This window comes from Saimiri boliviensis, chromosome 5 (genome assembly GCF_048565385.1).
Source record: "Saimiri boliviensis isolate mSaiBol1 chromosome 5, mSaiBol1.pri, whole genome shotgun sequence".
Classification (NCBI taxonomy): domain Eukaryota; kingdom Metazoa; phylum Chordata; class Mammalia; order Primates; family Cebidae; genus Saimiri; species Saimiri boliviensis.
The window spans coordinates 73378659-73633909 of record NC_133453.1 but is presented as its reverse complement, the minus strand read 5'-3'; the positions used below and the strand labels follow the sequence as shown (position 1 = coordinate 73633909).

Here is a 255251-nt window from a genome sequence, read left to right as displayed (position 1 = left end):
TTTAATTTTTCTCTTCCTTACTACAGGATGGAGAGAGATATATTATTAATGATATTATAATTATAATTATTTCTATTGTATAATTGAGAACTCTGAAGGTTTCTGAGCCTTACTGAGATTTATTCAAGGCCACATAGCTCGCAAAGCAGTAAAACGGAGGCTGTTGGTCCCAAGAACCCAAAGAACAATTCATTGTTCTTTTCAACATACTTAAAAGATCATCATTTTTTTCTGTTGTAGAATCACAGAAAAGTAATTTTGATTTTTATGTTTACAAAACATTTACTAGCCCTTAATTATGAACTAACGGGTCCATCTTGTGGACCCATCTTTTTATCTATAAAGGAAAGAAATTAAGTAAGATAATTTCCTGCTCGAGCTCAAAAACTCTATCCAGTACCTTCCCAAAAGCCAATCAGAGTAGTACGAGCACGTTCACTTGAAGTTACTCAGTGTCTGGGAAATGATGTTGCCCAGTATGTAGTAGAGTCAGGGCAAAGTTGAAACACGCTGAGGAGAGAGTTGATCAACTACTGGTAAATGATTACCAGGGTGTTAGAGATAAAAAGGGAGTGGGAACTGCATGAACTAACAGGAGTTTTTTTGTTTGTTTGTTTTGTTTTTTAAGACTAATATAGTCCATGTGAATAGCAGAGTTTAGGTATGTAGAAGTACAAAATAAGAACATCCCTGGCCACATTATAATATACTAGAATATTTTATGCAATGTATTCTAATTGCATATTATAGGTGCCAATTTTTTTGAGGGTCTGCTCTTAACAATTCTCCCGATAGCCCTTCTACCCTGATCCTTAGTGGTAAACCTACCCCCTTGCTACACAGGACTGGAGCAGGAGAGGGTATCTATGCAGCTGACCTGGTCAAAGACAGCCACTACATGTAATTCTGGCAACTGTTCCCTCATGGTGAGGGAAGGGGTCAGCCTTCCCTCACCATAGGGACTCAGGACCAGGTTGGCTCAGATGCCACATCACAAGACGTGGAGGAAGAAGAGACAAAAGACAGAGCCAGAAAACTCCCTGGGTTCCCAGTGGTGCCCCTGTTTCCACCTCCAGTCCTCTTGAGATCCAAACACTTTCTTGATTTTGAATTCCATGATAGATTCAAATAAACTCCATTTTTGCTTAATTGAACTTGTTTTCTGTTAGTCTACGGAGTCCTAACCACTTCATTAACTTCAGAAAGCTGCCAGTACTACATCTATCAGGTATTATTCATATTCTGGGCATCAGACACTTCATTTATTCAGTTCTCCAAGCAATTGATATATGCGAGGCACTTTTCCAGGAACCTATGTAACATCAGCGAACAAACCAGATCAAAACCCTCCCTTTGTGGCATTTACACTGACATGTCAGTGAAATGGAAAGGTACAATGTGTTCAGTGTGCACAGTATCCTTCTTCCTCCTCCATGTCTGTGTTCACAACCTTTACTTCTCTTAGCAGACCTTTCATCCCTCTATACATGGCAAATTCTACCAATATTTTAAATGTCTGGATCAAATATTCTCTTCTCCAGTGTCTTTTCTATTTCATCAGCAGATAGAATCTTCTTTCTTTTGTTAATTATAAAACTATTTTATGTTTTATCTTATGAAATATGGTCATTTGACAAATTGAAAGCATTGAGCCTAGGAGATAAGTGGCTATTCTCATAGAGACTCTGAGAAAAGGCCAATATTTAAAGCATGGCCCAAAGAGTACTGTTAACTAATAGCACATTATTCTGTACACAGACATTTCATTCATCAGAGCTGAAGCAGTTTTACAATATTAGTAACTTTAAATATTTCATGTTTAAGTCTGGGCATAAAGGCAAAATATGAGATTTTTGTTAAATTAGTGTAATATACTCTTAAAAATCCCAAATTTATTTTTTAAAGTTGGCAAAAGATATTAAAACAAAACTCTGTGATATCTTATATCGCTACTGCATCTGTCCCATTTGATGTTGCGCTAAGAGTTTTATGCATATATCTTATTTGGCTCCCAGAATATAAACTCCCTGTGGAACCAGCTTGGCATTTCCTTTATTTTTTGTAGATTAATATATTGAGAGAGAATTTTGTCTCTTTCTCACTGTTAACGTTTCCAACTTCAAAGAACAAAAAAGTAATTTCCTTCCTCTGCCCCCCATCCATAAAGTTAGCCACTCCAGGAAACCCTCTGTAATCCTGTCTCGGAAGTTGGAAAAAATTAGCTGCCCAAGTCCTAGGTGACAATACTTCAATCTGTGAATACATGGACTTGCTAAACTGGCTGAGGGGGTGTGGGCTGTGCCTTTTAATGAGAGAGTTCCTCACAAGGGAAAGAGAATGAAGGCATAAGACGTCCTTTACTTTTTGTAAGACTGTCTCTGTCCTGAGAATGTGATTGTTACTTTGTTATAGCTCTGTCGGTTGCACTGCTCAGTGCCAGAACTTAAAAGGGAGTATTATAATGGGACATCGTCTCTGTCAATAGATCTTGAATATTAAAGAGAGAGTGAGCTCACCAGGTGGAAACAGATGTGCCAGGTAATTTTGTTTGTTAGTTTTAAGGCATGTAGGAGAGTCTCTTGTTGCCATTAGATCATGAAAGAGTTTAAGGAGAGACCTACCTCATTATCAGAAGGCTGGGGAATTAGTGTAATTAATATCTGAATATTCTTTAATATTTTCTTGCATAGAAAATAAAGGCAATTTGTTATCAAAAACATTCCTTCAAATGTCCATCTCCTGGGGTTGTGGAATTCTGAAACTTTTCTCCAGCTGCCTTTTAAAGAGAATTTATTAATTAACTTTATGCCTGCCAAGTAGAAGGAAGCCATTCTTAATTTTTAGCCCCAAATTTCCCAAGGTAATGGTCAAATTATTATGTTTTGAGTTCTGGATTCCTTTGTTTGGAGTTATAAATGATGTTTGAGTTTTAAGGTAGAAATGTTTCTAAATTCCCCTGCCTTTTGGGAATCTATGGTCACTGAGCAACCTGAAGTCCTGCCTTTCCTCCCGCCACAGGGAAGGAATCGGAGGCTGGTGAACTTGAGTACCTTGAGTTGGTACCCCAAAGGAGATGGTGGTGACAACAGACATGTCTAGGGGTTAGCAGGTCTGCCGATGAAGCGAATACTAGAGGTAGGATTTGAACTCAGATCTTACGATTTTAAATTTACAGGATCACTGTCTCACTACAGATCCTGGCTTTGCTCCCTTTTGACTGGAAAAATCAGGCAAAGCACACTACTGATGTGATCCCTGGTAAATGTAACTTACTAATTAAGGACTTTGCTTTTGTAGATGTAAATTTCCTAGTTTATTTTTTTTCTTTTGGTAAATGCAGCGTTCTGCAAAATTTTATTGCTCTCACAGAACATTTACCAATGCCAATTTCTTGCTCTCACAAAACATTTACCAATACTGTGCCGCTATTTTAGAAATAGAAAGCATATCCTAGCAGAAAATGAAAACTCTTATATTTCCTTTGGAGATTAACCTGTACTTTTCAAAATGAGTCAGAAATGAATGTGAAATTTATTTGCTATCAGACAAATAAATGCAGAAACTGCAATAAAGAACTCTCTTTTAGGACGAGAGCCAAATAGTTTTTATGTAAGTTTATGTTACAATTTTTTTATTTCCCTGCAACTGGAATTCACTGAATCACAGCTGTTATAGGCTTGCAATTTTTGATGCACAGATAACCACTTTTTAAATGACTTGTAATATAATGAGCATAAATAATTGATTTTTTTCTTACATATTTGATTCTGAAATATTGTTGAAGTATCTTTAGAATCAGTGTGTTTGTGGGCGCACATAAAACTATTTAAAATTTTATTGAAAGTTTTAAAAAATCCTTAAAAGAGAAAGAGAAAGCCAGTTTGTTTTTCTCTTTCTTTCTCTTTTTCTGGTAGTGGAGAAAAAAAAAAATAATAGTACAGGCTTTTCTTAACTTACCACAATGCAGTAATAAAAAGTGAGAGAGAAAGGAGGGAAATTGTGGGATTATGATGGAGATAATCAGATTCCTCAGTTGCCTTCTGCCTTCCCAGCTATTGAGACAAGGCACAGAAGCCAGAATTATGTCGCAGATGATTATTTCAAGGAAGCAGTTACTCCTTGTTGAAAGATTCACTTCAATTTCCTTTCAATTACATAGGCAGCCATTGGTGTTGGAGAAGGAAATAACAATATTCCCAAACCAAATTAATAGGTTTTATGAACAAGACAGAATAATACATGAACCTGATTTTGCAAAGGGAAATTAAGTGTATGAATGCCAATCATCTGATGAGATTAGCATTACACTATAGGTCCAGAATGAGTATTCAATCACAAAACTTCTTATTCCTTTATGTAATAGCGTTGTTCCTCTGATTATATCACCAACAGAGCAGCACTTCAAAAATCACTATAGTCCTCCCTATATATTTTTAATTTTAAATCATTTATTATTTGGGGGTCTGGTTTATTTTCGATCGTTTTGTCTTCATCTAAATGTAAGAATATATTATTAATATTTAGTGAAAAGGATACTAAAATGTTATTTTCCAAAATAACAAACTTTCTGCCTTTTCCTGAACAAGGAGGGAGCCATTATGCCTTCACTGTTTGGCTTCCTTTGTTTCCTCTGTTTGCAGGACCTTCTCATCTTCATAGACATCTTCCTCCACCCTCTGTGTACCTCCCCACTGTCTGACTGCACTCAACAATCTTTTTGGGAGTAAGAACTATGTCTTGTTTTTTTGTCGTTGTTCCCAAAACTTATCCTAAGTCTGTGTAAAATTAAGGTCATTTTTGGAGATAAATTGATGACAACTGCTGAGTACTGATGAATAAAAATTCCAGAATAGAATTCCAACAAAACCCACAAGTAGGGTAAAATAACTCTGTAGACCTCATAAAAAAGAATGTCAGTTTACACAAATCATTACACTGCTTTATGGATAGAGTTTTGCTCATCACTGAGAAATTGCGGAGCTGGAAACTTCTCAGAGATACAGCAGGCAGGGGTTCTTATTTTGGATATAAGGAAACTGATGCCAAGAGAGGCACAGTGACTTGTCCAAGGTCACATAGATGGTTTTATACCACAAAGGTCCATTCAAGTTTTTCCACAGTTTAACTCTAAAGGAAATTAATATTGAGTAAGGTACATCAGCACCTAAGAATCAAAATGGAAGTGAGTGAAGTATTTCTAGATATGCCACAATTGATTTTCACTCATGTTTTGACAGAGAGATGAAGTGCAGTTACTGTTTAAGAAGGTGATGGACTAACCAACATTGGTTTTAGCAAAGAATGAAGAAAATGACTGTCCTTCAATCTAGCTCTACATGCTGTTCTTAAATATTAACCACCAATTGCCCAAGCCCAAGGGCACGAGCTTTTGGTATGCAGAATGTAGCATTGACACTGTTCAGGAATGCAGGCCCAAAGTGAGCCCCAGAAAATATCCAGGAAGCAAATTATCTTGAAGCTATACTTTCTTTGAAATGCCAAGATGTAATCTAAAAATATGTGTTCTGCCTTTTTCTAATAAGCCATATTTCTATGACAGTTGTCTGTCACATAGGGAGACAAAATTCAACATTTCACATGCCTGAGTTTTATACCCCTCCTTTAAATGTGTCCAGATTTCATAAAGCTTTGGTTCTTCAGAACAGATCATGGTACATCACAATATTTAAAGCATTATGTCTATATCATTTTCCACTGGAGGATAAAGAGAAAATAAACATAAATGTAAATAATAAAAATGTCTTAGCAATCATAAAGAATGAAGTTACTGTGTGGGTTCTATTCTGCATTTATGTGTTCTTTCCTTTGCTCTTAAGTCAGTTAAACATAACGCTTGGGCTCTTACCTGATTTATTCCATTCAGCAATCTCCCCTATCCCCTGACATCCTTTGCAAAGATGAATCAACAAAAGCTATTACCAAGAGCAATATGACTGATTACCTATTGGAACTCAAATACCAATTTTCCATTTAAATATATCTTTATATCAGCGACTTCACCTGCCTACCTGTTGAAGAGGTTCAATTAGATTTTTTTTTATAAGAAAGACTTTCTTTACTCTAAAGGATACAGCTGATATTTATGAAGACAACGCTTTATTTACAGAATAAAACTGAACTTTGCCATAACTTAGCATAAGCAAATATGTAGTTCCTGTTTCCCTAAAGGATTCTTGTCAACATCTTTTTCCCTTCATGTTCAAAGACAGAAAGCCATTGACTTTACCAGGAGCACAGCAAAGTCATCCATAAAGTATGCAAGTGGAGTTAGAATTAGGTGCTACCGTATTTCTTGGGGAAATTAACACTTTTGACACGTCTGTATGCAGTTCCCATCTTTGGATATCAATTCACAAACTCACATAAATTACATTTGGTTACATCTTTTCTTTTTCTCGCTTTCCTTGAGAAGGGCAAGAATTATACTCTAGTGGACAGAGATCATTAGGGCCCACTCCGGGGACTGAGGCCCATTAGAAGGAATTGGCAAGTGAGTGGAGAAAACACACATCGAGGGTCAGAAAATGACAGTGAGCCTAGTTCTCCCAGAGATTCCTTGGAAATTTTGGAGCCCATGAGCTCAGTTGCTGCTTTTGGGATTGCCCCTATTCATATCAAATAGCAGAGAACTGAGATGTCTCATCCACACCTGAGATCATTTGGAAGTGAGTGTGGGATAGAGGTGCTAGGCAGCTGCACTTCCGTGCCTAAGTGTACTCCCATACCTGTTCATCTGCAGTGGCATGAAAGACAAAGAGCCTGTTGCTCATTATGGGATGTTGAAATGACAGAACCACTTCGTCTCAACATTTTCTATGACACTTGCTACACAAGGAAGCTCAGAGACTAAGTGCTTGTATCCATGTTCCACGGGATCTTTTTGAAAGTCTCTTTTGCATTCTGGTTGCTATCATGACATCAAAGTCACCTGCATTCCTCGTCTTTGTGAGAAAGAGCAGGCTAAATAAAGTAGGGAAGAACACCTGAGGCTGCACCCCTTTAATTGACAGGGGATGTGACCCTTGACTTTTCTGCTCCCCTTATTCTTTCTGCAACTAAGCAAATATAGAATGTGGATTTTCCTATGCACTTAGCAAGGATGAAACTCAGCAATCATTTGCTCTACTTTACATGGAAGTTGCTTCTAAGATTACATATATATACACATATATATAAATTTATATATATATATATTTTATATATATATATAAATCTCACACATACGACGCTTAGCTAGTACTCTATTTATAGTACTCCCCTTTTCTTGTCCTTCTGCTCTCTAGGACAGCAATAGCTTCATATGAATCTCTCTCTGCCCTAAGTCTTCTCTCTTGGGCATCACAAACAGAGTTACCCTTCCATGAAACATCTATTACTTTAAAATTATACTTCAAATGCAGTCAGGTTCCTGTCAGAAAGTAGAGAATACATTTAAAATGGTTAAAATAAAAATAATTATGGAAAAACTATTGATCAAGTGAGTTAGCACGGTTGATGAAGCACTCAGGAACTAGCAATAGAGAGTCAATGCCATTCCAGGCAAGAGTGAAAGAGCGGCACCTGATTCCAATGAGCGCGAGAGCTTTAGAAGACCCAACCAAGAGGATTAACTAAAGAGGAATGCAGCTGCTTCTTTAAGCTAGGAAGTGAGATGTGGTGGGGGAGACTCTCCAATTTTCTGCTAATGCCTGTCTTGGGCTGCATTCAAAGGAAGCCAGTGGATAAAGGCCCCCAAGTTACTCAAAATATAGAAAGTGGACTTTGAAAGTCTTTCTCTCTACTTGTCCTTTATTCCACTTCTAACCCGCATTTTATCACTCCCAACAATTCCTTCCCTGGTCTACATTCCTTGGAGTCCAGTGCTCCTGCTTCTTCCAAGGCTCCAGCATTACCTGGGCTCTGGGAATGTTCTTTCCAGGTTATCAGATGTGAAGGGCTAGCGGGAACTGGGGAAAAGAACAATGTGTCTCATCTTCTGTCTAAAAACACTTTTTTTTTTCTTGCTTAAAAACCAAACACATGTGTTTCGAATATTTGCAGAGATGAAGAAAAATCTTTAGGATAAAAGATCTCATTTAACACCTTAACCCTGAGCACAATGCCTAGTTTCTGTGTAGTATATTATATGGTTTGGCTGTGTCCCCACTCAAATCTCATCTTGAATTATAACTCCCACAATTCCCAATGTCGTAGGAGGAACCTGGTGGGAGGTAATTGAATCATGGTGGTGAGTCTTTCCCATGCTGTTCTAATGGCAGTGAATAAGTCTCATGAGATATGATGGCTTTAAAAATGGCATTTTGCTGGCACAATCTCACTTTTTGCCTGCTACCATCCACATGAGATGTGACTTGCTCCTCCTTGCCTTCTGCCATGATTGTGAGGCCTCCCCATTGTAGTGTGAAATCCAGCAGGGCAGTCAAATCTTAAATTTCCAAAATGATCTCCTTCAACTCCATGTTTCATATCCAGGTCATGCCGATGCAAGAGGTGGGTTCCCACGGTCTTGGACAGCTCCACCCTTGTGGCTTTTCAGGGTACAGACTCCTCCTGGCTGCTTTCATGAGCTGGCGTTGAGTGTGACTTTTTCAGGTGCACCATGCAAGCTGTCAGTGTATCTTCTATTCTGGGATCTGCAGAATGGTGATCCTCTTCTCACAGCTCCACTAGATGGAGTCTTAGTAGAGACCATGTATGGGAGTGCTTACCCTACATTTCCCTTCCTCACTGCCCTAGGGGACTTGCCTTGAGACTTTGGACTGTGGACTTTTGAGTTAATGCTGAAATGAGTTAAGACTTTGGGGGAGTGTTGGGAAGGCATGATTGGTTTTAAAATGTGAAGATGAGATTTGGGAGGGGCCGGTGTGGAATGATATGATTTGGCTGTGTCACCACCCAAATCTCATCTTGATGTAACTCCCACAATTCCCATGTGTCATGGGAGGAACTCAGTGGGAGGTAATTGAATCATGGGGGTGGGTTTTTCCCATGCTGCTCTCATGATGGTGAATAAGTCTCACAAGATCTGAAGGCTTTAAAAACAGGAGCTTGCCTGCACAATCTCTCTTTTTGCCTGCTGCCTTCCACGTGAGATGTGACTTGCTCCTCCTTGCCTCCACCATGACTGTGAGGCCACCTCAGCCATGTGGAGCTGTGAATCTCCAATAAATCTCTTTCTCTTTTGTAAATTGCATGGTGTATTAGTTCGTTTTCATGCTGCTGATAAAGACATACTTGACACTGGATAATCATGGCAGAAGGTGAAAGGTATGCCTTACATGGCAACAGGCAAGAGAGAATGAGAGCCAAGCGAAAGGGGAAAGGCCTTATAAAACCATCTCGTGAGACTTATAACTACCACAAGAACAGTATGAGGAAAACTGCTCCCATGATTCAGTTATCTCCCACCAGGTCCCTCCCACAACACATGAGAATTATGGGAGCCACAGTTTAAGATGAGATTTGGGTGGGGCACAGCCAAATCATATAAGATAGATAGGACTAAATGTATTGATATTCAAACAGTACTATTTTAAATAAATTCTAAGAATAATTTTAAAGAAATAATAATTATTGTTAATTTTATTGAGGACTTAATATATTTTGGGATCTTCAAACCTCACAGAAATCTCATAAAATAGTTACTATTACTGTATTATCTTCACAAATTTATAAATGAGGCAACTGAGGCTCAAAGTAGTTGGGCATCTTGACCAAGATAACACAGTAAGGAGGTGGCTAAGTGTGACTCTGAAACCAGCAGTCTATCTCCAGAGTACCTCCTCTTACCATAAGGTCATACTAAAACTCTCCACAATATCTCATTATTAAAATCATGGTGGAACATCTCTGCAATTCAAGTTCAAAGGCAAACAAACAGAAGACAATAGTCTTTCTTTACTGGTCAGGATTACATCACATTAAACTCATATAAGGACATAATGGGGAAAAGACATATCTGCATGTAGCTGACCCAAGATAGTTTTTAGGTGTGTGATAAATATATAGCCTGGATTCTTGTCAAACATGTCAGGGGGCAGCATGTGGCAGGCTGAGAGGGAGGCAAATGGAGATCTAAATTTAATTTTTTAATTTTTTTTTTTACAGAGTTTTGCTCCTGTTGCCCAGGCTAGAGTACAATGGCACGATCTCAGCTCACCTGCAACCTCTGCCTCCTGGGTTCAAGCGATTCTCCTGCCTCAGCCTCCCAAGCAGCTGGGATTACAGGCATGTGCCACCATGCCTGGCTAATTTTTGTATTTTTAATAGAGACAGGGTTTTGCCATGTTGGCCAGGATGATCTCGATCTCCTGACCTCATGATGCACCCACCTCAGCCTCCTAGAGTGCTGGGATTACAGGTGTGAGCTGCTGTATCCGGCCTGAGATCTTCCTTCTTACTTGTCTCAGATTCTTCAATCTTCCACAGCAAGTAAAAGAATGTAACTATGTTTGGAAGTACTCTCACCAAGCTAACAAATACACTAAACACATGAGTAGTGAGGGCAGAAGCATGCCTCAATCTGGCAAAGCTTCAGTCCCCAGAAGACTAAATTTGTTAGAAATGAAAACGCTAACGAAGCAGAACTGCTGATCACGAACACTTGACAGTAAGATTCGTTTGGCGGAAGCTTCATGTTGCAAACATCATATTTAATTACGTGTTGTTGTTTTTTTTTTTTTCCTCAGCTCGTTTTCTAAAAAGAAGTGCTTTTTGGCTCTGCTTGATGTTTGTGAAGACATGGACTGCACAAAACCATGATACTTTCTGAGTTTAAAAGCCTTGCTTCTCAGAGTGTGGCCGCTGACTGGCAGCCTTTCCACTTCTTGAGAGCTATTGAAAATGTGGACTCTGTGTCTCCACCCAGACCTCCTAAATAAGAATGTACATTTTAGCAAGATTTCTCCAGGTGATTCCATGCACACTGGTGTTTGAGAAGCCCTGACTCTCACATCCGGCCTCAGCTCTTAAAGCCTGCTCACTTCCTTCTGCACCTTGAGCATGTAAATCAGCTACTCTGCCCTGCTCATCAGTCTGTGGGTGTTCCCACTCCCCTTTGCAGTCTTGCTGGTACCTACTATTTAGTTACACCAAGGAAACAACCAATCTACTCTTCTAAGTCACATTTCCAATGTCAATCGACTTGAGTGGCTTTTTTTTTTTTTTTTTTTTTTTTTTTTTTTTTGAGACAGAGTTTCGCTCTTGTTACCCAGGCTGGAGTGCAATGGTGTGATCTCGGCTCACCGCAACCTCCGTCTCCTGGGCTCAGGCAATTCTCCTGCCTCAGCCTCCTGAGTAGCTGGGATCACAGGCACGCGCCACCATGCCCAGCTAATTTTTTGTATTTTTAGTAGAGACGGGCTTTCACCATGTTGACCAGGTTGAGTGGCTCTTTTAAGTAAAAATTAACTAAGTTTCTCTTCCCTCAGGCCCAGTCTGCATAGGCAATCACTGTTAATTTTTTCGAATCTTCTGTAAAGTGTCTTGTGTATATACAAATGTGAAATATACATGCTTTAAATTTTTCTTTCTTTTTTTTTTTTCTTATTTTTCAGAAATAACATTATACCAGACACCAGGCATGGTGGTTCATGCTTGTAATCCCAGCAATTTGGGAGGCTGAGGTGGGAGGAGCTCTTGGGGCCAGGAGTTCAAGATTAGCCTGGGCAAAATAGTGAGAACTCATCTCTGCAATTTTTTTTTTTTTAAAGAAAGACATCATACTATATATGACTGTATACCTAGTTTGGGTTATATAATTCACATCTAATTAATTCTCTTGTTATTGCTTAAAATATTTTGTTCTGTATATAGATGGATACACCAAAATGTATTTAATTAGTTCTTAGATAATAAACACATATTATTTTCTTTCTTTCTTTCTTTCTTTCTTTCTTTCTTTCGTTTTTTTTTTTTTCTATTTCAAACAATGCTAGTGTAAGAGCTAATTATAAGGACACAACTATTATCATTCAGTGCCCTGACAAGAAATAGATGGCTCCTCCAAACTTGTGGAAAAAAATTGCTTTTATCTTCTAAATACCATATTTTCCTGGATTTCATGGGAATGTAGTTCCAGTTTTCCTTCTTTCGCAGATGTGCCAGGCCCTCCTGATGGACGTCTGCCTACCTGTGCAGACTCTAGCCTCTTCCACAGACAGAAAATGTCAGTACTAAGTTGCCAAGTTGTCGAGGTAAAAATACATGGAAAGGTATAATTTAAAATTCGGATACTCTAGCTTGTAACATTTGTACCTTTAAGACAAATTTTCATGTACTAAAGACATGAAAATGAACTTAAATTCAATATTCTTCCAGCCTATGATTTTATAATAATATAACTCCAGCTGCCTTCTATGTATGGTGAATGGTCCTAAATTGAAGATCCTTTATCTTCTAAACTCTTTGATAAGTTTGGGCATCCACATCTGGATATAAGAGCTGTGGAGAGATGAACTACTCTGCATACCATAAAGAGAAAAATTTGGAGTGTTATGATCTCTCGGGGAGGGAATGAGGTGTAGAGATTGGATGGGTAAGTGAGAAAATGCAGGGGAAGCCCACATCTTTAATAAAGTTTATTAAATTGAAAAGGTGATTGGTGTCGGTAAGTCTCTGGTAAAAAATAGTGACAGACGAACACTGGGTCACTTCAGAGAGTGGTTAGGTACACATGAAACCAGGATCCCAAGACACAGAAGATGATGGAAGACTTCAAGTTCCTGATAAATTGCAGAAGGTTTTGGAATTTCACTGACTTCAAGGAGGCAAACAGGTCCCACCTGACACCTGAGTTATACAAGTAAAACATATCTTTATTTATTTATAAGTTTTAACTTACCTACTTCCAGAAGGAGAAATGATATATTTGTTGTATTATTTATTATGATGGAACTTTTAAGAGGAGTTAATCTAGGTCAGTGGTTCTCAAATGAGGAAGGGGTCAGTTTTGTCCTTGGAGACAGGTATCAATGTCTAGAAATATCTTTGATCATCACAACTGGGGGTTTCTATGGGCACTTCGTGGGTAGAGGCAAGGATCTGGCTCAAAATTCCACAATGCCCAGGACAGACCCCACAGCAAAGAATATCTGACCCAATGTCAATAGCACTGAGTTGAGAAACCCTGATGTAAGCCAACCTCTCATCTCAACAAATGAGAAACTGAACATCAAAGAGTGTCAGCAATGTGTGTCAGATCACAGTGAGCAAACAGATAAGTCCTCTAGTAATTTTTCCCGTTACAGTATTTAACTACTAAGAGCTAAAATTCTAAAATGGAACTGTTGGAAAATAGACCTTCTTATGGACATACTTAAGATGTACTAAACAATTGCACAAATCTTAGTACTGCTTACAGTAGGGTATCTAGGCAAAGAAGAACATAGAAAATTTAATCACAGTATCTATTTGACTATATAGAGTAAAAACCATTTTTATAATATTTAAACAAATTACTTCCAAGCACAGTGGTTCTCAGACTTTAGCATGCTTCACAATCACCTGGAGGAAGGACTTACACAAACACAGATTTCTGGGACCCATCCTCAGAGCTTCTGACTCAGTAAGTCTGATATGAGGCCTGAAAACCTGCATTCCTAGCAAGTTCCCAGCTAGTACTGATGCTGCTGGTTAGGAGATCACACTTTGAAAACCACTGTCCTAGCATTTAGTAGGTACTTAGTAAATTTTGGCTTAATATCGTAAGTATTCAAAAAACCTAATCTCACCAAAAAATGTAATCTCATTTTAGCATAGATTAATTAATAATGTTAATTCCCACTCAGAGAAATACAAAGATACATATGGTAGGATCAAAACTAATTTAAACTTCATTTAATTCAAATTTCCCATTTTAAAATGAAGAAGTTAATATGTTTTAAGTTTATTACCACAAAGAAGAATCCCTTTTAGCAAGAGCCAATAGAAACAATACTAAATACCAATAAATTATAGGCAATTTGAATACTGGCATTATTATCTGTAAGATACATAAACCCAAAGATTATAAGTATAATTAAGTATGTATGCATCATTTTTAACTTATGAGAAATAGTCTAAATGCCAAAATGAGTAAAACCTGGTCTAATGGGGCTCTTACCCCAAGTTACGTCTATGGCGAAGACGCCTATGACATCAGTAATAAAAAATCAGGCTCTGAGGGACCATAATTGTCTCTTTAAATTATTTGGGAAAACATGTACATGTTTAATCAACTAAACGTAGCATACAATTAGAAGCGGTATATTTTCATGATAAATAATCAATATGCTGCTGTTAATATGGTTAATACAATGAAAAGTACCTCCAAGGAAATTTATTTTAGTATCACTCATTTTGATTTCTCTCATTTCATTTTAAAAATGCAAGGAATTTTAGATGCTTTAAAACTACCTGTTTACCTAGAGAGCATGCACTAAGTAACCTGCTTCATACCAGTCCTCACTGACAGACACCAAAACAAATGATTGATAGTTAACCTTCCATTTTGCTCTCTGAGGTCACATAAACAGTTTATGCAGACTTTACTTTCCTAACTCATACCATCCTGTCTAAGGTACTGAACTTTGCTTGCCAAGGACACATAGGAAGACAAACCCTCTCAAATGTGCTACATTTGCCTTCAACTTTTTAAATATCCATCTATCTTTTAGATTAGGTGCCATCTGTTGTATCATCGTATCTGTTTAAATCTTATTAAAATTCCTGGCCAATATATCACTCTGCTGCGGCAATCTTACTGTGCTACCTCTCCAGGCTTTTCTGCAGCATTCAGTAAAGAGCCTGCTATTTTAGCTAATTCCTGAGGCAGGACACAGAGTGAGATTCTAAAACAGAATCAGTGCTATATCGTTTCTACTTTTACCCATAGAGTGAACAACTGTTCATATCAAACCTGGAATCATCCCTCCAAGTCTCCTAAACACAGCACAGTGAGAGCCAATGCAGTTAATCCACCCTCCATCAGTGCTAGTGTCGAATGGAGCTTTTGCTGCAGTATTCACCTTGGAACTAAGTAGTCAGGATTCATTATTTGTTGAAGTTACCTACTTGCCAGTTTATTCTTATACGATTGCAAACAATCACAACAGAAGACAAGTACAGGCATACATATAACTTACTTACGAGGGAAGCAAATTTGCAGCCAGAGACAAGGGCAACGTAACAGCCAAGAACTGCAGTAAATCTCTTTGAGCTGATAGCTCCATCTAATAATGCTCTCCTACAACACCTCCAGTCAAATAAATTGTACTCAGAGTTTAAACATCAAAGCAACATTCATTCCTTGATGGTTAGAGATGATGTCTGATAAGAAAATTCAAATTTATGATTTATTTACTCCTTAAATGTCTCAAAGCCCGGATTACTGGAAGACTTACTATGCTTATTCAAGCATGCTGACAGAACTGTAATCTCCTAGTAATTTCTCCCTGCACCTCTCAGCATGGCTGACGGGCATCTGCCAAGACTGTAGTACATAAACCGCTGAAACATGCAAAAATATTTACCCCCAAAAGATGTAGTAAAAGCTCAGCTTCCTCCAGCTTCCATAACCCCTGAGGTGTTAATCTGGAGGAACAGTTCCATGAGTTTCCACAGGCCAGCAGTGTGTCTCCTACACTTGACCTAGACAGCCTTACATAACGAAGCACCAGTGCTGGGGAGCTCTCTGAATGTCATCACCAGCAAGAGTAAGAAGTATTGGCAGAAGCAGGCAGGCAGGCAGGCTGGGAGTTTGCATGGAAATCGTAAAGTCTTTCTTGTTTTCCTCTTTTGAAATATTTTGGAAGGAGAGTTAAGAATAGCTCAGAAACTGGTCTCATTCTTTTTGTGGGAAGAATGACCAGAAGCATAAAAGCTGTCTTCCACCAACAGCAAGACTCCTCTTTCGGTGTCTGCAGTAAACATAACAAAAATGAATTGCTATCACTAAAGTCCTGTACCATGACACCTAAAATGAAGGAAATGGTAAAGCAAAGTAATAACTCAAAGACTGTCACCGAGGGCTTTTGTCTACCTTTAACTCAATGTGGTGAGTAGAGGGAAATATGTGTATATGTAATAAGATAATAATTGAGGATGTAAATTGTTTTGCAGGATGATAACTAAAGGATTGGTTAAGAGTGTTTATGTTCCTTAAAAAGCTTGTTTGTGAGCAAGATAAGACATCAAATTCAGAAGGTGATGGGTTAAACTGGTTGTGTTTAGTGTATTTCAACTTTTGAAATTCTGATGCAAGTAATATGAAAAGTAGATATCTGCCTATGGTGATTTGCAGATAAATGTCAGATGTATGAATTAATAACTTCTATTGTTTGTAGTGAAAAACCAAATCTTAACTTTAGAATTCAGATTTTGCATATAATCAATCTTTCTTTAGACTTTGAAAGTAGTTTCTTATAATGGAGCAAGAGGAGCTTTTGAGATAATCTTTGTTAGACTTACTCCTAGATATCTGGATGATGCTTTAAACAGCACATTTAAACAGTGTACTCTCCATCTAATTTTCTTTCAATTATCTCAAATGTGTGCACTGCAAGCTATGTTTTTTAAAGCTAGAAATAATAAAACAATTCTTCTGATTCTGAGTATGGTGATATGGTATTATGAATATAAGATGACATTAGATTGTTTAATTATATATAAAATTGTGGTTTGAAATGAGTTGTGGGCTAAGATGTATAATTCCTGAGGTAACAGAAATAGAGAAGAAAGCATGCATCATTTAAAAATAATGTTAATGTTCTGCTCTTAGCTGGGAAACCTATCTGCTAATGCGTCACACTAAGTAGAGTGAGGAAATAAGAGAATTTAAGTCTATGAAGGAACACAGTGATCTAATTCCAACCCATCACTTAACTCATAAGGGCACTGAGGTAGAAAGAAGTTAGATGTTACACCTAATTGACATAGAAGAAGAGGTGAGAGAAAAATGGTTTTCCTGACACTAACCTGTTATTTTGTCACCCATACTGCAATGAATAATTGTCATTCGATACTGGAGTAAAGATTTGATGTGCAGTGATTTATTTATAACATACACATGACAGAAAACAAAAGTGGAGTCGTACTACGTATCTGCTCTTATCAGTAGTCTGATTTTGGACAGAAAAGTTCTGTACTGACTGTAATAAGAAACTTTCTTCAGTTATTTCTCACAACAGTAATGAACACATTGGTACGACATTTAATTGCATTTTCAATGATGAAATTGTGTTCTGAACATTAAGCTATGTACACAATGCTGTTGGTTCAGATCCTTTTGTTTTGTTGATGTTGATTATGGTGCAGGTTTCTCTGTCCCTTGCAGAGCTAATGTACATGAAATAACCTTCAGGAAGCAAAGAACTAGAAAATAGAGTGTTTTTAAAAAATATTCTGTCTTATTATCTTCAAATAAACTAAGCCTTTTGTAATTAGGTGCGTGTTTTTCATTCTTGCATCCCTGCCTCTGGCACAGTGCTTCCTGGACCTCCAACAAATGTTTGCTGAATGAATAAATGGAGGGATGAAAAGTATTCACAATGTGTCTCTGTATGGGAAATGAGTATAGTGTGGCCTGGTAGAGTTCTTTTGAGGAGTCCTTTTAAGAACTGTATCAAAATATTTTGCTAATATATATCAATTCAGTAATTGCCAAAGTGAATGCTTCTGAAATGCATGTTTGAAAATGGTTAAAAAATTTTTTGGCACAGTCTTCTAATTGAATCAACTTGGTATAGGTTTGGCTGCTTATAAGGGATAATCAAATATACAACAGCTTAACCAACTAGAAGTCTGTTTTTCTCAAGTGATATTAGTCTGAAGGTAGGACTTCATAGTCATCAGAGATCTAAGCTCATTTTTCTTCCTCTCAAACATCCTCAGCTTGGAATTTATTCCTTCTGTTTGTTGCCTCATCATCTTGAGATGGCTGCCTCACTTCCAGCATCCTAACTGCATTCCAGGGAGAAGTACAGGAAGAGCAAAAGGCACAAGACATATGCCAGGTAAATCAGCTTTCTCCAAGAGTTTTCCCAGATTCCCTAGAGATTTTAACTTAGTCTATGGGTCACAACTTTGAGAAATGCCCACTCCCTTCTGCAAGGGAATCTGGAATCACTGTGTTTTTAGCTGAGCCCACTGCTACCCCTAAATAAAGTTGGGTTTCTCTTTTTAAGACAAAGGATATATTTCCCCCATATCCATTCTCCTTTAGCATATAGTTTCGGTTACCGGTAAAATCCTTAAAAATGTATTGTGATGGGTTAGTCTAAGCTGATTTGTATTCCTAAAGAGCAAAAAGTCTTTTCATTTCATTTCTGAGCCTTCTATGGAAAAAAAATTATCCTACTTTTAGAATAGAATGTTACTTGGGAAACAGATGGATTTATAACTACACTTTACTCAGATAGAGGTGAAGAGAAAACTGTAGACAGAGTTTTCAAAATGGAAAATAGAAAATAATCCCATGCCGCATTTCATTTCATATTCACCATACAAAATAAGATTGTCTGAAGTTTTTTTCTGAAAAGATTCCAACTGGAAGAATAGATAGGCATTGAATTAAAGTGACAACCCTTGAAATCTCTTCAATTACTAAGCAAAATTTTGTCCACTAATTTAGAAGAGAGGCCTTTCATGAGTTTTTTTCTTTCTTTTTTATCTTTCTGTTCCACTTGTTATCTTGCTGGAATCAGCTACACTGAATAGCATGTGGCTATCCCTGGCTGGTCCATGGAAGGTCTTTGTAAGTTCTCCCAATTCAGTCTCAACGATGTCTCTCTAGAACAGAATCTGTTCTTCACATTGGCAAAGGAATAATTTGAAAGGTCTTAGAACATGGTAGCCCCACTATCGAAAAAAAACCTTTACTTTAGATGTGGAGAATGTTTTGGGGCAGGCTGGAATAGCAGCTCTCTAATTTTAGAGGAAAAAATGATGGTCTTCTTAGTGTCTATTAAACCCAACTTTTCTATGGAAGATAGTTGACTTCTGAATTCAGATCGCCATCACCTTGGAATATCCTATTCAAAAACAATTGCATATTACACTAGACTCTACTTCACTAAAAATCTTCATAGAACATAGTATTCATTTCACTCTCTTACAAAAATAAATAGGGAAAATTCTTTGTCAATAATCAAACTATATCCAGACTAACTGGAGATTGTAATATTAAAAAATCCTTAGCAACTGGCAGGTATAGATTTTATAAGTCATAAACTCAAGGTAGAACAAAAGTTTAATTTTCTTCATTTTTCTTATAAATTAATTTGGTTTCTATATTAATGTTTTATTTTTACCTAACTACAGAAAATCTTATTTAATTCCCTAATTATTTGTGAGTCCACTGAATGACATTACTGCTTTTTCAGTTATTTCAGATTGAATCCACTAAAATGTGAGATTTTTATTTTTGCCCTTTATATTAATTGGAGTAACGCTTGTTTCAGCAACAAATACACCTTCAAACACTGGTGACTTGGTACAATGAAACTATATTTCTTGTTCATGAACATTTCTACATGGTTGTTCCCAGTTGGCAGGTGGCCTTCCATGTGATCGTTTATGGATTTAGGATTCTTCAGTCTTGCGACACCATTTGCTTCTAGGTACTCAGAGTCAGCTGACAAATAGAAAAAGACATTATCAAGAATTACACCCACCTCTTCAGTCCAGAAGTGACACACATGCCTGGCTTATATTTCAGTGGTGTGAAATAGTCATATAGCCCCACTAGTTGCAGTGGAAGGCTGAAACATTCCCCCAGCTGGGAAGCCAATTCCTAGAAGGAAACATGAATATTGGTGGTCACCAAGGTGTATTTGACTACCTTTTATATTTGCAGTGGAAGCAATTAAAAAACATATATCATCTTTTTGCCAATTATCATTTAAAAATTAAAATGAGAACTGAGAGTATTTAATTTGTAGTGGGGGGGGTGTAAATTCCTTTATGTTGGTGCTATGACCGGTCCTATTTTGCACCTTAAGATTAAATCACATACTTTTTCTTCTACTCACAGAGCCCAGGTAGATTTTCCAGTTGTTACATCATAATATCTAGGATTCAAGTCTCTTTTACATTAAACAAAGCATTCTAAATTGTGCTTATGATTAGTGCCCTGTGTTGGAACTGACAAGGATAAGGCTCAGGCAGGATGTTGTCCTTAGTAATAACAGTCGGAGGAATCTGCTTATTCCAAGTGATCCATTTCATAAGGGAGCTGAGGAAAAGCAATTGTTCTTTAGGGATTCCACAATTCAAAGTTCAGTTTGTCTATCAAAATATGCGGACAATAAATAAAAGGATCAAAGCAGATGTTTTACCAGACTGGCCAGCTAATGTGGTGACTAAGGTGGGTGGCAAACACTGATGAGGTCCTCTAGCTCTGATCACTGTTGGGGTGTCAGTTGCTGTTTTATACTACTTCTGTTGCTTTGAATAAGATTTCCAGCAAGAAGGAGGAAGTGGGGAGAGAAACAGGGAGAGGGAGAGATGGAGAGAGAGAGAGAGAGAGAGAGAGAGAGAGAGAGAGAGAGAGAGAAATGATCCCCTAGGCAATCCAGAAACTGCTTTCATTTAAAAGAGTTATGTAACCTAGTGGTTAGTGAATCAGGGTGTTTGTAGAATTATAATTTTGTCTTTCTGCATGTTTCAGTCTTGGGTTCTCTTCTGAACCTGAAAGGGTTATGTACAAAGTGGGTGTTCTAGTTAGTCCAGGAAGAAGCACTCCAAAAAGTTTTCTGTTCTCCTTACGAGTGGCCTTCCTTCATTATGCACACACCCACCCACCACTAGAACTTCTGTTTCGAAATTAAAAGAGAATCATCTAGGTCAGGACATGAATGCGGATATGAGGATGCAGGGAGGTGGGTGACTGGATAGAAGGAAGAGCTAAGTGTTGAATTTTTGTCCTTTCTGGCATTTTCTCTTTTCCAAATTGGTTTCCCAAGTGAGATATCGGAACATGCAGGCCCTGGTTAATTATCCAGTGCATGAGATTATCTCTCATTTTGCCCTAAATGGCCTAAATGGCAGGCACAAATACACTGTCGTTTCTTTTTCTGGGATCACACACATCTTATTTTTAGTCAGTCTCCACACAATTAGCCTTCTGGGGAACTCCCTTCTGGATCTGTAGATAATTCAGACCAGACCAAGAGTTTACTTTTACACCCACTTATTTTGGTCAGTGTTCCAGTATCATTGAATTGCATACAGATATGACATCTTTATGCTATTTCATGCCTCTGTGAGTATGCTCAGGCTGTTTTCTCTCAAGGGCCTTCATCTTCCCTCATTCCACCAAGACCTGGCTTCATCATTCCATCCTCAGTCCTTTCCCAAAAGTCAGAGGACATTTATATACTAATAAGCATCAATTATACCTATTATTGATTAGGCTTAAGAACCAGTTCTTTCAGTCAGCCTTTCCTGATCCCTCCACCCTGATCCGAGTGGAAAGGATTCCTGCTCCCTGGGATGTTGCTGTGGACTATAATAAAAGCCTAATGTGCTTATCCTTTGTTAAATGTATTTTCTTATATATCACCAATCTCAACTAATTAGCTAATTATTTGAAAGCAAAGATTGTGGATTATTCATCTTTGAATTTTCAGCACCTAAAACAGAGCCTTATAAGAACACAGTATGCATTCAACTATTATTCTTTGCAATTAAAAATTATAATTATTGATAAGAATGAAGATGAACCCCATCTATTTTAAGAAAACCAAATACATGCAAACATAGATTTATTAAATAGAAAATACTAGGGATAATGATATGTTCTATACAACAATGCTTCACTTTGTAAGAATCACCAGATTTTTATTGAAAATACCATTAAAAAGTTATATTTATACTCAGTTTACTCCAGAAAAAAATTATTTCTTAAAATAAGCAAGATCAATACTTCAAAAATCCAACTGAAGGGAATTACATGATCTTTAAAAAAATAAATTATATCTGGTTCTAGTAGAAGCTCCAGTTTAACTATTCTCTGCCTATTTTATTAAATCCATGTATAATAATTTAAAAATACCTCTCTTTTGAGAAGCTAGTCTATTTTATAAAATACCCTAAAATTATAGAAATGACTTCTAGACTTTATGGCATACATCTTTAAATTCAATATTTTTCCCTGTATTATATATGATGTTTTAGTTTCTCAAAACTCCAACATTTGATTTATCATTTTATGGCTCTAGCAATCCTGTAATAGGTGTTGAACATATTTCATGACCCTACCCCCAGCTCCCTTTAAAAACCATGGAGAAAGAGTGCACGCGACTCTTCCCAAATCTCACAGTTAGATTACTGATTCCTTCTAATTCGTTTACTTACTTTTGGAATTTATGTTTGCCCATGATAGGTCTCCATTCTGTTCAATGTGCTCAGTATGTTTATTAGTGTATCAGCAATTCAAGCAGTCAACAAACACTTTTCTGTACCACCCTTTATTGTTTCCACAAAATCTTCAGGTATTTTTAGTCAGGTTTTCAAATTAAGCTATTGTACTTTGAATCCAGCTTTAGCAGTGCTATACTCAAATAGCAAGTCTTAGCTTCCTCCTAGATTTTTGTGTTAAGATCTATGAGTAACTAGAGCTGTAAACCAGCAGAGTGCTCTCTGCTTAAGGCCAGAGTTCTTCTAGAGGTGGAGAACTAAGGTCATATTTTCTGTACTGGTTAATCCAGACCGAGTTTTTCTGTCTGTTCTTTTGACCTCATCTCTTCCCCATGCCCCCTTCCCAGCCACATCTTCCACCAGGTTTTCAGTTAAAGAAAAGATCTGGAAAAATGAAATAACTTGCTTGAGGTCACAAAGCTAGTTGGCATCAGGGCTTGGCCAACAAATAGGATCTTGACTAGAGTCAAATAAAGGAAAAATTGATGTAACGGATATGAACAACAAACAATCAAAATTTGTCTTGTGGATACAGTTGGATTACAAAAATGTTGAAATAGATTTCACTTAGCAAAACCTCCAAACATGTTCTTTATAGTAACACTATATATACTGAGACTTCCTCTTCTCGTTCTTCTAAAAAATGTTGATGAGAATATTGGGCAAATGGCAGATAAATGTAAATAATAATTTGCATTTGTATAAGTATGCTTAATATTTTAGAAAGATATTTGATCATCTAGAAGCTTGGATTCTTACCAAATCCATGTAAGGTGGTGCCATAGTTTGGATATTTGACCATCCAGACCTCATGTTGAAAGATGATTCCCAATGTTGGAGGTGGGGTCTAATGGGGATTGTTTGGATCATGGGTGGATCCCTCATGAATGGCTTGGTGCCAACCTTGTGGTAATGAGTGAGTTCTCATGCTATTAATTGCCAGAGAGTGAGCTGATTGTTAAAAAGAGCCTGGAAGCCGCTGCTCTCTCTTGTTTTCTCTCTTGCCCTGTGTTCTCTGCATGCAGTGGCTCCTCTTCACTTCCACCATGAGTGGAAGTTTCTCAAGGCCCTCACCAGAAGCAGGTGCAAACACCATGCTTCTTGTACAGCCAGCAGAGCCATGAACCAAATAAACTTTTTTTAAAATAAATTACTCACACTCACATATTCTTTTATAGCAATATAAAGAGACTAAGACAGGCGAGTAATGCAGTCACTTACCTCATTCCATGCTCCTATGAAGATGGAGCCCAGGATTCATCCCAGGTAGCGGAAGCCTGTGTGCAGCACTCTGCACAACATTTCACACTGTGGGATTCTATTAACCCAGTGCAGTGCTACGAGGATGTGAGGCAAAAACCAAGAGAGAAGAACATCAAATTCTAACCCAAACCTGCCACAGAGAATCTCTGTCACCACTCAAGCTCCCACTTTGAATTTTGAAAGTCAAGAACATGATTTCAGAGATGGGCTCAGCCTTGTGAAACATAGTGATGAATAGATCTTCAGAAATGCCAAGCTCTGATATTATTTTGAGTAACAATTAGTTCCCAGATGAATTTTATTTTGAGGAAGAAAATCTAAGAAGTGATTAGTCAACTAGCCGAACAGCTGCAAAAGTCTTCATATTTGAAGACATTGCCCTCTTTTCAGAGGACAGAGAATAGAGCTCCACATGCAAGCAGATTTTGCACACACCAGGAATTACTCTGTCAGCAGGCTTAATTAGGTAGAAAAAGTTTGCCTCTAATTCCAATACTAAGTCACATTACAAATCAATGACTCACAGGATTTAGAGGTTTGAGGAAACCCCGATTTTGCTATTGCCCCACTTGGCTAACTTAGCAAGCACAGTTGAAGATAGAATTTGACTTCAATTAGTGTTCCTTTTAAAGAAAAAAATATTTCTAGAACACACCCAAACACACAGTCTTTCTTTAGTAATATAAAAAATTTTAAATTTAACATATTAGTCATTTGACATTTATTATTTTGAGCCCTAATGAATTCTGTCTTATTTAATAGATAATAACATTTGATATGTTATACTTATGAATGCTTAAAACACATAAGCTATTCCTTTTTTTTTTTTTTTTAGACAGAGTTTCACTCTTGTTGCCCAGGGTGGAGTGCAATGGTGGGCCTCAGCTCACTGCAACCTCTGCCTCCCAGGTTCAAGCAATTTTCCTGCCTCAGCCTCCCTAGTAGCTGGGATTACAGGCATTCACCACCAAGCCTGGCTAATTGTTTGTACTTTTAGTAGAGACAGGGTTTCTCCATGTAGGTCAGGCTGGTCTCAAACTCCCAACCTCAGGTTATTGGCCCACCTGAGCTTCCCAAAGTGCTGGGATTACAAGAATAAGCCACCATGTCCTGCCAGCTATTCCATTTCTTAACACAAACTTATTTTATAGAACAAAGCAGAAAAAATATTACTTATAATACCACATATTGACCATACTCTCTCTATAATCTTGGTTCATTAGCATTCAGGGAAAATTTGTAGGGGAAAGTAGGACTGACGATACTTCCCTCATAGAATTGTTGTGAACTTTACTGGGAAAATATATGTTAGTAACTGGCACACGATGGGTGATCATTATGTTCACTTCTAACCTTCTTGCCACCCTCATGTAAAGACAGGAATTTTTATCCCTAGTAAGCCAAAGGAGCACTAGTTTTTTTTTTGTTGTTTGTTTGTTTTTTGAGATGGAGTTTCGCTCTTGTTACCCAGGCTGGAGTGCAATGGCGCCATCTCGGCTCACCACAACCTCCGCCTCCTGGGTTCAGGCAATTCTCCTGCCTCAGCCTCCTGAGTAGCTGGGATCACAGGCACACACCACCATGTCCAGTTATTTTTTTGTATTTTTAGTAGAGACAGGGTTTCACCATGTTGACCAGGATGGTCTCGATCTCTTGACCTTGTGATCCACCCTCCTCGGCCTTCCAAAGTGCTGGGATTACAGGCTTAAGCCACGGTGCCCGGCAGGAGGACTACTTTTATCCAGGTAAATATAATCAACTAGATTAGAAATTTTTTCTTTGAGTTTTTTTGTTTGTTTGTTTGTTTTTTTAGAAAATTCCTTTTTATTCTGATTTGTCAGTTAAAGAAAAGGTAGAAAGCTTAGAAGTGTTCCTTATTCACATAGAAAGGCCACTTTCAGTGTATGTGCTAGCCAATGATCCACTAATTAAGCTTCCCAAATATCCTTACTTCTAATGTACTTAGTCATCTGCTGTGTCCTAGCTAACCCTAGCTAAAGGCAAGGAACATTCATTGATAACCTGGTTCTTCTGCTTCTTCTCCACCTATCTTCTAGAAGTAAGCACTCAACTCAATCCTTGTGGATAGTTTAAGGTCTGGGGAATATACAAATGGGAAATATCACACAGTATGATCAGTGTTGTGTGCTAGAAACAGAAAATACATTGAAGTTTACAGGAGAGTAACACCACTTCCTTTGGTGGGCTGAGACGCCTTCTTGGGAAAAGCGGGATTTGGATAGAAAAGTGAAGATGGGGCCAGGCGCGGTGGCTCAAGCCTGTAATCCCAGCACTTTGGGAGGCCGAGGCGGGTGGATCACGAGGTCAAAAGATCGAGACCATCCTGGTCAACATGGTGAAACCCCGTCTCTACTAAAAATAAAAATAAAAAAATTAGCTGGGCATGGTGGCACGTGCCTGTAATCCCAGCTACTCAGGAGGCTGAGGCGGGAGAATTGCCTGAACCCAGGAGGCGGAGGTTGCGGTGAGCCGAGATCGCGCCATTGCACGCCAGCCTGGGTAACAAGAGCAAAACTCTGTCTCAAAAAAAAAAAAAAAAAAGTGAAGATGGCGACATCACAAGGAAGACTGTAGAGTAAAGGGAAGAGTGATCTGGTTAAGCCTCCTTGAAAGGAAAAGGAAAGGAGAGGAGTATTTCAGAAAGAAGAAAATGGTCAGTTTATCTGGAGTTAAGCATTTGTGCATTATCATGATTATCACAGGAACAACGGCCAACCTTTCATTATAAAAATATTCTCCAGGAGAATGAATCAAGTTCCATTGCCTAGTAATTTCTGCCCATGTATTTTATTTGGTATCTTCAATAACAGAGGACACCTTTTGAAAAAAAAAAAAAAAGAAAAGAAAAAGAAAAAAGAAATGAAGACAAAAGAAAAATTCATTAGCGGGATAATCTGTACATGATATTTAAAAATTAAGCCATGTCATCATCCTAAGAAAACTGTGAGTCTTTAGTTTTAGAATAAACTTGCAGTGTGTTCTTGAGATTTATGAATATACGGTTTAACATTTTTCCTTAACACACATCGATTTGCTTTCTCATGTTTATTATTTATCAGGAAATTATAAAAAAGGTAAAATGGTGTTGTACGACACGTTTTGGATTTGAAATTTTAAAAACTTGATTTATAATCCTACCTTTATGATGAAATGCTCTTTTTTGTATGACCTTGAATATATTCCTTGTGTAATCATGTACAAAAATAAATGAGACAAAATCTAAGTGCATTTTCATCTCTTAAAATTGTAAAAAGTGTATAATATTACATTCTCAAAAGAAAACACAATCTTTTTTTATTTTTATCCTTTTTGAAAACCGTGTTAATAATAAATAGGATCTGCACAGTTCAAATTCTTTTTTTTTTTTTTTTGATCAGGCAGCATGAGAATTTTTCTAGGACTACAAATCAGCTTCTAGCCTAGTTAAATCTTAATGTCAAAACCAACTTTCTAAAGAAACTTAATAAGATAAAGGAAGATTTTAAAAGGAGATCTTCTCTCTGTTCCTGGTAAAGAATAGCAAAGACTCCTGAAATATGTATAAATTAACACCGATAACTCAAGGCTTAGCAGTTCCAAAGAGTATCACGGATACAATCACACTTGACCTAAATGACCTTATAAAAGCTAATGCTGCATTCAGGCGTCACCACTGAAACTGGCAAAAGGATGGCTCCTTTAGGAATGGGAGTTCTTCTCCATGGGGAGGACATACCCATAGCGGGACAACTGCTGATGAATGGTTACCCCACTTTGAGCATAGCCAAAAAGTCCCTCTGGTCAGGTTATCATCTCTTCTCAGTTCCTTAGTAGAAGTCTGAGCTCTAACTCTGGATTAAAGTGTGTTAGAGAGAACATTTACAGATATAAACTAGCTCAGACTACTGATGAAGCCGACTGCTGATTAAGCATTGCTGTTGCATCTCTAGCAATGGAAGTGATGGTTTGTGTGATTTTCTTTTTTAGAACCCCTGCAAGAAAGCCCGTGGCAAGTTTCCGCATATTTCTGGTTTCTCACAGCCCCGAGAAACTCTTTCAGATGTTTTCTTAAGCCTGGAACCTATGTGGGGATGAAATTCTAGCTACACATGAATAAATAATATCAGTGCTAATAGTGCATACACTTTTTGTTGTGAGGTAATTTTGTCCTAAATACCGATTGCTATACATTTTTAATTCCCCCAGAATAAATCAAACTTTCCTTTACAAAGTGGCTAATGAAAGAGTAAGCCCTTTTATTCTGTTTTTCCATTTGACAAAAACAAATTTATATGTTACATTTTTAAGGTTTAAGAACATGAGAGACTCTGTTTCCCAAAGCAGATGTGAATTTTTTAGTTTCTAGTACCACTTTTTAGTATTTAAAGTTTAGTAAATTATGAAAACCAAAATGAAGCTATGCTTTTAAAAACATAATTCATAGCCGGGCACGGTGGTTCAAGCCTGTAATCCCAGCACTTTGGGAGGCCGAGGTGGGTGGATCCCCACGAGGTCGAGAGATCGAGACCATCCTGGTCAACATGGTGAAACCCCATCTCTACTAAAAATACAAAAAAAAAAAATTAGCTGGGCATGGTGGTGCATGCCTGTAATCCCAGCTACTCAGGAGGCTGAGGCAGGAGAATTGCCTGAACCCAGGAGGCGGAGGTTGTGGTGAGCCGAGATGGCGCCATTGCACTCCAGCCTGGGTAACAAGAGCGAAACTCCGTCTCCAAAAAATAATAATAATAATAATAATAATAATTCATAATAAATCTTTATTCCAAATCATTTGTAGTTAGCAATACTATAGTGACAAAATCATAAGAAAACTCAGTTAAACAGATCTGAAGTGAGATTCTGGATCTACCAATTAATAGTATTGTGGCTTATAGAACTTGTTTCAATCTTCTGAGCCTTTGATCTCATCTGTAAAATGGAGATGATATCCTAAAATCACAGGATTGTAAAATAAGATAATGAGGTAATATGTTTGGCACATCAAAGGTGTTCAGAAAATACTACCCTTCTTTTCCACTGTCCTTCTTACTCAAGTGAAAAGCGTAGAGTGGGAATTTAATGAATGCATTGCTAAAAAACAAAAACAAAAAAAAAAGCTTTATGATTTTATCCTAGGCTTTCTATTTTTTCTTTATAAACTTTTCAAGGCCATATTGATCACTTCATTGGATACAATTACCACCTATGTGCTGATGGTCTCCAAATTCCTATTTCTGGTTCAAATAAATTTCCTGTGCTCTAGACCGTTACGTGTGATTTTTAGTATATGTCTCTACTAAACTTACTTTAAATTCAACATTTCCAGAGTTGAGTTTAACATTCACACCATCGCACTCCCTCCTACCTTTAAAAAAATTCAGTGACATACAATCAGCTTCTCTTGCTTTGTTTTGTAGCATAGGTGCCCAAGCCAGAAATTTGGGACACAACTTACAATACTCCCCATCTAAATTGTTTACATTCAGTCATTAAGTCTTGCCTCTCCTACTTCTTTCAGGTCCATTTAGAACTGTCCATTCTTCCCGCCCCTACCCTACCGCAGGCCACCGTAATCTGTTGCCTGGATTTTTGCAACCAAGTTTCAACTAGTCTGTCTGCCTCTAGTCATGCTTCTCTCCAGTCTGTGCTCATATTGCAGCCAGAAAGACCTTTCTACATATAAAACAGATTGTGTTCCTGCCGTGGCTAAATCCCAGTCTTTTCATTGTCCTAACCTGATTTATTAAAATATAACTTTAACATGCTTTATTTACAATGCGGTGCACTTCCTAGATGCTACCCCCACCCACAGGAACTGAAACATTTATTGCAGTATTGCAGCCAACCATTCTCAGCTGTGTTCCTTCCTGGGACTTTTCCTCAGCAGAAAAGGACCAACTTGCCCAAGGTCACATCCTTCCTTGGGGGTAGGCTATAAAGCCTATGTCCAATGTATGCACCACTTGGCATGTAAAATTCTAGCCCCATCCCAATTGCTAATAACTCTGAAGGTCCATCCCCATGTCAGAGTTCCCCATGGAATTGTCTGAATCCTTTGTTGTGGCTATATTACAGCCAAATTTCTCCCTCTTTACATACAGAGAGAAGTTGGGCAATTGGCTTTCATTGCTTCCCCACAGGTATAGATCTTGGAAGCTCTCCCCATAAACATCCCATATGAAAACCTCAACCTCTGAGTCTGTTTCCAAGAGACTCTGCCTTTGACTCAAGACTTCAGACTTTTCTATGGACTATTGAGCATTTAAGCATCACACTGTATCACTTTTTCCCTTTGCATTCTATCTTCTGTCCAATCTGAACTAATTTCAGTTCTTCAGATACGTGGTGCTCTACCTGTGGGCCTCAGCATCTCTCCTTTCCTCTATCTGAGCAGTACCTTACCTCACTCTTCCAATTTCTGTTTTGGTGGTTTCAGGAGGCTCTTCAGACTCAGCTTCTAGTTAAGTGCCTCTCATTTGTGCTCTCCTGGTAGTTCCTTCTTCAGAGCACTCACCACTTTTATGTTGTATTGGCCATTTCTAGGCTGTATTATTGACTGGCTATAGGCTCTGTGAGGAAACGGAATTGTTCACAGTGTATCTTAGTGCATTTCATAAAGTTTGGCTGATGATAGCCTCTCAAAAATACTTGCTGAATGATGGAAAGGGTGAATGGCTTATTTAAGACTGGATTTACATTGGTTGGACTTAAGACATTTATGGAAAAGGAAGTTACATGTTTGTGTAAGAATGATCATGCATATTATGGATGAGAACTTTAGTTTTCACTGAATATACTTGTGTGTGTGTGTGTGTGTGTGTGTGTGTGTGTGTGTGCGTTAATTCAGACACAAATAATCATTAGCCCATGTATTATTCAAACACAGGCATTACAACAGATCTCATAATGCATAATCCTTCATAGAAGTTGCTCAAGATATCATTCAGTTTCTGCTAAGAGCTTAGTTTTAACTATATTAATTGTTTTAACTATATTAATTGTTTTTAATATAGCTCTTTCATTAAAACCTGGCTTTAGAAAGTGTCAGAAATTATAGTTGTACTCTCTTTCTACTCACTTTCTGCTATTCCTAACAATAGGATTTCTGGGAAATTAGGGCCAAAATGGATAAAATACAGTCCAAGAGGTTATAAAGTGGTCCAAGAAGTTAAATGGCCCAATAAAGGTGTTTGAATTAGTAAGTTCCTAGTTTTATGCTATAAAAAGGAAAAAAAATAGGAACTTTTATATAAACGTCATTCTCCAACCTACCACAGTTGGGTTCCCTAGAAGCAGGGCAGGCTCTTGTACCAAACACCAGTTGGTTTTTAAGACATCAGATGCTCCCCTAGGGAAAAGGGACAGGTCTCTCTACGCATTTCCAGGTGAAGAGGTTGCTCCTATTGGCCTACAGCAATTTTGCAGAAGAGGGGAAGCTCTGAGCTGTTGATATCAACATTGACAGGAGGGGGAAATCTGCACACTGTTCTGATAAAGGAGATTTAAATGGAGACCAACATACATTACGCTATTCCCATGCTTCTGTGTCATGTCTTTTGATAACTACAGCCTATTCATGCTAATTGCTGCCTCCCTCATTTAGACTTCAGATTAGTCAAGGTTCTCCAGAGAAATAGAACCGACATCTATACCTATGTATTTAGGTATCTATTTATTTATTATTGATTGATTTATTATGAGATTCTGGAGGCTGAGAAATCCTGTAACTTGCCATCTGTAAGCTGGAGACCGAGGAAAGCTGGTGGTGTAATTTTTCCTGAGTCTGAAGGCTTGAGAACCAAAGGAACCAATGATGTGAATCCCAGTCTAAGCACAGGAGAAGACGAGATGTCACAGCTCAAGCACTGAGGCAGACAAAGAAGGGCAAGCTCCTCTTTCTGTCCATCTTTTGTTCTATTCAGGCCCTCAAAAGGATTGGATGCTGCTCAACCTCATTAGGGAGGGAAATATGCTTTACTGAGTCTATAGGTTCAATGCTAATTCCATCCAGAAACACCTCACAGACATACCCAGAAACAATGTTTAATGTGGACATCTCTGGACTACTCAAGTTTACAAAAACAATTAACCATCAAAGTCCTGAAATTTTTCTATTGACCAGAGATAAATCTGTACCAGAATTTTCTCCACTGCCAGAAGTTATCACTAGTTTTCCTAAAATGTGTAAGTAGTCTCTATATTGTTGACAATATCTTATTTCTAAATTAAAAATAGAAAACAGTAATTCTAGTCAAGGATTTAATGGTAATAACATATGATTTAATATTATTAAATTTCTAATTTAGATATGAAGAGAGAATATTCAAATCTGGCAGATTCTAAAAGATTTGTTAGTAAAAACAGAAGTTATTCCCTACAGTCTCAATATTACGCTATTTCTAAAATACTTGGGGACACTGTTGGTATCGGTGGGAAATTGGTACATGATTATATGTTCATTCCCAACTCAACAGAAAAGAAATGAATTGGCAGAAAGGCTGTTAGAAGTTTCTAGCGAGAGGAAGTCATACCATATATCCTCCTCCTATGAAGTGCTTTGCTTAAGACGTTGTATGCTTGTTCACAAAAGATATCAACCTTCCAATCCACACATTTGATATTGAAAGCATAATAATTTGCCCTTAACCATGATCCTAGAATACTTATACTTTAAACCGTTGTCAGAAACTATAACATCAAGTTACTGTTTTCTGACTCTTACCAAAAGTTAGAAAAGCAGAGGTCATAAGAGGATATTTTGAGGGCATACAGTTTAGTCCTTTCCAAAGTTTTTCCACCATTATTGGATAAGCAGAAAGGTTTATCCTGGGATCACACTGTTTTTTTGTTTTTTTTTTTGTTTTTTTTCCTCACTTAGTGTAGAAGTTAGAAGCATACAATGGCCAAATTCTGGAGAGACCCACTGCAGGCTTGATTTAATTATGATCTTACTGTTTTCACTGTTGTAAAATGAGAGGCTGTAGTTAAAAGCACAAATGTTTCTGTTAATAGTATGGCCAAATAGTTGTAACTTAAAACCAAAGACTTATCTAAATATGCATCTTTTGGATAGGAGAGAAGGAAAAAAAATCTAAAGTAAAAATTGGCTTCAAACTCAAGTTTATAAAGGATTTTAAAAGTGCTCATATAGCTCAAACTAAATATACACACAAACCGCTATCTAAACAGTGACTGAATCTTAGCACACAAATTACCAAACTAGAAAGTAGGTGGACAAGTCTTTGCTCTCTGAGGAGTGTGAAAACCTCCAGGCCTGTGTCCAATGGGCTAGATGCCTGGTTAACTCCAGGCTTGCTGGACACTTTGAAAGCCTATCAAGTGGGTCAGATCCAGCTCAGGCAGGTGGGATCTGGGATAAAGAGATCACGTAACCAGGTTTCTTCATCCCAGCAAGCTTCTCCACCTTTGCTAAGATAAAGTCTAGCTTATTTCTGGGAGAAAAAGAAAACTCTTTAAAGAATTGCTTATTAGAAAATAAAAAAAAAGACTGTTTCCAGATTTTTAAGAATATATTTATATTCTATATAGAATATGTATGTATATTTGTTTGTATATGTGCCATAGACAGATTTTTCAAATTTTAAAGCATTTTTGTTCTTAGAGATGAAACATATTTTATTATTATTATTTTTTTACATAAAACATCCAAGTTGACTCAAAAAAAAAAACTAGACCCTTAGGTTTTGTTAGAAAACGCTTAAAGCAGCTGGCTTCAGGGCTGTATTGTATGATTGACCCTTATAGTCAACTCATGTCTCCTTGGCCTCATGTGCCATGAAACCTCAGCTGCTTGCTTCTTTAGGCTATTGCACCTGCTACTGACACAGGATGGTGACGGAACATTGATACCACTGCAGGAAATCTCTTCCTCTTCTCATGCTCCTGGGCTCCTATGAAGAACTGGGCCACAGAGGTAAAATCTGGCCTCTTTTGAGACTGCCAAAATATCAGTAGGCCCAGCCCCAAAGTGGGGTAAAGCATCAAATTTCCATGAAAAAATGTTTACCAAGGGGAAAAGGGAAGCAGCCGGTTGATTTTTCTCTTTTTCCTCGACTTACGGACAGTTCCAAAGCATGGTGTTATTGCATAGCTTGACCAAAGACATCCTTTTGGATGTGTCTCTTCATGAAGCAGGCCAGCCTTCTCATGTACCACTTGAATTTGTTTCATATTTTCCCCAACCCACCTCACATTTCCCTGTCATTTGTTGCTTTTGTGGTTGCCTCAGGCTTTGTTTTCTAGTCAGCCATGGCCAAGGCTGGGGTATAATCCTTTAACTGCTGCTGGATGAAATAATTACCAAATCCTTTAAATTCCAACCATATACCAACATTTCCTAACCACACTTTTTTTTTCAGGCTTTATTATCATTAAGAAAACACTGGTTACAAGCAAGAGAAAAAATGGGGACAACTCAGTTGAAAAGCAGTACCAGTGGTTTTCTTTCATAAATTTATTGATGATTTCTAATTTCTGGGTTTTTTTCTTGCATATTTTGTTTTTTTCCTGTAGTGCAGCCATAAAAAATAACGAAATAATTTCTTTGAAACAACAGATGGAGCTAGAAGTCCTGAGTCTATGCAAATTAATGTAGGAACAGAAAACCAAATACGGCATGTTCTGCCTTATAAGTTAGAGCTAAACTTTGAGCACACGTGGACACAAATATGGGAACAATAGACAGAGTAGACCAGTGGAGTGGGGAGAAAGGGAGCATGGATTGAAAAGTACCTATTGGGTATTACGCTCCTTACCTGAATGCAATATACCCATGTAACAAACCTACATTTGTATACCTGTATTCAAAATAAAAGCTGAATTTTTTTTTAAAAAAGTAAATAAAAGTATGCTGTTGCACTGCTTAATGTGTCTAGAAGATAACTCAAACCACTTATCAAAGCCCACGTAATCTAGCCCTCGCTTGCCTCTGATCTTATTTCCCCCCATTCACACCAGGTTTTCTTTCTTCCAATGGGTGGCATTCATTCCCACCTGAAAAGATTTGCACATACTGTTCCTTTTGTCTGGACTGTTATGACTCTAGGTCTTGAAATAACTCATTTTTCTGGTAATTTTAGCCTTACATGAGGTGTGACATCCTCAGCAAGGTGTTTCCTTAGAAAACCAATCCAAGTTAACCCTCTCCCACCCTCTTCCTTATGATCATTTCTTCTTATAGCACCCTAACTTCCTTTCATCCTAGAACTATCTGAAATTATCTTGTTCATTTATTTGTTTAGCTTTTTAAATACTTGGACATGCCTTTTGCTTCCTCACTCAGCATACAGACACTAGAATGTACGCTCTGGGCAGGCAGGCATTATTTGAGTTTTGTTCAGCACCTGGAACAGTGCTCTGCGTGCACGAGCCGCTGAATGTATACTTGCCTCTATTGATGAAAGCAGTGCTGGTATGTTTTAAGTTCCTTTTAAAGTTCTTTCATCTTAGAAATGCTATTCTGAAACCTCGCACAGCTTTAATGTGAATCCAGTGAAAGATAAAGAAAAGCTAATGAAATACTTCATTAAGAAGAGTGCTGCATTACAGAACTAAATAATTTTCAGCCCCTTATCTGGGGAAGGATTTAAGTGATAAGAAGGCCCTTAGGAAGAACTAACTGTTCACTGCCTAAAACTCTCATATTGTTTTGCTTCTTGATAACCTTTTTAAAGTGCATATACAAATATTTCTGGAATTTCAAAATACATTAGCACTTTTACATTTTGTGGTCAGTGTTTTCTACGTCTAGTGGAAGTCGTCAAGTGGACATCATCCCGGTTAGCGTTTTCTTGGGGGAGAATACTTGATATATTTCTCTATAAAATCAGATTGAGTTTCCCCAAAGCAATTTCATCGAGTGGTTTGTTCCACCGTGATCTAAAAGAGCTTTATTCCCCCACTGTTTTTATCAGGAACGTGACCTCATCAGACAGTAAATCAAGAGGTACTGAGAACTGAGGCTGAATGATGTTCCCTGCCTAGGATTTGAAATGTTTGGATGAAATAGGGACTCTAGCCACCAGCGACAAAGAAGTCAGAGGGACTATTGTCTCTAGGAAGCACTTCCAGGAAACATGAATTCAGATGAGTAATCAGAATTATTAATAGCTTTGGAAGCTACACTAACATTTCAGTTTCTTCTAACTTATTTACTTGCCACCCTCCCAACACACACATAACTTTTATGCACCTCCAAAAGTAGTATAAAGTAGAATTATATATTTCCTAGTTCATTGCTTTGGAAATTTGCTATAAGAACATCCTCCTTAGTAGAAAGAATTTTTTATCGAGAAACCATCATTATAGAGCTTCTTTATAATGTTTCCTTTATTTTCCTGTGCAAGGAGGTGCTCTATAGAGAGTAAGTAATATTACTAGCTTTCATATTGGTTTAATGTCTGCAGATGGAATTAAGACACTTTAGTGATGTGCCCTTTAGTACAACGTTACAACTTCCTGGCCATGTTTAAATTGGCTTTAATGGTTTTAATGTCTGCTGACGGCAATATCCATGTTAAACAGTGATTTTGGAACATGTAAAAATGTTTTTACCAATGTTTTTGTGTTGAGTCTCCAATGCTGTCTTTATGTAGGGGAAATGAGTATAAGATATTGGACATCTTCTGTGTGCACTGAATGAAACATTTAAATGTAGCTATTTTGGAGAAGGCATAATGTTCAGATGAAGTCTTAATTGCTTTGTATTTTTACTTTTCTTTAGTGTACTCTGACTGTAGTGAGCTTCACTTTGCAGTAGAACATAACTTTTAAATTTCCTCACAGCTAGTTGGTAGGAAGGAAAGACAGATATGGATCCATCTTTCTATTTAATCCTTGGAGTATCATAAAAATTAAAATTTCCTAGTCTTTTCTTTAGTCCCTTTGCTCCATGAAGTAAAATAACTTCATACATTTAATCACTTCCTAACAAGAAATTAACAGATATAAATATCATTTTTAGAAGTCAAGTTCCAGATATTTAGTAAGGGATTTAAAGATTTCTGATCAACCAGTCTAAAGATGTCTGTTCTCTAACTGAAGTACCATATTTACCTATTAAAATGGGACTTACTGTCTTCTTGTTTCTTGTGTTTATTTAAAAAAAATTGAGAACATACTCACTGTTTCCTGACTCTGTTTCCCCTACAAAGAAAAAAAAATGTACTGATATTTTCAGTCTGCCCTTCATGTTCTAGACATTGTAAATTTTTTGGCCTAGGTTTATTATACTCATTAGCAAGATAAAATATATTGCTCAGTTCTGAACAGCATATGCAACCACAATCATTCTTTAAAATATGTAAATGCGGAGACTGGCTCTCCTCACTCTAAAAGAAATTGCACTTTCTCAATAACTGTTCTCTGTCTCCAAGAAGTCATGAGAACTTTGGGCCCCACTGCTAAGAATAGACTAATTTGAATTTTCTTGCAGAGTAAGCTTCGTACTTACTACTCTTTAAAATAACAGAATCAGTGAAAAAGTAATGCAAGCATGAGAAATACATACTGTAGATAAATCATTCTTTTTAAAAACTTTCTATGATCAATTCTGCTCTATTTAATCTTAGTCTTACAGTATTATTCTTTTCCCAAAGTAAAGTCAGTTGGCAAATGCTTTTTAGATTTGTTAGTATACCCAGATACTGAATTTTAGAAAGAAGCATTTTTAAGAACCTAGCCATTGCTTAGAGATGCCTGATGCATAACTGGGCAGCTTTATCTCACCCAGTGCCTGTATCCTTGAGTACATTTCTGAAACCATATGCCACTTGGTTACACCAACTCTAGGGTTTAGGGATTTATGTTAGGTAAAGTATGTCTTTTCCCACCTGTACTGTAAAACACTTACCTGTCCCATACAGAGCTCCCATTCAATGTGAACCAGTAGGAATAATTACCACTGTGACCTCAGAGGAGAATCCAAGTAGACAGTGAGGTTTGGATCCTGAAGGCATCCTCACCTGGCAAACTGGCCACTGTACACTCATAATTGACTTGATTGTGCCTTCTACCCAAAAGCTCATATCCATACTGCGTACATGGAGCTGCCTAAATTTGCCTTAAAGCCTCAGCATAGTCATTCCAACTGCTTTATTTCTAAACTGATGATAGTATTCATTCACCAGAATGAACCTTGAGCTACAAAACCTCACAGATATATGCATTGGACTATAATTTACATCAGTTCTTCCTGTTTTCTTGGGAAGCCTTGTTTCCATTATTCCCCTTTTGGTGACTACTAGATTTACTTTGGGAAAATAGTTTCTTCTCATTTTTGTATAGTTAAGATGTCTTGCTCTCTGATGGCTGAGAAGAGAAAATGACTCAGGTGAAGCTATCTTGATTTTTTTTTTTTTTCTCTCCCAAGGCTAAGAACTTGAGCAGAGTGAATACAAGGAAGAAAGTGGTCTGAGCCCTGTTCAACTGGATAGTGGCACTTAAACGGGTCTGCTACTTGTAATCTTCACAGCCTTGTTCTTACCTTTTTTTCTGAGTTGTCTTCTTAAGCCTTCCCATGAATTTTGAACTACAGAATATTCTTGCAGTACATTATTTTCTGCTTAAGCAAGTCAGAGTTTTTATTGTTCATATCCAAATTATCCAAACTGAAATATATGCTTTCTTGAATCTAACTCTGAACTGCATATATATTATTTATGAAATTTATTCAACAGAATTATTTCTGAATGAGCCCTTTGGTGTAATTTTTGACAGTTTCAGAGATGGTTTCACAGATGGAACTGCCAGCTTAGATTTTAGGCCTAGTTAAAGAGAAGAGTGAATTAACATAACATATTTTTGGTCATGCAATAAATATTGTTTTTGTTGGGAATGATTATAAGAGAAATTTAAAAATAAAAATAAATATAAATGATAAACACTTTTGATGCCCATAAAGAGTATATTTTTATGTTAGATTAATAGGAAGATACATGTTAAAGAGATAAATCTCCATACTGAAAAAAGTTTTAGTTTCACAATCTAATAAAAAGTCATATTAGACATAACTGTAGAAAGTGCTATAAAAATGTACATATTTATAAATTATAGTACAAAAATTCACAACAAAATCATAGGGCAATCATATGATCCATTGCCAAATGAAGCCTAGAGATAACAGATGCTGTGAAGTCAGAGGCAGCTATGACACCCATGTGCTGAAGTTACCTGAAAAAGTTTTATGGTATAGAGGAGATTGGATTAAAGTAGGCCAAGAAGAATCAGGTGTCCAGTGAGTATCCCCCAATCCTGCAAAGGATGCCAAACCACAAGAAGGGCACAGCTCTAAAGGGTGCATATGATAACAGTACCCTTGAACTGGCCTTTCTGATTACAAAGTGATACCTCATTTAATTTTTTTTCATCCACTAATTAAACTCTCACATTTGCTTTCTGACTTGCTCAGATTGTCTGATTTGGCAAGTCATTTTTATCAACTCTCAGAGTTCTTAATCTTCCCACTTTAACTGCAATTTGAGAATTGCCTTCGTCCAATGTTGATTTTGGAGTGTCCCCCCGGTAATGCCCTTCTTCTCATTGGCTCCTCTCTTGAAATAATTGGCTCCTTATCTTTTGAGCAGCATCTCCTGAGCACATGCCAAGCACATGTCTCTCCTTGACAGTCTCCAAGGGCTGTACTCAGATAACTTGGAGGACTTCTGTAGACTGAGGGAAAGACACTTCAGAGTGATAAAATAAATGCAAAACAGCATCAGCCAAAGAATTGATGCATGATAGTATATAATACATTCAGAGGCGTAGCTCTGACTGATTGGAGTGACAGGAAGGAACGGGGGAAGAGCAGAAGGTTAAAATAACAAAACAGGTTAGAATTAGTTGATGAGTATAGCACACAAATGATGTCTGGTTTTCATTCTCTAGATAATGGGAGCACAATCAATGTCTTTAATCAGCACCAGCTCTATGAACATTGAGCTTTAGAAAGATTCATTCGGAAACATTATGCCAAAAAAGATTGAAAACAGGAAGCTCTTGCAACAACCTAGCTGGGAAGAGATGAGGAGCTTTGCTGAGATAGTGACAGCAAGTATGAAAATGAGTGACTGTTATTCAAAAGCATAATAATGTTCTTGAGAGCTGCAAGTATTATTTATTGTTCTGCACTTACACAGAATAAATTACCAATAACTACTCAGAAGCTAGTTATTTTGTAGTTTTAATTAAAGCTTTTCAAGATCCATTGATTATGGCAAGGAAGGTACACAAATCACTGAAGTGAGCTTTGGAAAATAAGACAGTATTCATGTGGCTGCCATATTCAGAAGAACAAATGCCAAGTAATTTTCCATTGATCCTAAACACGGGAGATTTTGCAAAAAAGCCTTGTACAATAGAGATAGGCCTGGGTGTGCCCCCTCTGTATTGTCAAAACCACCCTCACCTTCCGCCTTCTGCTTTCGGGTGCATAAACATAATGTTCAGGGGAGATGGTCCAGTTTGTTTAATGAAATATTGTAAAGGTTTTTTCTTTTTTCTTTCTTTTTTTTTTGATAAGCCAGAGTATATCTCCTTTCTCTGCTGATAAAATTAACTCATATTTAATTTTTTAAATAAACATTTAGACAAAATGAAATTCATAAAAGTATAAAAAATTAGAAAAACAATAGCCAATCCTATGACCTAGATTACTTAATATATGGCTTATCTGTTTCTAGACCTTTTAAATGAGTTTACATATACATGAACTTACAAGATTTTTTTAAAAGATGAAAAATGGTTAAAATAATTAGAAATACTTTCAGTGCTCTTTTGGGAAATCTTTTTAAAAACATATACGTATAGTTATTCTAATTATGATCATATGAACAGTACATAAATATGAGGTTGCTTAGGATGGAACTTTGAATCTCATGGGGGCCTGCCCTCAGGACCAGGGAGCTAGTTTAACGAAGGTTTGTAATTGAGGTTTTCTGTATACATTTTGTTTAGGAGTGTCTTCTACAGTAGAATTGACATTTGGAAGTAGGACCATCTAATGGTTTTGTCTTTGATACTGCCAAGAAGTAGCCACAAAAGAAAGCTTTATTCTTCTGTTTGCCTCAGTGAAATAAATAAAATTAAATATCATACATCCCATACATATCTGGCCCTGGGAATGGGACTCTTTAATCAACATCAGTGCCTTCATTACTGATAGATAGATATATATGTATTAGAGTGCTCTGGGCCACAATAACAGCTTTTACTTACACCAGTATATATTGAGCCTGTCAGTATGTCTCTTGGGTTAGAGTATATGCAAGAAATTAAATATTTTTATGCTGAGACAAAGATACCTTCTGTATTAAATTCTCAATAAGAAATAAAAAACTTCTCTACTGTTTTATGCTACAAATGTGGCAGAAAAAAATTACTTGGTCTTATCTAATATTTTAGTGTTGAAATATTTTAGAGAGTTTTTAAATGAAAAGACAATAATCCCTTGCCTAAAAAGTATATGAAGAAACTCTAAGAAGGAATAAATAGGATATTTAATAAATAGGATATCGAAAACTCTAACATTAAAGCAACTATTGAAGCTCTTTTGAACCTCCAGTGGACATACTATTTTCACTAACTCATAAATGAAGCCTTATATTTTTTGAAGTTAAATATATAAAGAAAAGAAATGATAGCCAATTATATTTTTGTAATTAATTAATTAAGTCATTATTTATTAAAAGCATACTATGTCAGGGCTTAATGCTAGGTACTGAAGAAAAAAAAGTGAATAAAATAGGCAATATAATTCTGGTCCTTAATAATAATAATCACAACAATAACAACAATCACAGTGTTGGATATGTATGTACCGGATTCTAGATGATGATCTCTTCATCTATTTTATTCCTCAGTTAACATTTTTAACGAATTTCTTCTTCATCCTTTTCCTTTCTATACAGTGTAAATATAAAAGAAATCCCCAGAAAGCCAAACATCGCTAAGATTTGTTCTAACAAGTTGGGGTGAGGAGAAGGATTCAGACACATGAAATTTATAACAGAAGATAACTAACAGTCAGCATCCTCCTCTCCACTGCCAAACCTCCTTTCTACCTTACTACGTAGAATGAGCTCAGGTCATTACGGACATTCTCTCTGCAAGTGAGGGACGTGCAAGATAACAAAAAAAGGAAAAGGATGAAGAAGAAATTCGCTAAAAATGTTAACTGAGAAATAAAATAGATGAAGAGTACAATGTTTTTGTAAATTTATACCCAAACAGTAAGTAGGTTAATTGTAATTCCTTTTTATTCAAATATATATGTTTATATTCACTTAAAATTAATCTTGCTTTTCAACAGGTTTTCCTTCCTACTAAGGAATTGGTTTTGTGGGGCTCATAAACCCCAAAAGATCTCATATACTTTTTAGATAGAGATTTATCGAGCATTTTTCTTTTTGCTAGATATTCCATCTCTAGGAACCAAACTTTACTAGTGTGTTAGTGCAGCTATCCACAATTTCCCATTGCTTTTTTTCAGCATATATTTTATAAAATTGCTTCTGTGTTAGAACGAAAAGTTGGGTACAGAGCAGGAGACAGCGAGTCTGCTTGAAGTCTTGGGATTAGTAGCAGGACTCTTGAGTGTCAAGGGAAAAATACAGAGAGGTAAGAATCGAGAGTTGACAAAGAAAATCTGAGGGGACAAAAGGTATAAAGCCACATTTGCTTTTACATGGCACCGTTAGAAAGAGAGGATACACTTAAACAATGACCAGAGTAAAAATCTCATTGAAGCAGTTCGTCAAGTTTGTGGAAGTTTCTGAAAAAAAGTTGTATTATTCTTTTAGACTCATACTAATTTATTTGTAGGGTATGAGACCGAACTGCATTTTGTAACACTGGCCAGAAGAGGGAGCCATTATATAAAGAATTTTGAAAACTCACATTTCCCCAAATAAAACTACATTTCTCTTTTTACTAAATAATTATTTTAAAACATCTTCTGGAATCAGAAGAGTCTGAATATCTTTTTGCTTTTAACAATGAAGAAGAAGTAATATTTTATCCTCGCACATGCAGAGAAGTAATGTAGTTTAAGGCAATTAGCATCTACTTAAGTGAGCATATTCGTGGAGAATTCATTGCTTCTGTCCTCAATGTGTGAATTATATTAGGAGAGATACTCGTAAGGTAAGAACAGAATAAGCTGTTACATGTTTATACTGTAGAATTATAATCACATTGGTTACTTTGGACCCTGGAAAACTTTATCAAGCAGGTGGCATAAGAGCTGCTGCTCTGTAACAATATTATTTGGGATCCACATATAACAGGTCATCTGGGACTGTATTTTGACAATGAGAAGTGCTATAATTTAAAAAGATCTATTGTGTACCATATACAAACACCATCTTCCTATACATTAATAATAATTCTTCTCTATGACCTTTTGAGCGTTTCCAAGCATGTTCCAAGTTCTTTCATGTATGCTTATAATAACCTATACTTACCTAGAACAGGAGACAAAAGAAAGAACTTAAATGTCGTATTGAACTGAGATCACACAGTCAGTAAGTAGCAGAGACTGAGACCCAAAAAGGCACTGTCTTAGAGGAGAAACTCACAGAGGCACTGTCTACTGGGTTTCTCAGCTGGCACTCCAGCTTCTGCAGTTCAGCACATGCTTGAAACAAACTAGCAACTTGAGGAAATGAGTGCTTTCTGGATGGGTGAGTTTCAGGATGAGACGTGTGTAAAGATTACAGAATCTATGAATTAAAGTTCAGAGTAGATTGAAGAGAGAAGATGGCTAAGTAGATGCAGTCGAGAAGCACTGCTCCTACCAAGAGAAATAAAAATGTCCACTAAGCCATCACACTTTGAACAGATCTTTTGAGAGAAAACACTGAAAGTGAATAGAGAGGTGATGCAGACAACAAGGTGGAAGAGGGAGGAAGTTGGGAATCCTGCACAGAGTTGCCAAATGCCAGAACCAGCTCCCAGCCCTGAACAGGTCCTAAGGAGGCGCTGAATTAAAGAACTGCAGGGCAACACACTCCCGCCACGGACCTCTGAAGCCTTAGCTACAAGCGATCCCACGACCCACATAGGCCTTTGAAAGCTTGTTTGGAGGTTCTAGCAAGGGAGCGCAGTTCCTTATACATCCTTGACCGGAGACCGGTCCTCCTCTGTCCCTCTGTCAGAGATGGTCATCCTCTTCAACGGACCGTGCAGCTTTGGGAAGGACGCACATGGAGCAGGGAGGGAGGAAGGGGACACCTGCCTAGCCAGCCAGATCAGCCGAATCGACTATGGCGATCAACGATGTGACAGATGTCGCAGCCAGATTGCCCTCACATCCCCTCATAGGCATTTGAATTGCCTGGTGGAATTGCCTGGAGTGTAGACAGAGGGAGAGCGTGAGCCTGCATGGAGCTCAGAAGGTTTTGTGCATGGGGCAGCTGCAGCAAAATGTAACCACAAGGGTCCTCCCGCCAGGGCCACTCCTGCGAGAGGATGCGCACAGCGCTGTCTCCACTGCACCGCCTCAGTGCTTTCTTGCCAGCCTGGGGGCACTTTGCCTGCTCCCTAGCACGGCCAGTTTCGACCCTGAGGAGCTAGAGGACAAAGCCATGGGCCTGGTCCCAATACCTAAACGTTTGAACACACAGCTAAGGAATATTGAGCTGAAATCATGTGGCTGAAGCTCAAGGGGAGGAGGGGGCCCCACTCTCAGAGCACTAAGAAGTGAGAGGCATATACGCTTGTGGGCCTGCCTGGGAGCTGGGTGTGCCTCCCTCCACAAGCCCAGCCCAGGAAGGGAATAGCCTGCTTGGGAGCTCTGGCCTCGGCCTGAGGGAGCCCCAAAGGTGGTAACAATAAACAGTCCGGTGAACTCAGTGCAGAAGACTTCAGACAAAGCTAGCTGGCTGGTTCGGCTAGCTTCCAGGCAGACCCTGGAAAGAGACATTGTAGGGGAAGCGTGGGCTGGGGAGGCCCCACAACTGTCTGTCTGCTGGACAGAAAACCCTGGGCCATGGGTGCCACACCAGCTGCATAACCATGGCAATCCTGCCCTACCCAGACATCCTACACCCTTGACCCACTGTATCAACACATAACCCACAGATGTACCCACAACCTGCCCTGACTCTGCCAAGTACAGAGGACCAGTGGGGAACCGAGGTTGTTAGGTTGCTATGAGATCCAGGGAGCTGGATCTTGACAACTTAGCAACCTTCGGTTAGGGCCACCCCTAAGGAATAGAGGAGTGCAGCCCACCAGGGCATCCCTCAGGCTAAGGAAAGGCGAGTGCTGCCCAGTAATTGAAGAGGGCTCCCCAAAAGGCCTAGAAATGGACTTGGTGAGAGGGTCATCTCTTGACCATCCTGTCTCCCACACCCCAGAATACTGCTGCAAATGCACTGAAATACAAAATACAAAAATAGGTGAGCACCTAAGAGCTTGTCAGCCCTTACTATTCATATTACGCGTCTTAGCCATCTACTGGATCATGCCTGAATTACACCACCAAATAAAAATTCTCCCAGCACACATTGCTGGTGAAACCCAACACAGAAATCTAGCCACAGATAAAGATCCTGCACAGAGACTCGGACTTTGAAAGTACCAAAAAATGAAGCCAGTCAACTATACTCAACATACACCGAAGTCAAACCCTTGGGAAATAATATAAAAACAAAAGCTTTATCCAAGTGACAGCAACTTTCAAAAGATATAGGAACACCAGGCCTGACAGATACAGAATTCAGAATTTGGATGGCAAAGAAGGTCAGTGAGATTCTGGAGGAGATGAAACACAATCCAAGGAAGCAAGCAAAATATTCCAAGAGTAGAAAGATGATATAACTGTTTTAAGAAAAAAAAATTCTGGAATTGAAAAACACTACAGGAATTTTATAATACACTTGGAATTATTAACAACTTAATAGACCAACCTGAGGAAAGAATGTCAGATCTCAAAGACCAGTCCTTCAAATAAACCCAGTCAGACAAAAACAAAGAAAAAACAAAAGAATTTTTAAAAGTGAACAAAACCTCCAAGAAATATGGGATTATGTAAAGAAATCAAACCTATAACTCATCGGCATTTCTGAGAGAAACGGAGAGGGTACGCAACTTGGAAAATGCATTTGAGGATGTAGTTCACAAAAGTTTCCCCAATCACTAGAGGTGGACATGCAAATTCAAGAAATCCAGAGAACCCTTGGGAGATACGATACAACAGCACTTTCCAAACTCTGACTCAAGGGACTGATTTAGTGGAAGATAATGTTTCCACAGACTTGAGAGGTGGGTACGGTTTCAGGATGACTGGAACACGTTACATTAATTGTGCACCTTATTTCTATTATTATTACACTGTAATACATAATGAAATATATAACTCATCATACTGTAGACTCAGTGAGCTTGTTTTCCTGCAATTAGTCCCATCTAGGGGTGACAGGAGACAGTAACAGATCATTAGACATCAGATTCTCAAAAGGAGTGTGCAGCCTAGCATGCACAGTTCACAGTAGGATTTGTGCTTCTATGAGAATCGAATGCTGCTGCTGCTAATCTGACAGGAGGTAGAGTTCAGGCAGTAATGAAAGCAATAGGGAGTGGCTGTAAATACAGATGAAGCTTTGCTTCCTCACCCACTGTTCACCTCCTGCTGTGCAGCCCAGTTCCTAGCAGGCTGGTAACAGGTACCCACCCTTGGCTCAGGGGTTGGGGACCTCTGCTATACAAGGGGAAGGAGGAAAGGAGAGAGCCAAAGGTTGAAAACCTACATATTGGGTCTGCACTCAACTAGATGATCCCATCTCGGGGTGATGGGAGACAGTAACAGATAATTAGGCATTGGATTCTCATAAGGAGTGTGCAACCTAGATCCGTAGCATGCGCAGTTCATTTCCTGATGACAGGTTCAATAATACTCTAACCTTCAGCATCACACAGTATACCTTTGTAACTAAACTGTACCCTCAGAATCTAAAATAAAAGTTGAAAAAAAGTAAAGAAAAATTCAGAGTAATTTCCATTGCTTATCAAACTTAGCTGTACAGTGGAATCACCCCTGGAGCTTCTAAACATTTTAATACACTCAACTACATCCCAGATTAATTAAAATAGAATATCTGGGAAATGGCATAGGCATTGGTTTTAAGGTCTCCAGGTGATTGTAACATGCAGTAATGTTTGAGAAACAGGGCTCTTGACCAGCGTTTTGTCAGCTGTCATGTATATACAAATCCTTGTCATCTAGAGGATCCCTACTCAATATGGTTACTAGTCAAAAACCCTCAGCATTGCCTGAAAATTATGAGTTAGAAATGCAAATTTTGAGCCCCACTGTATGTTTATTGAATCAGAAACACTGGGGTAGATGCCAGCATTTTGTTCATTAAACTTCTCCAGCTGATTCTAATGTGTGCAAATGTTTCAGAAGTAATGGTCTCACTTGGGACCATTCTCCTCCTCCTCCTCCTTTTTATTGCTGGCAGATGGAAGTGACACTATATTCCAAAGGCCTGGAAATTTATTACCTCGTTGACAGTTTTATCCTGGAAAATGATCTATCTTTTGTCTCTCACCAGAATTTCTAAACAGGCACAGACACTTTTTCTTTCAATGGCTAGTGCCCTTGATGTCTAACATGTTCATGTTTTAGGAGGGTGTCAAATAAGGGAACTAGCAAAGAACGGAAAAAAGAGGAGTAGAGAGAGTATTTCCAAGACTCTGTTGGTGCACTGAACTTTAATTAGTCTACTTATAGAATTCTCATTCCAACTAATTATATACTACACATATAGAAGACACTAAAAATAAAATTTGCATCATCTGTGAGATAACAAGGATGTTCAGAAAATAGCTATGATCTTACAAAGTAGCTTAACACTTAACAATACTCTTATTTTGTTTGTTGCTTTGTTTTTGGTGGGTTTTTTTTTTTTTTTTTTGACTACTACTCCCTGAAACAAATGAAAGATGTGGTATCTGGAGTCAGATCTGGATTTGAGCCCTGGTTTCACCGCTTTCATGATGTGTATCTGAGCATGTTACCCAAGTATATTTCCTTGTCTCTCAGAGGTAACGGACAAGTTAGTTTTAGCATTGTGGTAAGATAGAAGAGACTGAATGTAAAATGCCTCACATCATTCTTTGCACCTAGTAGATGTCAGTGGTGTGCTGGAGCTTTCTTGGGCCAGCTGGAGAGAGCAGTGGTGCATGGCTCCTTTCAAGTCTATGTTCAGTGACTTCAGGTTGTTTGCTTGAATTCAGCCATGGTTTGAAGATTTACATCACATAAATAGGCAGAAGAGACATACAAATTTGATGGGTGGATTTTAGAAGGTGGTATGTTTTTCTCTCATGAAACAAAAATAACAAAGCATAGCCCAAATAGGAGGGTGTCAAAAAAGGGCTCCAGAAAAGCCTTTCCTGATAGCACTGTCTTACCATGTATCCATCATGTATTCTCAGGACTTCTCTCTTAAATTCCCAGACTCAAGGAAAAGGCGACACTCAACTATGAGCAGACACTGACATTTTTGTGAGATTAGTTCATCAGAGGTTTTCCTTCTAAGCCAACCTGACTGAGTTCAGGAATCTGAAAAACATAATTTAACTAATACTTGTTGAGCATCTGTTGACTGTAAGGCCATCTAGGGATGAAGATAGCTAAAACAAACCATGTCTGTAGCTCATGGTTTGGAGAGGAGACAAGTAAACATGTAATCAGCTTGCCATAATTTTAGATAATAGTAAATGGTAGATGAAAATAAAACAATTTCATTTGGTAAACAGTGAGCAGGGCAGTGGAATTGCTTTAGGTAGGCTGACTAGGAAAGAGTTCTCTAATAAGGAAATATTTGAACTGAAATCGAAAAGGATGCAGCTATGTTCTGAATCACAGGCACATTCCAGGTGAAGAAGAGCAAGAGAAAGGCCCTGAGGCAAGAGTAAACTTGTTTTCAAGAATAGAAAGCAGGTTAGTAGAGCTAAGGGTCTGTGAGTTGAATGGGAGGGTGGTGTGACATGGAGCAGCAGCACGGGCAAGCAGGGGACAGATCACATAAAGCCTTTTAGAGCGAAGTCTGATTATGCTAGGTGCAATTTGGGAGTTCTGAAAACCATAAGAATTAAGGCTGATGGGGTCAGACGCTTGCTCTCGAAGAGAGTTTTAAAGGATCACTCTGATTGCTCTGTGAAGAATACATTTTAGAAAGTCAAAAGTGGAGCCAAAAGACCAGGTAAGTGGCTACTACAATAGTCTTGGCAAAAGATGTAATAGTGGTTTGGACAAGGATGAAGGTGGTCTAGAAGAAGAGAAATGGATAGACTTGGGATATATTTTCAAGGTTGAATCAATAGCATTTGTTGATGGATTAAGTGTTTATATAAGGGAAGAAAACAAGAATGTGCATATATATATATATATATATATATATATATATTTTAGAAACAGTGTAGATACTGTGCCCATCAGTTTTTAGTCTGAGGTAGGTCATGAAGGGAATGAACTATCTAAGCAATGAAGAAGAAAAAGAAGTTTAGACTTGCTTCACATTAGATAAAATAAAGCTGTTCATACTGTACCCTCTTTCAAGCCGTGTCTCCAAAATAAGTGATTAATGCATTTGTGGTATCTTTAAGTTCTCAGATAGCTTTGTATTGTTAGTAAAATGCAATTACAATGCAGTTGGGAAAAATGTTTCAAGTATATTAGCAAATAAATTACTCATAAAATAATTAAAACATCTAAATTTACGAACTTCAATCTCAGGCTTAATGAATCTTTTTGAATATTTATTTTCAGTTTTCCTGCTACTTTTTAAAGTCACTTATAGTTTTTCTGTTGGAGACTCTAGAAAAAAAGGAAAAAATATTTTGGAAGCCCAGATTTTATTAACATGATTTTAGTTTTTATGACTCTCAAGCAAAGTTATAGGAGATTCCTAACAAGGAGATCATTTAGTGTACATTTAGTACCTAACAATTACATGTCAAAGTATCCTGAAAAAAATCCTGATAAACCGTTTGTTGGGTAAAATTTAATAAATAACTTTTTTAATGCAAAGCTAAGCTTACAGGGGCATGGGCCACTGCATTGTAAGGAGGGGGCAGGGGTGACCTTAGGATGGGAGTGAGGAATGATTCTATTCCCTCCCCCCTGATTCTTATAATCCTGGTCACCTGTCTAGCTCTCCTCCCACCACTGCTACCAAATGGGATTATATGTGTGAAATGTCTCTGGGACAGGCCTACTTCTCACACCCACACCATGTTTCTCCCTCTAGCTAAAAGAGGGAGAAGAATAGAGAATGGGGCAAATGGTTATCACCTACCTCTGTAAGTCTTTTTCACTGGAAAATGTAGGATATAAGAATGGAAAGATCGTTTGAGGGAGAAAATTGACTCTGTTCTAGGGTATTCTGGAAGGTGAAAATGATTGTTATAAAAGTTTCTTTCCTGGCACTTGAAACTGTGTCAGTCTGGGTAGTCATCAAAGAAAAGCCTCAGGGTGTATTTCAACATCTGATGAGCAGATTAGAATAAACAGGAATGATTTTAAGGATTTGAAACCAAGCGTAGAGCTTAAACCATTGTGAAATATTACATAGTGAGATCTGATCCTATTGTTTCTCTCTTCCAAGAACTTAGCTTTCTACAAAGACTGCCTTGCTCAGTCCTCATCATGTGGCTGATGGGGTGTCAGTATTCTAGTGTTTCTGTTCTACAGATGGAGGAAGAGACAAGGGTAGGATAGTATGCCCTGGGTCACAGAACAACGGAGTAGAATCAGAGTCACTGAGAAGTTAGATAAGCAGAGCCCACCAAGCTGAGAGCAGCAATTTGTCTGAGGGCCTGCAGAAGAGTTTCTCTCTCCATGCATCCAAGCCATGACTGATTCATTTCCTTTAAAAACAAACCAATGTGTTTTTAGATCAAGACTACTGAGACTTCTCTAGGAAATCCTGGGTCTCTGTCTTAATCTTTTGTAGCACAGTCTTCTCACTCTCCAAGCAGAGGAGGTCACCGTGCTGTAAATCGATATGGATATGTCCTGAAGGAGTGCAACTTATATTTAGATTATAAATTCAGCCCATGGTTTACGTATTTATCAAAGACATTCTCCCCCGCTGATACGGTCTGATTCGGTTTGGCTGTGTTCCCACCCAAATCTCATCTTGAATTGTAGGTCTAATAATCCCCACCTGTCATGGGAGGGACCAGGTGGAGATAATTGAATCAGTAACCCCCTTGCTGCAGTTCTCGTGATAGTGAGGGAGTTCTCACGAGATTTGTTGGCTTTTTCCTCCTTTTGCTTGGCGCTTCTCCTTGCTGCCGCCATGCAGGGAAGGATGTGTTTGCTTCCTCTTCCACCGTAATTCTAAGTTTCCTGAGGCCTTCCCAGCGATGCTGAACTAACTGTGAGTCAACTAAACTTCTTTCCTTTTTTATTTACTGAGTATAGGGTATGTCTTTGTTAGCAGCTAGTGAGGGCAGACTAATGCACTGCCCTTCCCCCAAAGCTGTTAAACAGCTACCATACCTGCCAGTCTCCATTTCTTAGAAATTTTCGTGAGAACAGCCCATGCAGCAGTGGGACTTGTTTATAAAAGATAAAAAGAAAAATCTCTTTTATATCTGTAGTCTGAGGTGGGAAGGTTTACCCCTCTTTCCTTTTATCTGGGTAAAATCTGCCTTGATGCATTCTTATGAAGGCCGCCATGTTTACCCTGGAATAATTATTTATTGCCTAGCTACCCTTTGGAGCCATATTGAGCACAATATCCAAGGTCTCTCTTCGGATATTTTAATACAACTGTCTCGTCACCCTGCATCTTTTTGCCAGCCTACCGAATATTTTTATAATGTTCAACTGATTTGTATGCCTTGGGGCTTGCTGGTGGTTTATCATCCTGGCTGTTCCCTTTAGAGTGAGGTAAGTGAGCTGTAATAAGCAAGTCTCCTCACCTGTGCGAGCTCTGATGGCTGGGCTTGGAAACAAGGAGTGTTACTGGGATTGATTAGTGATGCCTTGCACATGCATGGGAATGGGAAATGGCTATACCTGTGCTGACTCTTTGCTGTCTCTATGGTTTTTCAGTTTTTTCAATCATGATTATGTATGTGCCAATTAATACTGTTAGTTGCTTGAAAATTTGAGACAAGTCTCTATTCTTTGTTAAAGATGAGCTTTGTAAAAGTTCACATTGCATTAGATTTGACTACAAATGCCTCTCTACATTTTTTAATGGCAGGGAATGATGCAAATAAATATGGTGTGTCATTATACATTGTCTAAATGTATTCACATTTAAACTGTAAGTAAAAATCAAACAATAGGTAGCTAATTCTAATTTTTTTCAAGGGATATCCTTAGGATGGCTGAAATTGTCGGGAGCAGGCCTGGTTTCCCAGAATAATCCTTTAAAATAAATTAAGGATTCTATCATGGTGGATAGTGTATCCAGAGGTGGAGGAACTAAATCAAGGATAGTTTGAAAAATTGGATCATCTGATGGCTCTGTATTAAATAGGTTTAATTCTGCTTTTGATTGTATTTTCTGTCTGCATCTGAGGCTGTATCCACTGCAGAATATAAAATTGAGGTAGTAGCAAATAAAAAGAAATTAAAGAAAATTCCCAGGATTAAAAAAGCAAAGGAGAAGCAAGAAACCGAGTGGTAAGATGACATTATGTCTGTAACTCCATGGGGTTGGTGGCTGATCTCAGTAACCCAGAAGCCTGTTTGTTGTTGTCTATTACTTTATTGGGATATGATGAGTACATAGTACATTAAAAAAATTGTACAGTTCAAATATACATATTTATACTCCTAAATAAGGACTACCTAGGTTAGGATACAAAATATTCCTATTACCTAAGAATTGTCTCTTATGTCCCTCTATGACAATAACTCCCTCAAAATTACCACTCTTCTGACTTCTATTAGCATAAATTTTGCCTGTCATTAAGCTTCATAAATTAATTCAAACAATATGTAATCTTTTGTGTCTAGCTTCTTTTGCTCGTAATTATGTTTGTGAGATTCTCCATGTTTTTTCGTGTTTTACATGTACCAGTAAAATGCCTTTTCTTACTGTTGCATAGTACTTTTCTTAAGAGCTAGGATCATACTCTGTCACTCAGGCTGGAGTGCAGTGGCATGATTGTAGCTTACTGCAGCCTCAAACTCCTGGGCTCAAGCAATCCTCCTGCCTCAGCCTTCTAAGCAGCAAGGACTATAGGTACAAGCCTGGATTCCTTTGTTGCATACCTATACCTCAATATTTATTTTTTTCTAATCTTAATGGATGTTTGGGTTGTTGCCAGTTTGAGACTGTAATGAATATATTATCTGTGAACATTCACATACATGATTTTGATGACTATAAATACTACTTTCTGTGCATATAGACACAGCGATAGAATTTCCAGTCACAAATATATATGGTTAGCATTAACAGAGATTAACAAATATATCTTCAAAGTAGTTGTCCAGGTATATATTCTAACCAGGAACATATGAGAGTTTCTTTTGCTCCACATCTTTGAAAACGCTTACTGTCACTTTTTTTTTTTTTAAATTTAGTTATTCTGGTGGGGGTCTAGCAATCTTTAATTACTATTTTAATTTTTGCATTTCTCTGCTGAATAACTCAAAAAATAAGAAAAAGACTGATATCCCAATGCACTGTTAGCATTTATATTTGTCATTTTACTAAATATTTTCTTTGTATCTTGGTTCTTTTTCCTTTTCTAGTCCACCCATTGTTTGTGTTAAATAAATTTCTGCTCCATTGTTTTAATCTTGTCACTTTTTTTTTTTTTTTTTTTTTGCTATTTTTTTAAATTGTATTTCACTCTTTGTTATTTTCTTAGTGGCTGCCCTGGAGGTTATAATGAATATTTAACTTATAAAAATATAGTTTGGATTCATATCAATTTAATTTCAATAGTATACAAAATGTTTTGCTCCTCATTTTCTTTTCCAACTCCTTTGTGCTACTACATCATACAAATTACATTTTTATGTATTATGTAGCCATTACCACAGATTTAAAATTATTGCTTTATATAATTGTCTGTTAAATTATATAGAAAAAAAGGGGCATTAAAATCAAAACATGCATATGTATTCGCTTTGATATTTACCTATTGGGTTACCTATCAGTGATCTTTGTTTCTTCAGATGGGTTCAAGTTACCATCTAGTGTCCTTTTATTTCAGCTTTTAAGCTCCCTTTAGTATTACTTGTAGGACAAATAAGCTAGCAATAATTTCTTTTAGTTTTTTTAATCTGAGAATATCTTGATTTCTATTTGCTTTTTAAGGTTCGTTTTCTGTATATGGAATTCTTGACCAACACTCTTTCTTCCAGTACTTTAATATGTCATCCCACTGCCTTCTGGCCTCTATAATTTCTAATGAGAAATCACTAGTTGATCTTGAGTGTAATGAGTTATTGAATATAATGAGTTCTTCACTCTTGCTGCTTTGAAGATTCTCTCTTTTACTTTTGCTTTTGGCAGATTGTGGTGTTTCTATGTGTAGATCTCATTCAGTTTATCCTACTTAGAGTTCATCAAACTTCTTGAATGTGTACATCAATGTTACTCATCAGATTTAGAAAGATTTAGCCATTGTTTCTTCAAATATATTTTTTTTGCTTCTTTCTGTCCTCCCTTTTGAAACTCATGTGTTTATTGGTATACGTGATAATATTCCACATTTGTCTGAGGCTCTGTCTTTTTAATTCCTTTTCATGTCTGTTCCTCAGACTGGATAATTTCAATTGACATAACTTCAATTTTACTTTCAGCTCAAATCTGCTTTTGAGCCATGATAGGGAATTTTTAATTGCAGTATTGTAATTTTCAAGTTCAGAATTTTTATTAGGGTTTTTTTTTTTCTGTAATTTTTGTCTCTCTATTGGCATTCTCTATTTGGTGAGAACTTGCTCTTATAAGTCCTTTAGTTCTTTAGACATGGTCTCCTTTAGTTTTGGGGACATATTTAAAATAGCTTTAAAAACATATTTGTATTTAATTATTATACAAATAGTTTTGTGAGCATATTTTAAATCTTTGCCTAGTAATCCAATAGCCTGGCTTCCTGTGGACTTTTTTTACTGAGTACTTTTTCTATGTGTAGGCCATATTTACTTATTGTTTTCCATGCCTTATAATCTTGATAACTGAACATTTAAAATAATATAAGGTAGCAGCTATACAAGAAGCACGGTAGTGTATGTTTCTGGGGAGGTGTCATGGAGCTTTTATTCATAGTGGAAGGCAAAGGAGGAGCAGACATCTTACAGGGAAAGAGCAGGAGGGAGAGAGAGAGACAGGGAAATGCCACATATGTTTAAACAACCAGATCTTACAATAACTTACTGAGAATATCACCGAGGGGATGATGCTAAACCATGAGAAATCTCCCCCATGATTCAATCACTCCCCACCAGACCCCACTGCCAACATTACATTGGGGATTATAATCGAACATTAGATTTGCATGGAAACAAAGATCCAAACAATATCACTCGCCTTTCCCTTGGGTTTCTCATTATTGCTCTCTATCCTCATTGTGGTTGTTGCTCCTGCTGGTTTTTTTTTTTTTTTTTTTTTTTTGGGGGGGGGGTGGGGGAGTGGGACTTTCCTAATGTAAATTAGTATAATCTCTATTCCTTGTCCTATGTGGACACTGAAATCTCTGTTCAATTAGCTCAGTAGTCACCTAATGACTGTACAGAAATTTCTGTAAATGTCTTGGATCAGTAAATCTACCAGTATTTGCTGAGGAACTGTTTGCTTGCTGGGACATACCTTTAAGACTCAAGAATGCAGTGTATAACTCTGCCTTAGCCTTCTTTTTATGCTTATGTGAAGCCTTAAACTTGACCAGATGTGAGAGCTCAGGGCATGGACACAGACTCAGGATGCTTGCAGCCCTGTGATTGCAGGTGGCCTTGCAGATTCTCAGAAATATTGGAGCTTCATAAAGACTATTAAAGACCTCTCATTCCAAAGCTTTTTATTATAAATTTTCTGATCATCTTTTTAATTCCCATACTCTCAACATTATCTCAGACAGATGCAATATACAATTATTGCAAACAGCACAAGGGAAAACACTGTTCACACTGGATGAACTTTGAGTCAGGCCAAACAAAGGCAATGTTGAAAATGGGTTTACCATGGAACTGCCAGGCAGGTCAAATAATGGCGTTCTTCTGAGAACAGAAGTTCTGGGAAACTCTAAACTTGTTCTGCCCTCCATTGGCTTCTAGACTTCAGGTTTTTTCTGTATTGTGGGTTGTTTTTCAAAGCTACTATTAATTTTTAAGGCTAATATCGACCTTGTTATTCTTATTCAGATTCAGCTACTTTCCTTGAGTCAATCCTCTTTTGGTTAAGTCCTAGAGTTCTGAATAGAAGTGGTTTTGATAATTTTTGCCAGTGTTCCTATTTTTTTAATGGAGAAGCAATTTTCAGAAGTCCTTACTTGGATATTTCTACTGATGTTTTGAAAACAAAAATAAAAAATGGGGAAAACATGAGCATATGCTGTGCAAAACAAGATATCCAATTTTACTCCTTAAGTTTCTATTTTTATAATATGGGTCCTGCTGTGTGCTGAAAAGGTAGATTTCATGAGAGGTGACAATGATTATGTTAAGCCTTGACATGCTTCTCATTGGCTCATGCAATGTGACTTTTAAATCTATTCCACTGAAATTCTTATACTGAATGATAGAATCTTTCAGGGCTTAGTTGTTTGACAATTCTGCAGAATTTTGTAATGCTGATTATCTTCTCTTTCTGAAGTATTATGCTTCTCCCTTTTCCTTACGTATACTCTTCCTGGTTGACTTGATCTGATGGTTTGGCTTCAGCCACCCCTAGGAAGCAGTGGCTCATGGATATGTGTCTCTAAACCTAATGTCTCCATTGAACTCCATACTTTCACATCCAATTGCCTTTAAGACTTCTTTAGCCCGTAATACCTCAAATTTAACACATTCAAACTACTACTCAGTTTTTAAAAATCAGATCTTGCCTATTTGGCTAGATGGAAGTCATCCTCCATCCTGTTCTCATTATAGATATACAAATACAGCATAGCACTATCATCACTGACTAATTTTTCCAGGATACTGTATCTGTTTAACATCATTTTATTGAGTTTATGACTGAATCCTAGATTGAGAGGTACTTCCAAAATGCATAGTTTCTACTATGCGTTTATATACTTGGGAACTGCTGAGCGTCAGTCTTTTATAGCTAAGAAAACTGAGGCTCAGAAAATATACTATGTTGTTCAAGTGTACAGCCACATTGTTACTGACAAATATTTAAATTCTTGATATTATATAACGAGATACTGCTATGTATATATATACTGACATTTTTGACAATACCTAAAGACCAAAGCTTGCATTCCAAGAGCAGAGCTTATATTTTTTAAGTGGGTTCGATGTCAGTCTGATTTGCTTTATTGATCTCATAAAGATGAATAGGTGAGTTTTGTTGACTTTAGGTCCCAAGGTGATGGAAGCAGGGAGGAAATTCTCTTATACTAGGAGGAAGTAACTTGACAGGAAGAAGTGCTATAGGGGAAAAATGTTGAAGGCTACCATTTGAAGCTGCCAGAATGGTTCCTCAGTTTTGTGCAGATTAATGTGCTCCAGCTCAGTGTCACAAAGCTAAAGTCAATTGCTTCTCTTATTCTTCCTGGCTGCCTCCCAGATTTCTCTTTGCCCAGAACCTGCTGTAAGTAGTATTCTGGTTGAGGCTCGTAGGAGGTAGGCCCACTTGTCTTTAAAATAAACGGACAATGTGTGATTCTTTATAGATAAGCATATCTTTTAATTGCATGCACCAGACCAAATTAGGTAACTCTAAACCATTTATTAATCTTTGTTCTGAATTTAAGATAGAAATGAGGTGATTAGATAAGATTAGTAAATAAAAGTAAATTGGGCAGAAAATGAAGCATGGAAGAATTCTTTTCCCACTTCTGTTTCCTCCTCTCTTATCAGGGCTTTATCAGACTGATTCTATTAAGGTAATGGACAAAAGGCAATATATCAAGATGAGCTGAGTTGTTCAGGGTGTTACAACATAATTTTATCTTTATTATTTTTTAGATGGAGTCAAAATTAGATTTGATATTTAGAAGTTTGGTGGTTGTAAACGTCATAGGATTTTTTTTTAAGAGAAAGATATTTTCTGTGGCATATCATACTTCTTTTTCATCCATACAATTTTGTTACAAAATTAGCTCATTTCTAAAAATGAGAACAGAATCACAATTACAATAACTTATCTTCAGTCAGAGCATACATTTTTATTTTAAATGTAAATTTTAATCCTTGTTTCATTCATTGTCTTTGGACAGAAATGTTAAAACAAGATGAGTATTTTTATTTTTTTTAAATACACTTAAAGGAGTGAGAAATTAAATAAGTATTAAGGATTTTAAAAGTTAGCTGATTGAGTGCTGTTTCTTTGGAAAAACAACTTACGTATTATTGAAATAAATTTCTAGAGGGGAGTACATCTGAATTAGAGAATTGTATAAGTCTCAAGCCCTAGAAAACTTTAATCTGATTTTTTTCTGACTTGTTTTGGATCACAGCGCATGCAGTTTAAGGGATGTCTGGTTGGTGGACCTATGCTGAATATAAAATTTTATTCAAGGAAAGTTGAGGAAAAAGTTACAATTTTCTTCAACCAGCCACATGAAAAAACTTAAATAGGCATTTCCACATGTAGTAAAATAAAGCCCCACTTATTATCCATTCAGGATATGATCAGAAAAAGTTGATCTGAAATGTTATGTCTGAATTATATTCTTGGAAAAAAGTTCTTTCTTTTATAAATAAAATTAAATTTTATTATCATACTTTAAGTTCCAAGATACATGTGCAGAATATGCAGGTTTGTTACATAAGTATACACATGCCATGGTCGTTTGCTGCACCCATCAACCCGTCATCTACATGAGATACTTCTCCTAATGCTATCCCTCCCCTAGCTCCCCACCCCACAACAGGTCCCAGTGTATAATGTTCCCCTTCCTGTGACCATGTGATCTCATTTTTCAACTCCCACTTATGAGTGAGAACATGCAGTGTTTGGTTTTCTGTTCTTGTGTTAGTTTGCTGAGAATGATGGTTTCCAGCTTCATCCATGTCCCTGCAAAGGACATGAACTCATCCTTTTTTATGGCTGCATAGTATTCCTTGGTGTACATGTGCCACATTTTCTTAATCCAGCCTATCACTGATGGGCGCTTGGCTTGGTTCCGAGTCTTTACTATTGTGAACAGTGCCACAATACACATATGTGCATGTGTCTTTATAGTAGAATGATTTATAATCCTTTGGGGATATACCCAGTAATGGCATTTCTGGGTCAAATGGTATTTCTGGTTCTAGATCCTTTAGGAATCACCATGCTGTGTACCATAATGACGGAACAAATTTACACTCCCACCAACAGTGTAAAAGTGTTCCTTTTTCTCCACACCCTTGCCAGCATCTCTTGTTTCCTGACTTTTTAATAATTGCCATTCTAAATGGCATGAGATGGCATCCCACTGTGGTTTTGATTTGCATTTCTTTAATGACCAGTGATGATAAGCTTTTTTTCATGTTTCTTGGCCATGTAAATGTCTTCTTTTGAGAAGTGTCTGTTCAGATCCTTCACCCAATTTTTAATGGGGTTGTTTGCTTTTTTCTTGTGAATTTAAGTTCTTTGTAGATTCTAGATATTAACCCTTTGTCAGAAGGATAGATGGCAGAAATTTTCTCCCATTCTGTATGTTGCCTGTTCACTCTGATGATAGTTTCTTTTCCTGTGCAGAAGATCTTTATTTTAATTAGATCCCATTGTCAATTTTGGCTTTTGATGCCATTGCTTTTGGTGTTTTAGTTATGAAGTCCTTGCCTATGCCTGTGTCCTGAATGATATTGCCTAGGTTTTTTCTAGTTTCTATAATTTTAGGTATTACGTTTAAGTCTTTAATCCATATTGAGTTAATCTTTCTTTTTTTAATTTATTTTATTACATTTTAGGTTTTGGGGTACATGTGAAGAACATGCAAGATTGTTGCATGGGTACACACATGGCAGTGTGATTTGTTGCCTTCCTCCCCATCACCTATATCTGGCATTTCTCCCCATGCTATCTCTCCCCAACTCCCCATCCCCCACTGTCCTTCCTCTATTTCCCCCCAATAGACACCAGTGTGTAGTGCTCCCCTCCGTGTGACCATGTGTTCTAATTTTTCAAAACCCGCCTATGAGTGAGAACATGCGGTGTTTGATTTTCTGCTCTTGTGTCAGTTTGCTGAGAATGATGGTTTCCAGGTTCATCCATGTCCCTACAAAGGACACGAACTCATCATTTTGATGGCTGCATAATATTCCATGGTGTATATGTGCCACATTTTCCCTGTCCAGTCTATCATCGATGCGCATTTGGGTTGGTTCCAGGTCTTTGTTATTGTAAACAGTGCTGCAATGAACATTCGTGTGCACGTGTCCTTATAGTAGAACGATTTATACTCCTTTGGATGTATACCCAGTAATGGGATTGCTGGGTCAAATGGAATTTCTATTTCTAGGTCCTCGAGGAATCGCCACACTGTCATCCACAATGGTTGAACTAATTTACACTCCCACCAACAGTGTAAAATCATTCCTATTTCTCCACATCCTCTCCAGCATCTGTTGTTTCCAGATTTTTTAATGATCGCCATTCTAACTGGTGTGAGATGGTATCTCAGTGTAGTTTTGATTTGCATTTCTCTGATGATTAGTGATGATGAGAATTTTTTCATGTTCATTGGCCTCATGTATGTCTTCTTTTGTAAAGTATCTGTTCATATCCTTTGCCCACATTTGAGTGGGCTTGTTAGATTTTTTCTTATAAATCTGCTTTAGTTCTTTGTAAATTCTGGATATCAGCCCTTTGTCAGATGGGTAGATTGCAAAAATTTTTTCCCATTCTGTTGGTTGCCAATTCACTCTACTGACTGTTTCTTTTGCCGTGCAGAAGCTGTGGAGTTTGATTAGGTCCCATTTGTCTATTTTGGCTTTTGTTGCCAATGCTTTGGTGTTTTGGTCATGAAGTCTTTGCCTATGCCTATGTCCTGAATGGTTTTGCCTGGATTTTCTTCTAGAGTTTTTATGGTGTTAGGTCTTATGTTTAAATCTTTAATCCATCTGGAGTTAATTTTAGTGTAAGGTGTCAGGAAGGGGTCCAGTTTCTGCTTTCTGCACATGGCTATCCAGTTTTCTCAACACTATTTATTAAACAGGGAATCCTTTCCACAATTGCTTGTTTTTGTCAGGTTTCTCAAAGATTGGATGGTTGTAGATATGTTGTGTTGCCTCCGAGGCCTCTGTTCTGTTCCATTGGTCTATATCTCTGTTTTGGTACCAGAACCATGCTGTTTTGATTACTGTAGCTTTGTAGTATAGTTTGAAGTCTGGTAGTGTGACGCCTCACATTTTGTTCTTTTTACTTAGAATTGACTTGGCTATGCGGGCTCTCTTTTGGTTCCATATGAAGTTTAAGGTGCTTTTTTTGAGTTCTGTGAAGAAGGTCATTCGTAGCTTCATGGGGATAGCATAGAATCTGTAAATTACTTTGGGCAGTATGGCCATTTTCACGATACTGATTCTTCCTAACCATGAACATGGAATCTTTCTCCATCTGTTTATGTCCTCTCTTATTTCGTTGAGCAATGGCTTGTAGTTCTCCTTGAAGAGGTCCTTTACGTTCCTTGTTAGTTGTGTTCCTAGATATTTTATTCTCTTTGTGGCAATTGTGAATGGCAGTTCGTTCTTGATTTGGCTCTCTTTAAGTCTGTTATTGGTATATAGGAATGCTTGTGATTTTTGCACATTGATTTTTGTATCCTGAGACTTTGCTGAAGTTGCTTATGGGTTTCAGGAGGTTTTGGACTGAGACGATGGGGTCTTCTAGATATACAGTCATGTCATCCACAAACAGAGACAATTTGACTTCCTCCTTTCCTATTTGAATACCCTTTATTTCTTTTTCTTGCCTGATGCTCTGGCTAGAACTTCTAGTACTATATTGAATAGGAGTAGTGAGAGAGGGCATCCTTGTCTAGTGCCAGATTTCAAAGGGAATGCTTCCAGTTTTTGCCCATTCAGTATATTGGCTGTTGGTTTGTCATAAATACCTTTTATTATTTTGAGATACGTTCTGTCAATATCTAGTTTATTGAGGGTTTTTAGCATAAAGTGCTGTTGAATTTTGTCAAAGGCCTTCTCTGCATCTATTGAGATAATCATGTGGTTTTTGTCTTTGGTTCTGTTTATGTGGTGAATTACGTTTATAGACTTGTGTATGTTGAACCAGCCTTGCATCCCCAAAATGAAGCCTGCTTGATCGTGGTGGATAAGCTTTTTGATGTGCTGTTGCAATCGGCTTGCCAGTATTTTCTTGAAGATTTTTGCATCTGTGTTCATCATGGATATTGGCCTGAAGTTTTCTTTTCTTGCTGAGTCTCTGCCGGGTTTTGGTGTGAGGATGATGTTGATCTCATAAAATGATTTGGGAACGATTCCCTCCTTTTGGATTGTTCGGAATAGTTTCAGAAGGAATGGTACTGGCTCCTCTTTTTATGTCTGGTAGAATTTGGCTTTGAAGCCATCTGGACCTGGGCTTTTTTGGGGTGGTAGGCTCTTAATTGCTGCCTCAACTTCGGACCTTTTTATGGGTCTGTTCAGGGTTTCAGCTTCTTCCTGGTTTAGGCTTGGGAGGAGGCAAGTGTCCAGGAATTTATCCATTTCTTCCAGGTTTACTAGTTTATGTGCATAGAATTGTTTGTAATAATCTCTGATGATGGTTTGAATTTCTGTGGAATCTGTAGTGATAACCCCTTTATCATTTTTTATTGCATCTATTTGGTTATTCTCTTTTCTTTTTTATTAATCTGGCTAGTGGTCTCTCTATTTTGTTGATCTTTTCGAAAAACCAGCTCCTGGATTTATTGATTTTTTTTGAAGAGTTTTTTTGTGTCTCTGTCTCCTTCAGTTCTGCTCTGATCTTAGCTATTTCTTGTCCTCTGATAGGTTTTGAGTTTTTTTGATCTTGCTCCGCTAGCTCTTTCAATTTTGATGATAGGGTGTCAATTTTAGATCTCTCCTTGCTTCTCATGTGGGCACTTATTGCTATATATTTTCCTCTAGAGACTGCTTTAAATGTGTCCCAGAGATTCTGGTATGTTGTGTCTTCATTCACGTTGGTTTCAAAGAATATCTTTATTTCTGCCTTCATTTCATTGTTCATACAGTCAACATTCAAGAGCAAGTTGTTCAGTTTCCATGAAGCTGTGCATTTCTGAGTTAGTTTTTTAATTCTAAGTTCTAACTTGACTGTACTGTGGTCTGAGAAACTGTTATGATTTCCATTCTTTTACATTTGCTGAGGAATTATTTACTTCCAATTATGTGGTCAATTTTAGAGTAGGTGTGATGTGGTGCTGAGAAGAATCTGTGGATTTGGGGTGGAGAGTTCTGTAAATGTCTATTATGTTTGCTTGTTCTAGATCTGAGTTCAAGTCCTGGATATCCTTGTTAATTTTCTGTCTCATTGATCTGTCTAATATTGACAATGGGGTGTTAAAGTCTCCCACTATTATTGTGTGGGAGTCTAAGTCTCTTTGTAAGTCACTAAGAACTTGCTTTATGTATCTGCATGCTCCTGCATTGAGTGCATATATATTTAGGGTTGTTAACTCTTCTTGTTGCATTGATCCTTTTACCGTTATGTAATGTCCTTATTTGTCTCTTTCAATCTTTGTTGCTTTAAAGTTTATTTTATCAGAGATGAGAACTGCAACTCCTGCCTTTTTTTTTTTTTTTTTTCTCTCTCCATTTGCTTGGTAAATCTTTCTCCATCCCTTTACTTTGAGTCTTTGTGTATCCTTGCATGTGAGATGGGTTTCCTGGATACAGCACACAGATTGGTTTTGGCTTTTAATCCAATTTGCCAGTCTGTGTCTTTTGATTGATGCATTTAGCCCATTTACATTCAGGGTTATTATTGTTATGTGTGAATTTGATACTGCCATTTTGGTGCTAGCTGGCTGTTTTGCCCATTAGTTGATGCAGTTTCTTCATTGTGTTGTTGCTCTTTACCATTTGGCATGTTTTTGGAGTGGCTGGTACTGTCTGTTCCTTTCTATGTGTAGAGCCTCTTTCAGGAGCTCTTGTAAAGCAGGCCTGGTGGAGACGAAATCTCTAAGTACTTGCTTGTTCGCAAAGGATTTTATTTTTCCTTCACTTATGAAGCTTAGTTTGGCTGGATATGAAATTCTGGGTTGAAAGTTCTTTTCTTTAAGGATGTTGAATATTGGCCCCCCCTCTCTTCTGGCTTGTAGGGTTTCTGCTGAGAGATCTGCTGTGAGTCTGATGGGCTTCCCTTTGTGAGTAACCTGACCTTTCTCTCTGGCTGCCCTTAGCATTTTCTCCTTCATTTAAATTCTGGTGAATCTGATGATTATGTGCCTTGGGGTTGCTCTTCTTGAGGAATATCTTTGTGGTGGTCTCTGTATTTCCTGGACTTGAATATTGGCCTGCCTTGCTAGGTTGGGGAAGTTTTCCTGCATAATATCCTGAAGAGTATTTTCCAGCTTGGATTCATTCTCTTCGTCGCATTCAGGTACACCTATCAAACGTAGATTAGGTCTTTTCACATAGTGCCACATTTCTTGGAGACTTTGTTCATTCTTTTATACCCTTTTTTCTCTAATCATGCCTTCTCTTTTTATTTCATTGAGTTGATCTTCGAGCTCTCATATCCTTTCTTCTGCTTGGTCAATTTGGCTGTTGAACCTTGTACATGCTTTGTGAAGTTCTCGTGTTGTGTTTTTCAGCTCCATCGATTCACTTATATTTCTTTCTAAGTTGTCCACTCTTGTTAGCATTTCATCAAATCTTTTTTCAAGGTTCTTAGTTTCTTTGCATTGGGTTAGAACATGTTCTTTTATCTCACAGAAGTTTCTTACTACCCACCTTCTGAAGTCTGATTCTGTCATTTCATCACACTCATTCTCCATCCGACTTTGTTCCCTTGCTGGTGAGTAGTTGTGATCCCTTGTAGGAGGAGAGGTGTTCTCGTTTCGAGTGTTCTCATCCTTTTTTCACTGATTTCTTCCCATCTTTATGGATTTATCTACCTGTCATCTTTGTAGTGGCTAACTTTCAGATTGGGTCTCTGAGTGGACGTTCTGTTTGTCGATGATGAAGTTATTTCTGTTTCTTAGTTTTTCTTCTAACAGTCTGGCCCCTCTGCTGTAGGACTGCTGGGGTCCCCTCCAGGCCCTGCTTACCTGGGGATCACCTGCAGGAGCTGCAGAACAGTAAGGTTTGCTACCAGTTTCTTCTTCTGCTATCTTTGTCCCAAAAGGATACCCACCAAATGTCAGTCTGAGCTCTCCTTTATGAGGTGACTCTTTGGATATATAGGGGTCAGGGAGCTGCTTGAGGAGACAATCTGTCCTTTATAGAGCTCAAGTGCTGAGCTATGAGCTCCGTTGTTCATTCAGAGCTATTGGACAGGTACATTTAGGTCTGCTGCAACAGAACTCATAAACTGCTTTTTGTTCCCAGGTGCTCTGTCCCAGGGAGTTAGGGATTTCTTTATGAGTTTCCATTGTACTGCAGCCTTTTTTTTTTTTTTTTTTTCAGGGCTGCCCTGCCCAGCAAGGAGGCAGCCTAGTCAAGGTCTGCCTGCAGAGACTTTGCTGAGCTGCTGTGGGCTCCACCCAGCTGCCATGTCAACTTCCCTGCAGTCTTGTTTATATGGGTGTAGTGAGAACTGCCTCGGCAATGGTGGCCCACCTCTGTATTGGTGGACTCTCTCTGGAATGGCAGGTTGCCTTGGCAGCAGCGGGTGCCTTGGCAATGGCAGGCTGTCTCAGCAATGGCGGGTTTCCTTGGCAATGGCAGGCTGCCTCAGCAATGGTGGACTACCTCCATAGTGGTGGAGTGTCTTGGTAATGGCAGACACCCCTCCCCCACAGGGTTGGACCATTCCGGGTTCAGCTGTGGTTGCTGTGAAACTCTCAATCCAGAGAGTTTCTGATCGCTGTTCTTTTGTGGGGTGGGACCAGCCAAGCCTGATCACCTAGCTCCCTGCCTCAGAGCCTTTTATTTCCTTTTTAGTTGAACAGTCAACTCTATCCCAGGTGTTCCAGTCACCTGTTGACAAGACGCCGGGATCTGTGTGATTTCCCCTGTGGTGACTTGCTGCACCAGCTTAAATAGCTGCTGAGATTCGTGGTGCTTTTTTTTTGCCCTGGAATCTCCTGGCCTGGCTCCCTGTTCAGTCCCCTCTTTAATCAGATGAATGGGCGACTTCCCAGGGCTCCAATCGCCAGCCCAAAGGGCACCCGGACCAGTGTATTTTGTACAGAAGACCACCGGCTGGGGCGCCAACAAAGCAGCCACACAGGGCAAAGCAGCTGCACCAGCCAAAAGAACCGCACTGGCCAAAACAGCCATGCTGGCGACCTGTGGGGCTCCTCCGCCTGGGAATCTCCTGGTCCATGGACAACAAAAATGCGGCATCCACTCACCCTCTCCTCTTTCACTGGGAGCTGCAACTCTGAGCTGTTCCTAAACAGCCATCTTCATCTCTCCTTGAGTTAATTTTTCTATAATGGTGTAAGGAGGGAGTCCAGTTTCAGTTTTCTGCATATGGCTAGCCAATTTTCTGACCACCACTTATTAAATAGGGAATCCTTTTCCCATTGCTTATTTTTGTCAGGTTTGTTAAAGATCAGATGGTTGTAGATATGGTGTTATTTCTGAGGCCTCTGTTCTGTTCCATTGGTCTCCGTATCTGTTTTAGTATCAGTACCGTACTGTTTTGGTTACTGTAGCCTTGTAGTATAGTTTGAAGTCAGGTAGTATAATGCCTCTAGCTTTGTTCTTTTTGGTTAGGATTTTCTTGGCTATATGGGCTCACTTTTGGCTCTATATGAAATTTAAAGTAGTTTTTTATAATTCTGTGAGAAAAGTCAACAGTAGCTTGATGGGAATAGCATTGAATCTATAAATTGCTTTGGACATTATGGCCATTTGCATGATATTGATTCTTCCTGTCCATGGGCATGGAAGATGTTTTCATTTTGTTTGTGTCCTCTCTTATTTCCTTGAGCAGTGGTTTATAGTTCTCCTTAAAGAGGTCATACACATCCCTTGTTAGTTGTATTAATAAGTATTTTATTCTTTTGTAGTAATTGTGAGTGGGAGTTCACTCATGATTTGGCTCTCTTTACTATTATTGGTGTATATGAATGCTTGTGATTTTTGCACATTTATTTTGTATTCCAAGACTTTGCTAAAGTTGCTTATCAGGTTAAGGAGATTTTGGGCTGAGACAATGGTGTTTTCTAAATGTGCAATTAGGTCATTTGCAGATAGAGACCATTTGACTTTCCCTTTTCCTATTTGGATACACTTTTTTTTCTTTATCTTGCTTGGTTGCCCTGGCCAGAACTTCCAATACTATGTTGAATAGGAGTGGTGAGAGAAGGCATCCTTGTCTTGTGCCAGTTTTCAAAGAAAATACTTCCAGCTTTTGCCCATTCAGTGTGATATTGGCTGTGATTTTGTCATCAATAGCTCTTATTATTTTGACATATGTTTTATCAATACCTAGTTTATTGAGAATTTGTAGCATGAACGGGTGTTGAATTTTATCAAAGGCCTTTTCTGCATCTATTGAGATAATCATGTGGTTTTTGTCATTGGTTCTGTTTATGTGAGGGATTACATTTATTTTCATATGTTTAACCATTCTTGCATCCCAGGGATGAAGCCAACTTGATCGTGTTGGACGAATTTTTTTGATGTGCTGCTAGATTTGGTTATCCAGTGTTTTATTGAGGATTTTTTCATCAATGTTCATCAGGGATATTGGCCTGAAATTTTCTTTTTTTGTTGTGTCTCTGCCAGGTTTTGGTATCGGGATGATACTGGTCTCATAAAATGAGCTAGGGAGGAGTCCCTCTTTTTCTATTGTTTGGATTAACTTCAGAAGGAATGGTAGAAGCTCCTCTTTGTACCTCTGGTAGAATTTGGTTGTGAATCTGTCTGGTCTTGGGGTTTTTTTTTTTTTTTTTTTTTTTTGGTTGGTAGGCTATTACTGCCTCAATTTCAGATCTTGTTATTGGTCTATTCAGGGATTTGACTTCTTCTCGATTTAGCCTTTGAGGGGGGGTGTGTGTATGTGTCCAGGAATTTATCAGTTTCTTCTAGATATTCTAGTATATTTGCATCGAGATGTTTATAATATTGTATGATGATAGTTTGTATTTCTATGGGATCTGTGGTGATATCCCCTTTCTCATTTTTTATTGTGTGTATTTGATTCTTCTCTCTTTTCTTCTTTATTAGTCTGGGTAGCAGTCTATTTTCTTTGCTGATCATTTCATAAAAACTAACTCCTGGATTTATTGATTTTTTTGAAGGGTCTTTCATATCTCTATCTCCTTCAGTTCTGCTCTGATATTTGTTATTTCTTGTCTTCTGCTAGCTTTGAATTTGTTTGCTTTTCCTTCTCTAGTTCTTTTAATTGTGATGTTATGCTGTCAATTTTAGATCTTTCCAGCTTTGTTTGTGGGCATTTAGTGGTATAAATTTCCCTGTAAACACTGTTTTGTCTGTGTCCTAGAGATTCTGAACTGTGTGAGATTCAGGAAACATAGGCTCAAAATAAAGTGATGGAGAAATATTTACCAAGCAAATGGAGAGAAAAAAAAATTAAACCGACAAAGTTTAAAAAAGACAAAGAAGGTCATTCATAATGGTAAAGGAAATCAATGTAACAAGAAGAGCTGACTGTTCTAAATATATATGCACCCAATACAGGAGCACCTAGATTCATGAAGCAAGTTTTCGGAGACCTCCAAAGAGACTTAGACTGCCACACAATAATAGTGGGAGACTTTAACATCCCACTTTTAATGTTAGACAGATTAATGAGACAGAAAATTAACAAGGATATTCAGAACTTGAACTCAGTTCTGGACCAAGCAGACCTAATTGACATCTATAGAACTCTACACTCCAAATCAACAGAATATAAATTCTTCTCAACACTGTATCACACTTAGTCTAAAATTGACCACATAATTGGGAGTAAAACACTCATCAGCAAATGCAAAAGGACAGAAATCTTAACAGTTTCTCAAATCACAGTGTAATTTTTGAAATAATGGTCTTCACTGTTGCTATGTGATTATTTTAGGGCTCTATCATCAGAGGTTCTAATTCAGTAGATCTTGGGTGAATCTGTCTTTTAAAAACTAATAACAAAGGTGATGTGTGTCATTCATGATTCATATTTTGATAGACACTGTCAGAGATCAGTCGTTGTCAACTGAGGAAGATTTTGTCCCCCCAAGAACATTTAGCAAAAAGGGACATTTTTATTTGCCATAACTGATAGAATTATGAATGCTTATTTATATCTAGTGGTTTGAGACCAGGTATGCTGCTGGTAAATCTCCCACCATGCACAGGACAGACACTCACAACAAAGAATTATCTAGCCCAAATATCAAGATTGCCAATATTGAAAAACTCAGACCATAGAGAAATAAATGTCTGGCTTTAATGTAGAATGTATATGGAAGTTTTCATTTTTCAATTCCTTTATTTCCTACTTGACATTATTTGTGTGTGTGTGTGTTTTACTCTGTTAAAACTATAGAGGAAAAATGGTTTTAACTTAGTCCTTCAGAAATCCTGGTTTTCTGTACTAATTTTGTGAGTAGTGGGACAGTTTCAAACATGCACTCAACTTATGATGTGAAAGAGATGTATAGTCTCTCAGGCCAGAAAGTATTGACACATAATATGGACTCTTTAAGAATACACTGTACTTTTGTTGGGAAGATGCTGAAAACAGAAAAGTATTGGGGCTGAAGCACACAGATTAAGATAGGAAAACTGGAAAGATAAGAAGCAGGTGAGCCTAACATGGTGTAGGGCTGGTAAACTTGTAGAACTTGTAGACAGTAACAATACAGAGGTTGTAAAATCTTTGCTGAGAATTTTAGAATTTATCATAACATAATGGAAAAATGTTACAGAATTTCATGGAGGAAAATGACCCAAATTTTTAAGCAGGGAAATGTCACAACCTTATAAACTCTACTCTGGCTACTGTACTGAGAATAGATTTGGAAGTAAAGCAAGAATGGATTTAGAAAGATAAAACAAATATTATGTTGTTTTATAAAGAGTTTAAAGGTAGTGATGGATTGGACTAGGGGTTGGCAGTGGAAATTAAGAGAAAGTTGATGGATTTACATTACATTACGTGGTAGAATGAACTGGTCTTGGTGAATAACTGGAGGGTGAAGGAAGAGGGTTACTGTTAGGGAAAACTGGATGGATGGTGGTACTGATCACTGAGAAGGAAAATGTAGTTTACGTACTATGATATACAGTTGTCTTTTAGTATCCATTGGGAATTGGCTTCAGGATTCCCTGAGGATACCAATATCCACAGATGCTCAAGTCTCTTATGTAAAATGGCATAGTGTTTGCATATAACCTGTACTCATCCCCCTACATACTTTAAAATTACCTACATATCACTTCATTAGTATGGATTCAATGTATTACTCAGAATACGACAAATTTAAGTTTTGCTTTGGGGGCTTTGTGGATTTTTCCCCAAATATTTCTGATCCAGAGTTGGTTGAATCCACAGATCAGAAATCATGAATATGGAGGACTGACTATACATATATCTCCCATCATGAGATTGGTATTTCTATAGAAAAAAGAAGAGAGACTAGAGCTTTTGTCTCCTTCATGTGAAGACACAGTGAGAATGCTGCCCTCTGCCAGCCTTACTGGGGAACAAAATTGGCTGGCACCTTGATCTTGGACTCCTCGGGCTTGGGAACTGTTAGGAATAAATTTCTGTTGTTCTAGCCACCCAGTCTATGGTGTATTATTATGGCAGCCCCAGTTGTTTAAGACAAACATCAAAATGATAATACTCTGGCTCCTGCTTTTGCTGTAAGTAATGATCTATTATTGTCTCTGACTCCTGAGTCTCATGTCTTCTGCAAGCATGTAACATGCTAAAGTGAAATATGTAACTCAAAGAGTGAAATACCTAATGCATTCTTCCTTAAATGTATTGACATGGAAACTTTTTATGTTCCACATGAAACGTTTTGGAAGACATTTGCTGAAGAGTCTCTTGGCCTGCATTTTAAAGGCATGAGTGGATCAAGTACACTTCAGATTCTTTTTGACTTTGAGAAGATTTGCTTCCGGGTAAAAATTTGATAAGGTTCTTTGTCAAGAATAAGGTGCACTGAATGGTGGATGGTGGACATGAATAGGATAGTCAACAGGGAAGAAAATCTCCTCCTTTAATTTTTTTTTTTTTTTTTTTTTTTTTTTTTTTTTTTTTTGAGACGGAGTTTCGCTCTTGTTACCCAGGCTGGAGTGCAATGGCGCGATCTCGGCTCACCGCAACCTCCGCCTCCTGGGTTCAGGCAATTCTCCTGCCTCAGCCTCCTGAGTAGCTGGGATTACAGGCACACGCCACCATGCCCAGCTAATTTTTTGTATTTTTAGTAGAGATAGGGTTTCACCGTGTTGACCAGGATGGTCTCGATCTCTTGACCTCGTGATCCACCCGCCTCGGCCTCCCAAAGTGCTGGGATTACAGGCTTGAGCCACCGCGCCCGGCTCCTTTAAATTTTTGATGACAATTAGCCTTTGCTTTTTACATCAGGCTTCGGCAGTTGAGATCAATGTGCCAAACTGTCTCACAGATGTCTCTCTTTTTACTTCCGCAGTCTGTATGAACCACTGTGGTTTGATAAAACAACTTTATAGCAGCATTTGCTCATCTGTATTTATACATTAGCATGGCACGTTGGAGCACAGAATCATGAATTTGTGTATAATCCTTTGTAACAAATGATCACAAATTTAACAGCTTAAAATAATACAAATGTAGTATCTCACAATTTTTGTGAGGCAGGAGCCTGGATATAGTTATCTGTGTTTTGTATAAGACACATGTAACCCCACCCGTTTATTTTTCTGTTCTGTTAGAAGGAATTAGTGTGTCACAGTTGGTTTATACCCTTTTCTTATATGAGCAAGATATAGTTCTTTCTCATATAAAAATGAGTTCTCAAGAGTAGCCTAAAAGCAGGATAAAACACATTAGCATATTATATACGGAATAGAGGAGACAAGATATTTTAAAATAAGAGAGTAAATCCTGAGATTATTCAGCTGAAAGGCCAGCCGTAAGTAAAAGAATGTACTTCTTTAAAGCAGCACATGGAAACCCAAATTGTGTTTTCAAGTATTTGGAAATAATAATTTAATGGGGATCATTCTTAATATTCACTCAATATAATTTTCCCATAAATCCTACATTTTATGTATCACTAAAAATAGAAATGAATCATGATGGTATATTAGAGAAGAATTATATTTTTATAAAAAGAATATGACTGAACTACCTCGACATTTTTTTTTGTAGGAAATAAAATAAGAACTAGGTCATGCTAGCAAATATTACAACTTAAACAGGAAAAGCTTTTGCTCAATTCTACTAGATTTTCAAAATTTAATATTACAACTTAAACAGGAAAAACTTTTGCTCAATTCTACTAGATTTTCAAAATTTTTAACAAACTCTAAATCTTTTCTATATACTGATTTTGCATTGCTTTATCTATTGTTTCTATTGTTTATAAGAATATTTTAAAAGAGATTCAAACTAAAGTACATTGATGCAGTTATTACCAATGTCTCATAAATCTCTTCGAGTTAGTTTTTTCTCAGACAGATCAATTATTAATGTAGCTATGGCTCTCAGAGTAATAGGGAGTGAAGCTAAGTGTAGCATGTTTGCTCTATTGCTTGTTTATAACCATCAATTATTCATGTTTCATTTCCTGTATGCATCAAATGCTATTGCAGCAAAAGTCCCCTCTGCTCTAGCTGGTATGTAATATCTCCCTCCCTTGAGAGAGATTACCATATTCCCTGCAGCTCATTTTGCTTGGATTATGGCATAGTGTTATCTACAATGTGAAAGAATTTAGTTTTGTTGTTGTAAAAAATTTATGTGTATGACAATCACTTAGTTGAAATGGATTATAGTATTCAGTGATTATAATTCTATTTTGCAGAGTGGCTGTTACAACTATCAGTACAGAAGTCCCAAGGAATATTTTACACTTTTTACATTCTATTATGATAGCACACACACAAAGTTGAAACGATGGCAATTATTTTAGATTTTTTTTTTTTAGACAGGGTCTCACTCTGTCACCCAGACTGGACTGCAGTGGTGTAATCTCGGCTCACTGCAACCTCTGCCTCCCGGGTTTAAGCAATTCTTCTGCCTCGGACTTCCGAGTAGCTGAGACTACAGGTGGCCACAACCACACCTGGCTAATTTTTGTATTTTTAGTAGAGATGAGGCTTCACCGTATTGGCCAGACTGGTCTTGAACTCCTGACTTTGTGATCCACCCACCTCAGCCCCCCAAAGTGCTGGGATTCTAGGCATGAGCTACCATGCCTGGCCTAGAATATCTTACCTAATGACCATCAACAGAACTTGCTGCTCACAACTAAAATAGAATATTAATTACTCAGCTAAAACTGGGAAGAACCACTTCAATTTTCTTGGAAATAAGCTAGACCTTTGTAAATGTGCACATTTCCTGATTTTAATATGTTGTTTGAATTCATAAATGTCAAAAGAGGCTAAATTTCAAAATATTTGGTGTATATGCCACATTACTAAATATTTACTATGTATTAAACTCTTTTGGGTGCATGAAACTCTTTTGGGCACTGTAGTTAGCCATACAAAATAGAGAAAATATTGTCGTTATTTAACATTCATGGAGAGTGCATTGTTCCTGTATGCTACAGAGGTAGCCTGGGCTCTTACATTTTTAGTAGCAAATTGGTTGTCATATTAATTACTCTTACTAATAACATAAATTCTTAATTCTGTGTTTTCATTGTTCTAATTTCTTCATGAAGCTTGTCTCATTCTATCCTTACAACCACAAAATGAAGTGGTACCATTCTCCTCCTTTTATAGATGAGAAAGCTGAGAGCCATATAGGTTAAAGAATGTATTCAACAAACACATAGGATCATGGCTTAACTGTGATACAAATATAGTTCTAGTTCTAGAATCCAAGGTTTTAGCCACTATGTATGCTATGTCACCTCTTAAGAACTGGTACAACTTTCTCATCTGTAAAATGAGGAAAATAATAATACTCCATGATGTGGTTGTAAGGGTAGAATGAGACAAGCTACACAAAGAAATTAGAACAATGACTGACAATACAGAATCAAGAATTTATTAGTAGTCATAGTAGTTAGTATGGCAACTAATTTTCTAGTAAAAATGTAAAACCCAGGATACCTTTGTGTCATACAGGAACAATGCACTCTTCATGAACCAAAGCTCTTAGCCATTATGTATGCTATGCCACCTCTTAATGCTATTACACAAAAAAGTATACATCACTGTGTGGCTAAATATTTACATATTTTTGTGTCCTTTCAAGAAATTGCTTTGGAACTCTAGATTCTTTATCCTTATCTTTGTTATCCACAAACACTTCTTAGGGAGGATGTTTGAAGCTGTCCTTCTTTCAATGAAAAAGGAAAAGCTATCAGTTGCTGCAACTTACTTAAATATGCACTGACTTTACCCACATATGGTTTTTCTCAATGAAACAGAAAATACATGTAAACATAATTTTATTTTTATGACTTTTATTCTTAGATTCTATTACAATGAGTCTCAAGTATAACTGCAATATAATTTATAACAAACTGAAACATCTCGAGCATTCATAGATCTATGAAATTTGTAAAGCATCTCATGTAAACAGCTTTATTATATTCATGGCTATTTATTTTCATGAAACAGTTCTTGAATTTTTTCCTCAAGAATTTAATAACATAATAAACCACAGATGTTTTTTAAAAATTGGTGGACTTTATTCTTAAGTCCTAAACCCAGGCCAATTCCTTGGCCATCCTAATTTAGTTGGCTCTTTTTTCAGTATGTAATTAACATTTCTTTGAAATTGCTATTTAGAACTTCCTTATTTACATATGTATTTTATTTTCACTCTTTTTAATAAAGCTATCAAACTTCTATAAAATCATGCTAAATATTTGGGTTGCAATGTTCAATAATCAGCATTTAAAAACAGCTCATAAGTCACCCAAGTCTTTTGCAAACTAGGTAACTATCAAAAAGCTAAAATTAGATTCTCTAATTTTCATTCATATTGAGTGTACAGATTTGTGTTCAAAACTGTTTGGGGCAAAGTGCCTCATGCCTGTAGTCTCAGCATGTTGGCAGGTCTTGGCGGTAGGACCACTTGAGGCCAGGAGTTTGAAACCGGCTGGGGCAACATAGCAAGTCCCCTTCTCTACAAAGATTTAAATATTAGCAAGGCATGGTGCCATGCACCTGTAGTCCTAGCTACTTTGGAGATGGAGGCAGGAGGGTTGCTTGAGCCAAGACTTGAGGCTGCAGTGAGCTATGATCATGCCACTGCACACTGCTTGGGTGACAGAGCTAGACCTGGTGTCTTAAATAATTTTTTAAAAACCCGTTTGCTTCCATTTTACTCTAAATTCTTCAGTTTAACTGTCATCCTGTATTATTGGGTATAATAAGTTTGGTGATTATAAAATTTAAATATTAGTATGACACCACCTTCTTAAGGGTGATAAAATCAGCACAAACAGTAATCCACATGGAAAGAGAAATCTAATTTTACTTCAAGCTTGTACTTAATAAGCTCTTTGTTCCAAATATTGTTTTTAATTGATAATAAGTCAAAAGCAAACATTCCTGGAACAAACATAAATATATGTAAAACTTAACCATGTAATAAAAAATCATAGTTCATCATGAAATAGGAAAAAGAACAACTTTATATATTTTTGATATGCTTAAGAAGAAATTGTGTTAACGAACCAGTTGCCCGTAGTATTTTTTATTTTACATAAAACAAGACAGGTAAAAACATTAATAGCAAATTACACACAAACCTGCCAAACGTCTTTTCATACTATATTATATAAGTATTCATAATACAGTTATATTTGTGAGTTTGAAATAATGATAGCTTGAATTCAAATATAAGGTGATGTTAAATTCTTAATTGAATGTATTAAAAAATCTTACAAATATATTTTGTATAGGTCCTTAAATTATCAAAACCTATTTTCAACAGGCTTGGCAGGTATGTTATGCAATGATCTATATAATCTAGGGAAACACTGCGTGGTGTCTTTCATATTAAATTAAAAAGTGATGCAGATAATCTAAGATGAATAAACAGTGGTATAAAGAATTTTTAGCCCTAGATTTATTTTTACACTTCCATTAGAACAAATGTCTCAAAGTAATAACAGATGTTATAAAATATATCACAATTTAAAAACATCCTAGACTTCCTGTTTCATTCTTTAACCATAACTCTTTGTTTCTATAGGAATGTTTAAATCCTTCTTTTTAATTTCCCAGAACAACAAAAAATATGTGCATTAAACATTTATGTAATTTATTATTTTAAAAATAATATAAAAAGCAAATTAGTGAAAGATGTTTTATATATTTGCTTCAAAACCTCCCACAAAAATATTTTAAATAAAACTACTTTCTACCTGTGTAGCTCAATTTTTGTCTGTGCATGAATAACTTTATATAAGATCTCATATTCCTGAAATAAACCCATGAAATAAAAGCATTATGGTTATTTCTTTTAAAATTATTATTAATAGTGTTTTTTTTAAACAAAACAAAACAAAACTATGTCTACAGCTAAAGAAAAATGAATATGTGCTTGATAAATTATAAGCCCAGGGTACCGTGTTGATTGAGGCAAAATAATTCATATCATAGAATTTTAAGGAGAAGGTGATATCTTCCTCATTGTACAAATTGAAGTATATAGGTCCAAAGGGTTACTCCCATAATTTTGAAAAATAAGTTGGTGGCAACAGAGCAAGTTGGCAAGAATCCCTATTTGAATGCTTTTTTATTCATACTAAACACGTGTTTGTGTGGAAAGTCTGCCATATAATATGATTTGAAAGCTTGCCAAACACAGGATGATATACAGGTGATGAAATAAATACTGTGCCCAAGTTATTACCTGCTCAAATATGTACCACGGTCAAACAACTAACTGCATATCAGGAAGCATTTCATCAACTTTGTTTACAGCTAAAGAATGACTAAACAGTACTGCATGAGAAAGCATGAAAATGTGACAAAAGAGATTAAGAGACTATTATCAGTATTTTGGGCAGCACAATGTTAGGTTATAAAAATAATAGCAAATAGAACTTTCATCAATTACTTTTTTTCTCTATTTTTTTCAAGGAGTATAATATGTACTTACAATAATTTTTCTACGTTCTGTGGTTGTTCTGTGAACAAAAAGAATATGAAATAAGAAAGGCTATGAAACAATACTCTAAGGGTAGGTCTTATCCTGGTTGGCATGTGAGTCAAGATGAATGAAAAGCATCTGTAGAAATGAATAGTCTTCACATAGTTTTAATCCCATGGCATTTTATAGGCACACATAAATTGGTTCTGATGCGATGTAGAATAAATTTAAGCACCTTAAAATATAGAATAACCTCTGTACATTGATAAAAAGTCAAGCGCTCTAATAATGCATTTTAACTAAACATTCATTACTAATGTCCATTACTTCTGTCAAGCATTTCATTGAGAAGCCAAAGCAAAATACTTTTGTTGATTTCCAAACAATGGATAAATAATAGTTTTCTCTCTCTCTCTCTCTTTCTCTCTCTCTCTCTCTCTCTCTCTCTCTGTGTGTGTGTGTGTGTGTGTGTGTGTGTGTGTTTACATGGGAAACATGAATAATTACAGTCCTGTGAAAACACGACAAGGCAGATGTAAAAGTTTTCTACGTGGCCTTCTGATTTATTAAACACCAAAAAATTAAATCACCTTTGTTTCCTATAATCAATAATTCCTACACACTTGTCTTACAATTCTTGTAGAATCATCAGTGCAAAAATAACCATCTGCTAATGCTGCCCACCTTTCTTAGGAAATCACAGTGACTGCACTGCCTTTGAGAATATTTTGATAAAATGGATTTTGGCATAGACCTCCTCAAAAGAGTTTTATTAACACAAATAAATCACTTTCACAGGCTGTAAACAATATACCAAAAGTGAAGCTCTATTTTTTGCTTTCCTTGCTGTCTTTCCCTTTGTCTTCCTTTTCTGTTCTGTCTTGTTCATATTTCTCTTTGTCTGGCTTTGTTACACTATCATATGAAGGTGGAGAGGTGGTGGATGAAGTGGCATCTGTTTTTTCTAGACTTGAGTTCTCATTAACATTATCAAAACCCGTATCTTTTTTATTGAGTAAATCATCATCTCTGTCTCCGTCTTTTATGTATATACTTGATATATTTTTGACATTTTGCCTTAATCGGTAACGTCTGTAAGCACGCTGAATGACAGTAGCTGATACATCCTCTTGTTTCCGTTTTAGTGTGGTTGTAATGGGTTCATAGGACAATTTGGAAGGATTTGCAGACATGAACCTTTCTTCCATCTGTGAACGAAGAGAATCCATCTCTCCACTCTCACCCAGAACACGCTTTGTAAAAGCAAATAAGATGTCAAGGCAGTGGATCCGGTCACCACTGACCATGGGCAGATCCATGGCAATGAGCTGGACTTTGTTGGGTTTTGCTATGAGAAGAGGAGGATCCAGGGCGGCTGCAAAATCAGAGAGCTTGGCGAACTCTATAAACTGAGTTGCATCTGGATCAAACTTTTCCCAAACTTCATAGAACATCTCAAAGTCATCCTCACTCAGAGGTTCAGTACTTTCTTCAGTGGCAACACTAAAATTCTCCAGTATGACTGCAATGTACATGTTCACCACAACCAGGAAAGATATGATAATGTAACTAACAAAATAGAATATTCCAACAGATGGGTTACCACAGTCTCCTTCAACTGAACTTCCAGGATGAACTTTTTTGGGGTCACAGTCAGGTGGCTTGCTGTTAAGAATAGGTGCTAGCAATCCATCCCAGCCAGCAGAGGTTGTAATTTGGAACAGGCAAATCATACTGTTGCCGAAGGTCTCAAAATTGAACATGTCATTAATTCCATCTTCCTTTTTAACATAGGCAAAGTTGGACATTCCAAAGATGGCATAGATGAACATGACCAGGAAGAGCAGGAGGCCGATGTTAAACAACGCGGGAAGGGACATCATCAAAGCAAAGAGCAGTGTGCGGATCCCTTTTGCTCCTTTGATCAGACGTAGGATTCGGCCAATCCTGGCAAGACGGATCACTCGGAACAGGGTAGGGGACACAAAATACTTCTCAATCATATCAGCTAGAAACATACCTGTGTGTGGAGGGAAATAACAGAAATAAAATATTTAAATATCTATGCTACATAAAATGATGACTCTAAACAGTTTTATCTATCATCTCATTTCTTATTAATTCAAGACTTATTTTGTGCTGAATGCAATTACTTAACAAAGATTAAGAAGTTCCAAAGAAAATTGACTAACATTACCACTGCAACGTTTTCTCCTCTTTACTAAGTTCATGGGCTGTTTTTTCCTCCATAATAATTCTTAAATTATAAGAATATCTACTCATATAGATAATTCGAGCAATATAGTTGAATGTTAAAAAGAAAACATAATCACTCCGTCATCCAAGCTGGAGTGCAGTGGCATGATCTTGGCTCACTGTAAACCCCACCTCCTGGGATCAAGTGATTCTCCAGCCTCAGTCTCCTGAGGAGCTGGGACTACAGGCATGCACCACCACACTAGGTTAATTTATATATTTTTGGTAGAGATGAGTTTTACCATGTTAGCCAGGCGGGTCTCAAATGCTTGACTTGAAATGACACCCCACCCCGGCCTCCCAAAGTGCTGGGATTACAGGCATGAGCCACTGTGTCCAGGCTGTAACCTATTTTAAACACTTTATATGTCATGGAGATATTTGTATATAAATAAAAAAATAATTTATTATAGTTATATAATGTTCTCTCAAAATAACCACAAATTGAAGAATAACAAATATACTGTTTCCAATTTTGTTACTGAAATGAATATCTAAATAGGTATGTTCTCCTAATTGTATGAGTATTTTTAAACAATATATTACTGGAACTTGGGTCAACAGTATAAATAAATAAAAAAATATAATATATATAATATATAAATATATATATTTATACTGTTGACCCAAGTTCCAGTAGTATATATATTATAATGTCACAAAAACTAGTATTTTATTAATATTTCACCGATCAAGTTCCAGTAATATATGAGATAATATAATAAAGATTATATATATATATTATAATAAATATATATATTATAATAAATATATATATAACTGGAACTTGGGTCAACAGTATAAATATATTTATATATAGATATATTTATATTTATACAGTTGACCCAAGTTCAAGTAATATATATCAATATATATGTATAAATATTTGTATATTATTTATACACAAATATATAAACATATATTTGTATATATAATTTATAATATATAAAACAAAATATATACAATGTATAGTTTACATATTATATATTATAGAATATATAATATGTTAATATATAATATGTAAAATATATGTAAATATATTTACATATATTATATAATATCTTTACATATATCATATAATATATTTACATGCATTTTATATATTTACATACAATATATTTACATATATTTGCATATATCATATTTACATATGTAATATCTGTAAATATATTTACATATATATAATATCTGTAAATATATTTACAGATAATATATTTGCATATATTATATATAAATATATGTAAATATAATATATGTAAATACATTTACACATATTTACATGCGATATATGAATATATGTAAATATATTTACACATATTTACATATAATATATAAATATATGTAAATATATGTAAATATATTCACACATATAATATATGCAAATATATGTAATATAAATAAATGTATGTGAATATATTTATTTACATATATGTAAATATATATTTACATATTTATTTACATTTATTTACATATATGTGAATAAATATATGTAAATATATAAATATATGTAAATATATGTGATATAAATAAATATATGTGAGTGTATTTACATATATTTATATATTATATATAATATATGATATATAATATATGTAAATACATTTACATATATTATATATAATATATGAATATATATCATATAATATATGATATACAATATGATATATATAATATATGTAAATAATATATGTAAATATATTTACATATATTTATATATAATATATGTAAATAGATTGTATGTAAATATATATGATATATGTAAATATATCATATGTAAATATATATAATGTATGTAAATATATATAATATATGCAAATATATAATAGTATATGTAATATGTAAATATATGATATGTGAATAATATGTATAAAATATATATTATATATTATATAATGTAATATATATGATACGATATATAATATATATTACATATAATTATATATTATAATTTATTATATTATATATTGATATATTGTAATGTATATAACATATATATTATATATCATATAATATAACATATAAACTATACATTGTATATATTTTATATAGAAATATATATTATAAATTATATATGTTTTATATGTTTGTAAATATAATATAATATGTAAATATATATGTAAATATGTTATATATAATATATAATATGTAAATATATTATATAATATATAATAGAATATGTAATATGTAAATAATATATAATATGTAAATAATATATGTATATGATATACTATATAATATGCAAAAATAATATGTATAAAATATATATTATATATTATATAATGTAATATATATGATACGATATATAATATATATTACATACAATTATATATTATAATTTATATTATATATTAATATATTGTAATGTGTATAACATATATATAATATAGCATATAATATGATAATACGTAAACTATACATTGTATATATTATATAGAAATATATATTATAAATTATATATTTACAAATATATAAATCATATATTACAATTATAAATTATATATTATTTATATATTTGTAAATATATAATAATATACAACATGTAAATACATATGTAAATGTTATATATAATATATAACGTAAATATATTATATAATATGTAAATAATATATAATATGTAAATAATATATGTATATGATATACTATGTAATATGCAAAAATGATATGTATAAAATATATTTATTATATAATGTAATATATATGATACGATATATAATATATTAATGTATATAACATATATATTATATAGCATATAATATGATAATACGTAAACTATACATTGTATATATTTTATATAGAAATATATATTATAAATTATATATTTACAAATATATAAATCATAATATATAATCATAATATATATAAATCATAATATATGATTTATAAATTTATAAATCATAATATATGATTATATATGATCATAATAATCATAATATATATAAATCATAATATATGATTTATAAATTTATAAATCATAATATATGATTTATATATTTGTAAATATATAATTTATAATATATATTTCTATATAAAATATATACAATGTATAGTTTACATATATATTATATAATACATTATATAAAATAATGTAAATAACAGTAAAATATATACTGTTGACCCAAGTTCCAGTAATATATATATTATATATGTATATTATATGTAATATATAATCTATTATATATATGTTAGAATATTATATTTATTCATACTGTTGACCCAAGTTCCAGTAAAATACATATAATAAATATATATTATATACATATTTATATTATAATTATATATAATATATATTATATATTGCTATTTATATAAAATAATATATTACTATATATAGTGATATATAATATATGGTAATATATATTATATGTAAAAATATGACCTATATATTACCATATATCTTCTATATAAATATATGTTACTGTATATTATATACATAGTAATATATATATATGTATAAGAAGTGCTACATTCTTCTTTACAGTTTTTTTTTTAATCAAACAGTCTTTATGACATTTCAAAACATATGCTATTGGAATATATTTGCATTTTTTGGGAAAACAATCCATAATTTTTCTTGTTTTTTTTTGTTATTTTGTATTTTTATTGGTCATTTTCAACTTCTGTTTTTTTACCTAGTTTGGTATTTGCCCATGTGTCTGTTGGGATTTTTATTATTTTCTTTTTAATTTATAAGAACAATTTTCTGTTTTTTTTTTTTTCTTTTTTCTTTTTGACACGGAGTTTTGCTCTTGTTACCCAGGCTGGAGTGCAATGGCGCGATCTCGGCTCACCGCAACCTCTGCCTCCTGGGTTCAGGCAATTCTCCTGCCTCAGCCTCCTAAGTAGCTGGGATTACAGGCACGCGCCACCATGCCCAGCTAATTTTTTGTATTTTTAGTAGAGGCAGGGTTTCACCAAGTTGACCAGGATGGTCTCGATCTCTTGACCTCGTGATCCACCTGCCTCAGCCTCCCAAAGTGCTGGGATTACAGGCTTGAGCCACCGCGCCTGGCACAATTTTCTATTTAAAGTATTGATCTTCTCTTGGCCTTACCTGTTACACAAACATTTCCCCTACTTTTTGTCTTTCAATCTTTTATCATGTATTTTCCCCCAAAGAATATTTTATTTTTTTATGCGGTCATTTCTTTCTTTTTTTTTTCCTTACAAATTTGTGCTATGAATAGAAAGAGCTATTAGAGTATATAGTTATTATCTATTTCCTACTATAATTTTTTTAACTTTAGTCTTTGATTCATGCGATGTTTTCACTCAGTAAATTAGTAATTATACATTAAAGATTAATTTTGATTCTATTTAAATCCATTGAGCATATTTGAACAGTTTTACTTAGCATATTTGAACAGTTTGTACAAAACCATATTTGAACAGTTTTACTTAGCATCAGTATTATAAGTCTTAGTATCTAGCAGAATAAGCCACCTTTCATCACCCTTTCTTCCAAATGAATTTAGAATCATTTAAACTTAAATTGTCAATTTATTACCCCCATTATATAAAAAGACTCATTGATCTTTTCATTAAATTTATAGATTAATAAGTAAAAAAGTCTTAATTAAAATGAGAGAAGCTTATCTTCTTTAAAAAATTATTTATTATACTTTAATTTCTGGGGTATATGTGCAGAATGTGCAGGTTTGGCCCTCTTCAAGGAGAGAAGCTTATCTAAGTGTATGATAATCCTTTCAATTATTTCAGCTTTCATTGATATTCTAAAGTTTTCTTCAGAAGTCATATGATAAAGTTATTAGGTATTTTACTTTACTTTTACTTCAATAGTGAATAAGATTTTCTAATTTATTAGTGTTGGTACATGTAATTTAAAATTTGTACCTTTTGAATTCTAATTGAATCTTTTTTTAGTTGATTCTCTTTTGTTATATGAAAGTCATTGATTATATGAAGAAATTCATTCATTATATGAAGGTTATTATATGATATTTGCTCCATTGTTTGGATATACATACCTGTTTGTTTTCTTATCTAATTGCATTGGCCAACACTATTGAAAAACAGAGCTAATACAGGGATACTCTTTTTTTCTTATTGACCTAATGGGAATGTTTTCAGAATTATTGTTAGTGTGGAATTCTCACCTAAATTTTAATTCATTTTCTTATATGTTAATTTTGGTACCACTCTAGGGAAAATAACCTTTTAAAAAAATACTGATTTTTTAAAATGCTTATTCTGTTATGTGCACTCGATTGTATGCAACCTTTTACCTTTCCAGATTGATAATCTGTTGTTTAAATTTGTAGTAAATAATCTCTATATACAACCATAAAATACTTTGCAAGATGTGTGAAAATAATAGAAAAAAAAAAAAGACAGAAAAACAGCCATGGTAATCAATGTGTAGAAAGCATAAAATCATGTGCTATTATTCACAGACATGACCATGGCTGCCTGAGGAATGATTGACATTTTATACACTTGTGAAGTATTAAACCTTAAAAAATAAAACTGGCATTTCTAGAGACCTTAACTTCACCTTAAATTCTGGAAGAATTTTCACAAATTCACAGATATTCTGGCTACTAATACTATCATTAATCAAATGACAAGTCTCACATGTACTAAAATCAGTAGTGTTTTCAGATTAAACATTGGTTTTCCAAGATACCGCTATATATAAACATGGTAACTAGCTTTGCAAAGGTAATATTAGAAACCAAACGCCAACAAGTATAATTTCCTCCTAACAGATAGAAACATTCGGCTTTGACGCCTATGGTGTAAACCCAGAAACACTGTGATATGATAGACACAGATATTTTTGTTTTGTTTTTAAGATTTTTTCATTCTTTCATTATACAGACTTAAGAGTAAATTTGCATTCAAGAATTCAGAGACTTTCTTGAGCACAAGAGAAATTTAACTTTGCTCAAAAAATAAAATCTGAATAATAAATGGTCTTACCTACGATGGAGATAATCACAACCACAAAATCAAAAATATTCCATCCCACAGTGAAGTAGTAGTGTCTGAGGGAAATCAGTTTTAGTGCACATTCTCCACTGAAAAGGATTATAAAAACCAAATTTATCCAATTTAAAACACCAGTCATATATTTACTTTGATCCTCCTTTTCTACCATCATTGTTACCATGTTGAGACAGATAAGAACCATGATAGAGATATCAAATGCTTGATTTGTCACTAGGTCAAATATACATCCTTGGAATTTGTTCTGCAAAGAAACAAGAAAAATATTGAATGCAGCGTAAATTTTTAGAGTAGTATCTAGAAATTAATGATGAGCATTAAAAATGAATTCGTAATAATTTGAAAATCTATATGCTAAGATCACACACACACACACACACACACACACACACACACACACATAAATATATTTTGTTGTTGTTGTTGTTGTTCTTTTTACCCCTGGTCGAGGAATTGGCTTTTGTGGCTTCTTCGACCCCAACTTTTTCATTGCATTATAGTATTTCTTCTGTTCTTCTGTCATAAAGATGTCTTGACCTCCAAGGTAAAAACACAAAAAATAAAAATAGTTAAAACCAGAATCATTGTCTGGAATTTTCTATGGATCATTAAGATAGGTTAAAATGTTTTAATATAGAAATAAAATGTATTATGTTCATGGTAGCTATACATAAAATATATCTTAAATAATTACGTATGTGTAGAAACATGGATCTCCAAACATAGTTCAATGTGCATATGTAAAATATTTGTATTACATATAATAAGGATTGGCTCAATTTTCTTTTGGTGTGCTAACCAGTGTTTTAAACTGTGTACTTGCATATTTTTTTTATCTGATAGCTGTCTTACTACAAATTATATTGCTAAATAACAAATGTGGTAAGAAAATTTATAAGAATTAAAAGTAATGAATATTTTCTTTGATGATTTGGCTAATATTTAGAGCTTTTATAAAGAATAGGGGCTACAAACCATAACCAAAATTGTATTAATTTTATGTTCATTTTAATATACCATTATTCTTTTAACAGAAAAAAATGGATATAAAATAAGATAATATACATTTTGATATCTCTATTTCAAGAAACTTTGACTACCTCTTTAAATAAAGGATTTCAACATAAACACTTCATTGAATGTCAACATTATGCTTGATAGAGTTCTAGGTACTGAGGAAGTTATCAATTATCAGATCCAAACTGAAGGACTTTCCAACTGATTATGTAAAAGAAATTATAACTTTCAAAATTCAACTGTAAAAACCTAACATCTAAATCAAGTTTTTGACTGGAAAAGCCTAAATCTCACAAAGGAGGCTAGAAGCTTCAGTTGTTCCCTTTGTTCTCTGCTAATTTCTTAAATTTATCTTTAACTTTTACATATTTATTTATATTCTATAGTAGTCTGGAATTTCACCTTTTTTAGTCACAGCATAAATTACTATAATGCATATGATTAAGAATTTATTTTCAAGGATTTATGGTTCCTAGATCCTTACTTAACTCGTAGAGTCCTGGAATGAAAAATGATCTTGTTACTGTTTCTCTTTATTCTCTTGGATTTGGTAATATTCAGCTTTCTCTTATTTAATTTTTTAAAATTCTGTTTGCTGTTGAATGAGAAGTTTCTCATTATATTGCATTTTCTCATTCATCAAATACCTAATGTTAACCAGACTTCCCTTTCTGCCTTACAGTATTTTTGTTGTTGCTGTTGCTGCTACTGTTGTTGATGGAGTCTTGCTCTGAGGCTTAGGTAGGGTGCAGTGGGACCATCTCAGCTCATTGCAACCTCCACCTGCTGAGTTCAAGTGATTCTCATGGCTCAGCCTCCAAAGTAGCTGGGATTACAGATGCATGACACCATACCCAGTTAATTTTTGTATTTTTAGTAGAGAGAGAGTTTTGCCATGTTGGCCGGTCTGGTTTAGAACTCCTAGCTTCAAGTGATCTGCCCGCCTTGGCCTCCCCAGGTGCTGGGATAACAGATGTGAGCCACCACATCTGGCTGCCTTAGAGTGTTTTAATTCAGCTTTCCTCTAGTTAATACGTAGTCTTTATGTAATTTTTATATTCATCTAACTTACTGGCAAGACATGAGAGAGAGAGACTTCATGCCAATGTCAAAAGAAGCCCAGATCCTTTATTGCTCATTAGTGGGGACTGAATATTATAGCATGCCAAGAACATAACAGAAGTTGGCCAAAAACTGAGGAGAGAACTCTGACTTTCAGGAGAAAATCAAAGTAGTAGATTTTGTTTTCCCCTATTGATAATGGTTGTCAATATGATGAAGAGTGGGATAAAACTAAGAGGAGATAATGAATTACTTCAATAGAGAAACTTGTGCGGTTGTTTTGTTTTCCTATAGCTTATATAGGCCTTGTACAAAATGCATCCCTTTAAAACCCAGGTAGAAGGTATTCCGTAAGTTAGGCTAATCTTTTTCTACGTTACAATCTACATTGAGGCTGTATTACACAGTAGTAAATACTTCACTTCTGGTGTCAGATCATCTTTGTTCAAATCCTGTCTTTTGTCCTTGGGTAAGTTTCTTAATTCTTTAAGTAAAATCACCTCATCGTTTTAAGAGTAATCACCTCATTTGTGTTTGCTGAGAAGATAAATTGAGGTAATGCATGAAAACCACTTTGCATAATGTCTGGCACATGGTAAATCTTCATTAAATTTTAGTTATTATTACTGTCATTAACTTTCCTGAAGACACTCATACACTAACCCTACCCCAAGCACAGTGCCTTACATTTAGGAAGAAAACTCCATTTGCAGCTACTTCCCAAGGGTAGCTATAGCACACATATAGAACCCTACTTTTTTTTTTTTAATTTGAAGAAATGTATTTATTTCTAGAAAATGCTTTTTCTAGAGTGGAAAGAGAAGATATGAATTATATTATAAAATAATCTTCATAATTGCCTTAGTTTTCCATTTCACAGTACTCAACTTTCATAGTCCCCACCACAGAGCTTGGTTTTTAGATTGCTATGCTTGAGGAATGGCAGAAATAAGGCATCCGAGTTTTCTCTCAAGTACAAAGAACTGCCTGAGTACTCTTAGAATCTTTAATTCCTGCAATCAGACTATCTTCCAGCTTCCCCATGGAAACCATTAGGCTGCATGTTTTCCAGCCGCTCCCTGTGGTTCTGGCCACCTGCAGAATCTGGAAACCTACATAGCAAATGAAGAATAAACTTTCTTCAGCCTAAACAAGAGGAATAGCTTTCCCCATGCCTTCTTTTCTGGCTTGTTCCAGAGACAATCCCAACCCTACAATCTTTCTTTTAAAAGAGGTTGAAAGTCTCTACTACCAAGAACAGGAGGGTGGCTTCTTCCCTGGCTTGCTCCTGACATAATTTCTGCAGTTTTGCATTAGGGGAAGGCTTGAACTATACCTTAGTCCAATGGACCTGAAGATATTTGTAGAACAGTTCATGCAACAGCAACAAAATACATATTCTTCTCAAATCACATGAAACATTCTCCAGCATAGATCACATTAGGCCACAAAACAAGTTTTAACAAATTTAAGAAGATTGAAATCATATGGAGTACCTTTTTTGTTCACAATGACATTAAACTAGAAGTAAGAGGAATAATCTTGAACAATTCATAATGATGTGGAAATTAAACAACATGCTCCTGAACACACAATGGGTCAAAGAGGAAATTAAATGGAAAAACGGAAAATATTTTGAGAGCAACGAAAATGGAAACACAATATACCAAATAGTATAGAATGTAGAAAAAGAAGCCCTGAGAAAAAAATTTATAGGAATAAATACCTACATTAAAGAAAGAAGGAAAATTCTTTAAAAAACCCCTTAATATTATATCTTAGAGAATTAGAAAAAGAAGAGGAACAAAATACCCCAAACTCTGCAGAAGAAAGCAAATAACAAAGATAAGGATAGAAAATAAAGATAAAAAATAAAACAGATACTAAAAAGTTGTTTTTTCGAAAAGATAAAATTGACAAAGCTTTAGCCAGAATAAAAAGGGAAAAAAGACAACTCAAATCATATCAGAAATGAAAGGAAACTAAAACTCATAACACAAATACAATAATCATAAAGTGTTACTGCGAACAACTACACACAATCAAATTCAATAACCTAGAAGAAATGAACTAATCCTTAGAAACATGCAACCTACCAAGACTAAATCGGCAATAAATATTACATCTGAACAAACCAATACTGAATAAAGAAAATAGATCAGTAATAAACTAAGTCTCCCATCAAAACAAAAAAAAAAAAACTGGGACTGGCAAACATCACTGGTGAATTCTGTTTAAAGTAGTAATACAAATTCTTCTCAGACTCTTCCAAAAAAGTGAAGAGGAAGTCAAACTCATTTTATGAGGCCAGTATTACACTGATATGAAAGCCAGAAGGGTATACTACCAGAAAAGAAAACTGCCGGCCAATCTTCTTGATGAACAGAGTTCATCATGTTCATGTGTTAGAAGAATTAATATTGTTAAAATGTTCATACTACCCCAAATAATCTAATTCTAATGTCCATATTACCTCAAATAATAAGATTCAATGCAATGCCTATCAAAATTCTAATGTCAATTTTCACAGAAATAGTAAAAAAATCCTCAAAATTGAATAAAAAGGACCCCAAATGACCAAAGCAATTTGAAGAAAAAAGAACAAAGCTACAGGCCTAATATTCTCTCCTTTCAAAATATAAAGCTATGTTATTGTCATAAACACCAATATGTTGGCTGATGGAAGAAGATTAAAAAACCAGAAATAAACCCTATTATTTAGAGTCCATTGATATTCAACAAAGGTGTGAAGAATAAACAGAGCAGGAGGGAAGAGACAGTCTTTTCAATAAATAGTGTTGGGAAAACTGAATATTCTTTATACAAAAGAATGAAATTGGACCTTCTTCTCACACCATATTAAAAAACAAACATGTAAAGACTTAAATATAAGAAATGAAACTATAAAGATACTTGAAGAAAACATAAAATAAAAGCTCTATAACGTTGGTCTGGGCAAGGATTTCTTGACTAGGACTCTAAAAGCACAGGTAAAGAAAGGTAAGAGACAAGTTGGATTACATCTAACTATAAAGGTTCTTTACAGCAAAGGAAACAATAGAGTGGAGAGAGAGTTTATCGACTGAAATAAAATATCTACAAACCATACATCTGATAAAGGGCTAACATCCAAGATATATGTAAGAAACTCAAATAACTCAACACCTAGAAAAGAAGCCAATTGAAGAATGAGCGAATAATCTGAACAAACATTTCGCAAAAGAGCCGTAAATGGCCAATAGATAGATTAAAAATGCTCAACATCTCTAATCATCGGGAAAATGCAACTTAAAATCACAATGATGTACACATATCAGAGGTGTGAGGTAATCATAATATTACCTCACACCTCTTAGAATGGCTGTTATCACAAAGATGAATGATAACAAGTGTTGATGAGGATGTGGAGAAAAAGGAGCCCTTGTATCTTGTTAGTGAAAATGTAAATTGGTACAGGTGTTTGAGAAAATAGCATGGAAGTTCCTAAAACAAATAGAATTACCATACAATTCAGCACTTCCACTTCTAGGTATGAATCTAAAAGAATTAAAATTATCATGTCAAAGGCATACCTGTACTCTTGTGTTCATTTCAGCATTATTTACAAGAACCAAGACATATTAGGTTGGTGTAAAAGTAATTGTGATTTTTTACCATTACTTTTGTTGCAATTAAAAGTAATGGCAAAAACTGCAATTACTGTTGCAGCAACCAATAGACGCAAGTTGTGCCCATCAACAGATGAATGAATAAAGAAAATGTGATAGGTGTGCACAGTGAACTACTTACTATACAGAATTTTAAAAGAAGGAAATTTTGTCATTCATACTAACATAAGTACAACTAAAGGACATTAGGCTAAGCAACATAAGCCTGGTACAGAAAGACAAATACTGTATAATCTCACTTACCTGTAAAATTTTAAAAAGTCAGCATTACAGAAATAGTGTATAAAGATGGTTACCATAGGATTTGGGGGAAAAGCATGTGGAGAAAGGGGAAATGTTGATCAAAGGATGTACATTTTTCATTTAAAGTGGTGGACTAAATCTCAAGATTGATTAAAGACTTACCTGTAAAACCTAAAACTGTAAAAACCCTGGAAGACAACCTAGGCAATACCATTCAGGACATAGGCATGGGCAAAGATTTCATGATGAAGACAACAAAAGCAATTGGAACAAAAACAAAAATTAGCAAATGGGATCTAATTAAAGAGCTTCTGCACAGCAAAACAAACTCTCAATAGAGTGAGCAGTCTACAGAATGGGAGAAAATTTTTGCCTGCTATGCATCTGAAAAAGGTCTAACATCCAGAATCTATAAGAAATCTAAATGAGTTTACAAGAAATAACCCCATTAAGAAGTGGGCAAAGGATATGAACAGATACTTATCAAAAGAAGACACACATGCAACCAACAAGCATATGAAAAACAGCTCAATGTCACAGATCATTAGAGAAATGCAAAACAAAAGCACAATAAGATACCATCTCACACCAGTTAGATGGCTATTATTAAAAAGTCAAAAAATAACAGATGCTGGCGAGGGTGTGGAGAAAAAAAGATTGCTTATACCCTGTTGCTGGGAATGTAAATTAATTCAACCATAATGGAAGACTGTGTGGCAATTACTCAAAGATCTAAAGACAGAAATAATGTTCAACCCAGCGATCTCATTACTGGGTATATACCTAAACATATACACACACATATATGTTTATTGCAGCACTGTTCACAATAGCAAAGACATGGAATCAATCCAAATGCCCATCAATAATAGGCTGGATAAAGACAATGTGGAAAATACATACCATGGAATACTAGGCAGTCATTAAAACGATGAGATAATATCCTTTGCAGGGACATAAATGGAGCTGGAGGCCATTCTCATCAGCAAACTAAGCCCAGAAACATACAACTAAATACCACATATTCTCACTTATAAGTGGGAGCTAAATAATGAGAACACATGGACACGTAAAGGGGCACAACACACACTGGGGGCTACTGGATGGTGAAGGGCGGAAGGAGGGAGAAGATCAGTCAAAATAACTAATGCACACTGGGATTAATACCTGAGTGATGAAATTATCTGTACAGCAAGCCCCATGACACGTTTACCTATGTAACAAGCCTGCACATCCTGCCCATGTACCCCTGAACTTAAAAGTCAAAAAAGTCACACATGAAAATGAAAAAATCAATGCCTATTTCAAACTTGCTAAAAGAATAGCTTTTTAACTTTCTCACCACAAAAAAGTGATAAGTCAGTGAGGTGAAGGTTATGTTAATTAGCTCGATTGAATCTTTCTACAATGTCGATACAGATCAAAACATTGTTTTGTACTCCATAAACACAATTTTTGTCCATTAAAAATGAACAAAAATTTTGAAAGAAAACAGGATATTGCAAGGCAAGATCCCTGGTGAACATATATGCAAAGAACTTCATCAAAATATTCGCAAACCGAATGCAACAGTTCATTAAATGATCATATACTACAACCAACTGGGAGTTATCCTTAAGATGCAAGGATGGTTCAACATATGCAGATCAAATAATGTGATGCACCACATGAACTGAGAAGGATTTAAATCACATGATCATCAAAATAGATGCAGAAGAAGCTTCATGATATCAGTCTTGACAATGATTTATTGCAAATGAATCCAAAATTCAAACAAAAGCAAAAAATAGACAAGTTGGACCATATCAAACTAAAAAGCTTTGGACAAAAAAAGGAAGCAATGAAGAGGGTGAAAAAGTGACCTACAGAACGGGAGAAAATATTTGCAAAGCATATATCAAATAAGTGGTTAATATCCAAAATATATAAGGAACTCCTACACTTAAGAAGGCATACAAATACCCAACAGGTACATGAAAAAATGCTCAATATTACTAATCAGAAAATTCAAATAAAAACTGAAATGAGGACCAGGCCTGGTGGCTCATGCCTGTAATCCCAGCACTTTAGGAGGCCAAGGCAGGTGGATCACCAGGTCGGGATATTGAGACCATCCTGGCCAACATGATGAAATTCTGTCTCTACTAAAAATACAAAAAATTAGCTGGGCATGGTGCTATGTGCCTGTAATCCCAGCTACTTGGGACGATGAGGCAGGAGAATTGTTTGACACAGGGAGTTAGAGGTTGCAGTGAGCCAAGATGGTGCCACTGCACTCCAGCCTGGTGACAGAGTGAGACGCCATCTAAAACAAACAAACAAACAAACAAAAAACAAACTGTAATGGTGTGTTATCTCACACCTGCTAGGATGGCTATTATCAAAAACCAAAACCAAAACCCCCAAACCAAAAGATAATAGGTGTTGGTAAGGTTATGGAGAAATTAGAACCTTGTATATTGTTAGAATGTAAAATCGTGTAGCTGCCATAGAAAACAGTATGAAAGTTCCTGAAAAAGTTTATAATATAACTACCATATGATCTAGTAATGCCACATCTGAGCATATTTAAAAGATTTGAACACAGGATCTGAGAGTCCATACTTCCATGTTCATTTCAACACTATTTACTATATCCAAATATGAAAACAACCTAAATTTCTGTTGATGAGTGATAGAATAAAAAATGTATTTGTACACACACACACACACACACACACACACACACACACACACAATTTCAGCTTTAAAAAAAAAGAAATCCTGCCATATGCAACAACTTGAATGAACCTGGAAAAATTTATGCTAAGTGAAGTCACAGAAAAAATACTATATCATTCTATTTCTATGAGGTATCTAAAATAGTCAAACTCATGGAAACAGGCAGAAGAACAGTGATCGCCAGGGCATGAAGAGAGAATTTCTATTCAACATGAATAAGGTTTCAATTATGCAAGATGAAAAAGTTCTAGAGACTTGCTGTAGCACTTTGTGACTATAGTTAACAATATATACAGTATACTTAAAAATTTAGTTAAGTACATCTCCTTAAGTGTCCTTACCACAATAATTAAAATTAGAAAAGGTGAAAAAAAGGATACCACTAGTACCTACTCCTACATAGCAGGTGTTAACTTATTGAAATGTTGGTCATGTTTTTTTCAGGAAAGAGTGGAAAGAAATTTTAAATCATTCAGAAAAGGCCAGAAAATAAAAGCTATACTTAGCTTGCAAGATGAAATATTGGGAGGAATGATAGAAGATATTAGTTTTTGATGCTTCTAAATAAGTAACTCTTTCCTTACAGTAGTGGTGATGGTATCAACCTATGTTATTTTACTTCCTGCAATAGCAATGTTGTGAGAATAACATTAACAAGCAAGAAAATTAAAGCCAATTGGGGTGTGGCTGTTTTACTCATGCTCATACTGTTCTTTCTAGATGTGTTTAATTTATTCTATGCAGAAAAGACTGAGGAATCACTTGTGTGTGCTTATATATTACATATATGTGTATATAATGCTTAAGTTGAGAAAAATAAGTAGAAAAATCAGGATACATTTTATGAAATGTAAAATGGAACATGAGATTTAAAAATCTTTTAAAAACCTACATTTGTAAATGTCAGGATAAATAATATACTATTTGCTAAATTTTTATATACTTTTGAATAGCCAATCATGCACACTAATGACATTTTGATACATGTACCTCTGTATTCTTAGATGCTAAACCAGTACCCGAAATTATTATCGTCTTTTGTAATTCTATCCTTTATTCTCCAAAGGTCTCTTTTTGTATAGGTGGTTGCACAACCAGAGTACTCCAGTTATTGACAAGAAACCCCAGAGTTAGATTCCTTTATCTCTTGCAAATCACAAGCAATAATATAGATTCCACCTGCTAAAATGTTTTAATGGAAAATAGCCCCTATTCTCCACTGTCACGCAGAACTAATTTGGAGACTAAGTGTGGTCCAGGTGGCACATCAAGGAGGGTCTGAAATAGTCTGGTCTTTCCCTAATCGTTCTGTGCATCACTGCTAGATTAATTTTTTTTTTTAAAGCTCAGTGTCAGTCACTAGAAAAAGCAATTATGGAGTTAGATTCATAATGAAACGACTTTTTAGTGGTCAAACCATGTGCAAATAAGATAATTTTTCTGAGAGGTTAAATGAGGACACTATGTATCAGATTTGTTATAAAATTTGACTACCATTACGTTTGAAGTATTTTACACAAAATCTGACATATCATGGAGTCTTAATAAACGTCAGCGTCCTACTTACATGGTCTTTCCTGCTCAACATACATCAACTAAACACCAGCCGCTACTAAAAAAGGCCTAACACGGCTCTTTATATCTGCTCTCAGGCAAGTCAAACTTCAACTTTTACTATTTCTCCAAATCTTAAGTTTCTTCAGAACTGAATGGATTGCTGTCCCTCCTGAATTACTGCCTCTTTTATCAACGCAATGCATTTGCTCACTCATTTCTGTTTCCCTCCATGTGGATTAGCCATTTTTTTTGCCTCCCAGTTGCTACCTGTCTTCTTACCCATCTTCCAAAGCCTTCTCAATTGTCACGTATTTCATAAACAATTCTACAGCAGCATCTATTTTTTCATCTGTCATATGTTTTTTTGTTCTTGTTAATTTTTCTTACTGTATTTATCATTATTTCCTATTATAGTATTGGAGGATAGAGCATAGCAGACAGTCAAAAGTAACAGAGTACAAGATACATTGAATTTACTACTGACTTGATCTAACTTTCACCATTTTCTAGATGTATGACCTTGGGTAAGTCACTTAATCTCTGTGCTTTTCTTCTTTTATGAAAGAGACTCTGTAATAACACCTTTTGTGATTGATGTTATGGGTTGAATTGTGTGCCCCAAGAAGGAATGTTGAAGTCCTAACTCTGAGCACTTCAGAATGTGACCTTATTAGAAAATAGGGTCATTGCAGATGTAATTAAATGAAGTCATACTGGAGTGGAGAGGGCAATTAATTCAGTGCGACTGGCATCCTTACTAGTAGAGGAGAAAGACACACAGGAAAATAGCATGTCACTATGAAGGGGGAGACTGGAGTTCTGTTGCCATAAACCAAGGAATACCTGGGCTTCCAGAAGCTGGAAGACGCAATAAAAGTTACTTCCTTAGAGGCTTTAAAGAGAATGCGGACTTGCCGACACTTTGAATTTGGACTTCTAACCTCCAAAAGTATGAGAGAATACATTTATCTTGTTTTAAGCCATTAGGTTTATATTATCCTGTTCTGGTAGGTCAAAGAAACTAATACAGTTGATGTGAAGATTAATTAAGCAAAAATTTCAGAAGATTGCCTAAATTACAGTATTCAACAAATATTCATTCTCATTACCTGCATCATTTATTCTGCTATGATATAAACTTCTGGAGCTCAGGAACCATATCTTATGTTGGTCTCTTCCTAAGCTCCAACCCAATACATATCACACAGAATAAAATAAATATTTATAAAATATGTTTCGAATAGTGTATTGATTTTTCTTATTTATTCAATCCTCTATAGGAAACATTGGAAAAAACAGAATAGTTGATACATTGCTCAAAACCTGTGCATTTAACCTAAATCATAGGTTAGCCAGCAACTATTATTTAGAAGATTGTTTTCTGTGCAAAACTGAATGGGATTAAAAATATTTGTAATTGTATACTAGTCAAGTATTTGAAAAATAAATGAAGTCCTAATGAAACTAATCATGAATTGATATCAAATTAAACTTTACATGATCTTTTTTGGAAAAAAAAATTATTCATCCCTTTCACTGCAATGAAAAATACTTGAAATACTTATCTTCTTTTTCTGTTGGTTGAAGTTATCTATGATGACACCAATGAACAAGTTCAAAGTGAAGAATGACCCAAAGATGATAAAGATGACGAAATAAATATACATGTAGAGGCTGTATTCGTATTCAGGCTGCTTGTCTACCTATAAAATTTACAAAAGTTAGCATTATATAGACAATAACATTCATCATTTTCTTTTTCACGTGGTTTGACAAGGTAATTCAAACAGTGCTATCCTAGGTAAATATAGGATTTAAGATGCCATAGCACTGTTGAGACTTAATATAATCATTCTTTAAAAATTATTCAATATGTATTTATTACATACTTATATAATGAATATAATCAAATGATTACAAAGGGCTTAATTATATGTATACTTGTCTTTATATTGGTAGGACAATTTAATAACTAAGTGACATACTACATATATTTTATTTCCACAAGGACTCTAAAAGAGACATCATATAAAGTTTGCCATGTATTTTCACTTGATTCCAAATATGTCTTTATTAGATTTTGTAAAAATATAACATAGAGAGTAATCATTAAAGTTTCTTACCATGGAACTTATTTCACATAAACTCATCCAAGCTTTAAATGTAAAAAACTATACATTAAAATTATTTTTATTTTGATAACTGAGTATTTACTGAGCATTTACTATTGCCAGCCTGTGCTAAGTGCTCTGCTTGTATTTTGTTGTTGGATCCTCACAGCAACACTATGGGGTAGACATTTGATGATTATAGACATTTATTAGACAAATTATAGATTCATTAAATTATAGACTAGACAAACTAAGTCTCAAGAAGGTAAAGTAATTTGCCCAAAGTCAGTTCCAGAGCTTGGATGATGTGGTACAGCTAGAATTTAAATTGGGCTCTCTCTCCAACTGCTGTACTCATAACCACTAGGCTACTGTCAGGTGGATATTCTTCATTGTTTGTGTGTGTCTCAAGGGCTTCATGAAGCTGTAGTTTGGAAATCACTAAAATAAACCAAGAAGCTTTTAGAAACAAAGTTTAGTGTTATGCTAATCAATACTTACGTTAACGGAATCCACTGCTGCATACATAATAATTGTCCATCCCTTAAACGTTGCCTATAAGAACAACATTAATAGAATTTGAATGTTAAGCTTATATTCTAAAATAACAATTAACAGTTTTGTCTGTTTCATGTTACCACAGTTATTAAGTAATACTAGTAAGTTTTGCTGTATTCAAAATATCAATTTAATATAAAGATTTTTTTAAAAAACATATTTCCAAGTAGCATTCTAAATCTTAGTCCTAGTCCAAATTGTTACAATTGCCTGTGAATTTTGCACATAAACTGAAAAATTTTTCTAAATAAGGCAGGAAACATCTTTTTTCCATTTCTTAAGCATTCTCCATGTCAGTAGAAAGTTTCTCTCGTCCCTCCATAGTATGAAGCAGGACGTCCCCAAATACTCATTTTCGAAGCAATATATGAATGGTGCAAGATGGGAGCCTACATAACACCAAAGAGTCAATTATCAATAACTCAAATGCAACAGAACCTATGCTTCTTATTTATGTAGGAACACGTTCTAGGAAAGACCAACACTTTGTTTGTTTGTTTGTTTGTTTGTTTGTTTTTGAGATGGAGTCTCGCGGTGTCGCCCCAGCTGGAGTGTAATGGTGTTATCTCAGCTCGCTTCAACCTCTGCCTCCTGGGTTCATGTGATTCTCCTGCCTCAACCTCCCAAGTAGCTAGGATTACAGGCACACACCACCACACCCGGCTAATTTTTTGTATTTTTAGTAGAGATGGGGTTTCACTATGTTGGCCAGACTGGTCTCGAACTCCTGACCTCATGATCTGCCCACCTCACCCTCCCAAAGTTCTGGGATATAGGCATGAGCCACTGCACCCAGCCAAGACCAACACTGTTTTAAAAGCCACACAGTATTTTATCTTCAATTTTAATTAATTGACTATTTAAAGAATAATTTATGTCCTTCATCCAATAGCCATTAAAATACCAAGTATTCATGAAAGGAGTCACTTACAACTTGAAGCAGAGATAGATAACCAAGTCCGACATTATCAAAGTTCACTTTCAGGTTTTTCCATCGCACATTCTGACTAACATTCATAAGGGCAAAACATTCGGAACGATTTGGAACTTGACTTGCAGGAAACCGTGACCCATCTGTGGTGTTAATACACTCATAGAACTTGCCAGCAAACAAATTTACTCCCATGATGCTGAATATCAGCCAGAATATAAGACACACAAGTAGCACATTCATGATGGAAGGAATTGCTCCTATGAGTGCATTCACAACCACCTAGTATTCAGAAGAAAGAAAAGGATGATTAGGATTTGTAAGATGCTAAATAGGCCACATAAAAGAAACACAATGCAGACATAAACAAATTAGAAAAGCCACCCTTAAATATCTAAGACTTCAAACCAACCGACACACGTTTATTAAATGTCTGCCCTACACTCAGCAGTGTGCCAAGCAAGATAACATGAGACATGAGCTCTGTGATCACAAGGCTTACAAATTACATGATTATCAGACAGTACAATTATTAGCAAAATGTAAAACAAAATAACCAAGATGGTATAATAGCTTAAATAAATGTAAAATAAAAATAATAAATCAAAACCTTTTACTGATAAGGTAAACTTGTAAATTCTGTACACTCTGGGAAGAAAAGAAATTCATAAATATAAATGAAAAATATATATGTATACACATCTAAATGTTCATGATCCTAGAATTATTACCAGCATTAAAGATTCCCCCATAGAGAAACTATTGGTAAATATCAGGTGGAATTAGAACCGAATGTCATTTTAATTTTTTTCTTTTCTTTTTGTTTTTTGAGACATTCTTCTTTACAAAAGATTGAGAGTCTTTAAATGGTTTGAATCCTTTAGATTTGGCTGCTTCTACAAAATAAGAGCAATCTTTTTGAATTAATTATTACTACTCTAAAATACTTTATATGTAAGCCTTTGACTAAATACAGATAGTGCTGCCCTTAGTTAAAGCAAAAAATTAGGAACAGTTTTTCTTTAATCCTTTGTTTATTTCTGCTTTTTGGCATTTCTATTGCTATTGACCACCAGTGTGTCTTGGCACTCCAGTTTTACTCCAGGGCAATTATTGTATCATTTAACACTCTCCAGATTTTCTCATTCACGTAATCCTTCAACACCTGTCTTCTTACACTTCAGCTCGAGTTCCCATTCAAGTACAAATGTGTTAAAGATTAACTTGTTAGGGAAGTAGCACTGGGATCCTTCTTTTCTGCAATGTATTAAGCAGGTTCTCAAGATGCTTTAAAATAGGGAAATATTAAGGATCTCCGACTACTAATCAGATCATCTAGGGAGAATGTTAACATTTTTATAAATATTTTCAGGCTTTGTGGGCTATATCTCTATTGGAACTTTTCAACTCTGCCATGGTAGTCATAGGTCACACATAAACAAATGGGTATGGCTGTGTTCCAAGAACATTTTCTTTACAAAAAACAGGATGGGGTTTGTTGACCTTTGATTTAGAGCAATGATTATTTGGAGTTCATGGACCTGTAGAGGTTCCCTGAGGGAATGAAATTATATAACAAATATTATGGTTGTGGTCTCACTCTGGAAAGACAATTCTTACATTCATTAGATTCCTACAGTCTATGTGGCCTCAAAAAAGGTTAGGAGGAACAAGAACAGAGAATGAAGTTCAAAGTGGCCAGCTTAGCAGAGCCTACTTTTCATGCTCATTTCCTGCTACCCTCCCTGCTGTTTATCACCTAGGCATACTGATCTGTATAGTCATTGACCAAGCACACCTTGTATGCTCTCTTCTGTGCTGCCCAACCATGTGGTATCACTGCCTTGAATGTCTGTCTGCCTATGATTTGGGGCTTACTCTTCAGTCATGAAATGTCTGAAATATCACCTCTTTGTGATGTCTTCCCAGACTTCCCCGGTAGCCACTCCTTCCTGTATACTCCTGTAGCATTATGTACCCTTGTCTGTCTCTCTTGCAGCCAATGACCCTACTCACCCTTCAGGGACCAAGGTCTATGTACCACTGTACTCTGTGTTTTTTACAACAGCTGACACATAGTTGGTGTTTAAAATGTTTTTCTAAAAATTGTAAGTAATGATGGAATCATGGGTCTCTGAGAAAGACCAGCACCTATTGACCAGATGAGAAGCCAGTTGGGAAAGCTAAAGAGCCTAAAGACTCAAATAAGCTAACTACCATATGCCTTAAATGCATTATTTCATTATTTCATTTATCCTTCAAAATAGCCCTGCAGCATGAAGAAATGTCTCTTTCTGCATGGTTAACAAATGTAACTAAGTAGACATTTGCCCCTCAAAATATACTATTCTCCTGTATCCTGTTGTCCTGTATTACAGATAAAGAACAAAGAGCAAACAGTAAAATAGTGGTCTGGCTTAATCATTAAAGGAAGTGGTTTTGTAGGGAAAGTTCTGGCTAGATTGTAACATTCTGTTAATAAACAATGAAATTAATGTCAATGAATTCTAATATCACCTTTCTACACAAAATGAAACTTATAATTTTCAACTTGTAGATAGATATTTGAATTGTGCTCATGAACTTTTTTGTAAAATGATCTCTTTTATATACTTTGAAACCATTATACGCTGGATACTGTGAGTCGCAGAGATTGCAATCATATTTAGTTAGGTTTGTAGGGATAACAGTGAAGCTTTGATAGGCTGAAAGATATCTAATGTTCACTTGAGGTCTTTTATCCCAGGTCTTTTATCCCCATCCCAGAGTTTCTGACCCAGTAGGGCTGGGTTGAGATCCAAGAATTTGCATTTTTAATAAGTTTGTAGATAATGCTAATAGCTGGTTGGTAAACTACACTGAAAGTATCAGTAAGCTAGGCTAATATCTGTGTTAAATTGCTCAGAGATTGTAAGGAAAGGAGGCAGTTAAGCAAACAAATAAGTACAATACAATATAATGATTTTAGGTGTGTGCACAGACAGAATATCCAGTTATGTCTGCTGGAGGATGGACAAGGCAAATTTACATTGAGCCTTAAAGGACAGGTAGGTGTTTATCTGCTCTGTAGATGAGATATGGTTAGGGGAGGGCAGGGGAAGCATTCCAGAACAACAGAGGCATGAAAAAGCAGGTATGAATCTGGAGAAGAAATATTAGAAGAGTAACAACACGTGTGAATATGAACTAATTATAGAAAATAAAGTCTTTAATATGTGTTACAAAGTTGCTGGTATAATACAATCCTTAAAGCTAGGTTATGGCAGTTGTCATTATTATAACTTGTTTGTCTCTGCTAATTGAGTATCTTTTCAGGCACTCTGCAGCCTAAGTGCAAATTAAGTAAACTCTCTGAGCTTTAGTTTCCTCAAATGTAATTTAGTTATAATTCCACTTACTTTGCAGTGTTTTTTTAAAAAGATGAAATTAAATGTGATGGCTGAGGCTGTCTCATTTTCCTGTCTTTTCTAATGCTCTTTACCCAGGTAATTCCTTAAACAAATATTATTTGAGCACTGATATAAGATATAAGCAGGTCCATGATGACTTATGTATAAGAGATGATGTTAGGACTAAAAAATTTCCCCTTTCACTTGAACTTCCTAGTACAGGGAAGATTTCCATCTAACAAGGAAAAAGTCATTTGGATCATTCTATTGTCTGAAAATACTAGGTAAAGGCAGGATTACTGTGATTAATTTATTCCCTTGTTAAACAATATGCACTGAAATACTGTGCATATATATATATATAGTATGCATATATATAAACACTAATATGTACAGTAAATGAAATACTATATATATATACTATAGATGCATATTTTATATATAACATTTCATATTCTGTATATATTGGTATATACTAGTATCCACTAATTAGTATTTTACTATTTTTAGTAATATACCATTTAATAATACTACAATTAGTATTAATATATATTAGTATGCCTATATATCATTTATATATAATATGCATATATATATTCGTATATATAGCATATATACCATATATATGCATATTTTAAATGCATACTGTATAAAGTATATAAATGCATACTATATATAGTATATATGCATACTGTTATATGCATAATATACACACATATATATGCATATGTGTATATGTATATGTACATCCACACACATAAACAGCCCATATATTTATGTAAATAGAAACAACTCATAATTTCTGCATACTTATTGTTTTCATATTTTATACCCCATTAAAAATAAGAATATTATATAAAGTTTAGTATTTTCTTACCCTCATTCCTTCAAATCTAGATAAGGCTCTTAGAGGTCTTAAAGCTCTCAGGGTCCGAAGGGATTTAATGGGGCCAAGATCTGAGTAGCCAAGAGTGTTTGCCACTAAGGTAACCAAAGAAACCTATAAAAATAACATTTTCATTAATTGTTTCAACAAAATGGTAAAGAATAAAAAGAAAAAGTCAATTGTGAAACTCATTAAAAGCAACTCAACAGGAACAATAAGGTTTTATGTATGGAATTATCTAATCAATGCCTAAAAATAGGATAATTGGATGTTTCTGTAAGGAAATAGATTTAAAAGAAGGTTAGTTAAAACAAGAAAATGTAAACAAAGTAAGTTGTTTATTCTATTTGCATAGAAGACATGCATATGCTTTTCACACTTTTGTAACCTATTGTTATATAATTACTTATTAAATCTAAAAGATTAATTAGAAAAATAGTCAACATTTTAATTATAAAACTCAGGTCAATATGAAATGTGTGATTCTGAAGCTAAGCCCTAAAAGTGTGGCATTCACTCAACTAAATCTATGTCTTAGTATAAGTCTTATTCAAAAACACTTTGAAGACTCATGATTTTGAGTTGGGACAAATTCTCAGTGAGATTGCTTCTGCCCTACAATTTCTTGGGATTGGCACCAAAGATCTACCAAATAATTTTTCATGGGAGAAAAATCACAATTGTACTGAAGAGAGAATGAGAGTAGCTGATCTCATTGGCTTCACAGTCAATATAGATATAATAGGAACTTCATCATGTTAGATAGCCACAATTACCATAATCAGTATGCAAAAGAAATTTGAGTTCTTATCGTAAATTATTTTAAGAAAGAACATGAACAGCAATACAATCAATACACATTTTAGTTACAAATCAATGAGCTCCTCAATGACCTTAGATCTTGATCTATAAATGCATTTACTCTCTGAATTAGTTCCATGGAAAATATTCATTTGTCTCATATCCTGTGTAGCAGGAAATGATGTCTAAGAAAAATGTCTAGAGTGCAGTTCTTCATTACAAATTAAGGTAGGGATTGAGAGATTCAAGCTTTCAAAGGAAGAACAGGAACACATGAGAGCCAACTTTTTTATATTTATCTGTTTCGGGAATAAATATGTCATTGCTCACACCAAGTTCACTGCTGTTACCATCAGAGACAGGTAAACTTATTTATGAAGCAGGAGGTGTTTTAAAGTGCTTGTCCTCATGTAGTATTTCCAAATGTCTCACTAAATGTAGCATTGCTTTTTCTAATTCCTCAAGCTATATATTCAGTAGAATGATTGCTCCTCATGCCACTATTAAATTTGTGCAGTCATTCACTTCCATTATTTTCCACTTAAGAACACTTGAGAATATATATGCTCCCTCTTTAATCAGAAAAAAAAATTAAAAATGTTTTGCTGCGGTTTGAATGTTTGTCCCCTCTGAAACTCATGTTGAAACTTAATTCTCAGTGTAACGGTATTAAGAAGCAGAGCCTTTAAAAGGTGATGAGGTCATGAAGGCTCTATCTTCATCAACAAAATATTGAGTAAAAGCTTAATGGGTTATCATGGGAGTGAGTGAGTTATCACAAGAGTGGGTTTATTATAAAACCCAGTTTGGCTCTCAGTGAACCCCCCTCACCGTGTGATATCCTACACTGCCTTGAGACTCTTCAGTGCCCCCACCAGCAAGAAAGTCCTCACTAGATGTAGACCCTCCAATCTTAGATTACTCAGCTTCCAGAACTTTAAGAACCACATTTCTTTATTGAATACATTACCCAGTCTCAGGTATTCAGGTAGACTAAGACATGTCAGTTATAATTAATACAACCCCTAAAATACTGATAGGTCTGTTATGCAAGCAACAGTTAAGTGAGTTTTATGACACTGAATATATGTATATTGTGAAGAATACTATAGTATAGTTTATAACTGAGAATATATGTGGATATATATTCATACCTTTCTATGAACATATGTGTATATATACAGATATGTGCCTGTACTGGTGAATACTGCTTAATCAAGTAAGTTTCAAATAACTAAGAAGCCTGCAGAAATCAGAAGAGTCCATTCTCTGGATAGCAAATCATATTAGTGGTTCTGAAACCTGTGTATACAACAGAATCGTCTATAGGGTTTGTTACGATTTGCTGCATCCAACCCCAGAGTTTCTGGCTCAGTAGGTCTTGGGGTTGGGGGCAGAATTTGCATCTCTCATGAGTTCTCACCTACATTTGCCAACGTTTTCAGTTTCAAGATCATGCTTCAAGAACGACTGCTGTAAATAAGTTTCTATACTTTTCAGAAAAAAAAAAAAAATCAGCCACTCCCACAAATCTGCATCCTGAAATTTGCATCTCTGTCAGCAAAAATATGTGAAGATTTACTCTCTGTGCTTTGCATTACATTTGTTCATTTACAAAATATTAAATATTTCAAATTGGAGTTATCTCTCTGAATTCTGCACATTACATACCCCTGAATAGGAGGTTATACTCATTGAGAATCATCACTTTAAATTTTCAAATATAAAACAATTTCCATTATTAAACAGCCAAATCTCTTATTTTAAAAGAAGTTAAATTTTACTTGTAAACCTTTATTTCTTATACTGAGTGATAAAAATGAGTATATTTGTAATAATATTTTTAAGATTTTAAAATATTTTTAAATATTGTATAACTTTTTAAAGAGCGAAACCTAGTCATATTTACAGTTTAAGAGAAAAGAAAGGTAACCTACATTCCTTCTATAATTTCTTCTCATTTTGGGATAGCCTTCCTTTAAAACTATTTTATCATTTTCCATTTTGTAGGCAGTAACTAGACAACTTGATATATGAAAAGTTAATTGAAAACAAGAAATCATTCCTATATCAAAAGTTAGAATTCTCATAGAGGAAGCCCAAAAGAACACATATGAGGTGTAATATACAGCTATGTTAAAAAAATTTTCACATAACCTACGTATTATAGAAAACAAGTGTTATGTTTTTAATATTTAATATGTTGTATGATTAAGAAACCAAAAGTTTTATATATATATAAACCTATATATAAAATATATATTTTAATGTTTTATATAATACATATATAAAACATAGAAATTTATTTTATGTAAAACATATCTCTATATTAGATATATATGTAATATATATAGTATATGTAATATATAATATGTAATATATATATTATATATGTAATATAGATAGATAGATAGAGTGAGTCTTGTTCTGTTGCCAGGCTGGTGTGCAGTGGCGCAATCTCGGCTCACTGCAACCACTGCCTAGCGGGTTCAGCAATTCTCCTGCTTCAGCCTCCTGAGTAGTTGGGATTGCAGGCACCCGCCACCATGCCTCACAATTTATTTTTGTATTTTTCGGTTGAGACAGGGGTTTCAACATGTTGGCCAGGCTGCTCTTGAACTCCCGACCTCAGTTGATCCACCCACTTTGGCCTCTCAGAGTGCTGGAATTATAGGCACAGGCCACCACACCTGGCCAGAAGCCAAAAGTTTATGAAGCTTTAAATAACACTTGAGAAATTGAAATTTTGAATAAATGTGACTAATTTGGTAACATTTTGCAGTCAGATTTTACTATTTATGGTCATGTTTACTTGTGATTTTCTAATCCACGTACGATGGTGTATGAATTCAACTTTCCTTAAAAGCTCGATAATGCAAAACCTTGGTTAAATTTTAAGTACTTATTGGAACATAAAAATTTGCATGTTGACCTCTAATTATGTCATGCATGATATGGAAAACAAATCTTTAAAAACTGTAACTTATTATAGGATGTTTCTTTCCTAAACATTAAGGTTAGGTTTCTGAAAATCTAGAAGAATTAGTAAAAGATAAAAAACATATTCCATAATTTAAAAAAGTCATATATATTATTATATCATTAAAATATAAAATATTAGTGTACATTCAATGAAATGATAATAATGTGTGTTATACCATTAATTTGTTTTTGAGATTCCTTGATCTCACTGACTGTTGCAAGATTTCTTTCCTGACTACCTCAGTCAGAAGCCAGAAAAAATATTCCTGTTTTGTTAAAATAATATGTAAACTAAAGAATTCTTATGTATTTTCCATCATCCAAGTATTCAACAGTTCTTTGAATTTATTATGTAAAATTATTACATTAATAATAATGCCTACTCCTCTGTCCTCCTGCCATTCTGAAGATGAAGGGCAAGTTGCATATTTGAGATAGAGACAATTGTGTCTCATGTTGGCTTTTCCTGTAATTGGGTCTGAGATAGATATTTTTAAATTTCATGCCTTCTTCCCCTGCCAAATACAAAGTTAACTTTGCATTTGCATACAAAGGAATAACAGGAATGACATTCAAATAACATATATATTTTTTAAAAATCACATTTCCTTTGATTGTGGAAAACATGCAAAGTCAATTAATTGTGTTAGAATGGCACAGAAAAAATTTACATTTGTTTAAGGATTTCTGTTCTAATAATCCTCACAGATGTATTTCCACTGGCTGTACTAATATTCCTAAAAGCATAAACCTATAGTCTGAAAATATGTGAAGCTTAACAAAATTAAAATATGATAATACACAATACGGGTGAGAGTTTTTTCACAACACTTAGTAAGAATAAATCCTCTTTTAAAATGTACTAAAAAGTACCTACATCAACAATTAGAAAATCCAGCCAACACCAGGCATTGGTGAAATATGTTTTATAACCATATGCTACCCATTTTAGAAGCATTTCCAGAATGAAAACATAAGTGAAGATCTTGTCTGCATACTCCAGGATAATCTTAATGGTCTTTTTCCTTTCAATATATATATCTTCAAAAGCCTGTGAAAATAATATTCAAGTTTCAATCATGCACAACTGAAGCCTTATGATTCATTAAAAAAAAAAAAGAAAAGAAAACAGAAAAAATACAATTCTAATGCTAAGACCACTGGAACATAATACTGACATGGGCCAGCTGACTTTTTTCTGGTTTACAATTACCATGTAACACTTAGTTCTAGCCTTCTCACCAGTGCTGCTGCTCGTCATCCGAGGTCAAGAGAAAGTGCAAAAGAATGAAATTACTTATAATCCACAAAAAGACTCATGATCTCTGACATCTGATTATTTCCACCTCCATCTGACCCCTCCTCTTTCTCCATTAAAATTGGATAAGTACTAATAATTTAAGACATGATCCCATGGCCAGCCCCTGTTATAAACTTGTCACATCCCACACTCTCCTTTGCCCCCACTAGTAGGATGTGAAGCCTCTCTTTCAGCTCTCAAAGGCTTGTGAATCCCAGTGCCTAGAACCATGTGAATAACATAGCAGCAGGCAAGGAAAATTTTGCTAAACGAATAACTGCAGTAGCTTAATAGGCCTGTGGAACACAGAGGGTGCTTTTTCCTTTGATTATCCTTCCATATGTTATCATTCAAAGCTTCAGCTCTAGAAATCACTGTTCTGTTCTCTCCATGAATGTGGTATGTCTTATGCTTTCCAAGAAATTTTGTTAAGGGACATACAACAATATTAACATGACAACATTAGATGAGCTTTATCTGATTTAGGGCTTATGCTTTACTGTCACTAATTTTGGTTATCACTCATTTGCTTCTATTTTGTGTATGCTCTTCTTTCTGAGGAGCCACAACGTAGTGAAAAGACAGGGTGACTTTGTCTTGATACTTCAGCCACATGTCCCTTAACAAAGAATTTGAATGGACTTAAAAACTGGGCTCATTGAGACACTGAAAATGACTGCTGATCTTAACAGTTCTAAAGTATTTGAATTTTCTCTTTCAGATTGAAACACTAATAACCCTGTTGGATAAAATGAAAGCCAAAGACCTGTGTCCTTTGTGGTTAATGTTACATTTATTACCTGTGCTATGTTCATGAACTTGTGCCACTCAGATTCTTCTTATTCCAAGATTTGCTATCAGTACTCTGAAATTATCCTTAGAAGTTTTGGGAAACTGTTGGTATCAATATGAAGAAAAGAGACAAGTTGGGGCAGAAAGACTGAACAGATCTACTAAGATGCAAAGAGAAGGTCCTAGCAGTTGGCAGAGGTGCTGAAAATCAGTGGAATTGAAGTGCAGAGGGAGGCTTCTAGCCCTCAGGATTTTCCTCCCTGTCACTCTACCCCCAAGTTCTGGAGGAATCAGGCAAGACATCTAAACAGAAACTATGGCATTGACTCAGTCCTTGAAATACAAAGACAAGGAAGGGGCTGAGTCACAAGGAAAAGAAGCCTGTTTCTAGAACTGACGTACAGGGTCAGAGCAGAGCCAGCAGGAAGTATTGATGGTGAGAACTTCTCTGACTGGTCCCAGTGTCAGAATTAGAATTCAGCCCACAGGGGTTCTAGCTTCCAGAACCAATTTTGTGGATATGGAAGCAAGAAGGCAAGAGTGACCTATGTGAGCTCTACCTGTTTTAGGACTAATGCTTTACGGTTACTAATTTCAGTTACTACTCATTTACTTCTATTTTGTGTGTATTCTTCTTTCCAAGGAGTCAAAACACAGTGAAAAGATATAGTCACTTTGACTTTAGGCTTCAATTCAGTGATAGCTCTGTCATTTACTAGCTTTGGAAAATTAAGCAACTTTTAAAACTGTACCCAGCTTCATCATTGGTAAAATAAGCAAAATGCCATAATCTAGCATGGTTGTTTGAAAATTCAATGAGAAAAAAATCTAAAAGAGGATTCTGAAATGCAATAAATAAATACCACAAGAGAATTATTACTTCTTCTTGACTTTTGGGTTTGAGGGTACATGTGAAGGTTTGTTACGTAGATAAACATGTATCATGGGGGTTTGCTGTACTTCTAAAAAATCTAGTTTAATTGGCAACCTCTCTAAGTACAAACAACAGCTTCTTGAAGTATCATTCCTTTTTTCGTCCTCATATGATGTATTTAAAATCCAGTTTTGAGAATATCCTCCCCAAAATGTCTTCCTCCTTTTTAGACATTTTGAACAAGGAATAACTCTAAACTTTTCTTTAATATTTTGGTAATCTCTTCTGAAATTCTCAGTCACATGTGACTCAGCATTGGATAAACTTCCTTAGTTATTAGGAATACAATATATGGTAGATACTATCAAGATTTCTACTTGGACTACTCCAGATAAGGAAAATAGAGTTTTTCTGATCACATTGTCTGTTTCTGAGAGATGAGACCTGTTAGGAGAGGCAAGCCACAGTGGGTCCCTGCAGGTTGCTGAGGGTCCTTGCAGGTTGTTGAGTGTGCCAAGAATGCCAGGCTCTGCCTACTCCTTACCTAGGTGATCCTCAGTGTTGCATTTGCAATGAGTGACCTTGAGACATGAGGTATGGTCTTGGGGACAAGGAGCAGGGTTGCTTAGCTTGTTTGGCATAAAAGGATGGGTTTCCTAAGCTCAGTGTTCCTCAACTGTGGCATCAACCCACTATGTGTGTACGCACTCATTCAAGCTCATATTATGCCCCGTGAGACCCCGGTAAAAAGGGGAACAAACAGAAACATGTTGAAACTCATGCTACTTCCCATGCATGAGTAATAAAGTCCTTTATCTCTGATCCAAGCACCTCATATCTTCTGCCGGCATCCATGAAACAGTTAACAGGTCAACCTGTTAGCCTGTAAGAACAGTAAAATCAAATCCAAAACTTAAAAAGACTGTCTATGAGGCAAGTTATAAAGTTCTTGGTTATTCTGTTTCAGTATAATAAAACTTCCGGCCGGGCGCGGTGGCTCAAGCCTGTAATCCCAGCACTTTGGGAGGCCGAGGCGGGTGGATCACGAGGTCAAGAGATCGAGACCATCCTGGTCAACATGGTGAAACCCCGTCTCTACTAAAAATACAAAAAATTAGCTGGGCATGGTGGCACGTGCCGGTAATCCCAGCTACTTAGGAGGCTGAGGCAGGAGAATTGCCTGAACCCAGGAGGCGGAGGTTGCGGTGAGCCGAGATCGCGCCATTGCACTCCAGCCTGGGTAACAAGAGCGAAACTCCGTCTCAAAAAAAAAAAAAAAAAAAAAAAAAAAAGATAAAAATAAAAAAATAAAACTTCCACTGGTACATCTAGATGGATCTGGGCAGGGAAAATGACAATTAAGAAAAAGGTTCGGGAAGCTTGTAATTTTACCAGATTTCTTTCAACTCTCATGAAAGCTGCTTGTATATGTACAAGAACAAGAAACTTGTCCTTCTTTTACCCTACAACTACTATCTGTTTTCCTCCTTTATAACCACACAAGATGCTTCACAAGCTGACCCTGCTTACCTTTCTCACAGTATCTCTGGCCACCTGGACTTGTTCTTCTTCCCACCATACTTGCTACAGTTCAGCAACTTCTCATTTCCTGACTACCTGATGCTGTTTTATGCCTCCTTACTGTTGTATACTTGTTCCCCTCAGCCTGCCTTGCCTAGCTAGAAAATTCGTATTCGTCTTTCTAAACCCTGAATATCAGCATTTACGTTTCTGAAATTGCAAGCAGACAATTGTTCTCCTTGCTACAGAACTTTATCACATACACAATTTGCTTACAAACATATCCCAGTTCTACAGTTAGTCATTTGCATTCTTCTCTTTTCCACTGCTCTTAGCTCCTTGACAATAAACAGTACCTGGATCTCATTTATCTTTGCATTATGAAAGTTGATCATACAAATTGGGTCATTCATGTCATACTCGACTAAAAGTCAAGAAGGCAGGGGGGAATAGCTCTCAGGGTACAAAACATTACTCCAGGAATTTTCATTCTCTGCAAAACTGACTGTTGAAACTTCTTGCTATAACTTGAAACTAGTTTTATCTATGGCTTCTGAGGAAACTTGCTGCACTCTAGAACTGATTTTGCCCACCACCATTGCTCACCAATTGGAGCTTGCCAGCTCGCCAGATTCTTAGTAGGGCCAATGAACTTTCTCAAAGAGGAATTTATAACATTTTCTCTTTTTAATAAAACCTCTAACCTTCTCTCTTTGTTCTACAGAGAAAGTGCTTTCAGTTTATGCCAGAGACTCTCTCCCTGTTTTGCAAACTGATAATGCCAGTAAAACTCTTTTTTTCTATTACAGGCATCTGGGTGGTCCTTTGGACAACAGCATTTAGGGCAGCAAGGATAATGCCTGGCATATAGGAGTGCTCAGTAACTATTTACAAAGCTCAAGTAAAATTTTGTCCTTCCTTGGCACTAATCATAGGGATTAATTCTAGGTAAAACAACTTGCCATGATATTTTGATCTTTTTGCTCATTTTAAAGAATATTGACTTAATAAATATATTGACTTAGGTGTGAGGTCATTTACCAGGGCACCACTGCTGAGCAGGATCATGAGGACAATGAAGCTTTCAAACCAACTGTGTTCAACAATCTTGTAGCAGGTTTTCCTGATGTTCCACCAGATTTTTCCTTTCCCTGACTCTATGTTAACTTGACAGCATGAGAACCTTCGTACACAACCTGGCAAGAAAGACAGGCATGTTACATCTTGATATTCAGAATAAATAAAAACTTTTAGTACATTATTTAATGGAAACTGTTCTCTGTGATACTCCCTCAACCAAATAATTTTAACACCTATCTTTGCAGTTTTAGATAGATTTAATTTGGATGCTGCTTTCTTTCATCTCCTAACTTTCCGTTATGCTTTCTTAATATTAATGCTAATAAAACAGACAAACAGCAAAGGTATATTGTATTTGGAGCCATTACACTGAATAGCACAAACATTTAAAAAAATCCTTTCATTATTCAAATTCTGTTTTCTGATTTGCAAAGTATTGCTTACATCACTGATGAATGAGTGAAGTTCTGACATCCAGCTTCTTCATTTCACCTTTATTTCACTTATTAACATAAATACCAAGCAAACTTCATGTTAAAACTATACTTGTTTATTAGCTGCAATAGTAGATTGCCTATAAATGCAAAAGTTTGGCAACATTCAAAAAAAGCATTCTGTGAGAAACAATTTGATATACAGAATGTACAATATAAAAGTTGCAATATTTTACATGTAAATTGTGTACATATATCCTTAATATCAATAAAGTTTATAATAAATGATGTAAGTCTGCACATTTTATTTTCCTTGGAGAACCAGTTTATAAAAACACTCACCTGCCCACCACCAGGACAGGTAGAGAAGAAAACTTTAAAGGAGATAAAATGAGAGATGAACAAGAAGAACCAAGAGGATGCGGTAAAAGAGAAACCAAAGAGTAAAAAGTTTTCCAAGCAGTGATAAACAGAGCTATGAACACAAGAGGCCCAGAAAGAAAATGATTGAAAAGTTGAAAAATTCAGTTTAAATCAATTTAAAATTGATTAAAGCAATTAGAATTACTTTGAAGTAAAGAGAGACTCTTTAGAAAGTAACTACAACGAATTCCTCCTCATAAAATTTTAATGAAAACCTCATTTTAGATGAAGGTAGGAGGTAGGAAAGAATGAATGGGCAGCACTTTTTTGATACATGTTTCAGAAGTTTGAATTTTAAATACTTGTAAAAGATTAATTTCCTTTTCTGTAAAACAATATAATTCATTAACTAGTATTGAGCCTTTCAAGTAACAACTTCAGATACCATAAGTTGTACGTTCTAAAACAACACTAGAATCCTCTTGACAAGATGCCCCTAGTAGTTAATGTTCTGTAAGAGGTACTTTCATGTTTCTGAATTCAAATGAGTGCATTGATCCAGGTAATATGAGGTTATTTTCTAACACTTTAATTTCCAGCTCTATAGAAACACAGCAAATAAGGTATTTCCCTCTCCCCCAAACAACATCTCTCATGTTTTTGTTATGTGTATTTTATATGTTCCTGTCTTTTCTCTCTGGAAGGTTCTAAGGTCCCAGAAACCTCAAACTGAGTCTGTAATGCTCGCCCTTGTGCTTATGGTACTCATCATAGTTCTACACACAGCTTAATAGGTAGTTTGCAGTTGTTTTTTAAGACTTAATTCCCCGAAAAGAGTTCTATTATCTTCTAAGCTGTTAGCCATAATTTAAAAGGTCACATTTCTGGGAATGCTAGATTTTACATAAGGATTGGCTGAAAAGAGAAAAAAAAAAAAACACAGTGAATGGAAAATATACACATAGCTTCATTTATCCAATGTTACTTACAGTGAACATTATCTCAGATCTGAAATTATTTATCATCGTTATACTTAAATAATTATCTTATTATCTAAATGCATTTAGTTAAGAGAACATTCAATAGAATGATATAAAGACAGAATAAAAGGGTAGGGTCAAAATTAACTCTGAGTTAATCTTTTTCAACCAGAGAAAGAAAAAATGAGATTTTTTTTTATATTAACTTAGTGCTTTAGAATTTATCTTAAACTTAAAAACAGCGATCACATGGAAGAAAGAATATGTCTTCCTCAGGTATAAATTATTGGATAAGAAAGTTATCTCTTCAGTTAAGAATATTTTACTCTTGGGCCGGGCGCGGTGGCTCACGCCTGTAATCCCAGCAATTTGGGAGGCCGAGGCGGGTGGATCACGATGTCAAGGGATCGAGACCATCCTGGTCAACATGGTGAAACCCCGTCACTACTAAAAATACAAAAAATTAGCTGGGCATGGTGGCTCGTGCCTGTAATCCCAGCTACTCAGGAGGCTGAGGCAGGAGAATTGCCTGAACCCAGGAGGCGGAGGTTGCGGTGAGCCGAGATCGCGCCATTACACTCCAGCCTGGGTAACAAGAGCAAAACTCCTTCTCAAAAAAAAAAAAAAAAAAAAAAAAAAAACCAAAAAACTATTTTACTCTATGGGATTTTATTTTGTCAGTCTTAAAGGGAAACATTAGTCTTATGATTGAAGAAATAAAAACACTAAAATTCCTAATTAGAAAAGTAAGTAAACTTTCAATCTAAGATGCAGTTTCATAAATGCTGCCCTTAGGGTTTATCACACGTCAGAGAGTTTCTCTCTCTTATTTTGAGGCAAGAGTGCTCGACCACCTGTCTGGTTTTTGTGCAAAGGTTTTGCACAAAAGATTTTCAAACAAGCTGGTTAGCAATGTTATCACACTTTCTCTTTAAAAGGACTATTAGTTAAATGTAAACATTACAGAGAAACTTTCAAACATTTTAATGGGTCCCAGTGAGTAAATGCTATTTCTTTTGGGTAGTTTCACTAATATGCCCTCATGATGCATTACATCAAGTCTATGCAGAGTTTCATCATGTTAAACCAATGATCTCAAAAAAAAAAGGAAAGAAATAGAAGAAAAAAGAAATCATTGATCACTTCAAGACAGACTATCCATTAAAAACTATAATAGGATGATCAATACAATTCATGTAAAAATTGATTATGAAAACAAGTTTTTTTCACCATTTTTCATGTCTAAAGCAACTAAAACAAATATTTGTTAATATCTTTCCAAAGGAAAACAATGTCACAAGCAGTTGCTTATTGTGTTATTAAAGTTAGAATAAATTATTAGTTTTTTATAGGAAATGAGTGAATACAGAACATTTTGGAGGGAGATGAGTTGGCATCTCCTACCAGGTTAAGACACATTATATTAAGAAAAAAAGGGGTATCCTTCTCTAACTCTAATCCTGTTGATCTAATTGACTAATCAGATAATCTAAAAGCAGCATAATATAAAACCACATAGACTCAAAGGGTCATGTCATGTTCCTAATTATACAGGTTGCCAAGACATGCAGAACTAAGGATAGTAAAGAACAGTCCAAGATCTAAGGAAGGAGTATGAAGTCTTGAAGTACAAAGTAATAGACACAGAACTAAGGAACAGCCTGGCATATAAGCGAGAAAAGGTGAATAAGAGGACCAGATCCAATCAATAAAATATATGAGTAAAATATATGAGTGATAGTTATGAAGCTGAAATGGATCAGTGAATGTGAGGCAATGAGCAACAAAACCATTTTAACGTGTCTTCAGTGAAGGAATGCTACTCAGATTTAATTGCTTTTCATACTTCCTTTATTTTTTCTGTTACCTTTCAGGTAACAGAGATCTCTGGAGGTGAAACATTTCTCAGAACTGGCATTGATTCTAGCTCAGCTCTTGTAGACCAATTACCAACTTATAAGTAAACACGTTCATGATTTTTCATTCTGACAAGGCTATACTTCTTAGTCTTCACGTGGAAACTCTGCATTTCCAGTTTTTTTGGCACCCCATGTCCAATCCATGAACATATCCCTTTAGCTCTAACGTCAAAATATACTCAGAACGTCGTGCTTGTCACTATACCAAAACTACCATAATATTCTAAGCTTCCATCACCTCTCACCTGGATTTATGCAGAAACTCCTAGAAACCTCCCAGCTTCTGCCATTGCTATTTGCCCTTCCACTCTAGGATTGCACATTGTGAGATTTTAGAATCAGATCCTTAAAATGTTCTTCAAAGGTCTCATCATCTGGCCTCTACTAAACCTCTGACCTACGCTTTTTAAAAATAATGACATTTGTTTTATTTATATGTTTGTTTGTTTTTTGGAGACACAGTCGCACTCTGTCACCCAGGCGGGAGGGCAGTGGTGCAATCTGGGCTCACTGCAACCTCTACTTTCCAGGTTCAGGTAATTCTTGTGTCTCAGCCTTCCAAGTAGATCAGATTATAGGGATATAGCGAGGTAGAACTATGTCCAACTACTAGGTTTGTTTGTTTGTTTGTTTGTTTGTTTGTTTGTTTGTTTTTAGTAAAGATGGGGTTTTGCTATGTTGGCTAGACTGCTCTTAAACTTCTGGCCTCAAGTGACTGCCCACCTCAACTGCCCAAAGTCCTGGGATTACAGGTGTGAGCCACTGCACTGGGCCTCTGACCTTAACTTTTAATACTCCTCCCATCTCTCATTATTCTCCATCTATATTGTCCCCTTGGTTTTCCCCAAATGTTATGCATATCCTCACCTCAGGGTAATATGTGCCTTCATTACTCTGCCTAAAATACTTTCCCTCCATGTATTTGCATGGCCCCCTTCAATTTTCTTTAGGTCACACACACAAAAAGTCACCTTTATAGACAGGCTTTCGTTGACCACTATATTTATATGCTATTAAGTTCTTCCCCCTAACTCTTGGTATTCCTCGTTTCCTCGTACCTTCTCCCTAGCACTTTTCACTTATTTGACTGCTACATCTTGATATGTTTCTTCAGCAAGGGGCATTGTTTTGTTCAGAGCTCTATCTCCTTCCAGTGCCAAGAACTGGACCTAGCCTACAGGTATTTAACAATTATTTGTTTATTGGAATAAAGAATGCTTTCGTGAATACATGGTTGAAAGGTTGAGTAAACTGATTGCTCTGTTGAATTTATTAGGCTAAGCCTCTTAACCCAACAGATCTAGAGACTGTATGAAGTCCCTACTGGAGTACATGAAAGGGATGTCACTGAGAGAGATATGCTCCCTCAGTAAACTTCAATGGTCCAAGCCAAGGTTCATTGGAAAATGTATTTCCATAGCATTTCTTCTATACTGGCCTCAATTTGGAAGTAATAAATAAGCTCAAAGTAATTACAGAAGTATTTCATTTGTAGGATTGAAAAGAGTTTGTGTTATATCTTAGTTAAATAGTACCTATAGCCTGAAACAGCATAGTGTTAATACTTTATGCAAAAGTTTAAGTTTTTTGAAGTCATTTTTTGGTCTGAAACTTTGTTTGATAAGCCCAACTTCTTTCTCGCTATTCAAGAATTTTAATTTATGGCCATTGATAAAATGAATACAAAAAACTCTTGGTAGCATCAGTACAAATTTAAGTCTATATACTGCTAATCAATTTCTTGAGGAACAGGCCATACATGTTGATGGAATTCTTAAATCCCTATAACATGAACACTCTTAATGGAAACTCTGCGTTTACTTATAGCACTAATTTAGCAAGCATAAAATTTATATTGACTGGATGCCATACTCCTTTGTTCCTTACATAAAATGATATTTAATGTGTATTTAAAGAAAGTCCATGCATTAATTGTAGTTTGCAGTTGTCTTCATTTTCCAATCATTTTGCTTAATGCATGAGTGTTGTAAGAGACCTGAGAAAATCTTGGAAGCTGAAAGCAAGTCTATGATTTTTCAAAAAATACTAATTCTGAGGGTAAGCCCATGACTAGATAAATCATTAGCATCTATTCTATCATAGCTTCTGTATAGGTTGTTAACAGAATCCCTGAAGAATAAGGAAAGTAGAAGAAAGAAGATAGTCACTGTGCTAGTAAGTTTATAATCATTATCTTATTTGATCCTCCTAGCATCCCTTTGATGAGGATGCTGTTATCCCCATTTTACAGATAAGATATCTGAAGAACAAGATTTTAAAATGTACACAAGTTCTCACAGGCAGTAAGTACACCATTTAGAACGTATGTTTATCAGGCTCCAAAGTTTGGACTTTGTATTATTGTGTTAAATTGCAGCCCTATTCTAGGCTTGTGATTTACCTAGATGATATAATACTTTTTCATACAGTGCTGCATTATATCTGGCAAATTCCAGGAGTAGTAAGAAATTCAGTATATCAGAAAGCAAAAAGGAATAGAAGGAGGTACTGTTAAAAAAAAAAAGAGAGAGAGAGACTAGGCCAAATGTAAAGAACTTTACATGTCAAGTTAAGGACTTCAGACTTTATCTGTAGGCCAAAGATTCTCACATTTTAGTGTGCATCACAATCCTCTTGGGGGCTTGGGCCCTATCCCCAGAGCTCCTGATGAATTTGTGACTAGTAAGGAAGACTAAATGGCTCTCTCAAAGTCTTTAGCTTGAGAGGTAAGATAGATCATGATGTTACTGATAGATTATGATGTTACTAACAAAGACTGGAGGAAGCTGTAAACCATACTAAAGTTTTTGTTTTTATTTTTATTTTTCAAAAAAAATGTTATTAGACTTGGAATGTCTTAATGACAACAGATGATGATGGCCAATGGGTAACTGTAAGTAGATCTGGGACTCAAGAGTGAGGTCAGGGGTAAAGACATTGATGTTAAGAGTAAATTGCACAGAAATGGTTTTTCAAGCCACAGGCGTGCATGAGACACCTTGGAGCTTCAGAATAAAAAAAAAAAAACATAACAAGATTTAAAATGTAGAGAGAAATCATTATTTATAGGATGTGCAGAAAAAATACTCATTAAAGAAATTAAGAGAGGAACTCAGAACTCTAAGTCAAATAAAAGAACAAAGCTTTGAAACCAAGTAAAGGAAGAATTTTGAGAGAGACTGTGGTCAACAGTATCAGTTTTCTGAGAGTTAGTGAGTAGATTCCATTTTTGATTAAAAGAACAAAAGTGCAATCTCTTTCATTAACTTGTATTCTAATGGTTCCATGGAGCCGGGAATATGAATTAAGGCTCTAAAATAAGTAGAGCGTGCTTACGGTATAACATACAGTGATAGAAAATTATTGTAAGTCAAGTACCACAGATGTGGAAACTGAAGCTTAGAGAGCTCTAGGGACTTGCCCTTAATCATCACACAGCTATAGCTGAATAAGCATGGAATGCAGTCTTCTGACTTACCAACAACTACTGGTAATTAAAACAAAACCCAAAACACTAATAAAGGGACGCTGACCAAGGTTTCAGTTTTTGTCTTACCGTCTGTAAAACAGGCCTCTGGCTCATCGGAATTCACAGGTTCAGCCTCTGCTTCTTCTCCTTCTCCAGGCAAAGGGTTATCAACTGTGCTGCACTCTGAGGAGCTTGATCGGTTTAATCTCTAGAAAGGAATTCACCACCCCACCAGGTAGTTCATTTAGAGTTCATTCAATTTCAGCATTTAAGTCTTATTTAATAATCATAGTCATGCAAAGTATTATAAAAAAGATTAATTATATGATGGCCATAAAATATGTATAAACACATATTGAGGTCAAATAACCTTAAATGTATCTATACTTGATCTTTCTATCTACACCATCCTGTAAAATAATAAACTCTATTATGTTTATTATACTAACAAGTATGTGGCCAAAATTATATATTTTGATGTAATATTTTGATGTTAACTATGACTTTGGAAAGCATTGGCCACATCTTATTATTTTAAAATTTTTTTAATATATATTTATGGACACTGACAGTAATTATTTGAGGACAACCTATACCTTATTTGCAATACTATACAAGTGTCAAATTACTAATACCTGATAATTGGAAGCTCAGTTCAAATAGTTCGCAAAAAAAGTTTGTTGATAGTTAAAAAAATTTTTAAAAGATGAGTGCAAGATAAAGTCCAAATGTATGTTTTATTATCTCTTCGATTTAAATATGTGTAGCAGGATGATATAGATAGAAGTTGTTTGATCAAGACCAAAAAAATCAAATACCGTTTGGAATCAAAATGCCAACGACATACCAACATCACCCATGTTGTACATAACATTTTAGCATATAGTAGAAAAGATCAAACAGTATTATTTATAATGTCAACAGAGTGGCTACTAAAGTAAGCACCACATGCAAACTCTGAAACAAAGATTGAAGAAAATTAAACATGGCAGACTTACACATGGAGTAATGAATTCATTGTCATTATGATCATATAACTGATCATAACACAAATAAGTTTTTCCCACCCAGAACTTTTATGAGTAACCATGATGTTTACACATATACACACATGAAGAAACCTTTACAAAAAAATACATACAGCAATTGTAGGACAACTCTGTCAAATTTCCCAAATATTGTTTTATAAAGGAGTAAAGCAACATATCAATGGAAGAGTTAATTTTTCATTCTCATTTGCTAGATGACTTGTGAATATTGAAAGCTACTAGTTACTACAACATGTGATTCTCTTATTAAATTACAATTTTATCTTTTTTTGAAGTAGTTCAAGCAAGTGCAAGTGCTAAAAATAATAAAATACTTATTTCAGATAAATTGATTCTCAATCTATGAATTTGTATTAATATCATAGACCCAATCTAAAGGTTTGATTTTTAGAGATTGACTTGAAAGCTAAAAGTATTCTTGATGGGTACCACACTAAATTCTCAATGCTATTATTATTACCTAGTATATAATAGCACAAAAATGGCATTGATTAAGTATCATATATAAGGAATGATGTAAACAAAGTCTTTTTTATAACTGGAGTAAAGAATTATGAACACCCTATTAAGTGAACTCCTCTAATCTGTGTTGGCCTAAAGGAATAATAGAAATTAATTATAATAGTCTATAAAACTATGGAATAGGTTTTAAAATATAAACTATAGAATAAGTTTTAAAATATATATATAATAATTTTTAAAATACAGATTAATCCAGGAAATGATGTTGGAAAAACTTCTAATTACTAATATGTGTTTTGTGCCAATTACGACAAAAACTAAAGTGCGATATTTGGAAGACTACAGTTTTAATGACCTCTCAGCTGCACATGAACTGTCACCAGGGAACTGAAAGACAAGGCCCTGTGATTTTGTGAAGTTGCAACTAAGCCCTTCAACTCTGAAAAAAAAATTGTTGGCATGGGATTTGAGGTAAAACAGTGGAGGAAAATGAAAGCATTTTCAACATCAATAATTGGTTTTCTTACTGTTTAAGAGAGCATCAACAAAGATTTATGCCAAACTAGGTTATGAACAAGTAGAAATTCAGGTGACTTTATGTAGTGTATCTTGCCATTAAAATCTTTTTTTTTTTCATATGCAGGTTTTTTTCTTCCTTTTGTCAATTGATTTCAGCTTGACTCAGAATTTTACAATGTAAAATAAACTTATTCAATATTATTGCATAATGGGACAGAAATCAAAATATTTAACATGAATTATAATTAATTAATTTGTGTCTACAGCCAAATTATTACAGCTAATAGATTTTTATAAATTCAGTGTTTTTTAGGAATGCATTAAGTAATCAAACAGTAACTATTTTAGTACTGTATATAAAATTAAATATTTATATATATGCTCTAGCAATATAGACAGTTCTAATCAATTCAACCTTTGAAATCTGTACTTGCTGGGGTACAAGCTTCTTCAGCAGACTTCTAAGAGAATGCTTTTATATAGAAAGGCTGATATCTATAATAAAGCGTTTTTTTCTTGTGGTGAAATATATTGAATTCTCACAGTAGGCATCACCATATTTAAGTATTTGGAATTTTTTACCATACAGGAAAGATCATATCAATTGTTTATATTGTTTTATATGATTAATTTCAATATTATTTTTATTTCTTTAAATTCAATCATCTGTGGTTTAGTTTTCCATGTAATTTTGGAAATGAAAGAATAACTATACTACATTAAGAGAAGTAAAATAAATACTTTGGTATGAAAAACTTCCTTTTTGCTATTCTAAATAGGACCTTTGCCATTCTAAATGGAATCTAATTTTCACATGGATTTGATTTCTAATAAAAAGAGAAACACCATTTTTTAAATCATTTGCATCCACTTATAAACAACAAAAATAAGTGTAAGCATAGAATCAAGAAGGTGGAATCAATAGTATTAGGAATCAGAAGTGTACCATAATTAGTATTCCTGCCTTTTTGTTGAATAATATGATTTTGACTGTAAGTGCCTCCTAAATACGATCATACATTTAAATGAATCAACTATATCACTTTCATTTTTTATTAAGACACTGAAAGTGATATAGTTGATTCAAACATTTTAAATGTATAATAGTATCTACAGTGTAAAATAAAAGTTCCCTCCAGTATCTCCTTCATACAACTCCCTTGAGATAACCAAAGGTGGGTGAGGCGGGGAGACAGAGAGGCAGAGAGTTTGGCATGTCTTTCCATATTTTTCAGTGTGCATCCAACAACACTATAGTTGTGAAACAATCCTTATCTTGATTGTAAACTTATGTAGCTATTTAAGATGCGCATTTCAATTACTGAAAATATGTTCAAATTAAAAGCTTTACTATTCTTCATGGTTTTCCTTTTGATTGGCTTGAAGCTATGTTTTCTACTATACTGCATGAGTAGTAATCATGTTAAATATAGGTATCATATGAGAACATGTTCTAAGTTGTTTACTTACAAATTTATCACTGGCATTTCCTAAGATAGGCATTAATGATGTAAGCTTATTTCATGTTATTATGGATGTGGTTAATGCTAATCGGTTATTTATTGTTTCAAGAAGTATGAAGTCAGAGTGTCTAATGACTTGATAATCTAACATTCAAAAGAAGAAAACTATCAAACATAGCAGCACTGTACAAAACAGAACTCAACAGAAACCTTACTCAAAGAGGATGGTTGATGCTGAAAAGAACCCACACATGTTACATTTAAAGTACATACTATACACGGTTTGCTTCACACAACAAGATGTTCTTTAAGGAGCAGAGCCTAGAATAGTTATTTCACCTGAGCCTTAAAAGAAAGACACACAAAAGACGGTAAGAAGGTTGAGAAAAGCAAGTCAAAAGGAGATGGGTATGGAAGCCATTAGTGGTAAACTAAGCTCCATTATCTGTTAACAAGCAGGAAAGACATTTTAAAATTGGTTTCAAGTTATTATTATCCATCTTTTCATTTAACTGCCTAATTTTATAGTCAGTATCTATAATTGTGTTCTTGAGTCATTAAGGAGTAAAGTAGTAAAGTTCAGTTAAAGGATCAAAGGATGCTTTGAGAAGAATTCCACACATAGTTATTCTGTGGCATCACAGTCCAATGTTTCCCAAGGTTCCCATTATGTAACAGGATGACTAGATGTTTAAATACTCTTTACTGGTGTGGAACCGAAATAAGCTTTCTACTCTCTTGCAATCAATTAGGGTTTTTTTTTTCCTTCTGAAGAAATGCAAACATTATCTTCTGATACAGCTTTTAAAATTGGAGGTCATTAATACCATTTGTGCTTTTCATCTTGAGTGTAATGACATTTTTAATAAAAAAATTAAAGAATACATTGCTTAAAAATTAATGAAAATATGATTATAATAACTCATTCAATTAAAAATATCAATAGAGAAATATAAATTTTTCTTAACATGACTTAGATTTCTGGGCCCCTCAAGGTCTCTGCAATCTTTTGTTTGTCATTGAATTTCTCAAGATTATTTTAAAAATGTAATGCCTCGAGTGAAAAAATATATCACTAAAGATCAGGAATTTCAAGACAAAAATAAAAACAATTTAAAAATTCTCCAGATATTATTGATCAGTGGAAAACTCACTCAAAAGGAGGAGATGAGTATAAAAGAGAAGAAAAGTTATGGCAGAAGCAGGAAAGACATTTTAAAATTAGTTTCAATTTTATCTACATTTTCTATTATCTAAATTTTAATGTTACTTCCACTAATTTAGCAGAAAATAGTTACTAACTAGTTGCAATAAATTCTGGGGTCACATTCTAAATATGGGCAACTAAAACTATAGCTCTTTTTTTTAAAAAAAAAAAGGCAAGAAAACATTTTTTCTTTCCTAGTTTTCTTTGTTTATTGCTAGCAGATAAATATTGTGTAGGCTCTAAGAGGAATAGCTACTCATTCAGCAGGAAACACACGGTTTCATCACAAGGTCAACATGATATATAGTATCCTGTTGGTGAAATAATGAGGTCAAATCTCAGCTACCACCAGAGAAATTCAAAATAAAACCAATAATTTCATGGAGAGCTCTTCTTTTTCTCAGAATCTTCTACACAGGGCACTTTCCATTGAATAATATGAAAACTTAGGTGACTAAATGATAAAATATGAATATTTAAAAAAATCATACAAAAGCAACAACACTTGGCCACATAAAAAGGCTGGACTGGCTGCAGATTTCTCATCCAGGTCCTATAGTATCATCTTGAAGCATCTTTCTAATGAAAAAACAGAAGCACTTACTAGTAAGGGCTTGGAATGTAAAGTGGCCATTGATACTCAAGGGTTCTCTCTGCTTTATCACAGAACTGCTGCTATACTATTTGTAGAGAAAGCAGCTGGAATACAGTGGGTCAAGTCAAAAGTGTTTTAAAATCTTTAGAGGCAAACATTTAAACACTTTTATTCAAGCCAGCTTAAAAAAATGCAACAAGATAAACCAGGATTGGAACCTTAGCAAGCACAAAGGCAAAATGTGGATACTCAGACTCAAGCTTTGTAAATATTGTCTATAATTTTAAAACAAACAAGAATGACAAACACAAAGTAAACTACCTAGATATCTGAATCATTTCTGTTACCCACTAATACTACCCACAATGAAGGAGGGCAAGGAAATGTGAATTTTAATGAATGGAATAATTACAGTTTTTTAAACATGTGGATTTCTAACACTGAAAATATAATGTAAATATAAATTTTACATGGATATAATAATTCTATCTCTTATGTAGACAGCTTTTACTAAAGTGTCATATTTCAAGTCATCCTTAACTAAATATTCAGTTTTTACTTCATCAAGAGGATGGCCATTCATTAATATGTACTTTATCTTTTCTAATAGCTTGGTAAAAAAGTAATACTAATTCATGAATTCAAAACATATATGCATATGTTTATATATATATATTTTTAGAAATAGTTTTCTCAAAAATTATGCATTTTATCTATACTTACGTGGATAATATTGGATGTATATGCATCCTTATTTAGGCTCTAGTTGAAGAAAATTCATCATATTATGGAATAAAATAGTTTTCTAGGAGAATATTGCCTCTAAATCCCCACCAAATTTGATATAGAAAAAAATATCTTTTATCTAGGCCACCTTTAAAATTATCTTCAAATAAACTGGCACACTAAAATAACTAACTTTTTCATTTGAAATAGTTAGCAATATTATCCCTAGGGTGTGCCAATTTCAGGATAAAATTTTACATCATTGCACAATAGATAACAATAATACAAACCATCTCAACAATGACAAGGAAATTCCAAAATATGAACTAAATTATAAAAAAGTCAAGATTCTTATTGACAGAGATTCCTGCCCTCACTCCAGATCTATTAAAGTGCAATCATTCAACAAGGTATGCTAAAATTAAGAGAAAATATATCTTAGTATATCTTTTTAATACATTTTAGAAATATTCAATTAGGCAATACATATTAATCTGTATCTAATTTCAGTAAAAGTATTCTATGTGTTATTGACAGGTTTAATGTTCACTTCATAATATGTTCTATCAAAAACTCCTAGTTTCTAGAGGCTGCTCTGATTATGTATATAATAAGGAACTTTTTCTCATCAATGAGCAATATGACTTCTGAAATAAAATTAAGCATTATTAATTTTTTTGAACACTTATCACTTATGCATTCATAGGCAAGGCCTACCAATTTTTAACTAATGTATTTCAAATATGAGCAAATAAAACCAAATGTTAATAACTGAGTTGATTAAAAAAATAAAGTTCCATAATTAACAGTGCTTAAAATCATTTCAAAATGTACTCAAAGTTTATATTAGAAGCAGGGTACTTTGGCTCTGACCCCAACTTTCTTTTTTTTTTTTTTTTTTTTTTGAGACGGAGTTTCACTCTTGTTACCCAGGCTGGAGTGCAATGGCGCGATCTCGGCTCACCGCAACCTCCGCCTCCTGGGTTCAGGCAATTCTCCTGCCTCAGCCTCCGGAGTAGCTGGGATTACAGGCACGTGCCACCATGCCCAGCTAGTTTTTTGCACCTTTAGTAGAGACGGGGTTTCACCATGTTGACCAGGATGGTCTCGATCTCTTGACCTCGTGATCCACCCGCCTCAGCCTCCCAAAGTGCTGGGATTACAGGCGTGAGCCACCGCGCCCGGCTCTGACCCCAACTTTCTAGATGTGAACTAAGAAAGCATGAGTCTCAATTTGTTTATCCATAAATACACAGTTAGAACTACAATGATCATTTCCTGCTCTGAGATTTTATATTTATGCCAGAAACATTTGTTCCATAATTTTTTTTTAGAGTTTTGATCTACTTAATTTAAATGTGACAATTTAATGTGATATACATTTCTCTATATTTTTATGTAGATTAAATTAGGAAGGGAAGTTGGTAGAGGTTTTCAAATTAAATGTTGCTTCAATGGATACTGTTACATTCCACATTTTAGTTTTTTAATCATCCAATAAAAATCTATAGATCATGCACTTGAAATAACTTAAGCACATGAAGAATATATGAAAGAAGTCATCAAAAGAATCATAAAAAATAATAGAATTGCCCTGGTGACGTGCTGTGATGTCACTTTGTCTATCGAACAACTGTATATGTTTCTACTTTCTTGCAATGGGTCAGGCAGAAAGATTTTGTAGCTGAACAGCATGCAAGACATTGAAAAAAATATCATATGTATGATTTTTTTTAGGTAACCTGTGTAAAAGTGGTGACATATGTCTCTGCCTGGTTAAAAGCACAGAGCTGCATCCTTGATTGATCCAGTTTGATTTTACCCCTGTGAGAAGTAAAAAGGTTAGGTACTGAATTTTAGAAATGTAGCATGATGAAACAGTTTAGTCAACTGTTTTATAAAATGTTTAAAGTCATATGCCTATAAGGAGAAATTAGTAACATATTTGAAAGTACATGCTATATACTCAATGTTAAGCAATATGTCTGAATCACAGTACTAAGATTAAATATCATTCAACAGAAACTTAAAAACAATCAGTTAAACAGTTATATAATTCTATTATGTAGGAATTGAATTCAAATACTATAATGTTCTAATACAGTGTTTTGCATTCTATTTTTCCTTCAATACAAGCAACATTTAAATATAAATAATTCTCAGCATAGGAATGAGGTGGGAGTAAGAGTATGTATGTTTTAAAAAGCATATTCAAAAATTAGCATTTCTTGATTGGCTTTATTTAATTTTCACATTTTAAACAGCATTGCAGGAAAGTGATGCTTCCAAATTCATCAAAATGTAAAGAATATGACACATTGATTTGAATATGACAGACAAATATTTCATTGTTTTTAGGCATGTAAGCAAATCCAATGAAGATGGAAAGATTTTTCCAATTCTTTGGAAACAACCTGAAAAAAAGAAGTGGCCTAAGTACAATTCTACAAAAGAGTACTTTAAAATGTGTGTGTGTGTGTGTGTGTGTGTGTGTGTGTGTGTGTGTATGCATAAAAAAAGAATGAAATGCCAATTTTACCCAATAGCATAACTAACTAATCCCTGGATCTTTGAAAGTCAAATAACATTTCCAAAAGATTATATTTTCTGAAGTAATAGAAATAAAGAGTAGTAATGGGCAGAACCTAAATCTAAATTAAGAAAAAAATTTTGATTAAAATAATCTGAGGAAAGAAAGTTCTGATAACAATGTAATTAAAACCACCATATAGTAAAAGTACATTAAATATTTAACTTTGAGAACTCCAAATATTGAAACAACTTTTTATCAAGTCAATAAAATGACCACATTTTATAATAATAAGCATATTTAAGTTTCTCCAAAGATGCTGACTTTGTAAACTGAATACTGAATAGATGAATGGGTGACTAGATGAACGAATGAGTGAATCAGGTGAACAATATGAATGCTTGTTCCTCTGCCTGAGATTTCCTTCTGCAGCATATCTGCCCAGGAAAATTATCTCCATTCTTTAAGGTCTGGCTTAAGTGCCACCTCCTTTCATGTGAATTCAACCTAATATAATTTCTTACTCAATACACCCTCAATGGAGTTGTTTAGTGTCCTGTCGCCAAATGTGCTTTGCTTTGTTCTGTGTTATGTTTTTTTGTATATTTATCTAAGGTGTGAGCTATTAGACTGTAAACTTCTTGTCAATGATCAATCACCCTTTACGTTGAAGTACATGAAGTTCTTAGTGTGACTTTTGGGGGACTCAATATTTATAGAGGCCCAAAAATATTTCATGGGTGTAATTTAGGAGAGAAATATTCTATGCCTATTATAATTCTGGGCAGATAGTAATAGAAAATTTTAATGTGTTGTCTACTATATACAAATACAAGAAATGAGTAAAATATCTGTGTTCAGTAACATACTATTTATGTAATTAAGAAATAAGATTATACAGGTCAAATAAAGTTTATGTTTTACTTATGCCTTTATGTGATGTTGAACCACATGAAATTTCTAGTTTCTGTAGATTAAAAATGGTTGAATATTTAATTATTTAACATGATATATTCTTCTTTTTACGTATTTTTCTAATTTACTAAATAAAAATTAACTTTTATTTCTTGGTAATTGTATCCAATATGTTTCAAAGTATGCCATTACAATCAGTGCATATTATCTCAAATTACGCCTAGTATAATTTCTTAAAATAGAAAATCATCATAGTTCAAATATTTTGACATTTTCATAAAGGAATAATAATAATTAGTAGCAGTAAAAATACTGGAGAAGTATGTCTGACCTTGTTAATATCTTCCAATGTATCTTACTAAGAGAATCCAGATTTTATTCAGGGCAGCAATATAAATGGACTGCCTCAGCCATACTACATTGTGGGGGTGGCCATGTCACACCATTCCCGACAATAAGAAGCCAAAGTTTGATAAGGATCTCTGGGAAAGGCTAGTGTGACAGTCATTACTTCTGCCTCTTTCTATTTCTTTCTCTTTCCTACCTGGGGATTGGATATAAAGCTGTAGGTGGAACAGTCATCTCTAATCATAGGCATTAAGATAGAAGAAAAACCACATGTAAAAACTGGCAGAGGGGAAAAGAGGTGGAGCCTAGGACATGGAGGCCACATGGACTGCTGATCTCCAGATGTTTTAAAATATGAAGATAGAATGCTCTTTCCAGTTATGCCAATGTAGTTAAGTCTCTGTTGCATGCAATTAAACAGAGTGTCCTGACTCACAAATAGCCAAAAATAACATAATACAAAAAAATATATTGGGATTATCCATGTACCCTTAAGTAAAATAGATTTATTCAAATAATTATGGTCTGAACAAGTGTACCTTGGTGTGGCAGTAAGGGTACTCCCTAGCCCTTAATATAGCTTTAATGTGAAAGATAATATAATAATAAATCAATTCTACTTAATACATTGTCCTGAGAGAAAACAGCTTCAAAGGAAGCAAAGTGATGTGTAGAAAAATTATGCCAAATTGATTTAATACTTTTCTATAATAACTTAATAAGTCATGACAAAGGAAATGCTTTAAAGGCAATGATCTGGATTTTAGTGATGTTTCTGAGTCACTTGTCAATTTCATCAACAAGCCAGGGAAAGCTGGATAAGTCTTAGTAGCACTAAGAACCTAACGGTTACCTTAGCAAGGCTTTCACTAGAGAAGAATTAATAGGTAGAAGCCACAAATACCTGAATTTGGTCTTGACAGGTTTGTTATATTTATCAATAATTTGCATATATAAAAATAGAGACACATTTATATATATACAAATAAATATACAGACACACATGAAATACTATAATATATATAATATGCATTTAATATCAAATGAATGGAAAGGGAAGGGTTATGTAGTCTTGAGAAAGAAGTATATTCTAGAAGTAAAAATCAGTTTTACTTTTCAATAAAGAAGGGAATAAGATAATTTTGAAGAAACAAATTTAAACATTTAAAATATAAAGATCAGACCATGATTACCAAAGTAGACTATAACCTAATCAATCAGCATTAAGGTGAACTAGAAGCATCCTAATGAATCAGCAAATGTACAATACCATTACAACAGAAAATTTCATCCTGAATTACAGAGGTATAGCAGAAAATGCCTGTAATGCCTCTGTAATGCCATTGCCAAGGCAACCTGCCGTTACAGAGAGAGTCTGCCATTACAGAGGTGGGCCACCATTGCCGAGGCAGTTCTAACTACACCCGTATAAACAGGCCTGCAAGGAAGTTCACAAGGCAGCTGGGCAGAGCCCACAGCAGCTCAGTAAAGCCTCTGCAGGCAGACAGTGACTAGGCTCCTTCCTTGCTGGGCAGGGCAGCCCTGAAGAAAAGGCAGCTTCACAAAGGAAATTCATAAATATAGCCCTAACTCCCTGGAACAGAGCACCTAGGGGAAAAAAAAGTGTTTTATGAGTTCTGCTGCAGCAGACTTAAATGTACCTGCCCAGCAGCTCTAAATGAACAACAGAGTTCACAGCTCAGCACTTGAGCTCCTGTAAAGGACACACTGTCTCCTCAAGCAGCTCCCTGACCCCCATATATCCAAAGAATCACCTCATAAAGAAGAGCTCAGACTGACATTTGGCAGGTATCCTTCTGGGACAAAGATAGCAGAAGAAGAAACTGGCAGCAACCCTTACTGTTCTGCAGCTGCTGCAGGTGATTCCTGGGCAAGCAGGGCCTGGAGTGGACCTCAGCAGTCCTACATCAGAGGGGCCAGACTGTTAGAAGGAAAACTAAGAAACAAAGAAATAACTTCATCATCAACAAACTGGACGTCCATTCAGAGACCCAATCTGAAAGCAACTACAAAGACGACAGGTGGATAAATCCACAAACATGGGAAGAAACCAGTGCAAAAAGGATGAAAACACCCAAAACTAGAATGCCTCTCATCCTACAAGGGATCATAACTCCTCACCAGCAAGGGAACAAGGCTGGATGGAGAATGAGTGTGGTGAATTGACAGAATCAGGCTATAGAAGGTGGGTAATAAAAAACTTCTGTGAGCTGAAAGAACATGTTCTAACCCAATACAAAGAAACTAAGAACCTTGAAAAAAGATTTGATGAAATGCTAACGAAAATAGACAACTTATGAATATAAGTGAATTGATGGAGCCGAAAAACACAACACGAGAACTTCACAAAGCATACACAAATTTCAACACCCAAATTGACCAAGCAGAAGAAAGAATATCAGAGGTCGAAGATCAACACAATGAAATAAGATGAGAAGGCAAGATTAGAGAAAAAGGGTAAAAAATGAACAAAGTCTCCAAGAAATATGGGACTATGTGAAAAGACCTAATCTACGTTTGATAGGCGTACCTGAATGTCATGGAGAGAATAAATCCAATCTGGAAAATACTCTTCAGGATATTATCCAAGAAAACGTCCCCAACCTAGCAAGGCAGGCCAATATTCAAGTCCAGGAAATACAGAGACCACCACAAAGATATTCCTCAAGAAGAGCAACCCCAAAGCACATAATTATCAGATTCACCAGAGTTGAAATGAAGGAGAAAATGCTAAGGGCAGCAAGAGAGAAAGGTCGAGTTACCCACAAAGGAAAGCCCATCAAACTCACAGCATATCTTTCAGCAGAAACCCTACAAGCCAGAAGAGCATGGGGGCCAATATTCAACATCCATAAAGAAAAGAACTTTCAGCCCAGAATTTCATATCTAGCCAAACTAAGCTTCATAAGTGAAGGAAAAATAAAATCCTTTGCAAACAAAGAAGTACTCAGAGATTTTGTAACCACCAGGCCTGCTTTACAAGAGCTTCTGAAAGAGGCACTAAACATAGAAAGGAACAACCAGAACCAGCCACTCCAAAAACATGTCAAATGGTAAAGAGAATCAACACAATGAAGAAAACTGCATCAACTAATGGGCAAAACAGCCACCTAGCATCAAAATGGCAGTATCAGATTCACACATAACAATATTAACCCTAAATGTAAATAGGCTAATTGCCCCAATGAAAAGACCAGACTTGCAAATTGGATAAAAAGCCAAAACTCATCAGTGTGCTGTATCCAGGATACCCATCTCACATGCAAGGATATACAAAGGCTCAAAATAAAGGAATGGAGGAAGATTTACCAACCAAATGGAGAGCAAAAGAAAGTAGGAGTTGCAATTCTCGTCTCTGATAAAATAGACTTTAAACCAACAAAGATCAAAAGAGACAAAGAAAGACACTACATACTGGTAAAAGGATCAATGTAACAAGAAGAGCTAATAATCCTAAATATATACGCACCCAATACAGGAGCACCCAGATATATAAGGCAAGTTCTTAATGACTTACAAAGAGACTTAGACTCCACACAATAATAATGGGAGACTTTAACACCCCATTGTCAATATTAGACAGATCAATGAGACAGAAAATTAACAAGGATATCCAGGACTTGAACTCAGACCTGGACCAAGCAAACCTGATAGACATTTACAGAACTCTCCACCTCAAATCCACAGAATATACGTTCTTCTCAATACCACATCACACCTACTCTTAAATAGACCACATAATTGGAAGTAAATCACTCCTCAGCAAATAGAAAAGAACGGAAATCATAACAAACAGTCTCTGTGACCACAGTAGAATCAAGCTAAAACTCAGAATTCAGAAACTAACTCAGAACCACACAGCTTCATGGAAACTGAACAACTTGCTCTTGAATGTTGACTGGATAGACAATGAAATGAAGGCAAAAATAAAGCTGTTCTTTGAAACCAACGAGAATGAAGACACAACATACCAGAATCTCTTGGACACATTTAAAGCAGTCTCTAGAGGAAAATAGATAGCAATAAATGCCCACATGAGAAGCAAGGAGAGATCTCAAATTGACACCCTATTGTCAAAATTGAAAGAGCTTGAAGAGCAGGATAAAAAAAAAAAACTCAAAAGCTAGCAGAAGACAAGAAATAACTAAGATCAGAGCAGAACTGAAGGAGATGGAGACACAAAAAACCCTTCAAAAAAATCAATAAATCCAGGAGCTGGTTTTCCAAAAAAAATCAACAAAATAGACCACTAGCCAGATTAATAAAAAAAAAAGAGAGAATAATAAATAAATGCAATAAAAATGATAAAGGGGATATCACCACAGATTCCACAAAAATTCAAACTATCATCAGAGATTATTATAAACAACTCTATGCATATAAATTAGTAAACCTGAAAGAAATGGATAAGTTCCTGGACACTTGCATCCTCCAAAGCCTAAACCTGGAAGAAGTTGAAGCCCTGAATAGATCAATAACAAGCTCTGAAGTTGAGGCAGCAATTAAGAGTCTACCACCCAAAAAAGCCCAAGTCCGATGGGTTCACAGCCAAATTCTACCAGACATATAAAGAGGAGTTGGTACCATTCCTTCTGAAACTATTCCAAACAATCCAAAAAGAGGGAATCCTTCCCAAATCATTTTATGAGATCAACATCATCCTAACACCAAAAGCCAGCAGAGACTCAGCAAGAAAAGAAAACTTCAGGCCAATATCCATGATGAACATAGATGCAAAAATCTTCAAGAAAATACTGGCAAGCTGATTGCAACAGCACATCAAAAAGCTTATCCACCATGATCAAGTAGAATTCATCCCGGGAATGCAAGGCTGGTTCAACATATGCAAGTCTATAGACATAATTCACCACATAAACAGAACCAAAGACAAAAACCACATGATTATCTCAATTGATGCAGAGAAGGCGTTTGACAAAATTCAACAGCCCTTTATGCTAAAAACCCTCAATAAACTAGGTATTGACAGAACGTATCTCAAAATAATAGAAGCTATTTATGACAAACCAGCATCCAATATGATACTAAATGGGCAAAAACTGGAAGCATTCCATTTGAAATCTGGCACTAGACAAGGATGCCCTCTCTCACCACTCCTATTCAATATAGTACAGGAAGTTCTAGCCAGAGCAATCAGGCAAGAAAAAGAAATAAAGAGTATTCAAATAGGAAAGGAGGGAGTCAAGTTGTCTCTATTTGCAGATGGCATGATTGTATATCTAGAAGAACACATCATCTCAGCCCAAAATCTCCTGAAACCTATAAGCAAATTCAGTAAAGTCTCAGGATACAAAATCAATGTGCAAAAATCACAAGCATTCCTATATAGCAATACCAGACTTAAAGAGAGCCAAATCAAGAACGAACTGCCATTCGCAATTGCTGCAAAGAGAATAAAATACCTAGGAATACAACTAACAAGGATGTAAAGGATTCTTCAAGGAGAAACCACTGCTCAATGAAATAAGAGGACAAAATCAGATGGAGAAAGATTCCATGTTCATGATTAGGAAGAATTAATATCATGAAAATGGCCATACTGCCCAATGTAACTTACAGATTCAATGCTATCCCCATCAAGCTAGCAATGACCTTCTTCACAGAACTGGAAAAAACCACCTTAAACTTCATATGGAACCAAAAGAGAGCTTGCATAGCCAAGTCAATTCTAAGCAAAGAACAAAGCGGGAGGCATCACACTACCAGACTTCAAACTATACTACAAGACTACAGTAATCAAAACAGCATGGTACTGGTACCAAAACAGAGATATAGACCAATGGAACAGAACAGAGGCCTTGGAGGCAACACAGCATATCTACAACCATCCAATCTTTGACAAACCTGACAAAAACAAGCAATGGGGAAAAAATTCCCTGTTAAACAAATGGTGTTGGGAAAACTGGATAGCCATGTGCAGAAAGCAGAAACTGGACCCCTTCCTGACACCTTACACTAAAATTAACTCCAGATGGATTAGAGACTTAAACATAAGACCTAAGACCATAAAAACCCTAGAAGAAAAACTAGGCAAAACCATTTAGGACATAGGCATAGGCAAGGACTTCTTGACCAAAACTCCAAAAGCATTGGCAACAAAAGCCGAAATAGACAAATGGGACCTAATCAAACTCCATAGCTTCTGCACAGCAAAAGAAACAGTCATTAGAGTGAATCGGCAGCCAACAGAATAGGGGAAAATTGTTGCAATCTACCCATCTGACAAAGGGCTGATATCCAGAATTTACAAAGAACTAAAGCAGATTTACAAGAAAAAAACAACCAAGCCCATTCAAAAGTGGGCAAAGGATATGAACAGACACTTTACAAAAGAAGACATACATTAGTCCAACAAACATATGAAAAAATGCTCATCATCACCACTCATTAAAGAAATGCAAATCAAAATTACATTGAGATACCATCTCATGCCAGTTAGAATGGTGATCATTAAAAAATCTGGAGACAACAGATGCTGGAGAGGATGTGGAGAAATAGGAACACTTTTACACTATTGGTGGGAGTGTAAATTAGTTCAACCATTGTGGAATACAGTGTGGCAATTCCTCAAGGATCTAGAAATAGAAATTCCATTTGACCCAGCAATCCCATTACTGGGTATATATCCAAAGGATTATAAATCATTCTACTATAAGGACCTATGCACATGAATGTTCATTGCAGCACAGTTTACAATAGCAAAGACCAGGAACCAACCCAAATTTCCATCGATGATAGACTGGAGAGGGAAAATGTGGTGCATATACACCATGGAATATTATGCAGCCATCAAAAACGATGAGTTAGTGTCTTTGTAGGGACATGGATGAACCTGGAAACCATCATTCTCAGCAAACTGACACAAGAACAGAAAATCAAATGCCACATGCTCTCACTCATAGGCAGGTGTTGAACAATGAGGACACATGGACACAGGGAGGGGAGCACTACACACTGGGGTCTGTTGGGGGAAAATAGAGGAGGAAGAGTACGGGGTGAGGAGTTGGGAAGAGATAGCGTGGGGAGAAATGCCAGATATAGGTGAACGGGTGGAAGTCAGCAAAAAATAAAAATAAAAAAATAAAGCAGAAAATAATTATAGTGCTACTCATTCTCTTGCCTTTCTATGGCATGTAGTATAATGATTAAAGCTTGGGGTTTAAATTTTAAAAGACCCCCAGACAACATCCATGACTAACTGAATCTTAGTCTTTTAGAATCCCAGTCATCTGCAAATTAGATGAATTACATTTACTTCTTAAGGTGGTCACAAAGAGGAAAATTATATATAATATGCTTAAAGGAACTACTGTATACATTTTATCTGTGTGTGTATGTGTGTGTATGTGTGCGTGCGTGCAACGCACATGTGCTTTCTTCTTTTGCATCCACCTCTTAAATGTATTTGATCCATTGTTCTCAGTTGCTGTCTGTGTTTCTGTCATGTGGTAGACACTGTAAGGCACTGTCCATATCCTGCTTTCCAGAGAGCCTCTCATTCCTCCAAATGCCAAGAGTGTTGGCTGCTGAAGACTCACATCTGAGTTTCTCTTTGGCATTGTCTTGGCACAAGGGAGGTGCTTCACCTAAGGTTATACCCCTCACCCAGCAAGGATAGAGGGAAAGCCTGCATCCAATGAATGGTGTGGAGAAAAAAAGCCTGACCTCTCTTGCTTTGTGTTTAGACTACTCCAAAGGGTCATCCCAGCACCAGAGATGCCAACAGGATCAGCTGAGATCTCTGTTGCAAACTTACCTCTCTGCCCAATTATTTTGCATCCCTCACTTTTTACAGATGTTAGGTATGGTTCCTGAAAACACTTCTCAGTAAATCTTAGACAAACAAAAGATTTCTCACTCATTATTGGTTTCCCAGGGAACTGACTCCCTACATAATCCTGTGATTAATGTAAGTTGACATACAAAATTCCGACCTATCTGCAACTCTGATTTTTCTTCTTTCCTTAAGATTTATGTTTCCATATACCTCCTGGTCAGGTTCACTGCCTATACTGCAGGTAGCTCAAAATTATGAGGCCACCAAATTAAACTCTGCATCTCTGCTATCTCAATTTCCTCCTCCACCAGTGTACTCTTAATTGCATCAATACACATACAGTCTTATAAGTCAAAATCCCTTGGTATGGGTTGAATTGTATTCCTCTATAAGATATGTTGAAGTTCTAACCCTGGTATGTTTGAATGTGACCTTATTTGGAAATACAGTCTTTGCAGATACAATTAAGATGATGTCATTAGTGTGAGTCCAAATTCAGTATAACTAGCATCCTGATAAGAAGAAAAGACAGAGACACAAAGGGAGAACACTATGTGGGTATGGGGCCAGAGATTGGTATGATGCAGCTTCAAGTTGCAAGGATTACCAGCAATCACCAAAGCTAGAAAGCAGCAAGGGAGTATCCTCAGTAGAGCCTCTAGAGAAAGCATGGCCCTGCTCAGACCCTTATATCAAACTTCTAGCCTCCAGAACTGTCAAAAGAATAAATATGGCCACCAAGTTTGTGCTAATTTGTTACAACAGCCCTAGGAAACTAATACGTCCTTAGATCAGCTCACAATCTTATGTATCTAGAACCTGAGCCCTTATATTTTAACTTGCAAGTTAATCCAGATATGAAATTATTGCAGCTGTGTGAGAACATGATTTTTCCCCTATAGGAATTCTTAGCACAGTGCTTAAAGCATAGTAGGTTGTGATAAATATTTATTGATGAATGGGTGCATTACATGCTTTCTTTAAGGTTTATAATGAGGAAGTACTTCACTGCTAATAGTAAAAATCTGTGTTGTGTGTTATTAGTGTTTGGAGTGTGCTTGGAGGGCTTCGTTGCACTTCAAGAGAAGGCTGACTTTGAGACGAGCCATCAATTTAGTGCCTGCATTTTTAGAAACGGTGAAAAGAGTATTATTCTCATAGGTACCTTTGAGATGACAGCATGTCTTTCTTGATTCTGACACTGTATCTTCAGAGAAGTGCTATTGTTCTATTTCCATTTGTTTCCTCAGGATTGCTTAAGATATTTGACTAAATTGTTTGAACTCATCTCTTTGTTTATTTTCAGGTAAGATGTTTTACTGTAAAATATTTTGATTTGATTCTGGAGTGTATTTTTAACTGTCTTTCAGGGTAAGGAAATCTGCTTACCTGAAAACTTACACTAGAAGAGCATTGAAAACTCTCCATAAACTATATTTAGAAGCCAGGATGCTAGGCCATAAAAGAGAGGGTTTTGGGTGGTGAAAGAAGAGAGAGAGATATCAAAGGTCAGTGATTATTTTTCCCCTTACTTAAAATGCAGGTTCTTAAACAAGCAAAAGGGGAAATATATCCATAGCCCCAGAATAAAGGAAATAATATCTCAGAAACCTGAACCTAAGTAAGCTAGGGATTAAGTTAGCATCACTTATTTTACAACTTATTTTTTGACACATAATTGTACATATTTATGGGGTACATGTTAAACATTATATAATGATCAAATGGGATAATTAGCAGATCCATAGCTTTAATCATTTATCATTTATTTGTGAGGAGACCATTTACAAACTTCTAGCCACTTTGAAAATATACAACACATTATGGTTAATTCTAGTCATCTAAACATTCAATAGAACACCAGAACTTATTCTTCCTATCTCAATGTAGCTTTGTACCTATTGACTAGTCTTTCCCCATACCTCACTCCTCCAAGCCTCCCCATCTTCAGATAACCACTATTCTACTATCTACTTCTGTGAAAATTCTAGATTCCACATATGAGTAAGAGAGTTGACTTTCTGTGCCTGGATGATTTCACTTAACATAACATACTCCAGGTTCATTCATGTTGCCACAAATAACCGCATTTCATTATTTCTTATGGCTGAATTGCATTCCATTTTGCATATGTACTACATTTTCTTTATGCATTTATCTGTTGATGATCATTTAGGTTAATATGATAAGTTGGCTATTGTGAAGAGTGCAGCATAAACATAGGAGTACAGTATTCTACATTTACTGTATCTCTTTAACTTACTGATTTCATTTCATCTTGATATTTACCTAGTATTTGTACTGCTGGATCATATGAAAGTTCTATTTTTAATTTTTTGAGGAACTCCCGTATTGCCTTCCATAATGGAGGTACTAATTTACATTCTCACAATCAGTGTGTAAGGGTTCCCTTTTCTCCACATCCTTGTAACACTTATCTTTTGATTTTTGATAGTAGCCATTCTAAGTAGAGTGAGGAGATACCTCATTACAGGTTTGATTTGCATTTCCCTGATGATTAGTGATATTAGCATATTTGTATATATCTGTTGGCAATTCTATGTCTTCTTTTGAGAAATTCCTATTCAGGTCTTTTGTCCATTTTTGAATTATCATTCTTTGTTGTTGTTGTTGTTGTTTTTGTTGAGTTCCTTGTATGTTTTAGATATTAACCCATTATCAGATGCATAGTTTAAAAATATATTTTCCCATTCTGTAGGTTGTCTCTTCACTCTGTTGAAGAAGCTTTTTAGCTTCTGCACAGCAAGGCTAGCGATCAATAGAGTGATTAATCAGTAGCACTAAGAACCTGACTTCTTAGGTAAAAATGATGATGCTGAAATCAATGACAATAAAAACTTCTTTTTAATGACTTGCTAATTCAAACACTATACTAAATGACTTAAAAATACTAGTTTGTGTATCTTTTACTGCAACCTCTAAGGTAGCCACAAACGCCTGTATTGTGCATACCATAGAATTATAATAGAATAAAAATGTATACTCTTTTATCATGTAGACGTGACTATTATGTAATGAGAAAAAAAATAATGAAAATAAAGAATATTAGAAAATTAACATAAATGGTCTTCAGACAACTCACTTTATATGGTACTCAATTTCATACTCTTTAGGAAGGGCTCATGGAATCAGTGGCAGAGTAATTTTATGGATTATTAATATAATCTATTTCAGTTATAAAATACAAATAAAATCACTAACTATAAAAGATAGCTGACCATTATGACAACACAACCTTCACCTGCATGCCACAGATATACAAATTCTATAGCTGCATGGCTTTATACCCCAGGGGACACAAAGTGAAAATTAAGTCCAATAGGAATGTTTGTTTTGTCTTTCAAATGGACAAAGAGAAGAAGAACAGTGGAAATTCCATTGAGCTTTAAGTCACAAGACGGGGATTCTTGATACGGCTCTGCCTTTATAACTACATGACTATATAACTCTAGCTTTATAACTGCGAATAAAATAACTTCCTTTTAGTGAATCGCTTTTTCATTTAAAAAATGAAGGGCTAAATGGAAAGTCCTATATGGTTTCCTTAAAAATGCTACCACTCGACATACTAAGAATTAGAATTTTGTCAGCAGCTAAGGAGATCCATGAAAGGCCAGTTATTGGCTTTAAACAAAAGTAAAATGAACAGGTAAGAAATAATTCCTTGTAAGTGTTAAGGAATAATTTCAGAAGTCTTTGGTTGACTTTGACTAGCTCCTGAAGTGCTTTAACACCTAGAGTTCCAGTTTTATTCTGAGAGCAACTGTCTGCCCGGTGATTGAAGTTTATAATTTTAATCTTCTTTAGCAGAAAATAATGGGTGATTGAGTTAGTTTCCCTTTCCATATGATACTAAACCTCCTTGAAAGGTTTATGCGGAATCTGATTTTCCAACTTTAAGCTGAAATGAACATACTTTTAAAATTTTGGGAGTGTTAATTCTTCCATGTAAAAGATTTTAAAATATACAAATAAAATACAGCTGACCCTCTGTATCCCTGGGTCCCACATCTGTTGTCAACCAACTACAGATGGAAAATAAATGGAAAAATTAAATATAAAAATACAACAATAAAAGTAGTACAAATAAAAAATATAGTAAAACAAATATTTACATAGTGTTAGTGATTTACATTTACGTTATAAGTAATCTGAAGATAATTTAAAGTGTACATATGAGAGAATGTGTGTAGGTTATATAGTAAACACTGTGCCGTTTTATATAAAGGACTTGATCATCTGCAGAATTTAGTCTCTTTGGGGAGCCTTGGAAACACTCCCCCATAGATATGGAGGAATGACTGTATTTTATTCCTTCCTTTGCCATCTTGGAAAAAATGTCTTGGGCTACATAGAAATATATATCATAATTTATTTATTTTAATTGTTTATTCACTCAATTAAACATAGAGCATTTTATTTCATTTTGTTTTAATTTAATTTTATGTATTTATTGTTTTTGAGACAGAGTCTCACTTTGTAGCCCAAGCTGGAGTGCAGTGGTGTGATCTCTGCTCACTGCAACCTCCAGGGCTCAGGTGGTTCTCATACCTCAGCCTCCTGAACATTTTGCATATATATGTCAGATACGTATGGGCCATAATTATTCCATATAATATTTTTTCCAAGTCCACTATGAATTCATGGAAGGTGGAGTCTTAATAAGTTAAGCAGATAGAAGCTATTTGGTAAGTACCTGTCAAATACTTTCTAACATAAGCTAGAGAAAGAACAGAATATTTTTAAATGATATCCTAAGACTTTCAAGCAATGCCATAAAAATAATTTGTGATAATACTCATGGCTGTTATATTTCACAATAAAAATACAGCTTGATACATACACTAACTCCCTAGAAATATACAGGTAAGGGTGGGAGAGAAGGGTACAAAAAAAGCTCTTAAAGAGTTCCTGTTCTCAATGAATTTACAGTATCATTTGAAGCATACCATAATTTCTCAAAAAATTGAAATTTAAGATTAATAAATCCAGGAAGAGGCATAAAATTGTTTGGGGTTCAAAATGAGAAAAGTCTACATCTATTTGGGGAGAAACTAGAAAGGATGAAATGAGTAACATTTTGAGAACTTTGAGTATGGTTCTAAACGTTTTACATGTATTAATGTGTTTAACCCTTACCCAACTATGATTTAGGTATTAATAACTTAAGTATTAATTTATTTAACCCTTACCCAACTATGATTTAAGTATTAATAATTTCATAAATGATAAATGAGAGGGTGATGACTTGAAGAATTTTGACTGGAGAAGGAAATCCCAAGCAAAGTCATGCAGATGGAGAATGTTTATGGTCTAAAAGGAAATTGGTTTGGTACAGGTAAAAATCTACAGGTGAGCCCTAGGAGGTACAGCTGGTCAAAGCTGATTAGGGCCATAGTGTGAAGACTTTCTGCATAGTACATAATTCAAGAGACTCTGGAGATGGCCAGGCATAGCCTGGTGGAGGAACTGCCTGAGTCTAGTAATTTGAAAACCAGCCTGGGAGACATAGTTTGTCTCTACGAACTGTTTAAAAAAAAAAATAGCTGGGTGATGTGGCATGGGCCTATATAGTCCCACATACTAAGGAGGCGGAGGCAGGAGGATCACTTGAGCCCAGGAGTTCAAGGTTGCAGTAAGCTATGATAGCACCACTGCTCTCAGCCTGGGCAACAGAGTAAGACCTGTCTCCATTTTTTTTAAAAAGAAAGAAGAAAAGAAGAGAGAGAGAGAGAGAGAGAGAGAGAAAGAGAAACAGACTTTGGGGATTATGGATTCATCATGGGAGTGACGGGAGTGACATGATTAGGACTGATTGAAATTAATCAAATAAATTAACTAGAGTAAATGCAAAATGGAAGCAGAGATATCAATTGAGACTCTGCTTGAAATAGTTTAGGCAAGAAGTAGTGAGTACAAAGGAAAGGTGATGAGGAGAGGTGGATTCAAACAGACACTGTGGAGGGAGACTGTATGTAATTTCAACTGAAAGGACACATGAGATGAAGGATGGGAAGGCTCAAAGATACTTGGTACTTTCACATACAGCTAAGTAAGATAGAATTAATTATTAAGAACTAGTAAGAGAACTTTACCAGATGAAGCTTCAGGAAGCTGTTGTGTAATGTCAGCACAAAAAAACAATCCATCATTATATGCAATGTTAAGAAGAACTTACGACAACAGAAATCTAAAATTTCCATTAATTTCATACTAACTGTTAATATGAAAAACAATGTGTATGAAGCATTCTTACCCCTTTGCTGTATTCACTATCTGAATCACTGCTAAGTTCCTCAGTATTCATATTTTCCAAATCAGATTCCCCAGGTGCAATTGGTACTGTCACTGTGAGGCTGGGGTTATGAATAAATGATTGACCGTCACTTTCTTCCATCAAGTATTTGTCCATGCTGCTTCCAAAATGACCGATTTTGTCTTTTTCCTTGAGGAATTTGTGACCTTTGCTCATTTCAGCGAGTGTATGGTTAGAAATATAGTTTTCCTTCTTTGCATTCAGATCTTCTGCTTGTCTTATCTCCCTGGAAATCTTGGGCTTTTTGGAAAATGCTTTTAGAAGAAATTCACGTAAGGTTTGTTTCACATAATTTATTCCCTTTTTAATTCTGGATACTGCAATCTGGAGGTTGTTTGCATCGGGGTCGTCTTCAATTGCTGTAAGATTGTCTGAACTAAATGAGCTCAATAATAAAGCCAGAAATAGGTTTAGAACCTATATCAGGGTGGGAAGAGGGAGTAGAGAAATAGGGAGACAAGAAATAAAAAAAATAAGCATACTTTTCCAAATATAGGCCATAATACAAACCAGTAGCAAAGATTTCTGCCTTTTCATACACAGATAAGAGCACATGAGAGAGACAGAGGAGAAGGTGGATTCCTCATCACTGTCTCCCTAAACTAGCCCCCGCGGACCCAGCAGCAGAGGGCCAGCCATACCGAGGAAGAATTACCATGGGGAGCAGAGAGAATGATCCCTTACCATTAAATTACATTATTTCTAAGTTTATTTCTGTAGTAGTAGTCCCTTAATCAAGTTCCCTTTTATGTACCCCAAAAGCTCTCCTAGCATTCATCTGTTGTTACAATTTATTACCTGAGAGAAATGGGTAGAACAAGACAATTGTGACTATGTTCTGTCGTGCTGAAGATGTGTGTTCACTTTACCAGAAGATAAAGGTCACTTGTTGCAACAAATGGAACACATAATACTTACAAATTTCCTGTAATAAAATATTCTGTCCAAGAAGTATGCTAGAGTACTACTTAATATGACTTTTAAGGCACAGAAAAGGACCTTCCCCTTGAACCTGATTGATATGTGATAATGACATTATGATTGGCTGACTTCATTGCCAATTATGTTGGTCCTAGAAGAGATTACAAAAAAGGTCAGGACAGTTTTTGTTTTCTTGAAGCAAAGTCTTGTTTGTGAGTTAAACCTTTTTTTTTTCCTCTCACTAAAGTACAGGGCTGGAAACATGAAAATTACATTTAAACATTGTTTTACTCAGGAAACAAAGAGGTAATTGAATTGGCATTTGATGTAAGGCTTTTCATGTCCCAAATCATCTGCCTCATGTTTTAAAAATCAAAATAAGACCTAATTGAGGAGAAGGTACTCACCCCTGATTTTGGTCAACTTAAAACAATTTTTCTGAGACATAAGTAAAAAGAGGAGGTTAAATTTTTGTATCTCAGTAAGTCTGATTTAGGAGAAAATTCTGGATATGGGAGGTCTGGGAATCATAGAGAAAATTTTGATAATTGCTAAAAATCCCTGAAATGGTTCAATAGTTGCCAATGAAAAAGTATATTTCACTATGAAATACATGTTTGTGTATATTTGTGTTTTAATAGGAATATTGGTGAGGACCTGAGGGTCTATTTTGCTGCTTTAGTTTCCTTAATCCGTTCAAGTGTTAAAACTATTTTAATAGCATGCAGTGGCTCACGCAGTTCTCACTTTGTTGAGAACAGCTGCTGTGACAAATTTCTTTCCTTCAAAAATCATAACAAGTCACTAAAATTTCTATAACCTAGTGGGTATCACAAATCAAAATAAAGTCCATTTTGTATCATCTATGTATTATCACATTAAGTGAGAGAAGAACTATTAATAAAGTGTACACTTGATTCAAAGTCTCCTTTTGATTAATGGTCTTCATGTGTTTCCTGATACAGACTAGAACTAACCAAAACCTATTTTTCTAAACATTTTTCTAAAACTTATGGCTCTTAACCATTTCAATTAACTGGCAATAAAATGACTAAAAGAATAAATTAGAGAAATATATTAAAAAAAGAGAAGCCAACTTAGCATATAACGCTAATGTAGAAGACTATAACAGGAATATAATTTTTCCTTAAATTTCAGTTATATGATATTGAAAGTTCCTTCATTAGTCAAGAGTTAGTTATCAACTTTATAATTTTTTCTGTGTTCTTTCATTGCCAAGAATTGATAATTAAAGAATAACAATGAGTCAGTTAACACTAATTCTATGCAAATGAAACACTCACCAATATATCCCCTCTGTTATTTACCATAAATCTATATTGTCTTTCAAAGGAAAACATAACTCTTACACCAGTGTCCATACTCAAATATTATATTACCTGTTATTCAAAGATTAACTTCAAAAACTTTCCTCAAATCTCAATCTAGAACTCTTTTTCAAGTGTCAAAAGCATTTTATTTTAACCTCATTGGTAGCACTCATTACTTCTTTCTTGTCTGATAACTTTGTGTACTACTTTTCTGTGTCCTAATAAGCATCTTAAAAACAAGGATTAGATGATGGGTAATTGGTTTTTGTCTTCCACCCTAAATAAGACCTAAACAATGCCTTACTATCTAAATAATACCTAAATACCTTTCTTTCCACAGAGAAGATCCTAACAAATATTGAGTGGATAATGTGGTGAGAGCCAAGGGAATGCCTTTCCTTTTGAATATGCCTGAATAAGTAATAAACATTTAAAGTATTTGTAATCATTGGCTTTGGTGTGGCATGTTCTCACAACTTACACCTTTCACAATTTTACTGTTTTATACCAAAAATTTTGTAAGAAGAAATATACAGCTGGGTGCAGTGGCTCATGCCTGTAATCCCAGCACTTTCAGAGGCCAAGGTGGCTAGATCACCTGAGATAAGGAGTTTGAGACCAGCCTGGCCAACATGGCAAAACTCTGTCTCTACTAAAAATACAAAAAATAGCCAGCACAGTGGCACATGCCGAAATCCCAGTTACCAGGAGGGAGGTAGAGGTTGCAGTGAGCCAAGATCACCCCACTGCACTCCAGCCTCGGGGACAGAGTGAGACTCCATCTCAAAAAAAAAAGGAATTACAGAAGCAAATCCTGCTATAGGAGATTATAAATACAAAACTTAGAAGAAGAAACAGAGGATATGTATTTCATTCCATATTGGAAGGAATTTTCATTTCATTCCACATTAGAAGGAAACTGAGAAACATATTTATTACTATAACCTGAGGGTGATCAAGAATTATAGAATGGTAATCCATGATGTATATTTTTGTGCAGTAAGAATATATAATTTGTGCTGCATAAATCCCTTTGCATATGACTGGCACAGTATCATTTAGTGTGTGATTGGATGAATTTAAGTTTCTGTCCTGACTTCTGAATCCTTTTTTTTTTTTTTGAGATGGAATCTCATTCTGTCACCAGCCTGGAGTGCAGTGGTGTGATCTCAGCTCACTACAACCTCTGCCACCCAGGTTCTAGCAATTATCCTGCCTCAGCCTCCCAAGTAGCTGGGGCTACAGGTGTCCACCACCACACCTGGCATTTTTTTTTTTTTTTTGTATTTTTAGTAGAGACAGAGTTTTGCCATGTTGGCAAAAAGGGTCTCGATCTCCTGACCTCTTGATTTGCTCACCTTGGCCTCCCACAGTGCTGGGATTACAGGTGTGAGGCACCGCACCCCACCTGAATCCCTTTTTTTATACTGGTTGCAAGGAAAACAAAACTTTAGTATTTTTTTTCAACCCAGTAGGAAGTGAAGGCACTTACCATATAGCTGTTACTGGACCCCACTTTCTGAATACCTGATGAGAAATTTGATGTCAAGCTGACCAACTGAGACAGGTCAACATGGCAGATTTGAGAATTGAGATGAGTGACTCATAGAAGAGCATCTGATCCCAATTTTCTCCTGCTTGTAAGCTTGAAAGTTTTTACTAATCAGTATAAGGAAGAACAAACAAAAAGAAGTACAAGCCAAAAAAACACTAATTGGAAAAATAGGCAGATTGCTATGTGCATGCAATACTATAGGCCAGTGGTTGGCAAACTTTTTTCATAAAGGGCCAAATAATAAATATTTTAGACTTTATTGGACATGGGATTTCTATGGCAGCTATTCATCTCTGCCATCGTAATATAAAAGCAGCCATAGAAGATACGAAAATGAATGAACATGGACACATTTGAATCAAATTTATGAATGCTAAAATTTGAATTTCATATAATGTGCACGTGTCATTTATTCTTTTTTTGATTATTTTAACCACTTAAAAATGTAAAAATCATTCTTAGCTCCCAGGGCCACACAAAAACAGGCATTAGACTGGCTTTGGCCTGTGGGGTATAGGTGTCGATTCTTGTTATAGATGCTGGTCTTATACATGGCTATACGATGGTGGAACCGGTCCTTTCATTTGCCTTAGTCCACTATTCACTTCATTTTTGTTACTGTTAACTTAGTCATACATTATTTACTAGTATAGCTTCAAGAGAGCATGTGTCATCTCTATCAAAACTAGAGAAAAAGGTAGAAAGCTTTGCATGAAAATGAATAAGCAGTGATTTTGAAAAATATAAATATGGCTTATTTGGCTAGGGAAACTAATACAACATTTTGTTCTCTTTCCTGTTCTTTCTTGTATTAAAAGTATCACTATTCTGTTGTAATTGATGTTTTTAGATATAATTAATTACAAAATTATAAAAATAGATCACATCGTCACAAAATAATTTACACAGATAATTTAAAATATTTGAATATCTGGTTACATACCACCAGGTTTCCAATGACCATGACCATCATGTAAACAATAAGGCACATGGCTTGACCAGCGACCTCCATACAATCCCACATGGTCTCTATCCACTCTCCACAGAGCACGCGGAAAACAATCAGGAAGGAGTGGAAGAAGTCATTCATGTGCCACCGTGGGAGCGTACAGTCATCATTGATCTTGCAGACACATTCTTTGTAGCTCTTACCAAAGAGCTGCATGCCGACCACAGCAAAAATGAAGACGATGATGGCCAACACCAAGGTGAGGTTTCCCAGAGCCCCTACGGAGTTACCAATGATCTTAATCAGCATGTTCAATGTTGGCCAGGATTTTGCCAACTTGAAGACTCGAAGCTAAAAGCAAACATAAAATTTCATATTAATCATTGTGAAAATTTTTCAATGTTTCCAATCATGATTTTTGGTCAAAGTTTAAATCAGTCTTTAAGTCCTATATTATTGTCATTATTATTTGGCTAAAATCAATTATTTTTATTTTGCATTTTCATCTATTTTCAGTATGCTGTTATTTTGTTCTACTTGCCACAATACAATTACAACACATATTATGAAGAAAGTATATATATTTAGTTCAGGATTGCTATAGAAGTCTCTTATCATAGTTTGAGATATTATTTCTTTTAGCATTGATGATGTATCCTTAATTCTGTTTTCTAATACTTTTACACATTTAGATAAAATCCAGCATATTAGAAAAATGTGCTTTAAGAAGTCTTTATTTGTTTTTGTATTATGATCAGACAACAATTGTTTTGGGGAATAACAATTTGATCTTTAATTTAAAAATCCATAAAGTTACGAGCATATAATAGTTGAAACTCTGTAAGCCATATGCTTCTTAATGTGAAATAAATTATCACACTATTAGTATAATAAAAATGTTTCTATTATATTAGCATGTACTTCAAATTAGAATTGAGCATGTCTTCAAAAATTAAAATATTCATGTGGTTTTAGTTATTCAAGTGCATTTATCAATGAATAGATTTTTTAAACTAGATACAAATATCAAGATTAATCTTACCTTTTGAGTCAAATTCCTAAAAGTTTTAAATAATAATGCAAACCAAAGAAACACTCCTTTATTATAGAACATAATGGTAACATTAGTTAGTTTACCAGTCTGAATGATCGTAGAACGGATAATCCTTCCACATCTGCTAGAAAGAGCTCCACTAAACTTAAAGTCACAATAAGGCTGTCAAAAATATTCCAGCCTACTTGGAAATACTCATATGGATCCATGGCAATCAGTTTTAATACCATTTCAGCTGCAAAGATTCCAGTAAAGACCTAAGTGAGAAATATAATGTTTTTCTGTTCATATTAGCAAGTAGGGAATCAATACAATGATAATAATCAGTTTGCTTGCCATTTATTGTGTTCTAGACAATTTCCTAAATACTTTATAAATGGATATTCTTATCTTACTTAATCCTGTAAACTAGGTATCGCTCTTCCCATGGCTCTCATACAAGCATCAAAAGGTTGAAAAACTCTAACTCTCCTGTCAGTGCTCATCATTTTTAGACAGCATTTTAGAAGAGAATATTAAGATTTCAGAAAAGTAAAACCTTTTATTATTGACATAGTCACTATTTTCAAATAATTTATGTGGGTCAAAAAGTTGTGCTGGAGGAAGATAGAAAGAAAACATAATTTGATACTGAAATTTTGAGCCAGTCTTTTTTTTCTGATCTGACGACTGTTAGAGTAATAAAGAACATGTTGACTCACTCTTTAAAGATTTATCAGCAGAAGAGAAAAAAGAATTTAATTGACATTGTGGCAGCTAAAGTAAGACTTCTAAAGCTTTGACACAAAAGTGCATTGCAAAATATCATTAATTCATGATGCTGGTATCAAAGGACTCACTTAAAAAAGCAACAGTAAAAGACTTGTTTATGGATCCTTTGGGTGCACTTTGACTCAAGGAATCTGACCAAAGAAGTTTCTAAGGGAAATGTTTATGTCTATAATGGCAGGAGACAATTTTCAAATAATACAGGATCAAGATGATTGGCAGGGAGCAGCTGGATTGAGGTTGTGGTAATAGCTGTGAACGAGTAAATCCTTTCTGAGTTCACAGGGATGCCGTCATCTCAGTGAGAAGGTACTTGTTTGCATGATCCAGACCTCCACCAACAATTAGAAACTAAATATTCCTGCCTTTCTCCAAAGATGAGTTGAAGGGAGGAAGAATGCTAACTCAGAGGGTACATGGGGGAAAACATTCTAACTTGGAATATTCGTAGACAATTTAGAAGGGAAGATAGACCAAGAAAAGAACTTCGAGTTGTCAACGATCAGTTGGTTTGGGACCACAGCAAAAGTAAAATTATCTTATATAGGCATTGACAAAGATACCCAGAGTTATTCATGATTTATGAAGAACCCATAAACTGGGATTCTCTGGCCCTTAGAAAGAGCAGGTGCCTGCCTCACATCTATAATCAAAACTGGCTTTGTTTACCATGAGTTAGTATGACTAGCATGGCACATTTCAGAGATTGCTCTGGCCTCAATTTTCCTAATTGGATCTTCTATCTTCTAGAAGCCTGTTGATCACCTTTTCACCTATCTTTGAGTCTTCTATGTCCAGTTCAACCAATTTGGTTTCTCAAAATTGTTGTTTTTAAGGCTTGTTTCATTGAGTTATTGAAGTTGTGATGATAATGATGTTGATGATGATAGCTTTAATTTATTGTGTACTTACTATATGCCAGGCTAATAAGTAGCTAGTATTTAATCTTTCCAACAATATGATAAATGAAATATAGTTATATTATAAGTAATGATTATTATTTTATAATGAAATATTATTTTATAAATGATACAATTAAATAGTATGGAGTTTAAAATATTTGTCCAAGGCCATATCACTCATATAATGCAGAAACGGCATTCAAACCCATGTCTTTTGGACTCCAACTACCCAAACACTTCACATTATTATGTTCAAAACAATGCATCCATACATTTGCTGAAAATATGTGAGATACGTACTTACAAAAAAAGCAGCAATGTAATTATGAAGGTGTAAGAAAGAACCAAAAATGTTAAGTGTTGCTCCCAAGAAATATGCTGGAAGAAAAAATCATTATCAATGCCCAAGATGGTAACTCGTTATAGAAATAGTATTGTTGGCCGGGTGCAGTGGCTCAAGCCTGTAATCCCAGCACTTTGGGAGGCCGAGGCAGGCGGATCATGAGGTCAAGAGATCGAGACCATCCTGGATAACATGATGAAACCCTGTCTCTACTAAAAATACAAAAAAAAAAAAAAAAAAAAAAAAATTAGCTGGGCGTGGTGGCATGTGCCTGTAGTTTCAGCTATTCGGGAGGCTGAGGCAGGAGAATTGCTTGAACCTGGGAGGCGGAGGCTGCAGTGAGCCGAGATTGTGCCACTGTACTCCAGCCTGGCGCCTAGTGACAGAGTGAGACTGTGTCTCAAAAAAAAAAAAAAAAAAAAAAAAAAAAAAGCAAGCAAGCAAGAAAGAAATGTATTGTTACTTACAGACCTTAACACTATTGCACAATTAAAGATATAACCAAAAACTTGACTCTATAGATACATTCATAAGTTCTGAATATGCATAATTATGATACTGCAGACTCATCTTACATAAAAAATATAAAATGACAATGATGACAACTAAAGAGAGAAACTATGAGTACATAACACACAATAAGAGACTTACCAAGTTTCCTATAGTAAGTACATTTTTGAATTCCTCAGTCATTGGGTGGTGTTCCATAGCCATAAATAATGTGTTTAAAACTATGCAAATGGTAATCGCAAGATCTACAAAAGGATCCATTACAATAAAATAGACACACTTTTTAAATTTTATCCAATGTGGAGAGCAATTCCAGATCAAAAATTTGTGTGCAAATCTGTACCACCAAGGTGGACATTTTTGTCTGGATTCTTCAAGCTCTGGGAGAGAAAAACAAAACAAAACAAAGCAGAGGACATGGAGTTAGCTATTTGTATATTTTAATCCTAACCAGATACAAATCAGCCAGGCACTCTAATACTGAAACAAGGTTTGTGGTTTAGATTTTGAAAAACAGTATTGTTTCAATGAACGCGTAGCCTCTTACATAAGTCTAGTATGACATGTTCATTGCCTAAGCATGAGTGAGGGGAAGAAAGTGAAATGAATTACTGCAACCAGATATGTGGGCGTCTTTCACAGAAAAATGCACCTAACGGGATAGTAAAAAGGAGAACCAATGTCTCCTTAACAGAGAAATATAATTTTCCACCAATATACATATTTTTGCCTCTGTTTGTAGTCCCATGACAACAATAAGACAAGACTACTCTATCCAGAAAAAACTCCTACTGTACTAGTTCACATATGAAAACAATCCTTGAACCAAGCGACTAGAAATAATTTCTGGAGGACCCATGAAACAGACATTTCACACCAGTAGCCCATGTACTTCTTACCATTCATTTAAGGGATGGGTAGACACTTTGTCTTCTCCCATGTTGGGAATGTTGGGGGTGAGATGTTAGACCAGGGACTAGGTAGGGCTGGGGCATATTGTCAGGGGAGAGAGTAGGAGTCAGCATGGTTTGTAAAGTTGTCACCCTTTGACTATCTTTACTTATTAGAAAAGACAAATTTTGAGCCAATAGGTAATTTGTAAGATTATATAGTGACAGAATCACATAGCTCTGTGTTAACCTTGTTTTCTGTATCAATTACCACTAAATCACTTATCTTTCAAAGGTCAAATCACCCAACACCTGTTCTGTGTTTTGTGGTTTTTTTTTTTTTCGTTTTTGCAAAGTCATTTTGCCATGTTACCAATGCCTGTTTTTAATAGCAAATAACTTTATAACTTTATAAAATACATAAAAACAATTATATCAGTATCCATTGGTTATATTTACCATTGCTTAAAACCATTTTATAGTCTCTGAATTGTTCCTAAGAACTTCATGTGCCTAATTAAGGTTGACCTGATTTATGTTAATTTTATTTAAAAATCTATATGGTGAAAAGAAGATTATTACATACCTTCTACAGTGTTTGTTAATATGCTTGCTCTGCTCATTGCTCTCTGTCTGAGGTTGGGATCATTCAGCATATCCTCTGAAAGGAGATAAGAACTACAACGCCTTTTTTTGTGTATTTGATTGGTTGTACCCTAAAAAAGAAGTCAATTATCCTAATAAATTGTAGGTATAGGATAAAATCTTTCTTATATAGCCATCATGAGTAATTAAAAGTAGAGACTAGATTGCTGGATTCAAAGTATGGCTCTGCTATTTACTGGCTATATATCTAGGAGAGTTACTTAACTGTCTCAGTTTCATAATTGGTAAAATGGGGATAGTCACAGTACTTGCTTCATATTCTTTTTATGAAAATTAAAGGACTTAATATTTAGGAAGTAAAAATCAGAGCTCGCTGCTCTTTTGTTATATCACTATCATCACCTCTCCATCTTTCTGGGTGTCCAACTTATTCAGATAGTTTTACCATGTGAGAGTCCTACGTGAAAACAGTTAAAGTGCTGTAGTGTTGTGTATCTAAAGGGGAAGAATCTCAGTATTCTCTGCTAAATTTCTGGAATTACTTTTTGTTGAGGGAACAACATTAATGAGGCTACTATAATGGTTGTTTCTTACTGCCAAGGAAGACTAATGAACTGAGCCAAGTATATGATGATAAATGACTCAATTTAAAGATAATTATTAGTTAAATGGAGAATGCAAGCTACATCTGAAAGAGGTGACCTCTCTTCAGCTCTAGATATTGTTGCCATGCAAAAATATGAGCTCAGGCATAACAAGTATATTTACTTTTGTGAGAAAATACCTTATTTTTAAAACTTGAAAACGAATTCAAATTTAAAACACTATATTGGTTCAGTGTGGGTTAGAAATAAACACACTTACACACACATATATATACACAACTATACAACTCCATATCTATTGTGTTTGCCTGCTTGTGTTTGGTATGTGGTATATATTTTAAATATATATATATGTTTTTAATATATATATATTTATTTATTTAAAATATATTTCTATATTTGTAAAGTTGTATAGTTGTATAGGTATAGTCATATAGGTATGTGTATCAAAGCACAGACATACAGACATAAATATGTGCATGGTTGTATTATGCATATATGTGTATGTGAACAGACACACCCATTTGAGAGATCTCTGTAAAAAGTCAAAAATCTGACTTTTTACAGGATGCCTTGAAAACATTTTTTTTTGCTATAGTCTGTCAAACAAGAATTTTACTGATTAAACAAATTATTTTCCATGTAGACATGTTTCAGTTATAGAGATTACATCATTTGTCATGCCATGTTTTCATATAAACCATATATTGTGCCACAATTTTATGTTTATTGTATTTCTATTGTATCTTATACATATCCTCTAATTTTGTAGTTTGCACTTGAGGATTTATTGTGATACTGATTTTTCTATAGTTAACAAAAAACTTTTCAATAAAGAAACTTCATTAAATAATCTCCAAATCTGATATAAATTACATAATATTTAACACATTACCCACAACACTGAAAAACAAAATGCAACCAAAGTTTGATTCCACAAAAATTTAACATGCTCATTCAATAAGGAAAAACACCTTGACAGAAGGGCTTAAGCTGTGTCATGCACACATAGAGGTCATATGTTACCTAAAAGCACATGCATTTATCCATATTGAAATATGGTGTGTGGCCATGGATTTAATGAAACTTTATTCTCACTTAAAATACTACACTGTCTGCAAATATAAATATATGAGCATGTAGCATGTGTTTGAAGCTTATTGGGTTAGTCAAAGCCCTTGCTGATATTAGTAATGCAGCATATCACAGTGAGTGAGCTAAAGACATATCCTGGAAACTCTAGGAACAAGTAAGATCTCACTTTCAAGCCTAATCAGACACCTTTCTCTAAACACTCAATGACCTAAACCTTTGGAACTGCTGTAAAATGGTTGTTTTGCTTTTATGTTTGTTTGTTTGTATCAATGTATGTATTTCAGTTATTTTGTTTTGATTCATGGACTCCAGATGAAATACTTTTTAAAAATGAAAACAGTTATGTTTCACTTACATAAAGGACCTAAGGCACAGCCATTCTAAATGTTTTCAAGATAAGAAGGCTACTGTACATTGGAGAGATAGCAAAGTGGGTGGTTAAGAGCACAGCTCTGAAACAGCAAGCCATCTGTTTCCATTTCAGAGCTACCATTTATTAGCTGAATAAATTGGGGCAAATTGCTTTATTTTCCCATGCCTCAATTTTCCCATTTGTAAAACAGATATAATAATACATCATCTCGGCCAGGCACCATGGCTCATGCCTGTAATCCCAGAACTTTGGAAGGCCAAGGCAGGTGGATCACTTGACATCAGGAGTTCGAGGCCAGCCTGACCAACATGGAGAAACCCCATCTCTATCAAAAATACAAAAAATGAGCTGGGCATGGTGGCACATGCTGTAATCCTAGCTACTCAGAAGGCTGGGGCAGGAGAGTTACTTGAACCCGGGAGGCGGAGGTTACAGTGAGCTGAGATTGCACTGTTGCACTCCAGCCTGGGCAACAAAAGAGAAACTCTGTCTCAAAAAAAAAATTTTAAATAAATAAATAATATATCATCTCATGGGGTTGTTGTAAATACTAAATATGTGTTTTCTGTTATTAACAACTCATATAAGATTCCTTGAAATAGGTACATATTAAGTTGTGACCTGAAAAAGACAGCAGTAGGTGGCAAGTAATCTAAATTTCTTCATAGAAATGGGATCTATTATTAACTAATATTAGCATTATCTTCACATTTTCTGTACTGGTATCTATCTATATACATATCTTTCATAAATGGTTCTCTAATGAGATTATTTATAATCTTCAATTATAAAATCAATAGACAAGTACCTTTTTACAAAAATGGGATTTTATCTATCTTTGAGTTACATGCCTACAGCACATAGAATGAGGATTAAGCTAATGACTCAAAGGTGTGTTTCTAAGGAAAAAGTATTGCAAAATGCAGAGCCATTCACAAGACCAGAGAGAAGGTCCTCCAACAGAGAGACCAACTGATGCAAGAACAAGGGCCCAGCCATGCCTGAACTATGGTAAAATGTCCTTACGCTGTCATCAGAAGTTGCCTTATCTATTATCACCTCTGGAAGAAGCTGTCCATTGGGGAGCATGAGGGCTGAGCGTCCGTCCACCAGGGAGACCACACCATTGCAGTCCACGGCACTGTGCATCTTCCCATTCACCGGCAGCACTGGGGAGGACCTACTGGCTTGACTGATGTTACTGCTGCGTCTCTCAGGGGGTCTGTGGGGTACGAACAGTGAGCCCCTTCTGCTCTCATTGTCTCCGAAAATGCTGTGCTCGTCATCGGCAAATTCAGTCTCAGATCCTACATCTCTTCCTCGGCCCTTGAAACTGAAAAGGCTTGTTCTGCTGCTTCGCCTTGCAGAAAACAAGGAGCCACGAATGCTGAGTGGTGACTACAGGAAAATTTCAAAATGACATATTTGTTGAAGCACGTACTAATAGAAGCACACTTCATGTAAATACCACTGAACATGCTGGCCTGAGGGCAGGTGTCTCTGTACTAGCTTAAAAGAAACAAACTTAAAAACAAAGCAATTCAATGAGAAGAAACCTTCTTCCACTTAAAGGATGAAACAATTTGTGGAACTCATCCTTTGAGGACCAAGTAAATTATTTGTTGCTGTACAGCTCTCGAATATCCTGGTCTAGAGTTATTGCTCCATTCTTTCAATGCCATTCATTTTGCTGTATAGAAAATATCACTTAAAGAAAAAGAGATTATATTGCTACCTGTCATTCAGCTTTTTATATTTCAATCCCTAAGCATCACAAAAAATGGAAATTTACTTATAGTCAAAGACCATGCTGTATGGTTCTTTGCATTGCAAATCCACCTTACATACTGAGAGCTCAGTTAAAGTGTATTTAAAAAGACCTTTTAATACCAGTAAGTATATAAAGTCATTAAATATTTAAAAAGAAGTTGCCCAATACCAAAGAGGAGGAAAAATTCATGCTTATATGACTCATGTCCAGGATAAACTTTTTCCATAAACCAAATTGAATGCAAATTCTTTGGAAAGATCTAGTTCAATAGATGTTAGTGCTTACTATGGAAAGAACAAAGTGGCAAGTATTGTGAACAATGGAAAATTATGACAAGGTATTTTCCTTAAAACCAGCTTGGACTGCTCCTCTCATATTTCTTTTTCTTGATACATCTGTTCAAGTTCTGTATCATCATCTAGGTAGTGAAATTTTGAAGGCAGGGACTCTATCTTTTATTACTGTGTATATCAGGCAGAATCTTGCAGATTCTTAACTAGATTTTTATTTTAGAAAAGTGATTTTTGGGGTTGTGTGATGGAAAATGGGGGAGTGCTAAGGAAAATAGAGACAATGGTTCATCTTGGAGGCTTGTGGAGAACTATAGGCAGGAAGACCTGAGAGATGAAGCTTTCAGTGAAAAAAGAAAGAAAGAGAAAGAGAAGTTCCACGTAAGCAGAATTAACAGACTATGGCACCACATATTAGTAGTTCCTGTGGTTGAGGGTGGAGGATATCAAAGCCTTCTCCAAATTTCCAAATGGGTGAGTGATACTCAGATGATACCATTACCTATAGTGGTTAAGAAAGAAGAGAAACTACTCTTAGATTAGTTTTTAACCAATGAAGCATTACAAATCACAGACTAAATACAAATATAAAAGTTATTCTATAGTGTGACTTGTATCTTTATTTCTACAACGTTTTTCGGGAGTATTTTGTTTTTGAAAATGAGTTATTAGAAAAGATATTGACAGTTCTGAAACTGTAAGATCTTTTAGAAATGATCAAACCTAAATGGAAACCTGAGTAATCTTTCCATAAATGCTCAGCGATACTAGGTTTTTACCTAAAATCATAACAATGGAGCCACTCACTATCCACTAGCCTCTGAGGTCTCTTACCTCCAAAGACATTTTTCTCTATCATTCTGCCTCTGGTGATACACATTTAGCAGTTTGGGTGGTACCTGATTGGGGGTAGATAATCTCTTTTCCTGTGCTCGCCTATGCCCTTCGACACCAAGGTGGAAACTTTTTCTTCTGATGCTCTCCTCTGATTCTGATTTGGACAATTTCTCAACATCTCCCTTTTCTTCTCCACTGGAGAGCTTCTTTTGGTTCTTTTTCTTTCTTCTGTTTCTTCTTTCTTTAGCACTTTTAGAGCTCAGTTTGGATGTTTCAGAAGAACTCTCTGAGAGGCCCATAATTCTGCTTCTCCCAATACTTGTATATTCAGCTGCTGCCGCTGCAATTGCCTGGGTGGGTCAAGAGGTTAATACAGAAATGAGTCATTTCCAAATCCCGGGAAACCCTAGGACAGGACATATTTTGCCTATCAGTGTAACTACATGGTACATATAATTATGTCCTTTAAACATGAAATGATTGTTTTCTTTATACAATGACCAGAATGCTTACAAAGTATATATTTGTTTCTTGTCTCAGGTTGAAATAAAGCTCTATTGTGTTTTGGAATTAAACAAGTATATGTCATTAATTTGCTTACAGTAAACAGCAAACCACACTGCCATGTGTGTACCTATGCAACAATCTTGCATGTTCTTCACATGTACCCCAAAACCTAAAATGCAATAAAAATAAATAAAATAAATAAAATAAATAAAATAAAGAAATATTAAATATTACATGTTAAAGTTTTACAAGGTAATTTCGAAACATAAAACTCACATAAACCATGTAATAAGGTAGACAATTTGTATATAAGGCAATTAACTCAATATTATCAATAGAATCAGGCACTCTATGGTTTAATAGAGATTGAGTTATCTGAAAAATAAATAAATTATTAAAAAGTGATACTGTAAGAAAATGGTAAGGTCAATGACTATTAGCCTGAAAGAAATTTCTGGGAATTCTCTAGGTAGTACGCAGTATAATCTAGTACTACCCCTTTACAAAAATGTTTTTATTATAAACATTAAAAAATTCTTGTAAAAAAATTGGGAAATAAAGATGTGAATGAAAAACAGAAAAATCATCTTACACTCCAAAAATAATTGGTGCTAATATTTCTTCCATTCTTTTTATATGTATGTATAATTTTAAAATTGTGATTGTATTCTACTATAGTATTTATCATTATTCTAAAAGGTTTTTCCCCATGACATTATAATTTTTGAAAAATATATAATTTTATGACAAAATAATACCAGAAAAGATATACAATTTCCATAACTTTTTGTTATTTTTAAATTTTTCAAAGTTTAAATGTTTTCTGATTTTTACCATTATTAAAATGCTGCGCTGAATATTTGTGCATTAGAGTTTCTCTGAATTACAGATGATTAATCTCCCCTAACACTAGATTCCTTGAAGAGGTTTAACTAGGTCAAACTTTCAGACAAATTTTAAGATACCCGCAGTATATTTGAAATTATGTTTCTTTTAGTACAAGCCTTCTCAAACATTTGCACTGAAGAATCTCTTTGGAGACAGGATTAAGGAGGAAATTTTCAAGGATCTGTGACAGCCTAAAGTAGCCACACCAAAATGATTACTTTCCAAATATCTCATGCTTTATCTTAAAAATCCTTGTGACATCAAGAAAAAATGACATACTGTTTTCTTTATACCCCATAGAAGAGTACCTGTTAATTTTAATCTTAAAATATTTTTCCTGAAACCATTTTACACAATCGGTACTCTGAGGAAATGCACTGTGTGTGTGTATGTGTGTGTGTGTGTGTGTGCAAGGATGTAGTTTATATAGCTAAATTCAGTGCCAGTATCATACACAATGAGGTTTATCCAAGGCGCGATTATTGCTAATTGAAAACTTTTCCCAATACCCCGCTGTGATGACTTGCAATACAGTCAGCACTGGCTATTTCTGACAGTCTCTACGGAGACTGAATTAAAAAAAAAAAAAAAAGAAAGAAAGAAAAAAGAAAAAGAAAAGAAAGAAAATCTAGCTGGAGAAGGCTGAGCATAGACCACAGGGCCTCTGTTGTAGCCTTTTGCATTTCTATCTCTAAGAAGAATTTTAGATCAAATAATACTACCTCCGCTTCTTCTTGCTCTTTCTTAAGTCGGTCTAACATCTGTTGAAATTCTAATTCTTTCTGTTTAGCTTCTTCGATGTTTGCCTGGTTCTGTTCTTCATAAGCCATGGCAACCACAGCCAGGATCAAGTTTATTAGATAAAAGGAGCCCAGGAAAATGACTACGACAAAGAAGATCATGTAGGTTTTGCCAGCAGCACGCAGAGTCTAGGGAAAAATGGAAATTGTCATTTTAATAATAGAAAAAGAATTTAAGTAAATTATTTCCATTTGACTAGCATGGGCAAATCTGACAGTTTTGTATAATCTCATGTTATCAAAAATGTAAAGAAAAAAACTATATCTTCATGGAAAACAAATATTAAACACATTTTCAGTACAAAGAATATAGCAACACAATATGCTTGTACTAAAGTCATGTATATTTCTTGATTATTAAGTGTAGTAGTATAAAAATCATGCATTTTTTCCTACAGCCTGAAAATTACTCATAAAATTAAACCCTTTGCTCACTTTCAAATTTTAGGAACAGGTGATAGTCCTATAGTCCCTTTTACTGTTAAAAGTCTATCTTTTATTTCTTTATCATCAAATAATAATAGCACTAAATGTTAGCAGTAGGCAGATAGCCTTATTTAATTACTTTATTCATCTCAAATCTATTTTTAATTAACTTTTCTCAAGTGTTTTTCCTTTTAAAATAGATTTTATTTTTTAAAACAGTTTTAGGTTTAGAGCAAAATTAAACTGAAGGTACAGAGATTCTTTTCCTTCCTTCCTTCCTTCCTTCCTTTCTTTCTTTCTTTTTTTTTCTTCAGAATGTGTAATTTGTTACATAGGTTTACATGTGCCATGATGGTTTGCATCCATCAAGCTCTCATCTACATTAGGTATGTCTCCTAATGCTATTCCTCCCCTTGTTCCTCACCCCTCAACAGGCCCCGGTGTGTGATGTTCCCCTCCCTGTGTCCATGTGTTCTCATTGTTCATCTCCCACTTATGAGTGAGAACATATGGCTTTTGGTTTTCCGTTCCTGTTTTAGTTCGCTGAGAATGATAGTTTCCAACTTCATCCATGTCCCTGCAAAGGACATGAACTCATTCTTTTTTATGGCTGCATATTATTCCATGGTATACGTGTGCCATATTTCCTTTATCCAGTGTGTCATTGATGGGCATTTGGATTGGTTCCAAGTCTTTGCTATTGTGAATAGTGCTGCAATAAACATACATGTGCATGTGTCTTTATAGTAGAATGATTTATAATATTTTGGGTATATACTCAGTAATGGGATTTCTGGGTCAAATGGTATTTCTAGTTCTAGATCCTTGAGGAATCACCATGCTGTCTTCCACAATGGTTGAACTAATGTACACTCCCACCAAGAGTGTAAAACTGTTCCTATTTCTCCACATCCTCTCCAGCATCTGTTATTTCCTGAATTTTTAATGATTGCCATTCTAACAGGTATGAGATGGTATCTCACTGTGCTTTTTATTTGCATTTCTCTAATGACCAGTGATGATGAGCTTTTTTTCATATGTTTACTTTAAGTTCTGGGATACATGTGCAGAATGTACAAGTTTGTTACACAGTTATGCACGTACCTTGGTGGTTTGCTGCACCTATCAACCCATTATCTAGGTTTTAACCCTGTAAGCATTAGGTAGTTGTCCTAATGTTCTCCCTCCTGTTGCCCTCCACAACAGGCCCCACTGTGTGTTGTTCCCCTCCCTGTTTCCATGTGTTCAAATTGCTCGACTCCCACTAATGAGTGAGAACATGCAGTGTTTAGTTTTTTTCTTCCTGTATTAGTTTGCTGAGGATGATGGCCTCCAGATTCATCCATGTCCCTGCAAAGGACATGATCTCATTCTTTTTTTAATGCTGCATAGTATTCCACAGTGTATGTGTACCACATTTTCTTTGTCCAGTTTATCATTGATGGGCATTTGGGTTGGTTCCATGTCTCTGCTAATGTAAATAGAGCTGCAATAAACATATGTGTGCATACATCTTTATAGTAGAATAATTTATATTCCTTTGGGTACATGCCCAGTAATGGGATTGCTGGGTCAAATGGTATTTCTGGTTCTAGGTCCTTGAGGAATTGCCCCACTGTCTTCCACAATAGTTAAACTAATTTACACACCCACCAACAGTGTAAAAGTGCTCCTATTTCTTCACAGCCTTGCCAGCATCTATTATTTCTTGACCTTTTAATAATCACCATTCTGAATGGTTTGAGATGGCATCTCACCGTGGTTTTGATTTATATTTCTCTAATGATCACTGATGCTGACCTTTTTTAATATGTTTTAGGCTGCATAAATGTCTTCTTTTGAGAAGTATCTGTTCATATTATCCTTTGCCCACTTTTTGATGGGATGCAAGGCTGGCTCAACATATGCAAATCAAGATATGTAATCCATCACATAAACAGAACCAATGACAAAAAACACATGATTATCTCAATAGATGCAGAAAAAGACTTTGATAAAATCAACATCCATTCATGTTAAAAACAATAAATAAACTAGGAACTGATGGAACATATCTCAAAATAATAAGAGCTATTTATGACAAACGGATAGCCAATATCATACTGAATGACAAAAGCTGGAAGCATTCTCTTTAAAAACTGGCACAAGACAAGGATGCCCTCTCTCACCACTCCTATTCTGTATAGTATTGGAAGTTCTGGCCAAAGCACTCAGGCAAAAGAAAGAAATAAAGGGTATTCAAATTCAAAGAGAAGAAGTCGAATAGTCTCTGTTTGCAAATGACATGATTATTTATTTAGAAAACTTGATAATCTCAGCCCAAAAACTCTTTAATTCAGTAAGCAACTTCAGCAAAGTCTCAGGTTACAAAATCAATGTGCAAAAATCACAAGTATTCCTCTGCACCAACAATAGACAAGCAGAGAGCCAAATCATGAATGAACTCCCACTCACAATTGCTGAAAAGAGAATAAAATATCTAGGAATACAGTTTACAAGGGATAGGAAGGATCTCTTCAAGGAGAACTACAAACCACTGCTCAAGGAAATATGAGAGGACACAAACAAATGTAAAAACATTCCATGCACATGGATAGGAAGATTCAATATTATGAAATGGCCGAACAGCCAAAAGTAATTTATAGATTCAATGCTATTCCCATCAAACTGCCATTGACATATTCACAGAATTAGAAAAAAAAAACTACTTTAAATTTCATATGAAACCAGAAAAGAGGGCATATAGCTAAGACAATCCTAAGAAAAAAGAAAAAAGCTGGAGGCATCACCCTACCTGACTTTGAATTATACTATAAGGCTACAGTAACCAAAACAGCATAGTACTGGCACCAAAACAGACATATAGAGCAAAGGAACAGAAGAAAAACCTCAGAAATAACACCAAACTTCTACAATCATCTGATCTTGGACAAACCTGACAAAAACAAGCAATGTGGAAAGGATTCACTATTCAATAAATGGTACTGGGAAAACTGGCTAGCCATACGCAGAAGACCGAAACTGGACTCCTTACTTATAACTTGTACAAAAATTGACCTAAAGGTGGATTAAAGACTTAAATGTAAAACCCAAACCGTAGAAACCCTAGAAGAAACCTAGGCAATATGATTCAGGACATAGGCATGGGCAAAGACTTTATGACAAAAACACTAAAAGTAATTGCAACAAAAGCCAAAACTGACAGATGGGATATAATTAATCTAAAGAGCTTCTGCACAGCAAAAGAAACTAAACATCAGAGTGAACAGGCCAACTATGGAGTGGGAGAAAAAGTTTGCAATCTACCCATCTGACAAAGGTCTAATACTGAGAATCTGCAAGTAACAAACAGATTTACAAGATAATTAACACTTTAATTAACAATTTCATAATGCAATATACTTTTATCATACATTGAATTTTAAAGTAAATTTAGAATAGTATAAATGAAAAATAAGTCTCTCTTTCCTCTCGTGAAAAATGATTTCATTTGTTTTAATTTGTGTTTCTTTAATTTTGAGTAAAAGTGATCACTTCTTGCATATTTAAAAAATACTTGCATTCTTGTTTTTGTTATAAAGTGTATCTTTAAATTTCTGTATTCATTTATAATATTCTTGCTTTTGCTGTAAAGCGTATCTTCAAATTTCTGTATTCATTTATAATATTCTCAGAAATTAAGTAAATATAAAACAGGCCAAAAAAAAAAAAAAGAAAGAAAGAAATCTGTGGCTATTCTGAGAAAAGTGACTCATTGTTATGTGTAATGTAGAACAATCATTTTGGTCTTCTTTCTTTTCGGGTTAGCTGCTGAGAATATACAAATAAATAGAGACCACAGCCCCAAGAGGTTCACATTTAAATTAGAGGAAATGGCCATGTGAATTAATACTTACAGTACAAGAGATCAATGATATAAACTGAAGAATATACAAAAAGCCATGGAAGTCTACAGTGGGGAGCAATTGATTTGGGCGAGAAAAACTTAGATACATGAATTGAGTCTTTAACTGTAAATAGGAATTAAAAACTAAAACATGATGACCAGGTTAACATTAGACAACCTCTTCTGTTCAGGCGATCCCAAGCACGCATGGAAAACAGTGCATGTGCAGGAGCAGCTGGAGAGAACATTACAGTATGTGCTGGTACTTAACTAGGACCAATGGGATGATATGCTAAGGAAGGAAAAAGATCTAGAGATTACATATGTCCAGAAAAATAAGAAAATTATTTGCGACTCAAGAACTACCCATATGATTAGTGCTGGGAGTAAAACATTTCTAATTTTAGTAATAAGATAATAGAGTTTCCTCTATTCTCAAATAAATATAAATCCTCTTACTGTAAGGCTGGTAAACAACATACATTGGATACGCCATTCAAAAATACAATGCATGTTTCTCTTGACACTTACCTGTTGGTAAAGGTTTTCCCAGTAATCTTGGGTCATTAGCCTAAACAAGGCTAAGAAGGCCCAGCTGAAAGTGTCAAAGCTCGTGTAGCCATAATCAGGGTTTCTGCCAGCTTTCACACAGGTGTACCCTTCTGGACACTGACTACACATGAAAAAGAACATTATAGGTGAGAGTATCTTCAAGACATAAGCTAAAGGGCCCTACTGAACAGTTAGAAACTCGAGGTTTCTTCTACAGGGGGACAATATTGAATAATGATTAAGAATACATGGTTTGGAGCCAGGAACCGGTTTTAAATCACACTCTACTTCTGACTACTTGGTGACTTTACCAAATTCTTCAAGGCACAAGTGTCTCTGTGAAAACAGGATAGTAACACCTATCTCAAGAAAATAAGATTTTTATTAAGTTTAAATAAGATAATATGTACAAATTACTTACCGTACATCCTGCACATAGAAAGTGTTTTTAAAAACTGTATCTGCCATTAGCATCATCTTCATTAAAACATGGGAACTTTCAACAGGTGTTTTCTAACAGTTCTTGAATCAGTAAATATTGATAGGTAGGCCACTACCAAAGCTCTTTCTTTGCATATAATTATTGGAATGGATTAGGATAGCCAAAATGTAACAACTGTCTAAATGCATAAAAATGTGCAGCTTTAAGACTTTTTTCTTTCTAAAATTGGTGGACTGTTTTTTCATGATGCCATTAAATAAATACAATATTAGCTCTTCTGGTAACAACAACCTTATCCTATTTATTCCTATGTTCCCAGTGCACACAGACCCTGATGAAGAGATGTCTGCGTAGAAGGAAAGCAAGAGCTAACACAGCTAATGCTACAAAATAAAGTCGGTATAAGACAGAAGCAGCAAGATGAACAGTTGAAATATATACAATATTCTCATATATACAATGTTCTTAAAATTTATGTGCCCAAGTTAAAGGAATTCGTTTGTTTAGAGTGGCCAAAACACTACATTCAGTCACCTACTATGTGTCATATTTATTTGGAGAATGAGTGGAACCTGGGGATGGAAAGAAAAGTTGATGTTATGACTTCTTTCCAGAATGAAGAAGGACCTGAAACTATCCAACCAAATTTGGTACAGTTTTCTTGAAGTTATATTTTCTGCCTTCTTAAGATTTATATGACTTCTGTCTTATGTTAATTCAAGCACCATCTCAAAGTCTTGCTTTCGGGAGTATTAACTAAGAACATTGTAAAGACTGAATTTGCTGTGGGACAAAAGGAGTCAAATAATACTATGAAACATATAAAAAGCAATATAGAATCAAAGACTCTGATTTGCCGACTGATAGAACATGCTTTTCCTTCTCTTTCAGCCCTTAGACTAAAAAGAAAACAAATATTACGTACCCTGAATCTGTGCTGAAACCACAAAGGAGAGCATCTTTGGATCCCTCCAAGTAATAAAAATATTCTGTTGAAGAAGAATTTGTACAGTTATAACATTACAGAGTTTAAGCAGTAATTGCGATAAAGCAGGTAAATTAATTGATATAGACAGATAGCCACAAATTCATGCCTGATCCCAGGCAATATGCATCCATTTGTTTATTATTTTCTCATATATTCTCCCTTAAACATTTATGGATAACCTCTTATGGGCCAGGCAATAAATATGACAATAAACATAATATAAAATTGTTAGTTTTATGAAGCATCCTTTATGTTTAGGTGATGGTGGAGGTGGAGAAAAACTTAAGTAAATAAATAAATATGCAAGATATTTTCAGATACTGATAAATGATCTGAAGAAAATAAATTAAGACAATGTGGTAGGCTGCAGTCGGGAAGGTCTTTTTAAAGAGATGATATTTAAACTAAGACCTAAATGTAAACAAAGACTGGTGAAGAGATATTTGAGTAAAATTTTTTTACTTTTCATTCACCAAGAATGAAAGGGGAAGGGCAAGAGCGAAAGCCCTAAGGCAGAGATGAAGTTGGCATGTGGAAAAGCCAGCAAGATGGGCAGCATGGCTACTGTGTGGTGAGAGGGAGGACTGTGGTGGCAGAAGTAGGCAGAGGTCCGATCATGTAGGAATTTACATATCATTGAAATGAGTTTAGATTTTAAGTATGATTAAAGGTACCATCATGTGTCACCTTATGACTGTGATACATTCTGAGAAATGCATCATTAGGACGTTTTGTCCTTGTGCAAACATCCTAGAGTACACTTACACAAATCTAGGTGGTATAGCCTACCGTACCCTAGGTAGGCTATGTGGTATAGCCTATTGCTCCCGAGATGCAAACTGTAGAGTGTGCTACCGTACTCAATACTGTAGGCAACTGTTATACAATGGAAGTGTGTATCTAAACACAGAAATGGCACAGTACAAAATGCAGTATTATAATCTTAAAAGATCAGCATTGTATATATGGTCTGCTATTGACTGAAACATCATTATGTGGTGTATGAATGTAATAAAAATGAGAAATAGAGATATGGTATATCACTCACATGTTAAAATGTCACTGTAATTACTCTGTGGGCAGTGGGCTATAGAGAAGCAGGCATGGAGGCAATGATACCAGTTAGGTGACTAGTGAAAAGGAACATGGCTACAACTCAGAGAATAGCTGTAGATGTAGAGAGAAGGGGATGGAAGGAGCGTGGACAGGAACTGCTAATGAAGGGCATGGTGGGTGTTGCAAAAGAGAGGGCACAGGATCTATCAGCTGGGCAGATGCTGCTGCCTGTTGCTGAGAAGAGGAAAACTGCAGTAAGAAGAGGTCTGGAGAAAAACCAGGAGTTCTGTTTCAGCCATGTTTGAGATGATGGTTATGTATTATATTTTTCAAGTAAGCAGTTGGATTGATATGAGATTCTGGGCATCAGTAGAGCTTTCAAGGCTGGAGATACAAAGATGGGAGTTATCATCTAATAGACAGCTTTCAAGGCCATGGGTATTGATGAGTTTACCTAGAGAGAAAGTTTGTAGCTAGAAAAAGAAAATGAAGGGAAGAGAAGGGAAAATAGGGGAGAGAGAAGAAGAAAGGAGGGGAGAAAAGAAAATGGAAGAGGAGGGAAAGGCGAGAGAAGGAAGAGAGCCCTGACTGAGTCCCAAAATACTCCAGAAGAGGCAGAGTCTGTAATGCAGTAACATAAATAAATAAAATTTGTTTTCTAAAATTCATTTTACTTTTCAGTCACCAATCCATACTTATTTAGGACCTACTAATTCTAGGTGTTGAGGAGATGACAATGTAATCAATGTATATTTTCTACTTTCTACCTTTCATGGTACCCTTTGTGCTAAGTTTTAGCAGTAAAAGTTCTCGTCAACTCTTTTGTCATTTGCTATTAAGGCTTGCTCCTAAGACTGGGGGCAGATCTATCCTTGCACAGTAAACATGTAAAGGACTGAAAACCTTTTTGTCATCTCTCTTAAATATCTATTCTACTTAATAAGAGCCTGAATTCCTATTTTACTCAGGTGAAAGAAAAAAATCTGATTATTAGGAGGCTTTTGGAGTAATCATGGAAGAAAAGCTATGAAATCAGATATTCTTGGATTTGGATGTTGCTTCTATTCCTACTTAAGTAAATGAATTATCTTTAAGCCGTTAAGTGTTAGTTGCTGCATCTATAAAATATGCATAAGAATACCTACTTTATAAAGTTATTAAATAGTATACATAGGATATTGCATGTAAAGCACTTGATACAGTGATTCACACATTCTATAGTAGCTGCTCAAAGATAGGTTTTGTTGTAATGAAACTATTATACAATTTGAGATAAAACTATTTGTTGACTTACACATCATGATTTTATCTTACCTAGAAGATGCAGATAAAACAATAAAGCCTCATAGTTTGAGGTGCAAATGTAGGTGAGAATGTGCATGAAAAGCTTTCCTGAAAACACTCCTGAAACTCAGGAAGGAGGGGCCTGGTAGAGTGAGTATGGGGGAGGCTACGATGCAATTTTGCATGCATAAACATCCAAGATATTTTGTTAAGGGTGGATTGCTTTAGAATTATCCTTTAAACTGACTACGGTTCGCGTTTATCAACCACTGAGGAGCTGCATTATATGACTGGGCTCTGGAGCTGTCTATACCTGCACACTACTGCACTACTATATTTAACGCAGTACAAGAATGAGGAAAGGTGAAGCAATGTAGGTAGCTCACTCTAGGTTTGTAGAAAACTTTAAAATAATTTCTAAATAACTAGACATTAATTTATTAGGATGGTTGGCTTCAAGAAGATGTAAGGTTAACATCTTTAAAAAAGGGGAAAATTGAATGCAAAGAGAAATGAAACATTGCTTGTGCACATTCAAAAGCAGCATGTTTCTGAAAAATAAAGAGTGAATCATGACCTAGTGATTCCACTGCTAGGTATATACTGATAACTGAAAACGTATTTCCACAAAAAATTGTACATGAATGTTTACAGCAACATTATTCATTATAACCAAAAAACGGAAATAACTCAAATGTCCATCAACTGATGAATATATAAGCAAAATATGGCATATACAATGAAATATCACTTAGAAATAAAAAGAAATGAGGCATAGATATATACCATAGCATGGATAAATTCTGAGAACATTATACTAGGTGAAAGAAGCCGGGTAAAAAGCCACATGTATTACAATTCCATATATATTTAATCTACAGAGTGGGTAAATCCATAGGGACAAAAAATAGATTAGTGGTTGCCAGGGGCTAGGGGAAAAGGGAAATGGATAATGACTACTAATGGGCCCTGGGTTTCTTAGTGGGAAAGATGAAAATATTTTAAATTAGATAGTGGTGATAGTTGCACAACTCTGAATACAGTAAAAAAAAAATGAGTTGTACAGTTTAAAAAGTGGAATTTCATGGCATATAAATTATTTCTCAATAAACCTATTTTAAAAGAGAATACAGCATAATGGCAAAGTTTGTGGGTTGTAGTAGAATAAATGCCAATTTCTCAATAAAATACATATGAGGAAAAATGAAAATTGATATCACAAAAATACAGAATTGATATTAAATCTAATGAAGATTCTGGGTAAGTTTTTACTTCAAGATTAAGGTAGAAAAAGGGCAAAATACCCTGATAATTTTGCCCTTGCTCAGAAAGACAACTTATGACAACTGTGTATGTCTTGGGCCTATGGAAGTGAAGGATATATCCCCAACCAAGGGTGACTTATACAACTCTGAGAAAACTATGGCAGGGGTTCAGGTCTGGGCAGAGGGCCTGCATATGATACGCTACATTCTGGCAAATATTCTTCTCACAAGAAAACAGCTGTAGGTGAAGGGGATAGGAAAAGTCTTGTTAATAGTGAAGACCAGTATTGTGTTGTGTTTTTTTCCAAAACTTTCTCTGTTAAATGTCAAATATTCAGAAAATAGGAAGAAGAGAATATCCTATTTTAGCCCAACACAACCACAGTATATTGCTCCATAATACTGCACAGTTAGCTACACACGGCACATTGAGCTACACACGGCACTTTCAACTATAGCAGAAAAAAGGGTGTTTGATAAGCATTAAAGTGGATAGCAACACCAAAGGAAATCTACAAATTGTATGTTTTTCAGAAGGAGCCCAGACAGTGAGTTAATTTACTTGGTCGTGAATTCTGAAAGACATTTCGGAAAATGCTTTGCTATAGGCACTGGAAAATGCTTTTAGGTTATACTGAGATTCTCTATGTAGGCTGCCTTTACCATTACAAGTCTTTGATCTTTTTAAGATGGCCAATTAATTTGCCTTACCACTTTCTCATGATCTATCAACCAACTCAGGCTCTTGTCACTCTTTGTCCAGCTTGTATCCATAGGCATTCGTTATAATCAGTCCCTAACCTGGCAGAACCAAAATCTACACATAATCTAGCATCCGTCTTTTCCATGCTGGCTCCTAAATGGCTGAAAGTTGGTGAAGAGACTCTTACAACAAAGTAAATGGTTATATTTTAAGTAAATAATCTCCAACATCAAATTGGCACTCAGAATATCCTCAATTTCTCATTCCCTAAGATAAACTATATATATATATGTATACAATGCATTCTTGTCAAATCTGCAGTATTTTCCCTTCCTCATTTGCACTCTCGGGCAAAGATCTCATCTTATACTTTGAGGAAGTAAAAACCATTGCATTTTAACTCAATCATTTTTTGATAACTCTGCAGTCTTCCCCTCTGTCTTTCCTCGTGTTTCAGTGGAGCTGTTTCTCCTCTTTACTCCTTCACTTTCACAGGACTTAACTTCTCCCTGTCTCTCTTGAATTCATTCATATATAACTACTCATTCATTGTAACTAGCAAAACATCCCTTAAAAATCGATATTTTTAAAAAAATGCCAGCCATTGCCACATTATTCTGCTTCTCTTTATAGCCAAGTTTCTTGGGAGACTTGCCTACACATATCATCTTCTTTCTGATCTCTTATTTTCACCCCAGTATGCATTTTATTCTGACCTTGAACCCTTACCACTTCCTGAAATTTTCTCAAGAAATTTTCTGGTGACTCCCCTGTTACTTAACCTAATGTTTTTTCTTCATCATCCTTCATCCTTGATCTTGCAGCATGATTCTACACAATCACTCCCATTTCTACAATGTTTTCTTCTCTTGGCTTCATTATTTATATCTTTGCTTCTTACTTTACTGGCAGCTCTTTCTCTGTGTTTCTTTTCTGGACCATATTTTCTACCTGAATTCTAAACATCAGAGTTGTAGATGCTTCCTCTCTTCTTTAATCCGTCACCAAGCTCTACAGACTTTGTGTCTTGAGCTCATCTATTTCCTTTTCACTTTTCTGTCATCACTCTAGATGAAACCTTCATTTTCTCTTGCCGAGATGAGAGAAGAAATCTTCAACTGGTCTTCCTTATTCCCATCTACCATCTACCCTTGCTTAGTCAGTTGTCCACATGATGGACAGCAATACAAACTATGTCATTTAAAATAAAATACAAACTCCTTCCTATGGACTGAAATGTCCTGCATGATATGACTCCTGTTTTTTCTGCTACTTTCTCTGTTGCCATTCTTCCTTTCTCTTACTAAACCACAGTGCTACTTTTCCATTCTTTAAACCCATACCCTTCCTTTACTCAGGGCCTTTGTCCATGCTATTCCTCCTAACCAAAGCAGCACCCTCCATACACAGACTCACAACCACACTTAGACTATTTTGTGGCTTCTTACTATCTTTGAGATCTCAGACTAAAAGCCATCACCTCAGAGATGTCTTCTCATCTAGTTAATATCTCAGCACCTGAGACTCACTTCTTTTGCATGGCATTTATTATACCTTGAGATATTTTTAATTTATTTGTCTGTTCTCCCTTAAGGTTTTTTTTTTTTTTTCATTCCCACTAGATGATAAGCTCTGTGAAAGCAGGGGCTGAGGCTGCTGTTTATTGCTATAGCTCAGGGAAACCATGTAATAAATATACAAATCAATGAAAGTTTGAATCAACTATGCAGTCAAAAATGGCTTCTATGACATAGAGAACAAAGCAAATTTGAGACTTGATTTAAACACCTCTTTGATAAAACTACATTTCAGAAGAAAATAAAGAATAACCTACAGATTTTGAAGAGAGGATTGTGGTATATGACTCATTATTAGCTAACTGTCATTCACTCATGTTTAAAGACAATATAAAGATAATTTGCATAACTCAAGGGTTCTTCCTATTATTTTTTAGGAAAAAAAACACATGAAGCCATTCCAGAAAGTGATGAATTATATTAAATTTAATTAAAGGCCGTCTCTGTACGGAGAGAACTGCAACCTAACTTCATATGTAAACAAAGTGCATTCTAATTTATTAGTGTATTCTTTTAACAAGTAGCTGTCTTGACCAATCACAGCAGCTGAGCTTCAGCCAACCACAGCCTGCTGACCTACCAGACAATGTCCACATAAGGCAAATGTCGTGATATACACCATCAAGCTGTTTCTGTGTGTTCTTCCCTTTTTCTATCTGTAAATACCCCTGATCATGTTGCCGAGTTGAGCTCTCTGAACTTCTCTTGGTTCTAAGTACTGCCTGAATCATTATTATTATCTTATTTCAGCCATAAATACTATTTCTTGCTGAAATAAGCTTCGAAATTTAATTTGTTGAAAGTTTTTCTTTTAACAAAGGTTAAAACAACCATTCATAGTATAAACCCAGAAACAGGACTAAGACTTGGAATAAAAGGACTGATCTTAGTGAGAAAAGTTAAGTTTAAATAAGTGTGGTAAAGTAATCTACAATATTAAATGTAAATTACTCATAAGATATATTAATTTTACAGCATATAAATTAAAGAAATAAAATTCTCTAGAAATTGGAAATAAAATACAAATCATATTTATAACAATCAGAAACTAGAAAAGTGGATAAAGATAAAAAGGAAGGAAAAGTATGCTACATTCCTCATCAAATGGTGGTAGTAAAAATATATATGTTAAATATTTTACTTCAAAATTTGTAGTTCTCTTGTTAAGGTTTCTGTTTTTCTCTGTCGTTTTATTTATAGTCTTTTACTATGTTCGCTAGGGTGTTATTTGATTTTATTTTTCCCAGTGAGTGAGAAAGAACGTATCTGGTAAAATAAAAAAGAAAATCATGTGTATTACTTCTTATTCTCCCAGGAGAATCCTGATCTTTCCTCCGTCATCTCATTTTGGCAACAGCACATATATTTGAAAGATTTCATGACTTCCATCCACACCTAGGTCAAATTATCTATTAAGGTTTATGTGTTCATGTGGACAACATCAGGTAGATACATTCCAGGTATTAGACAGAAAGTACAATCTTGATCTTATTTTCATCCAATATTCATAAACTGTTCCAGTGAGAGATACTGTGCTAGGAGATAACTGTTTAGAGAACATGCAGTTCATTCTTTATGTAAGAAACTCTAATTGATAACTCTGAATTAACCTAACTACATACAGGTTATCTCATGTGGTACCTACAGAAATAATTCTAATAACTAAACTTTGATATAATGTCATCAGCTTATATTGAAAGAAGCCATTAAAAACAGCTATGAAACACATCATTGGTTATAAAGTGGGTGTTAATAAAGCTGAGTAAATGATTTTGCTTTGTACAAATCTTTAGGAATACTATCAAGATATAGATATTATCTTAATATTTGATAATAGTATATATGATTAATAGAACTGTAAGATGTTATAGTTATAAGTATAATCTATTAAGTATAAAAATCTATCATAATAAATATATCACATTATATATAACAAATATAAGTATGTACTATATAATAAAATTATATAAAATATATCATCTATCAATTGTTAAATGTAATGGTTAATGTTATTAATTCAAAGCTACATTTATTTCTGTAGAGAAAATTGATTCTTATGATATAGAAATTGGGAATTATGGAACTATCTCATGTTCCTTTTGCCATTACTGGTAGATAGCTTAGAACCAGGATGGTTTATAAAAACCATATGTAACATGATCCAAATTCACACTGTAGCAACTTTCTATACATCTGAATAGCTTTGAATTGATTAGAGTGAAATCAACATTTAATTGTTAAAAGAGAGCAATGTTTTTAGCATTATTTCAATCTATTAACAAATGCAGGGACATTCTTACTTCTAAAGTCTTCTTCATCCTCTAGGGTATCCATTATGCTTTCTAATGTTTCATTATTTTCAAGTGAATCCCGAAAACATTTATGTTTCAGGTTGCCCATGAACAGCTGTAGTCCAATTAGTGCAAACACACTCAGACAGAACACAGTCAGGATCATAACGTCAGAAAGCTTCTTCACTGACTGGATCAAAGCCCCCACAATTGTCTTTAGGCCTGAAAATGGGAGAAAAATGTGTTTATAAATCGTAAATCCTCTGAATAGAAACAAAAAACATGAGCTTTCCTAGAAATGCATGCATTATATCAAATTAATGATCTTAAGTTGCCTAATTTCTAAAAATGCCTCTGGGTATGCTATTTTATGTATACTTTGTTTTTATATATTACAGCAAATGATTAAAAATGTAACATATCCTCAAAGAATATCCAGGTTGTCAAAATGAATAACTTGACTATTCAAACCACTTATAAAAATAATTTTTATAAGTTCCAATGCTTGTCAAACAAACCACCTCTCTATAAATTGCACCAAAACAAATTGCAGCATATAGTAACATCTTGTAATAAAGTAATTTTCAATAAAGAAATGGTTTGCTGAGAAAAAATATATAAAACAATGTGTCATGCAATAGCCCCATGCTGATATTTATGATCTCTTTCTTAACTATTTTAAAATTGATTAAAATAAATTGAAATTTTCCTTCCTGTATAAGCAAATGGAAAAACAAGCCCTCAGACAGGCGGGAAGATTTCAAGTTGAGATGTGAGCCAAGTGGTCATCTTCATCCTAAAAGACTCATGCAACTGATTAAACTCAAAGGCTGACTTTTGATAATTATTGTGACAGAAGAAATCAAATTCAATCAAAATGGCATAAAAGAGAGATGTGTTTTTTATGTCTTTCTTCCAAAAGTTCAAAGTCAGCCCTGGTGTTTAACCCCACTCTCACCTGGAATGACTGAAATTGTTTTCAGTGCTCGGAGAACTCTGAATGTTCTCAACGCTGAGACATTGCCCAGGTCCACAAACTCTGTCACATATCTGTAATAGGGGAGTTCACACACAAACACAGTGACAACACACACACAAACGAACAAAGAACAACTCCCATATAGTTGGAGTTATGAGTAGCCTAATGCTTCACACCAATTACTTCTTACCTGGGATTACAGAAATAGTTTTCAAAGCTCTCAATACTCTGAAAGTTCGAAGAGCTGAAACATTGCCTAGGTTTACAAATTCTGTTAAATACCTGTAGAATTAAATCAGAATTATTCAGAATTTAGAAAGAGAGTGTGATACTTACCTGAGCCTTTAGTCAAGGTATTTTCTATGTTTGGAACTTCTTTTTTAAATGTATAGTTCTGCAAGTCTTTTTTCCTATCATAACTAACTTAATTAGTATTGATTTGACTCATGTGATGCAAGCAAAATACAGATATTATATATTATTAATGTGGATTCATACCCTTAAATGTATAAACAGGTAATTAAGTGATTCCATTGTTAGAAGTATGGTAATTTAGATTTTTAATTTTATATAAAACTTTGAAAACAGTATGCTAAGAGTCAGACACAAAAGACTGCATACTGTTTGATATTTCCACTCATAAAAAATGTCCAAATAGACAACTCCATAGAGATAAAACATAGATGGGTGGTTTCCAAGGAGCCAGGGAGAGAAGGAAATGGAAGGGACTGCCACAGTTTTTATCTGGGGCCATTACATTTTCTCTAATTAGGTAGTGGTGATGTTGCACAAGTTTGTCGATATACTGAAAAACATTGAATTGTATACTGTAAAACAGTGAATTGTATAGCATTTGAATTATATCAAGAGGAAAAAGAGAAGACCTATGAGAAGAGGTAGCTTTCTTTGCACAATGTTTTCTTAGCAGCAGGTAGCAGATGGAACTGCCTCATCATGTGTGACTTCAAATAGAGGGATCCTGATGGAAAAGGAGGTAGGCAGGGTCAAGGGAATTGAATATTAGAAATCCTGAGACCCTTTGGTATTGTCTATGTGGCTCCAATGAACCTGGATTACTTTGATAACTCAAAGCCGTTAATGGAAAATACCACATCTAGGTTTGAGATTTAAAAAAATCATATTTTCTGATAAACACATTTGGGAAAAGAGTAACAATTATGAATAAATTAAAATTATAATGTAATATTTTTCTTAAAAATAAACTGAATGCATATGTAATGCATATACAATGCACTAATATTAGGCTGAGTAAGCAGGGACAGCTCTTTTACAAATAATACTTTTATATTTTAATACGAAATATAAAATAATTGAATAATGCAAGCTAATGTAAAGAGCACTATACTTGTATTTAAAGGCCTGAGGTTTTTGTGTGCTTCTTACAGGCTTATTGATTTTTAAATAAGAACTTGGAAAAAGTGAAAACGTAATTGGCACTGCACAGACTATCCATCCAAGTGCTGAGCACGGAGGAAGATGATCCATCTTAATGATGTCACATACCTTTGAGTAGGAGATAGTATTTTTGAAAAATTTAGTATTTGCCTATCAATGACTAGCTTTCAAATAGCTTCCATTTTCCTTTAAATATAGACATTCCATTCTGGAAAAATCAGACCCCAGAGGTTTGCTCTTATTGGAACACTGTGCTGTCTGAGATTTTCATGAGTTTGCCATTTCAAAAAGCTGAAAGTACTTACGCAAAAACAATGACGACAAAATCCAGCCAGTTCCACGGGTCACGAAGAAAAGTGAATTCTCCTACACAGAAGCCTCTTGCAAGGATTTTTACAAGTGATTCAAAAGTATATATTCCAGTAAAAGTGTACCTAAACACAAAATTCCATTGAGATACTAGATGTGAAAAGAATACAACTACCATGTAAATCATTATAATTTATTTCCTCTAATTAACCAATGAAAGCTATCTATGGCGGATGGCTGTTGGTTTGTGGACACACTGTATTAAACTACAACAGGTCTATCAAAAATAGTAAAATGTCAACATCAGAAATACTCCCAGAAAGAAGAGGTACTTGAAATATTTAAGAATATAGGTATCAAATCTGCCTAAAAAATTCCTACATTGCTCCTATAAAAAATACACCAAAACCATTATTTAAAAATACACCCACATAATTGTAAAAAATACAACCCAAGAATAAGATATATGTAACATGTTTAAGAACAGGATGGAGCAGCTGACAAATTCATTCTTCTAGAAAACACTGTAACATCTAATTTTTCTAATCTAGGAGGTTAATACCATACAGGAGAAAAAGAATGAAAGAAAAGCAAGTATATGACATTGGAAGACAAAGATTCCCCATCCTTATAAATGCAGTAACTTCCCAGCAGGAAAAGGAAATGATGAAATGATAATATCAAAACTATATTAAAATGTACTTATACCCACTTACTCGACATTTTTGGTCCACTCCGGCGGGTTATACAAGGTCATAAATATGCAGTTTGTCAGAATAGTGCACATGATGAGCATGCTGAATAAGGTAGCTTAGAATCAAGGAACGTAAGAGACAACAGTGGGAACTTGAAATATCTGAGGATGACACTTGTTGAAATGCTTACAACTTTTTCTTAGAAAATAATTATAAATTAGCTTGTAGACTATTTTGTCTCTTTGAACAAGAAAGTAATAAGTGAAGTAACATATCCTAAAATCTTAATATTGCCACTCTCCCAGTCTTCTCTGAGATTTGTGACAAATTATAATAATTTTGAAATAAATAAACTAAAACCAGAGTCTTTCAAAGTGCAAAAGACCTAATATCTGTATTTGAATAAAATAGCAAAATTTATACCTTAAAGCATTACTGCATGTAATCATTTTGAGAAGGATATGAGTGTACTAAAATCTTAATAGATATTTTTCTTAGAGGACTGAAAGGAGAAAGCATATATAAAGCAGGTGCGGCATTGAAACGGAAGATTGTTTTCCCTTTGTTCAATACTATGAAAGTCTGCAGGAGAAAAAAGAAAACAGGATTAAGTTGAGAATCCAAAATATCAATTTTTCGCATCAGTATCAGCAGTTTACCTTTCTACATGGTAGTGTTAGGTTGAAGAAGCATTGCTATCACACTCAAGCAATGCGATTTCAATGTCATCAATGCATCTATCAATGTCACCTTGGCCAATGAACTCCAAGTCCATTTCTTCATAGTAAATTAAAAAATCGAGCTATTTGTTAACATGCATTGCTTAGAGCTTTCAGAATACCATGTTTTATATTTTTCACTTTATTTCAACAGTAACAATAACTGTGGCTATTGAAGTTAGTTTAAAGCACATTTTCCTTCCCTTCCATTACATTGAATTTTAAGAAAGCCAAATAGAAACTAGCTATCTCTGAGTTTTAATCATAAAACCTTGAGAATTTTAATACTGACTGGCAATTTCCATGGTTAGCAGCACGTGTTCCAAAATATGAGTTCTTTCAAATAATATTTTCATAAGTTTAAGGAATGTCAGAGTTGGAAGAATCCTTCCAATTACTCAATTCAATTTCTTTATTTTAGTTGTACTACTAATATTAGCTTTAAAAAAGGGGCTTAAAGGGCTACCTTGTTTACTAACTATGGTAATTTTTAAAATGTTATGAATTGAACCAAATATTCTTAAAATATGTTATTGTAGCCATTGCACAACAAGTGTCTTTTTTCCATGGCCTTAGTATTCAGTTAAGAAATAAAAACAAACAGCAATAACAAAATATTAAACAACGTAAAGCATTGGCTTAGAAATCAGAAAGACAAAGGTCAAATCCCTGTCTCATTTTTCTGCTGATGGCAGGAAGATGACTTGTGTTATCTGAGGGACACTGATTTTCTAAGTTTTATATAGTGTTATCAGTGGATTTCCGGCTATAAGCATTTCTCACTCTATTTGGGAGGTAAGCTTGTGGGTCAGACTTTTTGTTTGTATGTGGCAGCATTCTCTCAAGAAAACAAACCAGAGTCCATTATTTTCAGCTGTTCCCTTTCACTATACCAGCTCTATCTGAATATAATTTAACATAAAAATCACTTTTACATAGAAAATTATTTTAAAATTAATACCTAGTCTTCAAATACAACCACTTTTGTCTTAAATCTCAGAACATTGTATTTTTTAAAAAATATTCGTTCATTCTTTCTACAATTGTGTGCATATGCTTTGGCTCTGTGTCCCTGCCCAAATCTCATTTTGAATGATAATCCTCACGTGTCAGGGGAGGGACCTGGGGGGAAATGATTGGTCATGGGGGCAGCTTCTCCCATGCTATTCTCATGATAGTGAGTTCTCATGAGATCTAATGAGTTTAAAAGTATGGCACTTTTCTCCTCTTTCTCTCTCTCCTGCACCATATAAGATGTGCCTCACTTCCCTTTCTCCTTCAGCCATGATTGTAAGTTTCCTGAGTTCTCCTCTGCCATTCAGATCTGTGAGTAAATTTGATCTCTTTTCTTTATAAATGGCCCAGTCTCAGGTAGGTCTTTATAGCAGTGTAAAAATGGCCTAATACATGTGTGGTGAGAAACTACATCATAACAGGTAATGAAAAGGAGTTTGAAAAAAATAAGGCATGAGTTTTTTATTGAATTAACTTTTAGCAAAAAGAACAAAATAAGTCTAATAAAAGGCAAGATGTGACAGATATCATACAGAAAAATACAAATGGGGAAGAATAAGAGTGAAGAGGGAACAGGGTCACATGACTGTCAAAATTATCGGGGAGACTTTATGAACCAGAGGTTATCTGAGCTAACATGAAAAATCACAACAGACTACACAGTCTTGGCAAGATTAAGTTACCTTGCACTTAAAATTTTAATTAAAAAATTAGCTTGTATTTAAAATTGTAAACTAGCAATTTTCATTTGCATTAAAAACTGTTAAGGAATATTTGGGTCTACATACACATGAAAAAATAGATATAACTATAAAATATGGCAGACAACTGTGTCATATCCAAAAAAGTTATGCTAAAAAATTATACTAAACAATTTATACTGTGTTATACTAAAAATTATACTAAACAATTTCAATACCAAAACCAGTTTCAATGAAATATTAGAAAAATTATATATTATGAATATCATATATATATATATATATATATATATTTAACATTCTGGTCACAATAATGATTATTCACCATATTTCACTAATCTCAACTTAAAATAGTTTTTGTTCAGAAGGAAGCCAACAGAAACAGACCACTGAAGCCAAAATAAACTCACCTTTTTGTCTGCATAGTAGGGGTCCAGGTCTTCCAGGGGCTCTGACACCAGGCTGGGAGGAACATCCCCATAGATGAAGGGCAGCTGTTTCCCAGCTTCCAAGTCGCTGCTTGGCTTTGGGCCTTCTTCATCATCATCTTTCTTTTCTTCTTTGGGTTGCTTTGATTTTCCTTCAGCAATGCGTTGTTCAATGAGAGCAAGAGATTGTTTTGTGAAGTGGACAAAGCTCTGAGGTCCTGGGGGAGGCAACATTGCCATCTTTTCATCCTGTATATTTTATTTCCTCTTTAACTCCTCACATAAGAGGCCTGGATGGGAACAAAGAAATAAAGACTTGAATATTTGCCTGCCAAGAAAGGCACATTAAAAAATAATAATAATAAACAGATTTTTAGCTTCAACTACAAAAGGTAACATGTTCATAGAATCATCAACTTGTTAAGGGACTGCTATGTGTGAGGCAATGGGCGGGACTTATCTTCTGTGCCTTCTAACCATCTTTATACTCAGAAATTTGAAGTTTACATTACACAGCTTTAAAGTTAAAAAAAAATGACAATTACCTGAATAAATTTTCCTAAATACCCCTTCTTTTCATCTATATTTACCTTTGGTGCACTTCAATTTAACTTTCTTTTTTCTTTTTATTATACTTTAAGTTCTGAGGTACAGGTGCAGAATGTGCAGGTTTGTTACGTAGGTATACACATGCCATGGTGGTTTGCTGCATCCATCACCCAGTCATCTACATTAGGCATTTCTCCTAATGCTATCCCTTTCCTAGTTGCCCACCTCCTGCTATCGCTCCCCTAGCCCCCCCAGCCCACAACAGGGGAATAATGAGAACTTTCCTTTTTAAAAAGTCTTTACAATAATGCTTTTAGTAGCACCACTCTCCAGCCTGATGCTCCTTTATCAACTAAACTTATGTAATATTCTAAATCCTTTGCTGTCATTTCCACAATGTTCATAGCATCTTCATCAGAAGATTCCATCTAAAGAAACCACTTTCTTTGCTTACCAATTAGAAGCAACGCCTCATCCATTCAAGTTACTGCTAGATTGCAGCAATTCAGTAGAAATTTTAGGCTCCACTTTTAATTCTAATTCTCTTGCTATTTCCACCACATCTGTAGTTGTTTTTATCTCTGAAGTCTTAAACCCTTCATAGTCATCGATGGGAGTTGGAATCAACTTATTCCAATTTCCTGTTAATGTTTATATCTTACCCTCCTCCCACAAGTCATTAATGTCCTTAATAACAACTAGAATGGTAGATCCTTTACAGATTTTCAATTTACTTTGCCCAAACTCATCAGAGGAATCACTATCTATGGCATCTATAGTCTTATAAGATGTATTTATTAAATAATAAGACTTAAAAGTTGCAATTACTTCTTGGCCCATAGGCTATAGAATGAATATCATTAGCAGGCATGCAAATAACATTAATGCCCTGTACATCTCCTTTAGAGCTCTTGAATGATCAGGCACATTGTCAATGTGCAGTGATATTTTGAAAGGAATCTTTTTATTTTTTTCTGAGCTGTAGGTATCAACATGCTGTAAACAGATGTGCTATCATCCAGGCTTTGTTGTTCCATTTATGGAGCACAGGCAGAGTAGATTTAGTACAATTCTTGAGACATAAGATTTTCTAAATGATAAATAAGCCTTTGCTTCAACTTAAAGGCACCAGCTGCACCATTCCCTAACAAAAGAGTCAGCCTGTTCTTTGAAGCTTTGAAGCCAGGCATTGACTTCTTTCTACCTATAATATCTTCTAGTAGAAGTCTGTTAGATGTACACCTGAATAACTTGCTGCATCTTCTTCACTGGCACTCACTGTTTCACTCTGTACTTTTATGTTATCACAATGGCTTCTTTCCTTCAACTTCATGGACTACCCTCTGCTAGCTTTGAACTTTTTTTTTCAGCTTCTTCACCACTTAGCCTTCATACAATTGAAGAGTTAGGGCCTTGCTCTGGATTAGGCTTTGGTTTAAGGAAATTTTGTCGCTGGTTTGATCTTTTATCTAGATCACTAAAACTTTCTCCATATTTGCAATAAAGCTGTTTTGTTTTCTTATTATTCATGTGTTCACTGGAGTAGCACTTTTTTAAGAACTTTCCTTTGCATTCACAGTTGGCTAAGTATTTAGTGCAAGAGGCCTAGCTTTTGGCCTATCTTGGCTTTCAACATGCCTTCCTCACTAAGCTTAATCATTTCTAGCTTCTGATTTAAAGTGAGAAATGCACAATTCTTCCTTTACTTGAACATTAGAGGTAGGAATGAGTTATTAATTGGCCTAATTTTAATACTGTTGTGTGTCAGGGAACAGGGAAGCCTGAGAGGAAAGGGAGAGAAACAGGGATGCTGAAACAGAACACACCACATTTAATGCTTGTTCACCATCTTATATGGAAGTGATTCATAGCGCCCATAAAAAATTACCATAGTAACAACAAAGATCACTGATCATAGATCACCATAACACATATAGTAATAATGAATAATAGCAATTACAAAGTTTGTAATATTGTGAGAATTACCAGTGTGACACAGATGCATGAAGTAAGCACATGCTGATGTGCTGTTGAAAAAATTATTCTGACGGACTTGCTCAATGCAGGGTTGCCACAAACCTTCAAGTTGTAAAAAATACAGTATCTTGAAGTGCAATAAAGCAAAGCCCCATAAAATAAAGTATGCCTGTATTTTGATGGAAATCAAAGATAGGATAAAGTTTTTTTGTTTGTTTGTTCGTGATGGAGTCTCACTCTGTTGCCCAGGCTGGAGTGCCGTGGCACAATCTCAGCTCACTGCAACCTCCACCTCTTGGGTTCAAGTGATTCTTCTGCCTCAGCCTCTTGAGTAGCTGGGATCACAGGCACTCGCGACTATGCCCAGTTAGTTTTTGTGTTTTTTAGTAGAGATGGGGTTTCACTGTGTTGGCTGGCCTGGTCTCGAACTCCCCAACTTGTGATCCACCAGCCTTGGCCTCCCAAAGTGCTGGGATTACAGTCATTAGCCACCACACCCATCCAAGATAAAGTTTTTTCAAGAATGTAGTGAAAAGTAAGTGATATTGCATGTGTGCATTCAAAAACAGGATGATTCTGAAAGGTGAAGAGTAAATTATGACATGGAAATTCCACTACTAGGTACAGACTCAAGGGAATTTAAAACATATGTCCACACAAGAATGTTTACATCAATGTTCAACAGCATTATTCATAATAGCCAAAAAGTAAAAACAACCTAAATACTCACCAATGAATAAACGGATAAAAAATGTGGGATATCTATATACTGAATTTGATTTTAGCAATAAAAATGAATGAAATATAGGTACATGTTACAACATGAATGTGATGAGAACCCTGTGAAGGAACACAGAGCCAAAGGACACATATTATATGATTCTATCTTATGAAATGTCCAGAATAGGCAAATTTAGTTTCTGCGGAGAAACAAAATGTAGAATATTTTTTGTCGGAGGCTGGGTTTAGGAAATGACTATTGATAGTTATGTGGTTACTGGTTAAAGAGTATGGGGTTTCTTTTTGGGTGATAAAAGTATTCTAAAATTACGTATTGATGATGGTTTCATATCTTTGTGAACATACTAAAAACCACTGAATTGTGCACTTTAAAATGGTGACTTTTATGGTGTGTAAATTATACCTCAATAAAACTGCTATAAATATGCATTATAAACTGTCCTCAGAATAGAAACAGATTTAGTAAAATGGAAACAAATCAATGAATCATATCAAAGTAGTTGCCTCTTGTGCTTTGGGGATTCCTCAACACTTTCGGAAATCATGAAGGTAAGAGGATGGGATAACTTGCCTCACTAGACTTTCAGTGTAGATATGCCGGGACTCTTGAAGAAAAGTTGGCTTGAATAACTGGTGTTTTTGTATGTTCTACATTCAACTGGAGGGTACCACCGTTTTCAAGAATTGTTTGACAAAAATCTAAGTAAACAGATGTTGTGTCCATTACCAGTTTGACTCTTCCAATATTTCTATTTTCCTCTCTGTCTCCCTCACCAGCCCCTATGCACACACTCAATACAGCTCCAGAACGACTAAAGTATATACAAACCACAGAGGCAAAGAGTAGTCAATGCTAGTGGGTACTATGCATGGGTAATATTTCCCTGATCAAGCTAAATTAAAAGAAAACACTAAGCACCTGCTTAACATCATGGTCTGTGAAATGTAAGGTGAAGAAATATTGATCAGATTTCATCATCATCCTCTTGTTTGGAGAGGTGAAACTTCCTTTCATTTTACTGGTTGTATTTGAAGAAGAGCAGCTTCAGTTATCATCTGAGTTTACCTGGAAGTTATTGTACAAGGCCAGTGGGGTGGAAAGGTTATAGGCTGACAAGGTTACAGAGGGCAACATAGGTAAAAATGGAGCCCCACACTTTGCCCACAGACACAAAGAACATGCAATGATGGGGCATGACCTACATGTGACTGCAACTCCTTTCCTCTTCCCTTCGACTTCTGGATAAACAGGCCACATGAGTGTTTATCAGTCAGATATTTAGGTTAAGATTTCAGATTTCTAGTGGAGAAAATATTTAAATGAAAAAATAACTCTCAAAAATTCTAATAAAAATGAAGACGAATACTTCTATAATGCAAGAGTAGAGAGGACTTGTAAAGCATTACACCAAACACACAATCTATAAAGAAAATGAATGCCAGATTTAATCTCATAACAATAAAGGGTTTTAAAAGTGGAAGAGAGATCTACAAAATTAAAAAGAATACAATACAAATGACAGATGAAGTGCTTTTGCTTTAATGAATAAGATATTTAAATAAGATCCCTTAAAATAAAATTTAGTAAAGAACATAATTACCTAAAAATACAAATGATTAAAAAACCACTTGTAAACATGTCAAAACTCACTAGTAATCAAATAAAAAAATACTAAAATAAACATGGGGAACCAAATTTGGCCTATTACGTTAATAAAGATTTTAACCAAAGTAATAGTAATATTAGGGTATAGGGGAAATCACTGTCCCCTGTCTGGATGACAGTAATAAATAATGTGTATAAACTTTTTTGAGGGAATTTTGTCATATCTATCAAAAGCCTTGAATATCTGAATTCATTTTTATTGCCAAATAATTTTCCTTCTAGGAATTTATCCAAAGACAGTAATCTCAGGTATCCTCCAACATGTATAATATTTACTACAATGTTTTTATAATATTGAAAAATTATAATCTATCTTAAAGCCTAATAATAAGGGTTATGCTAAATGAAGAAATGAGCATATAATGAAATACTGAGCAGCTTTGAAAGAGAGCTTTCTATGAGTTTGAAAACGACATAAAAGTTACATTTTTTTAAAGATGAACAATGTTCCAAGTACCCTTAGTTTAACAAACTGAGCTACTCAGAGTCTCCAAATTCCTTAGAAAAACAACCATCTAAGTTTAGAGAATGTTAAATAAAAAATTCTCATATTTTTTATTTTATAATTATCATATTCAATCAGTAAAATAAAATAACAAAACAAAAAACTCAAACCCCAAAACTCACATTCATGGTTCCTTGGAAGCTTGAATTTTTTTCAACAAGACCCTAACATTCACAAGTAGAAAACAAAAATGAAGATATTTATTTTTGACATAGCCTCAAAAGACATTTAATATATTTAGAATAGATATTGAATTATGAGTTACATTACTGAAAGTGTTATGAATAAACCTAAAACTCATCAATTTGCTGTTACAATAGTTGTTAAACTTATATTTTAAAATAACCATATGTGAAAAAAGTATGATTAATGAAAACAAAAGACATTGGGTAACAAGAGATTTGTCAGAAAGAGTCCATGTATTTCTAATGACATACAGTCATTCACAGGGAAAGGATAATGAGGGGATTTAGGTATTTATGGTACTGCCTTTCAACTTCTCTGGAAATGGAGTGATTTTCTGGATAGGGTACCAAATGGCTGTTTTCCTACATATACCACTTCAATGGACCAGACTTCACCACTATGCAATATATGCATGTAAGAAACCTGTGCTTGTACCCCCTAAATACATAAAAATTAAAAAATGAAAATTTAAAAAGTGAAAAAAAAGAAAGAGAGCTTTCAAAGACTATTGAATGAATGAATTATAAAAATATTATAATGGATAATTAGTGGAATGCCTGTTATATACACAGCTAGATATAAATTAATACCAATTTTTAAAATATTACATTGAAATTAAATATGCAATGCATTTAACAAAGGTTATCCCTAGTTGAGAGATTATGGATTATTTTTGTGTATTTCTTTATACTTTACTTTTCAAATTTGTACAATGAAAATATCATGTTTTTCTATCCAGAAAATAATAAAATATACTTTGAAAAAAGGCACTTAAAATTGTTTGACCTAATTTTATACAGTTAATGAAATCAATCAATATTTATTCTTGTCATCTCTAATTTACAATTTTGAAAAACATATTACCACATTTCCACTTTTTATTGACACTACTATGATTGTATCTTCTTTAGAATGAAATCCCAATAAAGGCCATGCTTTTGTATTCTCATTCCTGTCTTCCCCACTCACCATTAATCTCATATTAGAGAATACTTAGGAAACTACTAAAAATAAAAAATAAATGTGTTATTCTCGTATCTAAGATTTACTACAGTTAAAATAGATATGGAAATATTTATTTTGAACTCTTTTCTTATTTTCTATGTATGCATGCACACATATATAGATCTGTCTTATCTACGTTTATCAATCTATATATCTATGTCTGCCCAAATATCATATCATCTATTTGTCTATCTAGCCTCTATCTTTTCTTCACACATCTTTCTAGACAAAGCAATATCAGCTTCCAGTTCATGACAATGGTTTTATCCTATGTGTTTATCACACTCTCTGGACTTCACATTTTCATTGCAGTAAAAACAAAAATGTACAGAAGGGAAACGTTTAATATCACTAAAAACCAGAGGCAGACACAAAAAAGTTTTCATATATCTGAAGAAATAAGATTACCCTAGTGAGGAGATTAAAGCAGAAGCTACAGTCTAGAATACTCATCTGAGAATGTTAGAATTTTTTTCTATCAGAGAAGTCACAGATTTCTATGGCAAATATGGGATGTAGATCAGAAAACAAGTTGATTAATCTGTGAATTATTCATTCAACAATGTTGCAGAAAACATTTTCCACTTCTGTCTCTATATTAAATGTGTACCAGAGTGGTTTATCTCCAAGCTATCACCAAAAGGATAATATCTGAATGAATTGAGGTAGAATACCTAGGGTATCCATGTCAATTTTAGCTAGAATCAGGGTGGAGTTGAGGGAAAGGTGACTCTCTTGCCTGCTCCTCACTCATACATCCTAAAATGTAGCCTGCCTATCAACACACCATACATGTATGTACACAGACCTTTCAGTCAACCCTTTCTTTCAAGAGAGGCTTTGTCTGGGAAACAGACCGATATAAAGGCAGAAGCAAACCTGGACAACAGCACTCTGCCCTCTGCCCTTTCCTCCATAAATATTGATAGATAATCAAGAATAAATTGGTAATGAAGATCTACCAAACATAAAATTGAAGGACTAAGATGAACAGACCGAACTTTTTAACTTTAGGGGGGAAAAAAAAGCAAACACTGGAGAATATTGAGAAGTTAAAGTTAGTATTCCTAGAGAAAGGGTATCCTTTATTTAAAAAAAAAAAAAAAAAAAAAAAAGAATAGGCTACCAAAAGCAACATCAATTCTTGGTAAAGGACAACCTTTGTGAGCAGAACGCTTGCCCAAAAGGTGCATTTTACCAGAATGGGGCACAAATGAGCATTCTCAGGTGCTGGAAATGTTCTATACCTTGATTTGTTTGATGGCTACATGGGAATACATGTGTGCATAAAAATTCATGGGGTTCTATACCTTAGATTTTTCGATATCTTTTAGAAGCATTTTAAAAATTTAAAAGTAAAAAATAAAACTCAAAATAAAACTTAGAAGATACAGAATAATCCATGTTGTCTGACATCAGTCTCAAGAGAGCAGCAAATAGTAGATAGAAAATAATAATTTTTTAAAAAAGTAATAGCAGAAAATTCAAGAAGAGTTATCAGGCCAAAAGTACAAAAGAAGATCAATTTAAAAGTTCCATTCTTGTAAAAGTTTAGAGCATTAATAATAGAAACAAGATTTTATAGGCTTCCAAAAAGAAGATAACTAATTAAAAATAATGAAAATCAGATTGCCATTAAAATTTCCTTAGCCATATTTAACACTAGAACAAAATCAATGCTTTCAGTGTGATAAGAGAAAATATTTTGAATCAAATTTTATTATCAGACAACCTATTTATTATCAAGTGTGATGGCAAACAAAAATATTTCTAGGTATAAGAAGATTCAAAATTAATTCCTTTTTATCTTTTTATAAAAGTCACTTTGGATTGAGGTAGAATAAAAAAAGTACTTCTTAAGCACATAGAATACAAGACTATTTCACAAATAATGTGAATAAAAGAAAAGAGAATTTGTTTCTTCAGAATGTATAAACAGCCATATTGTCCAAATAGGAATCCATTCAAAATATGGCATGAATTTGTACAACTGCTAGAATCGAAGTGGAGACTTGAGCTTGAGGTGTTCTTCAAGTAGCAGAGGTTGAATGAGAGGCTTACATTCCTCCTCTAGATTAAACCATGTTACTTGTTTGAAAATGAAAAATACTAACATAATTATGACATTGTTAAATTATATCAGTTAATCATTTTACAAATGTGCAAATTACCAAAGCATATATAAAATGTAAGTACAATTATAGAAGTTTATTTACACAGACATAATGTACACATGTAAGTGTTAAATATTATCAAAGTTAAAGTAATGAAATAGCTTATAAAGATTGAGAGGAAAGAGGGATTAGAGGTGAGGGAAAAGGTGGAGAGCTGACCATTATCTTACGCTGAAGGCAGTCAGTATATCCTGGCTAAATTTCAAGTAACAAGAAATAGAGGTTCAGACCTATTTTATTAAACCAATATAATTTATTAGAAATAAAAACATAACTGCTTGGAATTTGGGATTGGAACAGGAAGAGAAAAGTTTGTATAAATAAAATAAATTCCTCATTTTCAAATTAGAAAGTTAGAAAACATTACATAAGTTGATAAAATAAAAATGAGACATAAGCATATTATTTAGAGATAAAAAGGAAAATATCAGAATAGCTCTTTTGGGAAAAAAAGCGGGACGTGATTATTTCCTAGAGAACGGCTAAGGAATAAAGTAAAAATTGTTTGAATTAGTTATCATGTGCATTTGTTAATTTTATAATAGTTATTATTATGATAAAAAGGCTGTAAAATAAAAGAAGATGTTATACCTCTCTCTTTAGCCAAAGAAACCAACAAGCAAGTAGAACTGTCCTGTTACCTTCATTGGGCTTGCAAAATATGGACTGGCTCTACACCTCTCAAAAGACCTATATTTAGACACATTATTTTGATCTCTTTGGGGTGAATTTGATCAAAATTGGAGACAATTTGCAATTTATTAATATTTCTTCTTCAAGTGACCATCTGACACACTGCAAACACTCAAAAGGTAAATATTGTGTCTTCTACTTTTTCTCTTTAAATGAATACTGAAAACTTCACTGGGTGCTACCTATGGCTGGCTTACTGAATGCATGGTTTTCAATAATATCAACCTTCCTATTATCTGACACCAATTTTTCCATAGAAGAGCTTCGAGATATGGGCATTACATGATACTTAATACCAGTAACTCATAACACAAAATTAATGTCTTATTCTCTGCTATTTTTCTAAATACTACTGTCTCAAAAGCTCTTTCAGTTATGTTGGGTAATAATAAAAATGCAACTAGGTATCATTTGTTCCTATAGTTGTCAAGATTGTATATATCAGAGTGAAGATATACTCCACTGAACCCCTTCCTTACACCTTATACAAAAATTAACTCCAAATGGATTAAAGAGTTAAACATAAGACCTAACACCATAAAAACCCTAGAAGAAAACCTAGGCAAAACCATTCAGGACATAGGCACAGGCAAGGATTTCATGACTGAAATACCAAAAGCAATGGCAACAAAAGCCAAAATAGACAAATGGGACCTAATTAAACTTAAGAGCTTCTATACAGCAAAAGAAACAATCATTAGAGTGAACCAGCAACCAACAGAATGGGAAAAAAAAAATTGCAATCTACTCATCAGACAAAGGGCTAACATCCAGAATCTACAAAGAACTAAAGCAGATTTACAGGAAAAAAAACTAACCCATTCAAAAGTCGGTGAAGGATATGAATAGACACTTTTCAAAAGAAGACAAATATGTGGTCAACAAACATGAAAAAATGCTCATTTGCACTGGTCATTAGAGAAATGCAAATCAAAACCACATTGAGATACTATCTCATGCCAGTTAGAATGGCGATCATTAAAAAATCTGGAGACAACAGATGTTGGAGAGGATGTGGAGAAAAAAGAACACTTTCACACTGTTGGTGGGAGTGTAAATTAGTTCAACCATTATGGAAGACAGTGTGGCGATTCCTCAAGGATCTGGAAACAGAAATTCCATTTGACCCAGCAATCCCATTACTAGGTATATATCCAAAGGATTATAAATCATTCTGTCATAAAGACACATGCACAAGTATGTTCATTGCGGCACTGTTTTCTATAGCAAAGACCTCGAACCAACCCAAATGCCCATCATGATAGACTACCAAAAAAAATGTGGCACATTTACACCATGGAATATTATGCAGCCATAAAAAATGATGAGTTCTCGTCGGTTGTAGAGACATGGATGAACCTGGAAACCATCATTCTCAGCAAACTGACACAAGAACAGAAAACCAAATACTCCATGTTTTCACTCACAGGCGGGTGATGAACAATGAGAACACTTGGGCACAGGGATGAGAACAACACTCACAGGGCTTGGTTGGGGACTGGAGGGGAGGGGAGGGGGGAGGGGGGAGGGGGAGGGATAACACTGGGAGAAATGTCTGACGAAGGTGATGGTTGCTGGAGAGATGGAGACAGCAAACCACCATGACATGTATGTTCCTATGCAACAATCCTGTGGGATGCAGGATGTGCACAGGTACCCCAGAGCCCAAATATAATTTTTTTAAAAATCATCTTGTGAACTTAAAAAAATTACAGATGCCAGAGTTTATCTAAGTAATGCTGAAATAAAATTTCTAGGAAAAAGCATAAGCATGTCTACTTTTAAAAAGCATAAAATATTAATGTCAGCCTTCCATTAAAAGTCATTTTTAAAGCAACAAGTGTTTTAAATGAAAAACATCAGATGAGTACACATAAATTAATGGCCAGGTTTTATTATTCAAAAGGAGAGAGGAAAAACAATTTAAAAAGTAGAAAAGTTTTTGGATTTTGTTTTGTCCATGACAATGAATGTAAAATATACAACTTTAGAGTTATTCATTTTAAAAATGGAAAGAATGAACATAAATTCCATTCAATGGGCTGGGCAAAGTGGCTCCTGCCTGTAATTCCAACATTTTGGAAGACTAAGAACAGTGGATCAGTTGAGGCGAGGAGTTCAAGAACAGTATGGGCAACAAGGTAAAACCCTGTCTCTATAAAATATACAAAAATTAGCCAGGCATTCTGGTGGGCACCTGTAGTCCCAGCTGCTTGCTGGTAGCTAGGGTGGGAGTATCACCTGAGCCTGGGGAAATTGGGACTACAGCAAGTCATGATCGCATCACTGCACTTCCAGCCTGGATGGCAGAGTAAGATCTTGTCACAAATTAATTAATTAATTAATTTAATTAATTAATTTAATAAAAATAAAACACATTTTGAACACCAAATCTCTATTATTTTAGTTAAAGAAAGAAGAATTTGAATGAGGGGAAAAACTGAATGAAGAAAAAAATAGAGGTTGAAGGAGAGAAGGAAGATGATAACAAAAAGGGAAAGAGAAAAAAGATGGGGGTATAATAAAAATACCCTTGATCCTTCAGCATACTTCCAGCTATAAGCAAAAATGTGCTTCAGTGTTTTAATTTTTACTTTTAATTCTCAACATTTTAAGCATCATTCGTGTCACTTATATTACTTCATTGCTATCATAACCTGGCAAAATCTTTTTTGTTTGTTTTATACCTCTTACTCTCTCCAGGTTCTTTTGAGGGACGCAATGCTTCTCTTCAAAGTGTTACCCATGCTCACTTATCCTGCAAACCTGTCAGCTCTAATGCATCCTCAGACAATCTGTTGTTAAGCAAGAAGAAGGAAGAACTCTTGATGCTGCAAAGTGATCAAGAGTTACATTAGGTCTTTCCCAGAATTTATTTTAAAACACTGATACTCCAACTTTCAGGAATGTGTAACAACCTTCTAAAAAGGCAAAGATACTAAAAGAAGTACATTTATTTTAACAGCCTAAGAACTAAAAATTTGTATGACTTTATGAAACACTACTTAGAAATATATACACTTTTTTAAAAATAAGATTTCATTCTATATGAGTTTCTATAGCCTTTTCCTTTTTATTAGACTTTAATTTCTGGGGTACATGTGCAGAATGTGCAGGTTTGTTACATAGGTATACATGTGCCATGGTGGTTTGCTGCATCCATCAACCCATCATCTATATTAGGTATTTCTCCTAAAGCTATCCCTCCTCTTGCCCCTCACCTCGACAGGCCCCAGTGTTTGATGTTCCCCTCCCTGTGTCCATGTGTTCTCATTGTTCAATACCCACTTAGTAGCAACAACATGTGGTGTTTGGTTTTCTGTTCTTGGGTTAGTTTGCTGAGAATTATGGCTTCCCACTTCATCCATGTCCCTGCAAAGGACATGAACTCATCCTTTTTTATGGCTGCATAGTATTCCATAGTGTATATGTGCCACATTTAATTTGGAGTTTTTGTAAAGTCTTTAATATATAGCTCAATTTTTATCCAATGTTAAAAGAATAAAATCCTTCATCGACTGTTATATATCATGAAGTATACTTCTATTAAATACAGAAGAATTCACAGGTCAATAATCATCTTGGCCTTTCTCATTAACAATTCTTGCTCCACATTTTAAAGCAGTTGACCCTGTGGAGATGATATAACCTCTCTGAACCTAAGATTCCTAGCTTAAAAAATGGAGTTAATAATCATGCTCCTCTGAAGAGTGGTTTAGACTGCAATGGTTATATGTGCACCAAGGGCTTAACAGAAAGAGTTTGCACATAACGAACATGTATACATGGAACTCATAAGATGATTAACTTGCCTCATCCTTCCATTTTAATTCCTTGCTATAGTTAATTTTATCATGCTTCCATAATTAAAATACATTAATTACATTAAGTTAGGATATTTCCATTTATAGTAACGTGTTAGCCTTTAAACAGGAAGCCTTTCATATGTGCATGTAATATTAAACAGAGATTTAGTTTCGTGTTGTGAGTCAAGGAGAAGCCCTGGAGATAGAAAGCCTGGGTTTTGAATATTGGATCTACCACTTACTAGCCAAGTGATCTTGGACAATCCAGTAAAGCAACTTTTCTGAGTCCAATAATGTTGAGGCATTTAGAACATTATTTTATAAAATGTAATTTTAAATAATACGAAATCTCCCTAGAATGAATGTTGTTTGCTCAAAGGCTTGGGTTGCTGCTTAATTTCCTTTATTAAGAAAATTCCTACCATTTCATCTTTGTTGTTTTGAACTTCATATGAAGACTTGCAAAATATTTTTTTAATTAGTCAAAGTTATATGGCTCAGAAACTATCATTAAGACTTTTTCCTTTTTTTATTCATTGAATATTGCTGAACAGGATCAAATGGAAATGAATTCCAACACTTGGTTTATCTTCTGAGAAATATTTAAATATCATTAATGTAGTCTCTGAACAGAATACAAGAATGATCCCTTCCTTCAAGCAAAGAAATATTACAGTTTCTCCAGAATTTTAGAGACTGTGTGCCTGATATGGCTCTGAACATAATATTTGGAAAACAGTATTCTTGGAGTCAAATGTTGGAGGAAGACATCAGGAAAATTATTGGAGGGACTTCCTTTCTCTCCAAGGTTCTATGAAAACACCTCATATGGAGAAAATCTACAGGATGAGGTGGAAAGTTGGCTTCCCTAGGTGTTCACAGTAAAAGCTGTGAATCCCCTAAAAATCACCGAAGTAAACACCAACACTAATTTTTACCCAATAACTAAAAGGACAAAATGTTAGTTGTGCCCATTATCTTAGACTGGAAAAGGTCAAAGTGGTGCCTATTACCTTCTTGGTCACATAACAGATACTAAATACCCTAAACTACAGTTCCCAAATGATGTATTAGTGTCAGAGTGCCAACTCTATTGTGGCTCAGGTAGAGCATGTACATATTATGTCAACATAATTTTGTAATATGTTATACTTCATAATGTTTATTTTATATATGAAAGCTACATTTAAAAACAGAATTATTCTCTTAAAAATATCTCTTTAAGCAGTATGTTTCCTTTGATAACTTTCAATATTTCTTGTAGAAAGCAAGTAATGTTTAATTTATTGTTTCTTTAATCTTGATTAGAGGGACTAAGATATATTTTCTTATTTCAAGGAGCAGAATAGCTACATGCCCACAACTGTATAATAATTTCTGGCTCAATTTTGCATTCCACTGCTGAGCCTCTTACCTGTAAATAATTTAAATTCTATTTCAATAAAATTACAAAAATCAGCCAGGCATGGTGGCAAGCGCCTGCAATCCCAGCTACTCAGGAGGCAGAGGCAGGAGGGCTACTTGAACCCAGGAGGTGGAGGTTGCAGTGAGCCAAGATTGTGCCACTGCACTTAAGCCTGGGCCTCAGAGTGGGACTCCCTCTCAAAAAAATTTAAAAAAGATAAAATTAAAATTGGTACAGATAATTTTGAAGATCTGCCACAATCTGAATGAGATTGGGTCAGATACAAATGATTTCAGACAGAAGACAACTGTAAATAATAAATAAATTTGTATGGATGCTAACTGTTGTCAGATGAAACACTGCTTTGAAAATTGTCACTTCTCTAGAAACAGATAGTGATATTTTTCCTGCAGGTAAACTTTTGATTGAAGTGCTATTCATTTTTAAAACATTCTCAATGTACCATAGAATCAGAACATGAGAACTTAAAAAGTACCTTTAGATCATAGTTAACATCAACAACAATAACTTGCATTGATAATGTGTACCACTGATATTATGTGATGAGAATGGCATTTTACGTATGTGATCTTCCTTCCCCAAACCTATAACCTTAATCTAATCATGAGAAAAATATTAGAAAAATTCCAATTCAGGGACATTCTACAACATACCTAACCTATACTCATTCCAATGGTCAACATTATCAAAAACAAGAAAAGCCTGAGAAATTGCCACAGCCTAGAGAGTCCTAAGGTGACATGATAGTATGACGGTTAAATGTAATGAGGTAGCCTGGGTGAGATCTTGAAAGAGAAAAAGGAAATTAGTGAAAAACTAAGGAACTCTGAAAAAGGTAAGGACATTTGTTAATAACAATGATGTATCACATGGTTACATTAATTGTGACAAATGTACATACTAATATAAATTGTTAATAATAGGAGAAACAGGATGTAGAGTATATGAGGACTCTCCTTACTATCTGCACTATTTTTTAATACATCTCTTCTAAGACAAAAGGTTATTTAAGCAAAAGAAAATCACAGATGTAGAATTATTCTAATTTAACAAAAGGTAAGAATATCTCAGTGAATTTGAATTTATCAAGTAAATACATTGCCATTGTCTGTATTATCCAAGATATACCTAAGTGATAATAGACTTACACATTTAAATCACTTTTAATTAAAATGAACTATAATTAATACATAGAAAATATATTTTACAAAGTACAAAACAGCATTGCTTTGATCAATAGGAGATCCATTAGAAGCGCTGGTTAGTTTTCTTAAAGTAATCATACTTGGGAGGATAATTTTCTATAATGTGCTCTCCTGTGTCAGGAATAAGCTTACAGCTTATAAACGTAGAATTAAACTGGAGTCACAATGTCTGAGTCCTAATTACACTTGCGAGTCATTATGTCTTATTATCATAGGATAAAAAATACAAATATGAGGGATTCTGTGTGTATTTTCTTTCAGAATAAGTACAATTTAACTTCCTCGCTATGGTAAGCATAGTAAATACCTTTTAAGTTGTTAAATTGAAGCTTTATTGCATATCCATCTTAATAATGCTGTTCAGGTACAAAAGGTTGTCTTTTGATTTCTGTGTTGCTTTAGGAACTGTGAGGTACCACAGAGATAAAAGAAATGTGTTTGCCTCAGAAATTCTTATTTTACTGAGCTCTGAACACCTGATAACGTCATCAGAGCAAGACAAAAATACAGCTCAACTCTAGTTGACAAGGATATGTTTAACCCTGGCTTACAACTACAAAAGCTCCTTTTGTCACAATAATATTTTAAATTCCTCTCCTATGTTTAATAACATCAACTTCATAACATATATTCATAATATAGAAATCCCATGATAAAAGAGAAAGATATCATCAGAGGAGATGAGAGAAGCAATGTTCCCTTCCAGTATGAACTCTTAAAAGCTCTCTCCCATGAAGACAGAAAAACTTCCAGATTCATCAGGAAACTGTGCTATGTCTTGGCACCAAGAAAGTATTGGGGTCCTTCCTGCACCTAGCTTCAGATTTAATAACTGACATATCAAGATAATAAAAATTCCATATGTCAATAACAAGATAAAGCTGAAACATTCTAACAATAAGTGCAGGCCAGGCTCTATGGCTCACACCTATAATCTCAGAACTTTGGGAGGCTCAAGTGGACGGATCACCTGAGGTCAGGAGTTCAAGAGCAGCCCGACTGACATGGAGAAACCCTGTCTCTACTAAAAATACAAAATTACTCAGGCATGGTGGTGCATGCCTGTTATACCAGCTACTCAGAAGGTTAAGGTAGGAGAATCGCTTGAACCTGGGAGGCGCAGGTTGCAGTGAGCTGAGATTGCACCATTGCGCTCCAGCCTGGACAACAACAGTGAAACTCCATCTCAACAACAACAACAACAACAACAACAACAACAACAAACAAAAAAAAAAGAAAAAAGAAAGAAAAGGAAAAGAAAGAAAGAAAAAAATTGCAATTTAGTCATTGAATAGTTCTGCAATTTAGATAAGAATGCCAAAGTTGCTGACGGCTTGAATCTAGAGAATATAGGGAAAAAATAATAATCGAACCAAGTGTATTTCCATTCCTATCTGCTCCTTGAATTATGATATAAGGGCATCTCAGTAGTTTCTCATTGTATTAATCAAAACACCTGACAGCTCTACCCTAGCTGTCAGAGTTACACTTATAAGTTTGATTCAATCATTGGCAGGATGTCTACATTTATGTTCCAAGCCAGGATATTTTGTCAAGAATAAATAATACACAACACAGAACACCAAGACAGCAGGAATGGCTTTAGACTGTTCTAGGACACGTTCTAGATATATGCTGATCTTACTTTTGAGAGATTCCTTGGAGAAATTGCCAAATAGGGCCCCAGGTCGTAGAACCACCTTGTAATACTTTTCCTTTTTCTATGAGAGCATATTAGACTAATCAACCTGGTGATTATTCTTTATCAGCCTCAGCTATGGTTATTGCAAGCCTTTCTGAAAGATTTTGTAGCTGCAAGGTAGTGCTGTACTAAGCAGAACTCACATGTACGTAAATCACAAGTGTTTGGAAATCCTACATCTTGCTTAAATACCATCCTAGTGAGTCTTGGAGCTTGACAACATTCAGATAACTAAGGATCCTCAACTTCAGGCTGAAGACTAGAAGCACTATGGGTTATCTTAAAATATTGTTTAGCATTACATTTAATAATCAATGAAAGTTCTGTGAAACCCCTCGACCAAACTTTTCATTTTCTATTTTGAGAATTTCTGTCTTATTTTGATAAAAATAAACACAGTATGTTATATACTGTTTATGCCACAGAGGAAAGCAGCTGTAATATGGGCAGAAAGTAGGAGTTTATAATTCTTGAAAGGTATAATTTTTTAAATAAACAAAAGTCTCATTCTGTCACCCAGGCTGCAGTGCAGTGCTGTGATCACGGCTCACTGCAGCCTCATCCTGGTAGGCTCAAGTGACCTCCCGCCTCAGACTCCTGAGTAGCTAGGACTACGAGTGAGTGCCACCACTCTGGGCTAATAATTTTTAAAAAAATTTTTTGTAGAGACAAGGTCTCACTATGTTTCCCATGCTCTACTTGAACTCCTGGGCTCAAGTGATCTGCCCTCCTTGGCCTCCCAAAGTGCTGGGTTTACAGGTGTCAACCATTGTTACTGGCACAATTTTTAAAACTGCCAACATTCAAATTCCACTGTTTTATCTTACTCTTTTCCGAGTCTAGATTCAGTAAAAACAATGGTTGTAATTTATTGTATTTAGGGATTTCAGTGATGATTATATTATTTGTTTTCTTACCTGGAAAGTTAAAAATTAACCAAAATCTATACACTTAAGTATGGAGTCAAAACACTGGAATTGAGCTAGCCATTACGAATCTATACATGCCTCTCTTTCCTCACTACAACAGCTCAATTTGCTTTTAACTTTAATATTTTTAACAATCTTAACAGAAATAAACAGTCGAATATAATATAACCTTATCAATTAGCTGCCTATCTTCACTATGAATTTGTCCAGGCCATTTCACTAAAAGAGCAGGTTGAGCCAGGATGACTCTCCCCAGACCTCTTGCCCTGATAACTCATATATACCTCATACCTCATTGATACAAAGGCGCTTTCTCTGACGAGGGGCTAGGTACACTCATCTGTGTCACAATTTAACGATTGTCCATAAATACATAGCTTCATTTAACTTATTAGTAGAATTTTATGTCTCTGGAAACTTAAGCGTATGAAATCCTACAGACTGTCTTTAGCCCTTAACACTGCTTGGAGCAAAGCAGACCTGTCATTCGGTTTTGCAGCCTCTGTAGTCCCTGACGCTCTAGAACATTAGAGAGTGAAAATCTTCTTCTAAAGTGAAGGAATTCTGCATTTTTATCCCACTACTGGCTACATGGTTTGTTTCATTTGTGAAGAATTCATCAAACTATATTTTTAAGATATATGCATTTTTAAACTTTTTTTTTTTTTTTTTTGAGACGGAGTTTCGCTCTTGTTACCCAGGCTGGAGTGCAATGGCGCGATCTCGGCTCACCGCAACCTCCGCCTCCTGGGTTCAAGCAATTCTCCTGCCTCAGCCTCCTGAGTAGCTGGGATTACAGGCACGCGCCACCATGCCCAGCTAATTTTTTGTATTTTTAATAGAGACGGGGTTTCACTATGTTGACCAGGATGGTCTCGATCTCTTAACCTCGTGATCCACCCGCCTCGGCCTCCCAAAGTGCTGGGATTACAGGCTTGAGCCACCGCGCCCGGCCCATTTTTAAACTTTTAAGGTCAGGGATACAAGTGCAGGTTTGTCACATAAGTAAACTTGTGTCGTAAGGGTTTGTTGTACAGCTTTTTTCATCACCCAGGTATTAGGCCTAGTACACATTAGCTATTTTTCCTGATCTTCTGCCTCCTCCCACCCTCTACTCTATTCAAGACCCAAATGTGTGATGTTTCCTTCTATATGCCCACATGTTCTCATCATTTAGCTCTCACTTATAAGTGAGAACATGATATATGCATTTTTATTTGTTATATTTAATGAAAAGTTAAAAAGATGGATGTAAAATGTTTTTAAAAACTTTTTCTCTGAAAACTCATGTTGAGAGAATTAATAATTGTATTAAAAATATACACTAAAGGAAGTACTTTAGGCAGAAGGAAAAGATACTAAACAAAAAGAATGAAAATGCAGCAAGAAAAAAAGAACATCAGAACAGGCATCTTTACGTATAAGGAAATATGAACACTACAAAGGTGAAAAATGACTACACAAAGCAATATGGATTATGTTTTATGGATTTTAAAACTATATAGGATAAAATGCATAAAGTCCCATTTTTATTGTATTGAATCCTTTATCATTATTTGTACATGAAAACTAGATTTCCCTTAATTATTTTGACTTTCAATTATTTCAGCCTACAATAATTGAGTGGTTTAATTGCTAAAGTAATTGCTCTCAGGTTTAGACAAAATTTTTCCTCTGTTGTGTAGAAATACTGCCCTCTAATCCCCATACTGTACAACATAGCATAAAAATTATTTTTTTAAAAAGTAGCCTTATTTTAAAAGACCATTTATTTAATAACTGAAAATTAGAAAGTGATCTTAAGTGACCAGCTGTCAGTTAAATTGATTATCTGCATCATTATTATTTGTATTAATATTTTTAAAATGCCATCACAATAGCCTGCCAGCAGAATTAACAGAATGTATTTTAGAAATGTTTCTTTATTAAACTACAAAAGATTAAAGCAAAAATGCCTAAATATTATCCATTCCTTACTGTTCAAATTACAAAAAGAAAATGAAGGCAATCTTGATTTTAAGGTTTACGCCCGCAACAAGTTATACAAATAACGGTCACTTGTGTGAAATGTTATATTGATATCCTTTTAATATGCTCTTTTCACTTTACTTACTCTTCAACAGATATTTTAAAATACATTTTCTTTTGTATATTTAAGGTATAAAACAAGGTTACCATAGTAAAGGAAATTAACATATTTACCATCTCATGTTATTATCCCTTTTTGTTGTTGTTGTTGTTGTAGGGGGTTTATTGTTGTTGTTTGGGGGTAGGAGCAACAAATATTTTTAAGATAACTGCTAAGTGCCAGGCACCATGCCAGGTGCTGGAGACATTATACATGCTAGGCAGTCTTGGTCCTTGTCCTCTAGGGCTTACAGTTTGTTGGGGAAAACCAGCAGGTCAACAATTACAATGCACCTATCATATGAAAGCAATGAGAACATACAGGAAAGGCACCTGACTGGGACTTAGGAAGAAAGATTTTGTTCAGGGAGGAAAGATGATTAGAGATGAGGTGGTCTGTGCTGTGACAGATACCCCCACGGTTCCTCCCTCTCGTGTTAATAGTTTGCTATGGTCCAGGAATTGTCTCCTTTACTTTTGGCTTTGTCGTCAGTCTGATGGTCCTCACTTTCTCTCAACTTTTCCAGACAACAAAAAATTATCTTTGGCTTTGTCCTTCAATGGAATTAGAAATATACAGCTTCATAAACTCTCTAAATTTTCTATTCCTGTACTTGTCTAATCTTCAAACTATTCTAATTTAAAATCTGAAAGTATGCAAAAGCTTATTTTCCTTCTAAAGGTTAAATCATAACTTACTTATATTGTGAATAATATCAGCCAAAGTTCCTGCATTCTACAGATTTTTTAAACCTCAGATTCAGGATTAAATTCCCAGTTTGTGGCCTACTGTTGTCATTAGTCATGCAAAGCCTCCCTTTATTAATATTTTTCCTCCACTGCCCCCATATCTCAAGCTCTGCCACTCTATTTGTCACTCCCATGCTTAGCAATCGTTCTAATGTGTTTATGAACATCTTTCTGTGTTCTTGAAAATTGAATATCATACACATGAATCTATAATTTACATAAATTTTCTCATTTTTTAACTGCTATCATTTAAAGTACTTACAGCTTTCATGTTGTTATAAGCATGTCTAATCTCTACTTCTAACTCCTGCATAATACTCCAATGTATATTACCAGACATTTTATCTATTTGCTCTCTTAGTGATAGCACCTGGCAACCCAGCAGTCTCCAGCTTTCTTGGCACCAGGGACTGGTTTCATGGAAGACATTTTTTCCAGTGCAGTAGGGAGGAGGGTAGATTTGGGGATGAAACTATTCTACTTCAGATCATCAGGCATTAGTTAGATTCTCATAAGAAGTGTGCAACTTAGATCCCTCACATGTGCAGCTCACAATAGGGCTTGCACTTCTCTGAGAATCTAATGCCAAAGCTAATCTGACAGAAAGCAGAGCTCAGGTGGTAATGCCCACTGACTTGCGGCTCACCTCCTGCTGTGTGGCCTGGTTCCTAACAGGCCATGGACCAGTATCTGTCAGAGGCCCAACCCCTGATTTAACCCACTGTGGCCCAAAATCAGATCCAGATTTTATGGACCTGTGGTTTATACAACGTGTGGGAGGGGGTTGAGAAAAAACGCAAAATACAAGTACAAATTATGCACAAAAGACTAATTAATACGAAAGTGAATGCTTATTCAAAGTGAGAACAAAAACTAAATCAGTTCCTTCTGTATTAAAAGTAACTAACAAATACCATAAATTCCAAAATTTTATTACTTTACTCCTTAACACATTTTCTTTAGAACTTTCCCTCATTTTGGCTTCATTCTCTTTGATCTTTCCTTTACATGGCTTCAATTTTGTAATGAGGAAATAGAAACAATTTAGTCTGTCTTTTACCACAATTGATTATTGTATGTGTATGTTCATCACTGAGAGTTGAACAAATTTCTCTGAGTTTTACAACTTGTTTTTGGTAATGGCATGTACATTTTCAGTATTACTGTCAAATTTGGGAACACCTCCATCAAGTTTCTTTCACATATGAGTTGTAAGATATCAGAGCATGTACAGTGTCCTTGTTCAGAAGCGAATCTTACATACTCTAAATCAACAACACCCAACCACTCTGTTATCAATATCCTTCATGTATTGATGTATGAAGAGTTTGTTATCTCAGTATGTTTGGCCATTTTATGGCAAACGAGCAAAACATTCTAATATTTTTCTCCAATCAATTCATACGATTCACTCTTCTTTATAAACTGGATTATTATACAAACCAAGGATTTATTTAACAGTGCTAAAAGAAATGCATGTCTTCTTCTTTGAGAAATAATACTTTTTACTTTTGCTTCTGGTATGACAAAACATTGTTATAGTTCATTGCTGAATATTAATAAAATTTCTATTGATTTCATTGCTCATCTTTGTAACTTTTGTTTTATATTCCCTAATTTTCCATCACAACTTTAATATAAAAAGTCAAAAATGATGAAGAATATGTCATATGATGTAATTTAATTATTTATCCACTTTTTTTTTTTTTCTATCCAACATCCAATCTTCCTTGTTACCTAGAATGAAGAGGGATTTCCCACTGTGTGTCGTGGTGATGGAATTCAGAGCCCTGAGAGTTGCCATGGAAAGCTAACATGACTAAAGTGACTGCATTTCCTGTTATTGTGGTGAGGTCACCATCTCCTAAGCTATTCAAGTGGATATTCCTGGCCTTTACTTTGAACCTGGTAAAAGAAGCCAAATAATGGAAGGTCTGATTGAAATTCCCTTCTGCTGGGTCTGCATATAGCTATGGTAGAATCCTCTGTGGCAGCAGTGACCAGTAGTCCTGACCAGCTGGGTTTGCCAAATAGCCTCTAGGTTTCCCTTTTGTCAGCTCATTTTCCTATACAGCTGCTTCCAAAGCCTTCCAATGAATGCATGATCACCCAACAGCTTCCAATAAATCTCCATTTGGCTTGGGACAGCCAGTGATTTTTCTCTTGCTTGCAATCAGTATCCTTGCTTAATATGAGAAATTACTTTTGACTCACTTTATGGGAACTAGGTTATGACCAAAGCAAGCTACTTTTGGATATGGCAGTTTTGCTAAGGGATTAAAACATTTCTTCTGAATTACTTGAAAATTAATCATTTGACCTCAGAAGTAGTGATTTAAAATAAATATAATACAGTCTGTAAATGCAGAATTCCTTTCAATATTGTTCCTATCATATTACTTCTTACATTATAAAATAGATATGATTTTGCTTATCATCTTTATTAATATTTCTGCAATATCCACACTTCAAAATTTTTATTATTGACTAAGTCTATGCTTAAAATTCATGTTAAATATACATACTGCTTTTATATCTTTCACACTATTATTTTCAGCCTTTAAAAATGAAATCACAGACATAAATATAACAAATCCAACCCCATTATTTAATCTTGCAGGACCATAAGCCTTCAATGAGCAACCTGATGATGTTAGCTAGCTACAATAAAACAAACTTTCAAAACTCTAAAATATTTTAAAATTAAATTTTCTATTAAAATTATATTTTATTACATTTCAAATAATTTTGTCCTCAAGAAAACATGGCAAATGCAAGAATAGATTCATTATAAGAAATATAAATATTAAAATAAAGTGATTAATAATTGTAAGAATGCAATAATATTTTATCTTGGTCTAAACCAGTGGTCCTCAACAGGATAATTCTCCCCTGCCCCCCAGGTAGAGTTACCAGAGTTAGCAAATAAAAATACACAGTCAGTTAAATTTGAATTATTTATAATTATCTATACATATTCTGAGATAAATGGAAAAATATCTACAGAACAGTCTTAATCTTTTCTTCTTATTATTTTTTTATTTTTTTATTTTTAGACAGAGTCTTGCTCTGTCACCCAGGCTGGAGTGCAGAGGAGCAATCTTGGCTCACTGCAATTTCTGCCTCCGGAGTTGAAGCAATTCTCCTGTCTCAGCCTCCCAAGCAGCTGGGGCTACAGACACATGCCATCACACCCAGCTAAGTTTTGCATTTTTAGTAGAGCCTAGGTTTCACCATATTGACCAGGCTGGTCTTGAACTCTTGACTTCATGATCCACCCACCTCAGCCTCCCAAAGTTCTGGGACTATAGGCATGAGCCACTGTGCCCGGCTGACAGTCTTAATCTTAAAATTTACTCATTGTTTATCTAAGATAAATGATCAGTATGCAAATTATATATTTCTTTTCTGAAAATTTCCCTGATGATCTGGCTTTTATTAATAGTTTCTTGTCTTGCAGAATTGGCTTAAAAAATTTTTTGTAGTTAGAATCTATGTTCCATGTACAATGTAACATATCTTCCATAATGGTCACATCCAACTTTTCTCCTTTGTCCATTGAACATTCATTAATGAGAACACTGTGAAGTCTAGCTTATAAGTCCAGTTTATTGAACATGTTCAATATTAGCCTTATAAGCTGGACTTCTGAGTATGTACTGACCCAGAGTTAACTCTGGGACTTACTCTTTTGCTAAAGAACATAACACCATATTTCATAAAATGACTTGTTCTTTTTTTTTTTTCCTTTTTCAGGATTAGATTGCATATCTTGATCTACAGCTTTTAAAAATATTTTCTACTGATAAAAAAGAACATTGTTATAAACTTTTATTTCTTTCTTTGAGTACATATGATAATTTCTCCTGTTCCATCCTTGAAGAGTATTTAGTACCATTCACATTAAAGAATCAAATTCTTCAAGGGTTAAAACCCATTTCAAAATATACTCATGACAATGTCAAAATAATTACTCATTTCAAGATGAACTTTTTCCTTGTCCCTAAGTTGTGTTATTCCTCTTAAAACAACTTTGGCATATAAGGGATAAATTTTTCATTTATTTTGTCTTTAATACATTCAACAACTCTTTGTAAGCAATGGAGGGTATCAATTAACAATATTCATTCTTCTTTCAAATTGCATAATCCTACTGCTAAAAGATAGGGAAAGCTATGAGCAAGAAAATGTCTGATTTCAGTGCTTCAAATAAACTAAGAATTCTCTCAATCGCATCTATTAAAGAGAGATGACTTTTAAAATGTGAAAGAACTGGGCCGGGCATGTTGGCTCACACCTGTAATCCCAACACTTTGGGAGGCCAAAGCGGGTGAATCATGAGATCAGGAATTCGAGACCAGCCTGGCCAACATAGTGAAACCATCCCTACTAGAAAATGCAGGTTGGTTTGAGTTGGTATAGGAAAGAAGGAAAGGTGAGCTGGAGTTCAGCAGAAAAACGTGGTAGGATGTAGATTTCTAAAGGCTGGGCAGTATAAGCCATGCTACCTTCTTTTTAATCCAGACTCCAATACTGAAAAGCTGGGTTACCTTGGTCAAGTTACTTAACTGTATATCTCAGTTTACTCATCTGTAAAATGAGTATGAAAAGAATATTGAATATTTAAATGAGTTAATACATATAAACACTCTAGAGCCATATTTGGACCAATAAGAACTCAATATATACCTCTATTGTTGTTATTATTATTATTATTATTAGGCAAAGGGAATAAAATAAACTGAGGCATAAATGCACCAAGATATAAACAGCAAATTAAGGAAATAAGAAGCGGTCTATGGAGTACTTGGCAGCACTCTTTCCAGGATACAAGAGAGGAACCAGAGCTTTCCAGCAGAACAGTAGTGCCAGGATTCTCCTTTAATAAGAATCTTTTCAGCAATTTTGCAGCAATCCATGCAGCAAAGCATATCTATCCAAATACAAGGAGATGAGCTCCACATCGAGCAGTTGTAGGAGTTGCCCTGCTTAAAAATTACTTGTCTCACATGAACCCCTATCGATTGTAACAACTTCAATTCTGTGCCAAAAGAGTACGCACACTTAAAGGAGTCACTGCATTAAGGGAGTTCAAAAGTAAGATGACACCATTGAGCATTGATAGCTCTCCCTGTCTAGACAGGGCCTACCAATGAGGGCTTTTTTTTTTCTCTTTCAGTACTCTTTATATTAAAATTATACAAGATATTACTATTACAATCTGTCTAATGCCCATGTGTACAAAAACAGCTCTATACTTATACTATTTTTGGCTCCTCCTTTCTCATAGCTTGTATTTGTTTTTTAAACTTTTTATTGTGTACTAATTATAGGAAAGGAGTAAAAATAGTACTAAATATTCCCTTATGCCCTTTGCCCCACTTCCCATAACGTTTACAGTTATATAACCATAATATAGTTACCAAGAACAGAAAATTAACATCAGTATAATATTACTATCTAAAGTGCAAATCTTACTTAAATTTCACCAATTTTTTTCTGTTGTCTCTTTTTATCTGCAACAGCTCTTCAATTCTTTTTCTTTTTCTTTCATGACCTGACAATTTTGCAGAATACGAATCAGTTATTTTGTAGAATTCATCTCAACTTGAGTTCATTCAATTTTTCATGGTTCGAGTAAGGTTATGCATTTTTTGGCTGGAATACTCCAAAAAAGACATGGTCTTAGTGCATTATATAAAGTAGATCATGATGCTCATATGTCTTATCACTGGAGATGTCTCTCTTGATCATATGGTTTAGTTGGGGCCTGCCAATTTTCTCCACTATTCGTTTACTTGCTTTCTCTTTCTTGTTGATAAGTATTTTGCTGAGGATAGCTTGAGACATGGAAAACCAAGTGTCTCCTCCAACTTTTGCCCAGAAATTTTAGCATCCACCAGTGGATTTTATCTGCAATATTTATTATTATGCTGTTTGCTTGCTGGTGATACTTTGTCACTCAGGAGTCATTGCTAATATGAATAATGTTACTTTGAAATATAATAGACACATAGCGTTTTTATGTGTTTCCAGGGAAAAGGGCTAAGAAGTTAAATGAAGGTTGAATTGTCAAGGAGAATCAGAGAGAGAATAGTTGACCTCCTGCCCATAGGGACTTGAAGATTCATAGTCTTCAGAGTATGCTGTGATACACAAATGTATATGGAGAGGAATGAAAAGTCTCTAGACTGGGTTTCCGGGGACAGCTGAGAGATGAAGTAAATGTATTTTTTTGGAAAAACAAAACTCTTTTATTCCTAAAGTTCTTCTCTGTAAAGGAATCATTACCAATCCTGGAGGTAAGCAGCTGTCGGAGGGAATAATGTTCATCTTTTGGCCTTTTTTGTTTTCCTGTCTCTCCCTTCCCCACCAAGAGCACTGTATTTACTTCTACCTCTTCCAGCCAATATGTTTTCTTAGGACCCCATTGGTTGCTGTGGAAAAATTCATCACACTTTTAATTATTTATTTAGTGGCTGTCATCTTGGCCACACGGTAAACTCCGTGAGGTAGTGACCTCATCTACTTTGTTCACAATGTATAACACAATGCTTGGAACATAATGTTGACATGATTAAATACTAAACGAATGAAACAAGATGATTGCATAATACGAACTGCAAGCTACCTCACATACATTAAGGGTTAAATGGGCTTCTGTAGTCTGTTGTAGAAACACTACGTATGACTTACAGATATAATTTATTCTGAATTCCTAACAAATGCCTTATAAATGAACCTCTATAATATAACCCAATAGCATGTTTCTGACAAGACTTCCTATGAATAAAACTTAAAATAGAAAAATAACATCCTCATATAAATTATGTTATTTGATCTAATTTACATAGATGTTAAAATATTTATACTGTAGGCCAGACACAGTGGCTCATGCCTGTAATCCCAGCACTTTAGGAGGCTGAAGAAGGCAGATCACTTGAGTTCAGGAATTCAAGACCAGATGAGCATGGCCAACATGGTAAAACCCTGTGTTTACTAAAAATACACACACAAAAAAACAAACAAAACAAAACAAAACCCAGGTGTGGTGGCATGCACCTGTAGCCCCAGGTACTCAGGAGGCTGAAGCAGGAATATCACTTGAACCCGGGAAGCGAAGGTTGCAGTGAGCCAAGATTGCACCACTGCACTCCAGCCTGGGTGACAGAGCAAGACCCCATTTCAAATATATGTATGGTAATATTCATTTTAAATAAACAAAAATGCAAAACACAGTGTCCCTAGTTAATAAACCCCATTATAATATAGTAGAAAGATGGTAGTATGAACCTTAAGAAATCTGTCTTCATGCCTGGCTCTTACCCTTATCACCCACGATGCCCTGAGTAGATCATCTAACTTACTCTACCATGAGTTTACACTTGGAAAATGTAGAATGTTCATGATGATTTTAAAAGTGTTTTTCTGGTATAAAAAGTTTATTTAGCCGGGCGCGGTGGCTCAAGCCTGTAATCCCAGCACTTTGGGAGGCCGAGGCGGGTGGATCACGAGGTCGAGAGTTCGAGACCATCCTGGTCGACATGGTGAAACCCCGTCTCTACTAAAAATACAAAAAATCAGCTGGGCATGGTGACGTGTGCCTGTAATCCCAGCTACTCAGGAGGCTGAGGCAGGAGAATTGCCTGAACCCAGGAGGCGGAGGTTGCAGTGAGCCGAGATCACGCCATTGCACTCCAGCCTGGGTAACAAGAGCGAAACTCAGTCTCAAAAAAAAAAAAAAAAAAAAAAAAAAGTTTATTTAAATCACTCTGACTTTTCTAAATTTGTAATACCACCATAATTTGTTTAACTTGTTTGAAATAAAAAGAAGTGATTATAATTGTTTAATAAATGCTTCAGTGAAATAAAACACTTTTTGAAGAAAACAAAATACAAACAAAAATCCCTAAAATTGGTCCATTATGTGGAACAAACAACAAAAAAAGAAATGGATATGTTCTTTTATATTCATTCTCACCTTCTTTCCTTGCAAGAGAATCCTGGGTAATGTGCCCAATTGTAAAACTAAATTTCCAAGTTTTTTCCTCACAAGTAAGGCGTATGACTAGCTTTGGCTACAGAAATGTGAGAAGTATCGTATGGAAACTTCCTTGCAGATGCCTGAAAAGGGAAAATGTGAGTCTTCCCTCCATTCTATTGCTTTGATGTTGGGTATTAGCACTCCAGCACTCCAATCATCTTGGACCACCAAGTGACCTTCAAGCTGGAAACTGGAAGCAACAGATTAGGAAGACAAAGGTATCTGAGTACTCAATGACCTTGCACAGCCACTCTTCCCATCCTAGATGTCTACCTTGGGCTTCTATTAAGTCAAAGCAAAAAACCTGAAAGTTTTAGTGACCACTCTCAAAAGTATTAACAGCTGAATATAATCCTAAACAATGCTAAAATTGAAAAACTATCAAATCAAGTGATTTAATTTGATTGTCATTAAACTGGCGAATTTGGAATAAAATTATTCTTAGTAACATCATATAGGCTGGGCGTGGTGACTCAAGCCTGTAATCCCAGCACTTTGGGAGGCCAAGATGGGTGGATCACGATGTCAAGAGATCGAGACCAACCTGGTCAACATGGTGAAACCCCGTCTCTACTAAAAATACAAAAAATTAGCTGGGCATGGTGGCGTGTGCCTATAATCCCAGATACTCAGGAGGCTGAGGCAGGAGAATTGCCTGAACCCAGGAGGCGGAGGTTGCGGTGAGCCGAGATCGCACCACTGCACTCCAGCCTGGGTAACAAGAGCGAAACTCCATCTCAAAAAAAAAAAAAAATCATATATAACATTGAGACACATTTTACTTGCTTCTGTTCTTTTACATTTACCAAACTTTATTTCATTTTTTATAATTATTTCTAAATTTTAAAAATTACCTTCCCTTCCATTTGTCATATTACAAGTTAGTTTTCTCAAAGAGCATAGACTTTACGAATTATAGAGGGCTAAAAAAACAACTCCATAATAAAGCAATTTCAATACCACAATTAATATATTTTCAATGAGAAAAATAAAGCACAGAGCACCTATATCTTAGGTAGCATTCAAGATGAAGGTCAAAACACAACAAAATACAAGTTTTACTTATGAAAGATGCCCATGGATTATACCCATTAATCCAGATGTAGTATTTTAATGATTCCAACAGTTATATTGTACATAGACATAGGTCCAAATGGACTGTACATAAAGGGCTATATTAAATTCTTCTTCCCAGTTGAAGTTTTCCAAGACCAATGCTACTGAAATCTATTTTAAACTCTAGAAATAAAAATTCAAATACTTAAAGAAAACTATATTAATTGCTATCATCTACTGAGGCTTAATAATTATTAATCATCTTGATTTAATATGAAAATCTCAGATGGCAAGTCAAACGTATCTTTCTGAAAGAACAGGATATAACAAAGCTAACATTAAAATTTAGCCATAAACTGACTTTGGGGATACAGCAAATATTTTTAAATGCACCTCACATTTTTTAAGCAAAATACTATTTAGTGCCTTAAACTCATTTCTGTTTTTCCATGACTAAATTTAAGCCAGATAATCAAATAAACCTGTTATATCTGCCCTAGGTATGAATGATTTTTGTTTATGTGGCTTTATTTGGGGGTTTGTCATTTTCAGGTATGGCAATTTTAAGGTTGTGACAATTAAAATTTTTAATGAGAACAGATGTGATTTTGTAGATTTCATTTGGAAACCCTCATATACAGAGTGGGAATACTGGTTAAGAGTCTGGAGAAGTTCTTTTCACAATTTTTTGACCATGACTCACAATTCAAACTAACATTTTATTCTATAACTTATATTTCATTTATTGTACTGTTTATACAATACAAACTTATATTTTATTCATTTTATAGAATGAACATGTAAATATGAATACATATTTACAGATATCTGAAACAAAATTTCATAAGCAATACGTACAGTATTGCTCCCAGTGTTTTTATTATAATTTACTGCATATTTGTATGTGTGATTAAATCTACATACCACAACACACTAATCCTGTTTAAAAACACTGCTTTAGAATTATTAAAACTTAGAGGAAAAATCAAGCCTTTCAATTTGCAAATAAGGAAACTAAAGTATCATCTAGAGAGTCAGATACTTTGCCCAAGATAACACAGCTGTGTATAGCAGAGCTGGGATTTGAACTAAGATCTGTTTCTCCCTAGGCCAGTATAGGAAAAAAGGTAATATTAGAGAAAGTATGCCTGTGTTTTAAAACGTTAAAAATGGAAATATATGGCTTAGAATATGTACCTGTCACAAAGGCATCTGAATTTTTATTGATGACTCATTTGGCTTTTTTCAGCAGACTCCAGTTTAGAAATTCAATCAGTGAGTAGTTTATCTGGTAAACTGTCCTTGTAATTAAATAAAACAATCCCCAGAAACTTAATTGAAGAATGCCTGTCCATCAGGAACACCTAGAAGCCATGCTTTGTTGGTCTGTTTAAGCCAAATATCTGGCACACTGCTCTTTGGAAATCAAATTAAAAATGACAGGCAAGTTGGTCTTAACTTCCTTAAAGGCACAAACAAGTAATAGCTAACTCTCTGATATATAATGTGTCACAGAAAAGGTTTATTTCACGTGTAGTGGCCTTTTATCAACAGCAACATAATTTGGGAATTTCTAAATTTTTAATTTAGATCTTACTGTAAGATACAAAATATTGGAGAAGGGCAGGGAAGTTAAACAAATGGCTGGCGATGGAAATGCATGTTCTTAGAATTTTGTTAAAATGTAATGAGTCTCTATGTCCTAGTATTTTTATAGGCTTCCTCTGTTAACTGTAATGAATTTATGAAGGTGGACGAGAAGGTGTTTAAATATATCTTTCACCCTAACAAATGATATTAAGCCTCTATATTTAAATTCACAAATTGAGTCCTTTGCACCTAAACAAGGGCTTGCTCATTTGTTAATTACTTGTAAATGTACTACTTCAAGGAAGAGAGTTAATAACATAAACATTGCCTTAAAATGAGGCTTTTAAATTAAATAACTTTTATGTAATAATATGGTAGAAAATAAAATAGATGAGAATCTTAGTGTAGAATATGGAATTTCTTCTGACATTTTTCTTTGAAATTTAATTCTACTATCTAGAGAGGTAGCCTATTGTAGGAAATTATAGGCCCAAACAATGGCTTTATCACTCTTGGGTGAACCTGAGTAAATGATTTAACCTCAGGAACTATACCTCCTATTTCACTTGTGAGAAAGTTACATGGGTAGTCTTTTAGAAAAAGAGGGTAAGGTAAGGCCAGACAAGTCCCTGGTTAGGGTTTACTCTATAGTATTACAGCTTGAAAACAAAGAAAAGAGAAAACAAATGGGAAACCAGTCTCCTTAATGAAAATGAGTGAAGACAAAATCCCTAAATAACACATCTTGGGAAGAATGTACTCACACATTTTATAATTTACAATTACCTAAGAAATATAATTTATAATTTATATTGACTATTTGACATGGGTTTTCTTTCAAAACATGCAATTTTAACATTGATACATATATATATATATATATATGTATATATATATATATGTATATATATATTATTTGAAGGTCAAATACATGTACATTTTTACCAAATAATGTTTCCACAATGATTATAAAACTACTTTTCAATCAGTTTTACTTTTTCAATTACTATTACTGATTCTTGGTTTTCGAATTTTTTAGAAATCAGGCTTCTAATCTTTGAGATTTAGCCCTCTAATGATACCACAAAGTTTCCCTCCTCCTCCCTCTCCCCTCCCCCCTCCCCCTCTCCTTCCTTTCCTTTCCTTTCCTTTTTCCTTTTTCCTTTTCTTCATTGGCGCTCGCTCGCGCTCTCTCTCTCTCTCTCTCTCTCTCTCTCTCTCTCTCTCTCTCTCCTTCTTTATCTTTTTGACAGGGTATTGCTCTATCACCCAGGCTGTAGCGCAATAGCGCATTCACAGCTCACTGCAGCCTCCACCTCCACCTCCTGGGTTCAAGTGATCCTCCCACTTCAGTCTCCCAAGTAGCTAGGACTACAGGCAGGCACCACAATGCCCACCTAATTTTTGTCTATTTTTATAGAAACAGGGTTTTACTGTGTTGCCCAGGCTGATCTTGAACTCCTGGGCTCAAGTGATCCACCCACCTCAGCCTCCCAAAATGCTGGAATTGCAGCCATGAGCCATCCTGCTTGGCTTTGAAGTTTATTTCTTCATGTTCAACTATATGCCAAGAATATGGTAGCTGTGTATTTGTTCTATATTTTAGTTTTGTAACTGCATTTCTTTATATTATTTCACAGACACTGACATACTAAAATATTTTCTAAAGAACTATTGCCTTTGGAAATGTCTCTTAGTTGACATACCTTTTTAGAAGAAAAGTTAAAAGCTGGGATGGGAAACAAGTGAAAAACAAGATGCTTTTTACTATCATGTATGTAATTGAGTGACTTTTTTTTTTTTTTTTTTTTTTTTTTTGAGACGGAGTTTCGCTCTTGTTACCCAGGCTGGAGTGCAATGGCGCAATCTCGGCTCACCGCAACCTCCACCTCCTGGGTTTAGGCAATTCTCCTGCCTCAGCCTCCTGAGTAGCTGGGATTACAGGCACATGTCACCATGCCCAGCTAATTTTTTGTATTTTTAGTAGAGACGGGGTTTCACCATGTTGACCAGGATGGTCTCGATCTCTTGACCTCGTGATCCACCCATCTTGGCCTCCCAAAGTGCTGGGATTACAAGCTTGAGCCACCACGCCCGGCATAGAGTGACATTTGTCAAGCAAATGGAAATTTCACATTTAAGAATGACTTAGACATATTTATATAATGACATGTTAAATTACATTGGTTTATAATTTTCACAGCTCTTTCATATATAGCAACACTCCAAAATATAAAATGCAAAGATTACTTTCATTTTTCTTCCTAATGGTGACATTGATATTTACAAAGTTTGGTGCTTGTTACCAAGTCATGTTTAAGGAAAAATTGCATCTATGACAAGAAGTTGGGCTTTGAACTTTGAGTTCAGTGGCCTCTACCACTTTATAGATTCTAAGAAAAGTCATTTTGATAGTAGATGATGAAAGAATTGGCAACAATAGACCAGCAGATGTTTTAAAAGACACTACTTTAGCCAATATGCCTAAACATGTACATGTATCTCTTTAAGACTCTACAAAGAGATATTGATAAGAGTTACTGGAAATAAACTACAGCTGCTCTGTGAATAAATTCTTAGTTCACAGTTGCTGTGGGAAAAAATGAAAGATCCAATTACAAAGTCTGGGAGATTTCCTATAATTAGTTGCTATTATATTACTTTTGCTATGACACAATACAGACGAAAGGAAAAAGGAAGAGGAATTGCTGTTTCATTTCTGTATTATTTTCTTAATTGCTTTTTTACTAACAGCCTGTCTCAAGGAAGCCAAGCCATAATCATTTCATCAATAACATTAATTTGTCATTTCATTCAGGAAATACAAGAAAGGTTTTGGTTTTAACCTTAAGAACCCTAGGATGTTCTGATCTCTCTTCTATTGTCTTGTAAGCATACTTGCAGAATGTCAGTACATAGGAAGGGTGGCAGACTTGTATTTCTACATGTGTGGCATAAATGTTTGTCGAAGTAACAACTATGTGATGATTGTGTACACTATGTTGTTCCCAGGTCTTGTCCTGATTATATTATACCTTATATTTGAGAAACTATGATGTCCTATAAATAGAAAAAAGCGCATAAACACATATGTATAGACTATATAATACTAATGCTACATTGCATTTACTTTAAAATCATTTTGAATCTTTGGGTTATTTAAAGTTTGTACAAAAAACACAAATGGCTTCAGTCAGTAATAGGACCAATCTACTCAACAAATGCCATATGGAGATGTCCCTGTTTGGTCACTTTCTAACACTATAGGCCAATCATGACCCCCTTAACATGCCAATGGTCAATTACTATAGTTAGTTTTCCTACCTTTCCTTAAGGTGATAATAATTATAGGATCAAATTTTCCATCCTTATCATTAAGCATTACAAACATTATAGCTTTAACTATAGTCTGGCTCAAATTGTTTTTTAAAGATTGGAACAGTAGAATCAGAGAAAATTTTGTACCTCATGTTTAGAATAGAGTCTGATTATTTTTTATTATCACCTTTACCAGCTAAATAATAGCAATAACAATAATAATAAAGGGTCTCCCAACAAATGAATTTATATACTTGCTAAATTATAAAGAATCTACACATGTAGTATAAAACATTATATACATTTTAAAATATACACAACATGGAAACTTTCATTTATTTGTTATTATTATTGAGTGGTTCTTGGATTTTTCCCCACAATAAATGTTCAATCTCAAAATGCTAAGTGTCAATTCTTTGCTTGTGAGATAAATGATTCAGGTCATGGTGTATCGTCTAAAAGTATATGTGTCTTTTTATAGAGAAATGCTAAGTCTTCCTACAGGAATCCAAACTTTGCTGCAGTAACAGTAGCATCATATTCCAATCAACTAAATTAAACTAGCACAGACAAATGGAAAAGAACTTAATTGAAAACTGATTGATCACATCACATTGCTTATAATAAAGTTAAACATGTATCACAATATGACATTAGTAATACTAAAAAGCCTTATAAAGTTAAAAATATATCTAAATATGACATTAGTAATAAGGCTTTTCAGTATTATTTCATCTGAAGGTGATAATATGGCACTACTGAAAAAATACCATTAACTATCACCTGGGAGTCAACATGAATATGAAATATGAGAAACCACAAAGTAAAGCCTGTGATGAAACAGCATCTTACAAAACTAAGGACTTGTGATTTTTACATTGGCTTAAAAAATGGTCCTTCAAGTCATATGCCATTAGAATTGTTTAACCTTGCAAGAGTACTAGGCTTGGTTAAAAGAAATCCAGCTCTATAAACAATCATTATACTAGAAATTCATCAGCATATTAGATCTTTTATAAAAGGCAAAATGAAATTTCCTGCTGCTATGATTTTTCCCTCCACAACAAATAATCTAAGCTGTTTTGAAACTCCTTTTAGTGAACCTTTTCATGTCTTTCTGGAAAGCTACTAAAATCCTTTGTTTAAACGGGGAAAGAAAAAACAATCAAGATAGCAAACTAAGATGTGGAAATTTCCATCACTGACATCATAGCTGTAAGTTTAGATGAGAACCCCAAATACGGGAGGAGAAGGCCATAGAATGGAAAATACTCTGCCCCTGATGTGAAGCGGCAGTGTAAGACAGAAAGTGTTTGAATCATGTCCTTTGTTACCTTTGCAAGCAGCTTTTTCTCAAGGAACTAAATGGAAGCTTTGACTAAATTTCAGACTTCATGAAATAAATAAATTAGATTTGAGCTAATTTTATTGTAACTATACCCCAATTACTCCAGGAGTTAAAATATTATAGCCTCTGTATAAGATGGGTCTCTAGTGGCTTAAGTAGAGTAGCATCCACGTGGAAGAATAGCAAACAAATGACTGCTATGTAATACCCTGAATGAATGAATGAATGAATGAATCAAGACATATATATATATATATATATATGTCTTGGTTTTGTGGTATTCAAAGTTCTTTCACAGAATCTCTACTTTTAGGATCTTTTCAGGACATTATGACAAAATTAGTACTGAACTGTAGTGTGAATGCTTAGAAAATTGGCCAGTGGGGCCAGGCGCGGTGGTTCACGCCTGTAATCCCAGCACTTTGGGAGGCCGAGGCAGGTGGATCATGAGGTCAAGAGATCGAGACCATCCTGGTCAACATGGTGAAACCCCGTCTCGACTAAAAATACAAAAAAAATTAGCTGGGCATGGTGGCGCATGCTTGTAATCCCAGCTACTTAGGAGGCTGAGGCAGGAGAATTGCCTGAACCCAGGAGGCGGAGGTTGCGGTGAGCCGAGACTGCGCCATTGCACTCCAGCCTGGGTAACAAGAGTGAAACTCCGTCTCAAAAAAAAAAAGAAAATTGGCCTGTGACAGGGAGCTTTTATAAAGCTGCAGAAGCCTTGATGAGAGACTATGATTTCTTAGAGTAGGTGGAATTTGGTTGTGTTATAGAAGAAAACTAATATTTATAAAGCAGTTACCCTGTGTTAGAAATGTATTTTTTTTTTCTGTAACACTTAGAATGTGTTACTATCCTTGTATTAATTCATGGTGAGTTAGAGATGTTCATTTTAGACATTTCGGGAGTGGGCAGAGACAGGCTTTAAGCTTACATCTGTCTATTTTGAAAGCTTTGGCCATGCTGAGGTTTGTATGTTCTTGAAAACGAGTAACAAACCTAGGGAAAAGGGGATTATTGATTGATGTAACTTCCAGAGAAACAATCTAAATAGGTATTTCAAATTATTAGAGGAAAAAACCAACATTCAAACAAAAACAGATATAATTACCAGAAAATTCTGTTGAAGCTGAAGGTGTTGCTTTCCTTCTTTCTGAGCTCCTGATGTTGTAAGTTGTCATAATTAGGGATAAAGATATATTATTGGTTGTATTTTCCCCTACCACTACCTCCTCCCCAAATATAATAAATTGGGGCCTGTTCTATAACTTTTTATTTTCATCCAAAGAGAATATCTTCTAATGATAGACGTTTTATCATGTTAGGAAGAAAGCAACTGTTAGACCTGGGGATTACATATTACACTTTCCAATATTCCTGAAAAACAACTGGATTTAGCTTCCTCCCTGAATTTTGGAGTATTCCACACTAAAATAGCCACTGTGGAGCACATCATGAAGTTCTACACCATTAGTTCTGCTTACTGGGATTTACAGGCTGAGGAACTTTTGTCATCTGCCTTGAATCAACCAAGATGTAGAATAATACTCTACTGAAATATGAATAAGGAATGTCTCATTCTCTTGTTCCTCTGGGCTTTTGAGTAAGCTGTGCTGCTGTGGGAGGCAATTTGTATTACCACTTTGTGAAAAGAGGAAACAAACAAGAAAACCAGGGTCAATGATGCCCTACCTTTACCCCCTTTGCCCTGCCTTTATCAATTTCTCAAAAAGGCTATAAAAATTGAATAGATCATCACAAAAGTCTTCTCATTATTTAGTTCTAACTTAATTCCAAAACGCAACAGTAAAGATCATAGTATTATCATGAAAGTTTTATTCTCCCTCGTAATGAACCGGTTGTAACTTGGCATTTTTCATACTTGTCCTGGAAAAGCCTTTTATTTATCTTAGTAAAGTAAGATTTTAATGTTTTAAAACAACTCAGTACTGTCCAATAGAAAATGTATTAAACTTCTTAAAGCAAATCATGCATGAGCTATGTCAAAGACACAGAGATGGGCCTCTAGGGGCATTTCTTCTAATAAATGTGAGATGCTCTGCTCAAGCTGGAAAAAAAAAAGCATCACCTGTTTGTAAAAGATGTGGTTCAGCTGCTACCCTGACAACAAAACCAAGCACATTAGTGACCTAAGGGACTGCAGAGATACCTGCTATTGTTTGACACTAAAAGGAATTGGAAACTTACTAAATACAGAGCAGGTGCAGAGAAACCTATCATTGTTCTCTCTAAAGCATGGGTTCAGGTGGGAATCCAGCTCACTGAAAAGTATATGATATATAAAAGTCATAATAAAGTATATAATGTGTGATAGTAGGTAAAAAGCCAGGAGAGAAACAAATCAGACACAAAAATACAGAAAAACAGACATTTACACACAGTTTTGAGACACCCATTTAAATTGTTTGAGTCTCACACTAGACAGAACTCTGAAGAGGTGAATATTTCAAATGAAAAATAAAATAGGGAATTGGGAGTGGGACTGGGACTGAGTCATCCATGGGTCTGTCCCATTTCTCCACATCAATTTGTTGACGTCTACCTGGTCCACTTTTAAAAATATTTTTAGTTATTATGGTGATGCTGAACTAATAAGAGTGGTGTTTGGAGAGAACATAAGAAGAGTGAATTTGAGAGTCTATCTAAAATCTTTAGGCACTGGTCCATCACTCTTGACATCTTTATAGCCCTTTCCTCTCTCTCTTCTTATTCTGCTTTTGTATCTTTTATTTTTGAAGTATTCCATTTTTTCCAATTAAACTTACAACTCCTGGCTCAAAATATAAAATGCTTTAATCATGTCAAGTAATTATGCAGAACACAGATGAAAATAATTTCATAACATTGTCCTAAATCCAGAGGATTCATGAATCATTGCTCTTAGAAAGCCCTTGACATCCAAGGGATACATTTTCATGCAGGCAATCACCCTGGGAGATCAACATTCCTATTGGGTGATATACCTCACGTACAAGATGTGTTTGTTTCTCCTGGCTTAGTAAAGAGCTATTTAAGTGGACCTCTGGTTTGGGTGGAAAGCCTTGAGTTCTGTGCTATTTAGAATGTCTCTCAACTCAATGCTTTGTAATTAACTAATTAATGTTCAAAACACACCTGTGGCACTGGTGGTACTGTTGCAACATTTTTCCTGAGTAACAAACACATTAAGCCTTTATATGAAGTAATCAATAAATGACAACACTGAAAATAAATCCAGGAATCAGTGTCTAAATTACCTGGAAATCATTGGTGGCCAATCTGACCCCAACCCCATCCTTCACAAGCATTTAAGGCTCATACCACAGAATTTAAGGGGTCTGTTACACTTTGATCTGGAACTTGTATAATGAGGTCATGAAGAGAGCAAAGGAGGATGAATATTTTTTAAAAAACTGGATAGGAGTGCCAGATAAAATGCATGGTGTAGAGTCATAGTTGAATTCTAGATAAGCCCAGGAACTACATAAGAAATTGGCAACTTTTCATAGGCATGTTCCAGAAGGACTAAACCTTTTTCCTATGGAAAGATGGTTGGTTCTTACAGTTTCTCTGCTGACAATCTGTGGCTTCACAGAGGAAGACGCAAGAGGATGCCAGGTAGCAAGTAACTCATAAGCCAATGAAAATTAATTAATATACCACCTTTGCACATGTGTAACTGTTTTTTATTATCATATACATTTTTTCCTACAAACTCAGAAAGTCTTCCAACTGTAAAAAATATGAAAAGTAGCTATTTTTCCAACCTAGATATGCCCCTCAAGTTCCACAAACTCTAATTTTTCATATATTCTCACCTTAACCTGCTCATTTAAATGACTGCTAGTCAATAGCCAGTGCTATGTATAAAAAATATCATTTACTCCCTGGGCACTCAGAATACAGTAACATCTAATCAACAAGTGCAATTGATTATACTTTCTAAGTCATCCCCATACCTTCTCTGTTTGCTTTTTCTTTTTATCTTTTATCTGCACTTAAAGGCTAGAGTCTCTAAGTCTCTAGGTTTCCTCTTTTTGTCTTATCCGCAAAATACATATTACTGTCAGAGTGGTAATTAAAAATTCATCACACCTCTCTTCTGTTTAAAAATCATCAGTGGCTCCTCAATAGCTTATGGATTTAACCCACAAGGGCCTGTCCTAAGTGGTCCCAGTCCCATTCCCTGCTACTCATTCCCATGCACCTATCCAGGACCCAAGACTCAGAATCCTAGATAGGTGGCTATGTTCCACCCATTCTATTTTATTCTTCCCTCAGGAGCCAGTCCAAGAGTTTTTCACCTGCAATCACTTTTCTTAAACCTCCAGAGGAGTTACTCTCATCATGATTTGACATAACCACCTTCCCCCAACCGTGAGCATTTATTCATCTTTCTACTCCCATATTTAACCCAATGGGGCACATAGTAGATAACCAGTAAATTCTTATTTAGTTGTTATGCACTCTTTCTCTATTCCTTACTTTAGAAAGAAGAGAACAGAAAGGGTGAGAAAGAGTTCAAATTGTAAGGAGTTCAAAATGAAATAAAAAGAAAAACAGTTATGTAATGAATTCTTCCTTTCACTGTTGTATTTATTATCATTTTCTAAATCTCATTTTATTACTTTTATTTTATGTAGTGAATCAAATGTTTTACTAATCTGTGTACTTCCACTTCAATTTGCAATTTAGGAGTATTTCAATGGTCAGAGAAAATGAAAGTATTGCCAATTCCAAAAATTAGCATATCGCTACCAAGTTTTAAATTCAGTCACAATTTTACTAAAAACCCTAAGTAGATACTAGAGGCAATGCATTATAAGGGCTAGAGTTGCCATGGATGGGAGTGGTGGCTTACACCTGTAATCCCAGAATTTTGGAAGCCCGAGGTAGGCAGATTACCTGAGGTCGGGGATTTGAGACCAGCCTGACCAACATGGAGAAACCCTGTCTCTACCAAAAATCCAAAATTAGCCAGGCATGGCGGCACATGCCTGTAATCCCTGCTACTCAGGAGGCTGAGGCAGGAGAATCGTTTGAACCCAGGAGGTGAAGGTTGCGGTGAGCAGAGATCATGCCACTGCACTGCAGCTTGGGCAACAAGAGCAAAACTCCATCTCAAAAAAAAAAAAAAAAAACCCTTCAAATTAACATTCTTGGTCTGCAATATTTCTCATTTGAAAACTTTTCTACTCATGGTTCGTGGACTTGTCTATAACTTGCTGTGCCATAATTAAAGTATCTCTGGGCACCAAAAAAAAAAATAAATAACAAAATGACTGCTTTCAACTATGAAGTCAATAAAATTCCTTATATTACAAATATTCTATGATTCTATTATTTCTGCATGGGTAATTTATAAGTTATTCAAGCTTTTTATGTAAGGAGAGAGTTTATCAAAAAACTATGGATTTGCCCTTCCAGGAATTTCATTTTCATTGTTGTCTGGGCATTCTGCTTTTAACAACTTACCCTTTGTGTATAATGTTCCTACCACTTGGTCTCATGAAACTAGGCATCCCTATGTGTGCATTAGCAACACAAAACACAACAAAATTAGGGTTGCTGGTCCATCCCTTCATCTCTGCCGATTTTAGGAATTCAGAAATTTAAGAATATGAGAACTTTTGATTTGTGGAAGAGGAATTAGTATTCATAGGGGTATACTTTAGGAATTCACTAATGAAATTTCTTAAATGATAATCACTTCCTATTATTTATTCAACTGTGCCCTTTATTATCCTAGATACATTGAATTGAGCTCTCAGAATTTTGCCTATAAAATATAGTTCTAATATTAGGACTATATTTAGTTCTAATATAGTTATAATATTTAATACTAATATTAGAACTATATTTTAAGAGGTCATTCTTAGTCATCAATGATTTCATGTTTGTAAGCAAATTCTCTGTCAATCATCTTGCCCACTGATGGTCACTGGGGAAAAGGTAAAAAGTTGTTCAAAACTCAAAAAGAACATTTTAAGTATATGTATTAACTCAGCGGCTTAGTTACATGTGTATTAAAATGTAAAGGGCAGTATATTATTAATCAAAATATGGTTATAACTAAGGGTTAGAAACAGTAATTATTTCAACTTCAAATATATAGTGAATGCTATTTTGATGGTGGCATTTCTTTATAATTAAATATTTTTAAAACATTATTTTAACAAAAAAAGCTTATTCAGAGTACTAAGAGTAACTTGCCTGCTATGTATGTATAAACACACACACACACACACACACACTTTCTAAGATGACACTTAGGACATTCATATCTAATTTAAAAAATCTAATCTGGGGACACAAAGGTTTCCAGGGAAGAATTTGACAAAATAACTTGAAGCCTTGAAGCATGAAAAGCCTAAAAGAAGAATAATACAAAACAAAACCCCATACATCAGGGTGTGGAGATGAGCAAATCAGAAACATCTTCCTTATAAAGTCATTAACAATGCAATTACTTTACAATTCACAGAAAATTATGAACTGCATACAACTTATCATGAAAATATTGCTTCTTGTAACTGAGCTGAGGAATTTAGGGATATGTGTCAAAGGTGAAAACATGTTTCTTTTTCAAGCAAAAGAGATGGGTCATGTGATAATGTTCTACTGCAATATCTTCATGGCTCTCTTGCCAAAAGACTGATGTATATTTAATCACTTTATCTAATGGATGTGATTTCTAAAGTCACAGTTACCCATTAGGAAAGCTCTTCTTGCTCTGATTCAGCTGAGTACTCTGATTACATTTCCTGACTTTGTGGTTTCAGAGAAGCAGAGCCAGTGGAGAATTCCCTGGCTGGATCCATCAATCTTTGCTATGGACAAGAGAATACAATAAGATCATCCAAGTCATTAGGCTTGGGGGTTGGGTAGATTCATTACATCCAAATCTTTAGAGCCAAGTGCCTATACAATTAACTTTAATTATGATGGAACAGATTTTTCCCCAAATTCCTTATCTTCTTGATTAGAATGGAAACAAATCTCATTCTGGAATTTTAAATAATTACCATGAAGCTTATCATCATCATACCTGATACCATCTAGAAATACGTGTATGTGCAACATAATGCAATAATACTTGAAAAAGATTAAATTCAAGTATAGTGTGACATGTTTACTGTTATAAGATATAGTAAAAAATGTAAGAGAGCTAGACTATATCACAAATAGTCTTTCCTATTGTCTTCATTCTATAGTGTATTCTTGAGAAACATGAACAATGTTGAAATAATACTTGATGTCTCTAGAAAATAAGCCCTAAACCTGTAAAATGGAGGGAAAAAACTATAAAGTTGGTATATTGGCAAATGTGCCTATCATAATGTGAATGACAGTAAGATTTACCCTGCCCTACTTTTAACAGCATCACAGAAAATTTATAATAGATAAATCCATACTGACTTATGGATTTATCTGACTTATGGATAATAACCCTTTAAAGATTGTTCTATTCAATGCAGTTTTACATGATTGTTGTATGCATTCCTTTGCTGCAAGACAAGAAGTAAATCATATCCACTGTAATCTAAATAACAGTTAAAATATAAAACACCATGGTAAATTAATGATGGTGATAATTTTAATAAACCTACAAATAAAAGCAGAGTGCAGTAAGACTGAAACTAAGAAACCAAATAATGCATTAGCAAGGACCTTACATCCTGTACTGGAGTATAGAAATATCATTTAGGAAAGCAAGCTTCAAGCACAAAACATCAATCATTAATTAAAATACATCTTGCTTTTAGTATATGCACCTTCATTAGATTCTTAATAAATTGATTAAAAATGTTGTCTCCAACGGGTTATTTTTTTCTTACAGTAACATTTTACGATATATTCCTATATACAGATCAAGATACTTTTCCCACATGCAGCAGAGTAAGATATTGAGACTTCCATATTAATCAAACTGAAAAATAAGAGAAGGAATTCCAAATTGAGCCTATTTTAGAACTCTGAACCTATTTTAGAACTTCCAACTCAATTGGAAACAGGTCTCCATATTTCTGTGCTGCTCCAGTCTGTTGCCACCAACAATTGAAAATTGGTGTCATTTTTTGTGCAAGTAAGATGTGTCATTTTAGTGCTTTTCAAATTAGGAGTGTTAGAAATTGTTCAAATAATGAACTGTTTTCTCTCAAGCAAGATTTAAAATTTCCAAGGACAATATCTTCTCATTGTATCTGTTTTTGTTTTGTTTTTTATTAAAGCATCACAAATTTCTTTAGGAAAAAGAGCTCTGCTGGCTGGGAATGGTGGCTCATGTCTGTAATCCCAGCACTTTGGGAGGCCAAAGTGGGCACACCACTTGAGGTCAGGAGTTCAAGTCCAGCCTGACTGAAATGATGAAACCCATCCCTTCAAAAACACAAAAGTAGTGAGTCCCTGTCTCAAAAAAGAAAGAAAGAAAGAAACATATGTGCTATTAAAAAAAAATGCCTTAAAATAATTTGTTGCATAACACCAAGGAAGTTTGAATAAATTATGTAATATTTATTCAATGAACAAGAGACCCTTTCTCTGCAATGAGAAATTTGATAATCTTCCCATGACTTAAAAAAAAAAAAAGAAAAAGTCATTCACAGCTCACTACTATGTACAGAATAACCTGTCATGTGTTTAGTCTGGCATAGAAGGTTTTCCTAACCTGATGCTGACACCCTCTTCTGTTCCCGTATTTGCAGTCTACATGCCAGCTACATTATTCTACATTTCATTTCCTCAAAGGTCAGACAGATGATCCCTACATAACCATAGCGTTCCCTCTGTCTTAGCAGTTTCAACTATCCTGATCACCTGATTACTTGCTTTGTAATATTTGGCTCAACACCTCTTGTATGAAAAGATCTGACTTCACCTCCTTCCTTCCTTCAAATACAAATTCAACTCTTCATCAGCTTCTCTTTCTCCCATATCTCCAGTCTGCTTTGAGCTGCCAGCAGTCCCCTAATGAAGATTTTTATCCTACTTCTACAGTGCTTCATTTCTTTCATCACCCTGTCTCCTTCAACTAGATTCCAAGGTTCATAGACAGGAAATTTGTCTTAGCATCTATTATCACCAAGGTATAGCATGGTATCTGGCATATCATATAAAATTGTTAAATGCTTACTGAATGAAGATGGTGAAATACTTCTGACCCAAACACCTGAAGAAGCAAGCTCTCTGATTATCTTGCCTTTAAAATAACATAGATGTCACATTGATTTATAAGACAAATTTAATTTTTTAACAAAATTATTTATGATTTTTTAATATTCCAAGAACATCTTCAAATATTTACAATAATGTGTAACTAACATTGATTTTACGTGAGATATGCTACCTTTAATGTATGGCACTCTCAATTGCTCTATTTCTCCTCATTTAAAAATTAAAACATCCAAAAACAAGCAATTTCCATCCTTACATGGAGACTAATATGTGCAAAAAATAAAAAGATTCTGTTATTACAACCTGTTTCCCCATTTTAGTGGCATCAAAATACAATTTAAAAAAAACAACACTATCTGCTGAGGTTGAATTAAAGTAGCTTTTTTCCCCACTCATAAACAGGAAAGTTCAAAGCTTGGTCAGATTAATGACAAGGGGGACGCTACGGTGGACACAAACTAAATTTTAAATTTCTCTAACTTGCTATAATATTAGTCACAGCAGAACTTAAAAATACATTAGGCCCATTTTGACGTGTTCACCCGTACTTAATTAAGCACCTTAAAATTGTAGATATTTTATTTGAAACATATATTTGATTAAGGATAAATTGCCAAATGTTTGAACCTCCAACAAAGTGATCAGTTATTTAATTGTTTTAGAAACCTAGGCACAGATACAATCCTAGATGGTTGATTAATCCTAACTTAATTTTTGCCATTAAAAGTAGTTTATGCAGTTTGAAGCTTGCATGCAAATAACAGGGAGAGGCTATTCTGAAAAGACTTCATTTCCATTAAATCCAAGATACATTTCTTTGTAGAAAGTTGTCCATATGACTAATTTGGGGTTACTAATATGGTTGAATATAAACATAGCAATTTTTCATTGAGCGAAAATTTGGAAAACACTGAAAATCATAGAAAAAATAAATTAACCTATTCAGAGAAAATTGCTGATTTTTTTCTTTAAGTCATCAGAATCTCTTTCTGTCACCAAGGCTGGAGTGCAGTGTTATAATCATAGCTCACTGCAACCTCCAAACTCATGGGCTCAAGTGTTCTTTCCACCTGAGCCTCCCAAGTAGCTAGCACACTACATAGTGTGCACCACTAGGTCTGGCTAATTTTTTTTTTTTTTTAAACAGAGACTCTGCCCCCCAGGCTGGAGTGCAGTGATGTGATCTTGGCTCACTTCATCACTGTAACCTCCACTTCTTGGGTCCAAGAGATTCTCCTGCCTCCTGAGTAGCTGGGACTACAGGTGTGCACCACCATATCCAGCTAATTTTGTATTTGTAGTAGAGACAGGGTTTCAACATGTTGGCCAGGCTGGTCTCAAACTCCTGACCTCAAGTGATCTGACCACCTTGACCTCCCAAAGTGCTGGGATTACAGGCAAGAGCCACGGCACCGACCCTAATATTTTTAAATTTTTATTTATTTTATTTTATTTTTTAGCAGAGGTAGGGATCTTGCTATGTTGCCCAGGCTGGCCTCAAACTCCTGGCCTCGAGCTATCCTCCAGTCTCCACTTCCTAAAGCACTGGGATAAAAGGCATGAGCCAACACACCCAACCTGTTTTCTTAAGTATATAAATGCTGACAAAATGTTTTCCAGAAAGGCTATAAAAATATATATCCTCTTTAGCAACATGTAAGCATATTTTTTTCACAATGTTTAGTCATTTTAAAAAATACTTTGTAATTTGATTTTTAAAAAGTTTTCATCTAAAATATGAATTTCACGAAACATTTCTCGTTCTTCTTTGGTAAATCTCTTTAGTCTGTTGATCTTTTTTCTGTTGAAATATTCATTATTTCCTTCTTTGTTAAGGGTTTTTTTGTGTGGGTGTGTGCTAAGGATATTGATGCCTTTTTACAAAAATTTCTTTTTTTCTTTTGCCAGTTTGTCATCTTTTAATGTTTGTCTTTACTGAAATTGGTTTTCAAAAATGAATGGAAATACGTAATTACTCTTTAAAGGAACTATGCTGTTACTTTATCATTAAAAATATTTACTTTTTGTGAACATATATTTTTTTCCTAGTGAGAGGGCAGAGTTTTATTTTCGTGACATGTTTCTGGGAAGCAGAGGCCTAGAAATGAGATTTTTTACACACTCCCTGGAGTCTTGCCTGAGGGAGGCTGAGGCTGCCTCTTTTCCTCAAATCGAGCTACTCAGCTCAACATCTGCCACTTCTCTTTTCTCAGTGTCTGGGTCATCCACCTCCTTAGAGCTGCTGTACAACATTTTTTGTATTTAGAATTTTGTATAATGAAGTTTTGTTAATGACTCTATTCTAACTAAACCTTATATTAATACTCTACATTTTTACACACATTATGGTTTGCCAAAAAAAAAAAAACATTCATTCATTCCAGTTGATTCCAGACATATTTTAGAGGACCTATTATTTATCATCCTAAGCATCAGAGCACTTAATAACTCCAAGAACAGAAAATTTTTATGTTGAAAAGTTAGGTCCAAACTGCAGGTTTATGACTCCCATTTTTTTCCTAAGTAGCACTCTTACATTTATTTTTGAAGAAAAATATAGCTACAAAACTCAAAAGTATGTGTAATGAAAAGTAATTCTCTCACTCTCCCATGTTCCCCCTCCGAATTCCCGCCCTGTGGACAACCACAATATCAATCCCTTGTGTATCCATCCATGTGGTTTTTTCAACAGGTATATGTCTAATCTTTTTTTTTTCCATGCAAGTAATACCCTATATAAACATTGTTTCATACCTTGCCTTTGTCATTTAAAAATCAGAGTTGGAAATCTTTCTGTATTACTATGTATAAAGCCACTTCTTTTTATAAAAGCTTCATAAATTCCTATTGTATAGCTGTACCCAAATTATTTAGTCCTTCTCACACTGTAGAACATTTAGGCTGTTTCCCAAAGCTATGATAATTTATCTTCTGATGAATAGTGGTTTTTTAAAAATGTACTCTTTTGTGCATTCATTTTTGTTTTTATAATTTTTATTTTAAGTTCAGGGGTACATGTGCAGGTTTATTAAATAGGTCAACTTGTGTCATGGGGTTTTGTTGTAAGGATTATTTCATCACCAAGGTATTAAGCTGAGTTCCCATTAGTTATTTTTCCTGATCCTCTCCCTCCTCCCACTCTCCACTCTCCAATTGGCCCCCGTGTGTCTTGTACCTATCTATATGTCTATGTGTTCTCATCATTTAGCCCTCACCTGAGGACATGCTCATGAATAGTTTCACAGTACAGTATTTTATTTGTGAGACAAGTACCTCAGAGTGAAATTGTTGAGTCATAATCATATATGTGTTTTTAATTTGCCATAATAAAATATTGCCAAATTCTCTTTTATTACCCACTGTTATGCCTACATGGCCACAGCTGAATTTCTACCCTGCCCTAACTCTGCTCATCTTTGAGAAACAGGTAAAATGTTCCATTTGTAACCAGACCAGCTGAGATTGGTTAGAACCAAGATAGGTGACTAAAGGACTTCAAGAAGATCTCAGGCATTAGTATAATCTCATTTTCATGCTAAATGACACTCCCACAGGTGCCATGACAGTTGATAATCGCCATGACAATGACCAGAAGAAGCCATAAAAGGACAAAAAGGAAGGTGGCACTCTGGTTCCAAGAAGTTCATCACCTATTTCTGGAAAGGACATAAACATTCACTTTTAATGTTCAACTTCTTCCTTAGAGAAACTTTATATTTTAATTCCCTCATTCCTCACTAGTCAAGAAGTTGACCTGTGAGCCACACTTGTATTTCTCCATGCTTTGGCCAGTGAACAAATCTTACATTGCTTTACGCTCATTTTTTTCTGTTTCTTGTATTGACTCTGTAATAACAAACAGGGAAAGATGACACCTTTCGAAGCTACCAAGGAGGTTATTGGTAACACCTTCATAAAGACCCACCAATCCATACTCTCCCCAAACAATGTGTCAGGGACTGTTTGCACATACCTTCAACAGAGTGTTTCTCATATATATATGTTTATATATAGATATATACATATATATATAAAATATATATATACACATATATATACATATACAATATGTATGAAATACTATATATAATATATATTTTATATATATAAAATATGTATGAAATACTATACATAATATATATTTTATATATATATAAAATATGTATGAAATACTATATATTATATATATATATATTAATTATATATATATATATATATATAATATGGCTGACATTTGGCTGGAGTCTGCTAAGATGTTTTCTTACTCTGGATGGACACAGACCTGTCACACACTGTTTTTCATCTTCTCCGCCATATTTTTCATCAGCCGCCTCACTGTTTTTCCCTTCTGGATTTTATATTGCACGCTGATTATACCTACGTATTACCTCGAGCCTTTCTTTTCATACATCTTCCTCAACCTACAGCTCATCATCTTGCAAGTCCTTCACCTTTACTGGGGTTATTATGTCTTGAAGATGCTCAACAGATGTATATTCATAAAGAACATCCAACATGTGAGGAGCGATGAGGAAGAGGTGGAGGAAGATGAAGAGGTTACCAAAAGCAAAGAGATGGACTGTTTAAAGAATGGCCTCGGGGCTGAGAGGCACCTCATTCCCAATGGTCAGCATGGCCGCTAGCTGGAAGCCCACGGGACTCCCCAGGCACTGCGTGCTGCAATGACTGTTGGCAGCCTGGCTTCCAGGCCCCACGCAGACCCCAGATTCTGCCCTTCCCTCTTTCTAACCACTGCCTTCCCTCCCACCTAAGATTTATTCAACAAGGTGTTAACTTGTGTTAAAATGTTAAATATAAAATATATATATATTATATATAGTATTTCATACATATTATATATATCTATGAGAAACACTCTGTTGAAGGTATGTGCAAACCTATTGCCCACTTACTAGGATCACAAAGATGAAAAAATATATATATTTTATATATATTTATATTATTAAATATATATATTTATATTTATATTTATATTATTTATATTTATATTATATTTATATTTATATTATATTTATATTTATATATATTTATTTATATTATATTTATATATAAATATTTATATTATTAATAATATATATTATTAAATATATTTAATTATTAAATATATATTTATATTATTATATATAATATATATATTTGAATATATATATATATATATTCATCTTTGTGATCCCAATAAGTGGGGAATAAAAACTTCCTAATTCTGATCATTTTAGTTCACATTATCTTTTGTGAGTGAGGTTGGGAATCTTTTCGTATCCTTAGGTGCCATTTGTGCTTCATTTTCTGTGCCCTGTTTGCAGTCTTGTTCCCTTTTGTGATAGACTATCGATATTTTATTAATTTAGAAACTTTTAACAAAATAATAAAATCAGCTTTTTTTCTATGGTGTATAACATAAAAATTTTTATAAGTTTGCTATTCTTGTTTCTTTTGGTTTATGGTAGTTCTGACTTTTCAAAACATCTATATTTTAATTAAATTGAATTCACTAATCCCTTCTTCAGTGGTTAATATGTTTTATATTACTTTAGAAAAGAATTTCTACTTGAAGATTTTGAAAGAATTCTTGGATCCTTTGTAGTTCATAAGTGTGAGGACTGGGTTTTCACATGCATGTGTGAGATATTCCTCCCTCAAACCTTGTAATGACATTGATATACTATCCATCTCAAGTGAAAAGAAAAAAGAAAAGAAAACCCTCAGATGTTTTCTTCCAGCAGACTTGTGGGTTATATGTTATATTAAATATTTTATTCGACTAAAATATGTCTTGAGTTAGATGGCAAAGTAGTAATGTGAATTTATTTTTATCCACATGACTCCTCAGGTGTCTCAATGATATCTATCAAATAATATTTCTGCCAACCTATTTAAGATGCTACCTTTATAATTCTCAAATATAATTATGTGTACTTCTAGATATCATATTTTCTTCCAATGAATTATCTATTTAGGTCATCATACTATTTTAATTACTCTATTTGCATAAAATAGCACTATATATTAGGGTTGGTGCTAATAGATATTACTGTTTTATGTGTGTACATTTTCCTAACTAATTAGAATCAGATTATCTAATTCCAAATGAGAACAAGTTTATTTTTATTTTTATTGCAATATATTTACAAATTAACTTAAAAGGAACTGCCAGCTGCAAGTACTCTTACTCGTTTTATAATACCTCTTCTTTAGATTATAAGAACAATGTATGCCAAGTATAATATGACAAGAAAAACAGGCTGGCTACTCATTTTAAAGCCTCTAATGTTGTGTATCAATATGTAAGAAATCAAATACTTTTCATTAAATACTTGCCTGATTGTTGAAATCATACCATTACATCCTTCATAAGTAACATGTTAATCATGTAAATAAATTCTGAAAATAGTTATTATTTATTGCTTAATTTGGTAGATGACAAACCAGTTTAATAACTTCAACAAGAGTAGTTCAATATTTCATGTCCTAAAATCATTCGATTTTATGGCACTGTATGATATTTGAACAACTGATATGCAAAACAAATTAAGCTGAATATGCGATCATTTTATATTTAGACAACTGATAGGCACTTCTATCTAGATTCCATGATTATTAAAATATTGTGATGTGGGTATTTCATAATGCTCTGTAATAATGATTTATATTACACATTAAGCTAGAAGTTATTCTTATGTATAGCCTTTTAAAATATAGTATTCCTCAAGTTTATAAGAAATTAAAGTTCATAATCTTAAGAAGTGTATTACTTTGGGAAAAATGAAGATTACTGTCAATATTTACTGGCATATCTGAACGTTTTAATAAAAAATTCATGAAGTCTCATCTATACAGCATGTGTGAAGGAAGACAGAAAATACTTCTTAGTTCACATTAAATCCCATCTCTCTGTTAAGCCTTTAATGAGAGCAAAAATTATCACAGACTTAGATGACCTTTGGGGTCACTAACATATGGCTGCAGAAGAGGTTGTACACTTTTATTTAAATCATTAGAAAGAAAATGTCTTTCCCGTATTATTATACATGTATCCGCTCCCTCAAAACATCAGCATGATTTAGGAGAAAGTGCATAATAATCACTTTGGCGCCAGGCAGACTTCGGTTTGAATTTCCTGTTTATTCCATATAATTAGCTCTGCAGCATTATGCAAATTCCCCATAAATGAAAGGGAGAAATATCTCTGTCTTAAAACGTTATCATGTAGAATAGAAATAGTTTCAGTAAATTGCCTACCACAGTGCCTAGGCTAAATAAATAACAGCAAGATTATTATCCTTCTTCCCTATAAAGACTGCAGTTTTTAAATAATAAGCTATGAGTTGGCCAAAATATGCAAAATCTTACCAAAATCTTATGTGGAGCATATTTGTTACCTAAGTTTTATCTTGTTTTTCAAACATGTTTATGGCTTTAATTTAAAATATAGATCTTCAGTACAATAATAAGACAGCATAAAACAGTTATTAAATATTTAGCTCCAGGGTGAGAGAGATGTGGGTTCAAATCCCATCTCTACTGCTTACTAGCTTATGTGATTGGGGAATTTAATTAACCTCTCTAAAGCTCAGTTCTTATAGAGCAAAACAGAGCTGAAAATAATTATTCTATAAGATCATTTTAATTGAAAAAATGAGAAACTACATTTTAATCACTTAGTACATTTCCTGGTACAATTTAAGTACGCAATACATTATTACTGTTATTATTAGTAATTTTAGCAATTTTCTTATAAGTTGATTTTGTATAGCTAAAGCTAATGTTCTTCAGAAAGGAGAATATATTTGCTTACTTTGTAATAGAAAAACTTTTGTATTGCATATACAAAAACTTTCTTCTTAAAGAACTTTCAACTCAGGCTATTTTAAAGACTAAAATGTTTGCTTATAGCAAAACCAAGACTAAACTGCTTTCTACCAACAGATAGCAATATATGTCACACACAGTCATTTTAGTCCCTGCCAATACAAAGTTCATTAGTTCATTCAGTGCCTACAGGATATGGGACTTGCTTTTAAGGTGACATAAACTTTTAAATCCATCAGGTTTGAAACATGTGAATATATCAAATACACCAGGGATATTGAAAGATTTAATAACAAAAGCATTGGAATATCATGGGAGCCAAAGAAATATAATAAAATAACTAAAAGTAAGAAAATAGTAAATGAGGCAAATACATAAAAGATTAATCACTTGATAGTAATAATGACCCCCTAGGACTGAGCAGAATTATACAAAAGTTTAAAATAATGGCCCTAGGGAATAGCCAGCAAGATACAAGGAATATTATTATTATTTTTAATGAAAATGCTCTAGCATGGGTCGGAAGATTTTTCATTAGCAGTGGAAGCTCCAGAACTTAATGCTAAAGCCAGAAAAGACTAAGTGTTCATTCAAGAAGGCAAAATCCAAGCACGGTAACAGCTGCAGATAAAATATTCCTGATGGGGCAGGGATTGTTAAATGGACTCAAAGCCCTTTCATTCAATATCAAAATAAGTGAGTTAAGAAGCATGCATGCCAAAGTATTCTTTGGAATATTTGTGGACATTGTCAAAACTGGTGACATCTCCTCATAGGATTTTTCGATGAAGACATTCTTTAAGGATCTGTATTAGCAAAAGAAGGGTGTAATCTGGTTTTAGGCATCAAAAGGAACAGTTTATTTAGTGGAAATTCATCTGGAGATGCTAAAGTACTGTGGTATACACAACATGAGTTTACAAACCTTTTGCAAACTAGCATGTTCATAGATATAACTTGCAGTGTTTCTTATTTCTCTGCTCTCTCTTGGAACTAAAGGCTATGATTATGGCAAGGTGTCTAGTAGCCCTGACCATATTCTGAGAATATGATGAAACAATGAAACTCCTGTGATAGCCTTTAAAATGCATTCTCTTTCTCTTGTTGTTGTTTAAAATATATTCAAAGATAAAGGGTATGGCTATTTTTTAAGGGTGAATTAAATGTATGATGGTATTTATTACTTTCTGCCATTTTGAGGCAAAATTTTCAGAACCTCACAGATATAAACTGGTTTGGAATCATGGATAATATTCAAAATTTGATAGTGATCACAGAGTAACAAGTGAATAGAAAGAAAATAATTTCTATCCTTCCTCAAATTTATATCCCAGAAGGAAGTGTTTGGCTAAACACTTGCTTTATCTCAGAATACAAGTTCCCGGGTCAAATCCAAGTCCTCTGATCAAATTTACATTCCAAAAGGAATTAAAATTATTCAATTATTATTTTAAAATTATTAAATTTATTAGAAATATAAATTTGACCAGGAGACTTGGCTTATGAGATAAAGCAAGTGTTTAGGCAAAAACGGTTCACAACAATTTAATGACAACAGTGTTGGAGTTTTATGTACAAACTTCTTTTTGCTATTCTAATTAATGAATTGACCTGTTTATTTTTTTAAAATGTCCATATGTCTTATTTTCATGAAAATGCAAAATATGCTTAGTGACCTTGAGTGTCCATAAATAGTCACCATTTTTCATTTGCTTGTAACTCCCCAATGGAAAAATGTATTGCCTAGGGGACTTAACCTCTACAAAGGCTGTCTAATGGAAGAAGAAATAACTGGAATAAACTCCAACCTTAAAACTCGGCCCGGCACGGTGGCTCACGCCTGTAATCCCAGCACTTTAGGAGGCTGAGGTGGGCGGATCACGAGGTCAAGAGATCGAGACCATCCTGGCCAACACGGTGAAACCCTGTCTCTACTAAAAATACAAAAAAAAAAAAAAAATGTAGCCAGGCATGGTGGCACGTGCCTATGGTCCCAGCTACTCGGGAGGCTGAGGTGGAAGAATCACTTGAACCCAGGAGGCGGAGGTTGCAGTGAGCTGAATTTGCGCCACTACCCTCCTGCCTGGTGACAGAGCAAGACTCCGTCTAAAAACAAAACAAAACAAAATACTTCAGCTTTTAGTAACAAACTCTTCTGAAAACACTTTAACAAAACTAAGTGAAAAATAAGTGATTTTACTAACAAGGGAAAGAAGAGAGGAAATTTTTGAACTTGCTTAATTAAAAGAAATCCAAGACTCTAAATAGGAGTAATCATTGATCTGCTTGACCATTGAGAAAAGAAGATAGCTTTTGTTTTTCACTCATTTACTCAATTTGTTTACTCAAGTATTAAGCACCTACTTTGTGCAAAGTATCCTAAAAGGGTCTGTGTGTATTACAACTGCAGCAAAATAGAATCCTTGCTTGACTTAATCATATCTAGGATAGAAAATGAAGAGTCTCTAAATTTATTAACTAGCTAGGCAAGAATATTTTTCCCCATCAGGAATTCTCCTAAATTGCTACTATAATAATCCAACAAGTCAAAAATTTAAATCCTAGTATAAAAGAAAAGACAGAACAAAACAAAATGAAATGGGAGTTTTTATAAAGGAAGGCACATGTTCATGGCAAGGCACATTTAGACTAAAAACCAGATCTCTGAAGGCAATGGGTAGGGGAAAGCTGGAAACTCTTTGAGAATCTATAAAGTATATAGGATTTTTTTTAAAAAAAATCACCAATGAATCACAGACCTAAACATCAGAGTTAGAACTGTAAAATTCTAAGAAGATATCATGGGGAAAAATCTTCAAGACATTAGACCTGGCACATGGACGTGGAACCAAAAGCACAGGCAACAAAAGAAAAACATAGGTGAATTGGATTTGGTCAAAATTAAAACTTTTGTACATCAAAGAACACTACCAGAAAGTGAAAAGGCAATCCATATAATGGGAGAAAATAATTGAAAATCAAATATCTGGTAAGTGATTAACATTGGCAATATATTAAAAATTCCTACACCTCAACAAAAAATAAACACACAGATTAAAAATGAACAAAGGATTTGAAAGGAAATTTCTCCAAAGAAAGGTCAATCAGTACATGGAAAGATACTCAACATCACTAATCATTTGGGAAATGCAAATCAAAACCACAATAAAGTATCACTTCATACTTGGTAGGATAGCTATTTTTTTTAAAAGAAAAGAAGCATTAATAAGGATATGGAGAAATGATAACCCATGTGCGTTGCTGGTAGAAATATAAAATAGTGCAGCTGCTGTGGAAAACACTTTGATGGTTCCTCAAACATTAAACAGAATCACCACGTGGTCCAGCAATTCTACTATAGGGCATGTATCCTAAACAATTGGAAGAAGGGACTCAGATAGTTATCTGTACACCAGTGTTCATAGCAGCATTATTCATAGTAGCCAAAAAGTGAAAACAACCCAAATATCTATCAACAGATGAACAGATAAACCAAACGTGGTATGTAGGCACAATGTAATACTACACAGCCTTAAAAAAAGAAATAAAATTCTGATATATGCTATGACCTAGATTAACCTTGAAAACATTGTGCTAAGTAAAATAAGCCAGACACAAATAGACAAGTGCTGTAGGGTTCCACTTATAACATGAATCTAGAATAGTCGAATTTATAGAAAAAGTAGAATAGTGATTACTGGGAGATAGGGGAAGAGAAGGATAGGGAGTCACTGTTTAATAGTTACCCAGTTTTCATTTGGAATGATGAGAATGTTCTGAAGAAGGATAGTAATGATCATGTACAACATGAATGTAATTAATGCCTCCGAATTGTACATTTGAAATGGTTAAAATGGTAAATTTTGTTATGTATATTTTAAAATTCACCAGCGTTTTGTTGAGATCCATAGGCAGAAAGAGTCGGTAGGAGACAAAAATCACAGTAGTTAGCTGTGGGTCAACCCTGACAACATGCGGTGTCTCTTTGGTATATATTTTGCTAGGCAGTAGTCATTTATACCTATGCAATGCCACTATTTCATGAGAAATAATTATGTAATAAACATAAAAATTAATCAAAATATACAAAATATTACTGTCCTCCCGCCATTGTTTTAGTTTCCAAAATTTAAACATTTAAAGTTACTCTCAATTGTAATCTTGTCATATTAGCCCTTTCCCCTGCCCCAAATAGTAATAAGGGGTTCCAAGAATTCAATCCATTTCAGACAGGAGAAAAATCTAGAACATTTACATATAAATATATTTACATATACATTTACATATAAATCACCAAAAAATGACAAAAACACATTTTTTTTGTACAGAAATTAGAAGCTTCTCAAACATTTATTCTGATTATATGTTACTCGTGCCCAGAAAGGGATTCAGTTAAAACAGGGTGCACTCAGTTGGCACAGTTTCTCACGCCTGTAATCTCAGCACTTTGGGAAGCCGAGGCGGGCGGATTGTGAGGTCAGGAGATTGAGAACAGCCTGGCCCACATGGTGAAATTCTGTCTCTACCAAAATACAAAAGATTAGCCAGGCACGGTGGTGTGCACCTATAATCCCAGCTATTCGGGAGGCTGAAGCAGGAGAATTGCTTGAACCCAGGAGACGGAGAATTGCTTGAACACAGGAGGCAGAGATTGCAGTGAGCAGAGGTCATGCCACTGCACTCCAACCTGGCAACAGAGTGAGACTCTGTCTCAAAAAAAAAGGTACACTCATCCCTTTCCAAAGTTGGACCCATGCTGGTCATTTTATCATTGGTTTATCATGCAGCCCTCAATGCAGGTTAGTAATCTATACAAAATCAAGAAAAGGTCTTCATCGTCTACTTTCAGCCTTGCTCTCTGTATTTCAGCCATGCTGGCTTTCTTGCCTCTCCTTAAATACATCAACTATGCCTTGGGGCTTCTGCAATTGCTGTTTTTCTGTGTGTGACTAGAATGATGCTTCAGTTTTTAGCTAGCTCCCTTACTTTCTCATGTGCTTCATGCCTCTACTCAAATATTCCTCTATAAAAGTTTTCTGTCTAAACAATACTTCCTTCTCTCAAGTCTCTGTCCTGTTTTATTGTTTTTCACAGCATATCTTATGGTAGAATGATGGATAGTGGCGAATATTTATCTATTCGTTATCTCTTAAAATTGGCATCAAATGTCCATGTATTGCTCATTGCTATATCTAGTGTCTACAATAGTGCCGACTTAAATACTTTCTGAAGAAGGAAGGGAGGGAAAAAAGAAAGAGGGAAGGAAAGAAAGAATTGCTTTTAAATTCCAGGAAGAGTATGAATGCTGAGAAGAGTAAGACTGTGAGTTCTTAGAGCTGGCCTGGAGGGACTCAGCAGCCATTTACCACTGCCTTTGGGATCTCTGCCAGGTCCTCCCTCCCTGCAAACCTCAATGGCACCAATACCAACTTGGATGCCAACTCCTGACCTACACACATTGGAAGCCAACTAGACCAGACCTAATAATTAATCACTATCCTAAGATGAATCAGTTGGAAATTCCAGCTTTAACTTTGTTTTGTCTTGTCTCTCAGTCTACTTCTTAAGCATACCTGTCACCTCCACAATTTCCTTGTGTCCCTTTACTTATTTCACTTAGCATGTCTCTTCAAGGTCTGTGCATGCTGTCACAAATAGTAATGTTTCCTTTTTAAGGCTGGATAATATTCTATTTTATATACAGATCACATTTCTTTACCCTTTCATCTGTTGATGGTCATTGGGTTGTTTTGGTTATTGTGAATAATCCTGCAATGAACACAGAAGTGCATATATCTCTTTGAGATCCTGATTTCAATTACTGGATCATATGGTAGTTCTATTTTTAATTATTTGAGGAACTTCCATAATATTTTCCACAGCAGCTATACTATTATGCATTCCCATCAACAGTGAACAAGGGTTTCATTTTCTTCACATTCTCAACAATACTTTTCATTTTTTATAATGCCATTTTAGCAGGTGTGAGATGATTAACTCATTGCAGTGTCAATAAAATCTTACCCACTAAGTCTAGAGGACAAGCTACCAATCCACGAATCACTAAAATAGATTGAGATATATCACAGAACTCAAGGGCCCAATTTTCCATGGTTTTTATATCCCAGTAAAAGTACAGTATCTAAGTGGAAAACTGATATTTTTAAAAAATCATTTGCATGCGAAAAGTTGTTATAAATATAATGTAAAATAAATTAGTTTTCAAAAATGTTTTAAAACACTTAAAAATTCTTGAATCATAGATGCTGGACAACTGACATAGATAATTGAGTCTTTGTGACAGTGAGTACTGTGATTTAGGTTTCATTTGTGTGCATCAATTTGTGATGCTCTAAATATTTGTACTCCTCCAGAATAGAATATCTAAATTCTTATTTTCCAGGATATATGAACACCACCATCTCATCCTGCACGAGATCACTTTGCTTTCCATACTTCTCCATCCGCTAGCCCCAGGATCTCATATGCATAGCTTCAATCCCTGTTTCTTTTCCATTTCAGAATGAACTTCACCCAAGACATTTCTTTTTTTTACTTTATAGACTGAGTCACACCCTGTTGCCCAGGCTGGAGTGCAATGGCTCAATCTTGGCTCACTGCAGCCTTCACCTCCCAGGCTCAGGCACTTCTCCTGTCTCAGCCTCCTGAGCAGCTGTGATTACAGATGCCTGCCACCATGTCCAGCTAATTTTGCATTTTTTTTCTAGTAGAGATGGAGTTTCACTATGCTGGCCATTGTGAGGCTGAGGCAGGTGGATCACTTGTGGTCAGTCTCAAATTCCTGACCTCAAGTGATCCGCCTGCCTCAGCTCACAATGTGCTGGATTACAGGCATGAGCCACCGTGCCTGACCTACACTAGACATTTCATACACATATCCCTTTTAATTATACCATCTTTTTTCAACTCCTTCCTACCTTGGAAAAGTCCTTTTATCCATTTTAATTTTTTAAATGGTAAAACAAAATATGGGAATCAGCAAGTTCAGTAATCAGTATCAGTAACGTTTGTCAGAGTAGTGCAATGATACCTCAGACCAGGAAAGTGAAATCATTCAACCTATAAAACAACTTCAAAAACACTTAAAATGCATATGTACTCTTTCTATAATGTCTTCAAACTTCCATCAAAATCTCAGTTTTGACGTAATACAATGTACCTCTCAGGAATTGGTATACTCAAGATGAAAACTGAAACAATCTTCCATCTCTCTTTTTTTGTTCTCTATTACTGTAATTACATGATTTGGTTTGATTGCAAATATAATTTTATTTTAGCTCCATTAAGGATTGAAAATATTTCATGGAATACTGGGTAACATAACCATCAGGTGTATCTGTGTGGAGTATGTGCAAACATATACTTAGATTTATTTCCTATAAAAGAAATGTGCATGTCACTCAAGTATAGTAACCACTGTGAGTCTTTGGAAAGGTTAGGTAATTTCTCTGCCTTAGTGTTCTCACCTCAAATTGGTGGTCATGAGGATTTAAACGGAGCATATAAAAATCCCTTAACAAACTGTTCAGTTAGTATTAAGGAGACTTCCATACATAAGACTGTTATATTAATGTTATCAGTAATGTCAGCAGGATGTAAACTTTTCCATCTGCATTTTTCCTTGTAACAGGATAATTGCTGGCCTGGTGCAGTGGCTCACACCTGCAATCATGGCACTCTGGGAGATTGAGGACAGCAGATCACCTGAGGTCAGGAGTTTGAGACCAGCCTGGCCGTCATGGTGAAAGTCTATCTCTACTAAAACTACAAAATTTGCCGGGCATGGTGGCACATGCCCGTAATCCCAGCTACTTGGGAGGCTGAAGCAGAAGAATTGCTAGAACCCGGGAGGTGGAGGTTGCAGTGAACTGAGATCACAACACTGCAGTCCAGCTTGGGTAACAGAGTGAAACCACCATACTTTTACCTATGTTAAACCTGCACATATGCATATTCTGCATATGTACACTGAAACTTAGTTAAAAAATAAAAATAAAAGAGGCCAGATACCAGTGGCTCATGCCTGTAATCTCAACACTTTGGGAGCCTGGCAAATTTTGTAGTTTTAGTAGAGATAGAGTTTCACCATGTTGGTCAGGCTGGTCTCAAACTCCTGACCTCAGGTGATCTGCCCTCCTCGATCTCCCAAAGTGCCGTGATCACCTGAGGTCAGGAGTTCAAAACCAGCCTGGCCAACATGGTGAAACCCCATCTCCACTAAAAATACAAAATTAGCAGGGCGTGGTGGCGCATGCCTGTGATCCCAGTTACTCAGGAAGCTGAGGCAGGAGAATTGCTTGAACCCAGGAAGCGGAGGTTGCAGTGAGCCAAGATGGTGCCATTGCACTCCAGCCTGGGCAAGAAGAGCAAAACTCCATCTCAGTAAAAAAAAAAAAAAAAAGGCATTTGATGATAATATTCTAAGTTATCAAATGTTTATATACCATTATTAACACCTACTTATGTCTACATATCATGTGTAAGACATTAAAGTGGCTATTTTGGAAAAAACAAATTAGGATGTGTGTGTGTGTGTGTGTGTGTGTGTGTGTGTGTGTGTGTATTACTATATATACAATATATGCAATAGCCCTTAGAAGTAGATACTACTAATTTACAGGGAAGCAATATTTAAGAAATTAATATTTGACTAAAACCACATATTGAGTAACGAAAATATTTGGGAAAAAAACCTTTCTTTAACTATACTAATTTGAACTCAAATTGATTTCTCTGTGCTTTTAACACTTTATAAAATGTTACGGTCTGAAACATAGTAGAGATGTAATATAAATTTTGAAAGGCGCTTTTCTGCCTAGCTGTTCTACAAGTGTTCCTTCTTAAAAATCTGTCAGCGGATCTCATGGGATTAGAACCTTTTCCCAGTTGATCCATGAGTAAGCCACTTCCCTTTTTCCTACCTGAATTGCCATGAGCCAAGTTTGGAGAGTGGGTAACAAGAATATATATGTTGTTAAGAAGGAAACAAATTCATCACTTCAACTTTATAATATTTTGTTGCATGAAAGGATCGTTTATAAAGATTGGTTCCATAATATTTACCTAGAAGGAATTACTCAGATAAAGTAAAGGCATCACTTAGCAATAAAGCATTCAATTCATCCTATTTAAAATGTTACTCCATGCCCTAAAATATACACTGTCTATTGGACTTGAAAGAATAGTAATTTAGTAGAGTTTAAATCAATACATGAAATATAATTAAAATTTTTTTTTTTTAGAAATAGGGTTTCCTTATATCATCCAGGCTGATCTAGACCTCCTGGCTCAAGCAATCCTCCAGCCTCAGCCTCCCAAAATATTGGGACCACAGGTGTGACCAACGGTGCCTGGCATGATATTTTATTATCATGTAACATTTTTCTAATTTTTCCTGTTTTACTCAACTTCAGGGATTTGAATATCTACATTTACTTATTTTTTTCAAATTCCAAAGTGTAGATTCTCAAGAAGATGACATATTTTAAATATAATTACATTGGATTTAAAAACATATGGCATGGAAGCAACTAGTAAAAGTTGACAGATACCATATCCACTGAAATTATCCCCAGTTTAAAAAAATCAGATAATACAGGGAGTCTAGGTATGCAGATAACACATACAATTTTTATTAGAAATCTCCATGGAAATGTTTTTAATACTTATATTTTAATGCATATATCTAATCTTATTTATCTTTCTTTAGAGGCCTAATTTTCTAATTATTTGTATTAATAGTTTGACCCGAAAGTGGAGTGAAATTTGCATTACTGGTATTAATTAAACATTTAGAAGATGAAATGTAGGAGAGAAGAAGGAAATAAAGAAGAAAAAGGGCATTCATTGCAGGGCAGGATGCTAGCTTAATGACATTGTAAATGTGCTCACTCTTTCTAAATTTCCAAGTGAACAATCATAGGTGCAATTAGAGTTTTATTGTATTTTGATAAATGATTCAGAAAGCTTTGTAAAAAATCCAAGAAGACATTTTAAAGAAATGTATGATCAGTAATAGCAGTTTCTCAAACACTTGACACACAAAAAAGAAACTCATAAAATGAATATCAAGGAAACTACAATTAAAATAATGGTAGATTTTAACAATATATGGCATTTTTTTGGCTTCACTTTATATCACTTTAAAAAATCTAAAGGTATTTCATTTCCTGTATTAAAGAAACAATAATAGCCTATTTTTTACTTACAGTAAGTTCTTATTTAAAGAGATGTGGAAAGAACTGTTTTCTCAATAGGGCTAAAAATACATAAAATAATTCAATTCTAAATATGCCAGTTCAGATTTGTTTGTGGCATATTATGCTTACTGGCACAATAAGGCATTCCCCTCTTCCTTCCCCACTTTATCATGGTCTGGCATTTTTCCTCACCACCAAGAAGGGTTTCATTCCTTCAAACTTTATTCTACCTTTAGCTGCCAAGAGCTGATAGCTTTCCCTTTTGCCTAAAGCATTTCCTTCCAGCAATGCAGAGAGGAAAGAGTAAGTGAAACCTTCAATGAAGAAATTTAATTTTTTAGAATGGCAAGACACCAAAATTGTTATTTCATACTCCACAAAAGTATTCTAACCACATTCTCTGGATGCTCTCATAAATCCTTATATAAAAATATTTTTGTGCAATTTTATAATATCCATTTTAATATGACCTTGCCTCTCAAGTGGTAATCTAACTCTACATAGTTCTAAAGTAAGATGTCACAATACTTCTGTAAAGAATAAATTAGCTAACTTGTGATGTGTAATACGGAGGACCATCTTCAATTAGTACACAGATGCTCTCCAATACAACGATATACCAGCGTCGGAGCAAATTTTTTAAAATCCCTGGTAATAATTAGTGAAAGAATTTATTCCTTCAAGATGTAATGTAATAACCAAATTATTTACCAAAAAAACTGTGGTTGGTCATTTGCTACCTTAAAAAAAAATCACTAATCAGAGTTTGTCACCTAACTCATAGCTACATTTTCAACCAAATGCTAATAGTGAAATTACTTGTTTGTTTAAATTTTTAAGTACAGTCTTGAAAAATAAAGAGGGCAGGCAAATTACCATACAAAGTGTTTGTGTGTGTGTGTGTGTGTGTGTGTGTGTGTGTGTGTTTAGTAAAATTCTCGTATAAATATGACACAATCACTGATCAGCATGAAGTTTGCAGTTCTTATTCCCACTGTAATAACAGTAATGGGTCTTCATGAATAAGCCCACATTGCTTCTTTGAAACTTCCTTAGAGGATGCTTCAAAGTTGTAGATAATGTGCCCTCTGTACCTGGGGCAAACATCAATTCAGACCATGTGGAAACCTAATCTATGTCCTCAGCCTCAGCTGGCTATATTTCTATCAACTAAGCTCACGTAAGTGTCTATATTTATTTTAAAAGAATATTTTAAATTCATAGTCAGTGACTATTGATTGGCCCTTAAATTCCTGGTAGATGATACAGATTTAAACCTAGAAAAGGTCATCATTATAGATTTAGAGTCATTCATACTAAAATTATATTAGTTTATGCAATCTAATTTTTTCTTACAACATATTTTACATTTGTGGTCACTGCCTTTCCAAGAATTTATAAATTACTTACCTTTGAGTACATTATCATCCACACTGCTAAAAGATGAGAATACATCTCAGGATTTGTTTATTTTACCTCCTCAAAGTTATAGCAGAATATTGTAAACATACTAAATGGTCAACAAAAAAATAAATAGAATCACAAAATGCATGTTTCCAGGGTTGACGAGCTTTATGCTGGAAGAATCCATATTTTTGTACTTTATTATTTATATAAATATCTACAAATGCCCTACTCTTTGATGCCAGGCACTATTCTGGAAGCTAAGCCAACAATGAAGACATAGTCTATTCAGTATGCAAATCCACAAAACACCTGCACGCTGTAACAAGCATTATGAAAGAAACAAATAAGGTACCAAGATCAAGACCAACAGGGGACAACCTACTTTTGACAAGATGATCAAAAATGATCTTTCCAAAACAAAAAACCTCAGCTGAGATTTAAAGTTTGAGAAGGAGTGAGCACGCATAGAGTTCAGGCATTGGGAACAGCATTTGAAAAGACCTTAAGGAGTGCTGTTGTTTCCTGGGTTTTAGACACTGAAACACCACCTGGGCAGGAGCACCTTAATGAGAAGAGAACAGGTTCTGGTGAGGTTGGAGAGAAGGGACAGAACAGAGGGTAAACCACATGCTGAAGAAAGGCATTTGTTGTTATTGCTAATTGGTCTCTGTGTAGCAGTGTTTTTTCTTTGTCTTTTTTAAAAAAATGCAATTGTGAGCCAATGTTTGTAAGGGGAGACAGGATGGTGTTGCTTTGTATGGAGAATGAATTGCACAAGAGAAAATTACAGAAGTAGAGAGACTGCTGTGGATGTTGTGGCAGGTTTCCAAGTAAATTATGATGATGACCTGAGCTAATTTGGTGGCAGTATAGATACAGAAAAGAGGGTGAACGAAATGCATCTGAGATGTATGAAGACATAGAAATAAATTTGGGAGATAAGATTGATCAGTCTACATACAGGCTGGATACGGCTGAAATGGGGTCATAAGGAAGGGAGCAATCAAAGGTGATTTTAATAATTGGATGGTAAAGCCATTTATTCAGATAATGAAGATGGGAGGAAAGAATCTGAGATAGTTTTAGAAAAAGTCATAAATTATTATCATTCTGACATCCAGAATATTCCATTTACATTAATACACTTTAAGCTCCTTTACAAGATCATGACTTGTCTTAGAAAAACACCAAATGAAACCTTCTAGTGTTTCACACTCTTTTGCATAACTAATAGGAATAAAAACTGGATAAAGACTAGTTTTTATTATTCATGCAAAATGAAAAATTTTACTTTTTTCCTTGCCACAGAGAAAGTGGGTTGAATATATTTTAAAAAGTAAATAGGACCCTACTGATTGCTTTTCTGAATTTATTTATTTAGCTGCTGAAACAGCACAGCAACAGGTAGTAAAAACAGAAGCATTACCAGAGATGAGTTCCCATGATTACTTGCAGGCCTTAGGGCACAGGAGGCCCAGGGTTCTTTTGGCAGAAAGCCAGACCTGACTCATCTTTCTCCTGTGGAAGCATCAGGTACTCAGTGAGCCCAGCCCTGCACCATAGGAATCATGGCATACCATATATACAGTCTCTGTAAAAATACATCACTGTGTCCCACGACTGCACAGTGGCTTACTTAAGAAAACCTCCTTTTAAACATCTACAAAAAAACCAAAAAACAAAAAACAAAAAAACTTATATTAAGCCAAACTACTACCAGTTGCCCAAACAGAGGGCACATCCTCCTTTCCATAAAATGCCATATTCTGTCTAGAATTTAGTTGTTGATAAGCTTGATTAACAATCATGAGAATTTGTTACATAGGGATCAGATAAGACTAGTTTTCATAATCGATATATATATATATATATATATATTTAAATCTCACCATAAATTATGAGAAAGAAAATTCTAGTTTAAACTTTTTAAAATAGTGGCAAAAATCTGAAGAATTTTCAATAAAATGAACAGTTTAATAATTGGATTTGGTTTGCAGATTATATAAAATAGGTTTATACTGATGTTAAAGCAAAAGTTATTAAAATATATTTAAATTACAAGGAATGAAAGAGAGAGCACATCTTTATCTTGTCTACAGGGAAGAAGAAACAGAAAAGAATATTAAATATGCTTCTGTAAATAACTGAACCTCCCAACACTGACTTCCTATTCATTAACTTGACAATCCATCACTTCTTAAAAGCTTACTTTGATTGGCTTTTATCTTACTGACACGAGCTTCTTAAAATCTCCCCTCAGTTTCTCGCCTAACCTATGAATGGTGCAACTTAAAAAAAAAAAAAAAAAGCTAAAATAATGAGTGAAATGTGTACTATAATCACAAAAACTGGCATTAACATTTCTAATTTCTTGTTCTAATCTTTTGTCTTGAATGTAAGGGACGAAAATATCCGTGTTTTTCCTAAAAGTGAATGAGTTTCCTAAGCTGAATTCGATAAAAAGTTAAAAGGATTCTCCATCTTTTCTGAATTTCACTATGAAGTGCTTATTCGTTTGAAAAAAATAAACTGCGCTGAGAAATAGGGGTATAGCTGTTCTGTTAATTATTTGCGTTTGTGTGTTCTTAAGGGGTGCGGGGTTCTTTTCTGTCCCCACAGGTAGTATCTGTTATGCTGGTTCTCCACGGCCAGCTTTGCAGATGGGAAATACAGCACATGCTTTTTGCTCGTAAAAAATATAAGCTGCTCCTTGAACTGAAGCCCATCTAACAACTATGTTAGCGTAAACAGAAAGAAATAAAAAACAGTAAACCACCAGGCATGGCTACCTTTCCTTTCCAGTTTCAGAACCTGGTAGCAAACCCACAGGGTCAAAGCCGGCAAAGGAGCTACCCAGCTTTCGAAATAACTACCCTCCCAGCTCCTCTTCCTCCCATTGCTGGAACCACCTGGGCAAGCTTCTCCCCTCTCTTTTTCCCAGGTGGCGTAGTACTGGGTGCCAGAACCGAGATGTGAAAATAAGACACAGGTGGGTGTGGCGATTGAGGCGAGCATCGGCGAAAGACGGGGGGTTTCTCCTCCTGCCACACAGAAGGAGCAAAAGGAAAGGCACTTACTTGCGACCTAGCCAGGCGACCATTCCCAACGGGTGCACCTGCAGAATCTGGCCCCAGGGGAGGGCGCGGGCCTCTCTCTCTCCTCTGCGCTCTCTCCGGGCTGCTTCTTTTTCTTTGGGCTCCTGTTGCTCCGGGGACTCCAGCCGCTGGCAGCCCCTGGCACCCAGGTTAGCTCAGCCCCATTCGAGCCGGCGGAATTGGAAAGCCTACAAGCGCAGCAGGAGCGCGGGCGACCGCCTGCACGCAGACTGTGCCCCTCCTGCCAGGGCGCTCCCGGGAAGGTAGCAGCCCCGCCTCCCCGAGGGCAGCTGCGCGGCTCAGCCTCCTCCACTCCTCCCTGCGCGCCTGGGTCCCCACCCCTTGCTCCCTCCCTTCCTCCCTCCACTACTGCGGGCGGCGCAGGGCGGGACCCGTGTAGGGGCGCGGTGGTGGAGACGCTCCTCTGCACCATGCGCTAATAGAAGGCGGAGGAGGGGGTTGCACGACCTGCCATCAATAGGGGCACGTGTGTATGTGTGTGGTGTGTGTGTGTGTGTGTGCGTGTGTGTGTTATTAGATGCCGCCAGAAGTGCCCTTCCCTTACCTCACCCCCGCCCCCATCATCCCTTCCCTCCCTTCCTGCTCAGCAGAGTCTGCTAACGTTTCCGATCAGCCACTTTTGTGGCTTAGTGGGGAGCTGGAGAAAAACTCTGGAACAGAGGAATTAGAGACCAGTGGCAAAGACCTGAGTCTGGGGCAGTGGGTGGGGAGCCAGACCACACCGCCTGGAGCGCCTCTCCGGGCCTGGGCTCTGAGGAGTCTAGGCTGGGAATTGGTTTCTTTCCTGGGGCTTCGCTCACAACCGCGAGCGGGGCGTCGGCGCTCAAGACCGATATCTAGGCTGTGTTTGCTGTTGCATTTTTTAAATAATCCATTGAATTGCAGAGTCTTCCAGGCAGGCAAATAATACATTTTCTTTCGAAGACGCAGTGAAGAGTCACAGGCTGTCCTAGATCGGGAAGGAAACAGGAGGAAAATGCTGCTTTTCCAGGCCTGGGACCAGATCATCTGGACATGCCATCAGTCATATAGGTTCTGAATTTTAGAGCTGTTAGGAGCGACTGTGAAAATAAATTTTAAAAACTCATTTTGTGTGGAGTGTGTGCGTGCGTGTGTGTTTTCTACAGCAGCCTGGAAGAACAATGGAAACAGGATTTAATTATCTTTCTCAAAGAGAAACAGGAAATTTCCACTAAGAGAATAAATTAAAGGATGACAATGGGGGTGCCTCTCAAAAGGGCAGATCACTTTGCAGGGTAAACGCTAATGATGGGCATTTGTAGTTTTGTTATTTGCTTCCACACCTTCTATCATGGAAATGATGCTTAGAGGTCAACAGGAATGAAATCAAATCCCAGGGTCTACCTTTCCCTGCTGTTTTATTTGCTTCTGAGGTTGGTCCTGGGGCTTGGGACCTTATATTCTTGACTTGTAAGATGTGCTGTTGAAGAAAGGAAACTTCAGTGTCTGAGGCTGTACACTGAAGGGGAACTAGATCACTTGGTATAATTCTCAATGCCATATCCTGGACAAATCACCTCTCTTCCTGGAGTGGTGGCAGATAATAGGAAGAAGAGTTCAACTGCAATAGGAATGATGGTCTTTTTTTATTAGATGCAAGCAAAGCCACATTCTTTGATTTTCAAGACTTTATTTTTTAGACCAGTTTTAAGTTCACAGCAAAATTGAGAGGAGGGTACAGAGATTTTCTACACGCCCCCTATACCTACACAAGAATACCCTCCCCCATTATCAACATCCCCCACCAGAACTGAACATTTTTTAAAATTAATTAACTTACTTTGAGTTATCATTATCTCCCAAGGTCTATAATTTACATTTAGGGTTAGCTCATGGTGTTGTCCATTTTGTGGGGTTAGGCAAATGTATAATGACATGTATCAACCATTACAGTATCATTCAAGAGTAATTTCAGTGTCCCCCAAATTATCTGTGTTCCACTTTTTCATTTCCCATTTCACCCCCTGGAAACTACTGATGTTTTTAGTGTCTTTATAGTTTTGCCATCTCTGGCATGTCCTGTAATTGCAATAATTAAGAATATAGGCCTTTCAGATTGACTTATTTCACTTAGCAATACACTTTCAGCTTTTCTCCCTGGCTTTTCATAGCTTGATAGCTCATTTCTTTACAGTGCTGTATAATATTGCATCGTCTGGTGGTACTGCAGTTTATTCATTCACCTACTAAAGGACATCTTGTTTGCTTCCAAGTTTTAGCAATTATGCATAAAGCCTCTACAAACATCTTTGTAAAGGTTACTGTGTGGACATAAGTTTTCAAGTCACTTGGGTAAACACCAAAGAGCAAAACCACTGGACTATATGGTGAGAGTCTGTTTAGTTTTTAAGAAACTGCTACACTGTCCTCAAAGCAGCTGGAGCATTTTGCATTCCCACCAGCAATACATGAGTGTCCCTGTTGCCTCACATCCTTGGCCAGAACTTGATATTTTCAGTATCCTGGATTTTGGCTATTCTAATACATATGTGGTGGTATCTCATGCCCATTGTTGATACCGTAAGTGTTACTTAATTTGCATTTCCCCTGTGACATATAATGTGGATCATCTTTCTATATGCTTATTTGCAACCTGTGTATCTTCTTTGATCCGTTAAGATATTTGGCCCATGTTTTTTCATTGGGTTATTTCTTTTCTTGTTATTGAATTTTAAGGTTTATTTGTATATTTTGGCTAACAGTCATTTGTCAGATGTGTCTTTTGCAGATATTTATTCAACACTGTGGCTTGTTGTCTTGTTTTTGCAAAGCAGAAGTTTTTTATTTTAATGCAGTTCACCTTATCAATTATGTGTCTTGTAGATTATGCCTTTTTTGTTATATCTAGAATAATACATATGTTAGATATATTCTTAGAGTGGAATATAAAATGTATTATATATTACATACAACCCATGTGTTACATTTTATGTATAACATATATTATGTTGTTATATATTATGTTTCATATATATTATGTATTACATATTTCACTCTAAGCATCCATTAACAAGAACTTAATATTCTCAGTATATCTAGGTTCTTGTCAGAGATCTTCAAACATAAAATTCTGGAAAAGAATAAAACCAAAAATAAAATCCTCTTGATCTGACTGAGGGATACCTTGTAAGATTTTGCCTGTGAGTTCATAGGCAAAGCATTAGGTATATTATTCATTCTTTTCCCAATTTTCTTTCATGTTCCCACTATTTATTTCCTTTCCATTTTTTTATGTACCGTGGCTAGTCTCTAGAACATCTTGTAATGTGTTTCTTTTAGTCTATCCTATTTGTGTTTTTATTGCCTTTTGGCAGCCCTAGAAATTTTATCTTTGTTGAGACCCAGAAAAAAGTCTCTTTCTAAATTTCTTGTTAAATATTACACTGCATAGCCCTGAGAGTTAATTAAACACTAAATGACAGCGTCAGATGTTTAAGTAGATGGTGCCTTTAAAATTTAAAGGGTAGGGCCGGGTGCCATGGCTCACACCTGTAATCCCAGAACTTTGGGAGGTCGAGGTGGGCAGATCACAAAGTCAGGAGTTCCAGACCTGTCTGGCCATTATAGTAAAACCCAATCTCTGCTAAAAAATACAAAAAAAGTAGCCAGGCATGGTGGAGCGTGCCTGTAGTCCCAGCTATTCTGGAGGCTGAGGCAGGAGAATCACTGGAATCTGGGAGGTGGAGGTTGCAGTGAGCCAAGATCCTGTGACAGAGGGAGACTCCATCTCAAAAATAAATAAATAAATAAATAAATAAATAAATAAATAAATAAATAAATTGTAGGCTTGAATTAAGGGAAGCACAAAGGCTGTCTGGTTGAACAAGCCAATAACCAATAAGTTCCTGATAATATTTACAACTGACCTTCTGTAACCTGGATAGAAAAATGTGGAGATGTTGAGTCATAGAAATTAACTAACATCATGCAATCAATACCACAATATGGAAAAAAAAATTTATTTCCCTTAGTGATAAAATGGATATCCATACTTGTCTTTTCCCCAATTGCCACTCAATTTTCAAAATTATAGAAGTTTCTGGAAGAACAAAAAATAGTAATATTAAGAGAGTAAAATTAAACAATACAGTACTGGTTACTGAGGTGTTTTAAAAATAAACAAGATTAGAAGAATACTTTTATCTTCTAATATTGGCTGCATGGCAATATTATGATGTAAGAAAAAATTATTGTGTTGTGAAAATAGAAGAATAAAGTTACAAGTTTTTGTGTATATATAGCTAAAAAGTAGGATTCAAAAGTGGAATTTCAAATTATGACTAGAAAGAAATAGAACTATAATTTTAAAAAGATGCAATATACAATAAAGATTATCAGACATAGATTGCAATGATGAGATGGACAAATCATGCATCATAAAATAACTGAACAAAGAGGTTTCCTATATGTATCAGCATCTGAGTATTTCCTGGTCTAATTTGACACGGTCTGGAATTTTTTGACCAGAAAACTGATGTGAAAAAAAAAGAAAATAAATGTTTTGTCTTGCATGTAGTAGATGCTTAGTAAGTATATTGATTGGTTACTTATTCTTGAAGAATTTTCCCCACAAGATCGTAGTCCTCTAATGGGTCCTTTATCCTAACAATGGTTTTGCTGATGATGTGCTTTCTGTGGAGTTCTTTTTGATTAAAACTACTGTTATCAACATTCTCTTGTAGAAGTCTGCCACTAGACAAGGGGACAAAATACATGAAACACTAGTTTTCAGTTCTTGGGCCACATTATCTATAAAATTGTGATCCCTAGAGAAGAGAAAATAAGTGAGCCAACCGTTGTCTCTGGATACTACATGAGGTTTCTAAACCATAGCTCAGGAAGAGGGAAACATAAAGAGCCACAAAATAAGAGTTTAATGGGCTGAGGGAGCTAGAATGTGTTTGTTTGGGACAGGATACCTAAGATAAAGGAGCTGAG

At 35.2% G+C, this 255251-nt stretch overlaps 1 protein-coding gene, 1 long non-coding RNA gene and 2 other non-coding genes across 5 annotated transcripts; 3 read left to right on the top strand and 1 right to left on the bottom strand.

The window, feature by feature from the left end:
* Positions 1-15599: 15599 nt before the first annotated feature.
* LOC141584596 (uncharacterized) lies at positions 15600-148960 on the top strand. Of its 2 annotated transcripts, none has more exons than XR_012517733.1 (4): positions 15600-16054; positions 17890-18011; positions 78966-79145; positions 148873-148960. It is a non-coding gene; the product is annotated as an uncharacterized LOC141584596 (long non-coding RNA). The 2 variants fall into 2 exon arrangements; XR_012517734.1 differs by lacking the exon at positions 148873-148960 and adding an exon at positions 109342-112855.
* On the bottom strand, positions 75720-250483 carry SCN9A (sodium voltage-gated channel alpha subunit 9). The gene is made up of 27 exons (XM_010352437.2): positions 250254-250483; positions 181728-182035; positions 179347-179465; positions 178905-178994; positions 178185-178313; positions 176654-176745; positions 175494-175706; positions 167246-167309; positions 165858-165999; positions 160937-161143; positions 158882-159169; positions 156948-157319; positions 153829-153958; positions 152494-152732; positions 149913-150086; positions 148770-149126; positions 143960-144436; positions 120140-120260; positions 112849-113003; positions 108198-108371; positions 103529-103651; positions 99263-99544; positions 98275-98328; positions 97228-97365; positions 85834-85938; positions 85368-85638; positions 75720-79191 (listed from the first exon to the last, which is right to left on the bottom strand). The coding sequence occupies exons 2-27, from the start codon at positions 181983-181985 to the stop codon at positions 77999-78001; spliced, it is 5967 nt and encodes a 1988-aa protein (XP_010350739.1). The 5' UTR covers positions 181986-182035; positions 250254-250483; the 3' UTR covers positions 75720-77998.
* LOC120364534 (U4 spliceosomal RNA) lies at positions 160643-160783 on the top strand. Its single transcript, XR_005579770.1, has one exon. It is a non-coding gene; the product is annotated as a U4 spliceosomal RNA (small nuclear RNA).
* LOC120364494 (small nucleolar RNA U13) lies at positions 233314-233416 on the top strand. Its single transcript, XR_005579743.1, has one exon. It is a non-coding gene; the product is annotated as a small nucleolar RNA U13 (small nucleolar RNA).
* Positions 250484-255251: the final 4768 nt, after the last annotated feature.

Bases quoted from the DNA above. Each gene is read 5' to 3' on its own strand.
- SCN9A (XM_010352437.2), bottom strand. From the start codon at position 181,985: ATGGCAATGTTGCCTCCCCCAGGACCTCAGAGCTTTGTCCACTTCACA. The intron at 161,144-165,857 runs GTAAGTGTCAAG...ATTTTTCCCTAG, and splicing joins GGGAAAACCTTTACCAACAG to ACTCTGCGTGCTGCTGGCAA. The intron at 99,545-103,528 runs GTAAGAAAATAC...TCTGAATACTAG, and splicing joins CTAGATTTGAAGGAATGAGG to GTGGTTGTGAATGCACTCAT.